At 37.6% G+C, this 288,358-nt stretch overlaps 1 protein-coding gene across 2 annotated transcripts; it reads left to right on the forward strand.

Annotated features, from left to right (window-relative positions):
• Nucleotides 1-39,289: 39,289 nt before the first annotated feature.
• SEMA3A (semaphorin 3A) lies at nt 39,290-205,809 on the forward strand. 2 transcript variants are annotated; one of them, XM_030480259.1, is made up of 18 exons: nt 39,290-39,344; nt 39,888-40,085; nt 88,005-88,162; nt 90,917-90,979; nt 107,732-107,851; nt 141,696-141,789; nt 147,868-147,987; nt 170,280-170,422; nt 171,564-171,678; nt 171,777-171,846; nt 172,914-173,058; nt 179,001-179,220; nt 184,667-184,758; nt 187,782-187,823; nt 193,326-193,483; nt 197,491-197,558; nt 203,162-203,304; nt 204,239-205,809. In XM_030480259.1, the coding sequence occupies exons 2-18, from the start codon at nt 39,974-39,976 to the stop codon at nt 204,692-204,694; spliced, it is 2,319 nt and encodes a 772-aa protein (XP_030336119.1). In that variant the 5' UTR covers nt 39,290-39,344; nt 39,888-39,973; the 3' UTR covers nt 204,695-205,809. The 2 variants fall into 2 exon arrangements, with proteins under 2 accessions (XP_030336119.1, XP_030336118.1); XM_030480258.1 differs by lacking the exon at nt 39,290-39,344 and having other exon boundaries at nt 39,582-40,085.
• Nucleotides 205,810-288,358: the final 82,549 nt, after the last annotated feature.

A 288,358-nucleotide genomic window follows, 5' to 3' on the forward strand; every position in this document is an offset into this window, starting at 1 on the left:
GTTATGCAGGGAGGAGAGATGAGGTTTTTGGACTGATCCCCAATAATTCATTAGGATTTCATTCTCTCCCCTTAAATGGACAGAGAGGATAAGACTGATAGATATTTTCAGGGCACTGCTTTGAATTAACAGTTTCAGTAGCAGGCACTATAAACAGCCAGTCTGGGTTGCACCTTCTGATCTCACTCTCCATTTAGACGCTCTAAAACCAGCAGTTCCTTTTCTTTTTCTTCTATTTTTTTTTTTTTATTTCCTTTCACAGACCAATTCCAAAGGATTCTTAAACTATAAAAATGAAATTGCTCCCTATAAAATATAATTGGAGCTGCTTTGTAGTTCAAGTGACAACCAGATGCTGGAAAAAAAGCCCAAACTGTTGATCCAATTATATAAGTTTCTTAGTACTCTCACTGCACAAAGTATTGTCCAAAGGAGATTTGCTTCTGCTAAGATATTGCTGGTAATTTTTATTCACTTTTAATGGCCTTTTTTATAGCTTTTCTCCTTCTGTATCTACATGGTTTCTCAATATAGTGACACTAAATATGCGTGTGTTCTGTAGGTTGGGAAGCAAATGCATAAGTGTAATAGGTGTTAGAGCAGGCTATATAAGATCCAATAGCAGCGATTACAGTGGCTGTATCCCCACCATCCCATAAAAAGCAAAAGTCACCTCACCAAGCCAGTGGATTTCCATCAGTGTCTAATAAATGCAAAATAAAGAACATCAAGCCACTTAAGTTTGCAATTCTGGATCTTTCTGTTGAATAAAAATGTATGTGTTTCATGCTAATTTTTTTCTGTAGGAATTCCAGTCCCTGGCTTTGAGTGCCTGCCAGATCCACCCAAACTGTTAGAAACAGCAATGCTTTTCTGTCTAATCTAGTTATCCAAGCTGAAAACAGTGTTAGCAAATTTGTTTACTTCCAGGTGATTACAACAATCTGAGTGAAATGGTTGCCTTGTCATTGTTAGCATCACTGAGCTGGTGGCACAATTTTTTCCACAAATTTGGAGTTTCTGTGTACAAGTCTGGCATCAGGTACAGGTCTCACAGGATGCAGCTGAAAGGGGGATTTTTGGACTTCCCACTGTCTAACTTCACAGGGATGTTCAAGTTTTTTCCATTGGATTGCTATATGAATTAGTACCTTGAGCAAGGCTAGTGAAAAGGGCCATAAAAACAAGATTCAGCTGAGGTGCTGAGGAACGCTGAGCTGAGAGGAAACATTGGATAGTCACAGGATTAGGTTCATGTGGCCCAAGTCCAATGAGAGAGGAGAAAATCCCTTCTTCAGGCGATAACTTCAAAGTCACATTCTTCCAAAGTTCAATGGACAGTATGTCTGTTTTCAAATGCAAGAACCGTACAATACTTATTCTATCTATTTATATAAAATCCTGATTTTCAGAGTTCTTGTTTAATCAATGAAACCTGTTAAGGACAGTACTTGTGAATTATGGCTTTTTCAGCTTCAATAACAGAGCTATCGACACGCATTACGTAAGATATTGTGTTTATTTGTTTTGAACCTGAATACCTCCTCCTGTTTCTCACAGGAGAGCACTGTGCAAATGACCAGGCTTCTCCAATAATTTACATTACCTAAGGTCAAAAATGTCATAGAAAAACTTATCTTGGAATGCACCAGTTTGTACTGAGTGAATATCACAGACAAAGCTGTTTCTGTATTCAACATTTCCTGTAATGCTGCTTTAGCAGCAGTTTCAGAGTGCTTTACAGGCACAGTCAGAGATGGAGGGCTGAGCGATAATTCAGCTTCAAGGTGATAAAGACATGAATAACCATTGGATGGTTGGAGTCCAAAAGCAAGTGTCATAGCCCATGCCTGTGCAATTGGATGTGTGTGCCCTTTGCAACCATTACTTCTTAAATACATCAGTGTACTTTGCTGTGATCAATATGCAAGTTCATAGTCCTTTGGAGAGATGAGAAGTTCTTCCTTCTCATTAACTGATAGTTCATGTATCTCTCTTGTGTTTCTTGAAGCTCTCAGAGGTGACCGCAACGTGTTTTCAGTGCCTCAGTAAATTGTTACTGAGAGAGGAGAAAATGTTAAGTAAGAGTGGGGGAATATAAAAGGAGCCTTTGGATTTTTACCTTGGGCTGCTTTTGAATGAGATTTAACAACCAGGGCTGGAAAACCAGAAACATCTAGCTAACAATGAATTAAAATCAGAACCACTTGTTTTCTGGTGAATGAGGTGCCTTGGTATCAGTTGTCAGAAGTAGCATTATAACAGGAAAAATAGTTATTAAAAAAAAGAGAGAAAAAAACAAACAAAGGAAATTGTTCTGAACGGGCAACAGTGTATGTGACATTTCTTTGCAAGCAGTTATCATCTATATGATATGCATCATCTACAGCATGAAGTATAAAAAACCAAAAGCAAAATCAGGAAAACATTTGCAGTAAGTTTAGCAGGACTTCTGGAGTATTTTTTTATTTCATTGTTCTTAATCTTTTGAACAAAGAAACTTGTAACTAGCAGTGCAGGTCAACGTAAGTCTATCAAGTGCTGGCATTGGAAATATATTGTGTTTCCATACATACATACCTGGTCTGTCTTCCTATCTATCCAAAACTGTATAGATATTGGAGCTATAACACATTAAGCATTGTGACATATGTTCATGTCCCTGCATAACTGTCTTGTGTCTCCTTGGGGTTATACTTTCTTTAAAACGCCCTTTTTCAGGGGTTGGAACTAGATGATCTTTAAAGGTTCCTCACAACCCAAATCATTCTGTGGTTCTATGAAAATAAAATCAAAGAACTCAGAGTATTCAAAGCAGAATTTAATTTTTTAATGGTGACAACGTCAACACCTGCACAGAGCTGGGCTGGAAAGGTGAAATTTAGGTGTTAAAAAGGATTTTGCATGACCAGATTTAATGATCATTCTGTTTACATACTTCAAATCTGTGAATGGTGGTTATTGTTTTATTTGTCTTTTCTGTTTCCAAATGCTGCTAGTATCTTCAGCTTTCAGGTGCAAGTAACTGCATTGATATCTGTAGGCCTGAAATGTGCAAGTTATGCACTAATGGTTCAGAGGTTTATATTGCAAACGTTTTGGGGCATAAATTGTAACTTAGTGTTTGTGACATCTGAGCCTCTGATGATCCCAAGTCCCAGTGTTCAGTGAAAGCAATTGGAATACAATATTTTGCATAACTGGGCTTTGGATGAAGCTGTTTTACTCCCTGAAATTCAAAATACAAACAGAATTAATAATTTTTTTTTTTCTGCCTTTTCCAAGAGTGTCTATAATCTGACTGTTCTTTGTCTGAAAGTCAGGCTACAAATGTTATGACACCTACATGCCAGAGCTTCACACATAGACAGGTTTCTCTGTTGTCAGTAACGGTTTGTGTCAAAATGGGAAGTTTGACTGCTGTCTTCAACAGTCAAACTTAAGTGGCAGAATCACAGTTCACAGTCATAATTTTATGAATACATTTACTTTTCTTCAGATCTCAGGGAAATTATTTGTTTTGTTTGGATTGAGCTTTGAGCACCAGCTCTTCAGGATGGTTCATATGTAAATTCAAGTCAGTGTATTCATTTGCAAATACTGTGCCAGGGGCAAGTGGAGCAGAGTAGCAGAACTACCCAAAGGCTTGTTGGTGGAGGGCTGTCATAGTGCTCTGCAGAGAGGCCACGTTTCCATTCGTATTTAACAAAAGTGTTCCTGTACGTAGCACCTGGGCCAGCTCTGAGCATGCCACTCTCCAACTTGTAAAATAGCTGTATTCTTCCCTGCCTTCCTCTAATATGCGCTACGTACCATGGACTAATTGGCAATCCTTCACACAGGCCATCCTGAAAGAAACAGTCTGTGAAAGCCACATCCTTGTCCTTTCCATCCCATAAACTCACAGTGTCACTCAATCACAGAGAAACAGAAACATAGCATGTCATCAAGATGGTAGTGATTGCCATGAATTATAACAATATTTCAGTATGAATCTATCCAGGATCCATTTTTCCCCCCCAGACATTCATGAATGGATCAGATAGAAACTCTTTCAAGTGTTTGCCAAGTGAATATAAATATGAACAGCTGGGGTCAGGGAGGGAATCTTTCCTTTTTTCTCTACTATGCTTAAACATTTGATTGGTTTGTTTTGCTGGTTTGGGCTTTTTGTTTTGCTTGTTTGTAGATGTGTGAATTTAATGAACAGACCTCTCCAGTATGAATAAAATATCTTGTGGGAACACAGACTAGTGATTAAAATACAGTGTTGGTGTTCATGTTACTTAGATCCCATTTCAACTTCTCTCATCTTTGGAAAATCTCTTCATTCAGTTCTGAGCATATGCCCATCACCAGTGTTTCTCTCACTTTTGCTTTGCTTATTGCTTTTGACAATTCTCTTTTTCCCCATTTTTGTTCCATCTTGTTTCACATGTCCAGTTCAAGTCTTTAGAAACAAAAAGGTAGAGGAAAAAGTCAAAGGTTATTCACCATATCCCAAAGCCTAAGGCTTAAGAGACAACAATGAAATTACCAGTTAATACACTTTTTTTTAATGAAGTATCTTTATTGCACAGCAGAAAAAAAAAAATCTGGAGCCTGTTGCTACCGGATTTTAAGAAAGCTAAAAAAGTGAAGAGAAAATAGGTTAAAAACAAAACATGGAGGAGAGCTGCACAGTCAGAAGATCTGATTACGTGATGCTGGGAGGATGGGTCCCTTCATTCTTTCCACTTTTGTTATAGTATTTCCATAAATGTCTAACTGATGTCTTCCACAGATAAGAACTGGGCTCTTGATCTGAACATCTATGGCAGTTTTAAAACTTTCAAGTGCAAAAAGGTTAGAGTAAAAAAATGCAATGATCAAGGTGAAGAAGACATTCCATCTTTCTTAATACTTGTGTTAAGAATAGGAAGGAATCTTGCAAGAGAAACAAAACAAAGGGAAGAAAAATTACAAGGCTCCACCAAAAATATTCCAGTTGTCACATAGAAGGAATAATACCCGGATAAGGGTTTAGACTTATTCCTGACAATAAATTTCTTGTAAAGAGACCAAACTGAAACACAGATGTCCCATCTCATCAAATGTATATCATGACTGTATATCATGCAGTAAGCCATGGTGGAGTCTTACTCATAACTGATTGGGCATTTCAGAAATCTCAGTCTCTCAATTGGAAGAAGCAGCTTTAGGAACAAGAATGTGCGTGACCAGGAGCTGCCCTTCAAATACTACTTTTCTGGTTTTCTTTTTTCTTACAGAGACATGCAAAGCCAACAATAGCCTGAGCCTACTGTCAGAATCAGTTAAAACCTGAAGTTAAAGCCTGCACAGCCCTACAAAGTTGTGCCTAGACTGTGGAGTTTGATTTCACAGCACTTTTTCAATGTTAGCCAGAAAATATTTTGTTTGGTTTTCCCTGTCTATGCTGAAAAGTATTTGAGAGAGCTAATAATCACTCCCACTCTTTGGATAGGCTGAGACTGCATTATACAGCTGATGCAGTGGCACCTATGACTTCAAATGTCTTACAAGAGGTTGTACAGGAGCAGAAAATCTTTTATTTTTCTTTTTCTCTTTTGTAACATGATTATCGGGGTGAAATTCTGTAGCACAAATAGTGCTTTTGTGGGGATAGAAAATGCCCCAGTAGGTTTCTCTAATCCTTCTTGAGAGAGACATCCTGGGGCAATCAACTCATTTATACATTCTCTACATTTTTTTTCCTCCCTTTTTGTTGAAGAAAAGGGCTGGTTTGCTGCCAAGACCTGTTTAAGTGGTAACCTATGTAGTTCATTCTAAAAACACTCATTTATCATTCCGAAATTAATCTTGTAACAGGATAGCTGCTCTTATTTTCATTGTCATTTTGCCCTTTGGATAAGAGATCACAACCACATAGATATCCAACCCAAAGATTCTAAAAAGCATATATAAAAGAGAAAAAATAGGAATGGCATTACTATAATTATAAGCAGAAACAAGTAGCCATACATCTTCATTTCTCGCATATCACATCTATTAATAATAGAATGAAACGTAATTTGTGCTGAATGTTGTTCAGAGTCCTGTGCCAGAAGCATAATTGTTTTCAATGAGATTGGTAGTTGGGAGGAAAAGGCTTTTTTTAAACCTTCAGTAAACACTCACAATTCATGCAAAATGATTAAAATATGATATATTCCTTTTTTTCTGGCACACAGAATGCATTTTGACATGAAAAATTATATAAACAATGAACAGTTTGGTATGAAACTACTGTGCAGAATTTTAAAACCATACATACATGCTGTCATGAGTGTAGAAAATAATATCTTGGTACTGGCAAGAACAGCTTGCTACAATGAAAAAGTTATAGATGGAACTTTTTTACTGCAAGCTTGAAGCCTTTTCCAAGCTATGTCTTGTAAAAGCATTGCAGACAAATTTAAACGAAGGGTCGAGGTTCCTGTGGCAGGTTTGGACTCTCGATTCTTCTTTTTTTGGGGGGGGTGGGTGTAAAATTTTATGGGTTCTGCTCACACACTTAGAGGCTTTTCTCTCAAAGGACTTTCTTGTAGAGGAACGCACTGCAAAATGTGTGATTTCTGACACCTCTCCTGTTCCCAGCAGCACAGGCCTAAATTTATGTTCTCTGTCCTGCATCCCACTCTGCAGGGACATGAAGAAAATAATGTCTTATTTTTCCTTCATTTCACCACACACACCCTTTTCCTTCATACACTGACATATCTCTTCAAACTGACTTTCTTTCTCTTTGGATGTTGTACACCTCTAAGCGTTTTTTGGAAGATGGTCCATTTCCTTGTACAGTTGGAAGGGCTAGGAATTATTGTTTTTCAAACACACCTGAAAGCAAGAAGAATTCTCAAAACCCACTAAACAGTAATTCTTTCCACTGCAATGAGCTTGACCAAGACAACAATCTTCATTTTCCCTTGTTAACTAAAAAAAAAAAAAAAAAAAAAAAATTAGTTTCATCCCTAAGCTGTGAGTTACCCTCTTTGAATGATTTATGCAAACAAATTTAAGCTCATGGATTTTTTTATTTATATATTTTTTTTAAGTGAGAATTTGCTTTCTTTATCCATCACTAGCTGCTTACTCTTTTGTCTGTGATGGGTCGCTGAGGTCAGTGTTACTCTTTCTGCTCCATGAGTGGAATGACTCAAGTGTTTGAAAGAGACTAATGACTCTAATAGCCAACAAAGGATGAATTTGCTTATGTATAAACATCCTTGTTTGTATGCCAGTTAGAGCATTTATGCACAGTACATCTATTCTTCAAGCATAGGTGTATGCAAATTGAAATAAAGCTGGGAGGGAAATGGCAAATGGAGCTTACATCTCAGACGGAGAGACTTGGGAGCAGCCCAGTTCCCTGGCCAGAGAGACAGCATGGTACAGGAGGTGCCTCCGGTCCTCCTGTCTATGCCCTGGGTTTCCCACAAAAGAAAATTGCTGCAGGTCCCATCCAGCCTGCATGTCCCGACAAGTCCCTAGTTAGGATATTCAAAGCAGTAGGACTCCAGGGCACAGCACCACAGAGGCCCACAGGTCACATTGTAATGAGCTGGAGGTGATCAGAGAGATGTAATGGACAACTCCAATTTCTGAAAACAGCTTCACAATGGTTTTGGTGTGCATTAGAAAAAAACAAAATAAGCATAAAAGCAAAAACCTTTCAGAAGTATCCCTCATCCCCCCCTCACCCCCCCCAGTTGGAAATGTTGTAAAACATGTTTTCCTATTATAAGGGTCTGCTTTTCAGTATTTTTTCCATCTTTTTTTCTTCTGTCATCAGAAAGTGACCTCAGAAACCTTCTCATTTAAAAATATCATCGATATTGAGACGCTTCTGTGGAACATTTCAGTTTAAATAGGCTAGTACATATTGACTAAATTCTCTTTGGGTAAAAGTGTTCCAGCTATCTGTAAAGGCAACCTTCTTCCAAAATTGTTTTTCAACTGAAAACATTAAAATTATTATTTTTCAAACTTTTGTGGGTTTTCTTCTGTCTTTGCATAGGTTGAAGCATTTGTTTTGGTTTTCTGTTTTTCTCAGACATCTGCTTTCTTTTAATAAATGTATCTGTTCAAATGTTACATAAAAAAGAAAAAGAGGAAATATCTTACATTAGGTCAGTGACAATATGGTGGGGAAAGGGAGTAAAGTTAAACTTCAATAACTGCTGCATGTCTGAAACACTAGCAGCAAATAAAAAAATTAACACTTTTTTCTTTGAAAAAATATTTACATTCGTTCTGCATTCAATGCATTTTTCCATGTCTTTATCTTCAGTCTTGATTACAGCATATGTTTTTGTCCTAACTCACTTCCTTGATAAACCATGAAGCAGAAGCTGGAGCTCACATCTTAAAACCTTCCAGGGCTCTGAGGGCCAGAAAAAGCTTTTAAGAAGCAGAAGCAGCAGAGCAGGACCTGCTTATGATGGGACCCCAAACCCAGCTCATGCCTTCAGCAAAGGGCAGCGCTGCTGAGTGCCTTCTTCTCACAGTGACAAACTGATGCCCATTAATGCATAAAGTCAAACCTGTCACATCCTAAGATCTCTCTGAAATCAAACATCTCTTTGGAGAGGAGCAGGAACATTTTCAGAGATAAGCGAGAGTGTCATCTCCCATGGTCTGCCAGAATGATGTCTGCCTGCCTTCATAGCACACCCAAACCAGTGGGCTCAACACGCTGGAGCCCAGAGCTTCAGTCCAAGGCAAATGTTTAATATAGATGCTGCCATAGCATGTCTCCTCTCTGCAGTAGTGGTGATTCCAAGCTTCCACCCACAGCCTGCTTTAATGACAGTATTGTGGAGGACAGTGACGCCCACATTTTGGTACTAAGTCTGTTGTCAGCTCTCAAAGTTTCTCACAGAGTTTAGCTCAGCTATTTAGGGCTGATGAGATCATGCTGTTTAATAGACCAGAGACCACATACGGATGATTTACCAGCACTATGAGGAACCACAGTTTCAAAATTGTTGAGCAAAGCTGGTCCTGGGACTTGATTCTGGCAGGTAAGATCCGTCACTGGAATTGCTCCTGCCTAAGAGGTGCAAAAAGCCTTGACTAAAGCAGTATTTTCTGGATTTACTTTTGTAACACTGTTATGACTTCACTGATGCCTGCAGTAACGTATGGGTATGAGAGAACAAACACAGCCATGATTACCTCAGATCTCAGCTTTGGCATCAGCACGTTCAGAAACCTACACTTTCTTCTTGTTTGGTACCTGCTTTCAGTTTGTCTAAAGCTGCCTCTTTTCTCCAAGCCTGTGCTGTGTCTTGTCTGTGAATGCAGCTGGGAATTCTCCACTAGAAGGGGTCTGTCCCTTCTGGGTGAGTGGATATTGGTGATGTTGTACAAATAAAAAGTTGTAGGAGCCATTGTGGTGTACAGGTGATTTCTCACAGCTCACAGAGGGTGGTCAGTCGTGCACGGTATTGAAAAGAGGGGATCTTGCTGGCCTAATTCTGCTTTGTCAGCTGTCAGTGAGCACCATGCATGTTTCTGCAGGAGGATCAGGGCAGATACCTGTGCTCCAGCAGGTTTCTTTGCAGAGGCGTCAGGGCTGGGTGTGTATAAAGCCACACAGCCACTCTATTTGCCTAATGCTGTGTGGTGCAGATCCCAGCCAGGACTCGGATTTGTGGCTGGGCTTAGAGCCTGCAAAGTGAAGGATTCAGGATTTGGCCTGGATCTGTGTATTTATATAATGACAAAAAAGCAAATTCCTTACAAGCAAATATGAGTCAAAACAAAAACACTATGAAGGTCAGCTGAGCACAGCAGTGAGATGATGTTATCCCAGCCACACGTTCAACTCCTGAGCTGCCAGGCCAGCCAGAAGGACTCTCGGCCAAAAGTCATGAGAAGATGCCAGCTGGGAAACCACCCACTGACACCCCAGCTGGTTTCTCAAAACAACTGGAGCCTCAGTGTTTGACACTCAGCTCCAGGCACAGCTGCAGGGCATAGCCCAGCCACAGAGCAATACCGAGGGCTTTTCATCGAGTTTTCCAACAGAAACACTCTGTATGGGCAGCACTGTCATAAATCCTAATTTGTAAGGATTTCCTTACATGAGGGGGATAGCACTGTATTTAAGGCTAAACTGGTTGGTTTTTAATTTGCAACTTAGCTGGCATAACATTAATCCAGCAAGTCAAACTCAGTTTTAGAGACAGGTTTTTTTCCTAAATATATTGGTTAGTGTCTTGCTTTCAGCCAAGGTACTACAAACAATTCACAGACACAGATCCAATCCAGAGATAATTCAAGCTGATCAAAGCTTATGTGCAGTCCTCAACTCCTAACAAAGCACTGAGATCTTTGTTATGGATGTACTGTCCTTGAAATATATATTTCCCCTTATTGGTTTGAATTTAATTTAAGTTCATTATAACCTCATGTCTACAAATGCCCTTCAATTACGTAATAATAATCTCTATGCAACTCTTCAAAACTTACCTGGAGGCATTCACCATAAATGTGTATTTAATTTTTAGAGATGCTATAGTCATTTTGAGAAGTTACATTGCATTGTGATCACTTTTCTTGTAGGAAGTGTCCAGATTTGACCAGTCCTATTGAGTTAGGCACTATTCTTCGGGAGATACAGTTGATACATGGAAAAGTTTCCAGGCCACATGAACAAGACAAGTGGGAAATCCTGTGCACATTCTACAGACAGATTTCGGAGACATCAGGGCAAAATCTAGAATTACAATCCTGGCAGTATGGCTGTCTGTCTGAGCTCCCTGTCCACCCTTCCCGCACCCATTCTGGGGCAAAGCGGTATTTGCACCAGCCACCTATGCTTGTATTTCCAGGTGAAAGAGAACCAAACTCACCGGGTGGAGGAGAATTTAGCAAAGAGCAGCTAGATACCTGTTGTAAATAATCTTCAATTTGTATACTACATATTTGCTATTCAGTTTAGAGAAAGCCAAAGAAATTCAAATTTGGACTTTTAATAAAGCCTTGTTTGTTTGATGTCATATAGAATAAGAAAGGCGGCTAGTGCCTCCAGTGTGCACCAGCTTTGTCTCTGAACTAGGTTGCCTTTAATAGATACAGACTCTTATTGCAGACAGTATGGCACTTAACAGTCCCAGGTAACAATTTCAAGTTGGTTTACTTCCTCACCCTTGCAGGAAGCACTACCCGGAGGCATTACTGCCTAACAGGTCCTAAACCATGCTCGTCTTCATGATCTTCAAACTGTTCTGGGCCTGGAACATGATTGTTCCTGAAGGGCTACACAGAGAGTACACATATCCTCTATTCAGGGGTGTAGTTTAGTCTGTGAGGGCAGAATCTGGCATGGAAAGGCCCTGTGCCTTTGACAGGATAAGCTCTCATGTGCAATACCTCACAAAAGAGCTCTTTCACATCTGTGGCCCAACTATGGACCAGATACTTTACCCTGATCATAGTCATCTCTTGGTTCTGTTTATAAGCCTGCTTGCTTCTGGACAACTGTTCATTACATCGCTGTAAAACAAAATTAATAACGTTAGCTGAATATGGCCCTCTCATAGAAATGAGAAATGGAAAATCCAGGATCAAGCCTGCCTCACTCACCATGAATGTAGCAGGAAACCTCTTCAAAACCAGCAAAATTGGTCTATTATTGTTTTATGCCAATATGCAAAATTTTGCAGTCAGATATTTTGCTTTTCTTTTTCTTCTCTTTCTTTGTGTATGAATTTTGCCAATCTGGTAGTCTTCAGGACAAAGCTTTTTCCTTATATGATAGCATTGGTGGTTCCTCACAGAACCTTCATTATATGTAAAGGTAACTACCTACTCTTTTCCTACTATTAAGATTTTGCAATATGCCCCTCAGGGCTTGATAAACATCATCAAACTTATTCCAGTGAGCCACTGAAGGCCATCTCTAGACCAAAGCAGAGTTTCCATTTGGAAATGGAGTATAATTAATTTTCAAATGGGAACCCAGAAGAAGAAGGATTTTCATTTCTATTGTTCTGAGCCATTCACCAGCCTTCAATTAGTTTTACTATCAGGAGGAAAAACTATTATAGTAAAGTATAAAGTGAAATGTCAACATTTATTGCCTGTCTGTCTTTGTTTTTGTAATGGAATGAAACTGGTTGATGGGTAGAAGCCTTGTGCTCACAGTTGATAGAGAGCCAGAACTTTTGATGAACTTTTTGTTCTGTCAAGAAAAGCACTCTGGGCTACATGGCTACTATTTCATGCTCTTCTGTAGAAGAGAGACCTTTTTTCTTTAACTGTTGAAGCAACAGGAGTATTCTCCTCTTCCACAGGGAAACAGAAAAAAAAAAAAAAAAAAAGGATGCTGTCACTTTGTTGACAGCATTTCTTAAGTAGTTAAGAAATTGTAAATATGTCTTTTAGGCTATATTTAAAGAAATAAACCAACTCCTTGGGCTTCTTTAAGTTTTCAGCTAGAAAGAGGGATTATGTTTTTATCTACTGTAGATAAACGAAAAATCACTAGAGGAAACATGACAATGAAATGTCAGATCTTAAATTTGAAATAGGAGAAGATTGAACTTTTTTCATCAGATTTTTTCCATCTAGAGTTTTCAAGGAAAAAGATTACTGATGCCTTTAAAATTAATTTCTAGTTCTGTGTTTCCTTCTTACTATGGCTTACTATCTATTAGTTCTCTTTTCACTGTAATCTGTGAGGACAGCTCTATATACATTTGAATTCTGCTGGTATTTTAATTGGATGTGTCTCCAGTGTGGTACTGTAAGTATCTCATTTAGCATCAGTGGTTTAACATCCTCTGGAGCAAAGTGAACCAATGACTTAATTAACTTCCACTTGGGCAGTTATCTGTTCTAGGAACCTGCAGGAAGTATTATTCTATTTGAGGGTGACAAATGAACATACATGAGGTACCACACGCCACCCAGTGGGAGATCTGACAAGAAACACAATTTATTTCATTAGTGGTGCCAAAATGGGCTTTCAAGCTGAAAACCTAAATATGTAGCAGTGTCGTAGGAGAAGAGGAAACAGCATGGGCTTTGTCTGAAATAATTGATTGTGTACAGTTCATAACATATTTCCATGGGAAAGTTTAAGTTTAATGTCACTCTTCATCCATCATATTGTAGTTTGTTAGGTGTTAGCCTAAGTGGTGTATAAAATAAACAGTCATAAATACTTTTAGATTTGCTATTATTTATCAATTACATTACAAAAAAATAGATTTAAAAGACAATAACTAGCCTTGAGTCAGAATTAACTTTGGTGGTTTAGAACATATTTATAATCATTCCAAGTATGGTAGGTATCGAAACATGACTACAGTCTCAAAGATCCTTGGCTTTCTTCAGATTTATTGTAATTTATAGAGTAAAAGTTAGTGGCAGCCTCTAATTACCCACAGAACCAAAGTTTCCTGAGTGAAAACTTAAGATCAAAGGGCATGAATAATAGCCTTAAAGGCATCTCCCCTTACACAGGCTACTCTTAGCCCCTCTGCTGTCCTTTGGTATAAATTAAGCACCTTAGGATGAATAAAACATGAAGCACAGAAGGTTTAGATTTCACAGAAGATGAATGGTTGGATTATTGATGGGAAAAGGAGCATGGGAAAGTATAAACCATGTAGATCTAAAAATTTTAAACTCTGTAAGCAATCACCTTTGCTTTAGTAATTTCTTAAAATTTCTTTCTCATTGTTTTGTCCAAATCCTTTCTGCTGATAAGGTAGCTGGGTTGTTCTGTGTCACTGCACTGCACTTTTAAGCAAGCTCAGAAGCCTTTCACAGTTTATTCTGTTGATTTCAGTGGGCATACAACCAGGCCATAAAACCACAAGAGCAATCATTGGTTGTAAAAAACCATACAAGCACTTACATTCAATTATAATGAAAAAGGTGCATACCTCTTGTGTCTCATGAAACTCAAACTTGAAGGCTGTTTGCTTCCTCATATATATAGCATGAATCCAGTTCCTTCCTGATGTAAAGTTCATTGCCTTTCACTAGTGTTACACATGCTGAATTTAATTCGTTTCATATCCCATCATGGTATAGAGGTAATGCAACTGTAGGAATCACAAAATTAGAATCAAACCCCTTTCTACTGCAGATGTTTTTTCATAGAAAAAGATATTGCAGGATGAATGGGTGTGTGAGGCAAAAACTATGTATTTGTTTTGAACAAAACTCTGTATTTGCTTTCTATGAAAAATGTTTGGGTTTTTTTAAGAAAATAAAAGAACAAAAACATAAAATAGTTACTGTTCTGGGAAATGGTAAAATGAATTGTTTCTCCATGAGCTGTGACTCTTCATCTTGGCCACATTTTGTTAGGAATAAAAACTTTAACTTTTTGAAATTTGGACAGTTGAAAAAATACTGGTTTTATGTTCACCTGTATTGAAAACAATCACACCAGCCTCTTTCTAGTGGCAGTCAAGCTCCAAGTCAGCTTCCCTTGCAAAACAGGGAGATGTACATTATAATCATCTCATTAAATACTATGGCCCAGCTATCAAGTCAGTCATACAAACATAGGAAAAGGGGCTTACATACTCCTTCTGCTTGATTAACATTAGGGCTTTGAACAAAGGTCATATGGTTTCCGGGAAGTTGAGTCAGGCTTTGTCTCTCCTCTTAAAGCTGTTCCACTTTTTAGAATACAGTTAAAAATTCATTGGACTAGGAACAGGAACCCAGGTGTCTCACATCCTTTGGGACTGGTCTAACCACTGTCTTATATATAAGAGTCATTTTCACGCTCTCTCACTGGCTCAATAAATATTAAAGTATGTTATGCAAAGTGAAAGACCTTCTGTATGAGAAATGGAGAAAAAACACATTCAAAGAATACTGTAGATTGTGATGATTACAGCAGCCTCAGGGGAAGTGCAACTCCTGCCTTTAAACCTTGCTCTGAAGCAGGAAAAGAGAATTTGGAATCTCACCCTCCTCGTGGGATTCTGCTTAATTTTGGAAACTAGATAAAAATTAATCATTTAAACAAAAAGATGCACTGAAAAGCCCTCACGCTATCTCTCTGACTGGGTTTCCTGTGTAGAAAGGATGCAATTTAGAAAGTTGTAATGGCAAAGTTGGGGGGGTGGTGTTATTGGGGGTGTTGGAATTTGGCATAAAATTTTTGTTCAGTTTATTTATGCAGATAATCTTAGTGTAACCTAAACAGCATTTTTATCATATTCTATCTTTTTTTTAAGGAAATAAATAAGTAGTCAACTAAAGATTGATTATTTAGGAATTATTTGATTATTTTTATTATTGTTGTTTATTTGGGAAATTGACATTTCCATGTCTTTCTAAGTGTTTTCAATTTTTTCCTCAGGCTCATGTATTTGAAAGAAGAGTTGTGATCAAAGGGGTTTTTTAATAGATTGTAGTAAAAAAATTGAAAATAGGGTTTTTTCCCCTGTGAAGTATAAAGGGAAAAAGTATCATTTTTCAAACATTTTTAATCTTATCTCTAAATAGGTGTAGTTATGCTTAAATTGTCAGGTTCCAGGAAAACTTTGAGCTCCCAAAGCTGATCCAAAGCCCTCTGACTAGGTGACAGTCTTTCTGTTGACTCAAACTGTCTATAGAGGGGATGCTATCAGGGTTAAAAACCTACCAACTGAGAATCTGTGTCTGTGTAATCTAGTATATTAAGACGGAAGTTTACAGGAAGGAGAGATACCTCAAAGTTATCTCAATATTACAGAAATTTAATTAATTGTGCTTTTGAAGTAAGGATATTTGTATTTATTGTGTGGGTTGGGGTTTTTTTCCTGCTACATTATGGACATAACATATTGACATTGAGGACACTGTAGAGGCTAATGAATTCCAATCAATACAGGCACAATGAGCCAGGCGATATGCACACTCAGAAATCCTCAGCGGTCAAACAGGTCCAGCAAACAAAGCCATTATATATCATATAATTATACATAATATATCAGCACACTTTTTGCATTACGCTGTGGAATAGAAAGAGTAGTTAGTTTTAGCAATCGGGGGAGGAAAAAAAAACTTCAAGGAGCAAATATTCTCACTTACAACAGTTTTCTGACAATAAGACCATTTCAAGAGGAAAGGGAGATCACAAGTCATTCTTAAGTGCTTGACTGATTTAACACAGCTCTACCTTCTGCTGGAGCAGGGAGAACTGAGGTGTATTTTTCCTCCAGAAAGGCCTTCTAATGCTGTGCCAGGCTGCTGCATGGAGAGGGTGAGCATTGCTATCTCATCACATTAGTTTCAGCATTCTTCCATCAATGCAGCCAAACTGCTCTAGAGAGAAAATTCTCCGGCTTGAATCTGCTCCCTTTCTGCCGCTCTCTGACCTCTAGCATCTGCCAAATGCCCCTTTAGGAACAGTTAGCTTGCCCTTGCAAGCTGGATAAACTGCTCCCTCTATCCATTGCCCTTTCCTACAACAGTTATTTAAGGAACAGCCCAATTCTGCTTCTGGAAGCTGACATTTTTATATCTGCCTCAAAGCATTTGTGATGTCTCGCAAAGCCAGACTGTACTGAATATTAAAAACATAATATGGGAAACAATTCCTCACCCATATCATAAACTACACCTTTTGGGACTCCAGCTTCTCTTTTAATTACATCATTACCCTAATTATCTTATTAACATCCTCTGGTATAGGCAGCCCTTTATGGAAGAATAAAATAAAAGCTTTTTTCTTTGCCCTTGCAGCAGGCTTCTGATCAAATGTTCGGAAATTATTACAGTAATCATAACCATTTCACTGCTATCTTCCGCTCTCCCCATCTGCTTGCCCATGTCCACTTGTCTCCTGCCATATCCTCAGACCATAAGCAGTCCGAGGCAGGGTATCTTGCAGAGCTTTGCACAGTGTTTGTTCCTAATTGGGGTGTGTGGGTGGTAGAACAGTCATAATGAAAGATTATTTTCCAGATTATCAATAAGATAATTATATTAAGTTGTAACGTTTTTGCCAATGCATTTTCTTACCTTACAACCGTGGAGTACTGTATAGTATTTCCAAAACAATTTGGACCAGCAAGTAATTTATTAATTAAATACATTGATATATAGCAACTGAAGTAGTTCGGGTACAATAAAGGGAAATGTTTTTTCCTTTAGTGACCAGACATTCATGAGCTCAACACAGTTTACAGGAGTGAGATATGAAACACTGAAAAGAGAATCTGATTATGTGTTGTCACCCCAATTCATACTTCTCATTTCTCACAATTAGTTTAGGCCCTTCACCTATTCATGTGATCCACGCAGCACTTCTACACTTGTTGTTTATTGCCTTCTTCATTTATTCATGCTTTGTGAATATGATGTTTTTACAATATTGCTTAGGAGGAAATTAAAGATCAGACTAGCCAGTCACAGTTTTTTTCCCCTTTTACTTAAAGCAAGAAGAAATATGAATTGAAACCCATGTTCATCAGAGAGCATTAGTTTGAGAACAGTGGATGTTGGTTTCAGTAGTAAAGGAGTACAAGCTGAAAATATGATACAGCTGTGCTGATCTCTTTGTGATTATTTTGAAAAGCTGGCTATCTGCCCCATCTGACAGTCTGTGAACATGGCAAATAATTTAACATTCATGCCGCTCCTGTTTTGGCATAATATATATGAATCATGTGGTCACCACTTTCCAGATTGGTAGTAGATCAGAAAAGAGTTAATGACTAAAGAGTTGGTCATGACTTGTTCCATTGTTCTATAATAAAAACTATTGTAAAATGAAATATCAAGGCACAAAGGACATTTTGTGTCATGACTCACTGTCATGGAGAACTTGTGTTTTAGTACATCTTAAGGGTTTGATTTCTAACTGGAAATTTGCTGGAGAGCTGATCAACTCAGTATCCTTGATTGTCAAGCATGGTCCAAGTATTCATGGATTCTTCTTGACTCCATAGCCTTCTACATCACTGAATAATCAGCCATTTACTACTGCTTCTAGTGCCTCTCAAGAGAATATGCTGAGTCATGTTTCTTCTGTGTTTGAAAAGTCTATGGCAGGTTTGCAATTAGGTTTTCTTAAGTCACAAAATACCCACTGTTTGCCTGTTGAGAAGGGAAGCCCTCATTAAGTTACATGGAGAAAGGTTGAATTTTATCTTTAATATTGTTCCAGCAAAGATTGCATGGCCTGGGATCATTTCTATATGTGGGTCTTCATTATGCTTACACCATTTGTGTTTAGCAAATTTGAGTGTGAAAACCTCCTGGGTAGTAGCACTCCTAAGTCCACCCAGGCACTGCGCTTATCTGCATGTCATTTTGAAGCAAAGCTGATAACCTAATTAGACGACATGCTGGGCGATTCTCAACACAGCAGTGAGCCATCACTTCACCAATTCTTCCTCCGTGATTCATCATTATCTCTGAGCATGTGTGTGACCCTAATAAGTTGTCTTGAGAGGAGCTTCTCCGTATCAGCATCACAAATTGTCCCTGTTAGAGAATCATGAGTTTCTGCCTGAATATTAGGTTTTGTCCTTTTTTATGGCTGAGCCAGCACAAGTTAAAAGCAGGGGTTTGTGTGGAGACAGGACCAAAGTTAAACTTAATATCAAGTAAACTGGGAGTTGTCAGCTCAGGAAAAGCACCACAGGGCAACGAATACCGATCCAGCTATGGCAGACATGGCCTGTACATCTGTGCTTTGCAAACAGATACCTCTTATTGCAGCATGAATTGCACAGTCCTTTTGCTTGCGTTTGAGAATCCCGTTAAGCTGTATATATCATCACATTTACAAACAAGGGCAGAAAGAGGTTGCCTCTGTACACATTAGCATAACATACAATTTCTTCCCCTATCTGTCCTAGCAAGCAGCAACCACGGTCTTGTTTCTTGACTGTATAGAGAACAAGGAGGAAGGAAACAGCGTCACCAGCCTTCCTAGACCCCATGGAAGAGCTGCCCTCCATTTCCCACTGATGTTAAGCTCATGAGGCAATGTGCACCAGATTTCTCAAGGCCACAGTGGGAATTCAAGCACTGTCTCATCACTACTCAAATAATAGCTTCCTTATTTCACCAAACAAGGCCTCTGGGTTGCTGGCTGTTGGTGCAGAACACATGCATGCACCTGCCATATATTTGGCACCAAAGGCATTGCAGAGCTTATGTTCCAAAGCAAACATGCAACTGATAGCAAAACACAGCAATCAAAAGCAGACAGTGCTTCAGCTTGATGTAAGAAACACGAATTTGTAACAAATACACTGATTTTATTTTTGTCTTCTAGTGCTATACAAGAACATTCTTTTGATGATAATTTGAGCAAACAAGAAGTCTGTCAAAACTTCCGTAGTTAGAACAACAGGAGTTGGATAACATTTTTGGTTTGTGGGGTTGTTTGTTTGTTTATTTGTGTTACTGGTGGCAACTGGAAATGCTCACATTACTCAAAGCGATGGGAAAAATTGCATCAGTATACACTGCCCCCCGCCCAAAGGAAAACACTCTCCTTATTCACCTATGAAAAATTATACACTTAAAGCCTTGATTTGAGATTTGCAAAGTCAGTTTCTTAAATAGAGTTGCTAGGAATTGCATGAGGGGCATAAAATCCTTGACTCAGACTTTATACACATAATACCCTATCTGTTTTACCCACCTAATGTACTCTCTCTAAATAAATACTTGCCTGTCATAGAATCATAGAATTATGGAATAATTAGGGTTGGAAAGGACCTTAAGGTCATCTAGTTCCAACCCCCTGCCATGGGCAGGGATGCCTCAGACTAGACTATGCCATAACTAGGATAAAACAAGCTCCTAGATAGACGTACAGCCATACAATAGACATCAGAAAGATCCGAACATAAATGACAATAGCCTAAATTTTAAAGTTCACTCTAGCTTCCCACTGCAGCAAAAGCTATGACTGACTGGAAGGTTAATAAAAGGAGGTAATGATTTACAGCTTAGTCATTGAACAATTCTTTGAAATTTTCTTCACATGGAGATTTTTTTAATTCATTAGTTAGCTCTGTTAACATTTCCTTTTCAAAATACATTAGTGTGAAAATAGCAAAGAAAGAATCACAATGAAGCGAAGTTTTTATGACTGTAAAATTAATCTCCATGGAAAAATGGAATTCCCGGTTGAAGTGGGTAAGAAATCAATAAAAGTACTGAAGTGATAAAACACTGGGGGGGTCTTGGAGTACATAGTCTACACAAATGCCATTCAATGACCGCAGTGTGATATTTTTTTTTGTCTCCAGATAGTAATCAGATGACTAAGGTACTACCCTATAGATGAAATGCAATTGGTTTAATTTTCAATATACTACTTGATAAGTCATTATCATGCATGGATCCACATGGATCACACATGATAAACATGCATTAAACTGTAATCAAATCACCTGCAAAAACACTTTTGAAACTATAGTTATACAATAGAAGAGTTGGGAGAATTTGCTATTAATGATGTAAAGAAGCAAAGATAACAGATCATCAGTGATTTTTCACAGCAGGATAAAAGCTCCAGCTATGTCAACTGTGGAAACTACTACCTGAATAATTACTTTTGCTGTATTTGCAACACACCTGATCTGTGATTCTCGTGATGACGGAAGTATCGTGCTAGCATGTTTTAGACTCTTGGAGTAACCCCAATTTTTTTAGAAGATAAGACATAGCCTGATATGAGAGACTGAATGGAAGACCTGTAAATAATATATGAACCAACTGTAACCATTTCTGGGGAGATGTTTCTCTCCAAAAGTTAGCGGCTTAAAGATTTATTCTCAGGAATATCAAGAGTCCACCCAAACTATACTACCTGTGAGTAGCAATACCCATCAGTGGGATCCAATGAAGAAGAAGCAGCTGATTCACCCTGCACCAAACATCTTATCCTGGTAATGTTAATGCTACAGGAAGACAACTGGGAAAACAAATTGAAGAAGGAGCTGGAAAGGCAAGTCAGAGTACCATTTTTCAAAGCAGCAGCACTACTAAATATTTCTAATGTAAACAAAGATGTAGGAAAATTATTTAGACAAATCTTTGAAAATAAAGATAAATGGTTTGTCTGGTTGGCACCTAGATGTTCTCATTTTCATGTTGCTCTGGCTCTTCTACTGCTGATGTTTTAGCCATGAAATTGAGTCTGTTCACCTACTTTTTTTGTGCTTTTCTTAAAACTCACTCACACATGGGCAATAGATTAGAAATAAGGATATTGCCCCAGCTCTTTCAAAATTTTGTTATTGCTGTATTCCTTCAAAATTGCCCAGAATCCAGGTATTTCACTGTGCATCATTTAGCTCCTGGATTTTCTAAACAAACAGTACTATTCTGTGAGACACCAAGTCTCATTTACCAAGTAAATGTAGCACTAGTTCAACAGACTTGTGAAAAGGTTTATTGAAAAAATATAGAATCCTACAACTTCTTTTCACAGTCAAGCACCCCAAAAAAATAAGAATCACCATTAGTATAATGCAGAATTTCAAATATGTGTAACCTCTTTTATACTTATATTTTATTCATTAGTTGTAAATGCTCTAAAGTAACCAGCAGCCTCTGACATGCTGTCCCAGAAATCTTCTTGCCTTCCCATTGGGACCATCAGTCCATTTATTTTTGGTTATGCCATGCCCACAGGTTTCACTGTGTCAATTTGCTGCAACTCTTACCCAAGTGACACTTCCTTAGGGAAAGCGACCTTTTCAAATGTCTCTCCAAGACATTTCTCCTTTCGTTAAACTATGTGTAGGTTTAGAGTGACAGTTTCATCCAAAGTATGCCACTGGTGACCATCTATTCTAACAACATATTCTCACTTCATTTTCACAAAAAGGTGACTTCCTTTGGTGACACCAGGTCAAAATAAGTTTTTATTTGTTCCTGTCACTCTACTTTTAGTGTTGGGTCTGACATCCTATTAATGTTTTCTATTCTCTGTGGAACAAGCAACACCCCGTGGCAGACTCACTGGTAGCACTCTGCAAGTCAGCCATGCTTACCATTTATCATTAAGAGTGTGAGCCCACAGGTTTTTTATTAGGTTTTGTTTGTTGGGTTTTGTTTAGTTTGTTTTTTCCATTTTAGCACTATTTTCTTGCTTATCTATAACATTAGGGATGATATCAATTAATGATTGCATTCTAAACCTGCACTAAAATGGCTTAAAATAATACTACCTACTCTGTGGCAGAATTTATGATACAACAGGTTTCTGCTAGATATACACCTTGTTTAGCAGAAAAAGATTTAGTACACACAGCTACAGGTTTAGCTGTGGTATTTTCTGCTAAAGTCATCTCCAGTGAGTCAGCATTATATATTAACACAAGTATATTTCTGCTTGCCAATTTAAACAATATCATCTATGTCTGCTTTCCTTCAAGGTGCTGATTTTCCTTTATCATTAGCATGTTTTCATTCTTTCACTTAGTTTTGGCTTGTGTGGTAATCCCTGCCAATGTTCTTTATTTCACTCTTCACACTGGGTTGTTATAAACCATTTTTGCCCTTCCTCTAAGGTGTTTTTGGACCATGAAATGACTTTCACATATCCTTTTGAATATATACTCCTGTAACACCTTAGCAATTGCCAGGTTGTTTCCTTTAAATAAAACCCCATTTAGGACTGAATAGTCTCCCTTGAAAAGCTCCCTTGAAAATCCTGATCCTACCATTCCATGCTGGTAACTTTGATGATTTCCAGCATGTTATCTCTGATGTAGCTCTGGCAGTCTCAGTCCACATCTAACCCAAGACCTGATGAGTTTGTTCATGTGTTGACAACTCCATAACCTAGTAATATACATTGTTCCACTGCATGTTTGCCCAGACAGTATTCCTGTAGTTATTAAATCTTTCCTACTTCTTTACCTGCTTGAAAGTGTAGTTTTGTATCTGAAAAAATAATCATTTCCAGGTTCTCAAACACTGCAATGGTTTGCCAGATCCCCTTCTGGTAGCAGTAAATAATGTCTGACCAATTTCATTTTAAAAGGGCATAAAAAGAGTTAGAAAGAACGATGCAAAGCTTCTTATTTCCATTGCTTAAAGTCAATGCCTCCTTTTGAGCAGACTGAAACTCATTTTTGGTTAGTGGTTAGTGTGGTTAGTGTGATACATGAACCAGTGCTGATCATTTTCAATCACACTACTGTAAGTAGACTCTGCCACAGCCTTTCTTAGAACTTTCATAGAAAAAAAAAAAAGTAGGTTCTGCTTTCTGGAATAGTAGCTATGTATTACTGGTTTTTTTAATAAATCCATGACTTTCATAAACTTTTAAGCTTCTCTATGATAGCCATTAGATTTTTTTGCAGTTTAATTTAGACAGCAAGATTTATCACAAATGTCCCTGTATGATTTAGCACCGAGAGGAATTTGGGAAACTTCTTGTTGCATCAAGCATTTTAGTGATGACTTCAGCTGTATTATAATCTGCACATACATATACCTAGTCAGTTAAGGTCTCTACTGGATATGTTACATCTATTATACAGAACCTGCATTATGGTTATTCAGATTTGGACCACAATCTCTGTTTCTTTTCAAAATTCCAGCAGCTCAGAGCTGTTGGTTATGGCTGTCTAATGTTTTATTTTGTTTTTCTAAGGCAAACTATTACGTGGGCAGGTCTTAGTATTGTCTATAGCATAGATGTACAACTTATGTTATATAAACCAGCTACATACAGCCTAAAGAAATATATCATATAGTTCCTTGCCCCTTTGTATGTTTTCTCTTTTCCTGGATAAGCTGGAAAAAGTCTGTGAGCCAGAAGGATTTCCCAGGTGATGCACTGGTCCAGGTCTCTACCTTCCTTGAGAGTCTCTTAGGTCATTCTTTCTGTCATTTCATTTAGTATGGGTGTAATGAATGTAATTGTTATTTTAGAAGTGTTCTATAAATCCATTTTTGTCAGGAAGGCCAGTTTTAATGAGGGTGCGCTGTGCTTTGGTTCTGCACTTGCATAATAAATCTGATATTCCTGAGACAAGTGTACAGTATATCTGGAGTATGCGTGCAGTGCACTAAGGCCTCTCATTGCCCATCTTTTAGCTGCTGGTGCTACATCAGCTCAGTGGTGGCAGGGACATAAATTCAGAGGTACCCAAGAAAACAGCAGGGAAAGCAGGCAGAGAGCACTATGAATGCTACCTTCTTCAAAAATGTTCTTTGCTTGGCATTATTCTTGCAAGAGTGCTAGGGGATTCACTGTCTTTTTACTGCAAACTTGATTTTACTACCCCAAGACAACGCTGGGAGGAAAACCTTAGCCAAGACTTAGGCAATCAAAATATATGAACTCAGATATCACTGATGATTATTCTGCCAAAGTTAAAAATGTTAGTTTTCTTCTATGTTTATGTTGAAAAATCCTCCCTCACCTTCAAAAGTTTCGTGCTCTTGCTCAGATATGTATGTTCAAATGACTTGTGAGTCTCACTGTGTAGGATGGGAATACTTTATGTTAAGCCAAGTTAAGAACTCCTCCTCTGTAAGAACTCTAAAGGAGTATACCTACTTATCCAGCTACTTTCTTCAATTGTAAATGTACTAGCTCATAGTTATTCCAGATTTCTCTGGCTACAGTATTGCATGTGGTTCCTTTATGCTCACGGCATTTTGGGTGTACTTAAATGCAATACACAGATTATTCCTGGCAGCCTCAGAAGCTCCATGGTGGCTGGAAGGAGGCATCTACCTCTGTCCTTAAAAATGAGAAGTAATTGGATTGGGGAGGGATGAGGGGGGCGGGGGTGGTGTGTATGTTGATGACACTCTTTATCACCACTTTGATAATTTTTCTGCTGTTTACAGTCTTCACGTATATCAGTTCCTTATTAAAGCTACTGCTCTTGCATATAGCAGATGCATTATTTCTCCTGAGCGTAAATAGGATTAACTTTCTAATCCTGCTATTTTTTATATCCATATCTCAGTCATCTCCACAAGCAAATGGACAGAGTATGCATTTGTTTTTCAAAGAAAAACTGTAAGACAGCTTTTTCTCAAGTGATCAGATTTCCATGATATATATATTAAAGTCTGTTATTTATTGCATTAAGGTGATATGTAGAAACGCCACCTGAAAGTAGTATTCCATCTTGCCACATCGCTGTAGAATTAGCAAACGGTTCACATGGCTTTTGGTCTGCATCTAAAAAGATGTCACAGAGAGAATGTATCATGTACATTTTAAACACAGGTAACTAAAGGCTGAATTTAATCCAAAACTCTGTAACCCTTCTCTAACAAAAATAGTGATTAAATTCCTGTTATTACCGAAAGAACTTTCTTTGTTGTGAAACAGCTCAGATTCCAAAGGGAACTTCCAAAGGTAGAAGACGGAGACTTCTTCATTGTTGATTTTTTTAACCATCTGCCTCGTCTGCACTGAAGGTTGTTCACCTGTGGTTAGTAGAAACACAGAGCAGAAATACAGACTGTAGAAAATTAATACAGAAAAAAAAGAATAAAGAATCTAGATATTATTTTATTTTCTCCTGAAGTGGTCTTCATGTCCCAGGGACATTGGAGAAATACCTCTACTTTTAAAAATTAGGCAAAATGGTGTATGTGAAATGTTCTTCACAAAAACAAATTCAGTGAAGATAAGATAGTTTTTGAAAGGGAATTTATTACTGACCAAAGAATGACATTCTTTAAAATACATAGAAAGAAGCAGCATAGATACAGCAGTGTATACAGCAACTCTTGTCCCATCCACTAAGCTGTGTTGTGGATGCATCACCTTCTGGTACACAGCATAAGACAGTCTCTATGCCTGTGCAGTTTTTGTTTTTCCTTTGACAATCAGTGTTATGACAGAATTTTTTGTAGTGTGAACTGTTGTCTCAGAAGAAGTACTAGAAAAGCCTTTGAATGATAAATGCCATCTGCCTTGGCCAGATTCCTTAGCTGACCATTGGATCTGTAACACATATTATTGGCTGTTCTGAGTTGAAGTTCTTGCTACTTATTTATCACCATTATAACATTAACCTGTACTGTTCCAGACACCGCCGATATTCTGTTTTACACATGCATAACAAAGACTTTCTTCTGACTGGGAGGTGTCCTAACATAAATTGCTGAAATGAAATTACAACATTTCAACTAACTCCCAACTGCCACGAGGGAGGCAGAACCCTGCTGTTCTCCCAAACACAATTTTCTTGGTTCCTGAAAACAGCTTTTATCTGATCCTAGCTGTGGTAGTAAAAATTCAAAGTCGGAAGTGGATCACAGCCAACTCTTCCACTTCTGCACAAGATAAGTATGCTATTAACCATGTCTCTTAAAGTTATTTATCTCGTGCAAGCAAATGAGTTCGAAGCCCTCCATTTACTGTTATATGATTGTAGATATCTCCTATCAGGTCTTTGCTGGCTAAAGCCAGGCACTTGACAGGGACAGAAGTGGAGTTTCCAGTCCAATATGGCCCATGAATATAGGTTGTTTGTAAAATAATATATGGCAGCTCATAAAAGCATATGCCCTCTTTCTTTTTTCTCTCACTCTCTCTCTAAGTGTATATGAAGTACAATATCATCATCATCCCTCTCCTTCACAGGTATGCATACTGACATTTTGCTTTCCACCATTGAGACCTCACAGAGACGCAAAATGGTCTAGTATATGTAGTACATTGGATTGAATTTATAGCACTTCAAGGAAAACTTTCTTCAACTCTTCATCTCTGTTTCTCCCATCATTTGGCTCTTTAAGAAGTTTTTTCTGTTAGAGAATGTACAAGACATAGCACAAATATCAGCTCAAACATTAATGCCATTTCTAATCACAACATTCTCTGGGAAGAGCTTCAGTTTCTTTCCCCATCACATAAACAGCCTCTAAACTCAGGGAACTTCACTAGATTTGGGGGATTTTCATCAATTCCTTTCTCTATTCTTTTCCCTCCTGCCTCTGCTGAGATTTCCAAATAGAATCCTCAGGGCCAGACAAATTGCTTCTGTGGTGTGCTGCGCCGAGAAAAGTAAGGCTTCAGCAGTGGAGTTATTCTGCGGCGGAGAGACAAGAAGGGTACCCCGCCACAGGTCGTTTTTGCATTGGTGACAGAGGTGTGAACTCACACATTTCTACCATGCACTAACTATATAGGCTAAGTGTTCACACAGACAAGATGATGTGTAACAACTCAGATTTACACAGTCCTATGTGTCAGCCTTACATCCTGAGCCCCAAACCACACAGCCTGCTGAGCAGTCTTCAGATGTTTCATGTTTCATAATAAAAATATATATAACTGTCTAGGTGCTAATCTACGTGTTCTGTTCCCTAGACTGTTTCCATACGTCCAGAGCTGTTTCTAAGCAGGTAATATTAGTGCCATTAAAACCTGATGCTCAAAGGAACTTGCTACACCCCACTTTTAGTGTGAACAAACACTCCTGATGGCCTCGCAGGTGACTTAATGTCCTAAATCCTGCCATGTCATGTTTCTACATCAAACCAGCTTTGAATAGACCTTTGAATACTCTAGCTTACAGGAATGCAAAGGAAAGTGTTTCACAGAAGATACCAAAAGTCCATGAAGAAAAACATTCACTGTAATTTTGGGTATTGAGTAGAAGACCCTTTCTCATTTTTCTACTTGCACACAGAGACCAAATAGCATAGAATTTTAAATAGTTTAATTCCCCAACTTTAAACCCACAAATAATGCTTTTCAAGAGGTTTTCATAAATGGTAGCTAACTTTACATGCCTCCAAATATAACATTCTATAAAAGACATTTTTCAGGATGCCCAGTATTTTAAATTCAGGGTCTTTTAATTTGGTTCAGATGGAGACACTCAGAATTAATACATGCTTATGAAGATGATGGTACATATTGCACAAGAGCAGATGTGTCAAAGGGAGCTATATAACACATTTTCCAACTGCCAGCAAGAGTATGTTAATGACGTGATTGTGTGCAACTACAGTGTTTTAACTTAGCTGCTCAGTGATTTTGCCTGTAACGTGCGAGGTACAACCATGATAATGCATAAGCAACAAAAATGCCTGAAATAACAATAATGACAACAACAACAATAATATCACTGTAGCTATCTTTATTCTATATATTACAAGAAGGTTAGAAAGACGTACAATTACACACACAGAAAAAACATCTAGAATATTTTATCATATAAATCAATGCAAGTTAAAATTTAAAGGTCAACTGCATGAGGATGAAATAGCGTGCACAGAAAAGTTTGCAAACTATTTCCTCATCTCCAGACTTGAAAATGGCAAAGAAGAACATGTGGCAATTGAAGAAACATTTTTATTACTTTAAAATAACACAGTTTAATTGGTTTGATATAAACATTGAAGCATATCTCAACTATGAGCAAAGCAGTGTACTGAATCACGTTACTTTTAATGGAAATAGTCTTGAAAATAGGTTGTGCAAAGAACGTTTGTCATAACTGCTGGCCTAGCAAGTCATGCAAGCACAGCTAGATAAATAAGGTAATGTGTCCTGCCACTTGTAACTTAATCCTCCAATATATTTCATTAGAAAGGTCTTAATTTTCATCTGAATGTCTCCATCTTAATGAGAATGAGACTTGAGTTTGGCTGGAGCCCAGATCAATTTCATGCAATAACAACAGTAACCATCTCAAACTTACCCTTTCCAGTAATTGAACTATATAATACATTGAAAAAAAAAGACACGTATAAGCAAGCAAACAAGTTAACAGTCTCTATCAAACTGTACTCTGAAAGTTTTGTTTCGGGAGTCTTGAAAACGTGATCAGTGAAGAAATATGGCTTTCGAGGCAGTGTCTGTTGCATATACAGAATGTTGGAAGAGATTAGTGAAATAGGTTTTGCATTTTTCATGCTGTTTCCACAGGAGATGTGCTGAAAGCCATAAAGATATGCTTCTTTCTCCAACTAATTTATTTCACATATACAATAATTTGCGGTCAATAAATCTAGGATGGATTTGCATGGTAAGGCATTGGTGTGGCAACCAGAATGGATAATAACTTTATCCATGATGTGGTTGCGGTACTTTTATAATCAGTTTTGTAATGTGATATCACTAGAGAGTATCATCAACCAGTGTTTAGTATTAAACAAAGTTTTCCAAAGCAACACATGCTATATACTAATTCATGTCATCAGAGATCCATCTTATGGTATAAAAGACTCATCTTGTGTGCACATGGCTTTCAAGGAGATGATAGCACAGAGAAATTTGCTTTTACAGTTCTATAGCTGGGCACTCCAGATGGAACATTTTACCATAGCAGGACATTTTACTGAGAGGAAAAGTTCCTTCACCAGCCAGAGTTCTCTTGACTTAGGAAAACAAAACTTGGGGAAGGGTGGGAAATTCTGAGCTCTTTAATGAGAGATTATGACTTTAAAATAGCAATTGTTGTAGAGGATATTCACAAAATATTAGTTTCTTTATTCAACCTGTTTGTTAATTTACAGCTCAAATCTCTGTATAATGGTCTCCTTTACCATGAAACTTTGAAACTCTAAAAATCTTGGTCCTGCATCTGGCTGAGTTAGTCACTAGGCTTAAGTTTAGGCATAGTCTGACATTTTTCAAGTCTTTTTAGCTGTCAAGAAGAGAAGCTTCAGGCTACACAGCATCTCATAAGCTGTTTCCCTAGATTCTTATTTTTCCCGGAGGTCCTTCCTTAAAGTTTGAAGTGAGCTGAAGAACAAAAATTGGCACTCCCTGATTCTGGATTGTGCTGGCTGTCCTACTCATAGCAAAATTTCAACACATATGGGCGCCAATCCAGCAAAGCATGTGCATAATTTGAAACCTATGAATAACTCCAGCTAAAGCTGCCAAAGATGGTAGGATGAACAGAGAAACAACTGAATTTCAGAGCAAAAAATGAGATGCAACAGTATCCTCAAACGTAAGACTGCAAACTTTAGAAGGGTACTCACTCAGCACTTGTCAAAAAGGATGTTGCTTTTCCGGTTATTCTCATAAATCATTATGGTTTCTGAAATTCATTGAAGAATTCATGAGAAATATATTTGCATTTGATTTTCCTTTTCTCAAGCTTCTGCTTGTTGCAACTTTTAACTCCTGTGCGAAACTGGACCAAATAGGATACATAATGTTTTCTACTTCAGCAAAATCATTAGACTTGCATTACGTAGCACTGGGTAGAGAGTGGAAATATTTTTAAAGGTCAAGTCATAAAACTGAAAACCCTAGAGGGAATTATCTCTAGAGAGTTATACCAAGTGTACCACTCCCTTGTATGAAAACTTAATTGATGTTGCTTGGTTGAAATTATTATCTCTTGAGCTGAAAGTTGATATGACGTTATGTAAGATATCAGAGTAAAATGCATTTTTCGGATCAGATTTTAAGCCCAGCTTGTACTATCACAGTTGGTCATTGTAAAAATGATTATTATGTCACAAACAGAGGATTATGATGTCAGGTGGGGAATAAGTGCAGAAGCAGATAAATTCTTAAGAAACAACAGTGATTCTGTTTTAGAGAACTGTCTTCAGATAGAAAGAATGAGAAAAAAGAAGTGCAGGGAAATACACTGCACAGAGGAACGCTTGTTTCCAAATAAGATATTTCACAAAGTTTTCCATAAGGTGACAGCTGCTTTTTCAAGCACCCCATTCTCTTCTCCGTTACATCAGCATGAATCCAGAGGAATTGCATTTGAATTGCTACTTGGGATTGACATCAGTGTAACTGACAGTAAAATTTGGCTTTAATACATTTTCTCAGAAATAGAACCCATTTATTCCCTTCAAAACAGAGAAGGGGGAATTACCACACATCATATGACGTCATGTATCGTTCAACACCTCGGAAGAAAAATGGAGAGCAAGATTTGTTTGAAGTCTGGGGTGCTGGTTTTTTCCTCTTCTTCTCCTTCCAATTTTCACAATTTATTGTTAACACCCTCCCTCCCCCCCCCCCACTTCGCTGAAGCACAATATAGACCTTTTGGGTACAAGGGAGCTCTCTTAACAGTTGGTTTTGCCATCATAATAAACCCTTTAAGGACACTAATTCTAGGCTTCGGCACACTGTTCCCTGTCGTTAGCAACATCTCGCAAGAAGTTTCAAGGCTCTTTAACAGCAGCTAAAAGGGAGTGTTTAGAATAAAGTTGTCACTGGTAAACTTAGGTCTGAGGGGGAATACTGCTTCAAATGACTGTGCCTGCGTGCATCAGCTTTTGCAATTTCATGTTAAGTCACCTTCTTGAAGTCATCTTTTCTCCCATAACTTTGTCCTATGGCAGGGGGGAGGAAAGGAAGGAGGAGGAAAGCGAGGTTTCAGCCACCAAAAGCAAATGACAAGTAACTTCAGAACCTAAGTACTCACACAGCAACCTGCTTTCTTCATTTGTATTCAACAGATGCCTTGTTTTTTCCCCCTCACTGCTTAGTCTGTGCCGATCAGCATAAACAATGGAATTTTCGTCTTTATGAACATATTCTTGTTCTATTTCATTTGAAGGTAGAGACAAACAGGAAAAAAAAAGGTAAAAAAAAAAGGAGAAAACCAACCTTCATAGACATATATTTATAGTTTATAAGATTGTTATGTAAAGCGTTAAGAAATACTCTGAAATTTGGCTGAGAGATTCATGGAACTAGTACATGATGCATATAAGCTTTAAACAGAAAGAAAAAACAACAACAAAAAAGAAAACCTGAGGGATCCATCTGTGAGATAGTGTGAAATGCCAGGGAAAATGAAGATGGCTAATTATGCTAATTTATGTTATACAATCTATATACAGCATGTATTGTCTCTGTGTGTATGTATATATATGTAGATAAAGAGTGTGCATGTATGAGCCCAACCTTTTTCCATTAATATTTTGGTATAACATAAAATATGTTTTATTTAAATGATTTGGCATGTACAGAATACCTGTCTTATTAGTATATGAATTTTTTCCTTCCTAGTCTGATCACAAGTCACTAAGGTGTTGCTAAGTAGCTAATTCTGGTCCAGAATTGAGAATTTCCATTGTCATGGGAAATATTTACTGGCAATACCAGCTTCTTTGTCTTTCCTTCTCCTCAGGTACAGGGAATGGCGCAGGAGAGCAGAAAGATATTATACAGTGTCAGCAGATCCCCATTATCATATGGTCTCCAACAGGGTGTCAGGCTGCCACAGTGCAGCTCTCCTCCCCACAACTGACCATATGTTTCCTTTACCACTTTTACCACCTTTACCACTGCCAATAGTCCTCAGTCACTGGGTGAGGTGCTCCAGGGAGTTCTGAGCTCTGAAACTTCTGCTTCATACCCTGCTTGGAGACAAGAGGAAAAAAGGGAGATGGACTGCAACTGTTAGACTTAGGTTTGACTGCACTTTCACCAAGCCCACGTGCCAGGTGGAAAAAACACACACTCGGAGATGTGTGGTTTATTACCTGACGCTCTTTGTAGTTATGTTCTCTGTATGCACACACAAATGTCAAAGTAGGAAAGTATTTGAAGTATTTCTAGAATGCCTGAGAAACAGAAAACAAGCTGGGTTTTCAGTTATTTTCCTAGAGAATTGCTCTAATGGTGTATGTGTGTGCATGTGTTCAACCTACGTTTGAATCTCCATGATGAGATTTATGTGGCTTCAGCTCCATCCTAACTTTGTTTCAGATTTCAACACTTCAGGAGACAGAAGGAATCCTTCTTTCTTGTGTCTATATTTACCTGCCTAAAATATCATGAACTCTGATGTCAGAGAAACAAATAGGAAAATAATGTAGAGAAAGCTTTTCTGAAATAGTTACAAATTCAATCCAGAGGAGGGATAAAGTTCCCCTCCCCTCTGAAATCCCTATTCACTGGGGATTCAGAAAGGGAAAGAGAGAGTTACTTAATGCTTTCTTAGAGCTTGTTTTTCTTTGAATTCCCCCCTTCTCTTCTAGCACACGCTTCTGCATACTGCTGACTCTAAAAGCATTCGCAGAGGTCAAATTATTGAAAGTTCAACCAAGTTTTCCTAAGCTATCACAGTTTACCTACCATTCCCAGTTTCCACAGACTATCTGAGTTGTGATTAAATAGCTATCAGTTTTATCAGAAGCCATAAACTGACTCTTTAGCCCCTACATTTTGTGTGATACTGTTTGATCTTCCAAAGGTGATTTGCACCCACACACTCTCTTCAACAGAGTCAGACTTGGAATTCATCTATGAAAAACATCCTCATTAAAAAGTTTTTTCAGTCTAGAAAGCCAAATAGGGCAGATGCATGAAGATGACAGCTGGTTACAGTTTTCTTGGTCTTATATCTTTGTCATATAGTAATGAATCACTCAACACAAGAAGAAAAAAAATAAAGGCAAACAACAACAACAACAACAAAAAAAAAAACCCTCAACAACTGAGACAGAAGGAGAAAAGTCCAGAAAAGAACAATGATCACAGCAGACGTTGCATACGCTTTCAGGTTTTGGTTTGCTGTAGTTCACCTGGACTGTTTAAAAGCCTGTGATGAATGGGTGGCACACAAGATAGTGTTGTGTCTTTCAAGTCTTTGACAGTTGGCAGTAAAGGTTTACTAAGCAAAATTACGGAGGGCCAAAAGGTTGGCCACGATGGATCCCAGATACAATAGAACTGGGGATTTTCTGTATACGGAGTGATAAGGAGGGACTTTTAGGGCTGACAGGAATGACTTGCATACTATGATAAATGAAAAGATGAGACTGTTGGCACAGCATGTGAGAAACCAGGATCAATTTCTTGTCATGTTAACGTCTTAGTGTGTGGCCCTGAGCAAATCCCTGAGGATCAGACCTTGAAAAGTATACAGGGGTCTAAAAATGAAAATTGGAACACAAGAGGACTTTCAAAGACAAGTAGGAAATCCTGAAAACCCTGTTTTGATATTGATTTATGTCCTATTTTTCTGAGCCATAGCAGTTCCTTGGGCTTTGTGCAGGAAAATATTTTATGTATCATCAGTTGTTCCAATTTTGAAAAAATGTGGGTGATAAAGCCAAAATTGGATTTGAATGCTAAAGTAACTGAATCTGTAATGAATTTATGTGTAATACACCTTGCAACTTGGCTCTTCAGCCAGCAGTGGGGAAAAGGAAAGGCCCAGTTTATTATCTATCTTTTCAGACATCTACCAACCATTAAATCTGTTGTGTTAGAGGAGCAAGTCATTCTGCAGCCAGTCATTTGGGAGGAGACCTTCCGGCTTGGTTAGACTTCCCTCAATGAAGTTCAACACATCAGGCCTGGAATAGGATTTAAGAAGCCAAAAGTTTCACGGCTGCTGTTGCTTTGTTTTCCCCTTTATAATGATTTTTTCTTAAATTGGCTTTCCTCTGAAGAATTAGAACATGAAATATTTCTTTGCATTTCCCTCATCTCCTGTAAAAAAACATATGTCCTTGCCAGTATTTCCTCAATGAAAGACCAACAGCCAATAAACATAAGCAATCAGAGGAACGGAAGTCTCTGTACTTGAAAGTTAATAGACTTGAAAGTTTTGTTCAATTTGGATGAGTACCCCAGAGCTAATCCATTGGAAACAGAAGCTACTGACCCATACCAGGAGCTGAGGAAAATAAGCTTTCCATAACTCTTATTAATGTCGCATGCCTGGCACTGAGCTATACAGGTGGGTTTCTTACCATGGCTCTGGGTATCACAGTTGGCACACATTTGCGTATGAGATGAACATCAGGCAGCAGAGGCCAATGGAATAGAAAAGGTTTGTTTAGGCTTGAAGAGCAATCTGAAAATGCTGCTGTTCAGACAGGCATATAACCTGTCTACAGAACAGGATGCAAAGAATATTTTCGAAGAATTTGATGACGTGTTTAATAGACCTGAAAGCATTGTGAATAAAACACATCATACTGATACAGATCCCATTATACTGCCAAAAGTACAAGCATCACATACAGTACAGTCTCATTAGTCCTGAGACATGAAGGAAATGTTGATTGTGACAAGATGGTAAGATGCAGTGCTACTGAGAGAACGCAGATACTAACTGGTGTAGTTAGCAACTCAGTCACATGTGATAATAAGAAATGTTACGGATTCATGTAGATTCTGGAGATTTGAATAAGGCTACCAAATGCAAAGTAGCCCATGGGAGCTCTGAAGCAAGACATGTCTGGACTTCCAACAGCAAGAACATTTCCAGCTCTAGATGTAAGCCCGTGATTTTGGCAATTCTAGTTTGATAAAATGTTAAACTCTACACCTTCAACTCCCTTTTTGCTGATGCATTTTTAAGTAACTTTGCCCTGTGATTGCTTCGGAACTTAAAAAGTACAATTCCACAGAATTTTGAATCCTTTAAAATCCAGGAGGAAGTAGCTATTTATAACCTCTTGAGCTAATGTGATAATAATCAATGCTATAAAAATTATAGCTGATATCCAGTTTAGCAGGTCTGGATATCAGAAGCATTTTTCTTCACCTTATAGGCCTTCTATAGGTTTCTTCTTCCAGAGAAGAACGACTGTGTCAGCATTAAGCTTTATGCAAAATAGATTCCAGATTTAGGTTCCTGTCTGAATGAGGCAAAGGACTTGAACCTGAAGGTAGAGCTTCATGACATGTTGCCTTCAGAATTGAGGCAGACATCTGAAGTTCCTCTGCATTGCTGCTGTTCCCCCAACGCCAGTTCCCAATTCTTTCTACTCCATTAGCTGGTGCATGCACTGCATCTGTGTGAAAAACAACCCCTCTCATATGGCCATGAGGATTATTTTTAAACATTCTTTTTCACTATGTTTCTAGTATGTACCTACAAAAAGTTTGTAGTGTCCCAAATAAAGGAGTGGCAGTCTGTGACACAAAAGCAAAATGTGATAGATGTGTCTGGATATTCTTAAATGGGATCTTGCTTCTGAAGTCAATATGTTGTGAAACTGCATCCTGGGTCTCTCACACATCTCATGACAAATGCACTTATAATTGGGCACTCCTTTTTGGCCAGTAATTATTCAATTATTCTAAAGCATGTTACAAGTATCATTAAGTATTCAACAGGAGCAATTTCAAAGGGATCCTTTGCAGAATTGTAAATATTCTGCTTATCAAGCGATTCACCTGCTATGGAAGAAATTATCAGGGAGTGTATCCGAGTTAAGATTTCACATTTCCTACAGGAGTGTATTCTCCAGGGAGGTCTTTAGCAATCAGATACAGATTATGAGGGGTTTTTTTCTTTCTCTGATTTTAACCAGAAATTCCACACTCAAGCCAAAAAATCTTTCCTTCAAAAATTACTGGATTAGTACTGCATATCAAAAAAGGATTCTGGTAATTCCTGCATAGTTCTGAGAAGGACCTGATCACAACAATGTAAACAAGCAATGACTCATCTAAAACACAGGAAATTATTCTGAAAACATAAGTACTTTTTTAAAGCACACTAAAGACTTTCTTAGAGCAGTTAAGCTTTCAAGAGCTTCTAAGTATAAAAATCACAGCAGCAGCAAGAAGGTTTGAAGTAATCATGAGTCAACTAATACAATAATGAGAAACACCAAATGATGCCAGCTTGTGATTGAAAGAGTAATTCTGCATGGATGGTCAACAGTGAAAGCCCAGATGTATCCAAGTATAACTTTTTGTAGGATCTATCAATGTGAAGTTGCTGCACATATTGAAAGGTGGTATAAAAAACTCCAAATCATAATGCCACACAGCATGAGACCAGAAATGTTAAACAGAGCCCACAAGTGCCTATATCTGGGTTTTGAGACATAAAACACTATATAGAATGTCATATAAATGCCCTTACAGAAAGTAAAAATAAAACCTGCAACAAATATGTGAAAAGATGCAGAAGAATTGCTATTCCTTTTGAACTTGCTGAGCAATGATGGAATAGTTAATTAAGCCAGTAACTGTGGTCTTCTTTTCTTCAGGGAAGAAGAGTATTGTTTGAAGAACTGAGAAGAGTTTGGATTTTACTTTTTCCCTCTCTCTAAACTCAGCAGCTAGATCGCTTTCAAAAGACCAAAGAAAAAAGGTGAATAGATTGTTATTTGAAAGTGAGATGTTGCCCACCCTAAATTCCCAGAGTTGACATTTCTGGCACTGGCCATAGGCGCGTTGGCCAAATCATTCCTTCCAAGCAGAGCCCAGTTTTGCCTTGGCAGAAGCAACATATGGCAATGGGTGTCTTTGAGATATAAAGCTTCTTCAAGCACCACTGAAGTGCTGCCATTGCCCGTCTCCTTTTAAGGGGGTGTAGCATATGCTCTCCTGACTAGCTGATAGCACTACTGAGAGCTAAATAGCAGAAGGACAACCCACAGGATCAGTTTTTACCCTTCTCTGTGTCTTTAGACTGGCATATCCCGCAGAGGAAAGCAAAAGCTAAGTGGTCTCTCACATGAAGGATGCAAAAAAGCATCTCTCAACTCTCCTAAAATGATGCTGTATTTTATTTCTCAGATGCAATCTTGGATAAATTAGTACTCGTATCTAATCCATATCTTTTCTGGGCAAAATATATATTGACTGGGGACCATGATTTGTTTATTTGGTTGCTGTAAATTAGTCTGAAGTGTTACACATTCATTCTACATGAGAAAGATAGAATTCTAGCTTCATATTCCCTTTCCCTTATAAGAAAAAAAAAAAGTAGTTGTGCTTTCCTTATGCAACTAGAAGTAAACCGAGTGTAACAACATCATTGTAAAATGATGTGCTTTATAAGGTCCTGAATATGGTGCAACTTTTGTTTTTTCTTTCTAATTGTTTGCTCAATACAAAAGGATAATTCATTAGGCCAATTCCCCAAATTATCTCAAAGTGACATGAATTCCTTTGCAGAGTGAATGTCTCTAGCAAGTAATCCATGGAAAACAGACAGGCGTCTCTTGTCATTTTGGAGCTCTAATCCACTGCCTGGAGCATGAAAATGCTCAGGATAACAAGTGTGGGAATGACCAAAATCAACATTATTTTTTTTATTTTATTTTCTTAACAATGCTGCTGATCAATCGAATTGCTGAATCTGGCAGATACAATGCCAAGGGATTAATGAATTAAGTTCAGGAAGCAAAAGAATTTGTTAAAGAGAAGAGAGGAAAAGCCCCTTCTTTTCCACTGGTGTGTGAATATTAAGCAATGAAAGCAGCAGTGACAGAATTTTAGCCCTCGCCTTACCACAGCACCAAACCTTGTTCTGCAAGAGTCTCTATGTTTTAATTAGAACCATACTGACACCCGCATTTTCAACTATGAACTTCAGCTTGAAAGTTAAGGCTATTTCCTAAACGCTGGTTGAGCAGCTAGGTCTGAACACAGAAAAGAGACTCTGTGCTGTGTGAAATTCAGTGTGGTGTGGTCACCATCGGTGGGACGAGATAACTGTTTTTTAACCCTTAGGAAATCGTGGTAAAAAGAAGGAAGAGATCTCACTGAAATACCATAGACTCTGTCACCATAAAGCACCCACAGACTTTTTTTCTGGAGAAATACAGAACAAAATAAAGCAGGGTCATCACACTTCTTTGATGATGCCAACGTTTTGTAAAGGTCGATTGCCAGCATTTCTGCCAATATTGCATTAGGAATGTAATACAGGGTGCATATCTGTGTAAGACATTACATTCCAAAATGCACATTAAATTGATATTCAGCACAGCATGGAAAATTTAATAAACCATCACTCACTAGAAGGGGGTTGTTCCGACGTGTGGGAGGGGAGAGCCTAAGTTTGCTTATATGTTTGTATTTACAGCTTCTTAACATTTAGAATACCTCTGGGGATTTTGTGTGTCCTTTTGTTTAAACAAACAAACAAAAATCATTATCTAGTTCCATGGCATAAAAATATAAGATTAAAATAATCACACAGCCCTGGAAATTGAAAGGTTTGGAACGTTTTTAGCTTACAAGAACACTTCAGAGAATACTCCGGTGTAATTTATAAGCCCCTCTAGACCTGTACATGTCTTGAACTGACTGTTGAAGTGGGCTTTACTAGGAATTTCTCTTGCTGAATTGGAGTAGTGAAGGAGGTGGGGAGGGCAGGAGGGTTAGAGCAACCTTCCCTAACAAGGCTTTAAAAGCTTCAGTGGTAAAGTTATGCTGATGGCAGACTTTGTTACTTGTTTTTCACTGGGAGCAACCCGAAGAGAATTATGTTATGGGCAGGAGATGTTATTTATGTGGGTAGCAACATTGTTGTGTCGTGCCGTTGTTGTTTTTAAACGGGGACGTACATCTTTTAATTAGAACCGTAAAATTAAACTAACACCCCCCCCCAAAAAAAACCACACCCGAACCTGGAGATAGACATCAAATAGCTCTTGAAACGTATAGCTTCGTGCCTTTCCCGGGTTGGGTGGAGGTTTCTGTTCTCCTCTCTCATCCTGCCGCGATGTCTTTCCTTCCCCCCCTCCCCCCCCCGCCTTTCTCTCTGCATGTGCGGTGTGACAGCGGGGGAAGGGGGGGGTCGAGCTTCCCTGCGCTCCCATTGTCAGCCGCTTTCCCGAGCGCGGGTTGAACCGGTGTCCCCGGTGTGCCTCCATGTGCGCGGGGAGCGCGGGGCCGCCGCCGCCACCGCGCCCGCCCCTACCGCTCGGGACCCGCCCGCCGCGTGGGGCAAACGGGCGCCCGCCCGCCCCGGCCCCGGCCCCTGCCCCTGCCCCCGGCCCGCGCCGCCGCCCGCCGCCGCCGCTCGCATCATGCCGCCCCCCGCCCGCACGCCACTCGCGCCCGGGGGCTGCCTCCTTTTCCGGCCCGCGGCGTGTGTGTGAGAGGGGCTTGAAGTTGCCCCGGCGGCGGCGGCGGCGAGGCGGGGGGCCGGGGCGGCTGTCGGCGGCGGCGGGGCGCGGCGGGGCGCGGCGGGGCGCGGAGCCCACCCCCATCACCTGTTACCTCCGCTCCCCAGGTTGCCTGAAGTTCCCCGGCGGCGCCCGGCAGGACGGGGAGCGCCGCGGCTCCGGCTCATAGGGACCCTACAGTGGCTGCTGCAGCATGGGCTGGCTCAGGGGGATTGCCTTGCTTTCCTTGGGAGTATTACTAGCAGGAAGAGTGAACTGCCAGCATGTGAAGAATAACGTGCCAAGGCTCAAATTATCCTATAAAGGTAAGTCTGTTGTTCTCTCTTATTCCCGGCTTGCCTCAAAACCTCTCCTGCGTTGCCCCGTCGCTGCCTCCCCTTCTTACCTTCCTCCCTGGTTTTCCTCCTCTTCCAAAAGGGGAAACTGGCATTAGGAGGAATTTCTAAGGAAAAGACTTAAAAAGCCCCTCTGTGCTACGGGCGGTACCACGCAGTTTAAACACAGACAAAGAAGAGTTAGTTGCATTTGCAGACAAGGACTCCGGATCGTGCTGATCCGTGGAGGAGGGTTTTTTTGCAGTCTTGTGCTATTTCATCGGACTTTACTCTTTAAAACGATGAGACGTGTTTGGCCACCCAGCTAATCTCTCCCGTGCTGGGCATGTAGCGCAGCCCCGGTACCGGGTCTGTTTGAAGCAGCATGGAATAGATGAGGATTTATATTTTCCCTTTTTTAGGCATGAAGTGGTTAATTCTCGAGTCATGAATATTCAGTTTGTACAAATCTGACAATCAGATGCCTAACATAAGCAGTAGATGGTGGGTTTGCCAAGAAACTATAAACTGAAAGGAACAGATCAGTCCAGAAAAGGAGGAAAGGACTGTTATGCGCTAGAAAATGCTGCCTATGGATGTTTAACGCAGTGCAATTTATTTGAACTGGGATTGTTTTCGGTGTAGTCTCATGTATTTCATTAGAGATCACAGGGAAGGCGTAACTGAAGAAAGAGAGCTGTGAGATTACGTTTACGTTTGAAATTGTGTAATGCCACTCACACTGCAATTGTCAGTAATTAACTTTTGTATAACACTGCCAGTATTAAAGGAGGACTCTGAGGTAGGCAGACTCTGTTCTATCTCCATAGTTCCTCTCTAAGTACATTTGCAGAAGGATTCACCAAACCTGGAGACTTGCAACTGGCGAAGAAGTTTAAAATGTAAGAGCTGTAGAGTGTTATTTCTAAAAGGGAGATGTAGGCATCCATGTATCTTCCTATATACATTTCTCACTGAAGAGCTGCCTTCTCACAAGTCTCAGATTATTGAAGGTTGAGAGAAGGTGCAGCAGTTACGGTTCTGAAGGAAGGGAGGAAAAGTAACAAACTGCTTCTACCGTGGAAAAAGAGGGAACATGTGTGTGCATGCCTGGTCATAGATGTCAATCTCAGTTTACAGTACAGTGCTAATACATCTCTTGCCAGTAGAAATGCATTTTCCATTTTTTTTCACCTTTTTTGTGCTGCAGTTGAGAGGGAGGAAAGTCCTCTCTGATACAATGTCAGACGTCATCTTCGCACTCCAGAGGAAAAAAAAAGATATTAAACACCTGCAAAACTTGGATGCACTGTGTGAAATAAATGCATGTGCAAGGTTTTATTGAAGAACACTTCTATGCATATTTGTGTGTGTTTAAACTTGAAAAGATATGTATGGAAAGGACAGTTTAAGCGGTTCAGGTTCTGTTAATTGTGTTTTCATAAGAAAAGCCATTAGTATTTAACACAAAATTGATTACTTTGAATAATGGATTCTGAAGAAATCTTCTACCATAACTCCATGTCATGTCAAAAAACTCATTAAACCCCCTTTAATTGCTTCCAAACTTTTACAATCATACTGAAACTCAGATTAGTGTATAGAAGCATGAATGCTATAAAAATATCCTGTAAAGGGGTTTAACGGCTAATTAATTATTGTTTATTTTTTTTCACCCTCTTAAAGTTTATTGATGGCTCAAGTCCACTACCCCTGCTCATACTGACTGAATTCACAGAAACTAATTTCAGTGGATGGCCAAACTGACTGATAGTGATTTTTCTCTTTTTCTTTGTTTTTTTCCCCTTTTTCTTTTTTCAGCCCCTGACACTGTATCCATATACAATTTAGCAACACTTTGCTACTCTGCTGATGAATTGTTTTCCAGTTCTGCTCTTTTTTTTTGGAGAAAGGGTCTCATTTTCATTTTTTTAGTATATCAGACATCAAATTTTAATATGCAGTCAGTCCTATATAAGCAAAACAGGAAACTGAAAGGAACATTGATGCTGTTTTTGTAATTGGCAGATCATTGTAAAAAGAAAACAAGTTCAAATGCTGGGCAGCCCTGTTTCCTATCTAGCAAAGAAAGTAAATGCATGGTTAATTCAAAGCAAGTTAAATTCTGAACACCTACAGGAGTTCACACCCTGGCCTTTGGTTCACATACTTGACTTAAAACATGTGTAACCCTAAAAATCAGATCAGACTGCTCACATGCTTAATGTTAAGTACCAGTGTAAATGCCTGGCCAGGTCAAGAGGAGCGTGTTGCCGGTGCTGACACATTGATCTCTAAGTATGGGGATACCATTATTCATGAGGGAAGACTAAGCCTTATCAGTTGGTGCTTTTCCAGACAGATTTTGCTTCCAGCAGAGTATTCTATGCACAGATCAATGTGAACACCTTAAGTAGGAACAGACTTAAGAGCTGTAGGTATTAAAAATATGTCTTTTAGGCACTGACTGAATACCTCACATGCTAATATCTATCTCTCAGGGTATACCTCATTGCTGTGTGACTATGTGATATTATGTGATTCATCTCTAGTCAAACTGCTTGCAGTTAGGAAAAGAAGCTACCCAGTTACGTACCCATTCTGCCTCTCCATGAAGAGCTGTGGTTGAGTAAATTAAATTTACGATATTGAAAAAAAAAATACATGAGGTGGAAAGAATGACCCAAGTGACTTCTCTTTTCAGTGACTGTCACTGTGCTTTCTTTTAACATGTATGCTTGTTTTTTGCCTAAACAAATACCTTGAAGCTAATTGTTGGTGCTTGATTTCAAAAGAAATGCAAGGATGTATTTTAACTTCTTGTTTTTCTCAACTAATTAGATGTCAAACATGGTTAAAAAACTCAAGCATTTGCTTGAAGAGTTCGCAAAATGAGTCATGAAGGGTTAAATCCCTGCCAACCTTGATTTCCTATGGTCACTTGTTTTCAAAGGTCCAGTGTTAGCTCTGCCATTTCCCAGGTTGCTGGACAGAAGTTTTGGTGAACTCTTATTCTTGTTTCCTCTGAACTTCTTGTCACTCAGTCTTGCACAAGATTAGAAGCATCCTACAGAGCATGTTGCAGATAGGAAGAGGAAGTGTATAAATGCATATATTAAGGCCACATCTGCGGTCTGAAAAGGTTCTTTCTGTTTATTGTAAAACAGAGTTCTGGTTATTTGGTTTATATCACCTTGATTTCAGTGGCATATTAAAGGAAGGAAATTTGAGGAGAGCACTAGGGAAATCCTTGTCCAGCTGGAATCTGTGGTGAAACTCCTGTTCGGTAGCATCAGGGTTTTGCTCCATTTCGAAGTTTCCAAGCATTTTCATCTTGGTTCATGGATTGGAAAGGTTTTGCACAGATAATGTTTATATCCTTATTTCAGTCAAAGGGAATGAATATGATTAAAGGCCTGATTCAAAGTTCATTGAAGTCAGTAAGTTCTGGATCATAACCTAAATGTGGCAAAACCGGCTATAAAAACTGAAAGATCAGTTAAGCGCTTCAACCTCTGAGCTCTTCTTTTTGCGTCCTTCAAAGGTGTTGCGTCATTATGGTAAAGTAACATGAAATGTCATTGTTGATATGTCAAAAGTAAAGGAACCTTTCTTTGAAGAATATATGGGGTTTGTTGTTGGTTTTTATTTGTTTGTTTGGGTTTTTTGTGTGTTTTGCTGGTTTTTTTGTCTCACTGGCTTTAATTTCAGTGTCAGTTGTAAGTCTCTATATTGTGCACTAGGTCACAGATCCTGTTCAGAAAACTTCTCTTGAGCACACAGTTCTTGGAAAGATGGTGATGAAGTTGAGTGTGTAAAGTTTAAAACAATAAATATAGTCTTAACTCCAGATGGATTTCTTGTATCGTTTATTGTTTCCTATTTTCTTTTGCTGTCCTCTGCATGGGGAGGTAATGGCACAGAGATAGAACCAGCTACAGTAATGTTTAAATATAAACATATAAGTCCAAAGAAAGAGATAGTTTCCATTAACAATTCTTTGATTTACAGATTTTTCCTAAGGCAACTGTGATTTTTGTCTCCACAGGAGTAAATCTTGTAAACCCAACTTTCTCAAATCCATCTGTCGCATCCTATTTCTCTATTGAAAATTACTAAATGCTGTAAGTATGTTTTGTAAGAGTACATGTGTGGTTCTCTTTTGTTATTGTTGCTCAATTGGATACATATAACTTGAGAATAAGTAACTGGAAAAGCATTGCTCACAGATTTAGCTCTATTACTCCCTGGCTCCAATTCAAGCCATATTAAAAATAAGTGTCTTGTTTAAAGTTGCAGTGATAGTGAGAACTACTCCATCCTTGATGTGCAGTTGATTTATGGTTTTATATGGTGGATTTTGATCTGGACGGAAACCTGGCCCTAGTGAAAGTAATGGTAAAACTTCTGTCCTTTTCAATCTGTCCAACATGCCGTGACGAGGGAGGAATGACATTGCGCTGAATTACCTGTATGTATGCTCGTGTAAATGTGATACCTGGCTTGTAGTTTGTTGACCCAGTCTGGTTGTAGTTGATGACCTGCTGGTGGGTTTAATTGTGGTTTTTCCTTTCCATCAAACTCTATAACTCACAATTCAGTACTTCCACAAATATTGGGAAAGCAGGACAAAGTGGGAGAAGGAAATTACAAGAGAAATATTGGCAAGGGTGCCTGTCTCTCTTGAGCTGGGACCAGTATTAGAGTTTGTCTCAGATTTCAAGGTATCTGTTTGAAAAACCTTTTGCTTAAACTGTGTTGTAAGAGTACCCGTCTGAGGGAAAAGCCTCTCCAATGTGCCTGAAAAGAAGGGCAGCCCGAACTTAGGAAGAAGACGGTGAAGAAAGGCAAACTGGTGGTGTTTGCAGTCCAGGCATGGATTTGTAACACTTTTCAGCTTCTACCATTCCTGACGACATTTCTGCATGGCTCCGGCACTCTAGGACCTCACTGTTCAGTCCATGCAGGAAGCAGTGAAGATGTCAGATACAGCCATAACCTCTTCACCCTTTTGCCCCCAAATGATAGGTTCTTCAGAGAAGAGCTGTATGTTGGTCTTTATAATATTGGTTGAGTGCGGTCTTCATGAGACTTGAGAACTGTTAGGGGAGACAGCAGGACTACCCTGCCTGTCCCAGAGCCTGACAGATGACGATGCATCAGGAGAAGCTGATGAAGGAAGTGCCTACGCTCAGATCTTGCCTATATAGGGAAATTTTCAGCTAGTTAATTAGGGCCTGAGACAGGCAGTGTAATTGGAACAAGGAGTGTGAAAACCTAGCCCAACATTCTCATTTTGTGTTTCCAACTATCCCATTTAATTCCAATGGAAAAAGTGGTTTCTGAATTACAGAGCCTCCGTTTTCTGAGAAGCTGGCATTCTCTGTAATTATTTGCGCTGTACGGTTTGCAAATGCCTAAATTATTTATGGACGGTGCCTTATTGACAGCAATGGATACTCTTGCTGTGGACAAGGTGTGCAGCACTTACTTTTACTGTTTGTTACAGCATCTTTAAAACTCTAACCTAGTGAGGAATTTAAACACCCATGGTTACACTGAGCTCAATGGATCTACTGTGAAGTCTGCCTTAAAATTTACTTCTGTGCATAAAGTTTTTTGATCAGGACTGAGGTACCTATCTGCTTATAGTTTATTCAGGTGTGTATTTATTCTATAAGGCATAGCAAAACAGTATTTAAATAAGAAACCCAGTCTTTGCAGGTCGCTACAATGTAAATGGGTTATTTATGATAATCTCTCTGGCGTGTGCCTCTGTATGTATAAGAAGCATTTACACGGAGTTCCACCAGAGAAGAAACCACTAAATTATTTGTATTTTTAACTCCTTCTTTTTGCTTGGAAGTGTTTTTCAGTTTTTACTTAATGCATTGCTGTACTCTGATCCTTTTAATCTGGTTTTGGTTTGCCTTTCATCGATTCTGCATACAGCCTTTAATGTCCACAGCTGCTATTAGAGAGACATCTTTATTATTTACTTCCTCTGGCCTACAGCCTTTTTTTCTCATGCGCATACCTGGAACACTGCAATGGAAGCACAAGCAGTACAGAGTTGCTCCAATATTTTGAACATTTTCTCTATCAGCTGGAGACTGACTTGACCTTAGTTCAATTTGAAGCAAAATCACGTCTTCACCTGAGGCAGTACATGAGTGACCGAGAAGAAAACAAATCCTTCTAAGCAGTGTCAATGGTTGTGACATTTTCCAGTTGTTTGAAAGCTAAAAAGGGTAAAATTGTCTTCAGGCTCCCACGTGCTTATTTTTAAGAAAATGTGTGGGGTGGACCCTGGCAGCTCTATGTCAAAGTTTTAAATGGAAGTCCTGTAGCTTGTCCTGGTGCTCTTGTTAATTAAGGTTAAATGTGAAAGTTGCTGCTGGTGTTGTGCTGGTGCTGGTGGGCGATTCAGCGAATTCCTTCCCTTGCAGGATTAAAGCTCCCTTCAGGAATGTCTGCAAGTTCACGGTCCTCCCACATACAGCCTTCATATAGGTTAGCTGCTCTCTTCCAGCAACAGCTGTGGATGGTGAGAATAACTGTGGGGATAGTACATTTACTTGACTTTTCCTATTTTTTTCCAAGTGGGATAGTGCCCCAATGTACGAGAGAGAAAAGGATGGCCACAGCTGTTGAGAGCATCAGAAATCTTAAGAGTGCTGTAGCCTTTTCTCCTGCACCACAGGAGGTTCTCTGTGGTGTCTTTCTCTTTCTCTTTGACTGACATAGTCAGCCACATTAGGCTCTTTTCACTGTCAATGCAAGAGAGGTACCTCCAGAGAGCTAATCTTGGGTTAGGCAGACTGAATGAGACTTTAAGGGTGCTTATCACTTTTCAGTGACTGTAAAAGGAATTAAGCTCCTTGTTCATTCATTTAGTTTCTTTTTTTTCTGGGAAGGTATCAAAAGAAGGCACCAATTAAATGCTATGGAAAAATTTAGGCTGTATTCTGATCCAAAGCATCCTAATTTAAGAAACTGTCTCTGTTTAAATGAGTATTTAAAGTTGTGCAAAAATCCAACTGATTAAACTTACGTATGCTCTTAGTATCTATGAACTTGAGGTCACCTCTGTTTCTATCTAAATTTGCATTAAACTTTCAATTATAGCAAGAAATATACAGTATGACTACACTTTTCATATTCTTAAAACAATTACCTATCTTACATCTCACATTTCCCATGTCTCTCCTCCTTAATAAGCTCATCCCAAATCCAATGACACATGCTGGAAGTGGCTGTCTGGGGCTGCAGAGCTGTACTAATTTAATAGCTTAATCATTCTGAGCTTTCAATAAGCTGTCCTCTGACAAGCTCTGTTACTTTCTGAATGTTTCCATGCTTTAAAAGAAGAACGTATTCAAGACTAAATTTCATGTAGCATGGTTTGCAAATAAAAATACATATGTATATGTGCAACTCAGAGGACAGGTGCCTTGACCCTGATTCTCCCCTTTTTCAGCTGAACTATTCCAATATTGAGAGCAGAATGAAACCTAATTTAGGTTCATTTCTAGAAAATCTAAATAGACTTACAGTTTGGGGGATTCTTTTCTCACTTTGGGGATTACAGCTCGCCCTTGAGCTAGACACATCTGCAGCAATGCCTGAAATGTGTGAGCACTAGTCTACTTTGTGTCACATCTAGTTTTCACCCTTTGCTGTTTTATAGCCAAACACAGTAAAGTCAGAAGTTTTTGCCATTCTTCTAATGTTTTAAAGTTGTTTGACATTTGTTGGGCTGTCTGCTTATCTCTCCGGCTGGATGTTGCAGAAACTTTAGAAGTGAGCAGTCAAATAAAATTCTCATCTTTTATAAATACTTTCGTGCAAAGTTGGATCTTGCAGGGAACAATCTGAAGAATGAAGTAGTTATTTGCTTTCAACTAACTTGTGGAAGGAGGAAAAAGAAAGCTCTCCTTTACTCTCCACTCTAATGAAGCAAAGCTCATGTTGGTTCTGACAGCCCCTCTTGGCTCCTTTTGAAATTCCAGCCTTGTGTGAGAAAAGGACACAAAAAAGCTCTGTGAGATAATTTAAAGGATTTAGAGCTGCCTTTCAAGGGGGAGGGGTTGGTGGCCTTTTCTAGAGGCAACAGATGATAAATACAGCTCACAAGCATCCAAAAGAGCTGCAGAGAGTGCAGGGTACAGCTTTCATCACCAGCTGACACTGGAATGGCAATAGCTTTCCTTTGCTAGAAACAGATCTCACTCCTGGCCAAGGCATAGAGTGAGGTCTCTTAGGATGAAGTCAAGGTTTCAGGGTGTTAATATTACTTCCCCCCCCCCCCCCATGGATTTCCCAGTGTAATTTTACTACTTTTGCATGAATGTATAGTCTGAAATGGTTCTGACTCCTGATGAAGCTCTTTTTCTCAAAATACAGTAAGGGTGATAGCAGTGATGATGAGTGTTGCTCTGTTGTATATGTAGGCCAACTTGGTCTGATCTCCATCGTGCTAGGCTGTCTACAAAGTCTCCATTCTGCTAGGCTCACGTGGTGAATGCCAGTTCCTGTCGGGTGATCAGAGGGACAGCAGAAACGATGTCTGGGTATCTGAGAAAGAAAACTTTATCTTACAGATTGCTTTTATTTCCTCATATTCCCTTCTACTACAGCAGATAAATGGCTGTATCAAAACTTCCTGCTCTGATGGCCTTGCAGACAACAATATAAATGCGTTCCTGAGCTACCTGCAAATTGCATCGTTAGGAAATTGCTTTATTTCTCAATTGCTGCTCTTCCGATATGTGTCCGAGTCCACCCACAAAGACAAAGTGTATATTCAGATATACAGGAGGTTACGATAACATCTTCAAAGAGCTCTAGTTGGCACTTCTCTGAAATATCCTAAATATCAGCGATGCAGGATGATGGCTGTTCAGTGGGAAGCCCCCACCCTTACTGCTGCTCTAAATATGTATCCTCAGTTGTTTGTACTCTAGCCATAAAAACTGACCTCTAGCAAATAGGCAAGCAAGATTTCATCTCGAGTGAAGAGAGTCAGGAATCTGTTAAATTTGAAAGAAAATTCCTCATAGCTCTTTTTAAATGAGTGTTATGAAATAATAATATAGTGAAAATTTGATTTTTCTCTGCATCCTGGAGTATCGAGATCAACAATAACATAAATTTCTCATTCCACTTTTTTTAGATTTTGTTTCCCATCTGTGATGGAACTGTAATCCACTGGGAATTCTACTTCCTTTTCTGGCATCCTTTTACAATTTTGTGTCTTTCATCATTCGTTTAACTCCCACTGGAACTCACACTCTTTGCTGGACAACAGTCATGCAAATTAGGAAAGTTTTGCTACCCTCTCCTACAAATGGAAGTTGGAGGTTAACAGAAACCCAGCACCACAGCTGATGATATACATGAAGCCTGTACTGTAATGGGAATCAAAGAAAGTACCATAAATGTGAAATCCTATTAATTTGTTGGCTCTTCTGTGTCAGCTTCTTCACCTGTAAAGTGGTATTAAGTGATCTCATGAGGAATTGCTTGAGGTCAGAGACTCGCCATGCTTATTCAGAGCTGCATCCTACTCTCAGAATAATCCCATTAATGTGTATATTCACAGTTCAGTCAGAACTTACTTTTGATCAACATACAAAGGCCTTACAGGTACTTTAAAGTGATTATAATAATTGTATTCACATCTGTGTATGCCTGTGACATGAAACACATGCCTATTATCCAGAAAGCGTATCTAATTTAATTCCATTTGTATATTCCAGGGGATTCTATACCCTTCACAATGTTTTTTGGAGTATCCACCTCTATTTCACACTAAATACACTGTGAAGGTGATTATAGATGATTCTGGAGAAGAAGAACCTTTGTTCTTCTTGTTTAGTTTTAAGTTCCTCTTTGTTCTTTGTTTAGTCTTTTCAATACTGCCTACCAAAGGTGCGTGAGTACTTGCAAGATCCTGGCTTATTTCTCTGAGTTTAAGATAAGCTGCTCTTTTTTTCTAAACATAGCTGACAATCACATTTTAAAACTCAGAGGGAGTTGAGTTAAAAAATGTGTTTGGTTTTTTTTCTTGTGCTTAGCAGACAAAATGAAAATCCTCACTTTGGGCAATTCCTCCCCTTTGCACTCAGTCTGAACATACCTTATCAGTTCACTGATGTTTAATACTCTGCCCCTACAAGTGTACATTGTCCTTCCTAATAGATTCTGGACACAAAACTTCTGTTTCTTTTTGCACACAGCTCTTTTTCTGGCTTTCCATACCCAAAATGCTTCCCAACCTTCTCCAGGATGAGGGCAGCCTTTCTTAGACACTTAGGGAAATATTCGGTAATCAGTTCAGTCAGTTATAATTGCCTATCATTTGTGACTCGCTGAGTGGAAAACTGTTGCTTGACAGCCCTAGTTCAAACCTAATAATGAGGATTAACTGCTATAATAAATTCAGAAATGGAATTCTGCACCTCTGTAAGATTCACATCCTCATTCCTAAAATAAGTAAGAAAGCACCTGTTCCCTTCATCATCCTGGCCCTTGTGAAAGTAAAATTGGCTGTTTGTTTCATGTATTCCACATACCTTAAATGCAGCATTTAAATATTACCTTCAGTGAATTAATTCCAGGAATTTCTTTTTCTTTGCTTTTATATTTCCTCATGCCGTTTACATGATGTAATGGTTGTTTTGAATAGCATTCTTTTTCCATAATAAAGCACTGGATTTTATGTCATTAATTAAGAAATACAGAGCAAATAAAAGATTTTGTATGATTTTTGGTCTTATTTGACCACATGCTGCATATTTTTCTGACAGTTTTGCTGGTGCTAGAAGAGCTAAGTCCAATTCTTGAGGCTGGTAAACAGACCAACAGAGACCAATGTAAAAAGTCCTGTTTACTGGAGTAAAGAAACTTTAATTTGTCTTCAAAGATAGCAGTATCAAGTGTCGTGTGTATTATCATTCTGTATTAGAAATTTTAAGCTATCATCAATTATTCTGGTGTAAACCAAGTGTAACTTCATTAAATGACTGTGACTGCAGTGATGCATGTTTAGACCACTGATGCTGCTAATTGACATTGCACCAAAGGGACTGAGGACAAGACCGAGCAATGCAACTTCTAGTTTTTTAACACAATTTCCATAGCTGAGACCATAAACAACCTTTTAAGGTCATTTCTCATAACTGCCACTCTCTTAAAAACTTTTTCTATCATCAGCATGTAGCAATATGACAAACACTGAATTTTGTTTCACTGTAGGTTCACCATCATTACTATGCACAGAAAGTATTTTACCTTATGCCAGACATATGGAAGTGATCAATGTATGTAAATTACATGAGGAGAGGTGAAATACAGCTTTTTAGACTAGGAAATGTGTCTTGTTTCTGGTTATAAGACACTGAAACCACACCAGAAAATGAAACTTTAGGTCTTAAGACAAGTTTTCCTTTAAAATAACAACTGGTGAGTGGGTAGAATATCAATGATTTTTGATAATCACCATGAAAGCACAGTATTGTCCTGAGCTGAACCACTCGGTCAGGTCTCTCGGACACCAGGGTTTAAGAGGCAATTGCTTGCATGTGTGGGGCCAGACTGTGAACCTGCTCTATGCAGAAGTGCACTGTTCTAGAACACGGTGTGCTCAGTAGTACAAGTCAAGTTTCTTCAAACATGGGGTTTAACAGGCAGGGCCAGCTTAAGTGTCTGCTATTCATTTTCCTCCCCTGATCATGGTGTGCCCATGGTGCAATGATTTGAACCTACTCTAAAAATCAGGGGTTTTGAGGAGCTGAGTTATTTTCTAGGGTTCTGAGTGACCAAGGGAGGAAAAAGCAAGAGCTTAAGTCAGCTCTGCCTTTCAAATCATTTGTAAAATTATTGTCCCCCAGCTGGTCTCTAAGAAATCAATACTTATTTTGTGACCAAAATGCATTCACTGTGATCCCAACATTTTCCATTGCAAGAAAATTGGATTTTTACTTTTTTTTTTTTTTTTTTTTTTATTTTTTTTATTTTATAGTCGGTATTGCAGAGTAAGAAACTAATCTAGAGTCTGGCAAGGCTTTAGTCTAAGGCATTGTCATATCTTTCATTCTGAGTTGAAAAATGGTCAGATCACTGGATTTCATAAATGTGTGGAAAGCTGTCAAAGCTGCTATTTGCATGTGAATGGTCAGCTGAGGTAGGAAAGGAGATATGTAAATAATTCTCTAGCTAGCTCCTGGCAAAGATCATTGCTTTTCAAAGTGCTGTGAAAAGCAGCACCGTAAAACTTTAACCAATTCACAGGTATGGAAACTCCTGTGCCTTAAATAGATCTGCTGTAATAATGACCACTTGGGGAAAAATGAATCTTAAAAAGCAATATTGGGTCTCCCACTACAATACATTTTCTATTTCTTCTAATATTTCAAAAAAAGATAAGCTAAAAAAGCTACCCTTTCCTCCCCCATGAGTGGGGGGAAGGAAGGAAAAAAGGACGAGAAAAAAAGAGCACAGGATCTAAGCAGTAGGCAGATGTAGACCTTCAATGAAAGTCTGGCAGACAAGTGTGATAGGAGTGGAAGAAATGTAAAGGATTTGAGTATTATTCTGCATTATGTCAGTATCTGACCCAGGAGGCACCCAAAATAATCATTACTTTAATCTTCCTTACAAACTGCTCAGCATTTCGCTATTCTGCTCTGCTGTTGTGCTGCAGTACATGCTCAACTAGGTAGAATGGATGAATGTTTTAGTTTAAAACTAAATGTATCCTTCAAAAGATACAGCATCATGCATCCAAAAAGGTGAAAAAGTGAAAGTAAACAATAGAAAACTGCGGACCACAGAGTAAAATAAAAATCTTAATAGGCTTTGAGCCAGACAATTTTCTACATTTTTTTATTGTACCTCGTGTCTGCTTAGATAGAATTGGCATGTGTATATATGGAGAAAGATTTACTAAGCCATTTATGCCTGAAACAGCTCCAAAAAGTATGATTAGGCAGGCACAAGGACTAGAAAATGTTTCCAAAGTGAAATTCACGTTCAAAGGTGATGTGGATTATGTACCTACCCCTTAATCATGACATAATGTGGGACTATTGCTGTAGTTTACCAATATAATTTCCCCCAGTATTGTTTTGTAGTTTCCTTCTACTTACCTCAAAATACCATGATGTATTTCATTCTAACTTCATAATTTGGTAAATAGCTTGTATCATTCCTGTAATCATTTACAGCACACATTTTCTTCCTCAGACAGCTTCTGCAAGCTAATTTGATCTGGTTACATTGTGGTGAAAGTAACTCACAAAGTTAAATGCAATTTCATTCACTGAATTTAGAAAGGGCAATTGTTCAAAGGCTCTGGGATTTGCTCAGTCACACTAATATTCCTGTAATGAAACGTGATTTGTCTTGATATTTACCAGGAGATTAGAAATGTAAAAAAAAGGATTGATCTTACAAACTCCTACTCATATGAGTAGTCCCATTAATTTCAGTGTACATGGCACTTGTGGCGTGAAGTGCCGTTTTGGGAGTTTATACAAGTTCTTCCTCACTTACAAAAAAATAAACCAACAGAACCAGACAATTGTAAGGATCACTTGAGATTTTTGAGGTCTGCCCAGTTAATGGAAAGAAATGAGGAAAAAAACCTCTGCAAAATATTGTTCTGTTCCCAAATGAAAGTTTTCATTCCGTAACAATCCCTCCTGATCCTGCTTATCGCAATGCTCCACTGTGCTCTACACAAGAAGAGCATTGCATTCATTGCCTGGCTGTGGTTCATTGAATCCAGTGGATACAGTGTCAACTGAAGTCACTACAAAAGACCCTCACTCAGTGTGGTGGATCTTTGAGTCCTTTTAAGTGTGTGTATCAATATAAAATTTTACATGACACATTAGACACAAATCAGCCTTGAAGCAGTTCCACTGATTCAAGCACAGTAACTTTAGATAACTAATACTGCAATGTTGGAATAGGGTTTCAATAACCGTTCCCATATCTACCAAAAAAGGGGCACAACATTGTGAAGACTTTTATCCCCTACTGGAGTGTAACTTATTAAGTGTAGCCACAGCTCCAGGCACTTTGAGTGAAAGTTGCTACTGCCTGCTTCTCACATGAGTTCACTGGAGAGGGCCCCTGAGATCTCTCCACAGCAGGAGACTCCAGAGCTGCTTTCCTGCCACTCCAGATAGCTGCTAACACTAGCAGGAGAGTAAGGAATCCCTGCTCCTTTTCAAACATCAGTTTGACAAAGCAGGACAGCGAGCATGGGGCCATGTGCTCCCTCGCCCCAGACAACTTGTCAGTGGGCTCTCAGTGGTCTTTGCAAAACAGCAAGAGGAATCTCAAATTGCAGCCACTCAGATGTAGCCACTTGTGGAGACACTTCTATTACCCTAAAATTTATTGTGGCCTTGTCACATGTTAAGAAAATGCAGAAAGTCTCAAATGCAGTAGAGGGTGGTGGGGCAATAAGATTTTTCACATTTTATGATAGGTGTACATTTAAAGAAGGAAGCAAAAAAGAATGTTTTCTATTAAAAATAGGAGCGGAAACCATTTGTGGCATAAAATCCAATAGGAAACACATTTGCGCTACTTCTGATTATGGTGCAGTTGGCTGTGAAATCCTTCAGTAGGCTGTAAAGGGCATCGATTTAATTAATTGGAGCTGTTACTTAAACTATGTTAGCAATCAGAGAACAACCCACAGAGTAACTCATAAGTAAACAAGTCTCTGATGCCTTGGAACAGAGGCATCCTAACACTTCTCTAGTGCTGGACAAAGATGATGTTGAAAGGTAGAAATGGTGTTGTGTATTAACATATATACAACAGATATATATATAAAGAAGGCCACTTACTGTAAGAAAGTCTCTGAGCCTGTTCAAGTGATAACTAAAAGACACAGAGACATCAGACATCTATGCAGAATTACCAGCCAGTGGTAGGGTACCTGGAGTGTAAATTCAACACAGGAAACTCCTTCCCCTGCTTTGTGCTACTGAGATCAGAAGCTGTCTCCCACCTGACTAGCCTTCCAAAGGGATTTTTTGAGTCTGCCTAAGCTCAACCTATCCCTCTGTGAAGTCAACCTGAGGGAAGAAACTTCCCAAACTCTCTGAATTCTGAAAGTATCCCTAGGTGCATGCATGCATTTACCTACATAATGTATACAAATATAAAGCTATTTGCACACCCATATTTGGACCAGATCCATAAACAATGCAAAATTTCACCACACCCTGCTGCAAGTTATTTTTAGCTGTTCCTCAATGTAAATGTCTAATTCAAAATTAAGTTTCAAAATAATGAATGATGTGTTTTGTGTTGCAGTGAGTATAAACGTTTGCATTGCATAGTGGATGATTTAAGCATGAAAGGTCTTGCATTCCTAAATTTGTTACAGAATGTGGGTGGGAGGTGGATCTTTTCTCCTTTGCTCATACCAGGAAACAAAGAATGAATGAATATTTGTCATGATGTTTCATCAAGACAGTGTTAACATTAATTGAAGGTACACGTGTATGTTGTGGTGAGAATGACAGCTTGCTTACCATAAAAATTTCTGAAAACTGGGACATTGGCTTTTAGTATTTGTACAGGGTGTTAGCAGTGTTGGTGTTGAACCTACCCAAACAGGAGCCTTCTGCAGTAGTCAGTCAATTAGGCCAGATATGGAGGAAATCAAATGCTATTAAAAAACCCCCAAACAAACCAAAACCAAAAAAACTCTTGATAAAACCCCAAACCCCAACCAAAACTAAAAAAAAAACCCACACCAAAAATCTGGCACAATTTTCTTCAGCTCTGACATAAGGGCTATTAGGAACTATGTCTCTTCCTGTCCTCCTGTCCTTTCCTTAACTGTCCATGGCTAGTCTTCAGAAGTCACTGTGTTAGACTGGCTATTGGTCTGGCTGTATCTTACTGGTTTTATATTCCATCTCCAAGATCAGCCTGGAGATTTCTCCATCAGTGTCAGGATTCATGCTCAGTCCTGCCCCCAGGACAAGGTGATTCCCATGTATACCTGCTAAGGAACAGTTATAACGAAGAAATAAGAAATAAGGAAGAAGAAATAATAAGAAGAAATAAAGGGCTGCGATGGTTTTTTTTAGCAATGTCCCTGTGTCTTGAACTGGAAATGGAATGGAATTTTATCCTTACGTGCATTTAAAAAAACTCGAAACAGTACAAAACAAAACCCCCAACAACAATAAAACCCCCAAGCAGAGCTATTTCTAATAAAAACATTACTCATACTAGTATCATAGCCCTGACTTTACATTTATTGGCATATATGCAAACTTATAAAGCTGTATGGATGTTTGCCATATGCAAATCCATCCATCCATAAATCAGTGTACAGACTGGAGACTGCACAGCTGAAGTGACTGTAATGGTAAATGAAACCTTTCACCACCAGGTCAAATGCAGTTCAGCATATGTGCTAAATGAAAAAGAACTATCATATAGGAATCGATCTGTGGCATGTGTGAAATGAGTGACTGACCAGTTCACACTGTTTACCACCACAATTGGCACCCCAGGTTTAAGCTGGCAAATAAGTCAGAGCTGAGCTGCGATGGCAAAGAACTGGAGCAACCTGGCTGATGAACATTCTCTTTAAGTCATGCATAAAAAGAATTTGCCTTATGGGACTGTCTGGTAGTATATTACAAGGATTAGGCAGGCGTTTTCCATCAAAATGAATTGTCAATGAAAAAGGAAGTTTCCATTTAATCAAAATTTTCCACCAGTTCTATCCAAATGAAAACATTACTTTGGACTGTTGTGCTGATATAAGGCACATAATATAGTATCTGTCTGACATTAACCTCTCTGTGTTCAGGGTAACAGCAAGGTTTATAAGAGCTTTGTGTGTTTTTCGCTGCTTTCTTCCTCATTCTTTCCTGCACAGGACCATAACTCTTACTAAAATATTTGAGAGTGCTTCAGAAATTAGCATAAGGCTTATATGATAGCAGGGCAGCATAAAACATATAGCCCAGTCTGAAATTCTGGACAACAGGTCTGCATCAGGGTTGAGGAATGTTTATCCTTTGTATAAGATGCAGTTCCCTGTCAGAGGACATCATTTCCAGGCCTCTTGATTTGGGGATATGACTTGGCCATGTCTGGGCTGTGGAGTATATTCACTGTTTTTCCCCACTAAAGCCTAAGAAAGCTGGACACCAGACCAGAACAGACATAGATAAAATGATTAAAAGCAAAAGTTGTGCGTTCCTGGATTTATTTTTTTTTAAAGTTGTCACTCTATTGAAAGTTCAGCATTTTGCCTGTTTGTCTTAATTTGAAAACAGATGTTGGAATATTGTAATTTCCCTGGAGACAAAAAAATTCCTTGCTTTTCTCAGCTTTACTTATTCCTGCTATGAAACTCTGTCGTGCCAGAAAAACAGTGCTTCTTAAAGCTCCTATGTGAGTTGTGAAGCTCCAAACCATCTTGACACATACAGCTATGTGTTAACATCAAAACACAGTCCTCAACATTTATTGCAGCAAAACCAGCATTACAAATTGACATCTGATTCTTTAATATTATTTAATACGCTATTTTTAAATAATAGTGTTGTTATTGGTTATTGTTGAATTAACAGAAGGTTGTGGTTTTTTTTTGCTCTACTTTTAAAGAATAAAGCTTTTAAGACATTGAGAAGTTCAGGTATGTGTTTGCCTTCATGTTTCAAGGATGTTAACAATGTCAGGAAGATTGGTCTTGTGGCTAAAACTCGGAACTGTTAGATGATCTTCAATTCCAAGATCTTAAACAAACTTTCTTTGTGACGTCAGATGATATCTCTGTGCCTCAGCTTCCAATCTGGAATTACTTTTTTGTACACAGCTGTTTTATTTTCCATTGACTTTGCATGTTTTTTAGAGGCAAGCACTATGTTTCTGCGCAATGAGATTCTATCTGGACTTCTCAGGACAAGCAGTACTACTGATAAATAAGAGAAGTATTTAGTTCAAGGCTCAAACAAGCGTCTGAGTACGAAGAAAAAAGCCTTACTCTTGCTTTCTTTTAAAAAAGCAATAAAAAATAATAAATATATATTTTAAAAATCTTTGAATAATTCCTTAACAGTATATCCAGCCTAATTTCAAAAACCCAAGAGTTTTAGTTGCTTGAAAGATACTTTTTTGACTGCATTACTTCTGCAGCTGAGAAGTGACTGTTTTTAGAAGCCTATTCCTTATAGAGGGAGGGAAAAAAGGTATTTTTAGTTGAAGAAATCACTTTGATAATTTCCTCTTGGTCTTAAAGATTCTTTAAATGATTATTCCACCACAAATAAAATCTAAAAGCTGACAATTTTTGCTTTCAGAATTTCTCTCTTACATGTCATCTTCATGTAATGCAGTTCTCTAGATATAAAGGCTGCAAAATTATTCAAGTTTGTTGCATGCATTCATTTCAATATGAAAAGGCACGTTTGCCTCACATTACTGTTGAGAAGCAGTTTCATTTTCCTTCTGCTTGGTGCTGAAACTCTTCGTGCAAACTCCTCTTTTTCTTTTTCTCTTTTTTTAATTTTTTAATATGTGGTTTCAGGTATAGTTTGTTATGTCAGTCGACTGGAACAGTATAGATTATCAGGGGACTTCCAGGTGTCACACAAGAAGAATTACTGTTTTCCAGAACAAGCTGTGCAGTCCCCGAGGCTCTGGCATAGATGAATATAAGAGTGTTACTAGGCATAGAAAACATTTCTGAAAAGTTAATCCCATGTTGTGTTTGAATGTTAAGGAAACCATCTACTCATTCTGAAGGGTTTAACCTTTCTTCAGGAGGTAAGTCTGAAACAATGGTCCTTATTTACAAAAGGTTTCCTTTATTTTCCATATGGAATACAAAACCAGAATTTCTCCTTTGCTGGAGTTGCTTCTTCCCTGATATAAGTACACATTGCCATTGTTGATTCATTCAAATACAGATTGTTACAGTAATGATAAGTGACAAGTTATGTGTTATTTTGAAATAACACACATTATGGTTCACATCATGTCTTCAGAGACCCAAGCAATGTGTTATTTCACATTGACAAATGCTCCAAAGTGTTTGTGCTTATGAATAAAATATTGTCCATGTAACTCGACTTTCAAGTGCACATTGTGAAATATTAGGATGTGGCCATCATCACAGTCATCCTAAACCTCTGTCGCCTGCCTCTTGGATTACTGCTCTCCCTTCTTGTTCGCTTGTTCAAAACTTTTGGAAAGACATCAGTGGACTTTGATCAGTCCTTTAAACCGATTGTGCCTGCTTGTTACTGCCTTAGTCGGTATGAGACTGGATGTAGTTCAAGTCCTCAGTATTGCTCTATGGAGGCTCAATTTGAAGCCTGTTAAATTCGGTAAGAGTCTTCCTGTTGATTTCCATGTCCTACAACCCAGACCACAGTCTTTGGTCATAGCTGATGTTACAACACTAGTTCTCTTTCTGAGCTCAACCCCAAGAGCTGGCCTTACCCAAGGGGACAGGCCAACATACGACATTATTTGCTTGCCTGGGATTTCTGACAAAATCTTTTAAGTGGTGTGTCAACAGGGCTAGGTCTTGCTATGCAAGCTCCAAAGTGCTTTAACATATGGGAATGATGTGAGGGCCAATTTTTGCACAGGTGCTTGTCAGCTACATGCAACCCTTGGTTTGGTCTCTTGAAACCGAGCTATTAAATGTGCGTGATAACTGCGAGTTGAGAAGGGTAACAAAAAGCAGTGTAGGACCTGGTGTTACACAGACTTCTTCAGGCCTTGAGTGAACAGTATTTTGTCTGTCTTTGGACTGCTTGGGGTGCTGCATTCTTCTGGGACGGATAAATGTACAGTCCAGGCATGCCCAGAGAAGCCAATTCTGTTAGGCTGATAGTGATTGTTCTCACATAAGAAATATCCAGGACTGTGGTTTTTGCAAAATCCAGAAAAAATGTGAATCAAATCAGCACATCTTTTCCAGTTCCAGTGAAATTTACCTCCTACATAACGTTTCCAATATAGAAAGTATTTCAAGAGGAAAATCTCACATGGATTAATGTTTATTGGTTGCCAAGGTGATAGTTTGGAGACTTCTCTAGCACAAAACAGATAATATTATAAGCAGAAATAGATTAGTACAAGGAGAAAATTTATCGACTTCAGGGAAGACAATGTTCTGAGTGTTTGTTATACCTTTTAGAGATTAAATTTTGCTTTGGTGATTTTTCCACTCATTGCCATACTTTTGTACTGTAATTTGTATGACAGGAGAAATTAAATCTCCACATGAAGACTGTATGCCACTGTGCCATGTAAAAAAGTGTTTCTGTATGGAAAACCTGATAATCCATTTAACAAGGCAGCCCTAAGGTAGGCAGGGAACTGAGACACCATAGGATAAGTAGTCATGCCAAGGTCATGCTGTGGCTTTCTAAGAGATGTGGGAAAAGGACACAACCACATCAGTCCTGAATTATCCAAATTTTGAATGGGGAAAGCCAAAACAAACAAAAAGAGTATTAATTGATTTTATTTTTGAGGAGTCAAAATGAGGAGCTTTAGCAGATGCTACTGAGATTGACAGCTGGGAAAAAAAACAGTCCAGATATAAAGGAGGAAAACAAAACCTGAGAATTTCTGTATTTGTTTCTTTTCAGCAAGTAATCTCTTTAAATTGTCTTTTGTAATCATTAAAGAATATCAATATGTTGGGCTTTTACAAACCAAACATGACTGTGGATCTAAGCAAAAGAAAGCATTTAAAACATGATTCACTCAGAATCATTTCAAGCCTAGCAACAAATTACAGGGGCATGTCGGACAGGACTTGGAGCTGAATCCTTCACAGTTCTGTACCAGAGTCCGTCTGTACCAGGTCTTCCTCCCTTTTTATGTTCTCCCTACCACCATCACGGTATGTCATATCATGTGTTATGGAGAAAGGTGTGAAGTAATCATGTTCCTTTAGAGCTGAACATCCCTAACTCCTTGTCAGTTATTGCTAGGTTTTGTTCTCCCATCTTACCACTGCAGCTTTTTTTGCAGTTCTTCTAAGCAAAACCAAGACAAAGTGATAATGAATTTTTAGATTCTTTGATTGACTGATTTCAAATTATATTCAGTTTTATCTATACCCTTTGATATTTCTAAAGCAGCCCCGAACCTCGATTTTTCAAAGGTTGTTGGATGTTTAACACCTTTGAAAGTACTGTCTTTTAAGACAGACAAACCAAATCAAAATAGTATTGCTCATTCATCCTTTAAAAATCATGTGTTCTTCTCAGCTCTGCCCCATACTGTAAATTTTTTCAATCATGTCCATAGTTCATAGATCACTTTTAGTCAGATGCCAAAGTAGTCTCTGGACTTTCTAATGTATATATGTATGCGTATATTCTAAATATATATTATAAGGTAAGATACAAATATTGCAAGTACATTATATTATAGTGTCTCCTGGATACAAGAGAGAGATTAAAGCAAACAAAATCAATCAATCGATCAATCATAAAACTTGCCAGAAATTCAAGCCAAACTTTTCAGGCTTGGAAACATATTTCCCAACCTTTAAAAAACCCATTAGGTTTCTTTAAATTAGCATAAAGGTTTTCACTATCCTGAAGAGTTAGACCATACCAGTTTTCTGATATTTTAACTCCACTGGATCAGAGGACTGCTCATCTCTCTTGCCATGAGATTTTGTTTGTGTCTCAAGTAAGAATTTTCTGTTATCTTGATTATTTACTGAGAGACTTTCAGATGAGATCATCTGGCTGGCTGTATGAGAGAGATCTGACAAGACATTCGTATTGTCCAACGCTTTCCAAGGATGGTGCACAGTACCCTGACAGAGTCTAACAGTGATGAGAGCAAACAGATTTTGATACCTAATTGTCAGATAACTCAGATATGGGATGCTTTCTAACTCAAGGACTGAAAAGTTTATTTTGCAAAGTTTATTCAGTGCTGAGATTTCTTAATTGTTCATGACAGCAGTTGCCTACTCCTTGAGCTGTAATTAAGTCATATAAGCAGGTGTTTGTTTTCTCCTGCTGCTGCTGACCCTAATGAATTCAGCCCATTTTTCCTTAGAATGTGAATGCCTATTTCTGTTTCCATTGTAGGTTTGGCTCAAGGTCATATTTGGTCAATCAAGAGACAGGAGTCCAGTGGCACCAAGTGTGTACTGAAGTTAAAGGTGTTTGCACCACATAACCCAAATATCACCTATGTAATTGTGCTACTTTTCTTAGAGGAGCTTCCCAGCATGGATGACTATTATGGATTTTTTGCTGTTTGCTTGTTTGCTGGACAAATCAGATGAGTATGAAGGTCACAGGGGTTCCAGGATGGGCTGCCAGAAGGAACTTGCATATTACAGGGAAAGCAGTTTGGTGTCAGGTCCACTCAAGCCACTGTTAAGCTCATAGAATGGTTTGGGATGGAAGGGACCTTAAAGCTCATCCAGTTCCAAATCCCTGCTGTGGGCAGGGACACCTTCCACTAGATCAGGTTGCTCCAAGCCCCATCCAACCCGGCCTTGAACACTTACAGGGATGGGGCATCCACAGCTTCTCTGGGCAGCCTGTGCCAGGGCCTCACCACCTCGCTGTAAAGAATTTCTTACTAATACCTAATCTAAATCTCCCTTCTTTCAATTTAAAGCCATTACCCCTTGTCTTATCCCTACACACTCTTGCAAAAAGTCCTTCTCCAGCTTTCTTGTAGACCCCCTACAAGAAAGCAGCCTTTCTTGTAGGCTGCTATAACATCTCCCTAGAGCCTTCTTAAGATCTTGAATATGCATTGAACAGTGTTAGTCAGTCATGCTTTCTAGGAAACATGTTTCAGGTATGTTACAACATTCACTAAGCCAAAGTTTACTGTTCTCTGTGATCACAAAACTCCCAAGAAATGTATGGCATTCTGCCAGCTCCATTTGGTGCATCCACAAAATGTGCTCAAAGATCAACTGTGAGATTGCTGAGATGGCTAATTCAGTTGTCAGTATGCTTTGCCATAAAAATTGCTCAAGAATAAAGAGTTCTGTCTACGGTAGGGCTCAGCTATAGAGAAAATAGCTGTTTAATGTCTGTTAATAGGGATAATAGGCCAAGAGTTTTGAAAATTATTCCGGTCATACAAACAGTATCTATTGGTAGGCTCTGATGAAGTAAGTGTTGACTAATGGTCGGGGCTACCAATATCTATCAGCTGAAATTGATCATCCTATGCCTGCAGGGCATGAGGAAATGCAGCATGAAGCAGAATAGGGAACTAATGCTCTGTAGTAAGAGACATAGGCATAAAACATGGATGTGAACATAGTTTCTCTAAATGAATCTTGAAATTAAAAAAATAAAAGTGAAAATGGGTAGTGTAAACCTTGAAAACATGGCCCTTTGCTTTAAAAATCCATAATAAAGTGAATCTAGACACTGATACACATTACTTCTCCATATCTCTAGCAAAAACAAATGCAAAAGGAGTGTATGGGCTTGACAATGTGATTTTTCGATAGAGTGTAAGGCAGCAGTCTCCCAGAAGTGGAGTGCAAGGCTTCAGACCAGTTTTCAGTAAGAAGAGCTTAGTCCCAAACTATGATTTGTACCTTCAAAACCAAATTGAACTTTCTCATTCTTCAACTGCTAAATGGAACTAGTGCTACCAGATCAGCTTAGAATCATGTCAGGCTGAAGGGTGAAAAGTATTGATATTATTAATAATGAAGGGTAACCATGGACATTACAGAGGATTTGTCTTCACTAACTTGGGACAGAGTTAGAATGCTTTTGAGGCAATTACACTGATATTAGACTTCTGTTTACCACATAGTGCTGTGGTTTAGCGGAACATGAAGTTACAGAAAGATGAGAGCATTGCGAGGCAAACTGATTTTCAATATCTGAAAAATAAACCTCTCTAACACATTTGGTAAAGTGCCTGTGACCTAAATGTTGATTATATCATATTAAAAAAGGGAAATGTTATTACTGGAGTCAAACTGCAAATTCCTGAAAAGTTATGCATCTCTACTGAAATGAAAGGAATTGCAGTCACTTTACCAGGACAAAGTTTGTCATTGTAATTTTACTTCTGAAAATAGGGTTACTTGCACAGCAGTTCTTGGCCACTCACTGACATGAACACATCTTACTTTTTTTTCTTAACTGCATTGATTTTTTAACAATAGCAGTTTACTGCTCTTCAAGTCTAAGGATATAAAAAAAAGCAAGATCTCAAGTGTAGAGAGGACATTTTTGATTAAAACTAGAAGAGCTGGATAATGTAGTCAAGGCTTTGGCCATACATACACTCGTTCAAGTCTGCAGTAAGGAATAAGATCTATTAAGAAAGAAAAGTATAAAGTTTTTGTTCGATTTGTTTTACAATACTGTACATTTTAGAACATTGGTCGAACCTCTGGCTTATGGTTGAAAACAGCAAAAAGGACACCTTTGCATCTCTTGTACATTGCCTTGGATTTCTTTTGAATTCATATTGGAATTTGTAATGAAATCAAAAACTCTGTTTTTATATAATAACTAGAAAATAAACTAAAATAATAAGACATGAACTCCAACAATATGAACCTCTTACACTGAGTGTAAGTAAGTGCCTGTTTAAAGGGATTTCTGTTCATCATTCTTTATAATTCAGTGTGATATTGTATTCCATCACCAGCAGCTTAATTTATTTCTTTCACCATCTGTTCTTTTTCTTTTCTTCTTCCATGCCAAAAAATCAATAGTGCTCAATGAGCAAAATGAAGCTATTCTGTAATTCAAGTAAACTGCTTTTATTCTGTTGTTATTCAGAATATATTGGCCTATTTCTTACACTGGTTTTATTTAGCTAACCAACCCTTTTGTTTTCTAAGCCTGTAACATTTGAAACAGTAAATACTGTGTGTGAGTTGTTAGTGCCAGCACTTTTGTAGCCATTACTTTATGAGACTTATATCAGGTCAGTTGGTTTTTAATTATAGGTAATAGCTAAAGCTTGATAATAAGTGTGGGTACCCTTGCCACAGCTCTATCCAGCTCATCCCTTGTACAGAGCAGGCTGAGCCACTTGCACAAACACAGACCAGCAGTCAAGGCACTTTCCATGCCAAGCCGTATTAATCTAGTGATATATCGAAATGTCCTTGTGTGTTCCCTGAACCACCAAAATAATTACGTAAGTTTTGTGAGCTCCTAGAAGTACAACTGTGCTCTCGTTAACATCTTCTGTCCCTGTGTAGATATAAATATATATGAGTCTTCAGAATACAAAGTTTTAGATCAGAGCACTTCGCTGAATACACAACTGAATGAAAACTAACATCAGTAATGCAAAAACTCTCTTGGGGTCTGAAATAGAGAAATGGTAAGGACCCATGTGCTTGTCCATCAACGTGATGTCCATCCCTCTGTGATAGGCTTACATAGAGGGCTTCATGCCACATATTGCAAAAAAATGATGGTAAATGAGTAACCTTAGAAACCTCATATGGGACCTACAAAACTGATCACTTTCCTGGCCTGAATTGGAATAAGTTGGATATAGGAAATTTAGCCATTAAAATGCCATGTCCCACAGAGTACTTTAATATTTAGGCTGGGTTTGTCATTAGATTTTTAATCTTAACTTTGTTGCTTCTTCTGCGTAACATTATGTTACTGAATTTCACATCATGCTGTCATGAAGTTCATACTTTCAGCTAACTAGTTGATCAGCCAAAAAATGCTGTGGTGAAACTCTCATAGTTCTTATCAGATTAGATTTGTGCTCTTCTATATAAGAAATAAAGAATAATAAAATGTATTTTACTATGGAAAAGGTAGCTAGCTGTACGGAATTCTTTTCCACATACACTTATAATTTAATACAATTCTTTCTTTCTACTAAATTCTATTACTAGAGTGCCAGGAATTATGTTGGATTTTGGATTCATATCCCAACTGCACAATTCAGGATATACATTAGACCTGTTTATTCAAATAATTTTATTCAGACTGTGGTTAAAATAAACAGAGAAGCAATTTGAAGAAACTTGATGCAGGTTTTTCTGCAAGTCTGGTAGATATAATGATTAATATTTCCAGGAAGGCTCATGATTAGACAAAATAATGATATAGAGAAGAGCTTTCAGAAAAAAAAAAGTAAAAAAGATGGAAAAGAGCATGGAAAAGAGCTCTTGCTGAAAATTACTGGTAACATAAGCCACCTGCAAAAATACAGTATTTGCAATAGTAGCCCTTAAAGTTGAAACAGAAGTGAAAATAATACAATTATTAAATTAAACTGAGAGGTAAAAGAAGTGTGCCTGCTGTTTTTCCTCTCTGATTTCAAACAAAGCACTATATCCATTAAGTATTCATTCAAACAGGTGTGATAAAAGACAAAAAACTAGCAGGTAAAATGTATCACGGCTTCACGCAGTCATCATTATAAGATGTACCTCTGTCAGCTACCAGTTCATCAGCACTGAAAGTGCTTGCCTTCTGCACCTATCAACATCCTCATGTTAACAGTACTGTTGTCTCTTGAAGTCTCATTTATCTTCCTACACAGTTCATTAAAGTTTGAACCTGTCTGCTTGAAGTTGTGTCTGTGGTTGCCACTTTCTTTGTATCCACCCCCACAGTGTTCTTGTGCTTCTGAGATCTCTTTATTTCAACAGCAACAGCAGCAGCAGAAGTACTGGAGTTTTTGCTGATAGAAAACTGAGGAAAGATTTCTGTTTAGTTTCATCTGAGTTTCTAATTCCAACAAGTTACAAAAATTTTCCCTGAACTACAAGATCTCACTTTTAGTGGAAATTGGTAAGTCTTAGAGTGTCTCTCTCAGCTGCATAACACGTAGTACACATGCACTGCCATTATCTTGGATATTTTTGCTTGCTTTAGAATAATAGAATCAGCTAGGTTGGAAAAGACCTTTAGGATGATCAAGTCCAACCATTACCCCAGTACTGCCAAGTCCGCCACTAAACCATACCACTGAGGGCCTCATCTACACAGTTTTTGAACACTTCCGGAGATGGTGACTCCACCACTGCCCTGGGCAGCCTGTTCCAATGCCTGAGCACCTTCTTTGTGAAGAAATTTTTCCAAATCTCCAATCTAAACCTCCCCTGGTGCAGCTTGAGGCCGTTTCCCCTTGGCCTGTCACTTGTGACTTGGGAGAAGAGACAGACCCCCACCTCGCTACAACCTCCTTTTCAGGTAGTTCAGAGAGCAATAAGGTCCCCCCTGAACCTTCTCTTCTCCAGACTAAACAACCCCACTTCCCTCAGCCATTTCTCATAAGACTTATTCTCCAGACCCTTCACCAGCTTTGTTGCCCTAGCTCACTAATTCTGGTTTAGGTGTCCATGTTGCCATAACAAAAAACCCTAATTTATCATTATTCTTGTGCCTTCCTACTTGAGGAAAGAAATTTACCATGTAGACTGCTGTAGAAGTGGTGGGATATGTCAAAAAGAAAGTTTGAATGTCTATGTTAAAATCATGTCAACTGTTGAAAAGACAATATAAGTAACTGCATGGGAAACTGGATATCAGAGAGGTCCATATGATCCTAAGCCTTTGGTTATATCCTTATAGATGCTGACAGTGGGAACATGTGTCACAGAGTAACTTAGGTTGGAAGGGACTTCTGAAAGTCATCCAACCTCTGCCCCAAGTAGGGCTGACTAAATCAGGTTGGTCAGGGCTTTGTCCAGGCAACTTCTGAGTATCTTCAAGTTGAAAATTCTACAGCCTCTCTAGGCCTCTGTGCCACTGTTTGACCACCTTCACGCTGAAGAAATTTTGCCTGATTTCTAATAAGAGTTTGCTGTGTTGCCTCTTGTCCTGTCATTGAGAATTTCCGTGAGAGCCTGTATCAGCCTCCTGTTAGGTAGTTGATGTCAGCAATAAGGTGTTTGTTGCCTTAGTAGGTGACCAATGTGAGTATTTAGGGATCAGTACTGCAATAAACTCTAGCAGAAAAGAATCATAAAAGTTACAGGAGATCAGCTAGCACAGAAAGTGCCAGCCCAATTTCTGACTGGGATAGAATACTTATATATGTTCTGTACTGGTATACTGACTCCTGGATGACACACAAACTAAATTCCTAGACTTAAAAGCAGACAGCAGTTCGTTTTAATATAATTGTGGATTATTATTTTTTAAAATCAAAATGTAACTGGATTCCTTGTAAAACTTGAGGTGTTTGAACTTTTTTCTAGTCCTCCCATGTTTTGATACCACCCAGCGTGTATTTTGATTCCATGCTTTTTTCTACTTTGGTGCTACTCAAATTATTTGGCATATGATTGTTCCAAATGATTGGCTACATATATTCTACCTCTGGTTCACATACACTGTGTATACGAGATCCAATTATTCTGGCAGCTGCTGGGATGCATCTGGCTTCTGGGTAACATCACCTCTTCCTGCACCCAAATTAGATGGAGTGAAACCAACATTCCCTAAGTTCCTTCAAGTTGTCATAGTTCATTTTGGCTTCTCTGTGTACAGTGTGACTTTTGATACCAATAGCAGAGTGGACAGTAAGGTTATTAGAGCTAGAATATTTTGTATGAGGAGCCTGATTTTTACAGTTTTCTCTTTTATTGCACTGCTTAGTTAAGTAAAATTAAAATCAGACAGGTTTGCTTCTCATTCTGGCTCTGAACTGTAGAGATGCTGAAGGAAGACAGCTGGTGTAGACAGACACTCCAGTAAGTCAAGAAATTGAGGAAGAACATCTGTAGGGGGTAGAAGAATATTTCATTTCAACAAGGCAGACATAGCAGTGTCATCTTCTCTTCTTAGCCAAATGACTTGAGAATAATTCAAGAACATTACTATATGTTGTGCACTTTAGAAAAGTATGTGGGAGTAATTCAGAGGAATCTGAACAGGCAACTGAGTGTTCTGCTCTCCTCCACGAGTGCTTATTAATTACAAGTTACTGGAATAGGCAAAAATGTATAGCAAAATTTAGCTTCTGTGGCACGTATCTTTAAATGTGGTAAGGAGGAGCTCAGGTGTGCCTTATTAGAGCTCTAAAAATATTACATACTCAAAGCATTCCAAGATTTCTTGGCTTTATGAGACCACAGTTGGCACAGGTTATGTAGAGTCAAGCTTTATTTCCTCCTGCCTTCATTTGATACCCTTTGTTCATGAACTCAGCTAAGAATGCTCATCTTTCCTGGAACCACAATACAATTTTGTTTTGGTAAAAGAACTTTTACTCTCTAGCAATTTGCTTTTTATACCATGTATTCATTGGAATTTCCTTTTTAGGAGGTAAAAAGATCACTTGAAGAGCTATGGAGATTCCTAGTTTCTGCTGTGATCCTAATGTTGGTGTTAGCCCATGCCCTATTCTATTTTCCAAAAAAAAGGAGTCACAGATTTTAATCTTGATAAGGTCATCTACATCACATTTTTTTGCCACACCCGTGGAACTTAGTCCCCATGATTACATAGAAAAACCAAATGTCACATTATTATTATTATTATTGGTATTAATATTAGTATTAGTATTATTTAGTTTGATAGAGTAAGACTTTTTGAGAGCTTCTCCAGATTGCTGATGCAAATGAAGTCAATTAAGTGCAATACTGATGAAGTACAGCATGGTTATGACTATCCTAGATAAAGTAGCTGGGTTATATGGCTAGGGCTTTATGGGCTCAGACTTTGAGAAGCAGCTGACTCTCAAAAATTTTCAGGGCGACTATATAGGAACCAATCCTCTTTTTTTTTTTTTTTTGTACTTTATCAGTTGCTGCAGGCTTTTAAAAACTCTTTCCAACCAGTTTTCCATTGCAAGATCACTGCTCATTACCAGAGCTAGCATCCATAGAAAATGACAGTAGAAGCATTTATTAACCTTGAATAAATCTGTTTCTTCAAAATAGTATAACTGTTGCTATGAGCCATGCTTCTTCCCCACTGCTACAGAGTCTGTCTGGAGTCTGAACTGTCAAAGGAATTTAAGACTGGTTGAGCCTGCTCCGCCCTGTATACCTCTGTGTGTGGGAGTCAGGAGAGGGTGAGATCATTCAGTGCAAAGCAGAGCCCCAGCAAAGATTCTTGACTTAAGGGTCTGAACTCACAGTTGTGGGTCTAACACACACACACCAGAGTGAAACTGGCAGAATCAGCCCCTTCTCAGCTGTTCTTTTGTTAAGTAATTCTTCTTTTGCTATCTCTAAGGTAACTGGAATCTTTGTGCTTTTTATCTTTCAGCACATCAAATGTATCAGATAATAGTTAAGTCAGAACAATAGGAGATGAGATGCTGTGTCAGCATGTGGGCTGCAAATGGAACAAAAGAGTTTTCTTAAATTCAGCATGTTCTGAGAATAAAAAGTTAGTGACAATGTTCAGCCACGCAGTAACAGGCCATAAAAGGAGAATGAGTTACTCTTAACGCTGCAGTTCTTTTGTCTTTCTCTATCAACATTCCCTTGTTTCTTAAATAGCCATAACATATTACAATGTTAGCACAGTATATTTTTTTAATTGTATTTTGAACTCAGTAAGTACCTTCACTATTTCCTGCAGACTATTCTTCTGCAAAACAGGCTATGAAAGCACCAGTTGAGTTTGTGAAGTCTCACTGTGCTTTTTTATGGCTGTGGTGCACTTGCTAGAGTGCTACATCCAGTAGCTAGAGGGAGATTTGGGGAACGTTGAAGTCAAAAGGACCAAAATTTGTTCAGTGTGCTGAGATTGTTACTTAATCACCATTAAGGTGGTGTTTATCTATTTTATCCCCCTTTATTTGATATTTACCGCATTGTCTCATGAAAATTTTTCACAGGGACCGTTAATGTGTCAATGTAATAAAGGCAAACAGCAGTAATAACAATATGTAATGTGTTCTGTCTACCTGAACACTGAATTTAGATAAAAGAAACAGAGGGCTGTTTTGTAGAAAATATCAATTCAGAGCTACAATAGTAGCCTGTTCATGTTCTCATGATGTGTAAATGTTGTTACTTAAAAAGAGGTGGTGTTGAGAATATATGAAGAGAAAAACAAATGAAACGTGATTAGTAGATTAACATCTACACAGCATAGTTGCAATATACTTATGCTATTTGAGAATCTGGCCAAAATTACATCTGAATTCGTGTATCTGATGTATCTGACATGCATATGCTACAACATAACATTTGAGATTTCAGTCCTCTCTTTTTCAGTGAAAGCTATGGGTCCTCATTTGCCCAGTGATGCAGAAGCAGTAGTATTGGCACTTCACCTTACCCCTCAATTGCTCTACAAGGATCAGTATGTGCCATATTGCCTGTTGCCCATTTGGTTGATTTCTGCTTTTGCTTACAGTAAGGAAATTCTTACCCTCAGGAATACCTCAGGGAAAAATCAGCTTTAGGAGAGATTAATGTGTTTTGGGTTTTTTGGCAGTTTTTAGTAACAAGATGGAAATGCCTGTAATGCCCTGTTGTTTTTTGTTAGATCCTAATTTATCAAAGCTAAATCAGTACACTTTCTTAATAGGGAAAAAAATATTACTGGAAGGGACTAATTCAACCTCCTGTTCAAATCAAGACTATATTCAGAATTTGGTCAGTCTTTTTTGTGTCTGATTCAGTCAAGTTTTGAAGATGTCCAAAGATGAAGACTCACAACTTTTCAGTCAAGACTTCTTTATATCCCATTCACTATTCCCCTGTCTCAACATGTGCATCTATGTGTCCTTTCATTGTGCGTCTATGGCAAGAGTCTGATTCTCTCTTCTTTATAATTCCCCAACATGTAATTGAAGATAACAATTAGATCACCCGTTAGCCATCTGTATTTTTTTCCACAGATATTACTTGTTCAGGCACAGTAAGTTCCAGTCTTGTGATACCTTGTCAGCCTAAAATGGAACTCTGCATTGCAGTTCCCCACAGGTCAGCACAGCTTCAGGATTTTTTGCTTTGTGACATGGAGATATTCCACAATTAAGATGATAGTACAAAGAAGCTTTAAAATGTTTATTTCCATTTTGAAACACTTCTGCACAGCCCAAGTAAGTGGCAGAATGAGACTTTGGTCCTATTGTTTATTAGAGTGTGGTTAGATCTTTGCATGAAAGGTAAAGCACAGTGTGATTCGGATTAGTACCTGTGCAGATAATAATGTTTACTAAGTTGGTGTCTAATACACCTGGACAATAAATTACACTTACTTTCTCTCACATGAAATGCTCATCTTCATATTTACACTTCATGGGTAGTCATAGTGCAGATAAACATTTCAATGAATCAAACTCTGGAGCGAAAGGATTGGATACAATTAAAGTATTAACATTAGATAGTAATTGCTGGCATAGTTAAATATTGGCTTATTTAAATATATCCACCAAATTATAATGGGCTCTAATGCATGGGAATGAATTGCACTCTTGTTATGTTCGGTGAATACTTAGCTATATCCTTTATGTAAACATCCTACTCACAGTAATCCAGTAAGGACATAAGGTAGAGTCTGTTTATTTTAAGAGGTAAACCACTCAGGATTATACAGGAATTAGGATGTGCATGTAGATATGGAAGGTTTCTGATGTGAAGAAACTACAGGTTGTCCATTTCACTTTGCTTTTACTCCATAGTAAAATGTGGAGTGTGTTCACCTAATTATTAAACAATCTATATTCTTGATATACAGAAACATTTTAGTGTATATAAACTAAATCAGGAGTTAAATGCTGTTGACTTCAGTAGGAGATGAGTGTGTGCTAAGTTTTAAAACTAGAAAAAGTCATACCCTTCTTCATAGTAAATACATTATTATTTGAGCACTAAATAAATGTGCCTGGTACTTCCTGTGATAAATCAATGGGTTTAGTTTCTCATAACCTGTAATATTTTGGACTGACAGTTTACATGCTGAGTGTCCCGCTTCTTTCTATTTGGATTTTTTTTAGCCAACACAATTACTTCTGGATGTGAATCTGTGGCATAAAGCCTGGACTACACTACCACTGGGTCTGACTTCCAGAGAGGAATTATTCCAGAGAGCTTTCTTATTCTTGTTCCAGAGAGCTTGCTCTCCTCACGCGACTGGAGGATCCAGCAGCCTATTTCATGTTGGAACTGCAGCAGTCCCATGCAACCTTTGATTACACAGTTCTTGTCTGTTATTTCTAAGGGACTTCTTGCCTTGATACAAGGATGGGCTGCTTAAAGCAGCAATGTGAGATCAGAGATGCCCATTGTGTGTAACACCCCTACTTAGTTTATTTCAGAATCTAGTATCTGTGTGATGAATGAGGCAGGAGACAAAAAGGTTAACGTACTTGATTCTTTTCCTGAATATCTAAACTATTATCTTGCTGCTCTATCATTCCTGTGTGCTGTGTGCTACATGGTCACTGACTGTGAGTTTGTAATTTTTCTGGCTGTCTAGCTGTCTTCCCATTGGATCCAAGTGTGTGCTTCTGCACTTGGCAGAGTGTGGGATTGTGCTTTGAAATGATATATCTCATCATGCTAAGTATTCTGAAAGATAGAGGCTTGCTGAGCCAAATCAAATCCCATTATTTTAGGTTAATTTTGTTTTCTTTATTCCTGTGTATACATAAATTAGGAATCATAATGGCTTCTCCTCCACTGAATCATTTTCTGTCTCAGATTTTTGCCATAGGAAAGGTGAAAAACAATTTAATAATTCTTTTTTCCAGACTAGCATTTGAATGCTATGTACCGAAAAGCTCAAAAAAGAAAGATAGATCTGATGTTCCATCCATTCTGCACATTGAACAAAGTAAAGATAACGTACAGAAAATATGTATGTTAATCTAAGTTGTGACAATTAACAAACACCTACAATTAAAACATTGCAATCAGTTTAATGTTAGTACCTCTTTTTTTCAGAATGAAATGGGATTTGGTTCATTTAGTTTAGGTTCTTAAATTTAGACTGACTTGATCTCTTTGTGGAGAACCTCAGGAGCACCTTGTGACTTTCACTGATGTACATAACAATGATTTCAGGCAAACTGCTTCATGACATAACTAAAACTGAGGCCCAGATCAGATATCCAAGTTAGGCGTAGTGCGTACTATCCATTATTTTAGTATTATTCTGAAATAGAGTTTTCCGATAGCATGGAATACAGTAGGACATGCATATAACATGCATGAACCAATACCAAATCCCACTTCCCAAAACGCACTCTCAACTCACGTGAGTTAGACTAAGGCAAAATAGGAACTCCTGCTGCTTATATTGTCCCTGCAGAGATCATTGCAAGGCATGTTGGATTGAACATTTAATCACAAGATAAGAAATGTATTTGGAGCACTGTGCATAAGCGTCTTACCAAGTGACATCCATCGGGACCCTGTGTTTTAGCTGAAGTGCATGCTTTCTAAAAAATGCTTCTGAGATAAGGGTAAATGTCGTGGAGGAAGTTGCTGAACACACAAGTCCTGTAGGAGTCATACCCTTAATCCATTGGCTAGATTCAGTTGTCAGCACAGTCGGTAAAATCCCACTGCCTTTGCTTGGCTTTGGACTAGACCTCAAGGGTCATAAACTGCAGTGGAGCAGATGCAAGCTTCCTCAGCTTGTGGACCTTTCTACCAGATTTCTGTTGAAACTTGTTAGCATCTGAATCTCAGGAGTACTTTCTGGAATATACATCTGCAGAAACCAACACATACAGCAAATGTGTAAATTATTGTCTTAAATCTCAAAGCTTATACTTCTAAAAAGGGCAACAGTAACTTTCCTTTTAGGGAACTGGGTGCTATGTCCATATATACCTCCAAGCTTGAAGACCTCCTCTTTTGTGGGGTGTTTATGCACCCATTCAGCTGTCATATTATAGTTTAATTAAGCAATATGCCACTTAAACTGCAGTCAGCCACTGCAGTCAGGGTATTTTTCTTCTGACCACTGTGGAGAGTTGGCTGTTCTAATTTCATTTGTTCAAATTAATGTGTTAACTCTCTCTGAGAAGGTAAGTAAGTAGTGTGTCACAGCTTGAGGCAGGACCTCTGCACATGAATCCTCTGCACATGAATCCTTTTAGTTCATAGCAGGGTTCAGGCATGCAAATGTTGACATTTTGAAATTGTTTCCCCAGTAGATAAAATCAGTATTAGTGGCTACAAAAGGAAAACACATCTACCCTGATGCCTTTCACAATTAGACTATCTAGAAATAAACCCAAATGTTTGCCATTATATTAGAAGCCATGTCAGCTCCTGCTGGAATTACATTTCTGTAAGGAAAAAATAAACCGAAACAAAATACTTTACCTTGAATATTTATTTGACAGAAAATATTTAAATAACTTTTGAAAACTTTTGAAAAAGTAATGCATTGGTTGTACATGGATTGGTAATGCTCCATGGAGGCTCAGAATTCACTGATTTCTCACTGTTAGATACCCATTCTGTATGTATGTGTCAATAGGAAACCTTTTCATCATCAGGACAAGGAGTCATTTCCCCAGCTATTTTAGAAGTATGAATGTAGTCTGCAACAGAAGGTCACAATGCTGCTTTGTGATGTCTTTCTTGGGTATTACTTAGTCTTCAAACATTATAAACATGTAGAAAGTTTATTGTGATGTTAGTTTATTCCAGATCTAATCAAAATCCTGTTTGATGATAAGGAGTTTTAGAGACACACTTAGTACACTTCACTTTAAGTTATAGCCACATCTGCTGTAAATTAATTTGGGTTTACTAAAAGCAGTAGAGTTACACCAGTTTATATAAGCTGAAATCTGGCTCTTTAGAATTTATTTGGAACCACCCAGCATCGCTTTAATTTGGAAACACTGAATCAGTGTCCTGTTCAATTCTAGGTGAACTGCAACTTCAGAATATTATTTTTAAAGTTTTTTTCACAAATCTCTGGAGTATACCATTGACCACAATGCGTTAGTGTGAGACCATCAGGGAAAAACATGAGTTCTCCTTCAACTTTCAGCAGAGGATTTGTGTGAATGTTCCTCATCTGTCAACAGTGACTCCTGGTATCTTGGATCAATGTGGGCATTTGGAAGCCTATGTGGCAGTTGACATACATATACACTTGAATATTGCACCCAAAGGAGCATTCTTTTGGAGAAAAATTAGCTGAGTAACCAGCAGAGCTGCTGAGAATGAATAATATCATTGGGTCTGGAAGGGTAAGTGGAAAGTGCCCTGCCTTTTCCCCCAGAACATTCCAGTTTTTAATGTGTTCTTTACATAAACCAAATTTACACTGAGGCAGCACAACCTGTGTAAGCAATTCATTAAGCTCAGTTGCAAGTGTGGCAATTCCATGCCAATGAAGAATGTTTCCTGAATTCAGGTGAGAAATGGTCCTGTTTTAAGTCACTCAAAGTGCAAAGAAATGTAGAGTATGAAACAATGAACTAAATTAAATTTCATGGTACATTTTGCAGAAACTGTTATGTTTTGGTAATTCTTATTTTGCATAATAAAGGAAAGAAGGCGAACCCTCCTTTGCATTTCAGTGTGCCTGGGCCATTTCGTTAATACCTTCAGCCTACAGGTCATCCTCTAAAGGCTTCTGTTCTGACAAGGACCCAAAGTAAATTATAAGAATGTGATCTTTGATCTCTGTCTTGGTAAGAAAAGTGCAGTTTTTGTGGCTTGAGCAAAAAATGATACACTGATTCTCATTGATATTCCATTGGAGCCTCAGAAACATAAAACTTCCATTATTTCTCTTCCCTGATGCAAAATTCCTCTGAACTTTATTCCTGATGCTAACACTGAGGATAAGGAGGCTATTGTGTTGATGCGCTGAATAAACTATCATTTATTTAAATTGGTGAAACACCTAGGATCAGTGGCGTGGACTAGACCTCCTTTGTGCTAGTAGAAAGAGAGAGGGAAAAAATAAATCTGGGAACAAGTGAATTTTTAGCATAGTAGGCAATCACAGCTTTCTTCCCCAGTTAATTTAATTGAACAAAATATTGCCTGGTTTTGTTACTTTTGGAACAATATTTTCACTTTTTCAGTTGTCATTTGTGTGCATGTCACCTCTCTCTTACTGATATGTGCTGCAGAAGGTGGGAGGTGATGTGGCTGGACATGCAGCAGTTCGGCTATTTCAGCTGATAGCATCCACTAGGAACCCACTATGAGCTTGTTGAGGTGGGACTGGCTGAGTGTGCTTGGAGTCAAAACATCCTTGAGTTACTTTCAGTTATCTTTGAATCCCCTTCTGAGGCTGCTCTGAATAGAGCCTGATGCACTAGGTGATTCTGTGTTCAAACAAATGAAACTATATTTACACTGATATGTCTTTAAGCAAATGAACTTGTTCTCTGAGGTCAAGCACCACAAAGTTGTATCCAAATCTTGTCATGCATTAAGCCTAGCGAGACAGCAGGTGCTACCTGAGTGCTGATAATCCACTCACTTTCCCTCTTCCATCTCTACTCGAAATTGCTGATTGGTCTTTCTAGTGTTCACTTAAAAGATCAAATATGGACAAGTTATTTCAAAACAGAAGGTATTTAGAAGGAATTAGAGGTTGAAACGCTGTTACAGAAGATGGATTCAATCAGTGTGAGGTGATGCTGTTTGCAGATACTTCCACTCACCCAGGGAGGCCCCAAAGACTTTGAGGAGGGAAGACAGAGTGGGGAGGAGGATGGGTCAGGGAAGCCCCATTGACAAACACAGAGCACGATTCAGGCAAGGAGGGAGTGGCAGCAGGTTTTTTTTTGCTGAATTACATTTCAGGTCTTGCATCTTCATTTTCCTTCTCAAAACTCAAGTCATGGCTGCACTTCTACCCATATTTGACTAGGGGAGAAATATGTTGTCTCCAACCACAGCCAAAGAAAACACATGATACAGGGTTTCCATCTTAGAGATTCTCCACAGTAGAAGATAATAGGGTTAGGTCATCAGATAGTGATAATTCCCCAGAGTACTTTCTAAGTCTCCTACAATTTGAATTTCAGGAACTTGGTGAGCTAGAGGCTGCGTCTCTGAATTTAGTAGCCTCTTAAGGATTGCTTTTTCTTGATCTTATTACTTTGCCCCTTGAAACTGTAAACAATTTTACCATTTACAACAGCCCATATCAGGAATTTCCACAGCTTAATTTTGTGTTATGTGAAGTGGATTAAGATATTTTGGGGGAGATTTTAAAACTAGTTGAAGAGCTTCACACGATAATTTCTTGGAGTTATCAGAATTACAGTTCGAAGTTTGCTTGCGTGTCATGAAATTTTAGGCAGAAATGCACTTCTTACAGCCCAGAATCCAGAAAATGAGTGTAAAAATTGTATTTAAGGTTTATTTTCATTTTGAATCTAGTGGTTAATAGTAATTTCTTGTTCCCCATTTGAGTGTGTAATAATTACAGAAACATTGAAAGTAGAACTAGTTTGGTTTGTGTAGCCTGAAAGAAATTTGAAACTTTGGTTGATAGAGCAGCATTAACCACGACAATATTCACTTTGAGTTGAAAAGTGGTATTGTGGACTTTGCTGATGTTTAATTATTAATTATGGTTATGACATTTGGGTGGAAAGGAAGAACTGGAAATTCCTTTTTGATGTACAGAACCTAACCTAACAGATTGTAGGTATAACTGAAAGCATTTGATAAATAATACTAACTAATTTGAAGTAATATTTAATCTAATGGACACTAAATACATTCCTCACATTACAGAACCACAGCAATCAGATTCTTTTATCCATGGTGTAATGCCATTGATTTTTCATTATGGTAAATTAAGAGAGAAAATTATCATCACTTACTTTATGTTGGCACTGAATTCTGTGCAAGGAGGGTCAGTGGTTAGAAGTCCCTCCTTTATTTTGCTGCAATTACAGTGCATTAGCAGAGTTGAGTGTATCTCTACGAGAGCTACACAGCCTGTTTACCTGCAGTCAGTGCTTTCAACCCCTTGCTGAAATTCATCCAAACCCTCCCTTACGGATTAGAAGAAACAAGAGCTATCAGAAAAGAGAAGGATGTGAAACTGAGAATGAATTTTACTCATCCATTCTATTAATGTGAAAAGACAATTCCTCAAAGTGCTGGATATGTGATAACCCTTAACAAACTTAGCACCTTATATTTATTAATTCTTTCAAATGAGCTCACTTCCTTTAGAAGTGATACATTGGTTTGATTCCTGAAACTAAATTTTCTTTAGGACTTAGAAAGTAATTTAATACTGTTTTCCCTGAAAAAGGAATATGCTTGCAGGAGGAAGGGATTTTATTATCTCAACTGCATCTCCAATACACGCATTGACAGCATTGTTACTTTTGACTCTTAATTGTCCATGGTATGTGGATCATAAAGACACAGACTGGATTTTGGACTTTCAGGTTCAATTGTTAGGAATTTAGAATAAAGGACAGTATTGTTAACAGATGAATGACAAAAAAAATTAACTGACCTTGCTAGGCCAGCTTTTCAGAAAGGAATTTTCTAAAACATTATCGTATTTTAAGTAGTCTGTTGGTTAATGGTCTCCAAACATTTTGACGGTTTTGACATTACCAAACAATTTTATTTTCACTTGAGAAGGTTTTTGGGTTTGGTTTTTTGTTTTGTTGTCAGAAATAATGGTTCTTTGGAAAAACTGAATTTAAAAATACATAAAACTTCTCACATTGTACTTATGCAAAGCCCAGCATGTAGATATTCTGGCTGTGCATTGAGTATATCTGACTTTGAATTATTGTTGTGATTATGACAAGGTATAGTCATATCTCCTGAGCTAACTTCAAAGTAGCTTTCCTGGTTAGCCTGGTTTAACACCCTAGTCATTCAACATGGAGCTTCATCAAGGCACAACTAGATGAGAAGCAAAATCAATTAATCTTTGCTGGCCTCTTAGCCACTGTTGTTAGATACTACAAGTACATAAGTGAGTTTCAAGCTGGCTCAGGTGTGTCTATACTGCAGCATGGTCAATATTTTGAGCAAGTAGGTGTGCTTGTCAAGCAGCAGTTCCTTTTGTGGTTTGCTTTTATTCTGGGAGAAAAAGTTCATGAACTGGAAATCTGTATCCTGCTTTTTTTTGGGAACAGCCAGTGAGTAAAAACTGTGCTCCATGCTACGCTTAGACTCAACATGTGGCTAGGCCATGGAAAGGATAGGACATGCCAGTCTTCCCATCTCATACCGCTTGGTCAAATGAAATGCATTTGTGTCCTGGGAAAACATCTATCTGTGCTGTTAGTCATTGAAAAGGTGTTCATGCATCTGTGATATGGTATTTAATGAGACAAGGATGGTACTGTATATAGATAAGGTAATCCCTGAAGTGACAACTACTCACAATTTCACTTTCTTGATAACCAGTACAGGTTCTGCTTGTTAAAAACTGTTTCCAGCAGTATCATACAAATAGTTGAGAATTGATTAACTACTAACTAGATCTGATAACTGAGTAACTTAATGAATGGGATTTAGCTGCCTATTTACCTATGCTAGCTCAGATGGTGCAATTTTGAGCTAACCAAGCTTACTGTGGATATATTACCCAAGGTAGAGGGCTTAGTTAATATGCCTACAGTGTTTCTACTATTTGAATTAGCAGGTTTAGAAACCATTGTCATTAGCTCAGTATTTTGCCATAGTATTCTGTCACATTTTAGAAAACCTTGAGACATACAGATGTTGTCCTTAGCAGCTAGGGGTACAACATTCATTGGTACAATACATCACTTCCATTATTTCTCCTGAGCATTCCTTATACCTGCACAAATGGGAGGTTGAAAAGTTACCTACTCAAATGTTCAGCCAGGTAGATTTTCCCTTAGATAACTACTTAGTAAAACGAGATCCTGGTCTCTTTTCACCATCATGTATTTCTGCCTGATTCATCACATACACAAAAATGGTATAGGAAATATTTATTGTCTGTGATTTTGTAATAGTGTTGTGATTAAATACCTATGAAGTTCACAGTTAAATATCTTCCATAACCTTTTTCACAAAGCCAGATTCATAATATGGGATTAAAAATATAAGAAATCAAGCTTTACAAGTCTTTGTTTAGCTCAGAGGTTAACATTTCTCATGCTTTATAAGAAAACAACTTAGCAGTAAGGGTAATCTGGATTCATTTTCAGAGACAAAAACAGCAAATAGTGTAAATAATAAAGGGAAAACAAGTTGGCTTTAAAAATCTAAATGTTTTATGTCTTTGAAATATCATGTGACCCCTTCAATTATTCAAATCAAGAACACTTTAAGGGCTGTCATGCGGCTAAATAGCGCTGACATTAATGAGCTAAAATCTTCTCTCAGTTTTACAGTATAAAAAACATATGCATCAGTATTTTGAAGTCAAAGGAATCCATGCTTGTGCCGGTGCAACTGAAACAAAACATTGGTGCAACATTCCTCCTTCCAAGTATCTGGTTTTAATCAAACTATAGTCATGGCCTTCAAGTTTTCTTTGCTGCAGTGGAAGGTAGGCAGGAGTGTTTCATTTAAAATGCTTGGTTTACATCAGGAGTGCAGTAAAAACTGTATATCTTGTCCTAGCTACTTCTAATTGATAAATTGTAATGAAAACATAGTTCCCTGAACTATGTTTTTGAACTACATGTTGTCTCAGAAACACGAGTTTTACGGGAAAAAAGAAAAACATTTCTAGTTTTTTTCTCCTACCAGCAAATTTCAGTGAAACCAGGTGATTGGCAACTGTTATGATAAGGTAGATGAAGAGGATGAAAGCTACGACTGATTGAACACTTGTGAGAGGCTCTGTTCCAATTGTATTTTGATTGCTGATAAGATAACCTGCCCTTTTCTCCCAGTGATTTATCTCATTCAAATTACAATAACATTGAATTGCCATCAACAACAAATGCTGTGTAGTTTCAAGTTTATCATCTGGCTCATAATGTAGTAAAAATCCAAAGGTGCTGATTACAAGATTTTTCGTGTTACATTTCTAAAAATGGATAAACCACTTATTGCACCATGTGAGCTCATACACTTTATAAACTGGTTTTTTGTTTCATTTCAGAATAAACTGATCACTTTCTGATATTCCCAAGCAACGTAATTCTAAAATTAGGTGAAAACAGAAGTTGAGGGGGGTTGGAGGGAGGTGGAGGTGGTGGTGGTTTTTTGTGGTTTTTTTTCTTCTGGTCCTACTATGAAATCAAAGACTAATTACTAAAAATAATTTGGCAATATTGGAACAGTTTGGATGGTACTGAAAGACTAATAGTCTGACCAGTTAAAGATGTAATGAAACAAAAGATTCTGCAGGTCTTTTAATTTCTTTTTTCATTTTTTTTTTTTCCTCAGATGAAATATTAAACAATGGGTAACTTACTTATATGTCCTTTTTTAAAGTAATTACTTTGTACAAGTTTGTATTGTACCACAGACTCTTAGCAAGATTCTTGTTTTTTGTTAGAGTGGGTGGCTGAACCATTCTCCTCACTAATGGATAGATCCTAAGGTCCCAGTGATATCTGAGGTGCAGATGAAAGAAAGCAATTGAGGTATCAAGCAGTTGAATCCTAAGGGGAAAAAAATAAAAAAGAAGTTATCCTTCAGGCCATTGGCTGTGTTTACCGAGCATTAGACTTGGGATGGGGTCAAGTACCTGATTTCAGACATCTGACAAGTGCCCATTTGAGTTAGTTCCTGTCAACTTTCAGAATATACGGAAATGCCCCACTAAAATACCTCACTGTGTGCATGGCAGCTGTTCTTTCTTCTGGGTGGGGAATGGGCTCACAACGAATCTTATATCCCTGGTTTTGCCAAATAAGCTGTACTGGCTATCACCTTGCAGGAAGCTGTCTTGATTTCCTGCCAGTCTCTGCCTTTCCAATAACTGAAAGGGGCAGAATTCCCCATCTACACTCGGAGCAATAAAACGTGGAAGCTACAGGAGAGGTTGGAAGTTAAAATACCCACTTGTTTCCTTGCACGGTAGAATTAATATCTTAGAATTCAGCAAATAATCACTCAGAGAGTAATGACTAATTCATACCTGGGATTATTTACAGGTATACATGCAGATATGCAGAAGAGGTACAGTATGCATCTGTGTAAGCAACAAATGCATGTGCAAACATGCGGCCACCTGATACTCTGTAGCCAAAGTAAAAGCCTGGCGAGAGAAGAAGGAAATGTTCTAGCATGACGTTGTGGGAGGCACTGCTCACAATTCAGCAAAATCCCTGTTTGATGGCATAATACGCATTGACTCATCTTTTATCTACTGATAGGAGATACACAGTGAGATCTTATCGTTGCTGGCAAAGGAATGAAGGTCGAGAGTTTTGTGCAACCAGCAACCCACTCATTTGATTCACAAGCATGTTATGACGAGCAGAACTGCCTGTGTAATCCAGTCACTCTGTGGAGTCACCAGGAATAGGACAGGGCCAGAACTGAAACCTGGTGAGGAGATCTTTCCTCTGATTTCTCTAGAAATTGATGTGGCCCTTTGATCCTTATCAACAAAAATAATCTTGGCTGGCATGTTACTGTGAAGTCTGCAGCAAGAACGCAGGCCAAAGCTCACAAATTTTCTAACTTGTTACACAGACAAACTCCCTCTTGCTAAAAAGAGAGTTTGCCTGGTAGTAGAAAAGTAAAAAACCAAGATGGTTTTCTTTTGTTATGTTCTCCCCTTGACAAACTCCGCTGAAGGAACACAGACGTAAAACAAGGTTTATAGTGGAATACCAACCATGGATAAAGCAAACCTCAGGATCTGCCTGACTGTATTCATCTTAGCTATAGCTGTAGTTTTCTGGCTTATTCGTTAATGAAAAAAGTGTCATAAAAAGAAACCAAATCTACATTCCTTGTGCATGAATATCTCCATGGATTTCACTGCAGGAATTTGGCCTTCTGTGTGTGTACATACTATTAAGTTGCAATTCCATTAGCAAATTAAATAACCGTGTAATAAAAGGAAGGCAAGAGTTAGGGACTGGTTTTCTTCTGTGTATTTGTCAGCTTGGTCTGTCAAAGTGAATGTTCTGACACAAGTCAAACTGGATCAAGGAAGACCATGCAGAGCCTACAGAAAGGCACATTGAAAAAGGTCAAATACTTCAAGCTTGGACACTGGGAGAGAAAGGAGAATAAGCTGGAGCAGGCAAGTCAGGACTATGAATTAAAGGTAGTTGAAATGAAGTGGTTAGTAGGATAATCTGGCCCACAAACCTTGAAAAACTCAACCTCCAGCTGTTTTCAGTGATCATCACAAGTGAAAATTCATTATAATATGATGGGTGTTTTAGATATGGTGCATTTCAAACCATGAGGTTTGGTCACCTGCAACAATAAATGTGGGGAGCAAGCACCGCTAATAAAAGCAATGAAGCCTTTATTACCTTCAAATATCACCACCCACTCTAAATCTACCTCATATATCATTTCATAGACAATACTATGGTCATAATGAGCAGTGGTTAGCTTTATAGGGTTCATTCGTTCCTGTTCAAAACAACAGTCATGACTACAGCTGAGGATGTGTCAAAAGGAAGTAAGAAAATGCTCTCTGAGCAATTACTGAAGAAGTCGTACTTGGCTGCAATAACTGGTGGAGAAATGTCACCATGTTTGCAATAGAAATAACTGGACAAAGCATAGAGGAAGTAAAAAAATTACTTGACGTACAGGCAACAATTGCCTGTCTGCATAGGCCATGGTTATGTCAATGTTTAATAAGAACAACAACAAAAAATGGAAAACAATTAGGATATGCATAATAGACAGCATTAATTTCATTAACTTACTGAAGGTATTCATCATTTTCCTCATCATTGCAATGCGATCCTTGCTATAAATCTTGGTTTATGTTAGCACTTACCAGCCATGTACCTTGCCATCATGACTGACTGACACTTAACAGAATTGATGGATGTCGGTGCCCTTTGAGGAGTGTGCCGTGTCAGTGCTGTTTCTGTCATTCTCTTAGCAATAGTCACTGGTGGATACTGAAAAGACACTGGATGGTTGAACCTAATGAATTTGAGGAATTTGAATACTTAATTTGTATTGATTGTGAAAATGCCATTGCTTTGCTCTTCAGCAGTCCCTTCCAGAATGTCATATGAAGCCATATTCATCACTAGAAGAATATATATAAGTTAGAATAAACAGCACAGGAACTGCTGAGATTATTTAGGTTTTCACCTCTTCGTTGTGATGTAACTCAATCCTAACTATATTAGTAGTGAATGAGAATCATCAGCACCCAAATGACATTTTTCTCCTCAACTTACATTCTCAACCTGATTCCTGATAGGGAGAAACCTGATTTCACGTGATTTGAAATACACTGCTTGGAATATACTTAGGCCTAATCTTTTGGGAAATAGACCCTGGAAATCTGACCATATCCTGCAAAAGTCAATAATGGGACAATACAATAAATACTGGATTAAAACCCGGGAGAAATGTCCTAATCTTAGAGAAGGCAATGGGATTTAGCTTTTAGTTTGACTTCAAATTGCATGTTTACAAAAAAATCCCCACCAGTGTTACCTTTAACATTGCTACATAGTCTAAAGAGACACAGAAAATTAAAAGAAAAAAAAAAAATTATTTCCCTGTAGAGCTACACCTGGTTCTTTTAAGTTATACTGTGGTGACATATGAACAGTGAAGACGATGATGTAATTTACTCTTGGCCGTAATAAACCTTAGACTCCTGTGTTATGATCTGGCATTTTTCATGAGTATTAGAAAGAAAGAAAACATCAATCACCATCTCTAGAAGTGAATGTTTAGAATTCAGGTTTGTTTTAAACCAAGTAGCTGTGTGCCTAACTGATCTTGTTTCTATTTATATCAGTTTTACATTTGTGTAACATTGACTTCAGCAGACAGTTGCCTTTACGCTGCAGTCACCAAGGGCAGAATCATACCTATGCGAGTTCAAACCATGAAAGATGAAAAAATTACAAAGGTTTTTGACAGCTATAAGAAAAATGATGAGACAGATGACAGCAAAGCATTTCTAGACAAGGGAGTTTTAAGACAAGTTAAGCAATCAATCATCTGCATCACTCACTATTTAGCAAGTCGACATTCAACATCTGAATCAGTCATTACAATGTAAAGAGAATTAGTAAAGTCTCTAACAAAATGCAAATAAGTGAACTAGAGGACAATACAGTCAAATTCTAGAAGTTGGCAGGAAGCCAGAAGAATTATTTTGACGAGACTGCTTGGGGTGATTTGATTTCTTCTTGTTACACTAAAAAAATGGAGAACTTTGGTCTTGAGCAGTACAAGTTTTAAAAAACGTAATCTGTAGTACATCTGTATTGCTATATTTAGCCAGAAAAAAAAGTAGAATAAGGAACAAAATGCAGTGCATGCCCTGGCACTTCACTATATTGCTATGCAAATTAACTCCTTCTGATGCTAGTGATAGTTTTCCATGTAAGTGCAAAGAATTTTGGGGTCTGCAACTTTGAGTGTGATCTTTATCTTCCTTGAAATGTTGCCTACTAATTCTTGCCATTATAGAGTATCAGCCTGCTTCAAAAGGCACCTGGTATAAGTGAGTGTGAAAAAGAAGTTTGACATCTGTGTGTCTACTAAGCTGCAGGTGCTGAAATTCTGGAAAATCATAAGTACCACTATTACGCAGGTCCAAGCAAGCCCCACCTGGTGTCTTCCTTGTTCTGGTTAAAATAAAAGAAGATAAAAAAGGAAGGAAAATGAGTTTTAAAATTAAGCAGAGATTTCTGGTTTAACAGCAGTTTCGGCTTGATTTTTAGCAGCATAAAAGGTGCTGTTTTACACTCACTCATCATTGGAGTAATGGTGGAAAAAGGACCTGATCTTACTGAAAACCAAAAAGTGATAGCAGGTAGCTGCACTGTTAGGCAAATCCTGAGTATTTGGCAGCTGTTTTGAGAGAAGAAACACCTGTCCTTGGCTTCCACATGTGGCAGAGCTAACACAAACATTAGGTGCCCGAAGGTATGGCCATGCCCTCTAGCCATCAGCCCTTGGATCCTGATGTATTTGTTCCCTTTCTCGTCTGTCCTCATGAGTGCTGTATGAGGACAGCATATGGTCGTGATATGCATTGGTCCTGATATGAAAGTAGATACACAGGAATAAAGAAAGAATGTTTTCATGAAAGTTTATATGAGTATGGTCTGTATTATCTTGTGGAGAAGATATTTTTAAGCAGTTTCAAGAAAATGCATATTTCTTTGTTAATGTTTGTGAATAGCTAAGAGGATTCTGTGGAGCCTTGTGCTTAAATCCTGTTCCTGGCAAGTGCAAAGGTTCTGGGAAGAGTATGAGAGCCAGAAAATTTTTCTTAGGTTTAAACAGAAGCAAACTTACCTTCTCTAGCTTAATTCTTATGATGGATAAATACAGAATTCCAAGCAGGGGAACTGTGTCAGTAAGCTGGGAAGATAGTAAAACTTGTAAGAATAGATTGTATGTGTTATTTTTATCTTATCAACTAGTCATCCTTATCCCCTTTCTCATAACTTAGAATTCTGTATGAAATAGTTTCGTATGCTGAAAGTAGGAGATTTTGTGTTTAGATGTGTTTTTTTATCAGCTGGTCCTACTTTGTCATCCTCAGGTTTACCCTTGTAAATCTCATTGATTGAACAAAACTGAACTTAGTCCAGCAGTTGATAAGTTACGTGGATAAAATTTTACCACCCAAAACCTCATACAGGCTTTTAATTGATTTCACTGATATTTTGACCTTTGTTTTTGTAGAGCTGAATCTCACAGGCAGTTTGGGTTTGTGTACTTGAAATAAAAACATTTGTAGGCTCAGGTACATAACGCTTTCATTGGTTTCTACACCATAAGTATAAACTCCTAAAATGAAATATCCATAAGGAAAAATGTAAGTCTATGTTTTATCTGACCATATTAACAATGAAAGTATTATTTTTATCTTACAGAAATGTTGGAATCCAACAATATAATCAATTTCAATGGACTAGCTAATAGCTCCAGTTACCATACCTTTCTCTTGGATGAAGAGCGCAGTCGGCTGTATGTTGGAGCAAAGGATCACATATTTTCTTTCAACCTGGTTAACATCAAGGAATATCAAAAGGTGTGTTTGTTCATGTTTTGTACAATGCCAATATATCCTTCTAATGTTGCAGCATTGTTATTACTCAGACTCTGTTGGGCACTGTATGAATTATGTAGTAAGTGTTTGGATGTCAAGAATACTATTACAACACAAACATTTGCTGAATCTATAAAGAGAAATTTATAATAAGCCTATAACCTATGAGTATATAATATACAAAGGTTTTTTCAGACTACGGAAAAGTAAATGCAAAGTGAATAATCCACCTATTTCCCAAACAAGACACTTCCATGTTTACTGCTAAAAAACCCAAACAACTGTTATGACAGTTTACAGAAAAAAAGACTTATTACTCTGTATTTGTTTGCAGCTAAGAAGCAGCTGTTTGGGAGTCCAAGTGCTGATTTCTCTCCTTTAACCCAGCACTTGCAGTCACTCTGCTTCTGCTTCTTTCAAACCAAAATAGATTCAGTATTAGTAAAATAGGAAAAGGTCCATAAAATCTTGCTATTCTCGATGGAGAGTATAATTTTCCAGTAAAAGCTGGTGATGAGTTAAAAGCTGACAACAGTTCGGCAGTGTGCTTTTGTTGCGGTCTAAATAAATAATTTCATTTTCCATTTATTTTAATAAGACAAAATGTTAAGAAGGTAAACAATGGGATGGAAGTTTGATTTGTTATATTAAGTATTTTGATGGCACTTTTTAAAATCCAGAGAGTACCTTTTATGAGAGATAAATTGCTTCAATACCCAGGGATTTTTTTTCTTGGTGTTCCTGACCTTTTGCCCGTTTGACTGTTAGCTTCCTAAGATGATAGCAATAAATACCTTGTGTTTTCTGTTCAGAGGGAAGACTGGCTATTCATTTGTATTCTCTAAGGAAAAAGGATAAAAGGAAAACTGGGTATTTTCTCTTCTATTCTCTTTAGAGCAGCTATAAAGGAAACTAGCTATTTATTTGAATTCTCTGAGGGATTGATAGCTTAATGTGCAAAACATCTGGAATAATTAAAGGAAAGAAAGTGTTTCCATTGCAGAAAACAGCTCTGTAGGACTAATTGTATCTTACATACTTACATATTCAGATACCTTTAGAATACCATTTGAAATCACATAAAAATATTACTATATTGAATAAAGAATTGCTGTTGATAACATGCAACTGAGTGCAACAGACTTAGAAGAACAATTAGACTTTACAATTTAGACTTTAGATTTAAGAACAGACAAAAGGCTTAAAGAATTTGGAGATCTGTTTGTTAAAGGCAGGAGGGTCACAGAAGAAATTACAATCAATATTATAATGCAGCCAGTGCTGCACTTGACCACAAACCTCACTGGCTGTTGCTTCCACCATGTAAATAAGCACTGAGGTTCCTGCCTAAATGCCGATGGTAACATATGACTCCAAGGGAGCACAATTCAAAAAGCCAAACTTTCGAGTCTATTAAAACCAGTTCAATTTAACCAACTTTTAAACCATATAAGAGGAAAATACTGTTCTGTGAGAATAAGGAAAAAGAACATCTAGCCATTCATTTTATAGATTAAAATACTGGTTTTCATAATACAGAAATCTGTGCCCAAAACTTGAACTGAGTTTGAACTGGTCCTTTTGGGAGATCTCAGAAGTTTGGTTAATGTTTTTCAATCTAGTAAATTTAAATTTTCACATGTCTCTGCACCTTTTAAGCTGAGAATAGAAACAGGAAGTAGCAGGAATCCGTTGAGAGAGAATGTGCTCATAAAATTTTCAGCCTTATTTTATAGGCTTAAGGTGTTCGATTGCTTGGATTGCATATTCGAATTTCATTAAGTTTTAAGAAAATTTTGAATTTAAAATGTGTTTGCAAACTGTATTTTCAAAAGTCATATCTAACATCTCCTTAGACCTCTTATGTCATCCATATTTATTCTTTCTTTTTGAATGCTTTGACTTTTACTTTTATAGTTTTAACAAACTATATTGAACACCAATGCTGTAATCCAGACTTAAGGCCATTCATATTGCATTATCTGAGGCTCCCAAATGAATAGCCTGGCATTTTATGGGAAGATCATGTTTTATTCTATATGTAATTCCTAAAAGCTTTTCAAAAAAATCCACCATGAATAATTGACTGTGAGGGTCTCTGGATTTTCTCTGTATGAGGTGAGATCCATTTTCTGCTAAGCAAACCCTACACTAAACCTGGGGTTAGGTTTACTTGTGTTAGGGTGGCTCTATAGGAACAGCATAAACATTTCTGTTTTGGTAGTGGAATACTTTTAAAATACCATGGTTTCTTTTTTATTATTTAATTAACTCAACTTAGTAATAGAGTGAACTAGTAGGTAGACTGAAGAGGCAAACACTTCATTTCTGGTGCTGTAACTAACGCGAAATCTCAAGCACATAGATCAGATTTATTGTTAGTAAGTGTCTGCAATTTTTTGCTTTCAGTCTCTGTTCCATTACATCACATTTAAAACAGTGAAAGAACAGTCATTTAATGGAGAGTCAACACTCTTATCTCTACTATTCAAGATTCACAGCTTAGATTCACAAAACAGACTATATTTCAAGATTTTTTTTTTACCGTGATTCTTATTATCCCTCTTTTGCTGCTATAATTTCATTTCTTTGTCATCAAATTTTATGGAAGAAAAGGAAATAAGGAAAAGAATGGGGAAAAGAGAAACCGGGTAAAGACACTGTAGCATTTGGTCTGCAATTTGTGATTATTGAAGCATGAAATAACACAACGTGATTTTTGTTCTGTGTCTTTAGATTGTTTGGCCTGTATCTCATTCCCGAAGGGATGAGTGCAAGTGGGCTGGAAAAGATATTCTCGTAAGTACAACTCTTTTTAGCATTTTTTTTTCTTTTATGAAACATTGTAAATATTTTATTATTTTTTATTGTGTTAATTCTTAAAGTATTTTTCCTCCCATGTAAGGTCACACAGTTGATCAGAACTCCAGTCTCAAGTTATCTCATCCTTCTTATTCAAAATATGAAACTTTGTCTTCAAGAACAAGGGCTTAAATTTGTAAATGGAAATGATGCAAATTAAATAGAATTAATCTAAAAAAAATCAACTAGAAAGAGGGAAGTAGAGATATCGGAAGGGAAAAGAAATATCAAAATAAGAATTATTAACCCTTGTGTATTTGTCTCCTGATCTCAGAGTACATCGTATTTTGACATGTTTTTTGCCCTGCTAAAGATCCCAATCCTACAGTGAGTTCCAAGAAGTGCTTTCTCTTTGTGTCATTTCAGTAAGAGCCACTGGGTTTCACTGAGCTCTTCCCTGCGTGGAGTTTGTAGCAAGATTGAGGTCAAGGTGGTTTTAATGTTCTGCATCATTTTTGGTGCCTCAGGAAAGACTCTTCTGCACTAAGCATAATTTTCTGTATATTTTTCCTCATTCCTGTGTATATCTTATTCCCTGTATTTATGAGGCAGGAAAGACATAGCCAGTAGGCCCCAAATAATAATACTTCCATACTGGTAATGACTGGCTTCTTTATAAGAATAATATGGAAAATGGGAAGACAGGGCTGAAGAAGGGAGAAAAAGAGGGGTAAAAAATACATGCATGCAGTAAGCCAAACAAATACTTACATCGCATAGCCAAATGGGAAATCATTGTGGTTGCCAAGGTATAACTGAGAGTGGAACTTGGCCCCATGTGTGTATGCTATTGGCCTGATTTTCAGAGATGATTCTGTAAAATATTCATAATGCCAACCATATGCCTCTAGAGAGCTCCATCTGAATAATTTCCTAGGTCATAATAAAAATAGTTTCATCAGTCTTTACCGAGGCCATAGAGGACAGTTGTCTTTATAAAAAGCCATTTGGGAACAGTAGAGGTGGATTAGGTGAAAACTAAGAAATATGGGCTAAGCTATATATGTAAAGGGATGGCTAAAGTGCCAGATACTTGGGCTAGATCATGACATAGAAATAATACATTTAAATTAATCCACCTTCATTTTCACAAATAATTTTCAGGAGTACTTCGCAAGGTGAGGACTAAAATATCTAATATTCAAGGTTAAAATGAAAAACAGTTAGTGTTAAATGTCTGCGCAAACTAACTAACCTTGCAGCTTGATCTTTTACTAAGTATTAGGATATTACATTAAGCAGATTTTTTTATAGCTGGGGTTGTAACCTAGAAAATTAGTAAGAGATTCAGCACCTAAAATTAATGTATACTCTTCAATTTTTTAATAATTATTTTTATAAATTTACAATAGCAAGAAAGAGTATGTTTTATACATTGCAGTAGGCCGATTCCAATCCATTCATTGTAAATAGAGACACTATTATACTGGAGTGAGCTGGCAAGTTCAGGTTCCCATCTTCTGACTGTGGTAAGCTTGAGAGGACTGTTTATACTGTAACTATTTTATTCACCTTGATTCTTTTGCTTTCTATGATATCAGGACACCTGCTGATCATGATTAAGAGGGGAAGCCCACACTCCAATGCAGTGCGTGATGCTGGCATTTTACCTTCCTCCTATGATCCTAGGCATTAGAAGCAGCACTCCCACAGAGTGGTGGAAAATAGTGAGGTAGAACAGGAGCACAGAGCTCAGGACACAGTGCAGCCCAAGCTGAGGGTAAAAGTAGCACAGCAAAATATTGCTAAAATCAGATAATTCATTTTCATAAACATTTATATGGCTCGTTGGGATGGTTTTGCATTCTTTTAATTTTTAGAGTTCACTACAAGTGTAGGTGCAAAAAGAAAAAAGATAATGCATAGGTCATATGTAATGTGGGTCCAGTTTTGGTAGGCAACAGAAAGATGGAATATATATTTTGGTGTGTTCAGGTCATCACCTTTAAATACTTACAGCTATCTATTCTTGCCATAAAACAATGCATTACAAACAAAGTATTTAATGTAACTGCTTTAACTGTAATTACGGATAAAGATTACAAATAATTTAAGAAACTTATTATTCCTTCCTCATTTATTCCTTAAAACCATTGTCAGTACCTTGGGAGTGTGAAATAGGAAAGCCATAAAAATAACTCAACAGACTGTCATTAGAGGGAACAAGAGGAAAAGAGGACAAATAAAGTGGCATATAAACCATGCTCGATTTAATACTGCTTTCAGCATGTAGCACTGCTAAGATATTAGATACTCTTCACTTGTGATGGCTCAGGACAGTCTGTACTTCTGCACTGAGGTCTTTTTAAACAACTTCTTTTTTTAATTATTGATCTCCAGGGGAAATCAGTGCTGAAAAGGCAAGTCCCCACTAATAGGCCAGGTGCACTGCAGCAGCTGCAGCACAAGCATAACCCCAGCTCTGCCCCACTGCTAACCTCAGCTGTGACCTCCGAGATTTCCTCTCATAATTATAAGAAGTAATTTACTGTCACCCCTTCAGAGGGATTCCTTACACTGATGCTGTCAGTCAGGCCAATCTAGGCACAGCAAGTTTGTAGCTCAGGACGGTCCAAGTGGGATTTGAGGAGAGCGGCCGTCTTGGGCTGTTCCCACTCTCCTGATATCCCTTTGTTCTTTAAGCGGTCATTTTCATATCTGTTTCTTAAAGGGATTAATACATGTTAATTAGTGAAGCTTTGCTCACTGTATAGGTAGATAAACCCTTTAAAGTGTATTTTGGATCTTTTCTTATATGGGTAAGTTGAGAAGAGAGGCTGAAAGACTCCCCTGGTTATGCAATACTTACAGCAGGATTTCTCTGATAGAAGTTAACTGCTACACTTTCCCACAACATACAGATTTTTTTCCAATAAAATAGTAATTACTGTCCCATGTAAGTACTTTAGTATTACAATATATTTCCATTTCCTCAGTATAAAGTATCATGAGCACCAAAATAACATAGTTCATAAAAAATTAAAGACTATAAATAACAAGATATTTTTCTTACGTAATTTAACTAAATGAGCAATTCTGTGAGGATTTCTTGTTATTCTGGATTTCAGTCTCTCATTTGATCTTCTCTGGTTGCTGTAAGTCCTGTGACTATTACTCATGATTCCTGACCAGACCTTGGAAATGATCAAAGAAGACAAAGTCTCTACAGAATGCTTCGCAGCTTTTGTACTGAACTTGCAGTACAGACATGATGCTAGTCATATCCTTCACTAGTGAGACTCAGTATTTTGATTTTAAGATCTCACAGGCACCTGGGACCCAGCAGAAACACATGGCAACCTCCGCATTACATATGGGTTAAATAATTCTGCTTTGACATTCCTGGAGTGTTATAAACCAGCAAAGCAAAGCTTGGGTGGCTTACAAAAGTTACCAGAAACACTAGTTAGTTTTGCAGGTAGGGATAGGGTAGGGAGAGCTTCTTGACTGAAAAGCCCATCTAGTCCTGAAACTATTAATTTGCTCTTGTTTTAAAAGTTTTGGCTGCCCTTTAGTTGATACATGTCTGTGCTAGATTTGGCTGAGGAACCATAGCAGTAGTTCACGTGGTGCACAATTAATCAAATAAATCCCTATTAAAGGTTATGATAGATTTCTATGACTTGAAAGCTTTAAAGATGTATTTCTGAAGGGCACCTTAGGATGTTGTTTTCAAGTGTGATTTGACTATCTAATTTATTTAGCCATTGTTAAAGATCCCAGCTGAAATTCAATTGTCAAAATGGCCCCTTCTGGCCTTGACATGTGTAAATCTTTAAAATTTCAGTGGGTACTTTAACAAAGTCACATAGGACAAGCTACATGATGACAGATACACGCTTTGCATCCTGTATGAAATTGGCTTCTCTCTGGATGTTTCTGGTGAGAAATAAATGTTGATATACAGATACAGACGGTACCAAGTGTTTTTACTTGGTATCAGCAAGCTTCTACGTATGCTCTGACACATGAACAAACGGGTCCATACAGAGACTTATACTTTTGTGTCATTTCCCTTAACAGCTAAAGTATATCAGCACAATTGTGTGTGTATTATAATTTATAGGAGATAGATAGACATCTACTTGGGCTATTTAATTGCCATTAGATTTTACTTAGTTATAAACTCTTACCTAAACTCAACTATGATTGACTCTTTTTACACTTGATAGTTCTCTTGGTGGTCATTTGGAATCACTTTGGATCAGAAACCTATACCCAGTTAAGAAGAAACAGGACTCTTTACGCTACACGTGATAGGTATAGCTATATTCTGTACGTGCTGCTTTGCATTTAACTGTGGCTGGTACTTAATTATTGAGTTTATGGTTCATGCAGGTAGAATCACATGGCTGTAATTTAATTCACCATCTCATTTGTTATGATAATAGTTAATTTAAGCCAAAATGTTTATATGCTATCTCAGTTTATGCTTCCTTTAAAGTTTTCCAGCCCCTCCCTAAATCATAAGAAGATTAGCAGTTCCACAGGCTTATAGATCCATCAGTGTGCAGTGATTTAATTCGGAAAGAAAGAAGAAAAAATAAGAACCAGAAGAAGTGGTGTGTAACTTAACTTAGCAAGTGTCCCTTAGCCATATCTGGTGATACTTTGGCAAAACAAAGTTGGCAATAAACGAACACTATTCCCTTTAACTCAGTTTATTGCTGTTGTTGCCTTAGGGAATACAGAAGAACATGGAGGCAGGAAGTAAAAGTTATTCTTTTCATCTGTTATTATAAACAAAGATCTGAAGAGGGAATCTGAAAATTAAATATACAATGCTGGCTAGATCTAGAAAGCTTGCTTCTAAATTCATCTGTCAGCCACAATTTTTCCAGTCAAACTAACTCTGACCCTTCGGGTGTGCCAAAGAAAAATTCGTCATTTTCTGTCAGGGTTCTTCCTTCGGAGGACATCTACAGCTAGATTTCCAGCTTTTCCATCACCAAGCCTCGCCATCATCCCCATTTCATTTCTGGCTCCCTGCCTCCAGCATAGCGCTGAAATCCTTTAACAGAGCCTTAAGAACCAGGTTCCCTTCCAGCCTGGAGAAGGGGAAAGGTGAAAGTCCCTTGGGAGTAGGAAGGGTTAAAGTGCACAAAAAAATCCAAAGCAATGGACCCCCGGTGAGTTTAGGGACAGAATTTACTCTTAGCATTGCTTACTATAAGAAGAAATGTGACTTTTGAGCCATTTGTAATACAAATAGTGCAACTGCATATCCCTTTCAACTCCTATCAGCTGTTCGAGTTAGTATGCTGGTTTTATCATCTTGAGAGCTGCTCACTCCTTAATCTTGTCCATGATTTTTAATGTGGGCATGATTTCTTACCAGACCATTCCTTACCATTTGGGAAATGAGAGAGTGAGACATTTTGTAAGTAGTGTGCTGCTTTAATATTGCTGCTGCGTAAGACTGCTTTGCATAGACTACAAACAAAAGAAAAAGACCGATGGGGGGAAAAGATAAAACAAACCTACAACCCCTTCACTTAGAGGTCAGCTGAGCCTGGTAAAAAAGAATTACACTACACTGGAGTCTTTCAAAGTCCCATGGAGCTCTCTAACAGAATTTTCCCCTCTGGGAAATTCTGATTGCGCCAGCTCCATTTCTTGGATGGACCCCCAAAACACATGCACCAGCATAAAGCCTCATTTATGGCTCTTAGTTCAGATGTTGATCCTACAGCTTGTGTTCATTTAGGCATTTGCATATATTTCTTTACATGAACTGACCAAGGCAAATCAGTTACTCTAAGGTAATAACTTGTGTACTTATGCAGAGGAAGAATTAAGTTGTCTGTTTTTCAGATTTTCATATTTTACCCACTTATGTGTCATGGGAAGTCATTTAAGTCTTTCAGTATGGGGAACAAATTGATATAGTTCAAGGAGAAACCTAATTTTCTAATTTTGGGCTTATTTTTCTGCTTATAGGTGTGACTATAGAAATTTGCTTCTGAAGGAAACTTAATATTCAGCAGATTTAATGCAGTCTTGCAGAAATGTTTTCTTTGTTGTTTTTGAAATACAAAGTCACAGAGTTAACAAAGGGGAAGTAAAGGAGAAATGAAGGAAAAATCATACCCAAAATTATGGGTTTAATTTTCTATCAATAGAAGTTCCTCATCAGCCCTAGTTTGGCCTTGGCAAAGTATGAGAATTACTTTTATTTACGGCTGAATTACCAGCTATTGCTATTTCAAAATGATGTTGGGTAATTCCCTGTTATGATTTATTGCATCCCAAGATGGACAGAATAAATTTATTCTTTGTGCATTTCTTTCCAGAGACACACATTAACTGGATGACTAGTAAAAATTATCAATATGTGTAGTCCTTGTTTTCGTTCAGGGCTTCAGTCCTGCTTCACATTCTTTCCATTTGTAGTGGGTTTTTTTGTTTGGTTTTTTTGTTTGTTAGTTTTTTTGTTTGGTTTAGTTTTTGGTATTTTCTGTTGCTTAATAAAAGGAAGGCTAGTTTAAAAATTAGAGGATAGGCCTGCTCTGAAAGATCACGTATCACCATTCCTCAATACTCAAGATGTGGTCACTATGTCACTATTAAATTAGTCAACAACTAATGTTTTTCTGTAGTCCTGTTACTTACATGCACCAAAGCCAGGTCTACTGAATTCCTCCCTGCTACACACAGGCTAAAATATTGTCTTTTTTTTCTCTTGTAATAAGTAAGATAACTAAAGAGAAAGTTCTTAAAATAACCTAGGAAATAGTATGCAATTATTTCCTATGTTGAAGCTAATGCTTTGTTCAGTTTTTACGTCTTCATATCAACAGGATATCTTTAAAATAAACCTTTCCAGTGTAGAGAAAGTGTAGTATTCTGAAGATGGTGTAACAAGAAAAGTAAGAACAGTAAATAAAAGGGGAATCTGAATCTTTCTCTCTTGCCTTTTGTTTGTTTGTTTATTCTTTTTCTGAGTGATGTGATCTGTGTTGGATCAAATAATCTATAGATCTCTTTTTCCCTTGAGTAATTCTTTCCCAGTTAACATCTCCCAAAACATTAGGTTTCTATAAATGTACCATAAATATAAAAACACCCCACCATCACCAAAACAAAACAAACCAATCCCCAGATCAACCCCCCAAAACCAACCTAATGAAACCCATCCAGAACTGCTCAGCAAACTGTCATTTCAACAACTGCACTTTGGTGCCAATTTTCACTGAGTGGGAATTTTAAGCTTCTGTCACTTAAGGTTTCTCTGTTCAGCATCTCTCTGTGGTGTCAAAATAGTTAAATATCTACACACAAATTTCTGTATTCCCACAGTAAGGCACATGTAACTTCATAGTCTAGCTTACAGAGTGTGTTTATTTACAGGCACACATATTGCTAAGCAACTGTCCCTTCTAGATGCAACAGTCTTTTGCTTCCTTTCAACACTTCATGGTTTTACATTTACTTTCGACAGAGAAGTTTTGAGTATATTTGTCTTAGGTGGCTGTGAGTGGAAGTCATTACAGGATATGCCCATAATATGCTGAATAAAGGCAAGCTGACTGATACAGAGTCTAAGTAAGTGCTTTATGTGCCTATAACAGGCTTGACAACCTGTTTGTCTGAAATACTCCACCCAATTAGCAGGTGTTGATCCTATTCGGAAAGGCGGGGTGTAATCTGATTTCTCCAGAAGACGGGTGATTACCCCGCCCAGATGGAAGAGATAGATGAGAGAGATTTTTTAGATCTAGACTGTGGTTGCAGCTTAAATTGCTGCTGGGCTTGGTGAGTCTGCTTGAACTGAAACCAAATAGTATTGTTCATTTCTTTGCTAGTAAAGCCATGCCCAAAATGTGGAACAGGTTTGCTCTACAGAGCAAACTCAATTTTGTTCTAAAGTTATGGTCGGAAAAGAACTGGCTTCTGCTTGACCTCAAGGCTTCCCAATGTTTTGAGTTATTTGTGAAATACTCTTCTGTTCCTTAAATAAATTCGTTCTGTGATGTAGGAAGTGCATACTACTGAAACCCTAACAATTCAAAATAGAGGATGCTTCCTAACACTGGTGGAAAGGTTTAATGTGCAATGATCATGCTATGGATGCAAAGTCCTGAAAGCCCGCATGTTTGCTGGACTGCATCCACAAAAGACTTTGTTCTGTCTTAACTATGCATTAACCAGCTGTACAAAAATATGACGTGGTCATTAAATCAGGTATTTAGTGCTGCAGCCTTTTCTTGGCATCCCTCTGGCTGTTCACAGGTCCAGAAAAATTACTATCTGCATCTGCTGAATGAAGATTTAAGGACTGGAAACGTCTTGTAATTTGAACATACTGAATGCAGAAAAGAACTGGAGAAATTTTACCTCCTAAGATGGCTAGGTCAGATGGTTAGTGCTAATGACAAAGATTTGAAGGCCTGATGTGTTTAGTCTGTGCAGTCAAGGAAGGCATCTTTAAAGCATGGCTTTTAATGACTTCTAATGGCTTCTGGCTTAAGACTGTTTTGAGGACAGACCCTAGGAAGTATCCCACCTGGCTTAGCTGCCTCCATGCTTAACCTTAGTGGTAAAGTCTGGGCCAAATGACCAAGTGCTAGTAGTGACTACTAGATTTGTAAGTAGGTAGGTAGACAGGCAGGGAGATGTTTTGTTTTTCACCCTCAGTAGCACAAAGGAAGAACCAGAGGAGCTTTCCATCTGCTGTGCAAGTGTGCTGACAATACAACTGTTTGTTAATACGGCATGCAGTTTTGTGGCTTGAAGGAATCAGGATATATCTGCTTTTTTTCAGTGGCTTTTTTTTTTTTTTTTTTATCATGTGCTTTGTTAGTTGGCTTCTTTTTCTTGTCGTGATGATTTAATGGCTTAAATTCATGCAGACATCCTGCAACTTGAGTAAATTATACATTTTAAATATTCTCATGAACTCTTGTCATATCAAAAAATCAGACAGATAACAGGCATAACTTAATTGGAAAGATAACTGGAAGTACTGTAAGCTGTACTAGGCAACCAAAAATGTCTTATCAACCCTCATCAGCACCTTCAGTCTGAAATTTCTCAGGGCACATCATGACAGCAGAGGAAAATCTAGGTATGGAATTAATCAATGGTTCCTCTGCAATGTTGGCAGTCATTAACATGCCTAAGGGTAGTGTCATTTCTGACATCTCCAGATGGGTCAAGTCCTCCAGATCATGATACAATATAAGGGCCACTGAATCTGGGGTTCTATCAATTTTTTCAAAGCTCTGAGGTGAGAAGGCAAGTACATTTAGAAGTCAGTTCACAAAATAACATAGATTTTGTATTTTGTTTACCTAGACATATTCTAGGTTTATATTGGATTTGTGTGTGTGTGTGATGCAATACACACCACTTATTTGGCTTTGACTAACGGGAATGTAATCCCCAAGAACTAAGTTAATAGAAATTGCTTTCTGTAACACAGGCCCCAATACTTCAGCTGCTCAGCTTTACTCAGCCCTGCAGACTGGCTCTTTTTCAAAGGGTAGGACTATAAAACATTGATTCTGCTAATTGCAAGGTACAATAATGACAAAACAGGGTTGGAAATGATGTTATCGATCCAAACTGCAAGGGGAACACAGTAATAAATCACAGTCTGCAAATATTTTCATGCCAGCTGGCCTCCCCTGCTCTAAAATCATGCACCTGACTATACAGGTTCAGCTGGAAGGTTATCTCATTGTGTACAGGTGTCAGGCATGATTTCTCCACCCATTAGGGCCTGTACAAAGCTTCTACTACTCGGGGACTTTCCCACTACTGCCAGTGCAGGACTTAGCACAACAGGTTTGCAGCAATGTTACCAACTAACTTACTCCAATAAATTAAAATTATAAAATAACATTGCATTTTAACGGGACTGGAATAACTTCCTTTGGTCCCTACCTGTCCTGACCCTGTTTATGCAGACTGTGCTCTTTGACCAGTATTTTTCTAAGCGTTACTGTAATAGAAAAGAGGGAAACGGTAATAATCTTTAAATGATGTTACCGCATTTTACAAGCACTTGCACACAGGCAGCAAGAGCTGTGAAAACATATGCCATGTAGAGCTCACCCTCAAAAGGACTTCCTTGCATGTGCTTACTGACATGCTAAAGTGTTTGCTGGATCTAGCTGAGAATCGATCATCTGTGTGCATGGCAATCACACATATATTTATTGCACTCACACTCCAGAAATATTTTCCTCGAAACAATGCAGCTGCATGTTGAAAAGATACCTTGCCAATACAGCCTGAACTGACTGCAGCTGGCAGTAGCCCACTAGCAAAGGAGAGAAGTTTAAAAGCTCCCTGGTAAGTCCGGAGCATCTTTCAGCAGTGTGATAAATTTGAATGACAGCAGTAATGTCCGGGATTACATATTCTCCATGGATATCCCTGACCTTGTCATTTGAGAATTCAATTAATTGGACAGAAGGAGAAAAAAAACAAGGTAAATATATTAAACTAATTCATGGGACTTTATATGGAAAGCATCCATTTTGATTCGAAAGACAAAACACGTATTTATTTTGTTTGTCCAGCTGTTAGACGATAGCTTTAAATCCCCTTGTCCATCCAGTTTAGACAAAGCTTTGTGACATTTTAATCACTTGGCTATGTGGGAAGGCTGAAATAAAGGAAGAATGTATTACAGGGTCTGATCCTTATGTGGATTAAATCAGCAGAAAACTGTTGAAGCTAATGATACTGTAATGGATTATTTAGCCTTCTACTTATGGCCCTGCATAATCTGGCCATTTGCATTTACTGTAATATCTGAGAAGCAGAATGGTCATAAATGTTCGTTAAAAAAAAGAAACTGATTTCTTAATATAAGGAAAAAAATCTGGATATTAGTTGGTCATAGGGACTTACCCTGTAACTTCCACTTAAAAAGATGTCATTAAAAACTCTTTGCTGCAACCATAATCCAGAGTGAAGACTGTAAATTCCAGGTTTCTGGAGGAGAGATAATTACTGGAAACTCATAAACTCCACCTAAATTCTCTTTTAATTTTCATACGCAGAGCAGATGTTTTGACAGATGGATGGACTTTATTTTTGTAACTGTCCGGGAAAAGTCTGCATAACACAGCCTAATCAGTGCCACATATCTGTAGTGTTTGTTATTCAATCTTTCTGCATTTGGCTCCTATGCTTTTAGTTGCAGACATTTTCTTTGTAATTTATTTTTTCAGGCTAATCTCTCTCTGCATAAGCCCTTCTATCAATTTGATATATAAATATTAGAAAACTCTTAAAAATAAGTGTGTATGTTTGGTTAGTAAATCAGACATATTGATCTTCATATAGTGGGTGTCCTTCTGGAAAACTCCATTAACACTTTATCTTCTCTTCAAGACAGGCCCTTTGCCCTCATACATAGCATATAATATTGGGAATTGAGATTTGGAGTTAAGATCTCTGCCCAGACACACTGGACCTCTTAATTCACACTCTGAATGTATATGACAGTCTAATTTCTCAACTCGTTCTACCAGCAGGAGTTTAGTACAACAGAATTTGCAGTGGGGTTGGTGCTTTGGCTGCGTTTAGCGCAGTATGGTTCAAATGGGTTTAACTGCTTTTATTTCAATAAACTGTCAACTGAGAGGCTGAACCTTGTAACCTTCTCAGTCAAGTTTAGAAGAAGCATAAACATCTATAAAGTACCTGAAGTTAAAACCTTGTTCTCACTCAGGAATGCTCAGTAAACTTCTGGGGCACCATTCCCTCCATGTGGCTAAATGACCTTTTAAATCCTGGATGCAAGGTTGAATGGCTTCAGTTGGGTGTCCTTGTGTCCTCAAGTGCCAAACTAACCCCAGAAAAGCCTTGCAGTGCCTGCGTGGACTTTGGTGAGGGATGCGGTCCATATTCCTTGAAGCAGAGAAAAAACTGGATTGCACCCCACTTTTGGGGTTAGTGCTTCAGCCACTGCACACAGCAGAGGCAGGACAGAGCATGAACCATTTCTTTGGCCATGCTTTGGAGGATATTGGCAATCATGCCATAACAGGATGGCTTGCAGAAGCACATCCAGCAATTACGTTATAAAAACATGAAAAGGTAGCTATCCAAAGAAGTTCCCTCTGTTGGACAGAGAGAGAAAGACCTCACAGGCTATGCTAAAAGGTCTCAAACATGATGTAGGGGCTCAGCTGCTTGGATTTTAAGAGAGAAGTACTTCTGTACAAGGTCAAAGGCAGAACCTACAGTTCTTGGGGAAACCTTATACCATTTATTGAAATATAAATGAAGATTAATCCTCTCCAGGGATAGGCAAGATAAATGAATTGGGGTTTTGAGGACTGCAGTAACTCCCACATGATGTACCTAATTTTCTTTCTGAATATCTACTTCAATCATTGCGTGCCATATGCAATCACTTCTGCTTTCTGCTGTATCTATGTATATGTAAACTTAAGCTTTAGGTCATAAACCTGTGTTTACATAGACAAGAAAAGTTTCTAATATTAAGTAAGCTGTCCATTATAATAAACAGGATTATTAGGTGGAAGAATTTATAATGATTCACTATGGTGATTCCAGTGCTCCTCTTCTTTAAGGCTTATTTTCATAACCCATCCAAGTAATAATTTCCTGCTGACGGAGAACTTTGTAAACCTTGCATTCATTTTCATTCACATTATTAGGCTAAGTGTATTTTAAACTCCCACACAACCCTGTTTTCACATATGAAAAAAAAAGATTTCCACTTGGAAAGTAATTTTTAAAAGTCTAATTTTCTTCAGCTGTTTTACTTGACAAAGAACAATATTCAAAGGATATGGATATATTCAAAATATGTTCCTTTTAAACAACATCCCTTTCCTGGGGATAGTGAAAATGAATACAAAGGCACTGGGGGGATGCACTCGTATGCAGACACAGTGTTTAAATTCCCTGACAATTTGTTCCTTACAGCGTCTGGCTCTGGGTTACTTCCTCTTCCTCCGGTGGATATTTTCTCCCATCTGCTGTATTTTACCAAGATACTACGTTTCTTTTGTTGTCTGTGTCTCCTTTCCAGTGCCTCACATTCTGAGATCATGTAGTGAAATGCCTTGTCCGCTGGCACAGACTTTCACACTAACAAACAATATAGCGCTGGCCTGGGGGTCTGGCAAGGAGCGATGCTGCTGCCAAGTGGGACAAGCCCAGGTGGAGACACCCAAGTCATTCCAGGCCTCCAGCCAGGGGGGTCAGGGAGCTGTCTTGTAGTCAAGTTGACGCAGCCACCGGTGTCGGGACCAGTAGATCTGTCTGCCAGGTTTCACAACTGGTGGGGCCTGAATGCCGTTGTAGGAGTCTTAACGTGAGGGCAAGAATGGGGAAACTGAGACTGAAAATGGGAGTCAATCACCCAAGTCTCATGTAGTATCAGACCCAAATTGCATTCAATGTACACGCACTTTCCTTGATCAGAATATCTTCCCCATACATGTGTGCTGAGATTTAAAGTCTGAGCAAATCATTCAAAGCTGTTAAAGTTGGGATATTAGAGATTTTTGGGAAGCTATTTTGTCCCAGACCCAGAACCAGGAAAACCTAATATTCACCATCACAAAGCAAGCCTTTGCTAAGTTCAGAATATCAAACACACAGGTACAACATTTCCACACGTGATGCTGTACCCGTGCAGCTGTACTTGAGCACAATTAGACAAGAGAAGGAATCTGATTACTCTGCCATTGAAATCAATGCGCCTGTTGCTATTGTTCCAGGGAGAATAGCACTGTCTCCCAGGCAGGGCAGAAACTTACTTTGAACTTCCTGAGTTGACAAGGGCTTAAATCAGAACTGTAACTTTACTTTGATGTCATTTATTGTGGTTTAATACCCCTCTTTATTTATTTTTTTACAACTATGTAAAATATATAAAGAAACCTAATCTGTTTGGGAGGTGTATGAGAATTTACTGAATAGGCCTTAATGGTTCCTTTATGCAGTTGTAAAACACAGAGAAACTAAAAGAGCAGTCTGAACTGGACTAGGAACTTTAAATCTTATATAAATTTATTTGTCATAGTCAAGGATTTATTGTTGTAGGTATTTACCTTCCCCATTGTTTAACTATGTTGTGTATTTATTTCTCAGACATCTATGGTAAAAAACACAGTGTACAAGGAATTAAGGAGTGCTTAAAAGCAGAGATGAATAAGCCAAATCTGCTTTTGGAAATATATTAGAAATCCAGAGTAACTTTACTAATATTAATACATTCATACTATTATCAATACTGAACAATTGAAACACAAATATAGCAATGATAGTGTTAAGCCCCCCTAGGCTGCTCAGGAATAATTCAGTGAAGCTGATGATTTTCTTAATTTCTATCCGTAGAAATCAAAGACGACTCTGTCCCTTTACTAAGTCAGGTTTTCCATCTCACCTTTAAAATAGTAGCTGTCTAATACCTTCTTGCTGTATATTACCGATAAGCTGCTGAACAGTATTTAGCGAGTGCATGTAGAGTCACAGGTGATGCGTTGCTGTAAATCACACGAGCTCCTCTGAAAGCACAGTCTGTTTTGATTCACACTGGCTGTGGGTCTAGCCCATGTCCTCGCAGCATTTTGCAAAGATATGTGCCCACTGGCTTCTGACATTCACATTCTTCAGGTGGGCAATTTTTGAAAGCTTTAATAAAACGCAGTAGTAGACCACAAGGACATGTTAAAATCATGATACATCAAACCAGAAAAAGCAAAGCACAGTCCTACTGAAACAGTAGTGTGATTAAATTTGACCAGATACAACTCTTAAGTGAGAAAATTCTGAATTATTTAATAAAGCACAAATCTTTGATCAGTTTTAAATTATGTAAAGTCAAAGTCAGATGCTCCATCTGAAACACATAATATCAGAATTTAAGGATCTATTTCAATATTACTAGTTTTTAATGTTACATGAATTTGCAGTATTCGCCCATTTTTGCTCTTGCAGGCATTGAACTAGTAACACACTTTCATGGTTTTTCCATATTTCTTTTATTAAAAAGAACAAAGGACAAGACCATTAGGAAAAATATCAAAACATACATTGCAATTTTGATGATTTATGCCAAGTATTTGCTTAGTACTCTACCAATGTGACAGTGGAAAGCAGGCTGTGGATACGTATAATAAATGTATGTTCATGTTTATGCATGTGTGGGAGGAAGAATACATATGCACCAAAAATTGTGCGTGTTTTTATTAAGAAAGGTCAGAATGGAAAGAATTAAGAGAGACCCCTAGTAACATCCATCTCTATTTCTTTCAGTTTTCCTGTTGGATTACCTTAACTATCCCTATGTTTTCTATTCCAGCTCATTTGGAAAGCTAATTTAAGTTATCAGCAGTAAGCCAAGGATGTAGTAAGATTCTATATGCTTATCTCTGCGTGCTTTTTTTAATATATTGCCATTATCTATTATGCAAATAAACAGTAAAATTGGAAGAACAATGTTATTTCAGTACGGTCCTTTGTGTAAGGCAGGGACTCAGTATTTTATCTAAGTTCACTGCTTTTCCCTGTGATGGCCTAAGGCATGCCTCAAACTGCATTTTCCTGGCAAAGCCATTATTTTCTGTTTGAGAGTATCTGGTTTAATTATCAAGCAAGTTACAGAGGTGGATGATGTGAGTCAATGAGATTTCTGTGGAGACTATGGCTCAGGTGGTGTCTCCATGGGTCCTGGTCAACATGAGAGGTACGGCTGAGCATTGTGCCAAAAAAGTCATCAAATATGTGTAGAAAAGTTTCCTTAAAACACAAAATTAATTGGAAATCTTTATTTTATTTTAACATTCTTAGTTTTCTCCTATTTGAAATCTATGATTTCTAATTGTGTCAGTAGACTGATTCATAGGCATTGACATATTTCTTTTCATTATTATACCTGGTTGAAATAATAATGAAAAGAAATAAATGGAAAAAGTTGATATCTTGACTATCAGGTTAGACTTTTCTATTTTAGTAACATTAGACATTAATAATGACATTTTTGTTAACAGATAATAGATAATGTTTGTACTAGGGACTGTTAGTGTTGCTATTAAGTTTTTAATTGATGAGAACTAAAATTACTCATGATGGATAATTTACTTAGGTAGAAAATGTTAAGTCCAAGTTTTGCAAGGCTCACATTCTAGGGGCTGTCAATAATTGCATTAAAATTTAGCATATGTATTCATCTTTGTAAAACTAGCCCCTAAACACAGACAATGGGAGTGAGGCAGCATTCATATTATTGTTAGAAATGCTGTATCAATGATTCGTTTTTCATCAACTCCTTCCATCTGGCCCATTTTTCTTCTAATTGTTACTTAATTGAATACAAGCAAACAGTTGGTCCATTTGTCTTCATTATTTTATTCTGACACATTTCTATAAATGGGTTTTGTCTTACAAACACGGCAATAGCATAAATTACAAAGATGAAGCATGCCTGAAACAAAAATTAGGAGGTTTTCTGTAATCTTTTCTTCAGGGGTAGATGCTTTATTAGATGACAGCCAAAGATATTTAAATGAGAACCTAAATCAGGCTATTTATTAAATGCTTAACAATAAACAAGTTTATAAACAGCATGAAATGATCGCACTTCTGAAATCTGTTCATTCAGCTATATATCCCTAGCACAGAAGAGCTCTCATTAGTCAATATCACTGAATTAACTCTGTGGATACATTTTTTTCCCCCTTTCCTTTGCAGAGAGAATGTGCTAACTTCATCAAGGTGCTTAAGGCTTACAACCAAACCCACTTGTACGCTTGCGGGACAGGGGCTTTTCATCCAGTCTGCACCTACATTGAAGTTGGAAGCCATCCTGAGGTAAACTATATTAAACCAGTATTTTTCTTTTTTCTCTTTTTAATCTTTATTGGTGTTTAGCTGTGTTCTCTTCCTGCCAAAATGCACTCTTACTGGTTTCTGTGGCTTGGTGTGTGGATCTGATAAGACCTGCTCCTGAATCAGGTGCTGACATGCTGATTGATAAATCACAGCAGAATCTGTACTTTTTTCTCCTACACTACATCTTTTCCCCCAGGGGCTTAAATAAATATGAGTAAGCTCATTCTACGTGGTTCATGAAGTTAAAAGCACTCGTTTGGTTTTCTTTTAGTCAAGACAGACACCAGCTATAAGAGGAGTGGTTCAGCCTGTGTGTTTATTCTGGGCCCAACTCTGCCCTTTAGTTTCCTACCAGCAGTACAGTCTGACACCATGGCAGCTTACTCCCAGCTGGGAATTAAAATAGTGTCACACATTCATAAATCCCACTTCTCAGATTTGTCCTAACACACTGACAGTTTTTTGTATGTGACTTAGGTTTTCTTTCCTTACTTTTTAGTTAATAATATATCACTTCTCTCTTTCCCCCATTTTTTTAATCAATCTGTAGCTTGCTGATTTTTGCTTAGTGTTGCAGAAATTTTGCAGTAGCTCTTGTACTGTTTGTCAGTGATTGTCATAACTAAATAGATAAAGGTGGTCTTCCCTGATGAAAAACAATATCACTCACAGAAAGCAGTTTTCCTAGTTTTCCTGGCTGCAGATTTGACTAGAATGTCTCTGTGCTCCATTTCAATACTTTTTCTTTCCAGAAAAGCCAATCTTTTGTTTTCCTGTTAAGATGAGTATGTAATATAAATTATCCCACTTTACTTTGTTTTCGGTCTGGCTTACCTGAGTATTGCTCGATGAACTGTTTCAGTTTAGGAACTTCACTCATGATGTGTTTTCAGCACATTTATTTTATGGATATGTTTTACTGGTGAGTCCATACTTGTGTTACTTGTAGCTTCTGTGATCTTTGCAGAACAGCTCTTTCAAGCTACCTTATGGTTTTGCAATTCAGGTTTGCAGATTTCCCTGAAAATAAAGACATCATTGTTAAATGAATGAGGACTCAGTTATTTAAAAATCAGAATTTCTTCTTGTAGGAAAATTAATAGACCTTTTGAGTGTTGACTTCATAGTCTGGGAAGCATTTTTGTCTATAAAAATGTCTTTTGATATTTGAAACATGAGTCTTTAAAATATTCTAAGCATAAGGTTTTGAAGGGATAAAGAAGCTGCAAAGTAGAAAGGGTTTTTTTTTCATATTCTTTAATGCTTTATTCCAGAATGCATTCTTGGCAATTAGTGATTGTCTCTTGACCACACACAGTATGTCATTGCTTACTGCATTAAACAGATTCTCTGCTTCCTGAGATCCATTTGGGAATTGGTAGACATATTAATTAACTCTAGTTCCGTAAGATGTGTGTCAATCAATTCTTGGCTATCTGCCAAGTGAATCTATCTGCAGAGATATAGCTGGTATGAGGTCATTTACTTCTACATTTGGCTGTTTTATGACTGTACCATAAAGCTAACACACACTTTATCAAGGATTTATAGAAAGGATGATCGGAGATAAGAGGTCAGGTCCAACCTTGGTTTAACATTCTGGATTTTGAAAGTCTTGAGTCAATGATGTGTTTGGCCCTGAAGCTGAAAAAGGATGTTTGGTTTAGCTTCTTTTCAGCAGCCCTTAACTGTAAACAAAATCTACATTGTTGCTGCTTTTTTGGTCATTTATGCAGTAAGTTTGTAAGTCCCCCTTTGCCTGAATCATTCTCATGACCCTTGGTTTCAAGGTTTCGCAAACCAGGGAAGTCAAGAGTGTGTTTATACTGTTAGCTTTTGATTTCCTTTTCGTACTTAAGCCATGAGTGAAATCATTTCCACCTGCCCTTCCAGTGGCACAAGTTTCTGTGTCCTCTGGACAGCCATGCAGGAGAGGTCCCTGCCTTCTCAGCCCAGGTCTGCCCATGCAGAGAGAAAGTGGGGCAGGCTTTGACAAATCTGACAGACATCCTGGGTTCTGTCCCTTGCAAAGGTGAAAATCAGATGAATAAATGAATTTATTAGGTTTGCAATGAAAAATAATCTGGCCTGTCTCTGTGTCTCAGCTAGAGCCTTTTGCTTCCTTTCCCATACCACCCAGCCAGGAATTCAAATGTGCATGTCTTCCCGGAGCTGGGGAAGAGGAGGGTGCTTGAGTGACAGTGGCTGTTAGAGACACTGCGAATGAGGGGAGTACAATATTAACCCCTGCACCCCTTCATGCTGCATCTGTGAGAGCCAGATGGCTTATGTTGTCATGTCAGACAGCAGCACTGGACATGTCAAAGGGCCATTGCTTCTGTATCATGTATAGTTTATACCTCCCTAGCATACTAAAAAAGGTAAAAAACATAAGCAAAGGCAAGACATTGATTTTGAGTTAAAAAATTGCCATCTAAAACATTTCCTGAAGATTCATTTTCTGCCACAACACTTGTGGAAAATTAACAGACTTCACCATCTGCTTATTTATTTTTCAAGCACTTAGAGAGGTAAATGTGAACTGATTAGGGGAATAGTCGGGAAATGTACCTGCTGTCTAATAAGATTGCTTGTTTATCTGAGCTCTGAATATAACCCACCTGCCTGAGTCTGATGGAGGAGAGGAAATTAGTGTATGCCAAACTGAAAAGGATGGAGAAGCAAAGTTTAAAGAAAAGAGTGGCAAGCGATAGAGGAGACATTAGAAGCAATTGGAGTAAGCTACAGGAGGCTGGAATATGGTACAATTTTTATGATTGGGGAAAGGAAATAAATTACTTTGTGTGGTAGTCATAAAGTGATGGGAATATGAATTGTTATATCTGTAGAATATTTCTTCGATATGAAGCAGTGTATCTCAGCCCCATTCCATACTTGAAGAAAACCATTTCTAGTGATGAAACTAGGCAGGTCTAATTGAGTGTGATGAAGTACAGTATCAGAAATAATAATAAAAAGGTAAAAGGATATGAACAGCATGCTGTGCATCTGATTAAAAATGATCTGCGCAAATGTATACAACCTAATATGTTGTGAATTACACTGCAGTCTAAGGAGTAAAGCAGACTAATCTTTGCTTAAATCCATTCCAGATGTGCAAGTGAATAACCACAGTATTTAGAGAGAAGAATAAAGTTAATGTTTGAATGGACTTTCAACACATAAGCCATGAGTAAGGAGAAAAGAACGTATTTAAAAAAGAATGTAGCATGTGTATATGCAGAATATACCTAAGGAGAGCCTATTTTAAAGCTTGAGATCATCCATTGGAAAGGCTATATTTGTACTTTCTCTGAGTGAGGTAGACGGGCTCATATGCAGATGTCTAAGTTGTATGTGCCTGTGTTTAGGTGAGATGACCTAACACAGACACCTACACCAACTTCAGGGACCCGGGGTTAGGCAACATGTGGCATTCTCTCCACATAACGCAATATAATACAAGAAACCAATTACCAGACAAAACAAGAAAGTAATTAGTAAAGCTGTGTTCTGCTCCCACTGACTTCTGAGGAAACAAGACTGGATGTGCAGGAATGTTGTACTTAACGGTTGCAAAATTACACAAGTCAGATCTGTGCTTGAAAGGAACAAATCCAACTGCAGAGAGACACAGAGGTGCATTAAACCTGCTAGAAAATCACAACAGGATGCAGAATGCACCTGCCTGTGCATGCCTGAGCAGGGGGCAGGAGCCCTGCTCCCTTTCCCCAGGGCTCCCTTTGGGGTAGTTTGTGTGAACCAGCAGGGAACAGTCCTGTTTAGGAAAGAACAGGATTTTCCATTTACTTAACCCTTACATACAGGTGGAGGTATAGAGAATGCCCTGTAGAACCTTTTTTTTTAATGCTCAGACAGGCATTGCAAGAGCTGTACAAAATTGTTTGCCAGATCCTCAGCAGGAATACATTAGGGTTTCTTCAACAGAGGTAAATCAATAGATGCTGTCTGAAGAACTAACCCAGCTTCTTTTATTGTCTCCTAATTCCAAATTTCTTGTCATTGTCCAACAGATTAAACCCCATTTTTAACTACATGAACTTAAAAGATCTGGGATCACTTTACATGCAGGTTATTTCTCATTCTTAATCAATAAAGAAGCTCTAAATTTGGTTCAGATTTATGATGTACATAAAACATTAAGTTATTGCATATGAAGTTATACAATGCTACCACCTGTAACATATTTGCTTTTTCCGGACTCTGTGTATTTTAAAAATCTTTGGTTCAACTCATAAAATTTTGCTGAATTACACTTTCTACTTTTCTTTTTTTTTTTTTTTTTTTATTTCTTCTGTACTTCACATTAGAAGAGGTCTAGAGTGCATTTTCTAAGTAATGGACATCCTGTTCTGATACATGTATGCATTTGTCTTTTTTGTCTGTCTGCATATATTATATATGAGTATATAGTGATGGAAGAGGAGCTTTTTCCTAAGAGAATGATTTTGAAGGAACACACTACTTGAAAGACCAGTGCTACTGCTGGTAGAAAATATGGTGTGTTTCATTATCTAATATAAAATTCAGGGTGAAACATCGACTTCAGTAGTAGCAGATGTGGCATAAATTGACCTAACTTCATTGGAGACAGCAGAGCTGTGTCAGTTTACATCAGTTAAGATTCTGACCTGTGGTTTTTTAAGTGAAACATTTGAGCAAATGATTTTTTAAGTTAAGAATCACCTCAGGCTAATTTTCTATCTGATTCATTATACCTTTTTATGGCATTTATATGCCTACCAAATACATAGAGAAAATATGAAGGAAAAAGATACTGTCAAAGGATTATTCTCATGTTTGTGATATAACAGTTGTGTGATAGAACTATTATTTGTGACATATTACTTCTAAGCATCACTATAGTCACAGATAAATGCCTATAAAGGAAGGTCTAGTTTACAGAGTGTAGCAGCCTATTTTAGTTCATAGATGCTTTAACCTTTCAAAACACTAGATATCCTGTTACCATAGTACATGAAAATAAAGCTGAAGAGCCAGATCTCTAGCTTATGTACAGTGTAGGTGCATTTTAGAGCACTTCTTTCAGGTTCCTGGGTAGTTTTGCATGGAAAAATGAAAACATCTCTTAGATGTTTAAAGGCTGATATACTTCACCTTGTTTCATTAAAAAACAGGATAATGATTTCTTCTACGGTGGGAAATCTCAGGTATTGGAACTTTTTGCTGTACCGATGTTCCTGTCTGTGGAGGATGGCAAGTAACAGGGTACTCAGTGTTAGGCACGCATTTGTCCAGGCATCTCGCAGGGTCAGTGGCCAAAATCACAAAATAAAAGGGAGGCTCCTGAGTCTGCAAACCATGGAATCATGGAATGGTTAGGGTTAAGATCATCTAGTCCCTACCCGCTGCCATGGGCAGGGACACCTCACAACTAGACCATGTCGCCCAAGGTTCTGTCCAACTTGGCCTTGAACACTGCCAGGGATGGAGCATTTACCGCTTCTTTGGGCAAGCTGTTCCAGTGCCTCACCATCCTCACAGTAAAGAACTTCTTCCTTATATCTAACCTGAACTTCCCCTGTTTAAGTTTAAACCCATCACCCGTTGTTCTATCGCTACAGTCCCTATCTCTACCCTCTCCGGAACCCTTGTAGCTCCCTTCAGATATTGGAAGGCTGCTATGAGGTCTCCACACAGCCTTCTCCAGGCTGAACAGCCCCAACTTTCTCAGCCTGTCTTCATATGGGAGGTGCTTGAGCCCCCTTATCATCCTTGTGGCCCTCCTCTGGACTTACTCCAACAGTTCCACGTCCTTCTAATGTTGAGGACACCAGAACTGTACACAATACTCCAAGTGAGGTCTCGCTAGAGCAGAGTAGAGGGGCAGGATCACCTCCTTCGACCTGCTGGTCATGCTGCTTTTGATGCAGTCCAGGATACGGTTGGTTTCTGGGCTGCGAGTGCACACTGAAGCCGGCTCATGTTCAGTTCCCCATCAACCAACACACCCAGGTCCTTCTCTGCAGGGCTGCTCTGAATCACTTCTCCGCCCAACCTGTAGCTGCGTCTGGGATTGTCCTGACCCAGGTGTGGGACCTTGCACTTGGCTTGGTTAAACTTTGTAAGGTTGACATCGGCCCACCTCACAAGCATGTCCATGTCCCTCTGGATGGCATCCCTTCCCTCCAGTGTACCAACTGAACTACACAGCTTAGCGTTGTCGATAAACTTGCTGAGAGTGCACTCAATCCCACTGTCCATGTCGCCAACAAAGATGTTGAGCAGGATTGGTCCCAACGCCGGCCCCTGAGGGATACCATTCGTTACTCATCTTCAACTGGGCATTGAGCTGTTGACCACAACTCTATGCGTGTGGCCATCCAGCCAATTCTTTATCCACTGAGTGGTCCATCCATCAAATTGATGTCGTTCCAATTTAGAGACAAGGGTGTTGTGCGGGACAGTGTCGAACGCTTTGCACAAGTCCAGGTTGATGGCATCAACTGCTCTGCCCCTATCCATCAATTCTGTGGCCCCATCATAGAAAGCCACCAAATTGGTCAGGCATGATTTGCCCTTGGTGAAGACATGTTGGCTGTCACCAACCACTTTGTTGTTCTGTATGTGCCTTATATGCTTTCCAGGAGAGTCTGCTCCATGATCCTGCCAGGCACAGAGGTGAGACTGACTGGCCTGTAGTTTTCCAGGTCTTCCATTTTCCACTTCTTGAAAATGGAGATTATATTTCCCTTTTTCCAGTAGTTGGGAATTTCACCTGACTGCCATGATTTTTGAAATATGATGGACAGTGGCTAAGCAACTTCTTTTGCCAGCTTCTTCAGGAACTTCATTTGCCAGCTCCTTCAGGTTGATTTCATGAAGTCCCATGGACTTGTGCACATTCAGGTTCCTAAGATAATCTCAAACCTGATCCTCCCGTACACTTCACTTCTGCTGCTCCACATGACGTCGATTTCCAGTCCCTTAGGCTACCCTGTGTGAAAAGTCTTCGCATAAAACCAAGCTTTTCACACATGTACAATTTACTTCCACTTGTTAAATAGAATAAATCTTGGCACAGCTATAACCTTCCTAGCATTTTGGAAGTGTATAGTTTTATATACAATTACATGTAGCTATATATAGCATATAATTCTTTTTCCAAGCCATAATTCACTATGACATTGGTTGAGAAGAGATATGCTACGGGAACTTTCCAATGACCCAAAGACAATATTTACAAAAGGAGTACAAGGAAGGGACAGAGAACGTGACAGTCTTTTGTCGGAAGACAACCTAAGCAAACCAGTTATTCTGGTAAGGTCTGACAAACGTTTCTGTAAAGAAACCAGGATGTATCATTGGAAGCTCTACACGTTTTTAAACACAATCATGGAGAAGTAAGTATTTTTTGCAGACTGAGAGCTATGTCCCAAATGGCACTTCTTGTTATGTGGCATTATCTTGTGATGAAATTACACAAGTAGAAGTTCACTGTAAAGAGGTAACTTGGCTGCCATTTAAAAGGCTTTTTGAAAAACTCCATAAACCCCTTTGTAAACAAATATTAATCAGGTTCACAGTTAAATGCTGTTATTTATGAAGGCCTGTCTTTGAATACACTGCAGATCTCCTTTGACTTTAGCTATATTTTGAACATTTGGTTTGCTAAAAGAGAAGTTAAACCAGGACAACTCAGATTTTTCAAAACTTTGTCCTGTCATCCTGAAGCAAAATATAATTCCAATCAAAATTTATTTCTAAAGTAGATCCTTTAAAGTAAGACTATTAGGCTTTATGTGATAATTTAGCTGTCGAAATAGTTGAATTTATGAGATAAACTTCTCTCAACTGAATAGCACACATGGTAGTAATGGCTGATATCTTTCCTACTCCTCACTGTTGGGAAAGCCTACACAGCTGCTATGAATATTTCATCCTCAGCAAAGTGAGGCACTGAAGAGAATATTTTGAAAGAGATTTTTTTTCCAAGTATCTTATTTTAACACAGTAAAATAAATTTCCTAATACAAAATATATGCATACTAACCTTACTTTTGATGTAAACCACACAGTTAAAATTATAATAATTTAAATTTGCAGCTAGTGTTCATTATCCTGACATATTCTGTTAAGGAGGACATGCTTTTATGACAGCTGAATATTTGATAACTAGGTGATCCATTTGCTCTTCCATTTACCAGCGTTAAAGGTATATTTGTAAGAATAGGGTGATTCCAAATCATATGCATGCAAAGGATCTTAAAATTCACACGTAGTACAAATATCATTTTTGGGGGGAAAGTATTTAGCAAAGGGACCATGCTTTAATCATTGACAGGAAATGTGAACATCGTAGGTTTTCAGCTGTCATTTAACACATTCAGTCCTGCCCTTGCATATTTCATAATTACACTTAAGCAATTTGGAATCTATTTATGTCTAAAGTGACAGAAAGTCAGTAATTATGTTTGAGGTTCACTCTGAGATTTACAAGTTGAACATTTACATGCAGGAAATGAGATCAAGTTGTAGACTATCATGAGTCAAAACAGTGTGGTTGGCTATTTTTCTTTCCTCACCTTTTTTCTCAGTCTACACACTTAAACGGTTTAGGCAAAATGGAAGCACGGTTCTTTAGTAAGTAAGTCATACAGTGGAGAGGTATAAGATATGATGAGAAGCAGAAAAAGACATGGAATTTACAAGCACAAGGGGCTTTTGTCGCACAGCAGAAACTACTAATGAAACCCCTGTTGTTATTCAAGTCTAATCAGTTCAGCTATTCAGCAACTAACTTTCGTTGTTTAGGATTTGACAAATATATCCAAATTGCTATGGTAGGCCTCCAGGTTCATTCTTAGGTAAGAAAAAAAAATAAAAATATCCAGAACCATTTTACTTTAATATTACATTATACATACATTTTAAAGAACATATAAATGAAAGTCACTTTACAGGTGATGTTCCAGCACTCTAGTTTGGTTTTATTTGAAAACTTCCCTGAGGTGAAAAAGAACTCATGGATATGGTCTGTAGAGAGCATCAGTGTTTCCATGGATCTGCTTTGATCACTAGAGACATGCAATGACACAGCATGAAGCTTGATAGTAGCAAGATTCTGCATATTCTCCTCCACTGTTGAAAAAACCAACTCGCAAGCAGTAACTGTTAACACAGATACTTTTTTCTCAGATTTTCTTAGTGCAAAGAGTCCAGTATGAATGATGTCAAATTTTAACTCCCTGTCTCCTAATGAGAGGAATATATGTGCTACCATGCTTCCACTGAGATAACTGAGAAGACCATTGTTCCTTCACTGTACATGGCTTTCACCTTCTGTGGCTGAGAAATGTTGGTTGATTACAGTGGAGAACTGTATACAGTATGCCACAGCTGAATAACTTCCATGAATAAGAAATGAAAGCTGGTCGACGTATTCATTAGGTTCAAAGAAATGAGTCTCAGAACTGTGGGAAAACTTTTGTTTATGGTGCTGGAGGGCAGGAAAAGAAAAAGAGTGAGATAGAAGGAGACCTCCATGGAAGTAAATTTGCGGAGTGGAGCATGCAGATGTGCACATGCAGAACCGTTGAGTGCATTTTCACTTACACCACATGCAATGTCTTGGTTTGTGAGTCCAGGTCTTAAAACCATGGGTAGCTTTGAATATTCTTGGAAAGGAAGTGATTCAAGTTAAAGATACTGGGGATCTGGGTTTATTTATTTTCTTTTAAATGTGGGGTGTTTTTCCCTAGTACTGCTTGTCTTCAGTGGAGTTCTATGTGATGTATACTGATGTAACTAAGTCTGAGGCTCACTCTTCATTTGCATCATCACAGAAAATATTAATTTCTAGAATTGTTAGAGCAATGACTCATATTTTTTGACTGCTTTCAGAAAATTAATTTTAGTAATAGCTACCAGAGGAGCTGAAAATAAACCCACTGTTTGCATCTGGATGTTCACTATTTTTCCTATCAGTTAAAGGATGATTGATGAATTATTTATTTCCACAATGTAAATATTCCCACTGGCACATGATTACCTTACTTTACCATGAGATTATACAGTTTTCCTAATTCATTGCAGGCTTAGATTTACTTTTAAGAGGGATGGCAATCATATTAAGATATTGATCCAATTTTCTGGGTGGGAATAGTATGTTCGTTCACCACCAGAGCCCATAATGTTTCTGGTAGTACAGAAGTTCAGCATTTGCCTTTTGTTGAGAGTAACAATTGAAAACACTAACCTAACTTCACAGTCATGCAACATATGCAAAATTTCATCCACACACCTCCCAAAACAAAAGACAAGTATGTCTGAGTCCTTTGATCTCTAGACCAACATGGGGGAGAAAAAAAATTAAACAACAAACCACCATCTGTTGGGAAACCAATGTAATAAAAACAGTAGAAAGGCAGCTTATAGTATAGACTGACTTAATTGAGGAAATCGCTTATAAATAGAATTATTTCTTGATTTAAAGACACAGGAGGAAGCAAAACTGAAGAGAGTTACAAAGCTCAGATTTGGATAGATCAGCATCAAAGCAACATTATTCACTGTGGGATCCACATCACAAGGCTCTGGTTGACAGAGACTGACCTCATGAAGAAGAATCACGTTTTAAGCATGATTTCTACCACTGAAGGAAGTGAATGTATTGTGTTTGTACTCAGTGCAAACATCTTGTCAAATAGTCTTTAAACAACTAAGGTCACAACACAGCAGGTTTTAGCTGTGGGTGATGCTCCACATACAGGCCATGGGGCTGTGAAATGCATAACAGCAAACTAACCAGACATGAGGCCCTAACCAAGAGCCTATTGACATCAAATAACTTTGTCTAAAATTTTATGAGAGCTGGTGTGTTGTGAAGTTCCTTTCAGGCCTCATTTTTAAAGGCTGTAGGTCTTGGAAGTCACATGCAAATCTGAAATCACTGCCTATTTCCGTGCTTTCAGACCAACCTAATATCTATAGTCTCTGCATGTTCACATTGCATGAGCTTAATGGTACACCAGCATGGTGATTGGCCTGGAGTTAGTCCCAGGAAGAGGCTCAGAGAGGCTGAGCATAACCATGGAGCAGGCTGCTCAGCAAGGATGGAGAGGTGCATGCGTGCGCTTCTCCTTAAAACGTCCTGCTGATGTTGCTTCTGATGTTGCCATCAGAGTCTCACTAATTCAGAATTCCCAGAAAAGGGGCATTTCCCCAAAGGAAAGATGAGAACACTAATAGATTTAAAAGCAATCTTTCCAACAGATTCAGGAAAGAAAAAAGTCACTTTCCACAATGGGAGGCCTCCCTGGTGCGCTTCCAAGCTCCTCATACACCTCTTTCTTTCATCAGCAGCTGCATTTGGCATGACAAAACTGGCTTCTCCGCAATGATTAAATCTTATTTCTCGTTTGATAAAAAGCAGAACAACTGCAGGTGAAGCTACTATTTCTGTGAATAAACAGCACTACAAAGGTATTTCCAGCATTTGCCTGGTGGAACAGGAAATAATTGCTCTCCTGCTATCTTGGCCATCCCCATTTTTATGTACGGACTCATATTTATGTGGAAAAGCTTTTATAATAGCTTCCAGATGCCTCCTTGCCTTTACATGATTTTGAAATTGAGTTTCTTCTCTGCCCTGTGTTATATAGAGTGTCTCAAATTTGTAACCATTTAAATATCTCTAGTAATTAGTACTTTGCTTCTTAAGGGGAGAATTTACTGAAGTATGTAAGAAAGCAAGCAAGAATTAATCCCATATATGCCACGCAGAAAAGATAGCTGCAAGAGGAAGGATCTCTGCAAAACAAGAGCAGATACAGTTTAACCATTGTGTCACTTTCAAACTTTGCTAAATACCTTCACAAAGAATAAAGGAAATTATTTTTGTCAATATACAACCTTTCATCTTTTAGCATCACGTGTTTTGATGGCATAAGATAACACAAATAGATTAACAGTCAGGTATTCCAAGATCTTAAAAATCTTACAGGAAAGAAAATCCTTCATCCTTCTTTAAACAATACTCTTATGTGAATAGAGACCCAGTACAGCCAATGTGTGCTTGATTGCTGCAATAGTACCTGTCAGTGGGAAGAATATCCAGCTTTAGGAATGGGCCATGGCTTAGACAGAGATTATATTTTGTGCACAGAATGAACATGGGACTGTGCATCAAAGTATCTAAAAATAACAGATATGAAAGCCAGTGCATAGGCATAAATGATCATCTTGCTTATCTATTAGTCCATATATATTTTGCCATGAAGAGTTACTTAACCTACTGCTGAAAGACTGGAAGATTAAAAATAGTACTGAAACAGACAGTGTTTTAAATATTTGTGCTTGTCCCATATGCCTACTGCCTGTGTGATGCTGGAAATCAGACTAAGTGATCACGTCTACTCTTTCTGTCCTCAAAATCTAAGAATAAAGCCACTTTTAGTCAGTTGGGGGAAAAAATTACTCTTCTGTTCATTTTCAGTTCTAGTTTACAGAGTTTGTAACAACTTGCTTTCTGTTGTGGCAGTCAGTAAGTCTGTTTAGAAATGTGCTGGGTCCTCTTTGAGCTTCTGAGCATACACCGTACAGAATCTCTGCATCTTCCCTCAAATACCCTTCCTGTGAGGGAAACATGCTGTGCCCTCCTGTTCCTTCCTTCACCTCTCCCTCAGTTATGTAAGACAAATAATTTAGTGACTGTGACCTGACTCAGAGGAAATACATCTCAGACTCATTTATGCCGCTGTGGACTTTGAGTAAATTAGTAATTTCCTAAGTAACTCATTTCACTGAAAAAGGGTGACTAACTTTCTGCCATTATGGGCAAACTCAAGGCAAGACAGGCTAAGACGTGCTTTTTTCTTTCTTTCTCTTCAGCTTCTGAAGAGAAATTATTCGCTGTAGACAATTCACATATGGTTATTTTTATTTATTCTCAGAAGGAAACTGTTTTTAAAAATGTGGTTTTTCTTTAGCTCAGTGAGTCAGAAAAGAATGTGAGAAACACATTGGATGAAAAACCAGTCACCACTGGAAAACTTTGATAAAAAGAGGTATTGTGCAGAATGAATAAATGTATTACGATGAATTCATGCCTATTTGAATTGGTGATGACTTGCTATGTCATCTAATCTATTTTAATTTGTGTACATTTGCAGTCATCTGCAAGTCTGGACTGTCTTCTCACCTGTAGTGATATAAATCACAACTAGTGATTCTTGCAGTGCAGCATTAATTTGCATTTTAATTATTTCATTTTCAAATATTGCATGGCTAGTCATAGTTATATACATTGTCCAGCCCTAAGCAACTCTTTTTCTATTTAGTGCATGTATCAAACTGTTCCGGAAGAGCTGTCACATAACTTTTCTTTTGTATGATTGCACATATTTTAGTTAAGAAATGCTACCTGATTTATGAAAATCTATGGATTCCTCTCAGTTGCAACATGGTCACACTCAGGGAGATATATTAATAAGCATTTGCGAGTACATAATCAGATGAGAACACAATACTCTCCATTAACGAAATATGATCCATAATGAATCTTGCATGGAAGTGCTAATAACTACCTTTAGGTTAAAGTGCTCAGATGTCACAGTATAACAATATCTGTCTTAGATGTGTATCATTACGGCAAAGTAATTAAAGGTTACTTAGCTGTTAAATGGTTACCTTGGAGGAACCCTTCAGTAATGTGGCTTCAAACATGCCTTCACAATGAAATTAATTAAGCAAATTGAATATCAGCCTTGTAGTAACCTATTTTATGTGCAGAATATCTGGCATATAAACATATATGATTGGTGGCAGAAAGCTAAGGTCTTCAAGATAAGCCCATTTGTTTTTAAACATAAAGCAATCTTGGTGGTTCTTATGTAAAATAATGCTTATGCTATTGAGTTAAAAAAAACAGTGACAAAATTGCTGAAGAGGAATGGAATGTCACATTATCATGGTCGAGTTCCATGTGTTGTGTAAGTGCAAAGCTCAAGTAGCACCACTCAGGATCAGAGAAGTATTAAAATTCACTTGATCTTTTTCACACCTCTGTGCTACATGGAATTAAAAGCCTGGTAACCAGTGACTAGAGTTTTGCCATCAGCTCAGTCTGACTCATCAGAAGGATGCTTTCAGGGATTGCTAGCTTGCTGCCTTCTTCTGTATATTTAATATAAACCACGCCAGGAAAGTTGAGCAAGCGGCTTGATCTAGACATAAACATTTCTCATCACCCGTTCAGGTGGGAATATGACATGGGCAACACCAGTGACAGAGCGAAGCACTACGGAAATGAGAGAAATTTACTTTTTCCCCATAATTTCCATGATGGATTGAAATCTAATTTCATAGATTTTGACTTAAAAAAATAATTTCCTAGCATTATGCAAACTGTCAGTGACAAACGCACAGTATATTCTGCTTTTTCCTTTCTTTAAACAGAAACAATCCACTAGATAAATAGATCGTTCAGCTGAGACCTTTTCATATGTAAGCAAGAAGGTGTAAAGTTCAGATCTCTGCTGTCCTCCTGGACACTGGCTTCTCTTCAGGCAAAGAATTAATTTACATACTTTCAGTTTACTCTTATTTCAATGTTTTGCCTGATCATGCCTTTTGACAAAACAGAAAAAAAAAGAAAGAAAAAAAATCTGTCTCACGCTGCAGAAAGCTTTTCTCACAACACATTTAGGAAAGTATTGAAAGGGGAGATGAAGAATTCTTGATAGAAATCTGCCTTTTTCATGCTATGATGCATGTTTTTATGCCAGCGAGATAATTAGTAATGGTGGCACCATCTTATCTGTGATATACAAAGCTGCTGCACATTTTGGTTGAGGATGACACCAATGTTATGGGTTCTTCTCCAGTCCTCATGTGAGGCCAAGTGGTTCGGCCTTGATTGGGTTTGCTCTCTGCAATTCAGATTTCTTGAAAGGTGAAGCTTCAGTCATTGCCATGTGAAAATGATCCCATGTCTTCGGGCCAAAAAAAAATTTCCCAGACAAGCTAAATAGCAGTGATTGAGCTATCTGTGCACTCAATAATCTTTAGATGCCCTTCAAAGACCCTCTACACACATACAAAGCAAGCCTACACAGTTATAACATGTAAATGTAAAATTCTCAAAGAATTGGTTAGTTTTCTGTGCTGCAGCTTCTCAGATAATATAGATTTTTACTTCCTGGGCACAGTAAAAGCATATATACTGATTCCTTCAGCCTGATTCCAGACCTGGAAACTGCTTTTGAAGGGGTATTAGAAAAAAAACAACCCAACAGTCTCAGAGAGGAAGACTCTCTTCCAGTGAGTTGTTTTGCCCTGAGGTATGATTTATTTTTTTTAATTAAGGACCTGTAAACATGTAATCAGAAAACAAATGGCATTGATTACTTTTTTAAAGTAGTAACTCTAATCATTTCATCCTACATATCCAGGTTTTTTGAAGTAAGGAACCAACATGAAACCTGAAAGCATTTTGCCATTTATAAATCAACCTTATTCTCTGTAGCTAACATTTATTTACAGGCTTGCAAAGGGTTTCATAAGGGATATGAGTGCACCTACAATACAAACCATGTGTCAAACAGCAGAAAACTGCAGAGAAATAGTGATGTTGTTTTTTCCCTTTTCTCGATCCAAGTTTCATTTTCTGTTTGGGTAAGCATCAGTGGTCATGCAAGGTGGTATATCAACAATAGTCATGGTGGCATATTCGATTTAATTATAGCTGGTTGAGGCACTTACTTAACTTCATTTACTTTTTCTGAATAACAGTTTGTTTTATTCTGTTTTAACAAACCTTTCTGTTTATGCATTTCATCATCTTTTGTTATAAGAAACAGGGATCTGGTTCCATTACTTAACTGGGGGAATAATGAAAGAGTAAGTCTTCATCAACCTACTGTTGCTATACCTAGGGTCTCTTCCTGGAATACTTACTGAAGAACAAATTCCTTGAAGTCGGTAGAGTTTAGTCTAGATGATCAATTTCAATTCCTAACTAAAAAAACATTAAACTCATACCAACTTTAGGACATGGAAAGATTGGGCATCATTTAACACAGAACATGGCAACAAAGATTCTTTCAACTAGTAGTTATTCAGACAGAAGTACAAGATTTATGTATTTTCTTAAAGATTGGTGGGGATAAATAGAACAGTAATGGGGAAAGTTGATTTTGTTTAACCTCAACCAAGAAAGGGAGCGAAAACAGGAAAGTTTGGACAAGGCAGTGGAGGTTTTTATTTTGAAAGAACTCTCTGCATGACTTAAGCCTTGTCCATGAGCAAAATTCCGAAGATCTCATGAAAGTAGTGCAAATCCCTGCACAGGCATTCTCATTTCACTTAAAGAAGGCCTGGTCTTAGCTCCTTGAAAGTAACTGAAAATAAGCGGCTTTTAAACTGAGCTCACTGTGTCGACATGGAGTGAATGTGTTTACTGGAATTTCATTACATTCAAACATAGTGATACAAGTGTGCAGATTAGTGCTTGCACTCAAAAGGCTGTTTAGCCTTTCAAAGGATTTTGCAGGCAAGCAAGCTGGAATACAAGCCCTTTCTGCTTGTCATTTGTAGGTTTGTGAATTTGGCTTTTATTTCTTTGTGCAAATGTGTTTTCATGCGGACGTTGAAAAGCCATGACCCTCTGTAAAAAGGATTACCTTGAAGGGAGATAGTTAGACTACAGTGTAAAGGATGGTTAATACAGAAATGCTAAATCTTTCTGTAGAAAGATTATAGCACAATAAATTTTTTAACTCAAGGTACTTTCCTGACATTATAAAAACAGCACATATCAGAACCACAAAATAAAAGTCTTAGAGAGCTAAAAGAAAATAAAGGAAAATTCTGTTCTTTTTTGCAGAAGGATGATATGGAATCCCTTAAGTGATTTATTTTAGCTGACATTGCAGCAAGTAGTTTAGATAACACTTAATGACTTAGATATTATTTTTACAATCAGTATATTTTGTGGGGTATTAAAGATAATAAATAAGGAAATATTTAAAACAGAGAAGGCTGTAAGAAAAGCTGGAGATTTCAGTTCCTTACAAAAAGTCTGAGATCTCACTCATATGAAGCAATGACTTGCTCTCATGAGCCACATACGTTAGTCATTTGAGTAAGAGGAATCAAATCCTGGACCAAAATTATTCCTTTGGTGAAGAAGAAACAATAAAAGAACAGGGGTGTTTTTTCAGCTTACAGCTACAACATCTTCTTTATTTGTTCTTCTGGGTAGTAAGCAGTATGGTCAGAAATATATCCAGACTTAACCCTTGTAAAAGTTCCCAAAGAGATAAAAGTAATAACCTTTGGAGTTAACTAGGATTTAAACTTCTGCAAGAGTTAAACTGGAGCAAAAATCTTTTTTATTTGTGGCTTTCTAGTTTTTACTGGTCTTGACTCAGGAAAATATCACATTTGCAATAGCTTTTATGGATTTAAGAATACATGATTACATATTGTGCCTTACCAGGGACCATACTTAAAAAAAAGAACTTACATGTTTTATTTGGTTTTGGAATTAACATACTGAAAGAGCAATTTCAATCTAAGCCTGAAATTTAGGTATTTGAATTTGAATTTTCATATTGACATACCTAACTAGTGGAATCGTAGAATCATAGAATGGTTAGGGTTGGAACTGGCTTAGTAACTTCAGTCTCACATTCAATAGAATTAAAAGAGTGTTTAAGAATCTAAATGCCATTAAAAGTAGTTGTCTCCAAGTTTCTTTGAGGAAAATAAAAATGAAAGGATGTATAAAAACAACAAAAACAAACCTTTAAGGAAAACATGTCTCCTCAATCTTTCCTGAGGCCTGGAATGGAAAAATAAAAAAATAAAAGGAAATTAAATATTGTACCTCAGAATAAACATTGAAAATGTTCATCATCATAATAATAAGATGTAATAATTTCTAATGGACTTCAGTCCAAGTGCTGCTAAGAATTCCTAAGAAATGCTTATTTCAAATAAGCATACCTTATTTCAAAATTTCTAATGTTTTGGTCCATTCCAAATTTTATGTACACAGACCAAATTCATTACTGACAAGATTGGTGCCTTTGTTGTCTATTAACTACACGATAGTATAAATGTGTGTTTATTCTTCAAACTTAGGTTCAAGAAAAATGACTTTTTTAATCTTCTGCCTAAAATAAATAAATAAAAGACCAAAACTGAGATATGTCTTTCAGTAGTCGGATAACCACAATGAGTAGTTCAAGTTTCTTGACCTGCTTTTTCTACTACTACTTCCTCATCACTTGGAAGGCACTACTACTTCCTCATCACTTGGGCTCCTCCAGGCTAATGAGACTGAAGTAAAATTTTTCAAAAGACTTCCTAAAGAGCAGAAGCAACACTGTAGTAGAAGCCAATGTATTAAGCAGGGGAATAAAGGTTGGATGTAAAGCTTAGTGCCTGCTGTAAGGAGGATTTTAAATGTACTAGCCACATGATAAGAGGGGAGATGAGGAAAGCTATAAGCATGAATAACTACCACTATCATTATATAGCTTCATGCTGAATTTAATTATAATAGCTAAATTTTCAAATTAATTCATTAAAAAAAAATTTGCAACATTTTTTCAAGAGTTTTCAGTGAATGATTGGAGACAAAGGGAAAGAATATGGAAGCTGTGTATTTGTTTTTAAAGCTGCTTTTAAAGCCAAATTTCAGATGCACTCCAGACTTAGATTAGAGCTTAAGTTCAGAAGGTAGAAGTTAGTTTTCCTGATTTAAATCACCTGAAACATAGTCAGCTGTTACAGTTATCCAGCATTATCCTGGTCACTGGAGAGAATTATGAATCTTCAGAAATAGTGCTTATCTTTCGCACACCTATCATAGTATCTGGGATGTTCATGACCATGAAATAATAAAATAAACTAAGGCTGTCACTCAGAAGCAATGTATTTCAGAAAAGTTCTTGGATATCACTTTACATTTCTCAGAACTAGAAAGAATAAAATTATACAAATTGAATCCAAGAAGAGAACTCAGGAAGCAGTATGAAATTTCAGATACAATTTAATTGTACAAGAGTTAAGGCAAATTATTATCCAGCTTAAAACAATCCATACCAGCCCTTAGAAAAAAACCCCAAAAACCTTAGATATGCTGTTAAACTTATGTGATGGCAAGGTAGAGGTGGTAGAAAGGTAGGAGTGCAGCAGAAAGAAAAAAGCATCTGGCCATTGTAAGATCGAGCAAGTCTGGTCTATTTTACATCCTGTTATTGTGACTTCATTTTCTGTTGCAGCTTACATTTAGGAATTTTCTACAAGGAATCTTCTACTGCCCTTTAGCTGCTCTGAATAGGTACATATCCTCATCACGGTACAATTTATAATAAAGGAGTTATTAGGAAGATTAATGGTGCAGAATTTAAAACCTATGGCCAAAATTCATTGAAACGACTTAAAATGAAATGACATTTAAGATAGAAAGAGTCTTCTGAATACCAAGAGACAAAATCCAGACAGCAGGAAAATAAGGTTAAACCATTCTATCTGAAGCCATTTCACAAAAAGAAGAGGAAATGTGTGACATATGGTATCAAGAGAGGCACTTGAGGTTGAGTCTAAAAATGTTTAAAAAGGCAGCTGTAAGTTTGCATGATTAAAAAGGGAAAGGAAGGATATTATTATACATGAAGAAACAAGAGTTATGAAGCCAGAGGTGGACTTGTTGGATGTTTGTTTGCTTTTCTTATCCAGTGGTTTCTAATGTTTTTATTCAATTTATCTTCAAATTCAACTTCCACCTCTGTCTTCCGTTCTGTTTCTCCCAGTGACATCAGTGCTGGCTATTAACACAAAAACTGGGTGGATCTTTGAATGTTGAAACCGAATCAAAGAACAATTTAGGGAAAGAGATAATTATGTATCAGCTCTTCTTCCCTCCAATATGTTTAAACAGATTAGATTATTTTAATAAGTGTTGGATGTGGTGGGAACATTTTGGAATAATATTGTCACTTGAATCTCTACTGGCTGTGTATTAATGATGAAAGTCAGTTTAAAACCTCAAACTTATCTCTGTCTATGAAATTTTGTGGTATGCATTGTCTGATCTTTATTCTGAGTGACATATTTATTTTTAATTTTTGTTTATATGATTGTTTAGCTAATTAATGTTAAGTTGCTTTAAAGCTGGAAATCTGTGAGAGGGATTTTTTGCTTCTAGTTCTTGTAAAACTCAGGCGAATAAAAAGTGGCTATTTGCATAAAGCACTTCATCCATGCATTGGGAACCCAATGGATATATTCCTTGTGAATCACAAGGAGACTAAAGGTTAACTGGGCACAAAGGCTGATGCACTCTCCCCATCACAAGTGATCCTTACCAGTTTTACTTGGCACATTATGCATAGCTTTGCATGTGCTGAGTAAGCTCAGTTGCCACTAGCTTTTCTAGGATTTGAGGCAGGACTATATACTTTTGTTTATGGCACTGGACAAGGCTCAGGAACTAGAACATTAGCTTTTTGCTTTGGCATAGATTTCCTGGCTAAATTACCTAATTTCTCTCTGCCTCATTTCATAAGAACAGTCAAATCTGTTCAGACCAAAGGCTCATTTAGCCCAGTATCTTGGTTCTCACAAGGGCCCATAATGGATGCCAGTGGAAGAGAAAAAGGAGGCGAGCATGCAGCAGTGCTTACTGATATAGTCTCCCAGGCTCCAACTCTTGTTGTTCAGGGATTTCCTGAAACAGTAGTGGAATCTCTGTGTTTAATGCTTTCCAATGACTTGGTTTTGATAAATTAGTACTGGCATTTCTTGAGCTCATATATCTTTCAGGTATCCACAACATCCCATGCCCTACAAATTGTAGCATGTGAGGAACATCCCTTTATTTTGTTATAAACTTTGTATCCGACAGTTCCTTGTTTTAGAACAAACTGAAAACAGTAGTCTTTTCTTCATATCTCTTCCAGTGTGCTATATGCTTTCTAAGTTTGAAGACTTTCATGCAGTACTGAAAATGCAGGAGTGCTGTGCTTTTATAGAGGCATAAAGATGCTGTTGGTTTTGTTCTTTATTTCTTTCCCTGAAACTGCTGACAATAAATCTGCTTTTTTGACAGTTATTGGGCATTGACCTTCTTCATAAAAAATAAAATAGTTCTTTTTAGAAAGCTATTGTGACTTTAGAATCTTGATCTATAAAATGAGATCCTGTACTAGTGTTTGCAGAATTCCTTTCTGTGGAAAGATACAGAAGGAAACACTGAACACAGCTTTATACAAAGTTCCAGAAAATCCTTGAAATAAATATATGAGTTGTTCCAGTTTATTCTTGCTACCTTCAGTCAGTAATATGAGATTTTATCTCTAATATTGACAAATAAAACATTTTCAGGCAGAAATGTAGTTTTACAATTCCTATTTCTTTAATCTATTCAAAAAGTGATGCTTCTTCTGGTCTTTTGAGGCCTTAATTCAGAGGCCACTGAAATATGAGAGTGCCATCGACTGCTTTGGAGCAGATGCTTAGTCATTGATATGAGAATAAAATGCCAATCCTGCAATTTGACTTCTCTGCTACCACTAACACCTCCTGAAACAGGAAGACAGCTGGGCTATTACGTTTCAGTTTCCATTTGTAAGTGTTAATTTTAATTCCTGCATACGAAAGAAAAGGAAAGGGGAAAGATACATTTCATTCCCACAGTTTTTCTGTGCATCTCTAAATGTGCAGTATGGGACTAGCAGACCTTGCTAGCCCTCATGAGACTTCTCTTACAAGGAAAGTCCAGCATCACTGCAGATGTTTGGTCACTTTTCCTGCAAGGCCATACCTCAAGTTCTTCCCTTTCTGAGGGACTTACATTTCGGCAGGAACCAATTAGAGTTGACAGTGTTTCGAAAACTGTCTCCTGTTTCTCAGGGGCCTGTAATCGGTGTTCAAATCTTAGGCAAACAAAGTTTCATCTATAAAGAAAAAATAAGCTCAGCAGAGTTCAGAAGGTGCTTCAAACAGCACAAACACCTTCTCCTGTTGAAATGTTTACATCCAAGGTGATAGAAAGCTGAGCAGAATTATCTTGCAGATGGTCTGAGAAGATTTTAATAAATAAATACAAAAGTGTGTGTATTTTCCCTACCAATTAGGATCAAATTTTCTGAATCCAGGGCTAACTTACAGTAAGGAAATACTCCAGTTGTTGGAGTACTTGTACTAAATACTTGTACTAAGTACTAGTACTAAGTACTAGTACAGTACTAGTACTTGTACTAAGACAAGATGGTTTAGAAGCAATCCATTGACTTAAAATTTGCATGTATACTGTGGGTGTGCAAAGCCCACATGGATCCTTCTGATATTCATCCTGCTTGGGTATTTCCAAACCTGTTTTTTTTAATTTATCTATGTTGGCTTTCACTGGGGTTGCACAAGTAGTGCTGAGGAGAGAACTCAGCTCTTTGTCTAAAGATGCTTTTGTTTATGAATAACAAATTAAAAGGGTGATTTGGCACAACAGGTGATACGATTAATATTTCAGGTCTTATTATTTTTGTTTTTGCATGTATGTGTGTGTAATTATAGATTTCAAGGATTAACAGATAAGTGCATTTAAACATGTAATATTTATCTGCATAAATGCAAATGAAGCTTGCATTTCAGTCAGATATTCTAAGAATGGATTAAGTAAACAGTATGGATTAAGTAAACAGTATGGATTAAGAACACACATGATTTTTCTTCTCAGTGTTTATTGCCATTACTTTGATGATGACAAAAAGCAGAAGGGTGATGGTACAGATGCAAGTTTAGAAGTCATATATTCATCAGTTCAAACCTTTTAAATTGATGGAGAACAACTGTTTTAATTCTTAGTCACTTGGAGGGATTTGCTGTGACCTTGAGTTAACATGTAAACATGGCAAGGGATATGAGAATGATTCCTCTGGCGTCCACTGAACTTGAGAGGAATCTTTCTTTGACTTCAGTGGGCTTCAGGTTGAAGCTCTGAGAGCAGGGCCTGAGAAGATACACACAAAGATCTCAGGGATCACACCACATTTGGGATGACACGGCTGTCGATTGCAGTCTGTAGGGTTTATGCTACAGCCCTTAACCCTCCTCTGAGCACAGACAGGTCCCGTCTAACCCAATTCACGACCATGACAGCTCCACACTGTGACTGTGATCTGGTGGTGGGCGATGAAATGTAAAGTAATCTGAATGTCGTCTTTCTCAAAAAAAGCTGAATAACTTAATCATTTGGATTCCATTAAAGTTGGGTACAGAAAATTATCCCAGAAATCAGCAGAACTTTAAGGAGAACTGCTTCTTTCCTGTGAGATGTTTGTGTGTTTGTCAGTTTGTTTTAGTCAACCAAGTTGATCTGTGTTATACTGTTCAGTACTATATTGTACTGTACAATACTAAACTATACTGTACTGTACTACACTGCAGAGTGCTATAATCTTACTGGGTGAAACAGCCAAGATTTTGAGCCGAAGTTCTGTTAAAAAAACCCAGCATTTCTTCTTGAAATATATGAATATCAGTAATTGAGTTATCTGATTGGATGCTGATTAACCCCTCTGACACTGTGCATTCCTATTTATGAGTGTACCTATATAGACGTATGAGCTGAGTGTATTATATATTCTTGCCAGTGTCTCTGACTCTCTCTGGGGACTCCTGGGTGCTAGAAAAGTAGGTAAGATAGTGAATAAAGAAGCAAATTTTAATGTATTTTCTCAATCACCCTGAATCAAAACCACTTACCTTTTCTGTGTCAGCAAAGTTTTTGTTGCAATGGGAAAAGAATATCAAACATTATTGACTTTTTTAATAAAAAACCCCTAACCTGTATGAGAAATGCATTGCTCTTAAACACGGTTCCATGAGGAATAATTGCAGCGTTTCACAGAGAGAGGTTATAATTATATCTGCTGTTAGTTATGTCTCTATGTGCACAATAGAAGTTAGATTTTCAAATGCATTGTTCTCTAATGCAACACCAGTTATTAACATGTTGAGGATATTAGTTTTTGCTAATGAATAAAAATAAAATGAGGCTGCAGAAGGGCTGGGTGGTGTCAGGCTGAAAGAAAGTGGAGGGAACAAAGAGGAAAGAGAAGTGCTTATTGCAGAGATTTCAGATCTAAGCTTTGCCTTAGGAAAAGCAAAATTGCCCAAGGAGTCAGGATTTCAGCTTCTGTATTCCAGATCTTGTTTATGTTTTTTTTTAAACCTGAATATGTACCAAACACTGGGCTAAACTTGACACTTTACAGGCTTCTCTGAGTGAAATGTTGCAGATAGATTGCAGTATATTAGAGGAAAAAGCAGAGCTTAATAGTTTTTATAGTAGTTGTTGTGGGTATAATTCTCTGTCCGTTCTTTGTTACTTGTACATATTCTCTGAAAGCATGCTCTCTAAGTCTTATTTTAGGGAAAAAGTTCATACTATTTTTCTAGTCTTGCTCCTTATTGTGTCACTCATTTAGAGTCAGAATTTGGAAGCCTTTAGTTAGGACGTGTGCTCGTATTAGAGATTTCTCCATGCTAGGAACTAAAAAGCAGATAGGCTAAAAAGCAGTGTAGACATATGCCTTAATCTTCAGAAGTGGCTAATGGTTTCAAGTATCAGAATTTTTAAATGCCCAAGAAGGTATTCGGTGAAAATCAGAGCCCTTGAGCAGGTCTTAAATTGGGTGCCCAACTTGGGAGCATACAAAATCACTTGGGAAATTAGAAAATCTTGGCCATATGCTTATACGTTATCTCCACTTGACTAAGTGCTTTCTATATGTTGCTTCCCCAATTTGCAGTCGGTTTTGTGTTGTAAATAAGATACCCTTGACTCAGACTTGAAAGTTCCCCAGGAAAACTGGAGAACCTTTCTCTTGTTAAACAGCACCCTAATTATAAAAGCAATTTTACAAACAATCCCCTGGGGGAAGCATTTTCTTTCTCATCAGGAAGGCTCTTGAATAAAATAACACCTTTTCTAACTTCATTTATTTACAGCAGGACACAAGACTGAGACTGGGTGAGATTTATTGCCATTACATCACTGATGCTCAGTAATTCATAAAACATTGGGTCTAGGAGTTAGCACTGCTGTTATTTCCTCTGATGCCTGACCTCACCACAGTCTAATAACATACAGGAAATCCAGAAGACAAAGGGGGAAAGCACTGGTCTTGAATGCTAAAAATAACCATAGAAAACTAGTACAATCATGTAATAGAGTATGGCCAAATAATTTATTTAACATAATAGTAGAATCTGCTAAAGCAATTAGAATCTGTTCCAAATGTTTTTAATGGAAAGTATGTTGGGGGTAAGAATAAGAACACTTAAAGAAATGAGACTTTTAGGTTATATAGTTCAGTTACGTTTACTGGTTTTAGGTTTGTGTATCTTATTGCTTACATATGCAGACCACTTAATGACTTGACTAGAACAGACAGTCATTGTATGGTGGTTATACTTCCAGAGGTCATCCTATATGAGGCAGACGGTGATCTTAAGTGATGTATTACACTTGACAACCCAGAAAGTTGCAATACAAAAGCATTCTAATTCTCAGTGTCTTCTGAGAATTGTTCAATATCCTTGATGGTATCTAGTGTCTGGTATGCCATTGGGATGACATTTTTCGTGTCTTTACTAATCAGTCAAGGTTAACGTGTCATTCATGTTAACTGTGTGTTTGGTTTGTTTTGGGATGTAGGTTTTTGGTTTGGGATATTTGTTTGGATTTGTTTTGGGTTTTTTTGTTTAATTTTCTAATCACTCTATATTTGAAAGATTTCCTAAAGAGATAAATATTATAATGACACTATAATGAAATTAATTTATATTTTTCATAGCTACTCATTTATTTCTGTTAAAATTAGAACAATATTTTATCAAAAATATAAATTTAGGCAATGTTTAAAATTGGTGCAGAGAGATGACATCATTTGGGGGGGGGGGGGGGAACCCAAACCAAAACAAAAAATACCATTGCCTGAAAGTCAGGTATTTCTGATGTTTTTAGCTTGTGAAATATTGGAAAAGCAAGTTCACAAACATATACTTCTTTTTTGAACAGCTGCTCAGTTTGACTGTGCCTGCCCTTCTTTTATTTACATATGTTGCAGAGTTATTTGAAAGAGATTATTCTTCATATAAATCCCAATATTAGTATGCAAAGTAGTATGTTCAGGTGTGAACAAGTCTTCACTATTTGACACTGACACTTGGTTTGTCTTCCAATCAGAAGCAGAAGTACTTACAGATCACGAACTGGGAATAATGAATAGATTGAACCAGCTGTTCCTGAACAGTCCATTTGGCTATGGTTTCCATTTCATTAAACTCATTGAATTATAATTATGTAGATAGATGGATGGGTAGATAGATAGATAGATATGAAACATTTCCCTTTTTGAAAAAGTGTATGGTAACTTAAATATGAATTGATTTAATTTCAGAAGCAAGCAGAGAAATGTGGGACTTTCAATATTTGACTGAAAGAGACCTACTGAGAGGTTGAATTGTCCAAATTCAACTTAGTCTAAGGAGACAAGTTCTCAAAACTTGTGCTTACTGGAACTGTCTACTGCATCTTAAGGCATCTTCTGAACATTATAAGCTGGGAAAACTTTTCAGTAGAAGTGACATATAAGAATAAAAGGAGAAACAAAATCGAGAGCTCTGTTCTGATTTCATTAATCTACAGAATGAAGCTGGATGTCATCTCAATGTCTCTTTTATCTCAGTATCAAAAATAAGATTTCCAGGTACAAAAATGTCAGCAATTATCTACAAATAGAGTGGCTCAGTGGAATGAGTATTTCTTCAGTCTGAAAAAGAGGACACAGATCAATGTAAAGACTTTCTGAGAGGTCTTGCAGTGATCAGGAAGCTGAGAAAACTGCCTGAGAGCGGGTGCAAAGAGGTGGGCAGATCTTAGGAGCTCATGGTCAGCTTTGGGGTAAATGTTCTTCAACAAAGTTCTTTCTCCATCTCCTTTAGCACGGCACAGGAGCCTAAGAGAATTTCAGGTCCAGGTCCTACAGAAGCTGGAGACCTTTCTTTAGGAACACCATTTTAATAAAGATCTGTCACTTACAGTGATTTCCCACAGGGTTTTAAAACTGGTGTCCAATAACTCAATCCTGCTAAGCCTCAAGTTGGAAAAACAAAACATAATAAAGGTGTTACAGTATCCCCCAAAAGCATGCAGGTAAAAACCCTATGGCATATGGAGCCTGAACACTAAAAGTCGGAAGCCCATTGTGTTCAATTCTTTTATTTTTTCTTTTTTTTTTTCTTCTTTTCTTTTTAATAATTAATGATTTAAAACAGTTGCATTATTGCTTCAATCACTTTTCACCTATTTCCCCAATGGTTACCACTTGCCTCAACATTTACATTGTTTTAATATCTGTATTTTTTGCATAATTTCTCACATTATATTTATTTGCACTTGCGAGTTTTTTTAAAAATAAAGCATTCCATGGGGATGACTTTAATAAAAGTTTCTTATTAAAAGTTCCATAACAGCATGATTCCCAAACCTGAAACCAAAGTCTTCATATTTAACAGTTTTCATGACTCAATAGATTAAGTGTGAAATAGGAAATATAATAACAATAACAACATTGCCATATCCTGCACAGTTGTTCCACTTACAATTATTCTTGAAAAGTAACACAATTCATAAATAAATCGTTTCTCATGGAGTGAAATGTACTTAAAAGTTTCTGTGCAATATGCTTGATATAGTCATAAAATGTATGCACAGGAGGTTGTATTGGGCAAACTAAAAATCAGAAATTCACTGGAACTATTAAATGGGAGGGGAGAAAAAAAAGACAGTCAAACAGCCAAACAGCCAAACCATCAGCATTTGTTTTCAAAGTCAGGTGTCTTTAATCACCTGCCTCAGCAGTGTTCATTGCAGAAAGACTTAGCTCAGACCTAAATTCGTATGAAGGTGCCTCTGCAGTTAATGAAGAGAGATCTTGCCCTTGGGAACTGCAGTTCTGAGCTAGTCTGACTTGCCATTCAGAGGAACTTGTTTCTTTCTGCTGCCTGTGACTTGGGTAGCAAATTTAGTCACCCCGATGAATGCCTGTATATAGAGAGGATAAAGCCAAACCTTAGCAAGTCTGAAAGTTTTTCTGTGAGCGGGAAGTGGGGCTTTTCCTTTTGCTCTTACCAACACTGAATAATACAGAAACACAATATGTCAATGCCAGCGACTTCTGGCTCAGCTGAGACCACACCATTGGCTTTGAAGTCCTCCAAATGGATGCTCTTCCTAGTGCATTGTCATACTTCAGACACTCTGACAATATTTTGTGGTTATTTTTTCTGGGGTTTCAGGCGGTTGTTTTGTTTTGGTTCTTTTTGTTTGTTTTGTTAGTTTGGTTTTTTCCCCTTTAGTCTATTTGTCTTATAAAATGCTTCATGTTAGCACAACAGAGTCTGTGAAAACAGCAAGGGAAATGTTTACATCAAAGGATGTGATATTTCCTTGGCATCATGGATGTTTCTGGACCATCCCACATTATTGTTCAGCAGCTTGTTGTGGCAATCAGCTAGCCCCTGAAAGATACCCTGGAGATGTGCTCTTTGCTATTTATGGTTTGGGACAAGAGTAAGGGTATAAGTTCCTTCAATCACACTAGAGCAGCTGGGGAGCATCACTGCTGTCAAACCCCTCTACATCTTCCACTCCTTATAATTTAAACCAGTAATACCTTCTTAGTAGCTGTACACGCTCCATCAACATAGCCTCCTCAGGTAATTTTCTTGCACTGCATTGACTGGCAGTGGTTTTGCTGCATTAGGGTTTGCAATTCTGAGATGGCTTCTGTGTGAATCGCTGGAAACATGAAAACAAAATCACCCTGAAACTCAGCAGCCAGTGCTGTCCATTCTGGTAGGTTAACTCTTCCCCACTAACCATGGGTTTGCTCACAAGTTTTCTCACTAAACTGGGAAAGAAGTTTGTTGTTTGGTTGGGTTTTTTTTACCCCTAAACAACTAGTGTATGCTTTCATCTTTCTTGTTCTTGTTTTGTTGAGACAGTTCTGGATGGGCTAGCTGCTGACAGAGATACAAAAAATGGTTTAAAAAGTTATCATACTGGGTAAATATACATATATATGTATATATGGGTATACAGTTGATATATATGTTTATATTTATATATAACGTATTGTAACTATTTTGTTGTTTTGGTACACTGGCTGACTGAAGCTATTCAATAGCAAGATACTAAGTAAGTTTTATCAAATAGCAATGTCTTGTCACCTGTCAGTATCATGATATGGGGCATTATTTCAGCTGTTTGAAAATGAATCTCTGAGGCCATGAAATGGCAGATCATCAGGGAATGGGAATCACAGTAACACTTTTATGTTCATTTTCAGGTCTGAACTGTAGTTCTTTCTGGCTGAGTCTTGCCATTTATCATGCTATGTGCTACAAGAAAAACGTGTTTTATGGAGCCAGAAGTATAATCTCCTACCACCCAAGGCATTTACTTGGTGAAACAATTCATGCTGTACCATGAGCCAGCAGTCAGTTGTTGTTATTATGAGTTTGTGGAATTTCAAGACCTAAACAATCTAATTTATTATGGATTTAGAGAAGCATGCATGACACATAAACTTAGAGTTTAATAACCCACACCAACTAAATAAAACATCCTACAGCAAGGTTTTTAGCTACAAGGATCCTTAAAAAGGTTTGGAGTACATCCTAGTGCCCTTCTGGGCTGTCAGTGCAACTAACGAAGGGGTTTGGATAATAAATTGGACTTATTGTTGAGTTACAAAGACCTTTCTTTGATTATTTTTTTTCTTTTTGAATTTCTAGAGAATTTCCTCCCTCCTGGCAAGCTTGCTTTAACATGAATTGCTATTTATGGCTCAGGTATTTGCTGACTCACTGCAGTATCATTCTTTGCATTTAATTAACTCCAAAACCCAAGAGACAGCAAAATTATAAACTGATCAGAACTTTTTCTGAGAACAAATAATGTGCATTCTTTCTAGCTAAAAGCTCTTGTCTGTACTATGCAAAAGAATACCACAATCAGACAGTCCATAGTTCTCCTAGGTCTCCAAGCAGAGCCTTGGTCTTTGTTATCTCCAGTCAGAATGATTTTGGTGCTGAGTCGTTACCCAAGAGCTGCTCACTCTCACTGCTGCCTGCACACAGGTTTTCATCTGAAAATTAGGTGGACAAGGCTTATAGCACCAGTAACATAGCCTGAGTTTCTAGTCTGATGCGAAAGCTAACTCTCTAGAAAATGATCACACGCATCCTTTAGAAAGAAAGAAGAGATGAAATTTTACCTTCAAATATTGACATTGACTTCTCATCTCATCTCTTGCTCTTATGGCATCTCAGGGCAGAATTTGGGTGCAAACGCCACAGACCAGTTACTAGTACGATCAGGTACTTATCATTAGTCATATTGCTTCCTCGGCTTTTAAAATGGGGGTGGGGAAGTACATAGAAAAGAGCTTATTCCTTTGTTGCCTGTATTTATTGTTTGTATGTAGGTAGAAGCAGTTTGATTTTAGCATCCAAAGAGCTATTTGGGCAAGTTGCCCTATTTGTGACAAGTTAGACTTCCTATATTATGTTTATCAAAACTCCTTGGGGCCTCAGACTGACCGTGATACATTGATTTGGCACTTAGCAGTGATGTATTTATTGTCATTATTACTTGCCCATACATTCAGAAATTGATAGTACATGTCTCTACATTGCATTTTAACTGAAATACAAAGCAGTCTGGGATTTCCCTGTCATACCTCTTATTTCAAATGTTTTATTCCACAAACATAAAGAGAAGGGTAGATCATCTCTGACTTACGCTGACCCAGTTCTCCACTCTTTCTTGCCTGCTACACACTGATATTAGTAGAGTTACAGTGACATAAACCAGAAGAATACAGTCAAAAATCAGATTCTTCCTACACCGAATCACTTTCCACATCTGTTTCCTATTTGTCTTATAATGACACATGGGATTATCTTGAGAATATATTCTGCTTTAACTGTCATGCCACTGACTTTATAGCCTTATCAAATATCCATTGGTGTGCAGGTTGAGCAATTATCATCTAAGAAGGAATCCCAAGAAAATGTAGATTGATAATAGCATTCTTCAGGAATGGCTTGTAGCATTAGTGCCATTTCCTATTATTGTAGTGAAGGTCTAGCATTCTCCTCAATTTACTGCTTTTATTTATTGTGCAAGATCTAGATACAGACCCTACAGCAGAATTTCAAAAACTGTTTTGTTTTTTTTTTTTATTATTTATTCATTTCTGGTTAGAAGAAGCAAAGTCAGAAAATTAAATAGAAGCAAGGAATGCATCTGGACTATTAAGAAATAGAAAGAAAGACGAGGGGAAAGAAATTAATTTAGTACTGTGCGAGATATTACAGATACAGAATGACTGTATAAACATAATCAGGCAGGCTACATATACAAGAATATACCTTAGGAGACTGAGCTTGAATTCTGGGATCAGTCTTCACAAAGCTGTGTCCAAACTTTTTATCTTACAGTGCAGTAGCCCCTCCAGATAGACAATCCTGCTAAAAGTCCATTTTCCCTTCATCTTTTTCTCCAGTAAATGTAGTGAAATGTGAAGTTCTTCTGATGTTCCTTTGGAAATATATAATATACACACATATGCGTGCTTGCATCATGCAAATAAACAAGTCTGTAATAAAAGCTATAGCCTGTGACTCACAGAGACATCAACTCAATAGGTTTAAAATAATAACGTTTGGAAGTATGTTTGGTCACTGGCCTGGCCCATGCCTGGATTCAGTATGGATGATCAAGATGGGGAAGGCAGGGTGCAGGGAGAGCACTGCTTCCAAATACTTGAATTCACTGCTGCTGAGAAAGACATCAGCTATTTCTCTGAACGATCTTTGCATTATATAAACATTACCAAGGCAATTGCTGAGTAAAATTTCAGTTGTTGATATTGTTTTGCATCCTCCACAGCATTCTGGAGTGCAAAGTCTCCAGCACTGGGCACTGGAGCATTACCCTTGAGACTGAAAGTATTGTGTGCAATTTTGAGGCTTTTACTTGTGAGCGCAAGAAGTCTGGAGCACAAGAGAGCACAAGTGACTGGAGTTGACACCCTAGTTAAGCTTTCTTGAAGTTCTAGCCTAAGACTTAGTCTGGAGAAGTGAATCTCAATGGGCAGCTTAGGAACAGACTATAACTGCTTGAAGGGTAGTTAAGAAAAGACACACACTTTGCCATCATTGCGGATGATATAATGACAAAAAGTCGCAAGTTGTTCCTTGGAAGTTTAGGAAAAAAAGCTTCACTAAGAGGCAACGGAAGCTGCCTAGAAAGATTATATAGCTTCCATTACTGAAGGTTTTCATGACTTGGCAAGACAAAACCAAAACTGACAGTACCATATGTTGACAATAGTTTTCTTTCAAGGCCTCCTGGACTTAACAATATCTAGAGAGCCCTTCCAGCCAACAGCTCTATGATTATGTCTTAGGAAAGGAATGATGAGAATAAGAAATGGGGGATTTCTCCATCTGTGGGAAGAAGTAAGAAATGTAGGGACTTGAGAATCAAGGTAAAGAGATGATGTGTTATGAAACTAGCAGGGAAAAGTATTGAAACATCTTCTTAGTTGCTTTCTACTATCAGTACACATAATTTAGATATTTGTTTTGAAGTTATTTTTTTGTTTATCTTCCTAAAACAGATGAGTGATTTCTGCCAAGTCAATAAAAAAAAAGAAGCTATATCAAGCTGTATTTTCTGTTAAAGCTTAAGCTATTTTGTTCTGCAAATATTGGTTAAAGTCCTTCAGCATCCACCTTGTAGAGAATTTTTGACTGTAAGCAGCTGAGAACTGGGTGCAAAGGCCTAAGTAACCAGAGGAACTGTTAGGGGGGTAACAGTTGTTCCAGATTTGGAGTTCCTTGACTTAATTAGGTGTTAATGCAAATTAACCACAGTGGGAATTGGAAATTTCTAGTTTCAGTGTGGCCTCCACAAGTTTTCTGTGAATGTATAAGTCTACTGTGCAAAAAGCATCTATTCTTCTGGTTTTACCCCTAGTGCAAAATGTAAGATAAACACACTGTTCAAATTGATTGGCAGATTTGGTTCCCCGGTTAAAATTAAAGTAATTAAATGTACTGAAAAGCCAACTGTTTTGGATTTAGTGAGCTTGATTTGACTTAGTGTTGACTGAGGCCCTTTTTAATCTCGCTTTATATCCCTATATGCTTTGCCCTCAGCCTGTATATTTTAAAAGTTTTGTTGCATAGTACTGGGGCCCTAACAAACTTCTGATGTGGTTAAAATTGAATTCAAGGATGTGTGAAACAGGCTCAGGTTAGGCAAGCAGAATTTAGCATTGTATTATGTACTAATCTACACTTACAAGATATTTCAGAAAAGTACAGTCAGAAAAATAGGTTTTATCTTTTTTCAGACAAAAGTTTCAAATTCCAGCTTCTTCAGTTACTATTACTCAGAAGTGAAAGCAAAAAGGATTAAATGATACCGTGTAAATTATACATAAAGTAGAATAGATGAGACGCAAGCTGTGCATGTGTATTTGTGCTTTTGACTGGCCTTCAGCACCATACTGATTAGAAGGTGGGCACTTTTGCCAGATCCTCAGCTAGTGTAATTTTACTTCCCTGAAGCCACAAAACCCAGTATGAATCATATATACTGCATATATACTGTTTAGTTCGACTTATTTTTAGTGTTCTATCGTCAAATAATGTTGCTTTTTCTTTCTTTATTTCTACCCCACAGGACAACATTTTTAGACTGGAAGATTCCCATTTTGAAAATGGCCGAGGGAAAAGCCCTTATGATCCTAAACTGCTGACAGCTTCTCTTTTAGTAGGTAGGTGCCACAATACAAGTTCAATGAGAAGTGCATTCACTGTAAATAATTGCTAGTTTTCTTCTTTTTTATTCCTTGCAGCATCTATGACAGGGCTTTGCTTTATGCGTTTTATTTCCAGGCTGAAGTAATTCTGGTTTCACTTTTAATATAGTTGACTTAGGTGTCCTGAGAAACAAGGCGTGTGTAAACCAAGATTCAGGTATCACAAGAGCCACTTTATATCCTTGTAAGACATTGATTCTACTTTGTGTTTCTCCTCAGAAACTAGAGCTAGGTGTCTCTGGAGGTACTTTAATGGGCCATTTTACAGGCTGGCCGCACTGACAGTCATACCAGCACAGCTGAGAGCAAAGTGAGAACAGGAATAAATAATAATAATAAATAATATTTCTTACATCAGTTTTGCTGCCAAGGAAGGTCTGTTACCCAACTGTGCCTGCATGTGAGCTGGAGCTCACATGTCTAGGCCTTAAAATAATGTTTCAGCTGGAAGAGATCTACCTGACAGTGAATACAATTAAACTCCTGGCCAGAACAGAGGGATTTCAATAAATTAGGTATTTCTGAATTAGTAATACTTCATGGAATATGTAAGAATAGAGCACCTAGATTGTGTCAATTTAATTGACCTAATCCAGTTGATTGAATTTATCTAATTGATTTAACTTATTTAATTGAATTAAGTTTGTTCATTGGTCTTCCTTTTCCTTAACAAAAAAGGCAAAAAGATGATTTATGAGAAGAAATTAAGTGAAACAAGTAGATTCTTCCTTCCATAATGACTCTGCCCAGGTGTAGCCACTTTATCCTTAACATGTAACTTTCTGGCAATTTATTACAACTTCAAATCCAACAGGGCTTTTTCAGAAAATAGCAGATTATCTTATCTCAGAAGTCTTTGGGAAATGAAATATAACCAGATACATTGGTTTCTTCAGGACTTACCATATTGCTAATCTAGGCTCTTGCCTACCATCTATACTTACTATATTTACGTTACATTTAAAAATTAAGCTATTCAAAATAGACAGTAACAAAAGTTTAGCCCTAAGTGTGCCTCATTTTCTGATCTTCGAAGCCGCTAGTGATCACAGGTGATGAGCTGCCCTGGAGACACGTACTTTTTTAACAGGAAAAACAGCAAAGACATCCACATCGTGCTCCGACTTGTACTCTGTACAAACAGAAAGGACAAAAATGTGTATGAAAAAGGCCAGTGTATAAATTAGTGCCTGGAGCAACTTGAATTTGTGGCAGAGCTACTCTCAAGGGAACAGCTTTACTGTTTACTTTAATATACAATAAAGAAAGAGAATGATGACAAGCCAGTATTACATGGTGTACCCGGTATGCAACTGCACAAAGTCAACAGCGTCTAGCTTTTCACATTCCTTTTTTTTTTTTTTTCACTCAGTCTGGCACAAATATGGTTATCTATTTTCCCTTGGCTTAGATTTCATGTCTTTAAAACATCTTTGCTTTCTTGAGTCCCCTTTCTATTACTGTGATTTTCACTCCATGTATTTTTCCTCCTAATAAACAGTAGACTGAGAGTGATATTTTGTTTTGAATCAGGCTTCAATTAGAGCCATTGGTGTATTAGCATCGTAGAAAATGGCGCAAATTCAACATTCAACGTCAGTGACTAATTTCTACTTCAGTGACTTATACAAAACTCAGGGTGAACCTAAAATTAGCATTCTGCATCCTGAACATGAACACCCTTTCTTCTCTGCCTCCTCATAGCTGCTTCACAGTCATCTGGTGTTACTGATTATAATGTTGTATTTACTTCAGTCCTGCAAAGGTTCCCCTGATATTTCAGAAAGCGTACGTCAGATTTATCACTGCTTCACAAAGATTTACCCTTGTCTTTGCCAAAAAAGCATAAATTTTATGGTAAAATGAGGATCCAGGGCAAAATAATTACCTCCCCACCAAATAGGTGAGGCACAGAGAATGAACTAGCGAAGCAATGACTGCATGGACAAGTTTGGTCCAGTTACTCTCTGAAGTAGGTAGTACTGGAGTGAAGCAGTGAATAGGGCCATGAAGGCCAGAGGAGCCTCTTGACCACAAAGGCTTCACACCAGGAAGAATGTGGATGGACTGCTGCTTCCTACCTCCCGAGTTGAATGATATCTCAGATACTCCTGGCCCCTCGTGTGCCAGAAGTATTTGTCCTCACAAGCAACCATGGCTTATTTTAGGTTCAAGAGGGCAACTGTGTAAAACAGTTACCCAGCACTCATTAAAATGCAATGTTATAATTAGTAACACAATGTAAATATGAGGACAATAAAAAAAGGCTGAGAAGTAAGAGTAATTTATATGGTTAAATACAGGAGAGAAAAATAACTTCTGTTCTTCATCAGAAACACTAAGCAGATTTTGCAAAGTGTGGAAGAAGACTCTGTTCTTGACTCCATAACTAGAAGGTAAATATTAGGTAAGTGAAATGTGATTACCCAAGCTGGAATTTGGGCAAAGCACCAAGCTTAATTTGCAAAAAGTAATTTAAGATCTTTAATAGCCATTAGTGCTCAGGGTTCCTATTTTATATTTCAGCTGAAATAAACTCTTATAAGCATAAAACAGATCTTCAGTTTTCCCACTCTCCTAAAAAAGAAATAAAAAAATCTATAATATTTGGGAAAAAAAAAAAAAAAAACAAACCACAAACCAAAGCCAACAGTTTATCATTATTAGATTATTCCTATATATTTTCCCAGTATACATTCCTCGTTCCATCCACCTGCAAACATTTTTCATTATTTTTTAAAGATATGTTCATTACTGCTACTCTACTCTAAAGTAAATGCCAGCTGGGAACATGATATAACTAGTTCCTAATAATGTAAGACATCATTCAGCCATTCCTGTCTATGTGCTGCTAACTAAACAATCTCCATTTGAGCAGGCTAATGCATGAAAATGTAGAGACTGTGCAGTCCCTGGGCACTGTTAGTGTGTATTCCAGGGCAGGAGGAAAATGAGAGGCAGCATGATTTTCAGAGAATATAATCACAGGAAAAAACATCACTGAATATGTTACTCTAAAGCAATAATATTGGGATAATTAAAAAAAAAAAAAAATCAGAGAAAGTGACAGCATCGTCCTGTTATCAGTCAGATGCTCTTTGGAAAATGACCCTGTGGGATTTTCAAAAGCTCTGATGATCCAGAATCCTCGAAGCTATTTATGTTCCTGTGTATCAGTAATATACTAATATTTTTTTAAGTTACTTTTTTTTTTCTTTTTTAATCATTTTAAGTGCCTTAATACTCCCAAATATATATGAATGTGATCTGAAAGGCAATGGCTTCCTACCAAGGAAATAGAAAATAGCTAGTAAGTACATATGAGGTTCAGGGTTTTAAGAGTTATTCCACTTTCTGGGAAGTTTTAGTTGTTGACTTTTAAAGGAGTGAAGTCAAACCAGACATACATAATAGTTTTCAGACTATGTATGTCTGAAAACTTCAGTGAATAAACCTACTAACCAAGGACAGCAGATTTCATTTGGGAATCCTTTTACCAGTAACAGCAATTGGGTCATTGAGGACTTGGTTTTGCCTATATTCCCCATCCATTCAAATTTCTTATTTCTTTCAAAAAGGAAGCTTACACTTCTGTAATCTCCCTTTTTATTTTTTTTTTAAGAATGCAATCTTCTTTAAAAGCTGAATAGAAACAATCATCAAATAAATATATACTCCTTAGTTTTTAACTTGTTTTTACCTAATAAACTGGGGGAGGTGTTCACAGTTCATAGAATCATAGAATAGTTAGGGTTGGAAAGGACCTTAAGATCATCTAGTTCCAACCCCCCCGCCATAGGCAGGGACACCTCGCACTAAACCGTGTCACCCAAGACTCCCTGTTGCTTATGTACAATATGGGGAAAAAACGGTTCGTCCCACCAAAAAAGCATTACAATTGGCTTTAATTGTTGTCTCTTTATTTAGTAAAGTCACTATATTTGCATCCATATGTCAACATGCTCTTTTAAGGAGCAGGCATTGGTCTAGGTGTACTGTAACTTGGAGGTACTGTAGTAGAAAACAAAGAAAGGTCAGTTAGTTTCCTACAGACCCTTCCTCCGTTGGAACATGCTGAAGCCTGTTACTGGCAAAACATTTACTCTGTCATTGTTGATGAAAAAGCATCAGCCACAAAAGCCCAGTAGCTTGAAAAAGTTTTGGGTTGAACTGAAGATTTGTTACTTTCAGTGGTGTTTATATATTGAGTTAGAAGCTGAGGTACTAAAACCCCTTACAACTCTAAATATTGCAAGTATATAATTTTGAGCTATATTTGTTTTAACTTTAATGATATAGTGTTAAATATAAAATTTTTTACTTTCTTGATTGACTTTTGGATCTGATGATAACTAACCAGGAAGCAAAATAGGGCTTGTTGGGTTTTTTCTTTCCCCGTTTGATTTATATTGATTTATCAGAACTCACTAGGGACTGTAAGACAAGAAAATGAAGATAAGGTTAAAGAAAGGTTAAGCATAGCATCAAAGCCCTTTTCACAAGTAAAAAGGTTTTATGTTCTTTAAAATCTCAGCTGCATACCCTGTACATAATAATCACTATAATTAAGTGATTGTCTCCCATTCAAAAAAAGTTGAAAATGACATAGAAGAATGATAAATCATTAATTAATGATATGCTGTTTTGTTTCACTTCTGATTACACCTTGTGCTGGGCACGACTGGTCTATTTGCTACTAATCTCTGCTGTGAATTCATTCAATTCCATGCTTTTCTGCTATCACGTTTTCACCCTTCCTGACTCATGACTACCATATGGTACAGAGCCACTGTAGATTCAGTTGACAATTTCGTGGTATCAGCGTTCTGGGAAAAAGATGCCAGTGATATCCAATAGGCATGCTTGGATCTGGTTGTCCCACCATGGAAATACCTAAAATTGCCATGAAAATGTTTCAAAACGAGGATACAGTAGAGTTCATCATGACCATGAAAAATTTATTACCTTAGGTTAAAGAAAGAGTTATTTTATCCTCAAATATGTTAGGGCTTATTTTCATAAGAGACCCTTTTATGATGGGTAGCTTGAAAAGAGTAGTTGGAAAGAATAATTCTTTTTAATTCCACATTGAAAGTATAGAGTAGGGTATGTCATTTCAAATACAAGTGTAAAAGGGCATAGTCCTAAAAATGCATTTTTAGCATTTTGAATTCAGAGTAATTTTATGGACAAGCTCTATATGAATGCCAGAGAGATGTGTGTTGTGCTTTGATCCCTGGTTGTTTTCTGTGGATCCAATTACTACATACTTACTATTATTCTCTCTACCAGTTGGCAGGTACTTTACTGTGCTCAGTCCTTTGAATTTAGACTGTCTCCTCCATTCTAGTTCCAGCTGACTAAGGAGAGGCACACTGGGACTCCAGTATTATGAGTTTCATCTCCAGCTAGGCTATGTTTCTGCCGTTTATGGGCTGAAGTATCAGAGGTCATTTTTTAGTTCACTTGTTCACTGTGATATGCATGGGGTCAAAGTAGCAGGGAACGATCTCATTTATTCTCTCCCTTAGCTGTTGCCCTTTGGCAGTATCACAGTGAAAAAGGTGGCTGAAGGAGAAAAGCATGTTCTGTCTTTCCTGTGGAAGATACTGATCTGCTTGCTCAGGTTAAAAAAGAGAAAAAGAAAAAAGAAAATAAACAAAACACCACCAAAAGATGCTTTCTATATGAAAAATTGAAGGGACTTGGGGACTTTCTGAACCAAGAGTGAATGAGTTGGACTCTCCAATTCCCAACACAGAGTCACAAAAACCCAGTAGGAACCTCTGGAGGTCTCCAGATATTTTTGAAAAGTGTGTGTACAGCTCATTGTAGAGGTTACAGTTAAGCTCTGCAGCTAGAAAGTGGGTCTAATAATTTATTTTCAATAACAATACATTGCATATGGCTTATTGCTTTGTAATTTGCTCATTATCCCTATTAGTGTAATATAAACATAGGACTGACAGCTTTCTCTGACTTGCCATGACTGGAAAATTGAGAAATGTTGCTTACAATTATGTCCTCCCACAGATGGAGAGTTGTACTCTGGCACAGCGGCAGACTTCATGGGCAGGGACTTTGCCATTTTCCGTACTCTGGGGCATCATCATCCAATCAGAACAGAGCAGCATGACTCCCGGTGGCTAAATGGTATGTAAAATGTACATTTATCTGGTTGCATTCATCTAGCCATTAAAGACTAGCCCACAGCTTCCTTCCAGCAACATCTGTGACATATATACTCCTCTTTTATTTAGAGCAGAATTTTGTCTTAAAGCAGTTAAATTAATCAAAAGTGATAAAAGTGATTTATAAAGAAGCTTTTTTTTTTTTTTTTAGTTACATTGAAATTTGTGGGGTGTGATTAAATATAAAATATATACAGGCACTATGGCTAATGCTGTCATGCTACAGGAGCAGATTGCTGTGGGGTGCAAGTTGGACAGAAGCTCGAGGCTTGTGGAGGCATCAGCCGCACGTCAGCACAAAGTAGCTACAGAGCCTTGGGCAGGACCATGCCTTGTACAGGCTTTAAATTTTGACTAGATTGAAAGGAGTCCAACAGTGGCCACCAAAGTCCAGCAGAAAGTGAATGAGCTTCCTGAGCAGGCCAGAATTGTCAATAGTTTGTAAAAAGTGAAGAGGGTCCTATGCATTCCAAACTATTGGGTTTCAAAATATTCAGTAGTTTACAAGGCAAAATAGCTTATATTTTCCTATGGATATTACTAATAAGGCCTGTAGCTCTTTTTTGCGTGTAGGGGGAGAGAAGGATAGTTTCAGAGAAAGTATGGTTTTGGCTTCATGCACCAAAATACTTTAAGATGCATCTGAGTACTCTATCCAAGTTCTACTGAAGTCAAAGTTCCAATAGCTTAAATGGAATTACACTTGGCTTTAGCTATACAAGGATATGAGCACTTTGGAAATGGGAATTCATCATCTGAAAAACTGACATTCAATTTAAACCAGCAATACTAAATGTAGTTACTTTGAGTTAATTTGGTTTTTAATTTTTGAAGAGTTATCTAGCCACTTCTGCTGTACATGCTGCTTGCATCTGCACTCCTGTATTTGTTCTCACTCCTAGTCACATTATTTATGTCTGTGCTGAGGTCCAGGTTTTCTTGTGTGGTTTTGCAATTTAGTGCAAAGTGTTCACACAAATTTTTAATGTACAAGAGCAGACTGTGTTTTAACAACACAGTTTCTTATTAGCTACATTCAGGAATTTCTATCATACTGGTTATAATATTAGCTGTATATGCAACCCATAACAAAACCAATCTTTGACTCATTATTAAAATCACAAAGTTCTTTTTCAAGTTGATTGACAGCTGTCTATATGACATACGCATTGGTGACATGTATCAGATAAATGTGTATATGGCAAATTGTACTAATCTTTATTTTAATAAGACAAGCTGTAAGAATCTTCTGCAAGAACAGAGTCACGTCTTTCACATTTCAGTTCTACAGCCCGTGCTTGCCCAGTAATCCCGAAATATTGTTAATTGGCTTATTTTATTATAATAATAATGGAAAAGATTTCTGGAGTTCAGGAGACAGGGAAGTGCAAGAGTTACAGACATATCAGCCTATCTTGGTACCTGGTAGAGTAATAATGTGTTAAAAATAACATAACACCCACTTTTTGTTATGATAGTCATGACGTAAAGTCCAATCACGCAAGCAAAATCTGCTTTTGTGCAGTAGATTTGCACAATGACAGCTGAGTCAGGAGGATTTATGCAGTGGGAAAGCACAGCCATTGTCCAGAGCCCCTGTACTTCATCGCTGAAAATGTGTCATTCCTTTGTGGGTTCGGTTATCAGTCTTTCAGCACTAAATGTGAGAACTGCTTTTCCCAAATTAGCACTAAGGTTACATCTGACAGGGTGCAGAAACCACAACTGCTTTGTGCTCAAGATGGGGAGAAGAAGACAGTTTCACATAAAGAGCTGACGAACCTCAAGCTTTCTAGAACTTAAGTATTGTCCATAAAAGTAGAAAGGCAGTATTTATTGTAGCACAGGGTGAAGATGTTTTTCAATTCTTAGTGTAGTTCTTACACTATATGCCTGTATGGAAAGTTTCATGCTAATTAAAAAAAAAAAAGTAAGAATCAAACTGAGGCCTTTAGAAATTATTCTCGTAACTGTCTATAATTTAATAGAGAATGATCCTTAAGTACATCTTTTAAATCTCTCTCTCCATTGCAACTTAATAAGTTTACCTTCCTAATATGGAAAGGTTGTTTTAAAGTCTGCACTATAACGTTCCTATTAAAGGATCTAAGACATTACTGTAAATTTCCAAGTGATAAGATCCTGGCAGCTTTTCCACACAGTACTTCTAATTTCAGCATCTAACAGGGAAATCCAAAAATGATAATTGTTTCAGTTTGAAACTCTGCAGGCATGACAGTCCTTTGATTTTATTTTGTTTTCTTTTGTCATTTGTCTCTTTTAAAATATAATTATAAAAGAAAGAAGCTTTGTGTTTGGACATATTTAAAGTGGATATACTTTTAATGAAACAAGCTCTCATTGAAGGATGAGGTGTACTCTGCTCTCTTAAAAATCTGTACAAACTAGTTTTGAACCTTAAATTTGCAGACCTTATACAATTTTTATTAAAGACATGGATTGCTATGTGGTGGTGGGTTTGCTTTTCTAGTTGCTTTCTACAGTGTTCTTAGCCTCAGGTTAAAAACCACTATTCTAACGGACGTATACTGAAAGCTGGATAGGAACAGCAGTTCTGATCAAACTTACAAAGAGAAATCCTCATCCCCATGGAGTTTAATAGCTAGGCAGTGAGACATCCAGTTGTAAGTCCTCGCTAATGTTTACTTCATTTAGAGCAGGAGCTTGAAACTGCTTTTCCCATACTAAGAGTAAGGTCAGAGCTGACAGGGTGCAGAAAACACAGCTGTTTGGTACCAAAAATGGAAAGGAGAAGACAGTTACGCATGAAGAGCTTACAAACTTTTCCCAGAATTTAAATATCATTCTGAACTGGCGTAAGAGAAGGACAACATTGCACAGAGAGATTAAGTTTTTTGGATTTAAGTATGAACACAGAGTTCCTACAAAGATCACAGAGTCACTTTTTGGAGGTGCTCCACCTTCTGTAAGGAGTTAAATGTTGCTGGGAAGAGGGCTTTGAACTGTGCCCAACCAAGGGAAGGTGCTGACCAGCAGCTCTTAAAGACTTCTTACGTCTTTTGAAGATATTAAATACTCACATGCTTCTAAAGACATTTCATTTTGTATAAGTAATTAAACAGTCACCAAGCCAAATAAAGCAAGTGAGACTGATTCTGTAGCTGTGTAGTTGTGGCATTCATTTAGAAGGTAGGGAACCATACATCAGTCACTGTAGCATTGTATATTTAATTATTGATACAAAGTTGGCCAGATGTGACATGGAGGCATTTGCAAAAACATAGCAAAATAATTTGGTGCTCAGAGGTCATTTTGGATACAAAAAGCTGCAATTCAGTGCCCCGGACTGAATCATGCACTTTGTTATAAGCCATGTACATGCTCACGTTGGACGTCATTGGCTCCTCTGGTAAGTGCATGGAGTTTCTCTGCACAAAAAGCTTTGACAGTCTTAGTTGGTCCCACTGAGGGTCAAGAAGAGTTTTGAACTCTCAGAAAAAAAATAATCCTAAATCAGAAAAAATATTTCCTGTCCAGCTTTACTATAAACGAGCAATGGCTTTGATGTTACACATACATCTTCCAGAATCTTGCTTATAGGCAAAAACCGCGTTTCCCTTTCAGTGTACCATTGCCTCTTATAGTTTAGAGCCATCAGAAGCTAGTGTTATTTCAAAAAAGTGTAGATCAGGTCCTGCTTCTATGAACTGCTTCAGCTGTAAAAAAAGATGAGTAGGAGGCCTGAGCAGGTTGGAGCACCTTACCCTGGTACCAAGGAGTTCCCTGGTGAACTACACGCTGCATTTGCTGTACACCATCCATGGCAGCATTTATGCAAGGGCTGAGGGCATGACTGGAGGCAAGGAGGCAGAAATGGCAGTGCAGTGTACCAAAGCAAATGCTAAGCAATGCAAAAGCAACGTACTGAAGGCAGCTCTCGAGCTGAAGGTTAGGGGAGTGGAAGGAAAGTTCCCTGACTTGAGCACAGGGGATCTGGCCTTAAATTGTTAGCATTTTGTAAAATGAATAACCATAAACATTTATTTTAAAAGCAAAACACAGTTGGGCTGCAGAAGATTTGAAAGGAAATGAAATCACAAAAGCTGCATTAAGATAGTATTATGAATCTGGTTTGCACCCCAGAAAAGTGAGGGAATACTGGCCTCGCTCACCTTCTTTACTAGATCTGGGGTTAAAAGAGACTGTCAGTCTGGATTTCCACCCTTGGCTTGGAATTTCCTTGTTTTTTATGGGTTTAAACCAGCTCTATGATATTATTTTAGCATACTTTCCATGGCTTAATTTTTAAAGTGGGGTAGTAGCTGTACTTAGTCCCCTGGGGTTATTGTCCTTGGTAATCTTTACTTTACGGTTACATAAACAGTTGAGAGTTATAGAAGCTGAGTGACTGTTCAATAAAAAAGAAAATGCTCTCTTAAATTTCACAGGCTCCAAGGCAGGAAACATGGACTTGATACTCTCCTGGCATTCATACAGAACTTTAGCCATCGCTTTATGTTGTTTCCGCTTATGGCAGTTTGTAGGATGTCCCAGTACACATAATTTTGAGTATATATGTATTGCACAGTAGAAGAATGTATGGTGAAAGACAAGATTGCAGTTAGTTTATAGGATTTTTACTTCTCTAATAAAATGTATTAAGTGTGTTAAAAAGATTGTTAGAAATGAATATTTGCTTTCTTGCAACTACTCTTGCTGAGACTTGCTGTGTTCATTTGTTGCATCCTTGAATCTATAACTTGTCCTTATTTACCCACACCAAACCTTTTTCCCACCTATACATATCCACTGATACCCGCCTCTTCTTTGCCATTCCCTTGTCCCTGAATGCCTTCCTAGTTTCCCACTTTCCAGCTCACCTCTTACACATTCCCAATCCAAATATACAGAAGGCACTGAAATGCCTGCCACCAAAGGTAAGCAGATGGAAAATGGTTGAACTGCCGGCATAGACAGGACCCAACCATCCATTCATAAAGTGCATCTAAGATATTCTTGGAGAAAGGAGGTTATGGATGCTACAAATACAATATATTTCCAGCAAGAAAAGAACTATTTAAAGAAAGGACATTAAAAAAAAAAAGGGGTATAAACTGCATGTGAATATATGTAGTCTTTAAATTAGAAGTCTTAAACCAGGGGGGTATGAAATTAGAAAAAGCTGCCCAATAGAAGTAGTCTGTGAGTCAGCCTAGCTGGTTTTGAGAGGAACTTAGATAACATCTATGTGTTGTCATATAGCACACTTGCCTGACGTTGCAAGAGATTGCAATGAGTAAACTAAGAAGTCTCTCTTCCAGATCTGCATTCCCATAAATTTACAAGGGCATATTTAAACAACCTTACCAGTGAAAACAGTGAGGGGTGTTCTTTGTGTGTGTGTGTGTGGTTTTTGTTGTTGTTCTTTTGGTGTTGTTTTTTTCCTGGCAATAATCTCTTGCATTTAAAATATGCATTTCTATATTTGAACCAAATTAGTCAGCTGATATGTCCTATCGCGCATGCTGTAGTATGGACCAAGTTCCGCACTTTCCCACCACTGCTTATACAGTCATGAACAACTCCAACCCTTACAGGAATAAAATACATCCATATATGCAAGTCTCATTTCTCACTCAATTTACCCTCCCACCCCCATTCCCATTATCTCTATTGCTAAGAATAGTAATAAATAATTTCATAGTGATAAATTCCATGTGTGACAAATGCTAATGTCACCTAACACAGTGCTAGGAAGTACTCAGAAACTATGGTGACAGTGGCATAAGAATGTGAACAGAATGGCATACAGACTCAATTTACAAGTTGGTTTTTTTTTTTTTCTCCCTTAAGTCTGTAGATCCAAATTTGAGAGATTAAATATGAATTTTAAATTGCTCTTACTGCAATCTAACAAGTCTTTATATGCTTTTGTGTTACTTGACATTTATACTTTCATAATCCTGAAATGCCTACAACTCAGGAAGCCGTAGGTCCAGCTGAATACTTGATCAGAAAACACTTAGGTATTTGAACCATTTGCCTCATCTGCTCCCTGTATCTTTATGCTAAGTAATAGAAGCACTTGATTCAGAAGTCAAAGACCAAGTATAAATTAGAGAAAGAGTTTTACAGTTCCTCTGGAGCTGAGGAAGATCACGAAGATGGTGGGTAAAGACAACCAGTAAATTCTAATCTTCCACCCTAGGAAACAGACTTTTTCTCTCCTTCTCTCGTGCTGTCTCCCTCACCACACCTTCCCTCAGTCTAGGATTAGGTAAATTTTTTCATTAAATTTTAGTGCTGTGGACAAGATTTTGTTGCTTTTAGGTATGAAATATTAGTAAAAGTAGCCAAAAGATAAGTTTTGAGGTTGGAGTGAAAAAAAGCGGGTAGGAAAGATGAAGCAGAGGAGGACATTCCCCTGATTTGACTGCACATTTTGAAGACTTCCTGACACTCTAGAGAATATGACCTGGGGCAAAAAGACTTGCATCAATAAACATATCGATCTGAGCTATAGCCTATAGCCACAATATGCTTGGGAAAGTTAGGATACAAATTAGTCCAGGAATACCTGACTAAGGATATGCATATATTACATGGTTAACCATGGGCTCATTTATGGGTTTTAGCTTGGTCAGCCTTATTATCCACACCAAAAAGTAATAGAAGCCATGCTGAGCTCCAATTCATATTGTAACTCCCTTTGTAGAGCATATAAGATCAAAAATAATGGGGGAGCTCAGTGCTTTGTGCACTGTTTCCACTGGAGACCAGAGAAGTTTGTCTGCTGCACATAGTACGTTTTTTAGGAAAGTTCATAGCTCTCAAAACAAGCACTGTGGAATGTGACCCTCAGTCCCAAACAGATCAGTGCATAGTCTCTCTCTAAACAGAGACTTGGAAGTCATTTCCAGCTTGGGGATCTATTCTCACTCATGTACACTGAATTGATCTATTGGTGATGTGCCTTAGAGCTGCTAAATTTTAAGAGGTTTATTTCAGTGGTGAGCGTGGTATCAGGTCAACAACCCAGTAAATCCTGGTGAGCCTCATGTCAGAGTGAGACCTGAGAGTATAGCTTTTCCCATCACCTATGCTCTGACTTCTCTGGGGAGGAAACTGGATGAAAGAGCCAAAACAAGGCCTGGCCAGATGCTAGATATGGATAAATCAGTGCATCTGCCTGTGCGGGGCAAATCTTGTGATCTCATTTGGGCATTACAGACATAGTTTTAGATAAACCTTTCTAAACCCTTCTTGCATTGAATAATAAACACCAGCAATTGTCTGACTATCAGTGATATATATATATAATCAGTGAGATATATATATATAATCCCAGTGATATTCTGTGCTCTCTAGAAAGCTTTTCTTTTCTTCCCCCCCCCCTTTTTTTTTTTTTTTAATGAGGATTGTTTACTTGTATGTGCTTAATTGAATGGATAACTTGTAGAGTTGGTGATGGGCAGGTCTGCAAGGTAATGGTCTGTTCACATAAAGAAGGTGACAAACCCAGTATATAAGGCAAGCAGTGGTACCTGTGGCAATAATCCCTACTAGAAAGCTTGTGTACCTTCCAGTTGATATATTATTTAAAAAACCATATCTGTCTATACATATATATAAAAATATGTGCATATTACCCACATGCAACAGTTCATAGGAAGCCTCTCCTCTTGCCCTGGAGATGAATTTCATTAGGGAAAAAAAAGTAATTTGTCTGGGACAGGTGTAGTGTTCAGGTTCTAAGATTGCACTTTGCTTTGGTTTTGCTGTAGACCCCACTTCAAATTACATGACATGGGTTTTTTTGTAATTATTATTTTTACAAAGATACAAATCAGCTTAAGGAAAAGAAAAGTTCAGATTAGGTGGCAAGATGACAAAGACAAAGCCTATGTGTTATAGGCCTTGCGAATTCAAGTAGGTTTCCCATGACCTCCGAGATCTCTATAAGGGCTCGACACACCTATGTTGCTTGGAAAACAGTGACTTTTAGCTCCCAAATTGTGCCTTCTTTCCTGTTCACAAAAGTAACTAACCAGTTTTTTCAAGAAAAGTTAAGCAGAAATCTGGTTGTAGGGAATCACACAGCAGAATACTAATTGATTTAAACAAAGCAGGAATGGGTCTGTTACAGCCTCCTTCATTGGGGTATGACATACTCTGATTTTTTTTTATGTTCTTGTGTTGTTGTTTTTTTTTTCCTCCTTCCTCTTCTAGCCATCAATTTAATGAGTGTTGACCCTGTCAATACCAATTTCCTCTTCTCAGGCCACCACGTTCAGAGTTTGGTGGGCATTCAATAGAGATTTACTGTTGACTGGGTAATTTGAGTTCATGTGTGTGGTGAAAAATTAGTGAGGAGAATTACGCAGAGAAGTGGATGCCATGACAATGCATGTCACCATGGTGTGACCAGCTCTGCTGACATAGGTTTCAAAAGCTCTCCCCCTGTGAAAATGGGGCCTGTTTGCAAATTAATTAGTTTCTGGCAGCAGCTTGATTGTTGACCCAAAGTTTGTAGAGTGGAAAAACAATCAGATTAGTGTGTTCAATATAAAGGCTCAGCGCGGCCCTCAAGTGCAGTTTGCCAAACTGTTGAAGCCGTGAATGGAGTGAAACAAATTCTTTTTTGAGAAGCCAAGGCAAAGGTTAAGTGTGATGTGACTAGAGCACGCTGGCCGCGGGGCGGTGGAGGGAGAATTAGAGGTTTCAGCCACACAAAACCAGAGAGTGCTGAGACAGTTGCATTGAATTTAATGAAATTCACAGCTTCAGACGCAAAAGTGTTTGGCAATGTTTTAGTCTGTGTTAAAGGGAGAAATAAGATGGCTTTGTTTTAAGAAGTTTTCTTTGTACAGCCATGTGGGACACCAGGGACTGAGCCTCTAAAGGGTATTAGAGACACTTCCTGAGCCTTCACGCTGTTTCTAAGCACCTGTGGCCTTTGAGGTTTGTACCAGTTCCTCCCCCTCCCTGCGACACACTAACTCCCTTCATCCAAGCCTCCCATTCATCACCTCCAACATTTGGGCAGGTTTCTTCTTATAAATAGTGCTGGTGCCATGACTCATGAGCAAACATATTAGAAATCAACCCTTGGAAATAGACAGACTAGCTAAAACTTGTTATTCAGGTAGCGAGACAAAAGTTAGACACTAAAAAATACTACAGGCCAGATCTTTAGCTGATAATAAATGAGAGTATCCCAAATGCAGCCAAGAAAGATAATCTTGCTGATTTCTACTCACTGCAGTACTTATTTCATTAATACACTTTATTTCTTCAATGGCTGGTTTTTATACAAATCTGCCCTTCAACATTTATGGCATTCACTGTTATTTATGCCCTTATAATATTTCCTTTATATCAAACAACCCCTAAGTATTTTTTAAATTATTATTTTCCTAGTACGACAAATAGAAAGAAGGAAAATGCCAACAAATGTGGAGGAGACCATATTTGTGGGCAGTTGATGTAGTCTTCTCTTGAACCAACGTTCCACTTAGTCCTGTTTGCCTGGATCAGAGGAGCCGACAGAACCAGAGGAATGGGAAGACAGAGCTGCTGAGCTGAAAATGTGAAGGGCTCCACCACCACATAGCCACCATCCAATCAAGTAACTGGCTTGCTCAGCACACCCAGCAGAGTTAATGATGTGAGGATGTGAGGATACAGCCCCTTAGTCTGCTCCTACCTCTTTCCCTGGCTCCATAAAATTACAACTGTTAGTCGGCAACATATGCAAACTTTGTGATTTCTTCTTGGTAATGGGGCTGAACCTAACCCCCTTTACACTAACATTCCTGAACCGTGAATTGCTTGTCCCAAAAGGTATTCAGTGTTACTTGCAATTAACACAACTGATTGCTCAAAGCCGGCACCTGATGTGGCACTTAGCCAGCTGGAAACCTAATTGGCTCCTTAGATGGAGAAACATCCACTTCAGAGTGGAGTTTGTGATGATGGAATTATTAGTTCAAAGTGAGCCACGTATGTGAATACCTGGTCTATACATTAAAATCTTAGCTAGCACCAGAGACAGCTGAATTAAGCCGCAGCCTCAAAGCCTCCCTTTCTCTTTGTCTCCGTAACTTCCCCTTCTCTTTGTTCATGAAATTGTGTAAAATTCAGTGAATGCTTGTAAGGCTAAGTAATTGCTTTTGTTCTTTGGGTTATTTAATTACAAATTTCAGTAGATGACAGGTCCTCTGCACTAAAGGAAGACATCACATTTGCACAGTTACAGAATCCCAACACAAATGTGTGTGGCAAATCAGTGACTGCAGATTTATTCATGCCCTCTGGGACCTGCACTGCCTTTTCAGCTTAGCCTGCAATATGATTTAAATTACAGCTTGTGCAGAGCTGTGCCTTGGGATTACACTCCATGTTTCCAACTGTTTATAGTTCAGCGAGCTTTAACCTCTGTGATTCTGAAAATTAAATAATGTCACGGCTGATATCAAAATGATGGCTGGTACTAGGTTGCTAAATACTGTCTTGTATTAAAAGCCTATTTTTACTGCAAAGTGGAAACATTGATGTATTTAAACCATTGATAACACATTCAGGTAGTTCAAGAGCACAATTCAAAAGTCACATTATCAAAGAATTGCAAAGCTAATATTAAACTCCATTCTCAAGGATATATTCCATCTTCTGTATTTAGCAGAGTTGTGGCTGTTGACTTTACTAGAGCTGGACTGGGCCTAATGCAATACTTTGCAATTCAGTAGACACAAGGAGTGTGTAAAGAAATGTAGATAGAGCATCTGTTGCAGAAAAAATCAGATTTGTTAAATTCCTTGAAGATTTTTTGATTTCATTATTTCTGAAATCAAAAGACCCTTTTGTTCTGTGACAGTAGAACATCTTAATAGATCTGTAGCCTTTCGACAAAGGATAAGAGAAAACATCTCATTATAAAACTGTGTATTTAATATGGCATGTAATTTCCCAGCAGATTAGTTTTCATCCTTCGCAGGGTTTTAATTTATACAAAAGCTTCTAGTGATTTTTCTTCATTTAGTTCTGCAACCCATGTTTCCAGGATACATACTGTTCCATTCCCACTTGAGCCACTTCACAGGGTTCCTCCTCCCCAGGCGCCACCATGTAACACCTGTAAGACAAAAGGGTGAAACGATGTCACCATCAGCATCACTTAGCTTATTCATGACTATGGTGTATGGGAGAGAGAACTCGATGAGAAAAAGACAAATGGGAGAGACAAATGGATTTTTAACTTGTAAAGGTAACTTGTTTAACTAAGTAACAGAGAAAATAAACAAAGAAAGCCCATATACCTTATTCACAGAGTTGCAATTATCAGATGTGATACACAGATTGCCCCCCTTCCCTCCAAAAAGAAAAGCTTAACAAATGGTTCCTCATTTGATGCCTTTACGTTTTTACAATGGATCTTGAACTTCCCATTTTGCCACATTGCCAAGTGCGACTTTTTCCCCTTGATCTCTGGAGCATGCTGCATTACTTATCTCAGACTTCAGTGCCTAGCTTTTAGGTTTCAAAGTAGTGTCAAAAGTATCCCATCCCTAGCTATTCCATTGGATTCCATGGACTTAGATACATCTATCCTTGTTGAATAGCTGGCTATAAGATTTGATTTTCTAAACATGCAGATAGGTGCTTTTGCGTACCATGAGGTAAAAAAAGTCAGAAGAAACTTTATGGTAACATTTAAGATATGTTAAAATATATAGGTATTCACCAGCTAATAGTTGATAGTCAGAATCAGTGAATGCCTCAGATGATGTGATAGTGTACAGATAAATAACTGTACTACTGAAATGTGGTAACAGTGCTTTTAAGAATCTCAATTTAAGTCTCAAAAGCAGCAGCATTGTCTGGAAAGTTTCTATAGCCACAAAACTGTTGAGAGTAACCCACCAAAACTGAAGTGCTGGGTGATATGCCTTTTTTTTTTTAGCTCTTTTTCCTTCTGTTCTCAGATCCATATCACTGGTGGCTGTAGGCTGAATGTTTCATGTTAGGAAAGTGAGTCGTCATGTAGTGTTATCAGGGAGAATTATCTCTTTCAAGGCAAGGGTTAAACTTTAAATCTTTGAGACCACTCTCTCTTGTACAACATCCAGCAGAATTTGGTGTTTTGAGCATTAGGGCTGCCACAATTATGCTAAGTAAATGAAGACAAAATAGTTCCCTTTCTGATTTGCCTTTTAAAGTGATAGGCTGCCCTGGTAAATTTTTTTTTTTTTTTTTTTTTGGATTCCTGGATTATGGAAAAGAGTATTTTTAACATATGTTTATATACATAAATTTCATTTCCTGTTGGTGGGTTTGTAAAGATTTCTGTTCAGGTAAGTGAAGCAAGATCTGTAGGAAGATTTTATTAGATGAGCTGGTATAAGAAGAAACCAGATAACCTTTCAGGGAGACAGAGCTTTTTTTACAGATGATCATTCAGAAAAACAGAAGAAAAGACTCTATTACATATTTTTCTCATTCACTCCACAGCTCTTATGAAATACTTGAAGGCATTCACTGATAATACATTATCTGTGAAAACGACCATATATCTGAAGATTGGTGTTTATTGATTCTTTTACTGCCATTTGAGCAAAATTCAATACCTTTATAAATAGTAAAAAGTGTTCCACTGATGTCAGTGAGATTAATCATATTTCCTGAGCTCTATGAAAACATTTGACACACTATAAAATCTGACAGTCATGAGGCACAGCTCTCTTCATTTACCTACCCTGTGGTCTCTGTTTCCCATTCTCCTGTTTCTGTAAAGGAACTTCCGCTAAAGGCAGAAAAAGCTCCATGAGAGGGAAATGTGCAAAACCTTCCTATGAGATATTTTACATGGACTAGTGAGTCGTCAGCTTTTTTCACAAGATTGTGTGAATGGATTGTCATTACTGATACTCAGTTCTGCTCCATATTTGAGATACTGTCAGCTTTAATTCTTTTTTTTTTTTTTGCCAATCCTGTCACTAGAAGGCATTCTTTATAGAAAAGTTTCACAGTTTCCGATTTATTACAGGACCTATATAGTTTACTACATTTCATTCTTTTATTACTTTTTAAATACTTTTGCTAAACTTTCTGCCAATTCCTCTGCCTGCTGTTTATGTATCACAAGCAAATTCCTCCCTCACTGCTTTTAGAAAATGCTAAAATAAGTCTGATTCATCGTTACTCCAAGGTTTTCATTCTTAAAAGTTACAGTAATTATTCTGAAATGCTGTCAATTATTAAAAAAAAAAAAAAGGTGTGCTTGTGCAGAATTAAAGTACGTAGCAATTAAAGAGAGTTTGAGGAGAACAGCTTTCTGACAGAGCAGTGCAAAAGATGATGTTGCAAGACTTCTATATGAAGCAACTGCATAGTTTTCATCATACCTGTGCTTTCAAATATTTTCTCTTTTTTTTTCTTTTATTTTTTTTTAATGAGCAGAACTAAGTTTCACATCATTAATAAACTAACACTTTACTTCAGTTGGGTACAAACCCTGTTAATACCTTATGTTGACTGAAGCTAAATTAAGTTGGAGTCACATATTACGCTCACATGACTACTGAAAAAGGTTGCCATAACTGATGCTATCACACTGAATACCTCAGGTTGCGCTCAGGGGTTTTGCTTCTGCTTACAGATGCCTTACTGCATTTCATGTTGCTGTGTTACACTGATAGATCAGTTAAAAGCAGTCATTCACCCAGCCCTTTCTTCAGTCTTTGCTGCCATCCCTCATTCATCTTACTTTAATGGATTTTGTGTCAAGCTGCTTTACACCAGCTGTAAAAATTAATTATAACAACAAGACCTTTTTCATAGTTTGACAAAATTACCTCAGTTTCATAGTCAAATCTAAAGGATTTAAAAAAAAAATTAAATTACAGGAGATTGGATAGGTTAGGAAATTGCTACAGTGTTTTCTGCTGGATCACTCCTTGGGAACTGGCTGGGGCTGATGATCATTTCCCGATGAATGAACATCCCTCACTGAGATTCGAGGTGTTGTCGGAGTCCTGTCCAGTCTTTTGGCGTGACATTGGGGAGGAGATTGTTTTTACAACTACACAACCCCTTTCACACGCTTCAAATTGAACCTGACAGTACAAAATTTAGAGTTTTTCTTCCTGTTTTCAAAATAAACAATTTATGACACAAAGGCCATATTTGTTCATATTGTAGGCAGAAAACGTTGATAGATATGTGGACAAATGGTTCTGATGGAGACGGTGTTTTGCACTGCGTGAAGCTGACAGAGAAGTCTTAAGTGTTTAGGTCTCAGGAGACGTATGGAGACTGAAGACATACTTGTCAAGCCACTGTTGTTCAGTTTGGGGTTTCATGCTTTTGCCAGTCGTACTGCTGAAGGCTATCCCACTTTCTCTACAGAGGAATGTGTTTGCCTTGTTAATCTCCAGCTATTCCTCACACTCAGCCAGGGATTTGTCTCCTGCAATGCGCTGTGTCAGGAGTTTGGCTGATGGTGTTTGCTGCAGCATTCACTCTTTGCCCTCTGGACACTTTCTTGTACCCTTGATTTCCAAGTTGCAAAGAGGAAGAATATTCCACCAAGACATAATCACGCATTTCTCAGCATTCTGGAAGGCCCAAGAAAATCACATTAGTGGGGAGGAACAGGTTTGGTCTCTGAGTTTTGGGTCATCTACCCAAATGCTTGGGCATTTCCAGGGACTTTTGCTCCACCTGTGAATCTTCAGAGCTTACAAAAGGCAGGCTCTGACTGCCAAAAGTGTGTAACACCCCAAATCAGAAACATCTTTTGTCTTCAGTGCCTCCATGCTCCACTTCCTCCCCTAATGCATCACTTCTTAACATAAAGACTGTGATATTTAGTTTTTCTCACTCATCCAGAGCTCTAAAGTTGTAGGTTACACAGTTAAGGCACAGGCTTTCTCGTATTTTCATTTCCAAGCATCAGTGTAAAAACTTCAGGTAAATGACCCAGAGAGGAAGAAACAGGCTCTTTGCTGGAACTCTCATTAGCTTTTTCTGCAGATAGGTTAAAAAATATGGAAAATTGAGATTAACATATTCCTGAATGGAGGCAATATGCTGTAAACCTTACTTTCTGGTTTGTGAAGGACTCTAGTTTTCTCAGTTGCCCAATTATTCTCTCTGAAGGACAAGTAAATCAATTTCAAATTAATTGTGTTGATAGATATGCAACACCTTAAAATATAGTCAGCAATGGAAAAGAGGTGTTAATTTTGGTTGTTGTTCTGTAAAGAGATAATAATCACCTCTTTTAAATTAAATAGGGTGGGTAGATCATAAGCATTGTTTTGTGAGAAATCTAATTTACATTGAGAATTAAGCTATAATTTTACTGCACTTTTGCATTCACTTTTCTTCACCATATAATTAGTCATTACAAGGAATCAAAACTATTGTTGTCTCTTTAGAACAAAGGCTTCAGAAGCTGATAATTGCATCAGAGATCAACATTTTTGTCCTGCTCCTTCCTGTCAGAGCCAAAATGTTCCTCACAAGAAATACCCCGAGACTTGCATACTTGTATCCAAGGCAGAGGCCCAACTATAAATCAGCAGTTCCTTAAAAACAACCACCATTTAATTCAGATTTGACGTATTTCACAATCAGAATGTGAAAGGTAGGTGACACTCAATGTCAGAAGACTGAAAAGCCACAACAACTAGATTCCCATTGCTGTATATGTAAATGTAGCACTGAGATGTGGAGGAATTTGTAAAAGCATTGTGTGTCTTTTTTAATGTCTGCCTTTTTGCATGTTCTGTTGCTGCTTCATCCATGCACTGAAATGATGAAAGAGCGACATGCTGATATTATTTTAATACTTTCACCCTTGAAAATCTGTAATCTTTATATGTCACAATAGAATTCAGAACAAGTCACCACTGAAACATAACAGGTAGATTCCGAAGAGAGGGAGATCTGTTTCCTTAGTTCTGAGAAATTTTGAATCAGAGTTTTGAATATATGCAGTTGAAATTACAAGAAGCCTTAGCCAAATCTTAAACTTGTTAGCCTATGTTATAATCTGATTATGTCACCAAAGTGGCCTTTACTAGTCTTTGAAAAGTTAAAAACCCCTCAAGATATGACTTCTAAGGAGAAACTGTCATAGGTAACACACTATTCTAAGGTCATCGTTCGTCAGCATCTTTCTGGTTTGATTCAAAGATAAACTGCATGATAAATATCATCAGTCTTTAAACTCTTTCTGCTGAAAATTTCCATTGCAACATCAATGAGTGGCCATAGGGCTTCTTATCTTGTGATAGCTGCTCACATCTCAATCATGCGTTGCCTATGTGCCACACATCCTCCTTTGCCTATTCATGGTTTTCAAAACAGTGTCTTTAAATCACATCCCTGCTCTGTGGTTTGTCCCTGGTACTACCATCCATGTCAGCATCTGTTGGTAAGTTACCACAGAACCCTCATATTAGATCCATAATGGCCACAAGTTATCCCTTGTGCAAAGAGCGTTCCCACCTTGAGGATGTGGCCTGGTGCCATCTGTGTTACTGAGGAGCTTCACTGCAGGGAGTGAATCCATGAGCACTCCACTGTGTTTGCCTGAATCATCAGCAACAAGAAAGATGTGAAAGTTGAAGAATTAAAATGAAGGGACTTTGCAAGAACACCACTAAAAGCTTTGGTGTTTTGTAAACTACATTTGAGTGTGTAAAACCACAAACCACCTTAGCTCTCTCATCACCATATATTAAAAGCTTTGTCCTCTGGTGACCTTGCTGAGCATGTCCACGGCAGGCAGCTCTGCTGTGCACATTTGTGACCTCTGTTGCAAGTCCTCCTCTCTGTGGGTGGTAGTGCTCACTGTGATGGCAAATTCAGATATTCTGAGGACAGCGCTTGGCTCTCTGTGCTGGGTCTCAGTGGACAGGCACCATGTGTAATTATGAAGTCCTGAGTAGCTGTCTATTTTTGTTGTTAAATTTTTTATTTCAGCTTCCCTATTCTTGTGCCTCTCCTCAGGGCCCCAGTCACCCTCCAGTACTTTTCATTAAATTATAGCAATTGCAGTTTTACTGAGCATAAAATTTCCCTAGTTTCCTAGAATTTTCTTGCTGTGAACTGGTAAATTAGTCATTTTGACCGTAAATGTACAATGATAGGAGCATCCAGTTCAAACTCTTTGCAAAACGTTTCCCTTTGGCTTCTGTCAAGTGATGAAGAGATGACCCCAGCTTCTGTTCCTTCAGCTTACTCACTCTTGACAGCTAAAGGTAATTTCTGTGCCTTCAAGTTTATAGATCTTCATTAAAATGCTAATACAATTCAGTTGTTAGAAATCCAATTTCTGTCTTTTATTGTTTCTTTCTACTGGGAGTATGTGTGTGTGGTTGTTGCTGCTAAAGAGTAACATTTGTAAAAGAGCCAATGCAGATCGATTTTCCTTAGCTTTTTCTCCACCTGAAGTGCTGAGACAAGCAAAACATGTTTCCATTACTTAACTAAGCAAACAATGGCATATAAATCATAGAGGCAGATGGACCAAGGTGTTGTTTTCATAAAGAACCAGATTTCTCATGAAGGACAGTTTAATGGACGGCTGCCAGTGAAATGTGTGCAGAGATGGTAATTGGAAGAGGGCACACAAAAAGTGGTGCTACAAAGGTGTCATGTGGGATCTGAGAAATAGCCCCACAGCCAAGACAACTGGAAAAAGGAGACTGAAAAAGGTGTGTGCTTTAATAATTTGCTTCTCGAGGGTGATTGTTTTAAATAAAAATCTAAGTTTTTATTTTTAGCTTGTTCACATTGGCTGCAAGATCAGAGAAGTGTTTTTAGCTGTAATTTTATTTTGATCATGTTTATGCTGTGGCTTTGTTTCTCCTTTGATCATGCTTAAACATGTTTCAGACATGTTTGTTTGATGTATGCTGTTTTTTAAAGCACCCTTCCACACTGTCCGCTTGTGGAGTTTTTTTAAAGCAATGAATCATTGCAAAATATTTGCTGTCAAATTATTCCTTAAATCCATTTTCCCAAAACATTGTCTTTGGACTTTTAGCCAATGGGAGACTGCTTTTAAACAAGAAAGTGTTGAACTGTTGTAACAGCATTTCTGAGCGCTTCACAGTTTAAGGGTCACAGTTTAAGGTAGAAACACCTATCTATCCACAACAGCTGCAATGCACTAACTTTTACAGTTGTCATCAGTGGGTTTGGATCAAGGTCCCACTTTCCATTTAGTAAAACTTGCTTGAAGTTCATTCCAGCACTTCTTCTGTGGCTGTGTTGAATGTATGAAATAGGTCAACCCTGACTGACTTACTTTAAACTTCCCATGGGGACCCCTTGATACCGAACCTGTTTAATTTTGCAGGGTAAGGCAGGGCAGTCTCAATACTTGTACATACACATTCATGGATGACATTCTTTGTTCTGCTGCATGGGTGAGCAATTAGAAGCGTCAAGAAGTCCCTCGTCTGTGGACAACATCTCTCTTCCCTACCACAAGCAAGAGCAATCAAAAAATGCTACAAAGTCCATGGAGAGGCTGTGTTGCGTGACTGCCGGCCATCTGGCTGATTGATTCATCATGACCCTAAACAGTTGTAAGCAAGGTCTGAGGCCCTGGAGTTAAATGCAAGTGTGCATCAAGCCTCGGGCAAATCAAACAGCTCCTCTGATAATGAAACAATAAAGAACACACTACAGATCACTAGTTCACACCACCTACTTCTTAGCTTCATAACCTACAAACCACATTTCTCTCCCTCTCTCCACATATATAATTAGGATGTTGCTTTTATGACCATTATATTCATTCCAAACAGAAATGAATCTATTTCTAAAGGCAACAGAACACATGTAAGTTGCTCTTCCTTCATTTGCTTCATTGCATAAACATAGATCTGTTATATGGAAGAGCTGGAAAAAAACTAACCACCACCAGGTAACAAGAGCAAGGGCCCTATAACATGGAGAACCAATCTTTTATTGACTAAAACTTATTGATTTAACCAGATGATGAAAAAGCCTGAGATTTGCTCATGAAGAAACACCAGTGTTATTCAACAGAAACTGTTCCATAATGTACAGTGGATGTGTTCTAATATGAGGCTTTGTGACTGCTTTATTTTCAGGGACTTAGGTTTACTAATCACTAATTGAAATCTAAATTCATCCTAGATGAGCACTGGTAAGAAACGTATACAGAGCATATTCACATGCTCCCTGGCTATGGTGTTTGTTATATCTGCTTTCCTCACACCCACCTCCTCTGCTACCACTCTGACAGAATTATTTTAAATAAATATAGTCAATTTCTTAAACATTTCTTTCTATCATGCTTGTATCAGTCCTGCTTTAATACCAGACTGTCTTACTGTTTCTAGGTTCACCTTCAAAATTATGAGAAGGAAAGAAAAGAATAATAATATGCTAACCGAGGGCAAATTTATATAACCCATACTATACCAGCAATATTATTGACTCAAAAGGGACTCCACACAGTATCATCACAGGCTAATGTAAAGTTAGATTTTTGATGCCTGATAATATAGTGATTTATTTTAGAACTTGATACCTTGTGATTTACAAAACCCATTGTGCTAGAAACAAATCATTCAACCATTTGGGAACGTATTTAGGTTTTGGTTGAATTATTTTTTTCTACCCTTTTCATAAAGTCCTTAAGACATAAAGCCGGTGTATTCAGACAAGAGGTTCTCCAGATCCAGTAGCCCAGAACAGTGTCTATTAATTGGAGTCCTCTTTCTCTGATGTATCTTTCCACAAGCTGCAATGCAGAATTTTGCAAGCTGTAGCCTTGAATTTCTTGTGATACAAGTTGCACTCAAAGCTCTGTAGATCACATGTAAAATAATAGATATTTACCATAGTATGATATAGTCTAGATATCATTTATCTTGGGCCACGTGTCAGTGTAACTTGAAGGCATGCTAAAAAGAAAGGAAGCAAATTTAGTAACTTAAGTTACTGGCAGAGAGCTTAAGCTGCTTACAGATTTTTGATGTTTTCAGATGTCTGAGAAGATTTATTTTAATAGACAATAGGTAATAGACCCAGTTCCACAGAAATCTCTTCTGTAATCTGTGTTATTCAATGTGTTCATAAATAACCTGAAAAAGAGGTTGAGCAGCAGGATGAGAACATTTTTCATACGATACTAAGTTATTCAGCATAGTGAGACAAAGGAAGACTGTGAAAAATTACAAAAGAATCTTATGCAACTGGGTAGCTGAGCAATCAAATGACAAATTAAATTATTCTTGATGAATGATGTAGTGATAAAACGCGGGGAAAACCATGAGGAAAATATGCCTATCTTTACATATAAAATGGTGGACTGTGGACTGAGCATTACCATGAAAAGTGAAGTACTGGGGCTATGGCACATGAAGTTCCATGAAAATTTCAGATCAATGCTTGAGAACTGTCAAATTCATATTAAATATTGGGAATTCATAGAAAAAGAATAGAGAATTCAACAAAGTGCGTTGCTATAGCCCTTGTGTAAGAGCACAATTCATCCACATCTTGAACACTGTGAACATTTCCAATACAGGAATTGAGGGGCACCAAATGAAGTTAGTAAGATTGATGTTCGAAACACAAGATCAGAAGTAAGTTTTAGTTCATTAGATTGTGTATGTAATGAACAAATTCCAAAAGGACACTCTGAATGCTGGAAATGTGCATGGGTTCAAGAAGAATCTAAACAGGTAGCTGGATGAAAAATCTATTGAGAGTTACTAAATACACAGAAAGCAAATAGTTGGAGGAAGGGAGATTATTCTGGGAAAGTATTATTTGTACTTACTATATTCTTTCTGTGCCCCAAATAATTACTTCTGGACAATGTCGGAGTTTGTATATTAAGCTAAATAAACCTTGGTCTAAGGCAGTATGGTCATTCTCATGTACTGTATATATATACATACACACACAGAGACAGTACACGAGAATATATATACACAAAGCACATGAGAATATATATATACACACACAAAAATATGCAGTATGTACTCATATAATAGAAACATCTAAACATACACATGCATATATCAAAATATGTTGCTTACAAACACTGCCATCCTTAGTAAGGCAGTGGGTTTCACAAGACAGCTAGTGCAAACTGGCAAAACAAAGTACAGTTCATTATTTCCATGACTATACAGCAATAAACATACACTGAGATGATGCTAATGCATGACACTAAAATAGCTTATAATTTCACATAGGAACAGGACTCTAAGTAGTTAAATATAGTTCACAGTTAATTATCTCAGCAGGACATAAAATGGTTATAAAGCAGATTGGTAAATCTGTTGGATATGTCTTCTTTTTCTAAATATACTGAAAGATACCAGCTGAAGTATCTCTGTAAAATACAGTGATAAGCCTGATTCACCACTGGTATAAATTTACTGCTATGATTTCTATAGAATTCTTTCCTAAAACTTCTTTCCACCATTTTTTCATAACTGATCAGTATGCCTGCATTTTATGTATTTCATTTGTTGATGTATCTATCTTCTTTATCACCAAATAATGTTGTCACTCTAATTGTCAAGAAAAAAAGGTTGTCTTTGAAAAAAGATCTTTAAAAAATGACAAGACAAAGTATTTCAACAACTTGAATAGAAACTCATAAATGCATTTCTCTTCTCTTCTGAAAACAGGACAAAAATATTAGGGTTTGGGGCATCACAGAGTGGAAGTAGACAATATCAATTAAAACTATATTTTTTAACTTTTTTTTTACAGTAGCATATTAATACATTTCTAGATGCAAAATTCTTTACACATGTATCATTGTTGCTAAAATTAGGAATATTACATTTGTCTCAGTAATTCTCTCATTTTATGTGTGACACATACAGAAAAGTCAAAACATCCAAAGAAACAAATGTCAGTAATAAATACTTAGAACTAGGAATCCGTGCTGTAATATTATACAACCTTTGTAAAGAGATTTCATTAATCTCTACATCTCTTTGTAAAGAGATTTCATTAATGTTATTGCTCCAATAATAAACTTAAGATCTTTATTCATTAAATATCTTTCTGTATTAAAGATAAGAGGAATGTAAATACCTGTCATATTAATGGGTGATGATGTACCTAACATAGATATATTTGCCATTTGATGCAAAGATTGATTCTTGGGAAGCAAAATCACAATTCATTTATGCAAGGAAGGCAAGTGACTCAGTTCATGGAGTAATAACATGCACCATGGCATTGTCTTCTCAGATCCTAGATTTATTAGTGCTCACCTGATACCAGAAAGTGACAATCCAGAAGATGACAAAATCTATTTCTTCTTCCGTGAAAATGCAATTGATGGAGAGCACACTGGAAAAGCCACTCATGCCAGAATAGGGCAGATCTGCAAGGTAAAATGATGATTTCTTCATGTGAGATTGAAAACACTTGTAGGATGCTTTGCGAGTGATTTTAGTAACTGTATTTTCTTGCTCATAAACTATTCAGTATTAACACTGGCATTGGACTAAAGCAGAAATCATCCCAGATGAAAAATAGTTAAGGGACAACACACCAAAGAAGTTTGGGGAAGCTTCACAAACTAAGATTTTTTGTTAAAAAAGTCATAGGCGTCTTCGAAGTCTTAGAATGTATCTGCAAAAGAGAGAATCTTTTGCAGGAAATGTGATACTTCCAGGTAGGCAGAAAAACATTTGAAGAATTTACTTTTTGAAGGAATGTTAATACCTTTTCATTCCCACATTAATGAAAATCTTTAAAATAGAGGCAAAGGAAGATTTAACGGAACAGTGGTTTAAGCTCAGTTTTAGAAATGGGCAGTCATTCGGAAGACCCTTAATGACTGCAGATTGAATCACTCATCCACACTGATAAACATCCAAATATCCTTCTGATAGACTTCTGAAAAGATTTCTACAAATGAAATTATATTAATCAATGTGGTAGCTTTGGCAACTATGATGTTTACAGTAAAATTTCATGTTAATCCATACGCACAATTTCAATTTATCTCCTCAAAACCAAAGGTAGCTGCTTGAAAACCAATTACCCATAAGTATGGAGTCCTTGGGGCACTTTATTCATAAGTTTTGCAGCTATACAACTGGTCCCACTGTTCTGGCATTTTGACCTAGTTTGTTGACTTGCATTTCTACTTTGTCGCTACCAGCTAAGAATAATAAACCCCTTCAGCTTTACCAGGACCTGGCAGCCTGGTTGCTCTGGAGCAAAATATTCTGCCTGGCTGTACATGTATTATAATATATGTATTATAAAGAAGTTTAGGTTTGCCTTTTATTATTATTTTTTTATTATGTGCTACTATGAAATATGTCACAATACAATGTAGAATTGAAGTAATTCAGAATTAGTGTCTTTGACAACAAAATAATGCTTTTACATGTAGAAGGTGAATTCTTTGTTTTCCATAAGTAGCATCTTGTGGTTGTTTACTGTATTTTCTCTGTACTCTGTTGACACTTGAAACAAAGACTGTTACTAGATATTCATGCAAAATACTTTTGTTATTAGAATGACTTTGGTGGGCACAGAAGCCTTGTAAACAAATGGACAACTTTCCTCAAAGCACGTCTGATTTGTTCTGTGCCAGGACCCAATGGCATTGACACACACTTTGATGAACTACGTAAGTGGCAGAAATGGCTTTGAATACAGAAATGTTTTCAAGTATTACACATATGAATTGAACTTAGTTTTCTTTTCCATCTCTTGTTATTGTTACAGAGGATGTGTTCCTAATGAACTCAAAGGACCCTAAAAATCCAATAGTCTATGGAGTGTTTACAACTTCCAGGTACAGAACATATCGGTTTACTTGCATGGAAACTCGGGTGGCTGCTTGTTTTAAAGAGGTCTCTTTGTTAAAAATGGTTTTAAGAAACACAGAATTTTCTTAACCTTTGAACTGAGAAGTCAGTGGCAGTAAGAAGTAATGAATTAGGTTTCTTATGAGCAATGTACATCAACACTGAAGCTAGTAATCACAAAGACTATCAGTTTCTCAGGCTATTCTTGCAGTTGAGTTGGCTTTTTATAGAGGGGATCAGAATTTGTAGGCCTTTCCTCACAGACCTGGAAAAATAGCATAAGCATAAATATGCTTGTTTGGGGGCAAGTTAAAATAGAAAATCTGTGGTGTGAGAAATTGGCTACTCACAGAGATATTAGTAAAAAACATTGCTGAAATCTGGAAAGTTTAATGATCTTTCAGAAGTTCTGTTATTGAATCACATATAACTGTGACTTGAGTGTTTTGGTTTCATTGTGCTTTCACCAAGAACAAAACTATACTTGTAGCTCTGGCCTGAGGAAGGTTGGCAGTAATGGTTGCATTGCCACATTTATCTATAAGGACAAAAGTGTTAGTTTTCAAACAGAAAGAATGTTTCTAGTGATAACCAGGCATGGAAGACGGAGATTTACAAGTCCTTACTGCCTTCTATAAGAAATTTCAAGGTAAGAAACAACACTGAAGCTTGTGTGTGTGCTGCCCAAATGATGGAAGAGACTGCTAAGACAACTAAAAAGATTGAAGTGTAGGAAAGAACTGAATAGTCCTCTTGGGACAGCCCTGTCGAATTTTACTGAAAGTGAAGGTTTGCCCTTCTGGGGACAATATGTTTTAAAGAATGGAATAGCAGCCATCTACTTAGGAAAATGTCTGAGAGATCATATCAGTTATGCTGAACTTTCACAGGAGGTGAGTTAGGATTGCGCTGAGAACATGTCAAAAGTTTTGATAAACAGCACATGGCAATAAATCAGAAAGCAACAAGCTGCTATTCCCATATGTCTTCCACTCAATTAAACCAACTGATAATTTAAAGAACCTGATTTTATTACTTCTCCCCCTATTTTTAGTAATATCTTCAAGGGGTCAGCTGTGTGCATGTACAGCATGACTGATGTGAGGAGGGTATTTCTTGGTCCCTACGCCCACCGAGATGGTCCAAACTACCAGTGGGTTCCCTTCCAAGGACGAGTGCCATATCCACGACCAGGAACTGTAAGTACTCTAAGAAATACAGCAATCTAAAAAGGGAAAACTACGGAAAATATTTTCACACATTGCATGGTCCTTGAGCTGAGATCCAGGAAAGAAACTGAAAAAGATAATGAAATAGGTAGGGTGGCAGAAGGGAAAGCCAACAATTCCTCCAGATCCAAAATGTATTGATTTTCTTGTTAAGTAAAGTATGAAACTGCAGTAACAACTTCATTTGGATTTCAATTTTGGCATTTGTATTAACAACTTCAGCAGAAGTTTGTGCAATGGCTGGAGAACATTACTGAAAGTCATATGTTTAATAAATTACTCTGCATTATCCTTTCCTTGGAATTTGTCTTTGTTCCAAATATTGGCTAAGCCATTCTTCATGAGAATGAACAGAAAACAGAGCATCTGCCTTGCTGTTAAGGAACTTTCAATTGTTCTTGACATTAAATCTAGTGCAGTAAGACAGATATTTCTGCAATGGATGATGGAGTGACTACAGTAATTTCTAATTTCCAGTGGCATTTTAAAATATCTGTGCTTCTACCCATTTTTCTGGTTTTTTGTTTGTGATAGACTAAAATATCAATGTATGTAAATCCATATTTACAATTCCCAACTGATATCATCACATTTTAGAAATATTTCACAGCCTCTGCAATTACCAGTAGTCTAAGAAGATGGGACATCTTTGAAAAAAGCATTAATTGTATACATTGGGGTAGCTCTTTAGCTAGTATAAATAAACCAGCTTGGCCCATTTAAGTTTTGAAATAGCATTGCTGAAGATTAAATACAGGTGTACACAAGTATACATATAAGGATATAAAAGTAAATAATATATGTTTATAATATTCTTTTTTAAAACTCCTTAAATATAAGCCACAAAATAAACTAGGAATAATTTTAATCCCTTTTCTACTTTTGTTGCATATGTCTTGAAATTGTTCTTTCAACCTGATCTTTCAACTGATCTCCAACAGTTAGATGATATATATGCTCAGCCAAATGAGAATGACTTCCTAAGCAGAAGAAAACAGTGGCTCCCTGAGAGCCAGATTCCTCAGCACTCCTCACTCCCACCTACAACTGCTAAAGGGATTCCTAATTTTTTCCAGAGTTAAAATACAAGCTCTGCAGCATAGGAGAGGTATCATTTCCCATTTGATGCTGAACATTTTTTTTTAAATTACTATAGTTAATGCTGATATGTCAGAGATTTATTTATAGGTTGTATTGTTTTACATTCCCATGGAAAATGTGAATGGGTAGATTTTTTTGGTATTGTTCATATAGCTAATATCATCTTCTTTTCAGTCTCACAGACTGAATAAGTCAGTGTTTATTGTTCTGCTTATTTATATTCCTCTTTGATTCCAGTATTGATTAACCTGTCCAGACAAAAAGCAAATAATAGCTATTATGTAAAACTACAGACAAAGAAGAATGTCACGTAGTTCTGTCACAGAAATAGACTGAGATAACTGACTGCAACACGGCAGCTCTGTTACATTCATTCTTCAGCAGAGATCGGACGCAGCTCTATTATTGAACTTCTGAGTGCTCAACTCAAATACTTGCCCTAGAGGATGGCAGCACAGCTCTGCCTGTCTCAGAACCTGTGAGTTATCCCAATACCTGTTTGAGGGTCTTGAACTGAAATCCACATGGGAGAAGAATAACTCTATCAAATTCCTGAGGACAAGCAGAAAAGCTGGGACCCAAATCCAGCCCCTGAGTGGCTGAGTGACCTAAGCCACTAGACCTTTTGCCTAAGTAGGGAAATACAGTTGTTACATATACTTTTTTTCTGGCCACCCTCTCAGAATGGATTTTACTCTTATAATTTCACCATAAGGTACTTATACTAAGATCACAAAGAAAGTGCGAAGATAGTCAGATTTCATTGTAAACATTTTTCTTGCCTAAGGGCGAATGTGATCCCAAACTATGCTATTCTACATAGCCCTGCAGTCACATCATGTAGTGCAAGAGGCCATGCCACTGTAAATGATGTTAATTAAAGAGTGGCTGAGGCCATCAGTTTCTTCTAGCCCTCTGCCAGTGACTTTAATCCTGGTGTCTACCATTTTGAAAAAGATGGGTTTTTTCCTCACAGCTGCTAAAATCCTAATCAGTAGTATAAAACTGAATTTTAAAATGAGAACTTTTATCTAAACAAAATTTGGATGCATTTTCAATGGCTTTGAAATCCTGTGAAGAATAAAGTTGAAAGGTTTTTTAAGTTCCTTTAGATGTCAGACTTGTGGCTTCCTTTTCCAAAAAATGGGGAAAGGGAAGGGAGAAAGAAAACCTGAGCTTCTTACAGTGAATCAGTTCCAGATTGTACTGCAGTTAAACAGTGCTGAATTATCTGAAGAATTTAATAGGTGAGGAGCCAATAAACTTCTTGAGCATCTGGCGCCTTGCCCAGTGGGAGTAAAGAAAAAGGAAAGTTAATGGTTCTTGTGAAAAGTCAGAAAACTTTGTACACAATTCTACATCAGCTTCACATTTAACAAAGAAGTTGCCAGGAACTTTCCTTTAAGATCTATGGGACTTGGGGTTGGTTTGTTTGTTTGTTTGTTTGGGTTGCGGTTTGGGGGTTTTTTCAGTTGTTTGGGGGGTTTTTGTTGCTGCTGTTTGGTTGTGTGGGGTTTTTTTAACCTCTTAACAGTATTTGGGAGAGAAGGGAGGATTTTTGTGTATACCTCATCTTGAATGAGGTACCTCATCCTGAATTCGTATCTGACTTTCTGTGAACTCAGCTACAGAGCTCAAGGTTTCTCTGCTTCATGGTACCAAGAGTCTATCTTCAGTTATAAGCAAAGAACTTTTTGTTCCTACAAAATGGTAGCTATTGACTTTTTCTGCTTGATTCCCTAATCAGCCAGTGAAGGGATAATATAGTTACCTCCTTGTGACTGATCAAAACCCCTGACAGCATACTGGGAATGAAGAATTGGAAGTGAATGTTAAATGCACGAGTTCTTTGACTCTGCTTGAATCCAGGATCAAGCTTATTTTTCTGAACTTCTCAGGATATTTGTATTTATGCCTGTCTTTTGGCACCTGAAAACTTTCTATTTCCTTGCTACCAGTGGGATTGATGTGGTATATAAACATGAGTTCTGATGAAGCACCTTGCCGGTTAGCTTGACCTAGACCCACTGATATCAAAACCAGTCCTGCTATTAGCATCAAGGATGAAGTCTTTATTGTGTTTCCTGATTTTGTGATCGTAAAATAAGTAAACATGGCAGGGCTTTCCTCCTCAGGACAACCAGTCTAGTCTAGTCTAATCTTGTCTCATCTTGTCTCATCTCGTCTGGCCTGGCCTGGCTGGCCTGTTCTGTTCTGTTCTGCCCTGCTCTGTTCCATTCCGTCCCATTCTGTTCTCTGACTTCATCATCTCCAGACGTCCCTTCCAACCTTAATGATTCTGTGATTCCGTGTGATTCATGTGAGTTGAGGTTCCTCTGCAAGCAATTTGGACTATGGGTAGGCTAAATCTCACCTACCGGTGGGGCCCACCCATTTCACTCAACTGAAAAGCGAGGGAGTTTGATTCGTCTTATTCAGCTTTCTAAAGTGGGGTGGGACAAATGTGAGCCATAGCCTAGTCCAGGCAATGAACTTTAAACTTTAGAAGTAAAGACACCAAGTTACTATAACTTTTTTATTCTCAGAAAAGCAGAGCATCCAAGGAATAATCTGGCTCTCAGAATTGGTATTCTAACTTAAACACAGAATTATGACACTAATTCTAGTTTTATGATTTTTCTGCATAAAATATATCTTGGTCAACATTGCTGCAAGTAAAAGCCTTTGTTCTAATAAGTCAGAAAGTAAATATTCAAGCAATTGAAACACAGCTGAAATTCATTACTAAAAATCAAAATGAATATTCATTTAATCCTTTTCTTTAATGTTTGTCCAGCTGCAATTAACAATGCTTAGCTCTTGCATAGAGATTGTTATACTTAAAACACTTTATATGCATTATCTAATTAATCATTATCTAATTAATCTGGGTAATTAGTATTGAACTCTAGTTAGAATATTAATCAAGATGTAAAGCAAACTTCAAATTGAAGTGTAAAATTTTAAACACAATTTTTTAGACATACAAATGTTTGGCCAATGATTATAAATAGCCTGTCTGCTTTTCTCTTTGTAATGTTTCTGTACAAAAAAGCAAGAACATATAATAATAAAATGCTGGAAAACGTTGTCACAATAAAGTAGATGACTAACTTGCTTTCTGCTGAGACTGCTCCACATGCAGTAATCAAATATTCTCCTTCCCTCCCTTCCTCCCTTCCATACCATGTAATGGAACAGAATGCGGGAATTTGCTTACTAACAAATATGCCAAAAAGGTACAATTTACACTTTATATGTCCATGCTGGAAGCATCCCTTCGCTGACTATAACAACTACTCCTTTTGACAACATTGATTTTTTAATTTCATTTCTGATGAATTATTAATAATTTGGATCAAGGTGATAGCAAAGACAATTGATTTCTTCTGCTGAGCATCCTGCAAGGTCTGGATTCTCGGTTAATAAGATGTTGTCCTCTAGGTTTTTAATTTAATCGGAAGATATTGTATACATGGATATAAAGGGCAAATTATCTAGGTCATTTTAACAACAGCTGTTTATATTTCAGGTTCAAAAGCCACGACATAATTATTGTCAACTGGGTTTCAGAGTTTTACATGTCTTCAATAGGTATATGAACAAATTAGCCATGTGGTACACCAAGTTCTTTGCTGAGTATCTTTGGACTAGTGATTTAATGCCATTGTGGCTCATTTTCTTTATACATTCAGCGTTACTGACACGCTACTAATGCGTATGTTAAAGTAACTTCTAACTGTTCATGAAACACCAGTTCTGCAGAAGAGATGAGGGAAAATGGTGGTGATTAGCCACAGTCCTCAAGTGTCCACAGGGAATGTGGTAAGTGAAAATGGAAGAATACTTTTGTGGCTACTGAAGCTGTGGTCTCACCTCTCCTTCCCTTTTCAGCCTCTATTATTTGCTTACATTGGGAGAATGTGAGCAAAATGTGAAAAGCAGAACCCTCTGCACTTCATATGTTAGACTCGAAACTGTCTGGCCCACCCATGGCTATATAAGGGGGCAAAAGGACTCTTTACTGTATTACTTCATGGGGACCAGATTCATTCCACAGGGACATTGTGCATTACACAACAGTGAAGAGTTATTTTAGCTCTTTACAAGACTCATCTCACCTAACTGTTCACATGGACATCAGCAGCAGCATCATTTACAGGAGGCTTTCTTTAGAATCAATGGAGACAAAGGACATAGATTTAAGGCATGACTCATTTGATTTGATTTAGCGTTAACAGGATCCATGTTATCAGGTCTACACGGATGACATAGGCTTGTTGAGACAAGCAAGAATTTGAGAAGTCAGTAGAACAGGGAATTGTCCCAGCATTTAAGTATTTGGTTCCTCAGAGAGGACTTGACTTCCAGTCAATTTCTGAATACAATACTTTGAAATAAGATGGTGGCATAATTAATTAATTTTTCTGTTGTATACATAACCAAATATTGAAATTGCATGCCTCATAGTGAATGATTTTAAATATTTCAGGATTTCTTCCTTCTTCCAGTTAAAGACTAATGCTAATTAGTAAATGACTGAAAATTCTTTTGCACTGCATAGTAGTAAGAAAAATGGTGTATAAGGATAATTTACATTCTGTTAACCATATTGATTTAAATCCAAAATGAAAAAAAAAAGATACTTTTATTGACAGAATGAACTTTTGCTGTCTGTCATGATACACTTAGATACCCTCTCATATTTAATTATAGACTGCATTAGGTAGGATGTTGGTAATGAAATTGATTTCTAATGTGTTTCTTGTGTTCGATAATAAAATGTAAAATATTTCCTTTTTTATTTCCAGTGTCCCAGTAAAACATTTGGAGGCTTTGATTCCACCAAGGACCTTCCTGATGAAGTTATAACATTTGCAAGAAGTCATCCAGCCATGTACAACCCAGTATTCCCCATCAACAACCGTCCAATCATGATCAAAACAGACGTGGATTACCAGTTCACACAGATAGTAGTAGATCGAGTAGATGCAGAAGATGGCCAATATGATGTCATGTTCATTGGCACAGGTGAGAATTCTTGAATCTACACTATATGGTCCTCTAGGCATTATGGAGACGTAGAGCAGATAAAATTTCATACTCTGAGGGACAGAACACTGGCAGAATGGTGTATACCTATGAAAATTTGGGGTGAGACTCAAAACTGTGCATGGGGAGGTCTTTCTTATATACATTCACTGTTACAGGTTCAGGCTGTGGCCTGCATAGCTTAATTCTTTAGGAGCTTTGCCAACTGGATTAAGATCAAACCAGTTTCTTTTCAGCTACTGTTATTAGGGAATTTTATTAGGAATATCTTGCCTTATTAATTATAATTTAGTATTAAAATGAGTCTTTTGAGGTACCCATTTTGAAGTGCAGCATAAAAAGTATTAACATGAATGAGGCAAGCAGCCAGGTGTGGGAAATGTCTTGTGTGCCTTTCAAGTATTTCAAGTATTGCCTTAAGATGCCCAGCTCATATGTCAGAAGAGTGCATCATTTTACTTAAGATGAAGATACCTGGCACATACAAAATGTTTTAATGAGCATTGGTATTCAAATAGAAACATGATATCCTTTCCAAAGCATTTGTAGAATCACACAGCTTGGGCATTTTATAAAAGTGAAAATATGCACTCAGAAAAGACATTTTTTCCCAAAAAGGTGATAATGAGAAATAATAGTGACCAGAAATTAGCAGATTCACAGTGGGTTCAGAATAGTTTTAGTGGCTTCAGACTATGCTGATTAGCAGTTGGTGGATCTGCTTCTTCACCTTTGAAGATTTTCCATTAGTTGGCTGGTGTTTCAGTTACGTCGAATAAAAGTATTTAAAACTTCTATTGAACATAATTGCTAGTAATTAGACATTGGCATCATGAAGTCAAAACAAGCCAAACCAAACCCCCACTGTTTCTTTTCAGCTTTGGACCAAAATATATCTGGCTGGATGCTGGGGAGGGACTCTTCCTTAGGGACTGTAGTGGTAGGACAAGGGGTAATGGGTTCAAACTTAAACAAGGGAAGTTTAGACTAGATATAAGGAAGAAGTTCTTTACAGTGAGGGTGGTGAAGCACTGGAATGGGTTGCCCAGGGAGGTTGTGGATGCTCCATCCCTGGCGGTGTTCAAGGCCAGGTTGGACAGAGCCTTGAGCCACGTGGTTTAGGGCAAGGTGTCCCTGCCCATGGCAGGGGGGTTGGAACTAGATGATCTTAAGGTCCTTTCCAACCCTTACGATTCTATGATTCTATGATTCTATGGCTGGCTGTCTTATAACACTCCAATTTTTTACTTGTTTGTACAGTTCTGGTACTCTATACCTGGGGTCAGATTTCCAAAGCAATAAATCTCAAGGAATCTTTCGAGTTGATGCCTGAAATATATTATGAGTAAACGGAAAGCTGATGAAGCTTTGTGTACCAAACACAGGGCATGCATACCAATTCAGAACATTTACTGCAGGAAATGCAGCTCTGCAGAAAGCATTCCAGCTCTTTAAAGCTGTGAACTGAGTTATTAGATACTAATGCTACAAAATGGTCTTCTATAAAACATTGAAAAGTAGTTTCATATGATTTTACACAACATATATATTTTTCATCACACATTAGAGACTTCAGTGCCATCTACAACTGAGCATTTTGTGCCTTTCAACAAGTCTTCTACGACCTGCTTCAGCCCAGAAGAAAAAATTAATGGCAATAATCTCTTTGGCTGCAATGTGAGGGAAAAAGCCCTTTCAGCATCCAGAGTATAATGCTGAACAAACATAAGGAGCTTATTTATGTCTACATCTTGAGCATAAGAGATGGCGTTTATCTCACCAAAGTTAGGCATTCAGTCTAAGATGCATTGGTTTCTGCAAGGGAATGAGATAAGTACTTCCAGGGAGAGATTCATTGTACTTTCTTCAAGATCTCTATTAGAGTAAGGGTGAATAGTTAAGCAGAAGTTCTTGTCTGTTTTCAGACAGTACAGGAAGACCTGCTTAAACCTGGGCTATAGCCTTTAGATAGTTATCATTACCTGTAGTGCTTCTTATCTGAATTAAAAAGGCAAGATCTCTCTCCAAAAGAGCCTCAGTGATACCTAGCTCTTACCCATGAGTTCAGAATTTAGGCACTCACTTAATTCCTATAACCACTAATATTCATTTGTGGTAACTGCTCTGGATCCCATCCAACATTGCAGATAGTTGTGCCCAGGAACTGTAAGAAAGGTATTGAAAGATTATTACTTCAACCTGCAGCTTTGTAAGTGCAGTGTTGTTAATTCTTGAAATATTACTTATGTCTATAGAAACTGTTCTTTTTGCAGCGGGAGATTATACCGTCATGGAACAAGAACAGGCGCTACAACACTTACGCTTGGAGCAGGGGCACAAAAGATGCTCTGTGCTCCTCAGAGCTCACAGTTTTCAGAACAAGGAAAGGGCATCTTCCATGCAGGGGAAAGGAAAAGAGGCAGAAATGAGGCTCTGCCTGCCTTCTGCCAGAAAGCTGCACTAAGCTGGCTGGTCAAAGTCGAAGGAACCAGAAACAGATACACAATCAGCATGTATTACATGTTCCCCAAGCAAAGAACAAGGGGAGAGCGGATTAGTGACTCTAGTTACAGTCTAGTTTCCCACTTGATGATCTGAACCTATGACAGAACCAGAATTAAGCTCTCTGGGGTATGACTAAATTTTTCTGTGCAGGTCAGTCCCATCAGATTAGATATATTTCCCTGTATTTTCCCATCACTTTTGCAGCAATCTACATTATTCCCACGTGCTGCTAAACTTCAATATGTTGAAGGAATCCTTTTTTTTTTTCCTTTCCATTGAATAACTGGTGATAATTGAACACAACATAATTAATAGCCATGCATAGTGGTCACATTTTCCTTTCCTGTGGGTGAAATCTTTAGCTGAGCAGCTTCTTTCCCACTGTGATTGTACCAGTGTGTTTCACAATGGAAATAAAATCATATCAGCATGCTTGAAATTGTATCAGGAAAAAAACAGGATTTAAGATATGCACTTAATGCATATCCTGAGTGTCTAATGTTTGGGATCATTTGGCACAGTCAAGGTACATCTGTCAGTAAAGCAAATTAATAACAGTAATCTTATCTTACTGAGCAGAGCCTATTGATCCTGAAGGAGAAGCCTGATTCCATTTGTGTGAAATTGTTTGAAATACTACTCTGTAAAAATTGATCTAGAACTCAGATAAAGCCCTACTTTGGTACCTGTGTCCTGACCAGAGTCGCTGTAGTGATTAACACGGTGTATCTTTGACCTCAGAAGCTTTCTTAAGCATCAAGCGACTGTAATTGTTGCAGGATCCACTTCAAAGTCAGACCTTTTGTTGAAACAAGTATGTGGGGAACTCAAGTCTGATGAGGCTGTGATCAGGCTCCACAGTTTCCTTTCTGCTGTTTTATCAGAAATCCCCCTTTATTTCAGGAATGTAGCATTTGATGGATTGTGACTGAGGACATAGTCCAACAGAGAATACAATCATGACACATGGATACACTGTTATATTTATTAGATAACAGTTCTCTTTTATTTACCCATAGAATGCATTTTCCTCAAAACCACAGTCATCAAATTACCAGGATAATTAAGGAAATGAACTCATCCATTAAATTACAAATATCACTAATGTTAAATTATCTGTTGTTGTGAATTACTCTGTTGTAGAAATGTGGATTTTTTTTTCTTTTTGGTTCAAAGTTTATATTGCATTTGCTCTATATTGTTCTCAATAATCTTTGAATTAAATATATTCAATTATAGCAGTAACCATAATGAAAACCACTTCCAAGAACACTTATCTAGTATAATTTACTAGTTAAGGTTGCACATGTAACAGCCTAGACAGAAAGTTGTGTTTTTCTTTGTTGTTTTTAGAAAAAACTGTTTTTTCCTTTTAAAAAGAATCTATGAATTTGTGACTAATGAAAACAACAGTAAGGTACATATTTTTGGGGGAAAAAAATCACCCATTTCTAAACTTTCAAAAGTATGTACTAAGAAACCAACATCTGCTTAAAGAAGAGCAGATGAGAAAATGAAAAATCTCAGTTCTACGTGATATTCTAGGATTTCTAGAATATTTTAATCCAAATTCATGCAAATAAGTTGAAATATCTGAATTTCCTCATGAAATCAGTGTTTTAAGTTAGTCACATTATAAAAACATTTCAACCTGTGGAATCTATTTGTTCTAATTTTATATGTATTTTCAATATAGAAGTAGTGAGTTGTCATCTTTTTAATCGGAAGTTTCAACTAACACACAAATGTATATACACACAAAACATGTTCCGATTTTGTGTAATCGATTATTAATTCTTGTTTTGAGAATGTTGACCTTCTGTTACTTTGAGAATTTTATCCATTTAAAATGCCTTATATTTTCCTAGACCATTACTGCTGCAGAACGTGCAACATGAAAAGTCCTCAGGGACATAGTTGTTATTCCTATGATAGGTTTACATGACACTACACTTGGCTGGCTAAAAAGAAAAGTCACATACAGAGTGTTTCCATTTTAGAGAGTCTGCAGTGATGTGTACCAGCTTAGAAATTATTCCTTTTTTTTTTGTTTTGTTTTGTTTTTGTTCCCTGAAAATTCTGTTCATGGAAACAAACAAATAAATGACAGATGCAGAAGCTGTAAAACAGAGATGGTTTTACGTCTCAACCATGTTCATAAAACCAAAGGCTGCAGCTCTGGAATTTCAAGCGCTGGCCTTGTTAGTGTTAAAGCCAATTGCAAAACTCCAAGAATGTAAATGGATATAGTATTAAAATGCTGGCACACATTTATTTCTAAACAGAAGATACAAGTTATATTGCTTTTTACCCCTCAGCAAAGACCAGTATCTAACACGCAGAGAAATATAGATGCCTTAAGGGGCTTATACATCTTCAGCACTTTGTTTGACATGGGGAAGATCTCATGTACTTAAGAGATCTAACAGCTTCATCTGTCTAACAACATTTGTCCAGATGTTTCTATATCCATACTGAGCCTTCTGACAGCATCCTTACGTGCATTTTAAGAATGACAAACATCATATTCAAAATGGACAATAAAACATGCCTGGATAAATTTAGTGCATTTCCTGCCTTAGTCAAATGACTGAAACATCTGTCATTTTATACTGTCAGTTAAATGATATTTCAGTCCTTTTCATTCTTTAATAACTATAGTAGTATTTATCTTCTTTGCAGCATTTTGATAATTGAAAGACTTCAGTGAAATGCCCTGTTGAAATTCAGTGTTTTTCTAGGTTATTTTAAATAGCAGTTGGTATTTTGAACAATTGCTTGGAGATATGCAGCTTCACAATCTTGATACATGAAATAATTACATACTACAAGAAACTCTGGCTCCTCTGAAACTGAAGTATGCATCTTAAGCACCTGAAAACTTTTGGTTTCTTTTTTCTTCTTTTCTTTCCTTTTCAAGATGTTGGAACAGTTCTTAAAGTGGTTTCAATTCCTAAGGAGACTTGGCATGAATTAGAAGAAGTCTTGCTGGAAGAAATGACAGTCTTTCGGGTAAGTGCAGCTAAATTTCAAGTGTCAGGTTATAGATTTCTCTGTGGACAGCTGCAAACTAAACTTCTTGCAGTCTAGCCAAGGAATAGCCTGGCATACTCCTCTAATTAGCTTGTCATTTAGAGACCCAGACACTAGTCAAAATAAACCTTGAAACTTTCAGTGCTAGCTGGAGGTTAATGATAAAAGAAATGGCATTCTGGGCTCTTGTTTTCTGATTTCAAAAATAAATTAGTATCTCTGAATCTTAGAGCTGTTACATGCTGTATTTAAATATGTATCTGTGCAAGTCTGGGAATAATGACTGTCTGTTTTCTCCCACAGAGATATGCAATACACAAATTTCATAGTTGCATCAACTCTTAACACTGTTCAGACTATGAGCATAATGTAACTAGAAAGATACTTTAAGAAAAATAGTGATCTGCACAGATTTCTTATGCCTAATAATCTGGGAAACAGAGGGTTTATATTTTCATGATTTTAGGGTCTGATTTCCATGGTTTGACACAAGACACCATAAACATCCCCTAGTCTTTAGTACCTTTTTGTGAAAATCAATCTCTTCCATTTTTCCTGTCTGAGCCACCTAAAAATTAAGGCATCCCATAGGCACTTCTGCAAGTCAAGGCTGAGTAAACCTTTCAAACGCTTTCCAGACAGAACCCAGGGATCTCTTGTGTTTTGTACACAACAACGAATCATTTACATTCCTCATGTTATTCTTTTTGTCAGTGCTATTTTATGGCACCATTTCACAGGCTCCAGGCTTTTGGGGGGTTGATATCTAGCTGGGAATGTGAGGTTAATCTGACAGCGTGAAGACGATGCTTGTGTGCTTGGAGAGCCCCATGTCGCGTGGTCTCACTCTAGATGTGCTGACAAGGACTGTGCTTCCAGTCTGCCCCAGGGGCCCAGCCACCATGTCCTCATCACACTCACTTGCCGTTCCTTTCCTTTACCTTTAGTTTCTGAACAGACACAACATATCTAAACAGAGCTTGTATATCTTTTTATTATTATTTTCAATATTATTTTTATGCTTGTCTTATGAGCAGTCTTGCCTTAACTGGCATCAATCTCACACAGAAAGCACTGGTTTGAGTGCAAGATACTACTGAAAAATAGGTATCTGTTTCTGCAGTCCATGGGGGGTTTGAGGGCAGAAATGTGGGTTTTTTCTCTTTCTGATTGTTGCTGGGTTTGGGGTTTGTTGTTGTTGTTGTTGATTTTTAATAGAAAAATAAAGTAGAAACTATGAGGAGAAAATGAGACAAGTAATTTGTGGCTTCCAGCTTTTTTTCTTTTCTTATACATGCAAAAGTCATTACATTAATGCAGGGTAATTTGGCAGTTGTTGATAATGTATGAGTCTCTTCCCTAAATCAAGTAGAATTGCCAAGCTAAAGGAGATCAGAGAAATATAAAAGAGAAAGAAAGAAAATAAATGGAGTGAAAGTTTTATTTCAGAAAGGCTTTGCAGAAATAGAATGGTTAATGGCAAATTCAAATCTGGTATTTTACTTTAAATATGTGTTTATCCATTACACAAAAAGATTTTGGTGTTCTGATTTACTTGAATGCTCATTTATCTCCTTTGGCATGTATTTAAGCCTTAAAGAGGGCATTAATGTACTTCAGTGGAATAAGCAGCATTTGTATGCATAAGATATGGATCTTTCAATAGGGAATTCGCAACAGATTTTACATGTACCTTAAGCAAATGTAAGTTTTCTTTATTTACTCAAGAGTTTATATGCATCATGAACAATGTGTTTTGATGCTTAAACTGCAATGTGCTGAATACAATAATTTTTATAATTCCACAAAACTGAAAGACTTCCATATCTGCTACATTGATAACAAATGCCTCTTTTAACCCCATTTGTGCAATATTTCTCTGAACAGCTGAACAAACAAACTAATGAGTTCAATTTTCCTTCAAATGTTACACTTAATTGATGCTTTCTAATATAAGATCTATTAACCCATTTGTAAAGGCAAGTCCGCATACTTAGCATCCACTGACCCATATCAAATTCTCAGGATAAGCAAGTTGAAAGCTACGCAAGTGTAAAAGATTAATAAGGGCTTTATTAATGTACATAACCAAAAGTATGATGTGTGGGATCAATAGCAGATTTTTAGATGGAATAAAGTTCATACAGTATTGACATGCACACTTTGTAAATGAATTATGCCTCTTTTACTCTCAGGATTAAAATCCATTCAAGCAGGTGGGACTAAAAGGTGTAACAGTCATTTAATCAGATCTAAATATGCTTACTTTGTTGAATATTTCCTACAACCTCTCATGTAAGAAAGCAGATATTGGTTTGGCATCTGCTTGCCAAAATAAGTATAATTAAGGGTAGACTTAGCTCAGAGAACAATAACTCTCCTAGTGACCCATTTGATTGATTAAATATTGGGTGTTCCAGGGTGCAAAAAACCTCTTGGCTGTTTTAGTTTTGTGCTTTGCAAATACGAGTAACTTCTTCGTACGTGAATAGTGTGGTTCGGTCAACAGGATTACGGTTCGGACAAAGGTTTGTTCTTATGAATAAAATATTGTACAAATGGGGTTTTTTACCTTGATATGGTTAAAACATGTTGTTTATTTCAGTTTTATTACATTTAATATATAGTATCTACGTATTTTGTTACGACCATTATTATTTCATATTACCTGGGAGGTTCTTTAAATGTAGTTTTAATATGAAGTGTAGCAACTAATTTCAAGATGTGAAACTAGTAACAAAGTAATCACAATGAAATAGTAATAATCATTAAAAATGGTATGTCTACAATCAACATAGCAGTCAAAGATGCACCTGGATATGTACATGCATTCTAATTCACTTACAGCTAGAAAATATTCCACTGCCAAAGACAACAAGAAGCACTGTTACTAAGGAGTGTCTAGTTTAATTTCAGGGTTTCTAGGTTAGGCAAATAGCATTCTAGCAGAATTTTTACGTTTATAAAGATCATTTTATATGTTAACTTTTTTTTTTCCCTAGGAACCCACTGTTATTTCAGCAATGAAGATTTCCACAAAACAGGTACTATGTGCACAAACTTTAAATTACTTTTAAATATTTATTGGTCTCTGTCTTTTAGAGACAGTAACTTGGCAGTCAGTAGAGACATTAATTACAGCAACAACATCACATCCTTTTGCATAAACATCACTAGTTTCTCAGGAAAATGTGACATGCAGCGAAAGTCTAGTTCATGTTACTTACTGGTAAGGTGGAAACTACACACAAACTAATCCGCTGTCTGGAGGTTCTCTATAAAAAAATAAAATGAAATAAAATCCATATTATGGAATGTTCTCATGACAGAGAGGATTGGCCAGACTTGGTCCCTTGCTTTAATGGGACTAGTTCTGGTCTCTGTAGGAATAGTCTAGTACAAAATGCAGATAGTGGAAGCAAAGACTGGAAATGAGGCATTCTTCTGTCTTTCTGTCTAATGCCCATTACATTCCTCTGTGTTCACCATTTAGCTTTAACAGAGAGGGTAGGTCTGATTTAGTCCAAATTTCCCATGGTCTTCTTGCTCAGTGACATGGTTAAGATAGGGGTTCTGTCTCCAGAATTTATATTTCCTACTTTCTGTTGAGTGCACTAGTAACTAACGTCTGAAAGAAAAGATATGTATTATAGCCTTCATTGTAGACCAGACCATAACAAAAATGAACCGGACTTCTTTATGGATGGAAGTAAAGTTTTGTCAGATTTACGGTAAAGATGATTTCTGAGCAAATACAGGCAATTATTCTTAGGCTTTTTTGTGAAGCAGCTGGTGAGTTATATAGTCACGCAAAGAACATTGGGTTGCAGTCCAGCAGTGAAGTGGGTGTTAGGGGGCCTATCTTCCATTTCTACCTGGAATCGGGTAGGGGATTCCAGGCACTGCGATTTCCTGTCTCAGAAGACTGAGACTTAAAATTTGGTGTTGTTTAACGCAATAGAACTTTTGTTTTCCTTTTTCATATTTGTATTGATTTGGAGCCTAATTCAGTAAACACAAGCAACTCAGTAAAGAGGAGATTTGGCATTACTGTGAGGACTGGGGCACTCAAAATTGTGCATGTTATAAATAAGATTTAATTAACTCTTCTACCTCACGCTATACATTATTAAACAGAAGTTGAATTCATTCTGTAGTGGATAGAGCCCAATATTAGGTTTGAAATGCTGCATATTTAACTCAGAAACCACTGTATTTATGAAAGTTGTCTGAAAACATTCATATATTTGACAGAAAACATTTTGTTTGGGGACACTCTTCTAACACAGTTTACCACCTAAAACAACAAAAATGGCAGGACAAAAACATGTACTATTGAATACTGGGATATTTAAAAACAAACCTGTCAAGTTGTATATATGTTCACATCATACCAAAATGCTCTGCTTTGGATTATTTTTATAAGTACATTCCCTTAAAACAGCCAGTCATATTTGATAATGGACTATGCATTTTCACACAACTTCTTCTCCAAAGCAGCTTTGGTTATTCAGGAGAGATGACAATTTTCCCTGAATCTTTTGAAAACAAATTTATACTGCTAAAATTGTCTAAAACTAAAAAAGAGCATAAACCACAAGTTATTCAGGCAGAGTTAAGCTCATGGAAATGCAACCAGCCTTAGGCTAAAAATGACAGAATCATGATACAGTATGACAAGCTTTTGGCACTGTCTCTGTATCAAATAAGTATATGGCAACATGTTTCCATTTTATATTTCTGATTTTAAAATACTGTAGCTTTATAATGCAAACACTTTACTCATTGTGTTCTGATAAGCAGGGCTTTTTTCATATAAACAGCATGATAATTCTATGCATTGTAGAAAGCAGGAGGATGAAATATAAACAGTAAAACCAGCATGTCCTACTGAATAACTTTAAAGCAATCACTTCACTTGATTTTTTTTTCACTAACAATTCTTTAATGGTACTGGGAGTTTCTCCTCGTTTTTGAATGTTCTGCTATGCTGGTTGTTCAAAGGTGCCTATTTTGCCATATGATATGTTAGAAATGACTCTTCTTCCTAAAGACCAAAATCTACAAATTCTGCAGGAGTGGAACTTAGCTTGAGTTATAAATTATATAAAACCCTAAGACTCCTGTGTCTCTCTGTGAGAATTTGGCCTTTGAGCAAGAGTGACTTTGGGCAAGGAAATTTGGCCTTTATGTGCAAGACTAAGGCTTGATACAGTCTTTCTCAATTCTGCTGTCTTTAACTCACAGGAATTATATTCCTCCTAATTGTGTTCAGAGCCCTAGGCTTGTGTTACCTTATCACTTAAACAACTTATGCATGGTTAGCAATAGACACAGACCTTCAGAGGACAGCATCTCAGAGCCGCTGTAACACCCTGCAGCTGCCTAAATTCACAGTTCTGTGGGATCCAGGCTTGCCAGGAGCCCCTGGCTACCACTTGGCCCTGAGTGTGTCAAGTGGGGCTCCTTGATTTAAAAGTGTGGAAGCAGGCAAGAGTCAGGCCTGGCTTTCAATTATAGTGACTTCTTGTTGAGCAAGCTCTTGTCTTTTTCTCAAGGTCAGGTTTGTGATCCTCTTTTTCAAAAAGCCATTGGATTTCTGAAAAGTTGGGGAGAAAAAACTAGAAGATCCTAGGATGGTACAGGCCAGCTTCTTGTTTGGTGAACTGCTACGAAGAGCTTTTTTTATTCCTCCAAAGTATTCTCAAAGGCAAGGCAGAGACCTTCAGAAAAGCCTTAGTGACTACTTCTACAGTATTTTTCACAAAGTACTGAATTTTATTCAGAGGTGGCCATTTGTGTTCATAGTGAGCATATAGCAAGGACCAGCTCAAAATGGATTTGTCACTTAAACAGCCCCCTGAACTATTCTGCATCAGTTGCTTTTCAAGACATGAAATTAAGTTAAACAGGATTTGAACCTCATGCTCCCTAAAGTTCCTCTTAAAATTCTAATTTCTTCTTTTTAAGCATTATATTTTTCATTTCTCTCTTTTTTTTTTTTTTTTTTAATTGCAAATGGAAAATTCTTGGTTATCTCTTTGACTTCTAGGGAAAGGCTGCATTTTGGACAGCACCATGAGGCAAACAGAAACCACTTGATTGTTTAAAACATTAGTCTCAGCTTTTCTGGATTTGTGATACTTCTGCAAGAATTTTTAGAGGACACCTTTTTTCCCCTCCTCTCTGCTTTGATCTGATAATCAGCTGATTTATTAAATTAACAACCTCTTGGGAAAGACTCCTTGCACAAAAGGCAGTTTGACTGTGTATGGCAAAATAAAGTCATTGATGCAAATCATTCTATTACTATTTTCTGAATTTGATACTGCCTGAATTCATATATTATTAGTGTCCAGAATAATGATCACCAGCTGGAATCTAAAACCAGGATCAGAAGAGCAGCAAACAGGGCAGCAGCCTTCAGGCTGTACAGCACCTGAAACTGATGTTGTAGTTCACTGACTGAACTTTTCGAACTTATCTATGAGGAATAGAGTTTTGAAGTAACCCTGTTTTGGCCTCACTTTTTTTTTCTTCCTTGTGTGTTTCTGGTCATTCTTTAATTCTAAAGACATTTATTAGAAATCAGGGAGGGGTTTTTTGACAAAATTAAATTGGTTACAAAGGTATGTAGGAAACCATTGCACAGTTCTTCTTTATTTTCCCACATGCATTCACTGGGTTGATTTTTATATTAGTTGCACCACACGTTACTACATGCCTATAGAGATATTAATGCCCCAACTACATAGGGCTCAGATCAATACCATCTGGACATTTAAGATACTTAACTGAAGATCTAATTTGACCTACGCTGCCTCCATAATCAGTAAAGAGAAAAGGCATCCCTTGAGAAATGGTTAGGTCACCTAAGACTTGAATTGCTGCTCTTTTTTACTGCAGAATGTACCCCTAAGCTGGGTACTTGATTAAGTGGCTTAAGTTAGAGAGAATCAGCTTATCATGTCTGCTGCCTGTCATCTGTTTCTTGAGGACACAACACTATCTGGGGACTGGTATGTACAGTCAAGGCTTTGTGTAGAGCTCTGCATGGTCAGAGATTTTTGCCCAGCTATGGCACTGTAATAGTTGGAAGCAGCTGCTTAGAAAGGACTTAGCTTTTAATTTACCAATAAATTTTTCTTTGGGTGCTTTCCTTGTCATATTTTCCTCGATAAAATACTGGTGTGTATGTAAATGCACAGGACGTCTCTGTTATAATTAATGTGTCTGTATAAACGGCCAACTTCTGTCTTTGAAAAAAAGTAAACCCAACACCTTTTATAAGTGTTTTTGGTTTTGCTGTCTCCTGCTATCCAGTGCCCATCATTTCTAGTAGGTGAATGACCTCAGTCACGTTCCATCCCTGAATTCCTTGGAAATGGTACCTCTGGGTCTTCACAGTGCAGGAGATGAAGAATTTTGATAGCATTTCTTGAAATCCCATTTTTCACACCGTGTTTTCTAAGAAAGAAAAGCAGATACAAATTTGTATTTTCCTGGTGGGACTGCTTGGAGTGGGACCATAAAAAGAAATGTATTAGTTGCTCCTCTGTGGGTGCTGGGTGACAAAGTGTAAGCTTTTGATAGCAGAGTGTCAGTGTTTCCAAAACAGATGGATTATGCCATTTAATTTTTGTTTATCTATTTATTTTGTTTTCCCTATTGCCTCTCAGACGGAACTAAATATTTACTTACTACACTCACACTTGTTTTCTTTGTGAAAAAGTGCCAAGCTGAAATATCTATGTTTGGATTTTCATGTGGGATCAGTAGTTCAGTTTCCTTATGTCCGTTTGAAAACCAGCTTCTCCAACAGACCACATGAATTTGGTATCAGAGAGGAAAGTGAGAGAGATATTCTGTTATGATGCCATACAAACCTGTAGTTCATTTTGCATGTATGGTTTTTTATTTACTTAATGGCTTCTCTCTGCATTTGAGCTACATCTTCCACTCAACACTTTTTTATCACAAATAAATTAAGCCATTTCCCCTGGTTAAAGATATGATTCAATTAGAGTATTTGACCTATAGAAAAGAGTATAAAACATCACGATTATCAGACATGCAAAGAAGTCCATGTATGGCAGCATTTCTAAGCTGAAATATCTTAGCATCAGTCTGAAATAATTTACTTTAGGTTTCTCACACAAATCAAAGTCATCTATAGGAAATCTGTGTTAAAGTTGTTTTTCTTTAAATTCAAAAGTATATTCTCCATTGTGTTGTGTCACTGATTGCAGTGCTTTTCTAGTGCAGGATTCTGAGTACAAAAGAAAAAAAATGGACGAGTTCTTTACTCTTTCCTATTGCTTGGAGAAGCTACCGAGAGCTTCACACAAAAATCAAAGTTTTCCCTATTTCTTTTTTTTTTTATCCTATGGACAATTCTCTTCTCATTCCTTTAGTGTACATCAGGATCATGATCCTTTGTTGTATTTGTTATGGTCCTAACGTACTATAACTTTTTTATGCTTTTCTAGGAAAAAGCTGGTAATTTGCAATTTTGAATTTTTTTTTTTTTTTAACATTTATAACAGCAACAGCTCTACATTGGCTCAGCCACTGGAGTTTCACAGCTTCCTTTACACCGCTGTGATGTGTATGGAAAAGCATGTGCTGAATGTTGCCTTGCGAGAGACCCTTACTGTGCCTGGGATGGTTCATCTTGCTCACGTTACTTCCCCACTGCTAAGAGGTAGGGACAGTTTCAGATGTCTGCATGGTTTGCTACTTATTTTAACTGATGGTCTCAATATGACCAGAGGGCTTTGGAGATTTTTCATGGGATGGTTAACTGAAGCCCTTTTTCTTCCAAAGAAAACATAACTGTGGGAGTTACAAGCAATATGAAGTCTTGGTTGATTTAAAGAGAACACTGCTACTTCTTGGGTTGGTTGAAAAAGCTGTTGTAAGAAAACATTCAGAAGAGAGTTGTCTCTCAAATGGATTCACGACTTTGTATTCAGTAATAAACAACAAAAAAATTAATTTTCTCTAACACTAGGACTGATTGCCCAAGTAAATTATCCTGCATTTTCAGGAATTCTAATTCAAACGAAATATTTATAAAGTGTTTGGGTATGAGTGTGAAGGTTATTTTTCTAGTGGTATATGACATTATTATTCAAAAGTATAACTTGTATGTGTTGATGTGTGTCTAAGTACTGCCAGATTAGAACAACTGTTTTGCATTCACTCTGCACTGATGCTAAAGGCTTTGCAGTGCAAAGGTTAAGGTAAGACTGTGTAAGTGAAAAATATAATTGTAATAAAAAATTTTGAAATCCTATTTGCCTAATTTGAAGATTTCAAATAATATTTTCTTTGCCTGCCCTTATCTCTGAAATTCTTTCTCTTAAAATATATAAGGTGGTTACTGAACAGCTCTTAGCTACTGAAGTAGAAATTAGGAATAACTGAATAGATAATCACTTGCAAATCAGAACAGACATTGATGTAGTGTTGTGTTCCCCATGGTAAATTGGCTAAAATGGTAAAAAAGTGTTCACACAAAATTGAATACGCCAAACATCTTGCACTTATGAAGAAACAAGAATCCAAGGGTTTGTATACAGAAGGGCTTATATACATAAAATTAATGGTAGCAAATACTTAGCTGAGAATGTCAGGACTCCAAATTCCAGATTTGGATTGGTTGCTGCAGCAGATGAATTGTGGTAAAGAGTGGGAAGTAGCATTTGTGTCACAGACTTTTCAGATGGAGGGGATTAAAATTTCAAGGTTTGCATTACAATGTATCCTAAACAAATACTATAGACAAAAGAAAAAACTGCTTAGGGAACATCAGGTTCTATTTTTGCACCAGGAAACAGAGTTAATCTGAGACAAGCTTTTGTGAAATTCTTTAGAAAAGAATTAAAAAGGAGAAACTGAACCCATCCCAAAAGAAGAGCTGGTCAAATTTTCTCAGCTGCATGGGCTAAATTCAAGTCTGTGGTGGGAGCACGGCAGTTTCTCTAGAGGAGAGGAGGAGGAGGGAACAGTGAAGTTTTCAAGGAGAGTCTAAGAGATTGATTTGATCTGAATGTTTTAAGGGTTAGAAGTCAATATGGTTAAGTACTGCCTCTGAGTCGAAAGAGACAGTAAGGTCAGGAATCACTGAATCACTCTCCTCTGCTACCTCCCATCCAATCTTTATCTCCTAACTTCATCCTTTCTCAGCACTCATTAGCACCCATTCCTACTCCCAGCCCATCTCAAGACCCATAGAGCACATCGTCCTGCCATTTGTCACTTAGACCGATGGAAAAAATAGGGCTCTTGGTGTTTTCCTTATCCACCTCTGCAACCTGTTGAACAGCAGAGGAGATCACTGTTGCCATCAGGGGTAAAGGGGCTGGGACCTCTTCTTATAGAGATTAAGGGGCAAGGTTACTGGGGCCAAACTGTGTTGCACAGTTCCAGGAAAATCTTGGGATGCAGAATTTACACTTCTTGAGGCTGCTATGAAAGAAAAAGGCTGGGATCTTGACAGCGTGTTGAGAAAAAGCTGGTGTCCTTTTCTAGACCCCCTCATTTTACCCTTGGCAACAGCAGAATAAAGATCTGTGTTACTGGGGGAGAGGATCCTCTGTTTACCTGATACCTGCATTCCCACTGCCTCAAGCCAGCTTTGAATGCATCTATGGCAAAATCAGCGTTGCTGGAAACAGCTTAAATGTCAACATTTTCCTAATAATGAATCCTTGTAATTTTAGGCTCCAGAAATATTGAGAAAGTTGAGTCCTGAGGCAATCACACAGATGCTTTACTAATAGTTGGGTTTGGGGTTTTGCTTTTTATTTTTCCCCTTCTTTTTTAAAAAGGAGCTTTTATGAGCTATTATTTTAATTTACTTTTCTTTCTTTGTGCATTTTGCAAGCCTAAATGACAGTTCAGAGCTCCTGTAGTGTGACCCCATGCAGATGTGTTCTGGTTCATATTTCATAAATCATTGTGTTGATACAATGGTGATATGTGCAACATTTTCCTGAGATTCTAACTAAACATCTCTTCCAAACTCCATTGACAGCAGTATGAGTCTTTCTACGTCTTTTCTACAAATAATATCCTATAAATATGCTGTGTTTCAAAATTTAAGAAGGAGTAACAAAATTTTATGGTTTCTTACGTCTTGGGTGCATTTTTATTCATTGGTAATGGGTAATGTGAAGATGCTATCTGAAATTAGGATTAGTACATTTTTTAATTGTATGTCAATCAACAGAAGATTTCTTCTTTCTGAAGCATGCGAGGATGTCCTAATTCATAATTTTAATGAAGTTTTATTCAGAAAAATATCTTAAAAATGCACATTCTGACTTTTTTCCCCTTAAAACCCCATATTGCCATACTTCACATGACTAATTTCAGGTTTAACTTTTCAGTAGTTTTCAGTGGAAAAAAAGTACGGTTAAAATCTTTCAGCCAAGAGGAGTTTGCTGTGCAGCTGAGGGGGCCTCTGTGAGAACTCTTAGTATGTGCTGATGCTGGGCTGTTAGTGAGAGTCTGCAAATCGGGTTAGTGAACAGAAGAGAGATGATCTCTGTGCTGCAGAACAATGGCTTTTTAAAAATGTGGGTTGTTGTCACAAGGGAGTGACCAGTAGTGCTTTTTACAAAGCTACTTGACTTTTGCATATCCGTTGCTGGATGCCATAATCTGAAATCACAGCATTGTTCAGCAGCCTAATCCTCTTTGTTCTCCTCTAATTTTGCAAGCCCTCAGGCTTTCTCCGATTCCTAAAGTAAAGTGCTCACACTTGAAACACATCTTTGTTTGCCTTGTTCTTTTTTTTTTTAATATGAAACGCTTTTCTCTGTCTCAGCTGAATTTTATGTCACAGCTATTTAAATAAAAATAGGAGCAGACAAAGAGAGAACAAAACATGCGAAGTAATACTGTATTAAAAGGCTTCCTTCTGTGAAATACAACATTTTTTAGCACAGATCAATATATTTTCCAAAAGAGCCAGTGGAAATCAAACTGGGGAAAGAATATACTATGTTAAATGGACAAGCAATAAAAACTAGAACCCAGACTCAAGCTACAAAAGGGAATAAATGACATTTCAAAATCTTCCTATCCAAGTGTTTTATTCTGTTTATTGTAAAGACAAAGCCACTTACAAAAGTTTTGGAAAAGGATTTGTCAGAAATATTTCAGTGACATCTGTAGTGGCTGAAATGATCTGTGTATTTTAATTTAGTTTTGTAGAAAATGCAGTACTTTGACATTTTTTTCAAAGCCATCCATCCTAACATTTCATTTGTTTAAAAGATGTCATGGTACGTAAAGTATTCTGTACTTGCAGAAAAGCTCTAGATTCTTCATGTGTTTTGATGTGTGTTCAACTGTACTGTAAATACTTTGATCCCTTAGTCCCTGTATCTATGAATTAAGTAGCGATTTTGTGATCAATATTGCCAACACAGTTAAAATAAACTTCATAGGTTCACTGCAAGAGATATGTATTTATCAGTTTCTGTAGACTTTACTTTCAATTGTAAAGGCTGATTCTATAAACCATGATAATGTATAGAATATAGGAGGAACAACATGATTTCCTTCCTAGTGTTATTTAGGTGCACTTGTGACCTATGTAATTTCATATATGTTCCATTTGTTGCTCTTTAGTCATGGCAAATGTGAATGCTGACCACTGAGAAGGACACTAACAGTTTTCAAATATGGTATTTGCAGACGTACTAGACGACAAGACATCCGAAATGGGGACCCGCTTACCCACTGCTCAGACCTGCAGCATCATGGTGAGTTATGGGTATTACTGAAGTGCAACTATTTGTATGTAATTTACAGATTGTACATGAATAGAGTAGGAAGCACATGAATGATCTCTCAGTGAAATTGTCTTGAACATCTGTGAAAGATGAATATAATACATCATTATCCCAATTTAAATTGCTTACAATGGTCTGGATCAGACACTAAAGACTGGGGGTAGGGGAGAAGTGTTTTTTGTTTTGCCTCAAATTAACAGTTGTAAGCATTTTAATTTTTCTGCTTTGCTCACCTGATAATAGCATATCATCAGGCTAGGCATATTATGTCAGAAAAGAGCTCCTTCAGAACAGCAAGAAGTATGTATACGTTTCTTCACATAGTTTGCGTAGGATGATAACCAAACATAATTAACTACCTTGGCTAAATATGGAATGGTCTTTGTTGTAGGAGCCACTAGAAGCCCTTAAGATCAACATACTCCTTGCAGTAGGCCCGTCCCCTGTGCTTTCAGCATGGGTTTTCTTTGACATCTTCTGGTTTTGTTTCTTGTTGACAGTTTCATTTTCACAGTGTATTGACTAGATCTTCCTTTCTTGAATTGCTTGGCTAATAAACTTCTTACAGTTACTAATTTGTTACCAAACTCTTCAAAAGATCTTCACTCAGAAAGTGAAAAATGTCCATTTTGTTTAAGTGAAGAGAACACTTAGGCAATACTTCCCTCTGCTGGAAAAAAAAGATTATTCACGTTTGTGGTACATCTATAGTAACAGTTAAACCACTGGACATATTTCAGGCAAAATGAAGAAGAGGTGGCTGAAAATGGAGATATTTCAAAATCCTCATGTCTTTTCAGTCCTTGTAATAGCAAGAATGATATATAGTCCAAAGCCGTACATTTGCGTCAGCTATAATTCATTACTACTAAGTTTCAGTAATAGTTTTTTCTATCTTCCTTTTAATCATTTGAAACTCACAGCTAACATTACAGTAGCTTTTATTTTTACTTTTGTAAAACTGATTGTCAGAATCAGGCCAAGCTACTCAGAGGGGTAAAGGAATTGTAAAAGTGCATGAATAGACTATGACCAATATGTAGTTGTCACGTTTTGAGAACTCATGAATGTAAAACTAGTTTAGATTTGAACTAGCCAATGAGGACTAGTAGAAAGGTCACAAATTTTCAGTTGCATGATATCTAGTAATGCTTATACAGTGCACATGAGACTGTGAATGCACTGGGGCTGAGATGACATGTTCAGGTCCCCAGCAGGAAAATTTCATCAGGCACTAAATGTGGATTTTATTACCAGCAGAAGTATATCTTAGTTTTACCTTTTTACTATCTGGACATTTTACTCATGAGCTACCATGTGTCTGGGGGTTTTTTTAGTGTTCTCTTGCCCTGCTAGCTGTGCTTTATACAACTGTAGGTCTCTTCTTCATAGACAAGGAAGAGATTTCAAAACACTTTGTTTTTTGTATCTTCCCATATTTGGTAAACATATTTATTTGAAAAGATATCTTCAATCCAAAGGGAAGAGAGTAATCCAGCACAGTTTTTTTATGACAACCATCGTGAGAACTCAAGGTCAGGATAAAGCTCTTACATGCTAAACACCCAATCACAAGGAACTTTAATACAGCTTTGTCAAAATGAGCAGAGCAATTATGAGACAAGATATCACTGAAAATTTTACTTACCAGTGAAATGAAGACAGGGTGATTAGAAGAATTAGTAACTTACCAACATACTGAGGGAATGCAGTTCTAGGTCCTAGACTTTAAGGATGCATTGTCAAAATACTTAAAGGAATGTTTTAAATTGTTCTTGAGTGAAATTTTCTCTAAATTAATCCTGAGTTGTAAATCTATAAAATTTTCCATATTTACTTGTCATTTACACATGATCATGCATTGTACAGACAGCTGCATGACCCATAAACTTTCTATGCCAACTTATGCTGAGGTTTTTCCTTGGTTATGACTCGTGGTTTCCTGAACAACAGATGAAGAATTGAGTTTGTCTATAGCCAAAAATAAGCTCCAGCAATCATTTACTACTTGTCTACACATTGCTTTGCAGCAACTGCCAGTCGATTCTCCATGTGAACCAGGAAAAATGGGAAAAAATAATGACCTCTTAATGTATATCTCACTTTTAAAGACATTGCACAAACTTACTTTGATATCAGTCTGAAGCAATAGTGCTTTTAATAACTTTTAGTTATTAAAGCCCTTTCAGTTGCCCTTTTATGCAAATATATAAGTAGTATAAAATTACTACACACCAACTACACACTACTTACTACACACTAACATTAGAGGGAGCTGAGGATCCTTAGCTGTGTAGGTGTTTGGCCAGACGCCTTTATGTCAGCTAAAGACCAATTCTTTTTTGAAGCATAATATACTAGTGCTATAAAGAAATTGATCAAGTTTTGTTTTGGTTTTTTTTTTTTGAAGAACTTATTAAAAAAGAGGCACCTTTTTTTTAGGTGATTTATCTCAGGGCAAGCTCAAAGAATAACTGAACTTAACTGTGTAGTGGCATTCATTCATCTGCAAAGCAATCTTGGTATAAGTACTTAGCCTTTCATACTTCTTTGGTTATGTCAGAAATTATGCATTTAAAGGATATTTATCAGGGTAGTAAACTGATACTGGTGTTGGGTTCATTTTGGGAATTGCAGCTCTCAGACAGGATTTTGGGTTGAATTTCATAACCAGCTTCATGACTTCCATAATTTTCTAATTCCTCCAGCTGCTCTTCTGAACTTCCCAGACTTTCATTCTTCCTTCTAGCCTCTTCAGCATCTCCCTCAGTCCCAGAGCTGTGCTCTGCTCCTGTGATTATTCCATCACTCTGCTTACTTTCTTGCACTCTGCATGCTCAATATTACATTAACTTTGTAGACATTTCTGGACCTGCTTTCTGTTCCCTTAAGTCATGGAAATGAAATTTAAAGGATCTCTTAAATCCTCTCCCATTGCATGACTGTCACCCATACTATCTCTTCTGGAGCTATGAGGAAATTTAAAGGTTTATACCACTTTTCATAGCGATGTCTAACACACTAAAATGCCATGGACAATTTCCAAGAAAACACTCAGAAATTTGAAATATCATCAGAGCATCCACCTTCAAGGTAACTTCCATGAAAACTCGTGACTAGCTTCTTGGATACTATGGATACCCTAGGTACCTAAGTTTTCACGCAGAAACTTCTGTAGATACTTAATAATATGCTACAACTCATGGGCAGTAGGACCTTTGCTAAAGAAATACCTATTTTTGTCCTTTATACTGGTATTTAGGATCTAGAAGACTGTCTTCTTGAATCTAATGAGACCAGTGTTACATGTGCTATGCTACTATATAATTTAGTTGGACTATGCTGTGCTCAGGAAAATACAGTCAAGTGGTGCTGCAAGCCACTTAATGAATAACCTGCTGGTTAAATCAGCTATTCAGGATGTGAGAGTAAAGGGTTCAAAGTCCACTTAGGCTTAGGAGATTGACTTGATAGCTCTACTTCCAATGCAAGTACCCAAACTATCAGATTGCTCTTGTTGAAGCTGGGCCATTCTGCAACCGCGATTCATAGAGTGTGGGAGAGAGGAATTGAAAGAGAACATGCATCCTAGTGTGAAGTCCTTGTGTTTCCATCCTTTATTCTGGAAGCCTGTAAATCTCTTGTTCGCAGAAACACATCACTGGAGCAGTAACATATGTGTCCCAGTCTATAAAAGGGGACATTTCCTACTGACTGTCATATGCTGCAGCCCTACATGTGCTCTCTGTTGTAGATCCCAGTTCAGATAGCAAACGGCTTCTCGTTGACTATGTGAGGATATTTGGCTGCCTGCTCAGCCATGTGAATTTGCTTCCTGAATCCTGAAGAGTGCCTAACTTGAAACAGAAAAGCCAGGACATCAGTCAGCCATTCACAATGTTGGTTCTGGACCCATGAGTTATCAACCAATAATTTCCATTTCCAGTCTTTATCTTATCACTTCTAGTTATATTCAGTTAATCTCTTTACATACTTCGAGTTCCTCAGTTTCACTGACACAGATTCACCCATGTTCTATCTCAGACCTTACCACTGGTATCCCTACTGCATTCTCTCCCATCTGTGTTACCCTTCTCTCGCTTCTTTGCTTCCTAATTCGTTCCTCCATTGCTCCCAATATTCCTGGCCCAAACCTGCACTGACATTCTTCATAGGGATGTGGTTTCTGAGAGCTGTTATAAAAGTTGTTTCACTTAACTGTTTATATAGCACGCCACTTACTTTCTGGAAAGGTTCACAATCCAGCAGATCAAAGCAAGCTAACTCATTCCCTATTTTTTCAGTGTTAATAGGACATTTGATGTTTCCATACTAAGAACTGGGCAAGCACCAGTTCCTCTTCTGTCCCCCATTCCTTCTCCTGTCCTCTCTCAGGGCTGCAAGTCATTATGGAAATACATGTGATTGTTGTATCAACATAAACCAGGAGCTCAATTTTGTTTTTACCTTTGGCTCAGTCATCTAGCAAACAGCCTGTGTTTGCTAAACAACGTGGCCAATATAATAAAGGCACAGTAAAAGCAAACAAAACTTGACAAAGGATTTCTTTGAAAGGATTTTAATTAGACATCACTTTGCAGTTAAAACATATCAGAAGAAGTTCCTTAAAGATTGCCAGTGCTAAAGATCAAAAGTGGAAAATGGAAAGAATGACAAATAATGGCAAAGAGACAGGAAACCCTGTGAGAGCAACACAATGTTAAATAGCTTACCAACCCCTTCCTCCCCATTTATTCTCCAGGATTATTGTACTGCTGCCACTTAAGTCCATAACAGCATTTTAAAGAGCTAAGGTGGAGAGTTGAAATATGATGCCTTACAGCCTCTGTGGTATTGGAGAAGAATCAAATGCCATATAAGTCCTATAGCTATGTGATATTAACAGCCAGTTGATGAATATCTTGAAACATTGTTGTTACAAAAGGAAGTAATTTATTTAACTTTCTTTTTCCCCTCCCATAATGTCTGGTTTATTAAGCTCATTACATTTCCATAAATTATATGAGTATGAGAGGAAATGATTAATTGAAGATCATTTCCCCAAAAACATTATCCCTGGTCATTAACAGCTTCAGCAAACTGCAGTGCTGTATAATCTAAACACGTTATACTACTTTTAAATAGCCTCATGTTTTATTACTTTGCTCTAAAGTATTATGATCATAGAGCCCAGGAGGCATCATTACAAACATTCTGCAACTACATCCTGGGTTTTCTTACTGCATACAGTTTGCTATTAAAAATTCTTGTCATGTCCTGGATGTGTTCCTTGATGAATAATAATGAGGTTTACACAAAATTTCACTATGATATTGAGATGTTAACAGCTGTTAGGATTTAGAATACAAAACTAATTAAAAAAAAAATTTCCGGGGATCCTTGCAAAGAGATGTTGATGGAGATTTTCCAAATGTCATACTGATACAGGGAAGTTTTCCTGTTAAAGTTTCTATCTTTAAATACCTTAAGGAAGCCCAATTTCTAAACAAACATTCACTTAGCAATTCAGATTTTTGTTTAATTTAAATTTCTTTTTTTTCTTTGCTTTACAGATAACCCAAGTGGTCAGACCCTGGAGGAAAAGATTATCTATGGAGTAGAGAACAGCAGCACTTTTCTTGAGTGCAGTCCAAAATCTCAGCGTGCCGTAGTCTACTGGCAATTCCAGAAGCAAAATGATGACCGCAAAGAAGAGGTATTGGAGGAAAAATAGAGAGAAGCAACTAGTCCTCTTCAGACATATCTTAAGACAATAATCTAGCTCTGATGGGTAGGGAGATCAAGTTAGGAAATAAAATCTTGTTTGTTACATTAAAGTATTCACAAATATACCCAAACAACTCTGAAGCTGTTTGTTGGGGCTTTTTTTTAAGCATGTACTGAATACTCAGTTACATTAGCAGCTTTAGATATTTTTGCTGTTTGCTTTGTTTGCATAAGTAGTAAATTATTTAGAATTTATTCTTGGTGGAGACAGCAGCAAACAGGTTTGTGCCCTTTCTGTCTGCAGCAACCTGTGCATTCAGAGAATGAAATTATATTCTAGATATTAATTAATTTGGGAAAGTAAAGTATTTTGGAGATCTGCTTTTTGAATGTTAAAATTTTGAGATTTAATCCTTATCGTTTCTTTGTAAATTCTCCACTTATGCAGAAGCCACTTCTATGCATGAGGCCTTTTGTAGTAAGGAACAATAGGAAAACAGAGAACCTTTCCTACAAATACATCCAGGTTTGACTAAAAGATAATAATAAATGTGACTTCAGTAATACAGCCAAATGCATCCATGTTGACTCTGCTGATTATAGGCTTGAGTCTTCTGTAATCTTAACAGCAAATCCATCTGACAGAGTAGATACAGATCTTTGTTCAGCATCACTAGGGACTAAGGAGTAAATTCTTAATCCCTCAGACTCTTTCAGTACATAAGTAGTCTTTCCAGAATATTTGAGCCTTCCATAACTACATATGGCTGGCAAGGAGTTTTCCATTCACTTGGCTTTGGGGATTTTTGGCCATGTTTTACCAGCTGAAAGGAGCAGTACTAAGGGACTAGTATGGTTAAAGGATAATGATGTTGCACATCTATGAAAGATAACTATTGAAATTACCACTTTTTCCAATACAGATGAAAATGGACGATCACATTATCCGGACAGAACAGGGTCTATTGCTACGAAGTCTTCAACGGAGAGATTCTGGTACCTATTTTTGTCATGCAGTGGAGCATGGCTTCATGCAAACTTTGCTCAAAGTGACCCTGGAAGTAATTGATACTGACCACCTGGAAGAGCTGCTTCATAAAGAAGAAGATGGTGATGCCTCCAAGACCAAGGATGCTACCAATAGCATGACCCCCAGTCAAAAGATCTGGTACAGAGACTTCATGCAGTTAATCAATCACCCCAATCTCAACACAATGGATGAGTTCTGTGAGCAGGTTTGGAAAAGAGACCGCAAACAACGCCGGCAAAGGCCTGCCAATGCGCAGGTGAATACAAATAAGTGGAAGCACCTACAAGAGAATAAAAAAGGTAGGAACAGGAGGACCCATGAATTTGAGAGGGCACCACGGAGTGTCTGAGCTACATTACCTCTAGGAACCTCATCCAAGTAGAAACTTGTATAGACAGATAACTGGAAAAAAAATGCAATATTCATGAACTTTTTCATGGCATTATGTGGATGTTTACAAGAGTGGAAAGTTCAAACAATTTCCACCAGGTTTAAATAAAATCCATTTCTAACTTTCCTAGTAAGTAAGTCCTTCCTCTCTGCTCTGATTCTAAGACTAGAAAGACCAGAGTTTCAAGGATGATAACTCACTTGGACCTAGCTTACTGCTCAGAAAGTTCTGCAAGTGTTCAGCAGGCAAGTTTTGCTTTCTCTTTTGCCTGAGATATAAACAAAATGCTGTATTTCATGCTGTCATCTTAAAGAAAAGAAAAACAAACCCCACCTTTCATCATCACTACCATTTCTAGACTTATACATAAAACTGCATGAACTCATTAAGCTGATGGACGTCGAAACACATGATTGGACACAAGGATTTTGTTCTTGTTTTGTCTACCAGTTCTCCTGTTTATATGTACTAGAAGAGGAAAAACAATACTGAATGAGATTGTTTGTGGAAGTCTGAACAACATAAGCCATCCATCATCTGGAAGAACAAAAACTGTGGAGTACACTGGCCTACTACTGATGACTTCTTTCAGCTTTGATCTAAAGATGTATTTTATTAAAACTATAATTTAAATGTACCATGAAAAATATGCAGCAAACATTAGCTCTTTTCTAAAATAGATTAGACTTTTTGTCTTAGAAATATTGTACTTTCTAATTACTGGTTTAGAGGAAAAAAAAGACAACTTCCAATTATGAGCTGCTTTACTCTTTTGTTTGGAAAATCTTCAGGGGAGCTAGTCACACTGCAGTTAACCTCCTCCCCTCTCAGTAATCTGTATGACATGTAACTTCAAAACAATTTTAAAACTAAGCTATTTTAACATGGAAGTCGCTGTATAGCATTTAAGTCTTCTGCATTCTTTTTTTCTAAGTATGGTATTTGAAATGATTCAACTTGTAAAATACCTTGCTATTAATTGAACCAATGAAAAGGAGAGCATTGATTTTCAGTTGTACATTTTTTTTTTAACTAAAAGAAGCAAATAGCATTAAAATACCCTCCACTAATTATACTCTTACTTTCTTGGTTCATAAATATTTGTGAATACTAATATTTAAATATCATGGCTCATAGGCTGTCATATATCCACAAGCAAAGCTCTCATTCAGTTTAAGGAGGTTTTTTTCCCAGCTCAGTGGTAGAAATATGTCCACACTACTGTGCTCCATTCTTTCAGTGGGCCAGATCACCCAAATGCTAAAAACCAGCACAAGGCCACATAAATAGTAACTTCAAAGCCAGCTCTCTATTTTAGATCTAAGGGACAGTTTCATCTGTGGGCAAAGTCTGCTGCAGTAGTAAATTGGTGAAGTTCAGCTTAAGACTAGTTTATACTAACAGATAATTTGGTCCTGCACTTCTGTCTTATTCTATATACAGGAGAGCAAGAGGGTAAAACAGACAATGTACTTGCACCATAAGCGTCAGCTTAGGGTTAGAAGTAGTGGATATATTCACCTCAGCACAGATGTGCCTTTGGTCCCCAGTTCTATGGTGTCCAGTTCTTTTGAGATCATCTTTCTCCAGCCTCCCATATTTTATCTTGGTAGAGTCCATAAATGACGTAATTCCAAGTAATGTCATTGTGGGGAAAATTACTAGAGCAAAGTCCTTAGTTTGCTAAAGGAGCTTTTATATAAAAGTGTGTCTGTATTGATGACTGATCTGTTTTGTTGTTATTCACTCCAGATATTTAATTCATCAATCACTACACTATCAGTCTTATCAGATATAACACAACTGCTGTGACAGCTTCTCTCACAATACATCCCAGTCTCCTTGCCACTTACTAATTCAAGTATCCCTCTGATCAGTGAATCTTTGGCTTCTTGCCTCCTCAGTGATTGGATTTTCACTAAAGGCCCATTCACTTTAGTTCCCTTTGAATCTTTTGCAGATGAACTTGCAAGTATTTTTTGTCATTTAATTCTTTAGTAAAAAAAAAAAATAATAATTGAATAGACCAGGACAAGGCTGTGAGGCCATGATTTAGGAAAGCACTTGGGAATTTAGTTTTGAAGCAACTTTAAGTCTCGCTTATGTTTAACCTGACTCCTGTGAACTTTAATACACCACTAAATTCCCATGCTTTCATGATGTGCTGAATAGGGATGAATTAAAAAAATAGGTTCAGCTGTGGCCTTTCCTGTAGAGAGTATTAATTTTTCAGCTCACTTTATGATTAATTTCTAAGCATTGTTCAATTGTCAGTTGAATTATTTAATTGTAATCACAGAACACTCTTTAGCCTTTTGTGTAGGTCTGTTGTGTACCATCGAGTCATTAGAATCATCTTTGTTACAAAAGGAAACAGTTTTAAAATGAACCTCAGAGAATTCAGTGGGAAAATACGGATAGATTTCAACAGACCCTAAATGGCTTTGTTTCCTTTTTTATGTATTAATGGATTGCTATCTAACTTTTTTTCTCTAACATGCTCATAGCAACTGGTTCTATAGCAACTTGCTGCAAAAAATCGAACCAAACCCAACCTATTCCACTACCCCTGAAGGAAAAACAGGTTAAATTAAGTCAGGATTCCATTATATGCTTTTCTATACAGAGAAAGACAATCTGTGGGAACAAAGTTACAGAAGTTGTAATGTTTTTACTATAACCTGGCAGTCTAGTTGATCAATCAATATAATCAGATCTTACAAACTTCAATTCAATTCTCACTGACATAAGCATTCTTGTTTATGTCTTCATATTTGCTTATATAAATAAGAGGGCAGAAGATCAAACCAGCAATGGAAATCTTTTATTTTCAGGTTCATATATGGTCAAGTTCAACAGCATTTAATACTGATGTGAAATTAACCTTTTTCAAAGAACATAAATCTGAATGAATTCATGGTTAGACAGATGCCCTGCAGCTTCAGTAAAATTCACACCCCCATTTGTGTCATTATTGTTTAAAGCAACATAAGGTTTGAAAATAAAGATAAAAATGGTATTTCTGTAAATAGTCAATAAAGCCCTCTAAACCTCTACTTACAGACTTTAGAAGAAGTAAGTAAAAAGTTGTGTTTAAGCTGGAGAGAAATAAAGGATTTAATTTGCAACCAGAAAGATCTGTTTTGATTTGTTTTAAGATATGCATTTGCAAGGAACAAAAATACATTACATTATTCTTACTCATCTACACTTTGCACTTGCATGGATCACTGAAGATGGGATTTTGTTCAATGGCTCCTAAAAACTGTATGGTTATGTTAAATTGTAACATCAAAGTGAGAAAATGTTCATCTTTGCAGAACAGAGTTAAATCTTTACGACCCAATAAAGTCACTATGTAAAAAAATAAAATTAAATTAAATGCATGTGAATGCGCATTTACTGATCCTTTTTATGTATTATTTAGTGAAAATCAATGGTATGTGTTTAATAGTTCAGTTTTTGCTACCTACACATTAGCCAAAAGAGATGTAAATATTTTTGACTAGATAAAGAGGTACAGTGTAAAGTACTGCTATCTAGAGGTACTCCATTTCGGTGTGTTCAGCATAATACTAAAATGCAAGATTTTGCCACACAGGTCATCAGGTAGTTTATTTGCTATATCAGTGCCAAAGTTATGTGCTTATACTTTAAGCACATTCCTCACTGGGTAGTAAATAATTCTACTTTTGTATTTATCACTTCAATTCAGATGGGAACTAGAAAACTGGAGAGAAAAAAGTGTAATGAAACTGCTGCTGTAAATTATTTCTTTTAGCATGTATTCAGTTGTTAAATAAACATTTCTTCCAAATATTTGAAGTTCACTGTCTTGACTGTTTACATGGAAATGTGCCCTGTAACTTTCATGAGCATATGGAGTGCATTGTTGCCAATATAATGCTATCAATGTATATGAGCTCCGTTTACTGGGCCAGAAGGGTTGCTATTTTTATTAATGGTGTTTATTGTTTCTTTTTGAAGACTACTAACTAATAATGCCTGAAACGAAAGCTACAAACTTTTCTTCAGCCTATCTTTTGGCACAGCTGTGTGGGTTTGTGTAGATAAAGCCACACATACGCACCCCACACACACTCTGCCCATGAACCAAACTGTAAATCAGCCTGGAAGCCATACGAGTGTTTGTTAGCAAGTTGCTGTACCTGCTGGAATTCACTCTGTGCTATGCTAATGGCTTAGTATAGCTATACTGCTTCCTTTTGGAAACTGGCTTGCATAGACAATGAGTAGAATAAATCAGGTTCTGTCTGTTATCGACATACCCTCATATCCTTAGGTAAACTTAGCAGCTGCTTGGAAGTGCCTAGGGGCTCTGTCTAAAAGTAATATGCCATAGCACTAAGCATTGTACAAACAGCTAATGAGACAAATACCCTGGAAAGCAGGAAGTTTAAATAAACCAGACAAGAAGTGGAGAAAAGAAAGTATCATTACTTCCATTTGCCATATACACAGTTGAAGAAACAACAATTAGCACTTAATCATCACTAATTGATTCAGCTTTGCCCATGTTCCTTCCTGTAAAGCAAGGATAGAGATGTCCAGTTCAAAAGGATGTTGTAAGAATATTTTATGGTTACTACTGTCTTCTGAAAATGAAAATAAGCCCTCAGCAGCAACCAGGCAACTCAGTGGGGTACAAAAGATGTCTACAAATACAACAAGGACAGAATAGAAATGGGAAGCCCTGAATCCATAATGGCTTTTTGGTGGGTTTTTTTTTTTTTTTTGGTCTATCCAGTGCACGGATTATAAATGCTCGCAAAGGAAGACCCTTGTCTCTGGATGAGCCAAGCTGTGTCCTTTGCTAGAACTCCCTGCAGAGCACAGCTAAACTAACTGTCCTCTGTTACTACTTTGCTACATTGCCAGGAATGTACAATGCCTAGGGACAACCTTCAGTGACACTGAATGGGAAGAAAGTAGAAACATTCAGTGTTTAATGCTTCTTTTTTCATAAATATATGCATATATATACACACACGTATTTAAATGGCCAGCTTTCACTGAGATGAAATCCCCATTTCCCTGAAGTATTTGAGGTTCTACATGTAATTCTAGTGCATCTCTGAAGAACACGTTTGGCGGCCTCAGCTATAAATTGTTATAAATGTTTCCTTTGTGAAGACTGAAACACACTATTCTGTTTCCTTACAGGTCACATTCACTGAGCTCCCTATCAAACACACATTTAATGGGAGGCAAAGTTATGATGTTTTTTTCCAAAGCCTAAGACAAGAGGACTATTCTCCTCAGAATGCTCAGTAACAGGATACAAGTAGATCAGAGTATTAGTGAACCAGCCAGCATCTTTGATTCCCATAAATACTCACGTGAAAGGTTGGAGGAGCTTCATAAAAAAACTAGAAACTGTAGAGAATAGTCCTTGTTTGGGACTTTTTGTCCTGGAATTTATCAAAGGTTGACACTTTGGAGAACTTAAGGATGATCTGAGCTAAATTCCAAAGCTCTAGTGAAGCAATTTCCATACTGAAAAAGTTTCACTTAGGTTAAAAAGCAACTTCCCTTTCTTTCATAGCACTTTTTTTACCCTTTTAGGAAATGGGGCTGCTCTTGACTCAGTATTAAGCCAGAAAGCTCATTGTATAGTTTCTGCAGTCCTTGTTGAAGGCTAATGTCTTCTTCAACACACATGGGGAACCCTGTTTCTGATGACCCGCCTGCCCTGACCTTCTCTGTGTTCAGGCACTCCAGTCAACCTAGCATTCTTCCAAACTAGTCTATTCTTGCCACATCTGTTAGTACTAAACCTAAAAAATGTCTGTTCTCATCAATAGGGATAAAACCAGGCACTGGTGGGCAGTAAAAAACATCTTCATTATAGTTGAACTATGAGGTACAACACAAGAAGATGTCTGTCAGGGAATCACGAGGCATGGCACCTCCCTCTGGTGGGGATCAGAGGTGTCAGAGGCTCCCACGGGTGCCAGGCTAGGGCCTATCAGCCAGGGCCTGTCCCCCAGCTAGGGCAGGGCAGGCAGCCCCAGCCCCAGGCACCAGGCACCTTCCTTGGGATGGGGACTGAACATCAGCCCGCAGATGAACCCAGATTGAAATGGCCAATGAGCAGGGCAGTGGGGACTGGAGATGGCATCCTACAGCCACACAGAGGCAGGCACTGATGGCCCTAGGGGCTGAAATGGGGTCCTGAGCCACAGTCATGGTGGGGGGAGCCCCAGGGTTGCAAATGGACATAAGGGTCCTCAGCTGCACTCAGGCACTGAGGGTGGGTCAATAAACATCCTTGTAAGTCCCATTTATGCAGAGGCAAATGAAGATGCATGTTTCTGCATGGAAAAAGGATAAAAAGACTATGGTAATTCTGCAAGATCCAGTCCATTAAGTAAATATTAAATATGACTTGATCTGAACTTCTTGTTTCTTGCTATAGCTGGAGGGCAGGACAGAAAAAAGAGCAGACAAAAGAAATGCAGACATTTCAGCTATGTTTTGCAATGACCAGTCCCTTAGGCCCTTTAGTTTCACATGTCATTTTTTCTTGATTTGTAGCACTATGTATAAAAAAATGCATTCCTATAATCTCTGCTTTTGCTGAACACCACCACTACATTGAATAGCTTGAACCAGAACAAATGGAAAGACTGCGCAAGCTCCTCCAAAGGAAGCTTAACTTTCCTCTTCTGTTTGTTGTTATTATAGTAGGGACACTGGTGCTCTTTTCATTAGGGTTTTGTCAGCACTTCTATTATAAAGCCCTATTTTTAAGACTTTATAGTTTTGTCTAAGGTAATTTACTACAGGTTAAAGATTTTAAATATCAGCTTTTAATTAAGAAATAATTTTACAGTTCCTGAAAGAAAACTGCTAAAATGTGATGAATCCCATTTTGAAAACAAATGAACAAACAAAAAAATTATAACTTTAGCCATGTCAGGTAGTTGTTTTATTGACTGTACTGCAACAAAATTAGGGACTGAGTAAAGCTCAGTGGGTGTAATGAAAAGCTTCCTACCTCATTGGACTTAGTGTTTGGTTTTGAAACATCTGCAAGCTCATCAGAGGTCCTGAGTCAGACAGCCACTTCACCACATTCTTGTATGATTATTAGTGGCTTACTCACACTTGGCTGTTCCTACAGTAACTTCCAGAGTACAATGTTTTCTTGCTTCAGGCCTAAGTCTCTTCATGTAAGTTGATTTGTAATTGTTGTTGTATATAAAGATAATGTAGGTTCAGCTATTGCCCCAGTTTAACAGTTCTCCGATGTCCAGTACAGATGAAAAGGATTGCTTGTGATGTTTTAAATACTATACAGTTAAGGACAAGCGATCTTTTTTTGTTCTGTGATAAGTGATATTTAGAAGATGCAACTGATCTAGTTCTGTTAGAGCACTGTGGAATTTTTCACTGTATTTCTTTTTAATAAGCAACTATGTGTACACACCACTCTTATAAACATGCCAATGTTTCTAGAAATCAACAAGTTGTATTTTTTTTCTTTAATGCTGACCAGCATACTTTAGCTAGATCCCCACCCAAATAAACAAAGCTGTGTGCTCCACCACCTTCTGTATTGACTGGTATCTATCAAACATTCAGGGTACTGAAAGGTATGAATTTCAATCCTTTGGCTGTTCAAAATGTTACTTATGAAAGCTAAACAGTTCGATGCCAGTGTAAAGCAATTGAATATAACAGGGCTTCAAACTATGATAAATATTTCCCATATTATATGTCTCTATGATCTTCACTAGCTGGAGGGGGAGAATAGTTGAATGTAGAGAATTAAACTATTTATAGTTAAGTTCACCGTTGCATGTCAAAATAGCGGACACAATGCAGCTGTAAAAATCTTCTTCAGACACTGAAGGAATGCTGAGAAAATAATGGTTCTTTGTCTCCTAGAAATTCTCCTGTTTGTCATTCACTGTGCTTCAACAATATGTTGGCAATTGTACATACTGTTGCCTGATAGAAAAGCATTTCTGCAAATATTTGGAACTGTTGTTAATGTTAAATCCTTCTTTGTAACTCTTGCATTTGGAAGAAGCTGAAACCTTAAATAAGGCTCCAGGGATACTACCAGGTATGGTGCCTTCACAAATTGCAGTTTGCATATAATCTCCATGTAAATCATGGTAAATATTTCTGTGGCCACTAAAAATATTAGGGGTGGGCTGTGGACAGAAAAGAATACCAAAACATGTTATCTACATGCTTTTTATTGAGAAAATGTGAAAAAAAATTGTCTTAATAATCATAGAAAACAAGATCACAAAATGGAAGTCTATTCAAGTCTAACTGTCTTCTATAATTTCGTTTCATTTTCAAATGTAGGTATTTAAAGTTAAATACATTATTTCCTATTTTGTCACTGGCATGAAAGTTCCTTCTGTTACAGGCATCGAACACTTGAGTTCCTTGCAAGCCAATTGAAAATATCCACTCCTAAGATGAGAAATGTTTATGAAGGCCATAAAATGGACTGTATAGCTGCTAAACCTTGGCTTTTAGACTAGTTGGATCAGTTAGATTTATGCTGTAGAACCAGTACATGTATCACAAGGAGGTAATGTGATCTATTGAAGAATACTTGTTAATTTTCCCTAGGCAAGGCAGTGCCTAGTACTTCCCCCCGCCCTCCCCCCTTACACTTCCTTCCCAAAGTGGAACTTAATTTAGCAGTGCTAAGGAGCTGCATCCTTAATGTGTGATCTGGTATTCCAGTGACTCCTAGCAGGTAGATGATCCTGAATCAAGCCTGCCATATTTTACCTCTGTCACTCCTTTGGGCTAGCATTTTACTCCAACACCAGAGATTTCCAAAAGGATTTCTCCAAGTCATCACAATAGTATTAGAATTACAGTGCTAAAAGAATTAAAAATATGTAATATTTTCATAATAAATATAAGAAGTGATTACAATCATTGGTAACCTCTAAAGACCCAGTTTTCTATTTGAAGGGTGGATGGGTACATGTGCATGCACTGAGCTCTTTCAGTTCATTTGAGTATTACAGACATAATAGACTGTTAAAAATCAGGAAAAGTTCTTGGAAATGAGTGAAATCTGCTTCCATCATAGATCTTGGAAATTCCACCATTATCTTTAATGGGGCAGGATCAAGCCAGCATTTGCATTTCCTACCACTAGTCACTAAAAGCAACTGCTTGAGGCATTCAGACAAGAAGTCACTACCTGTTTTGGTAGTGACTGAGTAAAAAAGGTGTAGAAACAATGTTGCATATCTGATTTTCCATTTGACTTTAACATATAACAGCAAGAAATGTTAATTTGATCTCACTATTTGCTTTACATAAAAGTTTACGTTTCTTTTCTACCTCTGGAATTATGTGTCAGTCTGTTGTCACTCAGAAAGGTGAGTGACAACACTTTCAACACCAGACAATGACTCTCCAGATTTCTGCAGTAGATCTTGATGTTTGAAACAGACTTGCAGAAGAAAACTAAATAGAACTGTCAGTTTTTCATATAAACACCTCCGGGGGGTGTAAGCTTCTAGTATTACCGAGAAGGATATTTTCACATCATAAAAATAGCTCAGCCTGAATTTTAAGCCAACTGTTTTGAGTCTGTGCTTTCTTTTTTTCAGCATCTTTCCTGAAATGATGCTTTATAGGAATGGATTCATACAGAAACTGGATTATGAAACTCATGTGTATCATTCAGTCCCATGTTTCATATGACAAAAAGTACCAGCTGCCTCAAAGGAAGGTATAAACAGTTCTTCAATCATCAGTAATGTGATAACCTGCTCGCAGGGGAACTTTGTTCCTAGTGTTCATTACTTAGAAGATACTTCACACTTTGAGTTTTCTCTCTTCTTTCTTGAGGAATGAGGCAAGTTAGGTTGTTTGGAAGCATTCAGGGCTGCTCATTCAATTAGAGGTAGACGTTATCAGGACAGAGCTGAAATAAATCACACCACATTTATTAGCTTGCAGGTTGTTACCAAGGTATGTCCTGTAAACCAAGATTTCCTCATGCTTGACTGGATATCTTTCTGGATAATGTGGTAAATTTCTGTATTGCTTTTATGAAGTATGTGTGTCTTTATTTATCTGTTTCTTCTTGTGCTCATGTTTTCTTAATGGTATAAATAAAACTGAATTTTGCTGACTCAAGGATTGTGGAGGGGTCTAGTGAATCCTATTAGAAGAAAGAAACAAGTAGGAAGAGGGCAGAACTTAAACAGAGATGGTAGGCTCTTTTCAGCGGTGTGCAGGACCAGAGGCAATGGGAACAAACTAAAACACAGGAGGGTCCACCTGAACATCAGGAAACAGTTTTTTGCTGTGGAGATGACTGAGCACTTGCACAGCTTGCCCAGAGAGTCTCCATCTTTGGAGATATTCAAAAGCTCTCTGGACACGGTCCTGGGCAGCTGGCTGTAGTAGTGCTAGGTTAACAGTTGGATTCAATGATCTTAAAGGTTCTTTCCAACCTAAAAGATTCTACAATGATATGATTCTATGAATTCTAAACTGTAGTTAGACCTTACCCAAATCATTTTCCATCAGGGCAAAAATTTCTGATCTGTGTTTGGTTCTTGTTTTAACATAGTTCAATAACTGTTCTGCTTTGAAGTGAGTAACCTAATTCTTGAATATAAAACTCTAAGGTACACTATATGCCTCCACAGCGAGAAGTATTTTGCAGGTAAACAGACAGACTACGAAGTACAAACTTCCCTATGCATAGGCATTCCATTTAGACAAAAGGATCCTTATATGTAAATAACAAAAAAATTCTGGATGAATATCAGCCAATAGAAAGTCAATGGTTCCTAAAGAGGTTTTGGAAATATATGTAGCATTCAGTATTAGTTTCTACTTACTGGTGTATATTGTAAGATAGTAAGAAGACTTATTAATGTTTAATGATACAATACACAGATGAGAAAATGACTTGTACCAAAAGCGTGATTACAGCCTAAAGCAAGAAAAAGCAGGTCAGTGTAGCGGTCAGCTGAGAAGAAGCACCAGACAATACTGATACTAGTAATTAGTCTAATAAGCAATTGCTTTAGCACAACAGCTACCCAACTATTGGTGAGTATTGTCATATGAAATGAGAAAAATGCCAAAGACATTTTCACCAAAGACTGTGAGAAAACCAATTGCACAGCTGAACTCTGTAGAACAATGCAAGCAAGAAAAAAAAGAAAAAAAAGGAGTATACTTCTATCATTATCCATTTTATTTTTATAAGCATCATGGGAAACCAATTATGATGACAGCTGTGTTAAGGCTTCATTAAAAATTGTACTGATTATCACTTGTTTCAGATTACCCATATGAGGAATAACTAGAAAGAAAAATAAACTTGATTCTAGATGCATAGTACAGCCTAGTGTCTTACTAATTCACTCTAACAGCTCTTTTAAAAGAACTGAACTCAGTGAATAATCAGAGAAAAATTATATTGATAAGAAACAATTTTGCTTCTAGAAATATGATTTGTATCCCATAGAAGGATTTGGATTATTTTATGTTGTTTATTATATTTATTGCTCTTCCCACCTAAGTAATACTCAAGATACCTTCAGGACTTCATTGTTTAGTGTACAAACTTCTGTGTCTTCCATGGTGGGGGAGGTTGTAATAGATGTCAGTGTATACATGTGAACTTTTAGCACATTGCCCACAATCAGAATTCAGCATTGGAGTGGAATAACAGATGACTGAAAGAGGAAAGACATCTGTGTATATTTGAAAATACAGTTATTACTTACCTTGGCATTTGTTCATAACTCTTAGATTAAAAATACCTCTTCCATAAAAAGTCAACTAATTTTTGAAACTAAATTGAAGGATTATTTATTAAATCCTTATCAAACATTAACCTTTTTAATGTATTGTAGAGACTTACAAAGTGCCTCCACTATTTAATTCAAAAGCATATACGTTTTTCTTTATTTTCTTTTGTGAATGGTCTTTCATTTAGTGGACTCTTTTGAATACTACAAGAAATGATACAGCTCTTTGTAGGAGCAATCAAATGAAAAATCGCTTCCTAAACCACTGGGATTTCCCTTTGAAATCTTCTTAGTGAGTATGTCTTATTTTGACCAGACAGTTTGAGGTTTAGAGTTATCGCATCTTGGCAGAGTTAGCAGAGCTGCATTTTTATTAATTATAAGCAATAATAGCAAAATTTTTGGGCTTAAAATCAGAATGTGACTTGATCCATTAAGGCACCTAGATACCCCATATTGTCATGTCTTCATGAACAGATTTCTTTCTTCCTCCTGACATGTAGGAAACTGTGCTTTCACTACTCTACAGCTGAGAACTCAGGACAAGGATAAACAGTGTCTGGGTAACGTTACCTAAATGCCTCAATCAGAAAATGAACCTAGCTTTTCAAAGTCTGAAACCACAAGACTGTCCATCGTTTCTAAATAAATGGGCTTGCAATACGTATTTCCACATGCTTTGAGTTTGCACTACCCCAGAATCATTTACAAAATATATGACATATACAAAATAACCAAAATTCCTTACCACAATTTCTGTCTGATATGAAACTAACTGCTTTTTGTTTGGTATATAAGATAGCCTTTCAATCTTTTTTTCATATTGTCACTCATTTTAAAGTATATCTTGTTCCATAGGAGAAATTATACATGGTATGAGCTCAAGCCTACTCTGTTTAAACTACACAGTATCTTTCAAACATATGAAATATATTTTATCAGCTATCTGGGAATTATGATTTTTCCATATGGGTTAGTTTTCACATAAGGGAGTTTAGTGTTTCTATGGAGAACATAATATACTCAGGCAAATATAATAGGTAAAGAGTTGCAAACCACAGAGTAGGAGAAGCAGGTGTCCAGATGGATTTTCACATAGGAAGGTCTTGAAGGTCACTGATGGTGATGAGGTCTCAGAGATTCCCAAATCCTCACAAAGCTATTGCTTCCTTTCCCAATACACTAATCTCCTACTGCTTTTGATAATCCAGTGACTCAGGAAGTAAGGCCTGTTTTTTCGCTTTTGTTTCTCAGAAGCAGACTAAATGACAACAATTTTCTGAATTACCATTTATTAGGCCAGAACAAGAGTATTCATAAAGGTCATCACCCAGAAGAATATTTATTCATTAATGTATCAATATTTGTCTTCCTGCTGTCAGACTAGACTCTCCAGAGAACAAAAACATAGGGGTAGTAAAATTTACAGCCAGGTATGACTTTCCCCACTGTCCTAAAATGGGAGCACAGACAATTTGATATCCTTGTCCAGTAGAGAACTGAGTGATGCCAGACCATTGTAAAGGGAACACTTGATGGTCACTTCCTTCTGCTTTCCGTTTCCCACAAAGTGATGATTTCCATTCAGATGAGTTGGTTGATCTTTGTCAGTTACGTTTAATTCTCTCTTACCTTTCTTTCTGTTCATTTGAGTCAGTTTTGGTTATGATTCACAAAAAGGATATGCTTGTTTTCCTCCACCTGGAGTTCTCTTTGTAAATTATCCTTCACCTCCTGATGTCCTCAGCTCCCTTCAATTAAGAATGTTTCCACAAAAGTGAATGCAATCACCGCAGTGAATTGACTGACTGAGAAGATCCTGGAAACAAATAAAATAACCTTGTTTGATTATTATACTACTGTTATTATACTACAGACTTGGAATAACTTGTGAAGATTAGTGAATTCTAAAGTTACTATGTCAATCGATCATTGTAAATGTTACTAGTTTCTTGGTTCATAGGGGTAATATATTAAGAACACTATACAGATGCCCCCTCAACAGCACAGCCATTTGGCAGGCTTTGATGTTTTTAGATTTACTTTTTGGTATATCTGCATCTGTTTTTTCACAGTAAAAATTGGCCAAGGGGAGAAACAGCAAATATATCTTCTCACATATAATCAGATAACCCACATCCCTCCAAATGTATTGCTCTTTGAAAGTAAGATGAGCAGATAAACCACATCTTAAACCAACTGGGATGTGAGAAATCACAGGCAGGGACACTGTTGGGGAAAAAGGAGCAGGTACAGGATATAAGAAACAGCAAGATATTTACAGCAGTAAGTATCTCTCATATTATCTGATTATGCATGCAATTTGCCCTCTGTCTGTTGTTAAGAAGTTCCACTGTTAAGGAGCTCTAAATGGCTATGAATGAAAGTACAGCTTCAGGTTAAAAAATATTTTCAACCTCTAACCAGATAAAAGCTGAAGTGGAACAGATTGACAACAGGATCCCTGTAAGTGTGGAAGCTTAGAAAAATTTTTAAGGTCCCTTCTAACCCAAACCATTCTATGATTCTATGTGCAAGAAGGTATTTTCTGTTTCACAATATCTATTAATTTCCACATTTTTTATGTGATAAGTATAGGAACTGCCTTTCACTTAATAATAACAATAAATTACAGGTAAATTAGTTCACTTAGTGAAACAGTAGAAACAATAAGAAATTCTACCACATACAGAGTGGAGGTACATGCCTTTGCCCAAACAATGGCATATTAGTAACATTTTATGTCCTTGACTCTGTTTTTCTTCTGGTTTCTGAGGAAGAATCAGGGAAAAAAAAATCAAAGAAATAGAAGGACAGAAAAGGTAAAATAAGAAAAATCCTGTTTAAAATAGATAGTCAGAGTGTGACTGAGAAATGTTATGAGAAACACTAACTGATTTCAGTGCTGCCTGGGAATGAGTTGAATATTTAACCAAAATTGTTTTGGTTGCGTGCTTGTTTCTAGTTATTTGACTCCTGTTCTGTAGAGGAAAATGAATCTTTGAACATTCTTTGCAAATAATAATTACAATTAAAAAGTAAAAAAGAAAAGAGAAAGAGAAAACGACAGGGAAAGAGAAAAGAGAAAGAGAAAAGGAAAGAGAAAAAGAGTGTCATTCTACCTCACGCAGATTTTTCCTCCAAACAGGAAACTTCCACAGCACCATGAGTTTGGTTAAATACTTGAAACAGGAGGGATAACAAAATAATGATTTTGCTTGAGTTGGTCACCACAGTCGCTACTGCTACTTATACAGAAGTGATAAAACATGCTGGTTGCATGGGTGACCCTGGGGGCATGTGGCACAACATGACACCTTTCACATAACTGAGTTCTCCTCTCCACCCAGGCTGGACACAACCAAATTGCTTGTTGGGAACAGCATCCTCTATTCCCCAATCCATTCCCGTAAATTTGGAGAGTCTTAGATGACATGGCCGAAACTGTAAGAGGGCATGCATTAACAGTTAGACATTGTGACCTGTGAACCAGACCCTGGCTCTCATTCACTTACTAGCGAATTCACTTCACTTTTTCTAGCACAGACTAGCAAAACCCCATGAGCATACGACATGGCCACCCTTATTTTTGAGTGGATGGTTCAGCCCATTCAAGAGATGAAGACATGATGTCTGATCTTGATATGGTGACCACTCCTGTAGCCCAGATTGAGGGGACTGACCTACGTCAAAAAGAGAAAACTAAAGGCTGAACCTTGATGTGAACGGTTCGTCTCCTTCCGAAGTCCTAGGCACTACAGAGCTGTCTCAAACACTTTGAATAAGTAGCTCTTCCCCAAATGGAAATTTTTATATTTTACTGGATAGTCATTGTAAATACATTTTATAATGTAAAAAAAACAAGACCAAAGGTCATTGCTACTCCTACTAAAAGCTGTCATATATATTTATTTACTCAGTTGTATGTCTTTTATAGTCATCATTATTGCCCTGGATGAGTATGTTATTTGCTAGTGTTACATAAATTAAAGAGCACTGTAACTATTTTGAAGAAAAAGAAAAATCACTGCCAAAACTTCCTCTCTTTCCTAGCATAATCTAGCTGATGTTTATAGCAGTCTAGGATATTAAAGGTGGGAAAAGAGTTATTTCCTTATGAGTTTATCACCTATCTTATTTATAAATAGGAGGTTTGCTACAAGGCAATGGCACATAAAATCTGTTAAGATTTTTTTAGCCTTAGGCAGGATGCAGATTAGATGATAGATTTACCTCTTCAAATATGGTGTTGACAAAGTCTATCGACAAAGTCTATCAACAAAGTCACTCAGAATATGGACATCTTTCACCAGGCACGATAGGCGTGAGCCTAAAACAGTGACAGTGACTCAGATTTCTTGTACACCTTACTTTCTAGTGTGCTGAATACTTGGAAAGAAGTTGGTATGTGCTTTGGCAATGTCCCAGCGGATGGTTGTTGCTGTCTGGGGATATATTTCAGATGTGGTAACTGCTTTTTAAAAGAAGTGTATTTTTGTATTTCACTAATGTAGAGTTAGGCTCCAGGGTGTCTTGTGTTCAGATTGCATTGATAAAGCAAGAGAGGATTGTTTGCTCTCAGTCTCAGCTGTGCAAAAGTGTTTCAGTAACTTGTTGTGGGGGATTTTATCTTCATCTGATTGTGTTTTCTATTGAGGCTCCCTCCAGAGCAACAGAGGTGATAGCTGCATATTCTACAAGCAAATCCAAAGCTCTCGAGAGGCAGCCACCTGGTAGGGCTTGAAGTTTTGAACACACTACATCTGCAGTGCAGTGCAGTGCAGTGCAGTACAGTACAATAGCTTACCATGTGCAAAACAAATGCACAGGAACAAGAAAACCAATAAGTATCACAGAAATATGGAGTATGATTTGGATAAAACATTCAGATCATGACATCTAAATAAAATATGTGAAAAGGAAAATATTCTTCATACTGTGGCTTTAAACATCTAATTTAAGTGACTAAACGATACCCTAGGCACTCTTTCCCACTCAGCAGAGCTCCCAGTCACCAGTTCACCCCTTCAAGCACCTCATCTGCATAGTTCAGCTGAAATGGTGTGAATTCTTTACATTGTCTGAGGCCTTCACACTGTATAAGAACTATGAGATATGGGATGAGGAACATGTTTTTAAAATTGCAGTGTCTCTTTCCCAGTGATAAACATCTTGTTTTGCAGACCTAAGTGAGGGAGGAAGAGGCTTGTATAGTGTATACACACTATTGTGTGGAAACATTCTGCTAAAACTATGCTTCTGTGGCAGGGGATTGCTGTAAACTGGAACAGATATGCATGCAGTAATTTTTTACCTAGACTGAAGCTCAGATATCTCTATGCCAGCTCATTCTTTGATGCAGATTCTCCTTTACTTGAAATAGCAGAGAATGATGTTTTTGGAGCAGGACTTTCTCAACGGGTTCATAAATAACAGCGACAGTTTTGCTTGGGATTTTCCATGAGAAAAATGGAAAATTTACCGCTTTCTAAGTGGTGTGTACTGGCCTTGTTATGTGGGTATCAGCTCTGGAATTACCACTGGTACCAAAACATCTAATGAATTTCCTCAACATGTCACATGCAGACAAAGGTGAGTCAAGAGCTCATTCAGAAACAGCTTACTTGTTCCTTCAGTCAGAGATGGATGGAGAGACAGGGCAGCAGTCTCCTTATTAATCCTCAGTGATTAAGCAGGGTCCTTGGTCTGTTGTTAAAAAGGTTCTTCTGTTAAGCTCTAAATAGCAATGTCAGACCACACAGTGACAAGCAGAAATCTTTACTGACCATGGATTTCTTCAAGTAGTTCACATAGATGAGAAGGTTTCAGAATAGGCTCTACTTCCTTGAGACTGAAAAGACAACCAGCAAAATGTCAACAGACAGCAGCATGATAAATCGTGAACAGTGATAATATTACTACTTACAGGGTGAGAGACACAACAGGGAAAACTTCTGTGACAGCTAGCAGAAGAAGATCATGGAGGAGGGATTCCTTGAGCCTTGGCAGGGACATGGCAGGGGACAAGCAAGCAGGAAGTGTAAAGTGAATCTGCCACATGTCCAAGGCAGTAGAGATGAGATTTCTTCAGCTATAATCTTACTGAGGTGCCGAGAACTATACCAAGATCACATTTAGTACTGGGGCACCTGGATCCTACAAAAGATTTGTATTTGCACTATGTTGATCTACCTGCCCTGACCCACCTTTTACCTCTGTTTATTCATCTAAAGAAAAACACCTCACAGAAACATGAACAAATCTAACTATTATAGAAGCAGATTATTGTTGTTTCAGAACATATCTGTCAGAAACAGGAAACAATCCCAGTTAGTAAGGTACAATTCCATATTGATGTCACCAGGCTTAGGAGTAGGACTGCAGTAGGATACAGGGCATCTTGGCAAAACTTTCCAGTTGTTTTAAGGAGAAAGTGAAATTGTACAGGGAACTTTTGGTCAGCTTTTTCCAACAAGTCTGGAGAACTTATTTCCACCTGGGGGAACTTGGTCCTACCAACTAATTTGGAGAACAGGAAAAAGGAAATTGCACACTGGCAGGGTTTATGCTAGACAATGGAGCAATCTTCTTATTGCTTAAACATGCAAGCTGCATACTTTGTACTCTACCACTCCTTTGTTATGGCACCCTCTCCCTTCCCAAAAAAGTTGAATAAACATGAAGGATCAGCATACCTAATACATTTTACAGAGCAGAGCACAGCTTTATAAGGTTTTGTTACATCTTGAAAAGATTAAGTGCACCTGCATGTGAAGAATCCCTGTTCCTCTGAATAATCAGGCAAAGGCACCTCCGTTACTATGGCACAGGCAAAGGACACGGTTGGACTGCAGGTTTTATAACAATAGCTTGTTTAACCAAGTTGGATCCTCTAATTTGTAAGGAGCAAGGCTGCCATCCAGTGGCTTTTCTCTAGTATAAAATCGAATTTAGCAACCGAATGGAGAAAATGTTCATGTTCTCTTGAATTAAATGGAAATCTGTTTATTTGCTAATTTCTTTTTTATTTGTTTGTTATAACTTTAATTTAGATAACAAACTAGCTTCAAACTGCACTGAGAAAAGAAATTGATTTTAAATCATCACTAGCTTCCCTTCTTATTGAGTTGGATTTTATAACGATAATAATTTGCCTGCATGAAATTGTAGATAAGCATAAAATAACTAAAAAAAAAAAAAGGCAGAAACAATAACATTCCGTTAATGTACACACCACATTTTAAAATGGAAGACACATTTATAAGCTTAATTCAAAGCTTGTGAGAATCATTTCATCCTTCAACAGGCTTGGAATCAGGCCATGTTTGAATAAAAAGGAAATTTGAACTTATGCAATGTGGAGGAAAATTATCATGCATATTACATATATACATCTCTAGTGACCGCCAGATCAACAGGTTGCATTAGAAGGAAATTTCCTGATGTTTATCTCCTCGAAGGTCCCACTCAAATGTAAATGTTTTTATCTACTGAAAAGCTGAAGCTCAGGCTGGTAAATAAGGCAGAAGGGTAATCTCCTCCTGAGGCAAATCATACAAGTTCCTTTTGCCTCCATTTCCCTCTGTCTAAACCAGGGATAATGCACATCTACCTTGCAGGCAGGATGTGCAATTCAATACACTGTGAATTACAAAGGATTTTTAGCTCCTCAGAAATAAGACAGTATTTCTGTATTTCTTGATACTGTTTGTACAAGACATAAATCTATCAAAAGCTTGAAGGAGGCTACATTGCCCAACTTCTTCCACTCTGCCTCTCCCTAGCTGATAATTCTTAGCAGCCCTCCTGGCTCCCAGGGCACCAACAAAGATGAGGGACTGTCCTTTCTAAGTGTTATTATTAAGTTCAAGTGCTCTTGTTTCAATAAACTCTCTAACAAGGATGAATCAATCTGTTTAGTTTAACCAAAAGAAAGCAAAGACATACTTTTACCACAGTTAAGTAGTTCTTTATGGGGAGACAGAACCTAGCTGATGAAGAGCTCTGGACCACAGACTGCAAAGTTTTAGTAAGATTCAGTTCTTAAGATGAAATGGGATAAATTCAGATGCAAACAAGGACATGAATGCCAACGGTAAGAATGCTTAAGAAGCAAGTTAGCCGGAGTTGCAGTGGATTCAGAATCAGGGCAGATGTTTAAAATAAATTTAGATTTTTTTCTGGAAATCATTAATTTGGAACATAAATTTACTGGTAGAAATCAGGTAGCCTATTTTATCCCACAGATCAAACTAGATTATCACAAGGATTTATCTGACTTTAGGATGCACTAATATACAGAGTTGTTTCTAAAAAATATTTAATTGCTAGAAATACTTGATAGGAATAGCAGAAATCATTAAAGTTGGTGAAAGAAAAGAAGAAAAACATTTGAAGTAAGTTAAAAATGGGAATACTATCTAGGGAACAGTTGCTCACTTTTATTGGGAAATACTAGAATATTTGCATTCAAAATGTCTCACATGTGAAATGTCCAAATATTTCAATCAGTCATATATTTAGTAACATAATTAGGAATGATATTTTGGTGGAAAAAATTTATTCCTAAAAATAATTTTGACTTTTTTTTTATTTTATATTTCCTCTAAAGACCATAGGTTGTTTTGCCATATTCTTTGTCTTCATAAAAAGCTACAATATTAAAAAAACCCCAGAATTTTTGTTTATGGTAAGCAATACTTCTCATTTCCTCAGTCTTCTTTGTCAGCCCTTCAGATAGAATAATCTGATTAGAGAGAACACCAACTAAAACTAATGTAATTTTTTATTTCAAGATATTGGGAGGATAAGAACTTTTAATGAGTTTTGGTCATTTTGAGTGAATTAACCTTGCTTCACTTTGGACATCCCAAAATAGGACATTTAAATATGAGGCAGTTACCCTCTAAGGTTGTTCAACTCATTTATCTTAGACATCTATGCCAAGATGAACTAAATCACTCTTTGGAGGTGCCTATTTCTCTTCTTCGACTATGTGAAGAGTCTAGCATGACTAGCTCAGTTTTAGATGTCTAACTTTAGATGCCTAAGTTTGACAAATGAATTCTGCCTTCTGTTTCCAGCATAATCTAAGTAAGGACCACCTAGGAAGAACAGAAGTCTCTTTCTTTACTCATGAGAAGATTCATGATTAATTTTAAAGGTTGTAGTCTATTCTTATTCAAATCCATTCACAACCCTTACTAATGCTCTGCCTGGTTTTTTGGGTTTTTTTTATTTTTAACACATTACAATACTGAACATAAAAGCAGAGAAGGAAAAGCATTTTTCCTTTTGTCAGCCACTAATATCAAAATCCAGTCCATTTTACTTGAGATGGTAATGCTACTGATGAACGTGTTCGAGGTCATTCAAATAGAGGGCTTCCAAAAGACCCTCATTTGTAAGAAAATTTAAGTCAGAAATGAATGAAGCAGTTGTATTTTACATGTGATCTCTCACATTTGAAGTTTACTGCTAAAGACTTACCTAAGAATTGCTGTACTGTCAGAAATGAAACCCCTGTTTTATAGATCAGACAGTAAGTACCCACGTTAGCTGTGAAATGCCAACACTGCTCTAATTCTGAAACACAGCTTACACAAAAACATAGCTTAAACACAAAACTCCCTCTAATAACATGCTTTTATGCACATTTTCATTAATCATGCTACATTCATGTCATAGTTCACTAAAATTAACAAGTTATTTGAAATATGTCAATTTAAAGATTATAAAGTTTATTCAGCAAATAACTCCACAGACACTTGTTCTCTCTACTGATAACAAAAATAAAAACTAGAAGATCATATAAAAAAAAACCCCAACAACCCAAAAAACCAAACTAAACACAAAACCACAATCAATCCTGCTCTCTGCACTACTAGGAAGGTGCCAGTGATGACGATAATGATTTAATTTTCCTCCTAATATTTCATGAGATGTCAAGCATTGTTATATCTGTCTATGTCAGCTGGGCTCTGGAAACAGATGTGCACCTGAGTAAGGATAGATGCCCTAAAGCAGAGCCTGGTTTAGTAGTATGCAGAGTTTTAGCTGCCTCAGGAAGCTTTTCAGGTCTGTGCAATGAGAAAAACTGTTGACAGATGCAGCCACACTTAAATAAGGGTTTTTACTGAGTTTTTTTCCCTGATTTTTACTTATTGCCCTATGACTTCTGTGCCTGATATGAGATGGTCTTAGCTGAAAATTATCGTAGTGAGCAAGAATACCCTCTAGTGGTAATCTGTAGCTCTCGATAAATCTGTGCTTTCATGGTCTTTTTTTCCTTAAAGTTTTATTTTAATAAGCTTTATTATAAATTGGCATCAGGAAACACTTGGTTGTTTACAGGTACAGAGCTACCACATCTTACCTATCTAAATTCATACAACAGCCTCTGCCTCTGCTCTGTGACGCACCACAGCTAGGACTATACCTCATGCATGTAGCACAACACATGTAGCATTCATGATCTATCATCTTCTCTGGGTATGCCTTCTAACTGGGGTCATGCAGTAGAGGATGACCTCCTATAGCTGGGAAGTACACAACTAGTAGCTGTCTATGTTCAAAAGAAGCCCACTAATAGGTGCCTGTGCCTTTTGCAGCCTGTAACTATGTTTTTTATCCACCATATGACCTAATATTGCAGTTTCTCACCCCATGACATGACCCACTGCATGAAAGTTCGTACACTAGAAAATACAGTATTTGACACATCTTAGATCATTGATGGTCGCAGACTCCAAAAAAATACAGGTGTGAACCTGGCCAGATCTGCAGGATTAACCCAGTGAAGACCTCAAATACTAAATCTAAAAGTCCATTTAATTCTGTTGTAAATCTCAATATATAGTTGACATTTCCCTCAGAGGCTAGCTGACAGGATGCTTCTTAGAAGAGACCTATGACCTATGGGGGAAAGAGCATGGAGACCTGAAAGGAAGCTCCTCTCCTATTGGATTTCCAAGGGTTTGGGTACTTAAAAGATTGATGGTTCTGTAGTGGTCAGATGCTATGTCTCTCGCAGTCTATAGGTACTCATACAGCCCTAGACACTGTAACGACCAGAATCCCCAGGTGTCTTGGAAGGAAATTCCACACATCAAAAAAAAGTTTATAGAAAAAACCACGTGGGGTAGCACATGTGAAACAATCCAAATGTGTTTGAAATGTAAAGCTATTCCAATACATGTAAGTGACAATAAAAGAACTGTTTATCTTTGAGTAAAAAGAGCAGCTGTGAAAACATGGGCCTTTCTCAACAGGGGCTTCTTCCAGGTGAGCTCAAATATTATCCATAAGCATATCAGAACTGAACATTTATTTTTTGAGATTTACCAAGTAATTCCTGTGGTTATTATTTATTATTTTTAGACCTACTTGATTTCTTAGGTTATTTTTTAAGGCTGAAAAATTTCAACTTCTGTTAATCTAAAAAGAACAGCTCGTGTTAGGAGTTCGTCTGGTTTTGTAAAACGTTATGCAAAATATCTTAAGAAGAAATACTATAAAAACATCATTGAAGTATTTCTTCGAGCCTTCTTAAAAATCATCTTAAATGCAATCAAGTTGTGTATGTATGAAAAAGACAAGTTTTATAAAGATGGCATTCCATCCAAGTACTTTCCATTTAATAAAAATGTTCATTTTCATGGATCAGGAGGTTTGAAAAATTTTGCCCGATTCTGGTATCTTCTTTCATAGCATTGTTTAGGGGTCCTGGCTGAAAACTGAACTGTACGAAGGGATATATCAGTTTACAGTAAATTATCATCCTTTTAAAGAAAACAGCCCACCCAATTAAAAAAAAAAAAGAAATCATTGGCAATCTGAATAGGCATGATATATGATAGAGAAGAGAAAAAGAAATGGCACAATCATTTACAATCAAGGCTTCAAAACCAGTCCAGCCTGATTTTTCAGAACCTTCGAGCACGCATAATTCTCACAGACATGAAATAGAAAAATGGATGCTCACAGTTATTAAAATTAGTACTTAGGGGATTTTTCCAATAGTTCACAAAATGTATGACTGAGTTGAAACCTAAGTCGACTTATTCTGTGTCCAGTTAAGTATCTTCAATTAAAAAAATGATCATTACTCTATAAAGATAATGATTTATCTTACTGTTTGGCCTGATCCTGTCTTGTACACTGAGTAGTTATTGTTTCTTTGGTTTATGTACTTGAGTTTATCCTCTTTTATTACCATGCGGTGACACATTAACTTTCCCTAATACCATAGGCTACTTATTCTGTTTACCTATTCTGTTATTCTTACTTCAGAAATATCTTGTTGACACTAGATTTTGTCTCAGTGGCCTGAAGAGTTTTATTTTTCTTTCTCCCAGTTTTCTAACCATACTGTGAAGAAGAGATGGAAAGTAACTGAATGCCACCTGTCTTTTGAATGTCTCCAAAGCTTTTATCTGTTCATCCAGATGGCTCAATTTGCATTGACAGTTTTTGTGGCCACTTCAATTAGCTTAAGCTGCTTCATGGCTCATCTAATTATTCTAGTATGCATTTTAAAAAAAAGCTTAAATTCAAGAGCAGATTTTAAATAAAATGCTGGAAGGAAAAAAAAAAAAAACCCACACAAAAAAGCAAAACCCCCCAATTCTCCCCAAAATATTTAAATATGTGGTGATGAATTTCCCAGTCCTGTAGCTTGGATAATGTTAGGAGACTTTTTAATTTCTTTTTATATACATATATTTAGCTTGCTGTGTTACAGAAAGGATTATTATTCTTTTTATTGTTTTTCTAACAGTTGCTTTTTCTTCTTTCTGTTAAATTGTATCACATTCTGAAAATTAATATTACATACAGGCCATTATTATGTAAATACCCATATGGAGAAAATTATGATTTTGTGAAGCTTAATGTAAACAGGTTAATTCTAGACCAATTTTTACTAATATAGAGGAGACTATTGTTTGACTGCAGTTATTCATATTGGCTTCTTGAAGTTCAAGGCAGACAAACTGGAAATTTTCAGTCATGTTCTGAAGATCAACACAGTCCCGAACATTTCTATCAAATATATTTTTCAGGGAAGGAGAAAAGAGTCTTGTGTTTTCTTGTCTTAGAAAATAAATAAAGAAACAAAATGTTCTTGATCAGATTGATTTGAAGACAATAATCAATTTTTAACATTATTAAGAGAATATTTTTGGTGTGTCCTAGTAATGAATTTGTTGTCACCCTGACTATTCCCCCTTTACACTTGCCAACATTGACTAATATGGCAACTGTTAAACTTTGTCAAACTTAAACCGTGTCAAATCTACTGAACACGCGCAAGTGACCTGTGTCTCAAGTCCATCATATCCTAGACACATCGGATTTACCACACATGCCAATTAGCCAATTTTGTGAGCTATGTGGAGGTTTCTGCTAGAGGTCTGATCTATCACCTGCTAGAGATTCCTGCTTATCTTACCATGCATACTGCTTGAGCTGGTGTATTGCGTCCCTGGCAATGTAACTTCAGTGTAATATTCCACAATCCCTCTGCTTTGTTGTCTTATTTCACCTACAGCTCCCTACATTTACAGGTTAAGTATATCTTACTTGTGGAAATTCTGCTTGAAGTTTTAATGAAGATATACAACTGTTTTTTGCATTCATAAGCAGTTGGAAAGGGAGAATGAAGAAATATAGATGGAGATGGAAGAAGAGATAATATAGTCTCTAGTCTATCCCGACTAGAAGAAAGTGCAGCAGGAGGGCCAGGAGACCTCCATGGATGGACAAAGAGCTGCTGAGGAAACTTAGAGGGAAAAAAGAAGCTTATAGAAGGTGGAAGCGAGGACAGGCAGCCTGGGAAGAGTATAGGAGCATTGCCCGGGAAGCTAGGGACCAGCTTAAGAAAGCTAAGGACCAGCTAGAATAAAGTTTGGCAAGGGATATAAAAGATAACAGGAAAGGATTCTATAGATACGTAGCAAATAAAAGACAGACTAGGGACAATGTGGGCCCTCTCCGGAAGCTATCAGGGGAAGTGGCTACCATGGATTTGGAGAAGGCTGAGGTTCTTAATGACTTCTTTGCCTCCATCTTCACCAGCAAATGCTCTGACCACACCATGAAAGTCTTGGAAAGCAAATGCAGGGACCGTGAAAATGAAGATCTTAGGCCCACTGTAGGAGAGGATCAGGCTCGAGACCATCTTAAGAACCTGAACGTGCACAAGTCCATGGGACCTGATGAAATCCATCCACAGGTCCTGAAGGAGCTGGCGAATGAAGTTGCTAAACCACTGTCCATCATATTCGAAAAATCCTGGCAGTCAGGTGAAGTTCCCGATGACTGGAAGAAGGGTAATATAACCCCCATTTTCAAGAAGGGGAAAATGGAAGACCCAGGGAACTACAGACCAGTCAGTCTCACCTCTGTGCCTGGCAAAATCTTGGAACAGTTTCTCCTGGAAAACATGCTAAGGCACATGAAAAACAACGAGGTGGTTGGTGACAGCCAACATGGCTTCACTAAGGGGAAATCCTGCCTGACCAGTTTGGTGGCCTTCTATGATGGAGCCACGGAACTGATGGACAGGGGCAGAGCAGTTGATGTCATCTACCTGGACTTGTGCAAAGCATTCGACACTGTGCCGCATGACATCCTTGTCTCTAAATTGGAGAGACATCAATTTGATAGATGGACCACTCGGTGGATAAAAAACTGGCTCGATGGCCGCACGCAAAGAGTTGTGGTAAACGGCTCGATGTCCAGTTGGAAACCCGTAACGAGTGGTGTCCCTCAGGGATCAGTGTTGAGACCGGTCCTGTTCAACATCTTTGTCGGCAACATGGACAGTGGGATTGAGTGTGCCCTCAGCAAGTTTGCCGACGACACCAAGCTGTGTGGTTCGATTGATATGCTGGAGGGAAGGGATGCCATCCAGAGGGACCTTGACACACTTGTGAGGTGGGCCAATGCCAGCCTTATGAAGTTTAACCAAGTCAAGTGTAAGGTCCTACACCTGGGTCAGGGCAATCCCAGGCACTGCTACAGGCTGGGCAGAGAAGAGATTCAGAGCAGCCCTGCAGAAAAGGACTTGGGGGTGTTGGTTGACGAGAAACTTAACATGAGCTGGCAGTGTGCACTCACAGCCCAGAAAGCCAACCATATCGTGGGCTGCATCAAAAGAAGCATGACCAGCAGGTCAAAGGAGGTGATCCTGCCCCTCTACTCTGCTCTTGTGAGACCCCACTTGGAGTACTGTGTACAGTTCTGGTGTCCTCAACATAAAAAGGACATGGAGCTGTTGGAGCGAGTCCAGAGGAGGGCCACGAGGATGATAAGAGGGCTGGAGCACCTCCCGTGTGAAGACAGGCTGAGAGAGTTGGGGCTGTTCAGCCTGGAGAAGAGAAGGCTGCGTGGTGACCTCATAGCAGCCTTCCAGTATCTGAAGGGGGTCTACAAGGATGCTGGGGAGGGACTCTTCCTTAGGGACTGTAGTGGTAGGACAAGGGGTAATGGGTTCAAACTTAAACAGGGGAAGTTTAGATTAGATATAAGGAAGAAGTTCTTTACAGTGAGGGTGGTGAAGCACGGGAATGGTTTGCCCAGGGAGGTTGTGGATGCTCCACCCCTGGTGGTGTTCAAGGTCAGGTTGGACAGAGCCTTGGACCACGTCGTTTAGGGCAAGGTGTCCCTGCCCATGGCAGGGTGGTTGGAACTAGATGATCTTAAGGTCCTTTCAAACCCTTACTATTCTATGATTCTATGATTCTAGTTATTTCAACTTTATCCTGGTTCAAGAATTAAAAAAACCCAACCCAATAATCAAACTAGCAGTTCAGACACAACTCCAGTTCAAGGGAATAGTTTAATATGTTATTTCATTCCACTAAAATTTGGTTCCACTGCCTTAATATACTTGTTTGTGTTTTTGTTTGGTTTTTATCAACGATGACTGTGCCTGGGTTTTACCCACATAAAATGAAAGAAGTTATAATAATGAACAGAATCTGTTTAAAAAAAACACTAAGACAACAGGGTGGGCAAAAATAATACCTTATGTTTGTAAGAGTGAAGAGTAAATAGTGTCACTTGTATTTTTCCCCTCAACGACTCCAAAGCACATTTTACATGCTTTCAGTAAGACTGAGTCATGTTTTTGGTTGTGACGAATTTGACAAAGCTCCCTGACCTTTGGTTTCCACTAGAAGGTGTCCTCTCCTTATTGATATCTATGTGACTATTGATGTATTCAGTCACTAATGCAACTTTCTAAGTTATTGTATTCCTCCAGCTTCCAGTACAGAAATCAGATAAACATATTGAAAGAACTATAATTTTTCAGGAAAAGCCTAATGTAACTCTAATTAGCTTACGTAATAAAGTTGTGCGATTTTACCAGAGGTTTGTATTAATGACCACATCTCCTTTTGGGTCTCAGTTTTAAAAGCCCTACCTTATTCTTTAAAGAGCTCATCATAATGTTTTTCTGGGGTTTTTTTTCAGTTTATTAATTTTTATCTCTTCTGATTTGCTGAGTCTTTCACTGTCAGTCACATTTTCTATTATCAGGTTATTAGTATGTAACATCAGCAGAATTAAGCACATGGCAACTTCTGAAAGAAGATTGGTCTGCACTGAACATCAGGTTTTGGATTCATTGACAAGCCATGCACAGCCTCTCTGTGTAAATGTGAACAAATCATAAGATCTTACCTTTTTTTTAAATTTGGAAATGGGGATTATAATATAATTTTTACAAGCACAGGGTCACCACAGCATTCACATACGGAAATCCAGTGATTGCTGGGACAGCACAAATTCCCATATTGCCACAGGTTTTATAATGTGTGTGCTGTGCCAGTTCAGATTCAGATGCAGCCAGTGGATGTTTGGAGTAAATAAATAAATAACTAAATAAATGTTAAAACAATATACTACAGTTAATACAAACAAGTCCCTACTTAACATATCAGAAAAAAAAAAAAAAGTTTCCACAGATTAACAGGCAGAGGTGTGACAGTTTTAATGCACTTTTAACACGCAAGCCTAGCACACAGCAAAAACAAAATAATGCAATTTGATTGAACTTGCAAGGAAAATGGGCTAAGCAAGGTTACTAGGTGTTTTGCTGCCATAGACTAAGAACACAGACAATTACAGTGGCTCAATGCATGCTCAGAAACTTGTTGAGCAGTGTTAATTTGAATAGGTGTTTGAGTCCTTTGTGCAATTATTTTATAGCTCCTGTTGCTGATTGATTCTGACCAAGCAGTTTTCCTTTCTGTTGATTTGTCATGTGCAGCAGTATGTGTTGATTTTGGTGTGTTTTCTATGTTACATGTCTTATTCTTCAGACTTTTCTTCTTCATTCTAGGTCCACACTGCCATTTTTCAAACTTTCTGTGGTTTTTAACAGTGTGTTAGCCACAGCAACAGACTAAAGAAGGCCACCTCTTACATAGCTAAATTGGAAAAGATCCCAGAATAAAGAAAATATTAAATAGAGCAGAAAAAAAGTCAGCATATGGATGCTATTGATGCAGAAGGAAAATAGCCAACTGCACTGTAGAAATTCCCACTTGGAAGAGATACAAGGAAGCAGTGTTTGTTTAGCTCACACTGCTGCCAATACAAAGCACCATCATGACCCATAAAGTAAACCCAGGAGGTGGAAGGATTGTCTCGTAAAGGGAAACACAAATATTGTGAATCCAGTTTTCATTGTGACCAAATGTACATGAAGAATGTATTAAAAATTTAAAGAAGACCTCTCAGTGCTAGCATATGGAAGAGTACACAATCAGTCTAAGGTCCAGCTTCTTCACAAGGTTATAAGGCACCTTTAGTGACAGATATCCTCAACCTAGAAAGAATTGCTGGTAGGAAGTCAAAATTGTATCAATTGGACTGGAAGAGAGACCTGTACACTTAAAAAACAGTTAACCACCATTAGCTCCCATCTGACTAACCATTATTAATCATATTTTAGCAATACTGGTGCATTTGCATCTCTGTGGGGATCACATTGAGATCACATAGGCACCACATTGAATTTACAAGTGAAATACATAATGATCTCTGCAAAATCACAGTAAATTACATCTTTGAGATATAGCACTATGTCTTTATGACTTTCATGGGGGAATGAATGAGGTATAAACCCATGCAGATAGCAAACTCTGTACTCCAGTGAGCAAACTTGAACTTTGTCTTTAAAAAATTGGTAAAGAAAATTGTCCAGAGAAAAGAAAACAGAACAGCCTGTGAAGCTGATAGTTGAAGAAGGAAGACTTAATCTTTGACTATAGTTAACCCCTGTAGATTAATTTACAGTAGATTTAACTCATTCTTGTATTACTCAAAAAGCCCATCTTTGAGCAAAGTATTCTACTGAGCAAGAGTACAGACTGGTGGAAGATGATGAAGGAGCTTATTCACGACTAGCATCAAACCCTGAAAATGTGTATTTGCTCTGAGACACCAGATTATATCACTCAATGGTTTGTGCATTCTCCATTTCATTCCTTCATTTTCTGAAACACAGCCAGGGTGAGGATGTTTTGATAATGAAAGATGTACAATAGAAGAAACATGGTAATCTGTGGCTAGTGAATCATGGGCCATACTGCAGGTCCCCTCCCCTGTACTGAGTCTATGTTACTGAGATCTCAGAGGGTTGGTGGAAGACAGAGTTTTGGTCCTTTCCATATGCATTATCACTTTTAGCCCAAATACTGAATTTAGGAGTGTATCCTTCTTTTACATTATGCTTGTTTTACAACACAGAACTTTTTGTACCTTTGTTGAGAAGAAGAAGGGCGTTAAAGGAATGTTTTGAAGTTGACTTCTTGTGTTAGATTAACAGACAGGGAATATACACATACATTCTAGCATCTTTCATTCACAGCTTCATAACTAACTCTTGATGTTAAGTAGCACTCAAATTTTGCTGGCGATTTAATAATTTACGAGTATCTTCAGAAAATGTGTGCCACCCTTTTCTTCATGAAGATCAAATAGAAACCTCACTTTCTTAGCCACTGAAGGAGTAGAAATGGTTTGTGTAAATACAGAAATACTGAGGATCATAAAATAGTGGCAAAAGAAAAATCTTATTAAGCTTTTAATGAACAAAATTAAATGTAATCTAGTAAAATTCATCATATGGATTCTTGCCTTGATGACTGTATTCAGTCCTTTCATTAATCGTCAGACTACAGAGGTCATCAGTTGCACTTCCCTGCAGTGAAAAACATCCATGGAGAGATAAATCCAAAATGATGCATAGGAACACTGCCTCATCCTGCCTCGTAGTATCCTATAATCCACAAATCATTCCTGCTGAGCAAGGGTAAGTCTGAAACCACTTATGTAATATGGCATATATATAATATGCTTCAGCCTTTAGTATTAGAAGAGTTTAGTATTGAGGAATGCTTTTATTAAAATTTGAGCACACATCATTTACACTCTTATAGTTTTCAGAAACATCTTTGTACACAAGAGCTGCAACTAAATGAACCAGCATATCCAAACAACATATGGAACGAGTACTGAGTTATCTTGCTTGGCAGGAGTCATATATAAGTAGTATATGAATAGACTGAAAATACCACAATGATTTATATTGTATTAATTCTGCTTGTCAAATGCAGAACAGTTTTAAACCTATTTTATTAATAGTTAATATTTCTGCTGCTTCAACACAAGTTAGCAATTAGGACATGTCTGTACTAGGCTCTGTGCCTAAGAGAGCCCTCATAATCCAAGTAGTCAAAGGTTCAGGTAAATAATGAAGTTCGGACATTTTAATAGGTTACACAAATAGTAATTACTATACATCCTTTCTTTGACAGTTGTTAGTGAACTGCATAAAATTGTAATTTAACTCTCTTTTCCTGAACTTAATGTTACTCCATTTAACTTCATCTTTACCACAGTTTCAAATAAATCAAGTGTAGCAATATCAGTTCCATACAAAGAATGTAAAAATTCAGTTTCTAATAATTTTTGTAACTTGAAAATTAATTTCTGTTATTCTAGAAATAACAACTTCCTTTGCTGGAGATATGCTTAAATCACTACGTGAGTAGTCCTAAGTCTTTCTGAAATTGTGTAGGGAAATTCACTTTGGCTGGTTTGGCATTCTGATTTAAATAAATGTCAATCACTATTTGAGGAAGTTTATTTTACCCACTTCCTTTCTGTCAGCTGGAAGTCAAGAAAACCAACAGTTCTTTGAAAGATGAGATTTAGAAGCTGTTAGAGTTTAAATGGTTCTGGTTTCATATCCTTTTATTATTTCAGACAAGAATGTTAATGATTAGACATCCACATTAATGTTGTAATAATTGTATTATCTGAAATATGGTCAAACTTTCAACTGAAAACATTATTCCATTGCATAATGTAAAATGCAAAAAAATTTAAAAATTGAAAAAAATATTTTCTTTTAATTTCATGTATTTCTAAACATGTCTGTAATTATAACATACTGCCCCAAATCTATTTTTATCAGACTAGCTAACAAACAGGCTTAATTTGTTTGCCAAAACTGGAGTTCTGACAACTGTTTCCCACTTGGATTCAAGTAACTTCTTCCAAAATAATTCCTTTAGGAGAAACATGAAAAAAATGGAAAATGAGAATATTTTTGATAAAATCTTTCAATATTTTGAAACCGTTTCTGACTTTCTGAAAAGCTCTGTTTCATGACAAAGTGGTGGCATTAAATCTCTCTCTAACAAGACTTAAATGTACATTCAAACATATAAAGATTAAATTTGGTATTTGTGATTGAAACTCAATGCATATGCATCACTGATCAAAGTGTTACAAGGGTTTATTTGTCTGTCTTAATCCCATCCATCAGGTACTACTTCTCATATAAAAAGTTCCTTGGAGCAACCATTGAAGTTGCAGACAGGTTTTCTGTTTATGCCATTGGTGGGTTTTTTTGTTGCTGGTTGTTTTTTGGGGGTTTTTTTGACCTTCAAACTGTACTTGTAAAAGCCAGCTACTATAAAAGAAGATACTTTCTCATTTCCCAGTGTCGATGTTAAATATGATGTGGCTGATTTGTAGATTCAGACTGGAAGGCAAAGCCTGGGCTGCTCTAGCTCGTGCTTGCAGGATTGTGCAAAGAATCTACTGCTTAGTCATTCAGCCTCCAGCCACAATAATCATTGATAATATCAGCTTTTCAGAGCAAGTACTGACCAGGAAAGTGTCTCTGCGCTCAGCAAGAAGGGAAAACAAGCATCCTACCTTTTGTCTCTATCATCAAGGGAAGGAAGCTTTTTAACGGGACTCAGATTACTGAACACCAGACATGTGCATCAGGAAGATGAACATGCCTACATCTTATGACCAAATCTGGATCACATTGTGATATCAACTAGCAGGGATAACAAAATCAATGACAGATCAGAGCAGGTTATCATTGGTGCAACTCTATCAGAGAAAGACGTCCAACACATTTGGACATGAAGAAGTAACACGTTATTTAACTGTAGTTTAGCTCCCAGAGAAACATCAAGCAAGAAGTTATGACTGAAGCAGACTCCTGAGTAGAACAAGGGAGGTGATATTACTTTAAATATTCTTATGGCTGAAGTTCAGTGAATGAAAAAAATTCAGTGCAGTGTGCAATGTGTTGATGTTATTGCATGAAGTCATACAATAGTCTCACAGAGACACAAAAAACACTGATGGGGAACAAGGCTCACAGTTTCACATCAAGTGATGCGACTGAGCAACTAGCCAAGCAAACTCATACTAAATTGGCTGATATCACCAGAATCTAGGATTCTGAGGAGGTGCAGAAGAAAGATTTTCAGGTATCACAAAGAACAATGTCAAAGCTCAAAGAATGCTACAATGTGCTGAGGAAATGGAGGTAAGGGCAGCGTAGAGGTTTCATTCATTTTCAGAAATTGTGACATTTCTGTTATTGTCAAAATTATTTGAGAAATTGTGTGCCTTTCATACATTTGGCATAAGCAATAAATCCAGTTGCCATCTCACTTCCCATTCCTAATGTTAAGAATTCTAGTAAATCTAGTGGAATCTTCTGGGGATTGCAGAAGGGCAAATCCAGTCACCACGAGTTTTCTTTCAGTAACAAGTCTTACACTCGTGTCCGTTATTTCTGCATAACATCAATAAATATACAGACAAAAAGGTTTTCCTTGAATTTTGCAAAACCCTAAAAATGAATGTTTGCTTCTAAACAGCTGGATTACTTAGAAGTCATATGTATGGCTATGTTTATGCCTTTTGAATGGCCCAAAGAGGCCAGCCGTAGCCCATAGTACAGCAGACTCTGACCCAGCAGTGCTGGGAGAGTGCCAATGGGAAAATTAACCATTGTAATGCTTTTTCTTTTTCTAGTGTTCTGAAGGACAAATTGGGAGTTTGGTGATTTTTTTTGCTGTTTTAATTTGTTTTGGGGTTGTGGGGGTGTTTTTTGTTTGTGGGGTTTTTTTTTCTTTCTTTAAAAGTCATGTTCTAGTTTAAATAAAAATATCTTGTGGTCTGTGTTAGGAAGAAGCATATACTGTTACAATAAATCGTTCTGGTTTAATAATCTATCTTTGTAGAAATAAAGTACAGCATTTAATGCTGCATGCATTTACCTCTTTCTCTTGGCACTTAAAAACCTTTGATCTATTAGTTCATCCATTAATGCAACAAAAAGGTATTAGTTTCTAAATGCATGCAGCTTGACTTTTGCTTTTATTATTCATCATAATTTCATTTTCCTTCCACCCAGACAGCCTCTTTTCTTGATTCTGATTGACTCCTGCAGTGCTGTAAAAATGTTAACATAGAAAATATGTCATTTTGTGAGTAATATTTTGTAATTCATTGAAAGCTTTTTATGAGAACCTGTTGTTTTACAGTTCAGCTACAGCTTCATATGAAATGAAACCTGCACTCTGAGGGCATCAGACAGAAGAATGACAGACCATTTCCCTTCAGAAATTCTATATTTAAAATTCTGGCTTAGGTGGTTGCTCACAGGTTGCATTTATCCATTACTGAAAAAGAAGGAACAGTAGCAAATTTTAATCTACTTGTTTACCAAAGACTTTGAGATCTCTTTTTCCTGGAAAATAGTAACCAGAAACTCATGTAGGATAAAGGTCAATTTATGACCAATCATTCAATAACAGAAAGTAACTTAAAAAGATCAGCTTTCATGCTTCACCTCAGTGGATGCACAGAAGCCCTTTAAGCAGCTATTCTTAGTATAGTATATCCCGAAAACACCTTTTTATGAAAAGAACAATAATCCCATATTTAATATTACCTGTCTTTCTGTTTGATCAGTTTTAAACAGGCTAGAATCAGATTTCCTATGTTATGGTAAGCAAATCACTTAAGGCATAAATAGTGAGCAAGTCAACTAAAATTTCTCGACAGTGAGTGCAAGGTACATACCTCTGTTTGAACCTTTGCAAATCACTTCTTAAATCTCTCTCTGTACCTCTCCTGAGTATCAACAATATGGAGCACCAGCATGTTGCACATATCTTGTACCAATCAAGTGAGCATTGCATGTGAACTAAACTGAGAATTGTTTTGTATTTGTCAGCCTACTGTTTCTTTCACAATTTTGTGACATCGTGGAATTTTCTGGAGATCTCCAAGCAGTCTGGTCATCCTCTTATCTGCAGTAGTTAGATCCGTCACCCTCCTGTAATGCCAAGCAGCACAGCAGCAGGTATTGAGTTATTCCTTTCTGTTCATGCTTGCCAGGAATTTTTCCTAGGATACAATGTAATTTGAGAAATTTTCTGATTTCAGACAGTCTCTAAACATTTAGTTATAGCTGTCTTGACATGGCAATCAGACAGAAATGCAAATCCTATCATCTCCTATAATGATGGAGAATTCATAGTCAGCAAAGGTCTAGATCAACGAGGAGTCCTGTTAATGAATCAGAAACAGGAAGCTGACAGAACAACCTTGCAGGGCACTTTGCTATGGGAGGACTTCTCAAACTACAGTCATTGCAGGTGAAAGTCAGAGTTGTGAGGCACCACAAGAACAGATGACAAATAAGGTGATGCAGCAAAGGTGCAGCAAGATTCAAGCTCCAAGAAATCCTACAGAAATTGATTCTTGATTGAAAACCGTGTAACAGCAGCAGCCATCTCAAATCTTTAGGTGAACAGGATCTCACTGCCTGGAGATACTTCCCTGAACTCAAGAACTTTCTATGATGGAGAGACTGTACTTAACGACAGTCCAGGTGAGGATCCAGCATTACTGGATGCAGACTTCTTGTCCAGCTATTTATTCTTTTAGGCATTTTTCCTTCCTAGGCTCAGCCTGTAAGTAAGAACATTTCCTACTGAATGCCTGTGTTTGAATATGTACAGAGTATGAGTATAGAATCATAGAAACATAGTTTGTCACATTTGCTGTGATGATGATGTGCTTTATTGTACTTTGTCATGGAGATGTATGGGAAGTGGCTGGTTAGCACAACGTGTACTGCAGTTATCTGGTTCAACCAGATATTGCTTCAGAGAATCAGGCAGCCATGCAACATATGCTGTGTACTGAATAGTCTAAGTGACTGGCCCATTGGGAAAGTGGTCTTTTTCTGACCATTGGCAGACACATATGTTTTATCTAGCCCAGAAAGAAAAAAGAGAAACAGCCACATTTACCTGTTATTGTCTGACAGGTCACTGTAAGCAGCCATCACAGGATGTCTTAATTATGGCAGTAATATTTTTTTTCCTACAATTACACCTACAATTTCATCTGTTCAGACCCATTGCAGGGATTTTCCTTATGTGGTTGGTTGTTTTGTTGCTGTTTTGGTTTTGTTTTTTCCCCAGTTTGATCTAGCTCATCAGAGAAACAAGTTTGCTTCACAAAGTTAAAGCACATGATGAAACCCAGCTTTGTCTTGAAACCACAGTGAAAACCAAACCAGCTTTGATACAGTAATATTTGTTTAGTTTGGATCCTGTTTGTCTTGGAGGAACAACTTTGATCTTCTCGTTTGTTAAAAATAAGGTAACAACAAATGAGATCAAAATAAACAGGCAGAAATGTCAAAAAAGGACCTAGATGTAGTCTGAGTGAGTCATGTGGAAGTATGGTCTCACCATCCAGCAGCCATCATCTTGCTTTTCTTAGGCGCCATCCAGAAACAGAGAAATCCAAACCATGACAGATTACCAGAACAACAGGGCACACCTAAACCAACTTTTCAGATGTTCCTCACAAGTGTACCAGTACATATAATGCAAGTATAAAGTGTGTAGCTATACCCATGCACAGCTACAATTTAATTCATAGGTAATATGTAGTCTATATATAGCATTTATTATACATCTCTAGTGTTCATTAAAATGCGTTAATTAAAATTTTTGCAAATGGTTGTGACAGAGTCAACAACATTTTTCAGTTTAGTTGTAATAGAACCCATAAGTTTAGAAAAGGGTGAAGGATTTTTGAATAAGAAGTCATTTAAGAGTGCTTTTGGTGCAGTTAATGTTCCCTTTCATTACCATTCTTTCCTGTTTCCTGATACTGATTTACATCTTTAGTGACCCTCATTTGGTACAAGTCAGCTATTTCTTGCTGCAGCTGTCACTCTACAGGAACTGTGTGCTGCACATTACAGATGTTGGATCACTTTTCCAAGTTATCTATGCACTGTAACTTAATGTCATATCAGGCAGAGGAGGATACTTGAGAAATAGACTTCAGGACTCAAAAAGTCTCTGAATTCCTGTCACTCCACATATCTGCTATTTTGATTTATTTGACACTTTATTTCAGACACAGTGATTTTTCTGCTCGCAAAACCTTTTTTCATAAGGTAGCTCAGCTTGATAGCTCAGAAAACCCAGGCTGTTTGCACTAAAAAGGACATAAGATGTTCTAACAAATCTTAGAGTCACAGCAGGAAATGGTGAACTTCAAAACTTTGAGCATTTGGCTTTGATTGAGGTAAGAATCAAAAAGCTTGGATAGACAACTGAACCAGTCTGACATCCTGAGTTAGTGATGTGAGCTTGGGAGTCTCCATTTTCAAGCTTTCTCAAAATATTTTTATCCCTTTGCTGTGTTCCTGGCAGAAAATTGCAAAAGAACAAGTTCTATTCACCCAAGTGACAAGGCATCTGTGATTCTTTTGCTACAAAATATTATTGAGGCCAAAATATCACATGATTTAAAACAAGACTAGACATTTATACGTAAAGCAGAAAAATTCAGAGTGATCACTCTAAAGGTTAACCCTAGTGTTCTGAAACATACCAAAAGTAAGAAAGATCAGTCTTCATCATGAATGTAATAAACCAGCCCTTTATAAAAAGTAATTAGCAAGGGTTACCAAAGGAGACGCTAGATAATATCACCAGGTTATACTGTAAATACTGCAATATTTCTTCTGCTTTTTTTCTCCAAAGTCACTTTTAAAAGTGATAGAGACAGTTTCCCACTACCTTTTATATGTAAGTTATGTTAATTAACAACAAGTTACACTAATTAATAGAGAAGGAGGGTTGAAGGGGAAGTAAAGAGTTGAGTAGGAAAGGACACATCAACTTCTGAAGACCTTGGCGATCCATCATCAGAAATACAAGTGAACTTTTCTCAGGACAGTTCCCTGAGCACTTTGCCTTGGGTAAAAAAAATCAAATATGAAGCCATTTAGGAAAAAAAAAATCCATTTCAATTAACAGGTATTTTTCAAATAACCTCCCCCTATTAGTTCTTTGCTTTCTTAGGGCATCCTATAAGTGTGATTTATTTCTTTGCCGTGTTAAACAGTTTCTCCTTCTTTATACCTCTAACATGGTATGTCATATATTGATCTGAATGAATATATGACAACAGAAACAAAACTTCAGAAAATCATGTGAAATTTAAATTCTAAATTTCAACATTTATATGGCTTTTACTTTGTGATAATGAAGTCCCTAGGAGCTGGATTAGCAATTAAACTTTTAAAATTCACACAGAAAGGGCAGGGGTAAACAAGAGAGCTCAGAACAGTCAGGTTTGTCTTTCTCTAACAAGAGTCAGCAAAGAAACCTTTTTAGTGTAAGATTAGAATCTACCTGGGGTTTTTTTTGGGATAATTCAGACCTTGATCATCATTTAGGCTCTGCCCTGTGTTGAGCTGGAGTTCACTGTGAGGCTGTTTCTTATACCATTTTCCACCTGAAGCTGCTGGCAGTGCAGGGTTTGTTGTTCTGTAGACAAACCCCTGTGCAGTGCCTCTGTGAAAAGCTGCAAACAGCAAACTGGCCATTGGGCCTTTCTTCTTTCTTCCTCCAGAGGCATCACCAAAGTGTGCATGTCTGTCCCTTATGGTGGCATACAGGCACTTTACACTGCTTACCTAGAAAAAAGAGTGATTATGACAAATGCAAACACTAATTTTTCCAGAGAAAGGGCTTGAACTGGAAATTGTTCATCATAAGTGCTGTAAAATGATGGCTGTAGACATGCCTGGATGCAAAAATGCCAGACATAAGTGTCTATACACAGTATTAATTTTCTTGCTTAACATTTCCTTTCCTTTTTCTTTCTTCTTTTTTGATTGTCAGCTCCACAGTAAAAGTTCTGGTTGATTTAAACGGGTAATTGGATTCATTTAAGGAGACAAAGATTTGGGATGAATATCCAGAAAAACTCCTGAGAGCAAACTGAATGATCAGCAAAGTCTCCCAAGGGAAGCTGTAGAAATTCAGTTACTTGGGACTCTTAAATTAAAAGGTACTCCAGGGAACAGTTTTGGGAGATAGGCTTGATAACTAAGTCTTTCTTACCATTAAGCCTGGAAAGACAGTCATTATCACTAGGGGTAGGAACATGGTTCATTAAAGTTTATAACGAAAGCTGAAATACATACCTATGTGACATGAATGCTGATGAAACAGAAAATAATATTAACAGCACCAGACACTGAGGGAGTCTCAACTCTCCTTTCAAGGATGGGGAAAGAATGGTGCAGTGTGATGTTTTGTTCTTTTCACTGGCCCATGTGTTTCCCGTGTACCTCACATATGGATTTGACCTGAGGGTTTAAGCAGTTACATTCCATTCACCTTACTGAGCACATGAGACTGCATGTCCATATCATTGTATTTCCATGCTCCTTAAAAAGATAAACATATTTTATATTAGGGGTTTCTAGCTAGTTCAGAAGGCAGAAAGACACATTGCAAAATAAAAATGGGAGGGGGAGGGAAAGAGGGGAAGGAAGTTATGAAAGCAACTCGTAAATGAAAATTGCAGAATGGTCATTTATATTTTTGAATTTACAGGCCACACTGCTCTGCCCTACCATCCCCTCTTCAGATTTAGGCTTTCTTATCCAGGACAACTGTGGAGATTAATAACATTTGATGTCAGCTAACAAAGAGTGACAGGGTCCGCTTCCAACAAAGAAGTCCCTTTTGTTGTCTGCTTTAAAGCATTCTTCAATATTTCTGGACTAAGAAGGCTAGGTACGGCATTGGCTTAGCATTCAGGATAATACACCCAATCACAGCTTTTGTATGACACCCTATACATCATTAAAGCATTGGTCCATAAAGACATTTAAGCGCATCACTTCTGTAATTTCAAACAGAAGCAGCTGGCTAACACTCTGAAGGATCAAATACTAGTTTCTTTGTGCCTAATTCTATACACAGAATGGGGATAGCAGTACCTGCCAGCCACAGGGTATAAACACATCAAGATTAAGACATTTCAGCACTGTGTCAATAGAGCCATAAAGTCCCTAAACTAGTTAGGCTGTGTAGCGCATACTGACACTAACACACCAGAGAATCTGGCCCAAGGACTTTAATTCTGCATTGCAAATTGTCATAACAGGTTCATTTAACTCAAGGAGAATTTAACTTAGGCACTGTCATGTACTTAGCATACTACAGAAATATTAAGCACGACTTAAAGGAGATTTAAAGCAGAAAACTTTTCATATTGTATGAATAATTTAAAACTTGAAAAATTATTAAAAAGTCTTAAAGCAATGAGTTAGTTAACTCTGAATTCTGCACTGATTATAGCTATCTGTCACTACAATTTCTTCAGTGCCCAGGTACTGTGTTTAAAGTACATAAAATCTGTTTGATTTTGTTACAATTTCATTTTCCACCTTAATTATATCAGGCAGGGTTAATCTGACAGTTAGAAACTCCTATGTGCAGTAATTTTATGTAGGGGATTTAATTAAGCCTAGGGGATGGTGTTTAATTAGCTATATAAGATTTACTTGAGTTGGAAATTCTTAAATTGACTGGTGCCAGAAGCGGTATGACATTTGTGTTGTTATTAGCCATATAAAGAAGGCCATGGTACTTGTTTTGGAGCAAATCCTCCCTAATGTCTAAAGTAACCTGAAAATCTGTGCAATGCTCGTTCAATACCAGTGCCTAAAACAATTCAGCTACAAAAGGCTTTCCTAACTGGTGGGACTCACTTCAGTGAGGAGGCAAGAGAACAAGAGAAGGGACATTTGGCACGGGAATGCTTAACTGTTAGCACGCTAAGTGGCGCTCTCCAGGACCACGTCCAGACACAACCTGGGGTACAGCTTCACTAGGGACTATTTGCAACCACCAGTATGTAAAAAGCTGTTCCGCTGTTTTGGCCAAAGTGAATTGATCCATGGCCACAAAAATGTACAGAAAGATGTGCACAGATCCAAAGAACAGTTCTTGGCCCATCTTTCTTACTAACATGAACGTATCCTCCAGCTCTGCTATCTGCCTCCTGTCTTCTCTTCATTGAGCCTGGAGAGAGGGCTGACAGTAAGAGCGTGTTGCTGAGTGAACATGCCTCTTGCGAGGTCTTGGCAAGAAAAGAGAGAAATCCGGCAGCAGATGCAGCTCTGACTTCATCGGCTTCATCCTTTCTGGTAGACAAAGAATGTAACCCCTTTCTGACAGCAGCACTCTGTAGACTTGCAGACATCCCTCCCTGCCATAGGTCCTCAAAATGTGCTTGCAGGACTGTGCTATACCACCTTGGTTAGTCAATTCTTTTTTTCCCAGTATCTCTCCAGTACTGCAGCAGCTGTTCCCAGAGCTCCCAGGAGCCTAATGCAAGTGCACTCATCCCCCATCACTCTTGTGAACTACTGACACCTACTCCCTTACACAGCTCTTCAGCAAGAAACAGGGCACCTGGAAGACATTAGACAATCATTTCTAATATCTTTCTGTCCAGAGAGCTGGAAGGACTGGTAGTTCAGGTTTATTTGGATAGAGTAAGGGGATTCTTGCATAGGTTTGCTAAAGGCTTTTTAAAAAAACCCATAATTGTTTAACAGTTCTGCCTCAAGCTAATGTGAAATACTCTAAGCTATTAAACTTATCAGTGTGCTTATCTCCTGTTACCAGGTGCATTTTTCAAGTGAAGCTTAATGACAAAATATTTGGAGACTACTCATTAAACTCTCAGTGACAGACTTGACATGACCAGAAAACTCGTTTCTCCTCCAGACGCTGAATTTTACATCCAGTAATGCAAAAGGTGATATTTTTGAACTTATCCAAGTATTCCCCTCTTTAGTAAACATCTTTCTGTGGATTGTAAAGCCCTGTTTGAAAATGTTTTGTGCAACTGTAAAAATCAAATGTATCCAGCAGAACTTCAGAAACTCTGGGCTGACAAAGAGAAAAACTTTGTAGCCACATTAATTTCAGCTGCCATCATGGTAGATTTCATAATATAAGACTAATATTTGCAGGAGAGTTTTCTAAGATCCAAGTATGTAGGAAGGAAATTAGAGATTCAGTAGGTAATGCTATAATAACTTTTTGCAGTAGGTGCTAGGAAAACACCGTGTTTCTTGTATGTCATCTTTCAGAAAAAATAGGTCTTGACTGAAATATCAGAAAATTGCTCATGGGTAATATCTGCAGAGCCTTTTCCTTGATGACCTAGCTAAAGTCATTTTGAATGATCACATTCCTCCTATGAAAAATTACCCTGTAATTTCATTGGTTTACATTACTTTTAGGTTCCTTTCCTAAATATGCTACATAATGCTGATGGCAGAGAGGAGATATCATATTAACTATCCTTATACATATGGAGAGATACATAAAAAACTTGCAAAGCAATTTGTGGTTCTATAAAGTGAAAAGCATGTAATAAAAATAAAGTATTTTGTTTTGATGTGATTCTTACAAAATGTAACTTCCAGGAATGATGTAACTTTTTTAGCTGGAAGTTCTTGGCTGACCTGGTAATGCCATTTCTGGAAATCCAAAAGTAAGTAAAACATACAAGACTACAAATAATTTAGCAGCATTCGATGTATTTGTGACAAAGCAGATAGGGCATGCATAATTCCAGTCTATTTCCTGCCAAATATTAAGTCATACTGATGTTGGGTAAGACACAACAATGGATTTTTAACTCATTGTTTCGTAGGTTTTTTCCCTGCACTTTATGTTTGTACAGATTGCTTGTGTATCTTTGTGGTAGATTTAGTTCTTGTGAAACATGTTGCAATGATCACATCAGGCATTATTAGTGAATCCTGCAGCATCCAAACATTTCCGAGGTGAGTTTCCTGGTCTATAAACACACAAAAATATTTTGGAAAACAGTTCTGTGATACGTTTTTGTGCCCATACTGTATTTACTTTCTACACTCTTGAGCAGGACTTTTAAGTGTTCACACAATACACATTGTAAATAATAATAATAATATTAGAACAGCCGTGGTGTCCGTATTACTGTCAGTGACAGTGACCACTGCTAGCTGCTTTTGCTGATACTACAAAAAAAGCTCCACAGTGAATTATATTTAATAATTTGGTTATGAAGAAATTTTCTTCCTAGTTTCCACTAGCTTACTGAAGGTTTAAAGATGGTACCCCACTTCTTAATTTACTTGGCTTTCATATTATCTGTTCTAAATAAATAGAATATTTATTTGTATAATATGTAGAAATATTTGTATAATATGCTTTGACTTTATGAGATGAATTTGTTCCACCATAAGTTAGGAAGAATAATGCAGATGCTAAGACTTTGGAGAGGTATTTGAGAGGTATTCTGCTGCAGCTTTAGGCCTTATTTTTATTAGAAAATGTTTTTTTCCTATTTGAAGAAGGTTTTATTTTCTTCTTATTTGCTTTGGAAGTTTCATATTGTTCTGTTATACAGAAAGGATAATGGGTTTTATTATCATTATTATTATTATTCAAAATAACTTTATGAGAAATTCTCAGCATGAGAAAAATCTTATTTACACTGCAATAAGGTTGCTACTCATCTGGAATCATGGGTTTCTGCTCTTGTAAAAAGCCTCTTTCTCCTAGCAAAAATCCTCCTTACACAAATACCGCCTCATCCATATCAAGAAAAGGACCCTGAATAATGTTCCATATATCATTACTTACAATCAAAACCACCAGTAAGAATAGGCAAAAAAAGTTATTTGCCTAAAAAGCAGACCTCTGGGAACTGTAAAAAACCCTTGTGTTTGCTGCAGAGCAGGAGTGACAGGTCAGCGTTATCAAATAACCCTTCCTGAGAGCAGTGTCCTCCTTCTTCCATATAGTATGCAGCACAGCAGTCCGTATGGCTATACCATTGGGTGTAGATGTGCTTGAACTCTACACTTATACTCCATGATGACAAGGCTGAAGCTGTTTCTGTTCAGAAGTCTTCCTATTTCAAGAAAAGTTTTGTGCTATTAAAAGTCTAGCAGAAGAGGCAGAGTGGCCTGTAGTAAAGTGTGGATGGAGATCATTGGCTTCTGTCTTTAGAGCCATAGTGAGTGGGGTGTGAGGCTGTGACTCTTGGTGCCATTTTGAACAAGACAGGGCAACACAGGGAACATGCTGCTCCCAGCTCAGCGTGATCCTCACACTCACCAAGCTGGGGTCACAGAGAAGGGGAAGCAGTATGGTAAAATACAACATCACAAGTCGACCAGGAAAGGGTTATTTTCTACCTGCCTGCTGTATGACTCATGTCTGGAGCTAAAGCTGGCCTCTTTCTGTGGGCTAAGAAAAACACAAGAAAAGCTGTCTGGAAAACAGTCGTATCATTTTGTTAGAGTAATAAATCGTCTTTTGAGAGTAGGGTCTGAAACAATGCTGGATATGGTACTGGTGCCTTCCTGAGTGAGCGTCCTTCCACCCAGCAGAGCCAGAAGCAATCATGAATCACTGCAGATTCATGGAGGGCATACAGGAGGTGGACTGCAAGAAGGGAGGAGAAGGGAGTTTCCTCTATGCAAAGGGCAGATTTATATCTGACAATGACAGCCACATTTTGATAATGTCTGAACTCCAATCATAAACAAATGGATAAGTCTGATCTTGTATTTGTTCCTCTGAATACTTTATATGCTTCAATGTCCTGAATAGTTAGTGTTTACATAGTAAAACTCAGTGCCTTCAGCATATGTATGCTTCTGAAATCATTGAAGGTTTCGGCAGAAGTGACTATGTCTGTATTCAATAGGGGTCAAGAGAGTGTATGTGTGCAACAAAATACCTTCAGGCGAATCAGTCTTGTACTTTAATCTCATTGAATCTTGCCTGCTGCTTAGACTTTTCTTCCTTACAATAACCAGAAAGGTCCACAAATTTAGCATTAAAATGTCCCCACCTTGATCAAGTTACTGGAGGTCTCTCCTTATTTTCCCTTGAATCTTCCTTTGTACAAGGGTCTTGGTCTCTCATGCCTTTCTCGTTCCTTGTCTCAACCATCTAAGTAACATGGGTTGTGAAGCCCTTCACAAAATCCTACCTAGGTGCCTGGCAGCTGTGGGCTTTCTGTTAGGGACCAGATCTTGAAGGATATGGGGGCAGCTGTGGGTTTTTCTGGGCTGCTATTCTCTGCATCACTAACATTAGCATCCTAAGACCAGATGGCACCCTTGTAGAAATCTCTTACTGGACCACACTGACTTTTTGGTTGAACACCTGCTGTATCCCACCTCCTCAGAAAAGTTCACTAGGTTAACAAACACATCTTGTGAACTGGATGGGGTTCTTATACCATCAGCTGGACAGCTTCAGTTTATACTATTACTAGTGTTATTAGGCCTAATATTTCCAGGGATTTTGGTAGCATTAATATTTTGAGTTATGCTTTCAGAAAGTGCTGAAAATTAGACTTCACCGTGAAAATTGGCCCAAAATTTAGAGTAACTTTAAAAAATTTTAGATAAGAAGAACAGGAAGGAAAAAAACTGCTTCCAAAAGTCAGGGTATCACAGAGGCTAGAAATGAAATTAAATGAAGTTATTGCCTTAGTCAGGCCAACAAAAAGAAGAACCAGCAAACCACCCAAGACATTAGCTGATGCTAGTGGAGACAACCTCTCTTGTGTGAATATAATTAACCAGACGGGGATCCTTCTAATTGGAAGGGCCCAACACAGACAGATCTACATTGCTTGTAGAGTGGTAAATACATACGGATTTAATTTTGCCACCAAACCTAATGTGCATCTGTATCAGTTGTTAATGTAATTTAGCGTATCAATTCAGAGTTCAGTGAAGCAAGTTGCCCATGAAAACTAAATCTGCATCTCTATTCCCTTTGTGTTTTATTTTCCCCCACCTTCCCCTTCAATGATCTTTATCTGCCTCAGATTTCAACACCTCTATCAAGCAGTCTGCAGTGTTTCAGGTTTAGTATCATTTTATCTTTCAAATATAACTACAGAGAATTGATGTATTGGGATTAGCCCACCAGGCTTGTCTGATCTATGTGATTTTAGCTTTGCAAGTATCCAGTCAATCAGCAGAAATGCTAATTGAAGCAAGTAGTGTTTTTTATTGACCCAGAGAGTTTTGTTGTAAAAAAAGAAGCACACTCTTGTGTGCAAACTTGTTCTGATACATAGAATCATAGAATCACAGAATCACAGATGGTTTGGGTTGAAAGGGACCTTAAGATCATTTAGTTTCAACCCTCTGCCATGAGCACGGACACCTCAAACTAGACTATGTCACCCAAGGCTCTGTCCAGTCTGGCCTTGAACACTGCCAGGGATGCAGCATTTACCACTTCTTTGGGCAACCTGTTCCAGTGCTTCACCACCCTCACAGTAAAGAACTCCTTCCTTATATCTAACCTGAACTTCCCCCATTTAAGTTTAAACCCATCACCCCTTGTCCTATCACCTCTGTCGTCTTCTAAACTCTGCAAATGGGGGGACAGGCAACAAGGAAATCATTATTTATTCAACTTGAGGAAACTGACCGATTAGGTTGAAGGAAAGAAGATGACTTGAAGATTTCCATAGAAAGGAAGCAAATCCAAAAATCTTTCATTAAAAAAGGGCTTGAAAGTCTTAATTTAATTTTTATTGAATGAGTTATATTTATACTTTGCTATATGCAGGAACTCAAGTTTCAGACTGCCAAGAACACAGGACGGGATCATGTGGTTATTGGCTGGTCTATGCTTCAGCACAACAAAGTAGTCATTGAAGTATTTACTTTTGAAACGGTTCAGTGTATCCGCATTGACCAACACTGGTAGAGTAAAGGGCTCAGCCTGCCCACACACGCTACTCACAAAATTCCAGACACAGTTCCTCCCTTTCTATACTGTGCTTGGCATTTTGCAGGATATTCCATTTTTTTTAATAGTTTTTTAAGGAATAAAATCCAAAAGAGGAGTGGTGTTCTGTGCCTCCTAAGTATTATATTTGTAAAGAAATTCTGAAGATTCTAAGCAAAAGTCTAGTTTCAAAAGCCATCCAATACAGAAGAATGTATTCCTACTATTTTTTGTCCCTGAGTTTGACAAGTGCTTAGATATTTTATTTATGATTTGACAGATGGAAGTTCGGCTCTCTGCTCTGCTGCAGAAATTTTTCTATGACATTAGGCAAATCATTTAGCTATGGTGAAAAATGAATATACAACTATAAATATAAAATTTAAAGAGTATAAAAGCAATAAAATTAAGTGAGAATAATTATATCAAAGACTGTGATATGTCTGTCTCAAAAATATTTTGGTCGTTACCAATACATGCCATGTCATATTGAAGAGTATGCTATAAGTGAAAATAAAAGTTAGCAATGGGAAGCTATTTCAGTACTAATCTCTTAAAAAAATTACTTGTAATCAAATAAGTTGCATCTTTCAAGATTAAGTGTACCCAAAACAACCAAGTTTTTAGGACAGCTGCATTGTACTTGACAGTTTGAATTACTGTAGGAGAGGATGGAAACTATTCGATTATTGCCAAAGAGAAGTAACTGCTTGGCTGGAGAAGAAAGAGTTAAAAGAAGCCGCAAAGTACACTGTGTGATTAAGCAGAGCAACCCAGGTGGACAGGAGTAGGAGAACAGAAAGATAAGGAACTAGTTATTTTGGGACTGTTTGTGAAACAATGAAGAATGTTGGAAAAAACAAAACTGTAAACCAGGAACTAAACATGACGTGCTAAAACTAGCTTGGTATAAAAGGTAGAGCAATAGGCTAAAAATATCTTTTGCTGGAATGGTATAAAAGCTAGAGCAATAGGCAATAAAGTGATTCGCTGCATGAAGATGCTCTGAGTCCGTGCCATTCATACGCCTCAAATTACTATCTTTGCTACCTGTTGAAACAGCTGTTGAAGGGTAGTCACTGTGAGACAATGCAGTGAAAACTGGTTGATCTAGTATTGTTAATTCTTCTGTTTAATGCTGCTTTTCAAATGATCAAGAAGCTCTGCTGGGGCAGCCTCAAGACTCTGTAAGGCTCATTCATTGAAATAATAATGCCTGGACTAGTTAGCACCACTGGAGACTTCGAATGCACGTTAAATGTTGGCATCTCCTGTATCCTTGGATTCCAAGGATAGAATGCATCTCTCCAGATGTGGACATCTTCTTCTGAGTTAGTCCTGCTAAGCTGCTTTCTGGTTAATAAGAAGACATAGGCAGTACCATTTCATGCTATAATAGTTTTCTACATCTTCTAGGCCCTTTTTATCTCTGCTGTCTTTAAGGGGTAATACTAAGCTCTGACAAAAAGCCTACATTTTAGATACCTAAAGTGAAACTAATTAAATCCCATGCTCTCCTTGCTTACAGACCAGGAAAGGACAACTGGAGTCTATCCTCAAAGCCAGTTTGTAACTCTCCTTCACAGAGTTGACAAAAGCCATAGAATTTATGTACTTGCTTTAGTGATGTCTCATGTAAAAGACTTTCAGATGCTTTAACTGATGCTCTTGGGATACTCTAAGTGGCAGAAATCTTACTAGAGAACAACAGAAAAGAAGTGGCTTTAAAAATGCCACTTGCTGCCTCTTCTGTATCTCATTTTAACATTGTGTGATAAGTCAGTGTTGCAATACTTGTAGCATCTGTTTTACCTCAAGCTATCATAATAGTTTGTGACAATGGATTCACCTCATTAGGGCTGAGAATATGTCTTACAACTTCACTTGAAACATCATGTATTTGAAACCACTGCTGTACTAGAGAAAAACCTACTAAGCAGCTGCAGTCTCTCTCCAACAGAATGTGTCTCACGCAGGTCTCACGCAGTCTCTCTCCAACAGAATGTGTCTGCAGGCTCCAGGTGAAGCACTGCCAAGGTAAGCAAGCAAACCAACTCCATCCAATCCTACAACCATCAAGAGATGTGCGGGGATTTCCTCTAACATGCCAGGAGGCTTCCTTCCAGTCTTTATCCAGATCTTTAGCCAACTGCAGCTGATCTATAAAGTGAAATTTCATTTCATCACCCTGACCATTTGTTTGGGATTTTTTGTACCAGAATAGGTCCAACAGTTTAAATAGTAAATCTTTGCTAGCCTTAAGAGTCTTTATTTTGCCTGAAATGAGCTAGTTCAGTTGGTAGTTCTGTGGAATGGATAAAGGGCTGAAGAGATAATCAAGTGGGAACAAGCTGAAAGGAGAATCTTTCCAGGCACTGTGGGTGAAACTGAAAGAGAAGATAGGAGTAAGTTTTTACTAACTAGTGATTTCAGCAAAACTCCCTGCAACTCTTTTCCACTCATTTTCAGCCAGAGAGGGAAATCAGCGGTGATTCTGGCAACCCTCAGTGAAAAATGTTTGCAGCTTAATTCTGTTCTCACTGGAAATAGTGTCAGACTGCTACAGGACTGCAGAGATGTGTTAGGGTGGGTTTGTTACGCAGATAGCTATTCCATTAACATGTTCAAAACATAACCTCCCCTTGTAAAGTGAAACCCTACTGAAGGAAATCTGACAGTCTTCTGTAGATTCCAAATAATAAAGGGCTTTCTCCATCTGTCTGCAGTGACTCCCTTCTTCTATGTGCATTTCCAGTCCTTTCTAGAAGTGTGAAGAAAGAGTAATTTTGTCTTATCTTAAATTTAGATAAGATAATCCCTTAAGGCTTTGAAAGACCTTTGAAAATCTGTATCCAAGTAGAAACATGAGAAGAATTCTGATTCTTGAAACAAGCACAAACACGGAAATTTTGATTTCTAATACAAACCTGTTCAGCAACATATTCTTGACAAGGAACTAAGTTTTGGGTGTTTCCATCGAATTTCAGTTGAATTCCTTCTGACTGCATTTAGTAAGTTTTAGGACTGTGTTAGGTTTTAAATAGTGTGTTGAATACCTCTTGGTTAATTCTGTAGGTGTTAAAGGAATACAAATAACAAAGGACAAAGATAATTACTTGCCATCCCCTGCAAAGTTTTATGAAGCTCATTCTGTTGAAAAGAACTGTAAATAAATTTCTAAGAATATCAGCCAGCATCCAGAATACGCCTGGGGACTGTGTCATACAAGTAACATTTTCCACAAACTCTTCAGTGAGGTTCTAATAGCTGTTTTCTGTTTTACAGAACACTGCTCCTCTGTCTTCAAAATTAATTCAGCTTTCACTAAGCCTGAGATTTTACTCTTTTTCATTTATTGTCACACTGAAACTGTGCTTTATTTCCAACAGTATAAGACGTTGTCAATTAGAATCAGAACTGTATCAGCATTTTCTTACCCTGTCCATCTCTAAAATAAATCCCAGTTATAAAGTTCTATGCATGCGTATAGCTGTGACATTATTTGTTGATCCCATGGGTAAAAAGCTTTCCACAGAGCCTCAACATAGCGTGTAACACAGAATCAATTTCTGAAAGTCAAAAATATTGTCTGTAGATACTTAAATCATTTCAATCTGGCTAGTAAGCCTATCAAGCACCTCTAGGTTGGCCTTGATCTGAATATTCTCAACCATTACTCACTTCAATATGGTTGAAGGGATAGATGTTACATTTCAGTGCAAGGTATTTCCTTCTCCCACATCTGAATTGTAGAAACATTTGGTCACCCACAAAGTGACCATTCACTGGTCTGAGAGTTGATTCTGTCCCTGCATTGCTATAATAGCTCCTAAGCCATATGACAGTCCTGCAAAAGAAAATTATTCAGATGTTCACATTTCACTTGGAAATGTAGTCTCAACATTTTGTAGAGGATGCTGAATGTTTTGAAGGAAAACGTCTCGTTATTCTGGAAATTAAACTATTTTAAACTACTCTAGGCAATGTCAGTCTCCAAAAATGCTACTGTCAACATATGAAAACCAAGGTAATTTGTTCTGTACATAAATTCATGGCAGAGCTTCAGAGCAATTTATAAGGAAAGTAAACATCCTCCCTTATACGCTATACTTCAGCAGTCTCTTGAATTCACAAAGAGCTCTTTCAAGTTTTTGCCACATAAACTTCTGTAAAGTGTCTCTGAAAATGTCTCCTTTCTCTTATCTCATAACTCTATGGATAAATATAACCAATGGAATAACAGCTTTGTTTAATTGGGTTTTAAACATTTGTTTTCAGTCCCAACAGGTATATAACTTTTTTTTTTTTTTTTTTTTAATTATTGGCACTATATTTAATCTGTTCCTTCAAAGCACTATAAGCAATATGTTTCCTATCAGTTCTGGCTGCTACTTTGTGTGTCAGTTAAGGAGACATTTCACAGGAATATCTATTAATGACAATCTACAGAGAGTCCTGGCAGAAACTTCTGACACAAAAATGTGTAAAGTCAGATCTAATTTCTACCAAAATCTTTGGGCTACTGTGTTAACAGCTGCAATAACCACTTTTGCACTTCATTCTTTCTAACACTAGTTAAGCTTCCATCATATAACCTCAATGAAAAGTAATCTGTGATTGATATCACTGTTACTCAGAAACATCTTTGGTCATTGAGTCAATGCTTCTGGCAGGAGCTGTGTTCAGAACCTGCTTTGAACAGGGAGTTGCACTACATGATCTCTGAAGGACACTTTCAACCCTTTCCAAACTTCTGTGATTCTATTAACAGTGAAAAGACCCATCAAATTGTATTGATGTATTGATTGTTAGAGCTAGAAATATAAAAAGAAAATTCACATTACCTGTACATCTACTGAAGAAGGAATTAAAAAAATAACATCCTACTTTTGAAATTTAACAAATAACATCATGTTGAAAAATATACCTGAAACTTCTTTAAATTTTTCTACTCATTTTTTTTTATTTTTTCTTTAATTTAATTTAAAAAAATAATTAATTGATAAAAAACCCCAAACCCATAGCTATGACATTTTGTAATATAGGACTGTTTTCAGTGCAACATTATTTTCTTCTGGCGAAAAAACAACGTATTCATTGGTCTTGAAATCTTGACTTATGAAGATTAATATTTTAAATTATTGACTTAAATTTTCTGATCTTCTTTGCAATGTTGTTCTTCTGCAGCAGGATAATGACCATTAGAACAAATTCTGGAATGCCAAGAGAATTTTATATATATATATATAAAAAGAGAATTTACACTCTTGTTTTTTTCTTTTTTTTTTTTAGCCTTGAAATCCCATTTCAACATACCTAATGTAGAAAGTAAGCATCTGTAATTTTAAAAAAAGAATACTTATACTGCTGCTCTGTTTTCTCTTCAGTAGTAATATATTGTCTATAGTTTGAAACCACTGCTGTACTAGAGAAAAACCTACTAAGCAGCTGCAGTCTCTCTCCAACAGAATGTGTCTCACGCAGGTCTCACGCAGTCTCTCTCCAACAGAATGTGTCTGCAGGCTCCAGGTGAAGCACTGCCAAGGTAAGCAAGCAAACCAACTCCATCCAATCCTACAACCATCAAGAGATGTGCGGGGATTTCCTCTAACATGCCAGGAGGCTTCCTTCCAGTCTTTATCCAGATCTTTAGCCAATTGCAGCTGATCTATAAAGTGAAGTTTCATTTCATCACCCTGACCATTTGTTTGGGATTTTTTGTACCAGATCTTGGTACAAAACACAGTCTTGTACCCCAAAGACTGGGGTACATCTACTGAAGAAGGAATTAAAAAAATAACATCCTACTTTTGAAATTTAACAAATAACATCATGTTGAAAAATATACCTGAAACTTCTTTAAATTTTTCTACTCAGTTTTTTTTATTTTTTCTTTATTTTGGGGTACAAGACTGTGTTTACTTAAGGACATGATTTTATCAGAAAAAAACAGAGACCTTCAATGATGTTTTAGTCCTGAAAATAAATAAGAGTATGTAAAATCACTTATTACATAAGATGGCTGAGTCTAAAACCACCAATACATTCAGAAAGGACATTACTATAAAAGTATACCATACAGTTCTGAGTCAACCACTCTTCTTACTGCAAAACAAAAGTCAATTATTCTTCACAGCATTATAATATCATATGAAGTTAAAGAGAAAGAATGCTTTTCCTGTAACAAGTTTGGGGTTTTTTGTTTGTTTGTTTTTAATTTTGCGTTAGACTGAAAGATGATTACCCCTTTGATATTGAATTACCTAAAAAATAAGAGGCTGCTAAAAACAGTCCAATGGGACAATAATCTATGGCATTTTATTCAGTCTCATAATCTGCTTCTCCCTTACAGATGAAGGCAAAAGTGATTGGAAGCAGAGGTGTATGAAACATTTAACATTTACATAAGCAGAAACTGATGTGTGAATGTTTTTACCATTATTCTGCTTACTGTCCCTTTGGTGAACATACCCTAATTCTGAAAAGGCTTCTTTGAGTCACTTACTGAGCTAATGTGTTTAAAGGATAAAGACACTTGTGTTAACTCAAGTGGGTAATAAGGGCTGCTACCCTGGGATCCACTCCAAGAGCAGACTGCAAAATTGTGAAGGTGCAATCATGCTCTGAGAGAAGTGAAGGAAACCCCTGTCATGTCAGGGGTCCATCAGGAGGATTAAATGGGATCTCCAGAAAAATTCATGAATGATTCACTTTTTGATTCACCAGGTTTAAACTCAGAAGGGAAAATACATCTGTTTGAGTTGGCCCCTGCCCAAGACATTTCCCTTCATTTTTAATCAAAGCGGAAAATAAAATTGATTTTAGGTTCAACAAAACAAATTAGATAAATTCTCCAGCGTACTGGGGAACTAAATTTCTTTCCTTCTTTTCTGGAAGTGTACTTCACTACTGAGGAGTTTGCCTTGTTATCACGTTATCATATTATTAAGGGTCTATGTGGCCCTGATTGAGCAGGGGGTTGGACCAGGTGACCTCCGGAGGTCTCTTCCAACCTCAGTTGTTCTGTGACTCTGTGCTATGATATAGGCCATCTCCGCTCTTCTACTTTATGTGAACACTTATCTACTAACTAGAGGAAAAATTGAAAGCTATCTGTAGAATTGAGTCACCTAAACAAAACCCTCTTTTTGCCTAAACAAAACCCTCGAATTTAGCTATTCTAGGATTCTACCTGTTTTTTCCAGGAGGGCATGTTTCTCCTCTTAACTCTGTATCCAAATAATGGTCTTATCAGATGTCTTAGGTATGCTGTGAGATCTCAGTAGCTTAGTTACCAATTCTGAGTATCACTTGTATTAACCTCACTTTTAATTTCCCCCAGTTCAGTCTGGATCTAAATAACTGTTCAAGATAAACAAGTACCACAGGAGAGATTAAGAACAACCTGCCATTAAATAGTTGACAAAATCGTCATCAGTTATTGAATATATCTATTATTACTTTTTCTATCGTCAAAAGTTAAAAATCAGTCCTGAATGAAGTAGTTTTTTGATGGTAAACTCAAGAGTGGAAGGATGGTTTAAAGCACCAAGTGTTTCTTTCCACTCTGTGAAAGAGCAACTGGTTTATATCCAGAATCCACCACTTATCTACATTAATTTTTCTCTCCAGCAACTTTACTTCCTATCTTTTCAAATCTTACTTCAAATTGGAAGCACTCAAAGGTATTGAAAAATCATGTCATTATTTTCTTTTCTTCTAGAGCAAAAGGATGGCTAATATTTAACCAAAGTTTTCTGACAAATTAAAATTTCTGTAACATCTTGAAATCAGTAGAAGATGCATATTGACATCACAGGATGAAGTCTCACTAATGTGCAACTACTATTTTAATCCAACTAGTAAGTGTACCAACTAGCAACTTTATCACAAAAGATACTACATTTTTGAAAACATTAAATATGCAATTTCTTTACAAAGACTCTGTAAGTGAAATTTCTGTGTTGAATTACTTAGGTTTTTTTTTTTAATTCCATATCCAAATTTTATGGAATTGGATATGGAATTGCATATTTATAAATATCTGATTTATTGAGTATTAATAAATCCAATAAATAATAAATAATCACAGTTTATATTGAGCAGGCTTGACTCAGACAAGGCTATCATTAAAAAACAAACACATTGCTAAAACAGTCTTTTATGTTAGTTTTTTGCCAAATTCTTCTGGGGGTAGTCCTAGCTTTCAATTTTTTTTTGCTTTTTGACATGTCAGGATCAGTCTCTAGATGTACACAAGCATAATCTGAAGTGCTTTTGCTATTACACTACAAAGTTAGTCTGAAAATTAGTCATATTGTATATTTCCTCCAATGTACAAATATTTTGTATTTCTACCATTCAAATTAATAGACCCATAGTAATTATAAACCAATTTTGTGAAGTAGCATAACCCTTATAGGTTAATTATGTGAAACTCTGGTTTACTTTCAAATAATATTTATTGATGACACATACTGCCAGATACTGGAAAAAAAACCCTATACTTTCAACAATCTCTGAGGTCAGTCAGGTGGCATTGGATATATTAGTTCAGGCTGTAATCATATTTGCTTCTTAAAGCATATTTAGTGTATTAAATGGACTGCTACTTTCTTAAATACAAGTAATTGCTCAATAACACAAATGTCAGGATATATAATTGACTATACAGCGTAGGCAATGTGTTAGAGCTCCTGTGTCAAATGAGGAAGACAACTTTATGGTTGGAGCTTAACTAATAATAGGGGTACATTAAATATTCTATAAATTCAGTAGAAAGAAGTACCTAAATTAACTCTTATTTAAAGTAAATTTGTCTTCAGCTCCCAATCATACCACTATAAATCCTTAGCATTTAAAAGTTGACTCCCTTTATTTGGTGTGTTGCTCAGTTTAGTTCAGTTGTCACTCACTCGTTTAAACACTAATTAAAAAATTATTCTTCACTTCCTTTCCCTTCCTTTTCCTCAAGATGTTAAAAGATATGTACATTCATAAAAGCAATGACTTAGGCAAGTAGTCTGGGGAAAAGAAGGAAATCTCATTAAGTAATGCATTAAAAAAAAAAAAAAGGAAAAAAAAATCATCAACACTCCCCCCCGGCCCCAACTTCTAAAAAGATACTTCCAGAAGTGGAAGAAATTTCTTCTGCCTAAGGGTGGATTTGCCGCTTAAGGCTTTTCTTTCTCCATCATTTCCCCTGCAAAGTGAAGATTATTTTACCACCAAAAGCAATACATAGTGCGGGATTTTTCTTTTTTGGCATTCTAGAATAGAGATTTTACTACCTTCCTGAAAATGTTCCTTTACTTGGCTGCTTATTTTTTCTTAGAGCTGTGAAAAGTTTCTCAGTGGCATAGGGTTTATTTCCTGCAGTTTTTTGCTATATACATAGAAAAATAATAATGTAAAAATGTGGGACCTTTGATTACTCACCAAGATATTAGTATTTTCTGGAGGTGCTCTGGAGGAAAATTAAGATGAAAGTACTCACAAGATTTAATTTTATTGTTCAACAATGCTTTGTCTTTTCTGTATTTGAAATAATCCCTTTTTGAAATTATACATCAAATAATAAGCTGTATGGATTCATAATACTCCAGTGACCTGGTACCTAAACTAGCTGGAATCATTGAAGTTTATTGCATTAAGTCATACTGGGGAAGAATTAAAGATTAGATCCAAAACCAGGCTAGAGGCAGAGCTATACTGCACGCTACCAGAGTTTTATGCATAGACCACCCTGCTGACTCTGGAAGTGGGAATAATGACATACCTTACTATGGTGCTGTACTCACATAGATGCAACCATGCTGCTTTTGGGGTATGATTAAGTCCTTAGATTAGGTTTCATTGCAAAGCTATTTAAGTTGCAGTGTGAAGTAACTAGAGGATCTGAGTATGACCCTTATTATTTGATAGATGCAGAAGTAGCTTAAGAAGGAGTAAATATATTTTGGAACTGAGTCCAACAAAAACTTTAATAAGAGATATATAATTAGACAATACTTAGAATGTACTCTTAAAATAATATTACATTTTTTATTGTTTCTTGATTTTTAATTGCCAGTACATCTCATCTGCTCCAATAAAATTTCCATGAATAGTTTGTTCTATAAGACCTGCAGATATGGTTGAAATTGGCCTAACCTGTGACAGAGTGGGATTCATCCTACCATCTTAGAACTCCACACATGGATATTATAACCTAAGGCTGACATCCCAGGATGTCTTCTTAGTTAAAGGAAAGAAGTGGGGATCTCCAGAAAGGATTAAACTTTTATCCTAAAATAGACATGTAAAATTAACCAGATATATTGCTTTCTGGAGCTGCCTTTTTCTCTCTCTACCACCCTCTGGTCCTAAATTAAATTCTTGTCTACACAGATTCAGCTTGGAAGCATGTTCTGGCACTTCTAGGGTGCATTTTATCTGATCCATCTTAGATGTCTTCTTCAGAGTGAGATGAACCATGCCCTACAAGTACCTACTTCATTCCATTGACTATAAATAAGACCTAAATGACTCCTTCTCTAGGCAGATACATTCGGCCAAATGATTCCCATACACTGTCTAATGTAGAGCACATAGCTGGAGGCGGAGTTAGATAATTTCAGAATAATGAATATCCCTGGTGGTTTATATACCCCCTCTGGGGCTATATATAACTAAGCATTTGTTGAAGTTGTTGTGATATATGTTAGCAGCCAAACTGGCACTAAGATCAAGGAAGAGCAGAGAAACCCTAAACCACATTTCATATTTCTACTTCTGGCCAGTCCTGAGAACAGGTCACATTCATTGAATCCATACTTCATGAGATATACATCTGAACTCAGATAAAGCTTTATCCAAAACCACATTTTGTCATAGAATAAATTCAATTATATGCCAGACCTAAATTTCATGGCATTCCAGTCTGCAGAACACAAGGATGATTTTGTGCAAGTTTAGCCAACTTATATACGAAAGCCTAGACAGTATAGACATAATATATAAGTTAGTGGTGCTTTGTGAGGTGAAGGGAAATTTTAGGGGAAATCAGACTGTCTTTTCACAGAAATGCTTGTGGAGACTGTCAAAAAGCAGTCTAGACATTTGCTACTTATTTTCATAATTTGATAACACTAAGCTGTTAAGAAAGCTTGAGATGCTAATGCAATAACTTTTAGTATTACTTTTTACTTCTCATACCTCATTAACTTCATCCATATATCTTAAAGCAGCATAAAAGAGAACAGTATCGTCTTCATATTAGGCGATAGAAAACAGAAGGCATCAGAATGTTTCCTAAGGATAACCAACAGGCCACTGGAAAATTCAGAATTACAGAACCTGGTTTTTTAAGCCCTAGGCCAGGCTTCTTTACATTAAACAGCACCCTTTACATTGGAGCTAATATAAAGTGTGTGCACATGCATTCAAGCATGTCTAAATCATCAGGATGTTGACACGACAGCATTTAATTTTCCAGACTAAATTATATTCCGTCTCCATTGCATGGTGTCTTAAAAGCCGGTGAAGTATATGTTCTCAGGCAATGAATTTGCTTTCAGTGACATGGAGACTGAATATATTCCTGTGTATCTGTCACAAGGGCAAACAGATCTCAATGCTGCTAGATGGCCTAAGCTGTTGATGCACTGTTCTAATCAGTGCTCAATATATTGCATGGCAGAAGTTGATGCTGCAGGCTACATCCTGATTAATTTTTCATTGATATTACATGTGTAGGCACAGATACAAAATAACACAATGTCATGGCTTAACTCCTCATTTTAGTTGGCAGTGTTCAAAAGCAGACAGAGAATGGAAACCCAGCTAAAATAAAGTGCTTAGAAATGAGTAGTTAATGAAGAAATAAACAGGGAGCCAGCTGAGAGCATGCTCTGTTACAAACAGGTAGAAAGATGATTACTCTGTGAAGAATAAAATTATTTGAGTAAGAAAAATAAGATATGAATCATGTGGTAATAAACTCAGAATATTACTCAGTAAAGGAACAGTACTTAAATAAACGCTCTGTATTTACTGGGCCCCAAAGCTTTAGACTTAACAGCTCAAGAGCTTTGTATTGCACTTTTAGAGACTGTTGAACTAGTTAAAGGAAAGTTTGGAAAAACATATTGAAAGAGCATTTAAAAAATGAGAGCTTGTGTATGCCAAGCATTACTCCATGGAGACTTGGAAAGGCCAAGAAATAGGCTCTGCAGGGAGGCCACCTTGCGCTGTGGATGTTACGCACTGCCTGCAGGCTCTGCACACAATCCAGGCTCTGTCAGTGACAACTCTACCGATTCTGGCATAAGAGCAATGTGCCCTGGTTTTGGCTGGAGCTGTAATACTTCATTACTTCCATGAGTCTCTCTTGTTTCAGATATAGTAAAGCAATCAGGAGATGTTAGCAGTATTTCACTTATCTATATAGCCTGAAGGAGCTCAAGGACGGATGAAGAGAGGATGAACAAAGTATCTGTTCTCATATGCCTTCCACATTACCAGACCGTCATTAAAATGTCATTCTGTCTAAGCTAACTTAAGATACAGATACACTGTCTTTAAATTATGCCTGCTTGCACTCAAGGTTTGATTTGAAATTTTAGAGCCAAGTGGTGTGAATATCTTTAACCGTTCAGTCTGCTTGGCTTTCCCTGAGTAGAGTTAACATAGGCAATGGAGTAATAAGGAATTTGTACTTGAATGTGAGGTGTAAATTAACACATAAAATAACATGATAATAGAGAAATATTCTTACTTCTTCTTTAGCAATTTTAGATTTATATATAGTATCATTACACAGTTAAAAATTCAAAATAATAAATTTTTCTATTAAATCTTTAGATACACATTCCACTGGAGTAGAAATGTGCTTGTTCTATAGAATCCAAAAGATATAAAAAATATATTTCATGTCTTTGTTTTGTAGAAACAATCCCTTCTGTCTAAACCAGAGAGTTTCCATCTGTGTCAGCTTTAGACAGACCTAAAATAGATAAACTAATGTGTAGCCTCTCCTTTTCTCCCTCAGCAATGTCATTCTTAATGGCCTGTTTATCTGTTTCTCCACTTTCTTTACAATTGCCTCCTATATGCTGTGCTTTCCAAACCCATCTGCAAAGGCATTATCCTTTCTTCACTTTAGTTACCCCAGCCACTTCTGCTGTCAAAGCTGGTGTTTCCAACTACTTCCTGTATTCAGCTATGCCACCCACAAGTACTTGTGGAAAGCATACATAATGGTATCAGTGTTTTTCCTGCCGAGTTCTCCACCCTCTCCTTACTATTTCCTATCCTTCTTGATTTATGGTAGTCTCCTATATTGCTAGGTTAAAGATTGTGTCATTTACAGTAGTGCTGACCTCAGACACTTGAAAGGAATGTGTTAGCCTCTGAATAATAATGAGCTTGGTTTTAAAAATATATATTTGCCTGATCATATTTATACATTTTATTTGCCTTCTGCAATTTTACATGAGACTTTACAGTTAATGTTTTAACCATGAGGGCTAAGGTGGTTGGTTTTTTTTATATGAAAGCTGAGATTCTTATATGCAAATAATAGCCTATGAGCTGAAGGTGAGAGAAAATATCAGATAACCCAAAAGATGTGATTCAATTGAAATGCAGTATTTATTTTGTTGGGAAGACATCGTTTGAATACTAAAATTTTATTGCACCATTATTTATCCTCTAGAATCAGAGTGCTTAAAGTTCTACTTTTGCCTAAATTCTTTCTCTACTGATTAAGAAATGATAGATCCATAAAAGCTAAACCTCTGGTGAAATTCCCCATCCTTTGAGGAAAAGAACAAATGCTAAAATGCTATCACTCTTTCGAAGTTATTCTGTACTTTGGCAATTAGATATCAAAGGAAGTGTTTGCAGCAGCTTACCAGTCTTTCAACCTCTTCTCTTTTCTTACCACAGCTGAAACAAGAACTTGAAACTGGGTCTACAGAGACAAAGAAAGAGGATTCCTAGCTAAGACTGAAAATTTTGTTGCATGAAAACCCTGTGATACAGCTCTCTGAGGGAAGACTGAGAGGTGGATCTGTGCCTTAGACATGATATGAAAATAATACTATTGTATCTAGTGAGAATGAGAGTAAATGGGAAAACAAGTAGCTCACATGCTTAATTCCCAATGAACATAATACTAACTTGAAGCAGGTGTGTTCCATTAATGTGGGGTATCATCATTATATAAAGAGGATTTAGTACTGGGAAATCTGGTGCTCTGGTGCTACCATGAAGTTCAAATCTGCTTTCATGGCTTTCCTTTTTAATCTGTATGGTGGGAGGGAAAGAATCTAACACAGTGTGTTTCTGCAGGTGTCTAACTAAAAAGGGCAGCCTGGCAGATGTGGTTGTAAGCAAATACTAATTTCCCTCCACCCATCCAAATGATAATTGTAAACATTTAAAATTTAAATTTAGATTTTTCTTTCAAGTTTGTCAAACTAATCTGAAGTCTTTCAAATACTTATACCTATGATTAATACATGCAACAATACTTTCATTAAATTTAGTGGCAGTATGCTATGCTTAGCATTAAATACCTGCATGATTACGTTATTGATAGGTTATTATCTTATTAGGTACAAATGAATAAACGTGAGAGGTCAAATCCAAATGGGCAGATTTCAGTTCTTGGTCCAAAAAACTTACAGGAAAATGAATGTAACAGGTTTAATGTTATTGAAAATGTTCCATACTTTGTAAAATATCTACAGGACCTTGTGTTTAGGACATTGTTGCATTTGTTGTGTTAGGCAGCAAATGTAAGTGGGGGATATCAACATGGTGCAAAGCTTTAGACTAAATATTTCCAAATAAAGATCAAAATGTACAACTGGTGAAAGTCCTTAAATTCACCCCACCTATCAAGATGGGCAAAGAAAACATTTGTATGAGCACGCTAGATGCAGCTCTGTCATGAGAACCTACATGTTATTCTGCTTGAGGAACAGTGAGAAGATTCACAGTAGTAGAAAAACGTCTTGATGTAATTTTCAGAGAAAAATGGCTAGCTCATATTTTAAAAAATGATATGACAAAATTATTAGATTGAGTGAAAGAAAGTTACTTTCAATATCTGGCAATGGAATGCAATTGTGATTCAACAGCAGCAGTGCTCATGTGAGATTTGACCAAAGGGGAGTACATGAAAAAGATAAAGATCAAAGGAGGTGAGCTAGGCTGTGGGAATCATGTAGATAAAATTCCAAATCTGGAAGAGTGGCATCCATTCCTGTTAGCTTTTTGTCCTCCTTTTGTTCCATCCAAAATACAGCTGTAAAGATTTTCTATCTTGGTCTTTCTGTATTTCCTTACATATTAAGTTCTAGCTTCTCTTCCTCACTTTCAAAACACTTTACAGGTTCACTCCTCGTTGCACCACCTCCTCTCTTCCTACTCTCTGCAGCCTGACAGCTCTTCTTTTCTGACTGCTTTCTTTTTGCCGAGGTATCTCCAGAGAGAACGCCTTTAACACCGGAGCGGAGGGAAGCACAGCGTCCCGGAGCCTCAGTTGGGAGCGGCAAGAGCGACCGAAGGAGCCTCAAGTCCTCGACAGGACTTGCCCAGGAGCCGGCAGCTCAGCTGACGCGAGCAGCTGACTCACAGGGGGCGGCGCCAGGAGCGAAGGCACCAGCCCTCAGTGGGTAAAAACCCACCCCACGGAGCGCGACCGACTGGAGGAGCGGCGCGGCAGTTCGCGCAGGCAGGGCGAGGGGGCAGCGAGCGGGATGGTGAACACTCGCCTCAGGACCAAGGCCCGCTGTGGGAGCTCTGCCCCGGCGGTGGCCAGCGTAGGCACCCAGACAGAGCCGATGAGAGGGGAGGCTGCGGCGCAGACCTCGGAGTGTAGAGAGTGCCTCGACTGGGCTCTTGAGGCGAGGGTGCGCAATGGGCAGGGCTGCACTCGGTGCGCCCTGGAGGAGGTCCTCCTGCAGCAGGTGGCTGAGCTGCGGGAGGCTGTTGGAGAGCTAAAAGTTGCCAGGGAAGCTGAGAGGAAGCTGGGCTGCTTGCTCCAGGCCCAAACTGTACAGGGGCCACAAGCGTCCATCATTGCTTATATAGGAAAGAAGGAGGGCAGCAACCCAGGAAGCTGGGAATTAGTAACAAGAAAAATCAACAAAAAAAGGAGGAAGAGGACAATTAATGGCAAGAGACTTCCTCCTAAATCCGATGTCCCCACCCAGAACCGCTTCGCAGTTCTGCAGGGGGCTAATGAGAAAGCACCCACCACACCTAGTGAGCATCCTGCTGATGCACCAGTAAAGAGTATCACTACTGGTGCCTCCAGGAAAAAGCGGCGGGCCATAGTAGTAGGGGACTCTACTTTGAAAGGCGCAGAGGCACCCATCTGCCGGCCTGATCCAGTCTCGAGGGAGGTGTGTTGCCTGCCAGGGGCTTGGATCAGGGATGTTGCTGAGAGGCTGCCTGCTCTAGTAAGTCCTGCTGACTATTACCCCCTTCTAGTGGTCCATGTGGGTGCTAGAGATATAGATAGCAGTAGCCTGGAGAACATTAAGAAGGACTACAGAGCCCTGGGAGAGGTGGTTAGGGGCTCTGGAGCTCAGATAGATAGTTTCTTCATCGATTCTCCAGGACAAAGGGGAGGACCTTAAAAAAGCTAGGCGCATTTGGCAGGTTAATAAATGGTTAGAATGGTGGTGCCACAGTCAGGGGTTTGGCTATTTAGAACATGGTGCTCCATTTGGGAGGCCACATCTACTGGAGGTTGGTCTGACGAGAATAGTTTTGGTAGGACACTTGCCAAGCTGGTCAAGAGAGCTTTAAACTAGATGTGTTGGGGGAGGGCAGCATTGATCCATCCCAACACTCCCGGTCAGTTACCAGCACCTATAATAAGTGCTTGGAGCGATATAGAGATGTTTCAGCTGCTCCAGCCATTGAGTCGGCTGCATTTGGAGCTTGCCCAGATGCCTCTATACAGACGCCTGTAGTATGGGGAACAAGCAAGAGGAATTAGAGATGTGCGCGAGGCTACATGGATGTGATGTCATTGGTATTACAGAAACATGGTGGGATGGCTCCTATGACTGGAGTGTCGGAATGGAAGGTTACAGGCTGTTTAGAAAAGACAGGCCAGGCAGACGGGGAGGGGGCATTGCTATCTATGTCAGTGATAGGCTGGAGAGTATGGAACTCTGTCTGGGGACAGGTGATGAGTTAACAGAGTGTTTGTGGGTCAGGATCAAAGGGGGGATAATTATGGTGGGGATCTGTTACAGGCTGCCTGATCAAGAGGACTCTGTGGATGAAGCGCTCTACAGACAGATAGGAGCAGCCTCATGCTCGCAGGCCCTTGTCCTCATGGGGAACTTCAACCATCCTGACATCTGTTGGAGGGATGGTACGGCCCGGCAGAAGCAATCCAGGAGGTTCCTCGATTGTGTGGAAGACAACTTCCTCTTTCAAGTAATAGAGGAGCTGGCAAGGAGAGGTGCCATGCTTGACCTCGTGCTCACCAACAGGGAGGGGCTGGTTGAAAATGTGACACTCCAGGGCAGCCTTGGCTGTAGTGATCACGAGATGGTTGAGTTTTAGGTCCTCAGGACAGTGAGAAGAGCATGCAGCAAGCTCACTGCCCTGGACTTGAAGAGAGCAGACTTTGGCCTCTTCAGGAACCTGCTTAGTAAGGTTCCATGGGATATAGTCCTAGAGGGCAGGGGCGCCCAAGACTGCTGGTTGATATTCAAGGATCACCTGCTATGTGTTCAGGAGTGTTGCATCCCGACTAGAAGGAAGTGTGGCAGGAGGGCCAGGAGACCTCCATGGGTGGACAAGGAGCTGCTGAGGAAACCTACCGGGGAAAAAAGAAGCTTATAGAAGGTGGAAGCGAGGACAGGCAGCCTGGGAAGAATATAGGAGCATTGTCCGGGAAGCTAGGGACCAGGTTAGGAAAGCTAAGGCTCAGCTAGAATTAAATCTGGCAAGGGATGTGAAAGATAACAGGAAAGGATTCTATAGGTACGTAGCAAATAAATGACAGACTAGGGACAACGTGGGCCCTCTCTGGAAGCTATCGGGAGAAGTGGCTGCCATGGATTTGGAGAAGGCTGAGGTTCTTAATGACTTCTTTGCCTCAGTCTTCACTAGCAAATGGGGCAATCCCAGATGCTGCTACAGGTTGGGCAGAGAAGAGATTCAGAGCAGCCCTGCAGAAAAGGACGTGGGGGTGTTGATTGACGGAAGCTTAACATGAGCCGGCAGTGTGTGCTTGCAGCCCAGAAAGCCAACCGTATCGTGGGCTGCATCAAAAGAAGCGTGACCAGCAGGTCAAAGGAGGTGATCCTGCCCCTCTATTCTGCTCTCGTGAGACCTCACTTGGAGTACTGTGTACAGTTCTGGTGTCCTCAACATAAAAAGGACATGGAGCTGTTGGAGCAAGCCCAGAGGAGGGCCATGAGGATGGTAAGAGGGCTGGAGCACCTCCCGTATGAAGACAGGCTGAGAAAGTTGGGGCTGTTCAGCCTGGAGAAGAAAAGGCTGTGTGGAGACCTCATAGCAGCCTTCCAGTATCTGAAGGGGGTCTATAAGGATGCTGGGGAGGGACTCTTCCTTAGGGACTGTAGTGGTAGGACAAGGAGTAATGGTTTCAAACTTAAACAGGGGACGTTTAGATTAGATATAAGGAAGAAGTTCTTTACAGTGAGGGTGGTGAAGCACTGGAATGGTTTGCCCAGGGAGGTTGTGGATGCTCCATCCCTGGTGGTGTTCAAGGCCAGGTTGGACAGAGCCTTGGGCCAAATGGTTTAGTGCGAGGTGTCCCTGCCCATGGCAGGGGGATTGGAACTAGATGATCTTAAGGTCCTTTCCAACCCTTACTATTCTATGATTCTATGATTCTTTCTGGAATGGCCCTCTGATTATTCCAGGCCAAATTCAGTTCCTCTGCTGCCCTCAAACTCTTACTTGAAAAGCCTTCGTGTTGATGTTTTGATATGTCAGGGAACAGACTTTCTTCCCTTGATTTGAAATATAGAGAGATAACTTCCATGTGTAATATCTGGCAGCCTATGTCCACATTGGAAAATAGAGGAGACAAATAGGCTAGATTCCATGTAGTAAGGTATAAGGGGTCTTAGTCCTTAATGAGCCACCGCAGCTCAGGTACGGAGGCAACTACGTGTGGAGTTAAAGCAAGCTGAAAGTGTGTAGGGACATGCTTAATCAGGTTGTTTCAGTCTTGATGTTATTTAATTTAAGCCATGGTTTCCTTTGAAGCCGGCATAAACCACTCTGATCAATATGAAGGTGACACAGAGCAGCTTGTATGAATTAATAAATTACTCTTTCATAGCACTTTTCATCAGTGCATGTGAAAGCACTTTATAGGGAAGACAGCTGTTCCCTCTTTGAAGAAGAAGAGACTGAAGAACAGAGACCTGAGATCCATTTCCAAGCACACAGCAGTCAGTAGCAGAGAGAAATAAATCGAGGTCTTCTGAATTCCATCTTTGAGGTCCATCCACTACAGCATGTGGACAACTGCCTGTTGTATCCTACTTCCTAGCAAGGCTTTATAACTCTAGTAGGTAACAAGAGATCAAAATTCAGTGGACAGACCATGAGGTCAGATTTCCTATCAGGTTAGAATATGTTTATGAACTGGGCCATAAGGTTCAGAAGAGTCCTCTAAAGTAAAGGACACAAAAGCTTTATTCTTCTCCACACACACCCAACCCCCCCTCCCCCCCCCCCCAAGTAATTGAATTCACATTTTTATTACATCTGGGTAAATCCCCTAAATGGTTTCCTTCCTCCAAGAATGAAAAAAGAATTCAGAAATATTTCCTAATAAAATGCTTGAAAAACCCCCAAATATCCTCCTCTTCAAGGAGGAAGAATCATTATTCCCAGTTAGTGGATCATGCCTGTTGCTTTCTAGTTCTTCTGACTGGGTTCAGTAGGAAAATAGTTTTGATTTGAACACTTTTGGAATCATTAGGAAAAAAAAAAGTCTCTTTGGAAAATGAGAAAGGTAATGCTTAACTTGTGCATTAGCTTGTGTACATTTATGAATTCCAGTAACATGGACAGAAGACTGAATTTAAAGTACCCATTTTAGACAGTTATAAATAAACTGGAAATATACTCTTGCCAACAGAAAGAGCTCATGAGGCTCTTTATTTTTGTTTGCCACTGAACAGAAGCTCTTGCCTTTCACATATGCTTTACAATGAAACTGTGTTCAGGCTAGATAGTGGTATAAGGTCAATATATATATATATATTTGGAAAAGAAAACTTGTGGAAGACATATGAACAATTTCCTTTGTTTGATATAGAGGGTAGTGTTGGGATCTCCTAAGAGAATGTATTGGTGGTTTGATTCAGAAAATGAATAAAAACATGACCTTTTGAGAACCAAAGGTTAATCTAACAAAATAGCATTCAGAGGTGATGTTATAACTACTCAGAAGCCCCACAGAACAGCCTGAGGCAATAACTCCCAAACAGTGAAGAAAGTGGCCCAAGTAGGATAAAAGCTTTTTATTTTTGATAAAAAATACATTCCTAGCTGGAATATAGACTTTAAGTCAAGGTTACATACACTGTCAGCAAGTTGCATAAAGGTTCTGTGCTTAGGTCCCCCAGGTTCTCAGGCACTCTGGGAGAAAAACCTAGCCATTCTGTGACCTTCAGGGTTTTTATAAACTTAAAAGGAACAAAAATAGTTCAGACTACCTTGTGGCTTTTATTTTGATGTCAAAGACACAGTTATTTGCTTTTTGCTGTTGAATGTTAGTTTGTAGAATATGCAATTGGTACCATAAGTCACACAGAGCAGTGCACAAAGTCCCTATAAAAATTGATCAAATCAGAATATAAATACAACAGGTAACAGTGGATTATATTTTTATTAATGTTAGTTATTTATATTTTAGTTAATATTGAACAATATCAAAAGCTTGTGATTCTGAAACATAATAGCACTGCTTTTGGTAGCGTGATGGTACCAGCTAACAATCTTGTCCTCCTACACTACCTAAGAGAGTTTATGAGTGAGGATAGTGTACAGTTTCCTCAGGTACTTCTTAAAACTCTAATTGTATTTACTTGTAAACGGTTTATTTTATTTTTTTTTTTAGGGAACTCGGAAGGTTTTCTTTGTAGTCATAGGTGGGTTTGGTTGGTTTTTTTTTCACAGGTTTTCTACAGAGATAAATTCTTTTACTGTAGAATTCTTAACTATTGATGATTATTGCAGGATCTGATTTATGCAGCCAGAACAGAAACTATACATCATATTGGGCTAAACAGGTGGTTTTAAAATTATGATGATGTGATTTTGTGCCCTGAAATTTTCTGGGTAAAAACTTAAAACCTAAAGATTTCCCGTGCATTTAAGGTTAAAAAAAATCAAAACTTACATAAACTAAGCCTAGAATTTTCTTTGTATAGTACAAAAATTATAGGGATCTCATCTCTGGTATCCTGCTACTGAGAAAGCCAGTAGTTTTCAGTCACTATTTTGTTCACAATGGTGCATTTTACAGCCAGGCTGCTTCCATCCCTGCATGAATTACCTCCAGCTGGAAGAGTGCCACCTGTGCTCCTGATTTTTCTTCCTCTTCTTCGGCTCTTGACTGGATACTTTCAAAAAGTGCCACTATAAACTGTGATGTAAAAGAAGATCATTGGCAAAATTATTAAACCTAAGTAGAGGAATACGTGTTTGCTCTCTGGAAAAGCTTAATCATTTGGTACTGGGTAAACCAATTATTTTGTTTTAAAGTTTTGGCTTGTCTGCAATTCTTCATGAAACTTTGTGATTATTCTATGTTATGCTTCCATCAGTAAAATCTTTACTTCCTGACAGATGTTGACAGGAAGTATCAAAACATGAATAAAACCTGAAAGTGTCTGCTGATATTTCTAGCTGTGTAAGACACCTGATTTCCCAAGTTTTTTTCGTTCTCCTTCGCCTTCTCTTTCTCCTTTATGGTTCATCAAATCAAACAGAAGAGCGAGGTTCAAGAAATAAAGACATGCTAGAATAAAATAATTTGCTATGTTAACTTGAGCAAGCTACTGCCCTTTTCCCCTCTCTAAATAGGGATAATGACAAAGGATTTCTCTGTGCAATGCATTGGCATTTACAGATCAAGTGCAATAAGAAAATGTAATGCATGATTATGAACTTATTTATTCAAGTGAATGTGGTTTAATGTACATAGAATGTCGTAGAAGATATTGTGAATAGAAGTTGGTGCCTTCTGCCAACATCATCCCTATAGGCATCCAGACTCAGCAAGCTGGTTGAAAAATGCCATTATCAAATACATGAAAGGTGTTGCATTGCACAGTTTTAAGATTAACCATTAGATAAACAGTTTGAAGATTAACAATTTTGGGGTTTTTTTCCAGCAAGTAGAAGAGCTTAACAATCCAATATTATTAGTTTTAAGCATGTGTTCCATTGAAACTGTAAAGAATACATAGATAGTCTGACTGGAATAAGCATTGATTATTCATACTGATAAATTGAAATAGATCTGAACTCTGGATGTAAGACCATTTTGCCATATGGTTTGGAAACCATATGACCCTTACTGTCAGATGTTGGTCTCAAGTGATCATCGTGGTTGTGCAGTATAGTGTATCCCCTGTGGCTCATTAATTAGCTTAGAGGTTAGAGAAATGACTGAACTGTTATTAAAACAAAAGACTTGAGAATTGCCCAAGTAATAGCAAAAAGAGAGATCTGGAAGGAATAAGAAGTGCCTTCTGAAAGAACTGGTAATGGGATCGAACAACTTGAGAACCATTAGAAAGAATCATATTCTTTGCTAAGAAAACAAATGGGAACAATTTTCCACAATTTGGCAAGCAGTCATTAATTATACTGAAAAGACAGAAAATATAGAATAGACTTTTAACTTTATGTGGCTTGTACTGTGGTAACTTAAGCATAAAATGTTTAAATAACTTTAAGAATTGGAACTTAAAGAAATAGAGGAAAAATTGTTTGTGCCCAAAGTAAACTTGACATCACAGAACGCTGGAGTGTCTGCTGACTTATCAAGCAAACTTGCAGAAGAGAACCTGGGAGGATTTTTTGACATGTTTATTTCCTGACAGGTGACTATTGGAGGATTTTGTATCTATATTATTAAGCACTCTCTACTTACTAATCTTTCTATTAAATACAAATATAAAAGTGGTTGTAGTAGCCTCATAAGCTACTATACTCTCTTCAACAATGAACTGTGAATAGGTATCATTCAGTGAAGTATCAAATACCAGAGATATTTTTTATAGGCCAAAATTTATTTTAGCTTGTTTTTTTTCTTCACATTTGACTTCAAAGTTTTTAGTTGGCAAAAAATAATTTCCACTAATAATGAATAATAATAAATTATAGGAATAGTAATCTTTGCAGCTGCTCTGGAAAGTAACATTTAGTTTTAATGACACTTTAATATGTTTCCAAAGATGAAGAAGAAAGCATGTAAAGTAAGAAAGCTTGAGGTGTAGGATAAATGCATGCTTTTTTAGTGAGTTATTCCAAATAAGCCTTCTTGCAAGCCTGCAAACTAAGGTATTCACTAAACTTTGTTCTTATCTATGAAGGTAAACATTATCCTAAATGCTTGTAGCATTAGGACTTTACATAATAACTGCAAAAGCCTTCCAAACACTCTAGAAATACAAACCATAGAGCAGAAGACAATTTGAGGTAGGAATTCTTAAAACACACTCACAAAACATTCCATACATTCCAAGGATTATACATGGAATTTATCTAGTACACATGCAAAAGATTCTGCAGCTGAGTCACAGAAAAAAATATGTCTTTCCCACTCAAAGCCACACTGGAACATTTATCAGTAAAGTTTCCTTTATATCATCAATGAATGATTAAAATCTTTCTTTTCATTTTTTATGTCTGGTGATTGTGTCTTTATTTCATAGTAGCATGGACAATGAGGGCAGCTTTATGCTAACTTTATGTAATGATACAGGGAATAGTGATACCAGCAGCTAACCTCCAATACGTGCCATGGATATTACCACCTTATTACATTTTAATGCGGATTATTTCTAACTTTTTATTACTGTTCAGATAGCTTAGAGAAAAGCAAAGTGATATGAAGGCCATGTAGTCCTCCCATTAACTTCACAGATAACAGTGTGTTAAGATTTGATTGTGGGACATGGAAGAGCCTTGTGGTATCACAGCTTCTTTTCCTAATCAGGTTAAGGATATGCTTGTCTTCGTTTTTGTTAGTATTGCAATAGGTAAAGTATACATAATGAAAGCTTTGTAGTTTCTAATTACCACGTCCACTGAAACTCAGTTCTTATTGAGTTAATCACTGTGACAAATGACAAATAATTTAAACACATATTTCTTTAGAAAACATCAAGCCAGATTTTTAAAAGTATCTTCATAGCCAACTTTTAGGTATTTAGGAATGGTGGAGTGTCCTGTTAGGTGCCCGTTTACTTTATTAATTATGTAAATAGCGTTATCTGGTTCCCAGCACTAATCAGGAAGACAAAACAAGGAGAGACAGTGAAAAAGAGGTGATGTGACTCTCACAAGTGTCAGTGAATGCTTTACAGAAAAATGCTTTTCCCTCAAAAAACTGCCTCGTGATTTGTTTCATGGGTTTATTGCTAATGTATCTCTCTGTGCAATGCTTAGTACATTCGTAGAGCTACATATTTACCCCAATTTGTAGTTATAAACTGTATACTGGAATAGTAATAAGACAACAAGATGGGTACCAGGAGTAGGTAAACTGATTACATCCCACTGAGTGTTGCTAAATGTACAGTTATTTGTTCCAAATAAGTGTGGACATCTGAGACATTTAAATTAGAAGCCAATTTTTCCCAAGCTCTTTCTATAATCAGTGGAAATACAAACCCTTTTCCACAGCAATTTAGACTGAGTATCCGGCAGGTCATTAAATTCACATATTAGCCATACTGCCTTCTCAATTCTCTGAGCACAGGAAGATTTGAACAGTTATGCCTGTGTTTGTGTTTCTGTGCCTTGCTTTGAAGGCTCACTGCTTTTGTTTAGAAAGTGGTACATAAAGTATGGGTTTCTGTCATACTTGTGATCCCAACTTAGGCTTTGGAACTTCACTTGAAGTCAAGAACCCTGCAAGAACTTTAAAATATTTGTTCCAATATTTGGTGTAATGAGCCTAATTTTTTACTGGAAATGCTTGGGAACTCATGGTCACTTCCTTAACTGTCACAGGGTGACCTGTGACCATTTTATACTATATTTGAAGATATGATTTTGGTAAAAGCTGAGGTAAGAAAGAGACTGTTTGATACAGAACGAATTACACTTAAGGGGAAAAAATATTGCTTTGAACTATGTTAACTGTTACCTGTATAGACCTAATGAAGTGGCTTGTAGCACCGCACAAGAGAATTTCTGCCACCTATCTTTATATAGACCGGAACAAGCCAAATGTAACCACATAATTATTAGTTATGCAAATATGTACAAACTTGATCCAAGGAACAACATTTCCAATGTTTGTACAATAAATAAACATCTGGTCTCCAAACTTCCTGAACTGGAGAAAACATCCTCCTCTAACATTTTGCTGTTTTCTCAAAAATCCCCTGTAAAGTTTGGTTCATTACCTTCACAAAACACTCAGCTTAACCAACAGCTGCTACAAGCTAAAGTGTGCATACACTTTAAAGGCAATTCACTGCTGGTAGCACTGAACAGCAATGCTTTTCCGATGGCAAAGGGGAGTAGGGAAGATTGCAGCACTGGTGGGCAAGCAAGACCAAAAACCTTCAATTAGCAGAAATGTATACATCCTCGGCTCCGGGCAGGCTGTGAGAAGTTGTATAAACTTGGCATTGAGGACTTGGCACTATACACTTGGCATTAGATGTATGCTGTCAAGTATGAAAGGTACAGGCATATGGTAAGCACTCAAATATCAGATGCTTAAGGGTATGGGAAGTAACTATACAGAATTGGTAGCAGATGTTCCTTCAGAACGCATGTGTATTTAGGTCCTATGGAACGGCCCACAGCTTTAATGACAGCTACTAACCTTTAAGCTATGCAAGTTTCGATAAATTCTGCCTTACCTGTAGAGCTTTCAGTGTAATCCAGCCATTTCCTCAACATCTCAAGATAGTCTTGTCCTTTCTGCACAATTAGACAGCTACAGAAAAGATCATAAAGCTGATCTGATTCTTTAACCATTTAAAATGTCATGGTGAGGAGGGCACACAACAAGCTTGCTGTCCTGTGCTTCAGGAGAGCAGACTTTGGCCTCTTCAGGAAACTGCTTGATAGAGTATGATGGGATAAAGTCGTGGAGGCAAGAAGGACCCAAGATAGCTGTATAATACTCAAGGATCACCTCCTCCAAGCTCAGGAGCAATGCATCTTAACAAAGAGGAAGCCAGGCAAAAATGTCAGGAGGCCTGCATGGATGAACAAGGAGCTCCTGCAAAAACTCAAAGGAAGCCCACTGAGGGTAGAAGCAAGGACAAGTAGCCTGAAAGGAATACAGAGAAATTGTCTGAGCCACCAGAGATCCAGTTAGAAAGGTGAAGCCCTGGTAAGATTAAATCTGGCCAGGGATGTCAAGAACAATAAGAAAAGTTACTATAGGTATGTCAGTGATAAAAGGAAGATGAAGGAAAATGTGGACCTTTTTCAGAAGGAAAGGGGAGACCTGCTTACTCAAGACATGGAGAAGGCTGAGATACACAACAATTTTTTTGCTCCGGTCTTCACTGACCAGTGCTCCAACCCACACTACCTAAATCACAGAAGGCAAAGGTGGGGACTGGGAGAATGAAGAACCACACAGTGTAGGAGATCAGTTTTGAGACCATCTAAGGAACCTGAAGGTGCACAAGTCCATTGGACCTGATGAGATCTATCTGCACGTCCTGAGGGAACTGGTGGATGAAGTGGCTAAGCCACTATCCATCATATTTGGGAAGTCATGGGAGTCTGGTGAAGTTCCCACTGACTGGAAAAGGGGAAAGATAACCTTTATTTTTAAAAAGGGAAAAAAGGAAATCCCAGGGAACTACAGACTGGTCAGTCTCACCTCTGTGCCTGGCAAGATCATGGACAAGATCCTCCTGGAAACTATGCCAAGGCATGTGGAAAATAAGGAGGTGACTGGTGACAGCCAACATGGCTTCATGAAGGGCAAATCTTGCCTGAAAAATTTAGTGGCTTTTTGTGATGGGGTTATGGCATTGGTGGATAAGGGAAGAATGACTGACATCATCTACCTGGGCATGTGCAAACTGGTTGACACTGTCCCACACGACATCCTTGTCTCCAAACTGGAGGGACGTGGATTTGACAGGTGGATCACTTGGTGGATAAGGAATTGGCTGGATGATTGCAATGGATGGTTTAAATAATATTGCTCAAAACTTTTAGCAAATATTTTCCAGTAAAATTTAGATACTGGACCTGGCCTCAGTCTGTTAAAGGTAAAAATATCCTAAAAAGCCATAATAAAAAACTAGAAAACTGTCTCACTGTAGTAGCTTTGCAAAAGCTATAATTTCACCTGAAAACATAACCAACACATTGAAAATACAAGAACAAAATGTAAAGTGTAATGGAGAGATTGTTTTAGGAGAAGACTCTGTTCAATATGTCATATATGTTTCTCTGTTTTGGTACTTCATGTCTTTTTTTCTGTATCCTCCCATGTTAGTCTCTCCTTTGAAGTTCTGAGTTAAAGAAGTGCAGAGATCAGAGTGATGCATTCCCATTTCAGTCACATCTTTGGCTTTCAGTAGTCCTTATTTTAATTTTTCCACAATTTATTGTCAAGATCTGTTTGAGATTCCTTGGTCTTGCTCTAGAAGGCCAACTTCATTGTTCCAGTGTGAACAGCTACAAAGTCTAAGAAGTGTGATAATAAAACCTGACAAGCGATTAAAAAATAGTCATACTCTCAGGCTAACTAATTCACAGTAATATGCATTGTTTTTCAGAGAAGCTTTTTAATTCCCCCCGAAGTTGTTATTTGTAGGTTTTTATTTTAAAAAGTTTTTCAATATTCATATAAATAACAGGATGAAGCCTGGAACTACAATGATGCACTTTCATTGTACCGCACGACTACATTTCTTGTTTTTTCCGCTCCTAGATCTTTCCAGTAATTTAGCATTAGGCAGAGCTAGATATCTGAAGAGAACTATTGTTTCCTATTTGTATCGCTGATTTTTTTGGTTTGTATTTTCTTTCTGTGGTTATTGAAATCGATGGTTTCTTTCTTCCATTCAAACAGCCTACTACAAGCTCCTCTCTTACTGGCACAGCACCTTGCAGCCAGAGGGCCCTCTGTACATTAGTTAGACAACAAGGATTTCTCTAGCTCACCTTCCCTCTTCATCCCTCAGCTGCATGCTGTATTACTGTGATTCTCTTCCATGGAAACAGAGCATATTTTCTGCAGTAGACCTAGCACAGAATTTCCATAAGAATTAAACATGAACTTGCAGCTGTAGAAACACAGCCTTTTATAAATCAACTCAAAAATAAATAATAGCTAGGACTTTTCATCCCTGAATTTTTGGCAAATGTGTATCAGAATCACTGCGCCACTTGTGTGCACTGGGTAGGAGACTTGGCTTGTTAGTCTTTATGCAAAGAAATTGAAATGATGCATTTGCTACCCACACCTCACCCAGGTCTTTATAGGTTTTTTCCAGGGGTAGACCACACAGGATTCACAACAAAATTTCCCTGTTGCATAACACTGTTTCATCTTTCAGTAGAAAGCCAAAGATTAAACAAAACTCCATTTTAAAATTAAATCCTTCTTAATAAACTACACCTTTGTGAATGATTTGCTCATGGGTCAGGACTTTGTACCTCTACAGTTTAGAATTAGTCTAGAAGAAAACTGAAAGGAGTGCAGTGGTCTGATTTATGTAACAGGCAGTAGCAAAAGAGTGGAAGTCCAGTAATCAGTCTGGTATAAACTCATACTGTGTAAGTAATGAACTAATATTCCTAATATTTTTCAGCTAGTTACTTTCCTGACTTTGTTTTGGTCTTTGTAGGTAGAATTAATTCCCCCAGGATCAGTTAGGCAACTTTGACACATTACAAACTTCAATGAATGTGTCCTTAAAACAGACCTTGAAGTTAAGATGTAGGTGCTAAGGGACAAAACAAAGGTGATTTATACAGACTCAGGAAATCAGTGGCAGAGCTGCAAGCTAAATGAGGATCTCACCGCTTTTTCATTTTTCTCTGTTTTGTAGCCACAGGGGATCAATTTTAATGATAGGAAAGTTAAGCAAAGCTGTTTAAACTACTTATAAATCATTAATATTTTCATCAAAGATTTCATACAGTCATTTTGAACGAACATTGAATTTACTGTAGCTATCCATTGTGCACCACGCAGTCTAACCGGTCATTATATCTTGTATGTACTACACCCTGTCACAGGCCACGTTTCACACCATTATAGGTGTGGGCAGTGCCCCTAAGAGTGTCAGAGCTGGTCTTAATAGTGGTGTCAGCCAGAGCCTGGCCTCCATGAAGTTGTTTGTTCCAGTCTGAAGCAAAGAAGGATGAAAACATGTCTTCAGGAGGATACTGGAGTGTGCAGTACAAACTCAGCATACAGATCTGTACTTCTTTCCCAGTGAAAGGGAAATGTATAATGGAAGGAATGAGAGGTGGCTGAATAGATCTCTGTGGTCTCCAGGTTTGTGAGTTGAGATGCTGGCAGACAGACCTGTTCCACCTCAGTTTTCTCCACTGAGGAGTATAACTTCCATGTCTTCACTTGTCATACAATGGCTTATAAGTACTGCAGTTGCAGTGACTTGCAATCATCAATAAAAGAAACTGAGCCTTAAAACTTAATTATTTTGACCTCTGTGCAATGTTCTTGGAGATCGTTATCTTTATATTTCATAAAGGGAAAATGTGATTCCAAATTTCTTATAAGAAATATTTTTCTCTCTTGAAGTTGAAATAGTTTAGGAAGTACAAGTGCAGCAGATATATTGCCGACTTATTAAGTTAATCATCATATTTCAGACATACAATTCACATGTTATAAATAGCATCTTCATCAGTATGTCTTTTGTATCTACTTTTTCTTAAAGGCTCTATGGCTAACATTCTTAGATGATACATTTCTGGAAATAAGTCTTCCTTTTTGTTTGACTTTGATTCAAATAAAGGTGAACACATCTAGTTAGATTCCGGGTGCTTTTATGTCTTGAACACTGGTAAGGTTGCTTGGGTTAAGAAAAGAAAAATACAAACTTGTTCTGATTTGATATTGCAAAACTTCAATGCAAATATAAAAGGCAAAAATAAATAAAATAAAATAAAATAAAATAAAATAAAATAAAACAAAATAAAAAAAAAAAAAATAAAATAAAATAAAAAAAATAAAATAAAATAAAATAAAATAAAATAAAATAAAATAAAGAAATAAGGAATTCCCAATGTGTTTTGGGGTTAATAAAGGCTGTTCTCTTATGGATTTGTGTTCTTTAGTTCTGTAGCAGTAACCATGGCAGGACGCGGAAAATACTGGGAAAGATTTAACATGTGCTGCTGATAATCCAGAAGTACACATGCTCTTTGTTGCCATGTTGGCAGGCCAGCCATCTGTCTGAGCAGAATATATAGTTCTGTCTGTCTGATCTATGAGTCTTATCTGTCTGAATTTGATCTGTTTTTCCAACAACAGGACTGCTAATTCAGATCTCTTTCCAATAGGCAGATGGCTATTTTCACAAAACTTGTGGATTTTAATGTTTTTTTCAGACTTTCTCCTTCTTTCAAATTTGTTTGAAATATTCACAGGTGATTAGAAAGAGAACGTGGGGAGAAAAATTAACAGATGGATAGGGAGGCAGCTAATGCTAATGCACATCCTTTGTTTCCTGGGGAAATAGTGACTGCTCAAAAATGACAACAGAATTGTTAGTCATTAGAAATATTAGAGAAATACCCAGATCATGCAGATGTAGGGCATGTCACAGTAGGCAATTAACAAGACAAACACCTAAAGGCACTTGGGAAGTACGTGCAGTTTTCAGAATATAGAGTCAAAATGTTCATACAATGAAATTGTCCTGCACTGCATAAATAAGAGTTCAAAATTCCTAATGTTACAAGCTCAATAATAACATCAACATGGCGTCATCTTTGCCATGTAGATGGGTGGCAAGGCGGAGGGAAATCAGCCCTTCCTAGGGAAGGGACTTCCAAGGCTCAAGATGCAGGACTGGTTTGCTCTATGTTGGATGTAGTCTGAATCAGGAAGTTTTGATCAGTAGATTCCTTAGAAAAAAAAAAAAAAAAGTCAGCTGAAGGCAGTATTCTTGACCCTGCAGAATCCCTAATGTAAAGAACCATGTAAAGGAAGGTGGATAGTGGGACATATTGCTGGTATACAAGCAGACAACTTCCGTACATTCCCTTCTTTATGAGAAGCCCTAGGTGACCTCTAGAGTTGGAATCATTTGGAGAGATAATGTTTTTTCCTATAAAAGGCAATTTACTGATCTTGCATTCAAAAAATGAGCACTGTACAGTCACTGTAATCTGAGGCAATTAGCCTTCAGTTCCTTGGCGTGCAACATTTACAGAAATGCAAACCTAAATGCATAAATGCATAAACATTTAGGCGGCCATGGGACTGAGACTCCTATCTCACATCTTACTATCTTACCATTAAGGTGACTACTGCTTTTCAGCTGTTAACATAACTTCAGCATTTTTAAAAATAAGTCCTAGTCCTATTCATTTAATTAAAACTTTACTACCTGTACATTGATCTGTGTAGGTGATGCACATAGCATATTGCCCGTGAACTATCATTAAAAGTTATTGTTCTTTCTACTCCTGTTTTTTGTTTTGTTTTTACTTACACTTTAATGAAATATACAAGATCTAGAATGAAGTTAGAATGTAGAGTCTAGCACATAATTCTCCCAGATCCTTTTTCTTCTGTATTTGTCCTTTGCTCGCTGTCAGTCATTTCTTAATGTCTTGGTGGTTTCTGTATCTGATTAACTAAACACTGTAATGTATTATTAAAATCAGTTTTCTTTTTTTTTATGAAATAAGATAGTTGGCAGGCATAATAAATATAAATTTCATCTCAGCTTATGTTGAAAAGCTTCTATGCGTTTTTAATGGTAGGTGTATTCAGTTAGCTAAAAACTGTGCTGCAGTAATGTAGTATATCTTCTTTCTAATAAAACACAAACTGCAATGTATGTATCTGTTGTCTTTATAGTTTCACAGTTGTTGAGAAACAACATTTCTCCTTCAATTTCCAGTCATAGATTTCTGGAGAATATTTCCAAAACTACAGGTTCAATTGTTTTCTGCTGTTCTTGCAGTGGATGAAAATAGCTGATTGTAATTATGCCACTTCTCTTTTGATTCAGATTGTTTCAAAGCAGAAAATCCTTTCAAATTCAAGGTTGGGAGAGGGTACATTCTTCCTCATTAATTTTATAGCTCAGGTTAGTTGGTGCAATCAATCGATCCTTTTTAAAATTAGCTTGATAATGTTCTGTGCCTGTGAAGCTCAAGGTTTGAACAGAAGCATAAGATCTAATGTGGTAAGGTATGAGCTTCTTAATGTGAAAAATAGCTTTGAGAAAGGCTTTTTAATTCAAAAGCAAAATGCCTGAAGTTAGTTAAGTCATATGATCTAATATAAACAATAAGATTTCCTCTTCAGGAACATCTCTCCAATGAGGGCAGGCTGAGACACTTGGGGTTGTTATCTCAGGGAGACCTTATTGCAGCCTTTCAGTACTTATAGGTGGCTTATATGACGGATGGGGAGAGACTTTTTAGTAGGGCCTGTAGCTATAGAACAAGGGGTAATGGTTTTAAATTAGAAGAGGGTAAATTCAAACTAGATATAAAGAAGAAATTATTTATGGTGTCTATAGATAAAAACAGGTCACCCAGAGAGTTGGTAGGTGCTTCATCCCTGAAAACATTCAAGGTCAGGTTGGGCAGGGGTCTGAACAACCTGATCTAGTTGAAGGTGTCCATGGCTTATTGCAGAAGGGTTGGACTAGGTGTCTGGGGTCCCCAACACAAGAAGGATGTGTACCCACTCAAGCAAGTCCAGAGGAGGGCCACGAATATGACAACTGTTTCAAAATTCCTGTCAGGTAGAAACCCAAAGAACACACAGTATCTATGCACAGTCAGTACTAGTAGCTGGCACTATATCTTTAATGATTCATCCAATGTAGTACAGAGCAAATTTTAGAAATTCCTGGATATTCTGTCCTACAATTTCCCAAATGCTGGACTTACAGCCCAACAGATGGCATCATATTTGACACCTAAACACAGAGATACAAAAAATTTTTGGCTTAAATAAATACCCACTTGTAATCAGTTCAAAAATCCTATGTCCTCATCATACAGAAAATATTTTTCCAGCTGAACTTTGGTCCACATGCCAGTGGTGTTCTACTTTCATATCATTCATTGTACTTCAGAATCAATGAGAATAAGCTCTACTTCCTTCAGCTATATCATATATCTGGCTTTTATTTGTATTTGACTTCTTAAAAAAGCATTTTTATCATCAGTTTCATAGCGCCCTTGCATTTTTAATGTAGCTGAATTGACATGATCCTACCAGCTGTGGGGAGCAAAGGCTAAGAGGATAATAACATATATCCTCTACATAAGCCATTAATATAATAGTAATTAATATTATCTCTTACATGAAAAGGAGGAAAATTGGTGTCCCTTAGGACAACATAGGGTCAATACTGATGTCCTCTAATTTCTGAAGCCGAATCTCAGTTATAGACTTCATGGGGAATGCTATGCAAAATCTTGATGTCTTTTTCTTTAATTAAAAGCTTTCATAATTGGGCGTTTGAAGTTTTAGAGCTACCATTTACCAGAAGTGTCTTTCAGATATTTCAGATATCCATCTAAATACTTTACTTACTAAAATTGCAGAGTGGTATTTTTTAAATACCATTTCAGATTTATTTTGTTTTCTGTAAAAAATAACATATATATCATTATCACTGTGGTTCTCAGTCCAAAAGTTCCTTCTTTAAAGTTGTTGGGTTTTTCCCTGTAATAATGTAGGGGGTTTTATGAGATTGGGTGAACACCTAAGAATTATTTCTTATGGTTGCTTGGAATGAAATACTTCTACAGATTTAAGGGAAGGAAGCAAACCCAGAAATATTTATTTCATTATTTTAAATCTCAAGAAATATTTTCTGCTGATTTTTTCTACTTTAGAGAAATAATGCCCATCTATCATTAGTCTCTTACAGAAAGATAAATGAATCTACAACTGTTAAACCTTTTTAAAGAGATCAGCTCTCATTAGAGGTCAATCGAAAGTCAGACCAGACATTTTTTAAGCAATTGAATAGCAGAATATTCCATTATAGATGTCAAGATGAGGTGTGAGTAATGTCACGTAAGTTAAAGGTTAGGGGCTATTCCGCTGAGAAGTCATTCACGGATCATATTTAAATTGCTCCAGACACTTTTTAAAAGTGTATTCACTCATAAGATCTCTGCTGTTTTACAACAGTTGCGGCTACATGTGTAAGCAGACTTCCTTTACTATATGTGTTAGCATTCAAATTGCTGAACTAGGCTTTTCCTTGAAAATAGAAAGATCTTGTTAACTTATTAAAACAAATCTCTTCAAAAATATGCTGGTTTATTATAATTAGTATTTTTTAAAAAATCCATTTACTTTTTCTAGAGGAAATAAAATAAATTTAGAAATTGCAATTAGAAATGAAATTATAAATTAAAAAGCAACCCCATTAAAACATGACGCATTGAAACACGTACCTGAGAGCAGAATTCTAAGTGTTAAAATGGTGAACAAATTCTAGTATAAGAAAGACTATTTGCTTGTTCATAAGCATACATACGTTTAATAAAACTGCTTTGAAGAACCTGTTTTGATGAAAAATGTTTAGAGTCATGTACACTTCGTTTTTCCAAATAGAAGCTTTCAGAAGATCAAATTAGATTAAATGTAATGAGTTTAAGCTATTCTTGGTTTAAGGGGAAAACCAGGAGTGTTTGTTTATGTGCAGAAGATACTGATGAAAAATAGTAGCATAACAAATATTTTAGGACCAATTCATGCCCTTCGATATCTTTCACTACTTAGGATATTTTATTGGGAAGAATAATGGATATTTTAGTGGGAAGAATGTCATTGTTCAAACCTGGTTAAAGCCAAAATACAATGAATCCACCTTGATATCTGTTATAGCGATTTCAAGAAAAAATAGTAGGATTAAGTCAATAAATGTCTTTGTGGTAGATGTATGATATTAATCATGTTAATTAAATCCCAATTTAAATTTAAATTACCCAAAGTAATGATAACCACTTTGGGTAGAGGTGATGGAGTGTTTCAGTTGCCTGCTATAGTCTCATCAGGCAGAGAGAGAGGTTTCCCGCCACCCTACAACCTTTGCAAATCTTCCTTGTTAAAATAGGCAGACAAAAGACTTTGTGGAGATGAGGAGGATTTAACTCCTAATGAATATCTCGCATACAATAAAGACACTGAAAATTATTTAGTTTGATTTAATAAAAAAGAAAATATCACTGTTAATTATTACAGTCACATTTGGCCAGACAGGCATATGCTGTTAGCTCATATTTAAAATACATGTTTTGAGGAATACCTTCAGAATTTCCATTTGGAAAAACAAAGAAAACACTTTGTGTATTGCCCTAATCTTTTCAGACTTTAAAAAATTTTCTGGATCCATCTGCAGAGACAAGCTTTGAGGTTAAGTGCTAGAAAGATAAAGAAATTGAACAAAATGCTTATGCAATAACAGCTCTATGTATTTGATCTGGAAAGGAGGGGAAAATGTCTATTTTCCCTTTGGGGATTTTTTGAACAGCTAACTTTCTAACTATACTAATATTTGTGGCTGTCTGAAACTGTACAGATAGCTTTTTTGTTGACTTTGAACTGTTTTGTCAAACACAAGCTAAGAAATTTGTGATCCTTCATCTATTTTCATTTTCAGTCCCAAAATGTGTCAGAGCTGTGTTGGTAATTGTTCTGATTTTCACAGTATCACAATGATTCACATTAAGTTCATTAGGTAAAACACTTTTTGAAGACTCCTCATTTATGACAGTGTATACCCCTTTTTCCTGCAATCATATTAACAAAGTTCTGAAAGGCCTTTGGAAGTCATCAGGTCAGCCTCAACATTCAAAGCAGGTCTAATTTTAAACTATGTAGCTCAAGGTAGCAAAAAGAAGTCCTC

Source organism: Strigops habroptila, chromosome 3 (genome assembly GCF_004027225.2).
Source record: "Strigops habroptila isolate Jane chromosome 3, bStrHab1.2.pri, whole genome shotgun sequence".
NCBI lineage: Eukaryota > Metazoa > Chordata > Aves > Psittaciformes > Psittacidae > Strigops > Strigops habroptila.

Coding starts and splice junctions, on each gene's coding strand:
- SEMA3A (XM_030480259.1), top strand. CDS start 39,974: ATGGGCTGGCTCAGGGGGATTGCCTTGCTTTCCTTGGGAGTATTACTA. Junction 171,847..172,913: donor GGAGTGTTTACAACTTCCAG/GTACAGAACATA, acceptor CCCTATTTTTAG/TAATATCTTCAAGGGGTCAG. Junction 193,484..197,490: donor TACTTCCCCACTGCTAAGAG/GTAGGGACAGTT, acceptor TGGTATTTGCAG/ACGTACTAGACGACAAGACA.